This window comes from Sturnus vulgaris, chromosome 4 (genome assembly GCF_052056855.1).
Source record: "Sturnus vulgaris isolate bStuVul1 chromosome 4, bStuVul1.hap1, whole genome shotgun sequence".
Lineage (NCBI taxonomy): Eukaryota > Metazoa > Chordata > Aves > Passeriformes > Sturnidae > Sturnus > Sturnus vulgaris.
In genome coordinates, this window is record NC_142246.1 from 72,146,828 (window position 1) to 72,359,529 (window position 212,702).

General features: G+C 42.3%; 2 protein-coding genes across 4 annotated transcripts; one reads left to right on the plus strand and one right to left on the minus strand.

Moving 5' to 3' along the window:
- Positions 1 to 24,180: 24,180 nt before the first annotated feature.
- Positions 24,181 to 59,657, minus strand: UGT8 (UDP glycosyltransferase 8). The gene is made up of 6 exons (XM_014887930.2): positions 59,315 to 59,657; positions 43,452 to 44,275; positions 30,359 to 30,501; positions 28,817 to 28,893; positions 27,481 to 27,700; positions 24,181 to 26,508 (listed from the first exon to the last, which is right to left on the minus strand). Exons 2-6 carry the CDS (start codon positions 44,271 to 44,273, stop codon positions 26,145 to 26,147), a joined length of 1,626 nt encoding a protein of 541 aa, XP_014743416.2. The 5' UTR covers positions 44,274 to 44,275; positions 59,315 to 59,657; the 3' UTR covers positions 24,181 to 26,144.
- ARSJ (arylsulfatase family member J) lies at positions 58,735 to 208,592 on the plus strand. 3 transcript variants are annotated; one of them, XM_088164242.1, is made up of 4 exons: positions 58,735 to 58,792; positions 69,771 to 69,821; positions 71,918 to 72,041; positions 206,044 to 208,592. In XM_088164242.1, exons 2-4 carry the CDS (start codon positions 69,797 to 69,799, stop codon positions 207,440 to 207,442), a joined length of 1,548 nt encoding a protein of 515 aa, XP_088020368.1. In that variant the 5' UTR covers positions 58,735 to 58,792; positions 69,771 to 69,796; the 3' UTR covers positions 207,443 to 208,592. The 3 variants fall into 3 exon arrangements, with proteins under 3 accessions (XP_088020368.1, XP_014743414.1, XP_088020369.1); XM_014887928.2 differs by lacking the exons at positions 58,735 to 58,792; positions 69,771 to 69,821; positions 71,918 to 72,041 and adding an exon at positions 174,546 to 175,065; XM_088164243.1 differs by lacking the exons at positions 58,735 to 58,792; positions 69,771 to 69,821; positions 71,918 to 72,041 and adding an exon at positions 183,343 to 185,443.
- Positions 208,593 to 212,702: the final 4,110 nt, after the last annotated feature.

The window sequence follows — 212,702 nt, forward strand, 5'->3', positions numbered from 1 at the left end:
TGGGCTGCTACTTAGAGACATCCTGGGGTTTTCTCAGAGGTTATTTACAGCCAGGGTGGAGTGGGATTTCTCAATCTAAGTTGCAATTCCATAAAATGCTGTGGGGGTTGAAAAGTGTGGTTTATAATTTGGGAGATAATTGCGTGCCATTCAATTGACTTTGTACTTGCTACTTCTCAGAGTCTGTGGATGTTCTGCTGTCTTGCAGAACTTATCTGTGACACACATCCCCTGTTGGGTAATTTAGCTTCCCTTCAGAGGAGGAGCTGAGCTGTAAGGAAGAGCTGGATGTTTGAGGGGGTGAGTTTTTACAGAACTTGCTCTGAGGCAGATATTTATTTACAGTTTTTCTTTAATTCTCTGCGTGTGTGTTTCACTGTGTTTGCCTTGGCTGGGGAATCATCTCCATATTAAATCTGCACACCCTCCAAAGGCACACAATTCCCATCAGCATCAGTGACAATTAAATATTCTGGTGAAGGAGAGAATAAACCCACCAACAGAAAATGTTATTTAATGACATTGTAGCTGCAGCACATCTTCCTGCAGAGCTTTGTGTAATCACACCAAGTAAGCAAAGAGAAATTGTTCTGCAACGTGAAGTGTTTAAAATTTCATAAGCAATCTGATCTAAAAAAAAAAAAAAAAAAAAGGCACAAAATCACCTTTTGGGTACCTTTTTATTTTAGGAGAAAGTTTCCTGTCTTAGATTTTGGGTTTTCTTTCTTCCTACAAGGAAGTGCTGTAGCCTGCTTCCCCTTTGTGCTTTCCCACTCACCCACATTCCTTGGGGCTACTTGTCATCATCAACATCTACTCCTTCACCTGCAAATTTCAATCCCAACTGAATTTCTTTCTTGGCTAACTTCTGCTCCCAGAGAGGAAAACTGCAGATCTCCCAAGGCAGCATCACCTTCATTCCCTAGACCCTACACAGACCATACACGCTTTAATTACTTTTAAGTTATCCCAGTTAATTAAGACGTGTTCTAGGAGTGAGCTGAGGATCTCTCTGATGTGGTTTTCCTGCCCAGTCATTGTCCCACAGTTTTCCCACTGTTCCAAGGCCCAGAAGCCACGCAGGGAAGCTCCTTGGCCATAAAGCACAGCAGAGCTGGATGGCACCGCGTGTAAATCTGCCATCATTAGGCTGGGAGCTGCAGTTAAATTATAAATTGTCATCCTAAGTAGGAAGAACATTTTTATGGATTCTGGCTCACCCTCTGCAGACTTCAGCTATTTCCAGTAACTGCCACACAGAACACACTAAAATTTGTCAGCTGCTTGGAAAAGGAGAGTTGAGCCTGGAGATTTAATTCCCTTCAATCTTCTTAAAAGATATGATCCGATACCTGGGGATGAAAGCTTAGCAAAGTGCAGGGAGGCAATCCAAAGCAGCCAGGACAATCAGAACGGACAAGCACCTCAGCACAACACTAAAACTCATTTCTCCAAAGGTCAGACACACACCCAGGAAGCCACCTCTTTTATTTCCCTCCCTGTTAGCAATGTGGCAGAAGAGGGAACATTTGGAGGCTTGCCTGGATTGCTGTGGGAAGGTGTCGTGTCAGGGCTTTAGCACAGACCACGCTGTCACATTCTTTCTAAAGCCCATCTCATGACAAGCAATTTTTTTTCCCTCCCGTGTGGGACAAGCCGAAACATAAAATTTGGACAGATATGTTTTATATTGGTGACATCCCGTGACAGTGTTTTGGCTCTGGTGTGCAAAACATCTGTACAACAGAGGATTTTTATTACCACAGGAGCCTGCTCAGCAGCTGAAGGTTTTAGTGTGGATCCTAAATCACCATTGCTGTAGTGCTGCAGATCCTTTTTTTCCAAAATAGCTCCATATTTTCATAAACCCCAAGTGCTTTTACTTAAGGCTTGGCACGCTCACAGAATTGAGCCAACCACCCATCAGGCAAGGAGGTGAATTGTGCAGGGTAAGTCCATGAGTGGGCTTAGAACAGAGGCAGGAATCAGGAAAATATTGTAATTTAGAATGCTTGTTTATAGGGAAATCCCAGAGGAAGAGAACTGTGTGTCCTCTTGGAAATCTCAGCTGTGTAGAGAAAATTTCCACAAAGACTTCACTGCTTTTACAGCTCTGACAGTCTGCAAACTCCAGCTCTCAGAAAACCACAGGCTGGGCAATCCTCACCCTTCCCTCCACAGCCAAGTGCTGACACACCTGCACATGGACCTGTCCAGGCTGTTTCCATCCTTTCCTTCTGTCCTTTGTAAATGAGAAACTCATTTTTGCTCCCCTTCACAGACACCACTCTGGGGAATTGAGCTCCCAGGGAAAGGGAAGTGAAGCCCTTAGCAGCAGCCCACTCTGTGTAGGTTTTTTTCATAAAGCATTATTTGACAAAATACTGAGTGCTACAGTAGAAATAGCCTTTGCAGACTTGACTTTGCCACGGACCTATTTAATACTGACACATTAAACACATTTTTATTTTACACATTAAAGAATAATAATTCTGGACACTTAACAGTGACACAATGAAGACATTATAAAATTTGGTAATGTGCAATCAAACTACTTTCCTAAGTGCTCAACCTTAAGTACATCCATTTTCTGGTTTCCTTCCAGTGTTAAGTTTTGCACTTTTGCACCTTCAATTAGAGAGCTTAGTGCCCATTTAAAATGACTCTATTTTGCCCACGGATAATTCCCTTGCATTTTGGCTGCCACTTCCATTTGCCACCTGTTGATTAATGGCCTCAATAATTTATTCCTTTGCAACTTTGTTCTTTTTCAAATGGAAGAGCTGAATTGTGGGGCAGGCACCCATCCCCCTGTGTAATAAAGGGGCAGAGAAAAACTCTGCAGTGTTGGGATTCCAGAGGGCTTTCCCATAAAGCAGAGGCAGGGAAGCGTCTGCTGGCACCTGAGGGGAAATCTGGAGATCCAGTTTGGCCCAGGCACCTTTTCTGCACTGCTGAGAACCATCACTGCACTCAGAGATGTGAGGGTGGAGAGGACACTAAAGCCAGGGAGAAATTATGAAAACAGGGAATAGGAAATGAGTAAGACATCCCTGAAGGAGGAAGCGCTTCTTTGGAGACAGAATTTTGCCTGTGGAAAAGAAAGTTGAGGTTCCTAGCGAAGCACCCCAGGAAAACCAAAGCCACGAGATGCTCTTTAGGGTCCCTTCCAAGCCAAACCCATCCCCGACCCTGAGTTGCCACATAAAACCCAGCTGAGTGACCTGATAGCTGCAGCATTTCCCAAATTAAAAGGCATATTCCAGTCTCTCCTCAGAGCACACAGGTTCCATGAACTCTGCCAGAGGGTTAAGCTTGTGTCTAATTTCAGAGGTGACTGCGATGTATCATTTTAGCAAGTGAGAGTAGGAGAAAATTGGCAGCGGTGCAAAGAATGAGTCCTCATCCAAGGGAATTCAGTGGCACAGGGATTGGATGTCCTACCTCAAGAGGTACTTCTGCAGGGCCCGGAGCACAGGAGCAATTACCAGCTTTAAATCCTCGTTGTTACTAAGTGTTGGAGAAGTGCTGGAGGCGCTTTCAGACACGAGCCAGCTGCTGGAAGCCAAAGCAGCCCGGCACGGCTTCACCGGGAATTCCCACTGCTGTGGGAGCTCCTGGGGTCCAGCACACCATTCCCCACAGGCAGGGACAGCCCTGGAGGCGCTGACCCACCTGCCAGCTCACAGAGGGGACTGAGGCTCCCTGGGAAAGCCAAAGCTCCCCCTTTCCGGGCGTGGGGCCCACGCTGTTCATGTCTCACCACAATTAGCGCCGTGAATCGCACCCTCGCTCCCCAGCCTCCCAAAATTATCAAAAGCCGTGGGAATCCAAATCTGATCTCAAAATGCTGCTCTGGAGCTGGAATCAGTCAGGGTTTAAAAGAGTAATCCTATTATGGTGACAGAGTTTAAACACTTTGCCTCCTCCCTTTGCCAGAGCAGAGATGACAGCCAGCACCACAACCAGAGCTGGGAATGCTCAGGAGGAGCCTCTGGAAAATCCAGCTGCATGGCTGCAGGTACAGCCAGGGCAGGGGAGGTTCATGTCCAGCTCTGCACTTCTAGCACCACAGGAAGGAGAAAATAGGGACTGAAGAAGAAAACAGGGATCAAAGGAAAAAGCCGCGTTAATCTCCAAAGTCCCAAATCGCCGCTTCAGGAATAAGAAGCATAATGCCCTAAAATCCTTTGGCTGATCCCAAGAAGCCAGGATGACTCAAGGGTCTTGAGTCATAGACCACGCAGGAAAACCTGCTCTGCTGAATGGAGCTGCACGGAGCAAAGCTGGAATAAGAAGATTAGGGCTGGAAATAAGAGCAGGTGCTTGGAAAATTCTAACAAATTTTCTCAACTGCTGGAGCTGAAAGTTCCCACAAAAGCTAGAGATGAATAACACAGACCTCAAAATCAGGCATTGTGCCTCAAAGCAGCTGCCAACTCAAAATTAATAATCATATATACAGTGCCAAAAGCACATTTGCTTTGCTTTGTCTCCTTGCAGCATTTTCTGCTGGTGGGTAAAAATCCCAAATTCATCACTACGATAAAATCACGGAATGGGAGAATCCTTAAGGTTGGAGGAGACCTTTAAGATCATCAAGTCCAAACACTACTATTAAAAGAAAAAGGGGAGGTGGGGAAAGCTCTGCCAAGACATTAGCTAAGGTTTAGCCAAATTTAGCTAGAAATTAGCACAGCATTCAACTTCTCCTTTCCTCGCACCTCTGAATATCTTGCAAATGTTTAACAGTGAATTCGCAAAGTAACCTTTTGGTTTTTTGGACTTGAGATGAGTATTTCTCTAGGCAAGGGAAGAATGAAAAGTGGGGTAAATTTATGTCTATGGGTGCAGAGTATGAGAGGTTAAAAATAAAATCCCTCCAGCCCAAAGTTCCACAGTGTGTCAGCCTTCACTGCCCTACCAGCCCAGCAGAGAAGGAGGCACTTTTAATGAAGTGCAGGATAAGTATGGAAAACTGCGTTGGAGAAACAAGAAGGAATAGGATTATTCTAATCCAATATGACATAATTAAATGCAGGAATCAAAGGCTCTTAGTGGCACAGAACTTGTTAGAGCCTTGAAGTGGGTATTTGCACTTAATTCTGACATGCTGCAGCCTCTTCAGAAAAACAAAGCTTTTTCAGGAAGGATGAAAAGGTGACAGAGACATTCGTAAATCACTTGGGGAAAAGGCAAAAGAAGCAAAAAACCCCCATAAAACAACATTACAGCAAAAGGCTGTTCCTCAAAAGCACCCAGCAAAACACAGGCAAAAAAAAAACCCTGGCAGCACAGATGCTGACATTATTTTGACATCTTTTTTCCCAATTGTGTCTTAATAATAATAATAATCTTCCAAGCTACCCGTATCAGCTACTGGAAGGAAATTTGCCCTCTGCAAAGATGATTCCAGGGGATGCCTGGGGAACAGACAATTTAAGGCATAAAGGAACTCATGAACTTGCAGGTGTATTTTGTGTCTGAGCTCCAGTGTTTGTTTGGTTAGTTTGGGTGGGTTTGGAGGAGAAGGGGTGGAGGATCTTACATCATCCCGTGGTGATTGATGTGGCCCAGGGATCTGCACTTCCCATGGGATGATGCCCTGGAGCTCACTCCCTTCTCCCAGGCAGTTATTCTTATTTCCAGCACCAACCCCATCCCAACACTGGCTACAAAAACTACCTTTAATTCCAGCTATCAAGCTGGAATATTCCACTTGTTTCACTCACGTCCTTCACATCTCACGGAGCTTCCCCAAAACACGAGAGGTGCCTCTGGAATTGGAGACAATTCCAGCTTCTGCAGTTACTCAGGGGATAAACAGAGGTGGTGTCCTTGAGGGGCGGCCTTCGTGCCTGCCTAATTCTGAAATATGCTGAGCACACCCAGCATTTTGAGTGGGAAAAGTTGTGCCAAGGCAAGGTCTGGAGTGTTTGCAGCAGTCAGGTTAAATCCCAGCACTAAGGAGCCCGTGGAACACAGCTCCCACTTTCCATACCAATGAAAAATAATCAAATTCATTTTTTCAATAATTCAATATGAAACCAAATTCTGATTAGATTAATAGAAGGATGTTAGGAGTTGTCTTTTCAGGGTTGGGGTTTGGGTTTCTTTCCTGTTCTGGCGTTCTTTCCATTTTAGCTGTCATCCTTGTTTTCTCTGTTCCCAAGACGGGAAAAGAGGACAAGAGGTCAAAAAAGAAATATATTAGATTTTCCCACTCTCTAGAAAATAAAATAAGACCCAACATCCCCAAGCTCTTACCATGTTGTTTGGTTGTTGTTATTTTCAGCTTCTCAGAAGAGAGAAATAGAGAGGAACACCAGGGCATTTCTTTCCTTTTAACAGGCTTGGAGACAGAGAGGGAACACACAAAAATTTATTGTCATCCCTTTCTGGGTAATCAATAGACCTGAAGAAGTGTTTGCTATCGATCCCCCAGCTCCTGTATCCTTGTGCTGGCGTCAAAACCACATCCAAGGATCCTGGGTGGTGTATAAACTGCAAATAAAAGGCAACGCGTCTGTTGTGATGCATTGATTACCTGGCTGTAAAACCATTGGGAAGAGTTATCCGTGGGTGCCTGTCTTTTATTGCTGCCAAAGGCACGGTGCTTTGGTTGGGAGCCCCTTTGATACTCACAGAGATCCGATATTTAGGGAAGACAGAGCTCTGGGAATAAATACTATGGCTCATTTTAGCTGCCTGAGTATCAAACAGATTTTTTTCTGGCAGGCTCTGTTTGGAGCGTGAGGAACCGTCTGTCTCCCGCTGTGGAAAGTCTCCTCTCCCCCCCGGGAACAGTGACAGGATCGCTGAGGCGCTCGGCTGCTCTGTGCCTATGGATGGGCACAGGGTGACAATGCAGCATGGCACTCCCTCCGCACTGCAGAGGAAGGAAGCCCCTCTCCCACCGCATCCCCACTAAAACCAACGTGGAGGTGACTCCGAGGCTGCCTGGACACGTGGACCTGGGACCACGCTTGAATTCGGGAATTTAAAACTGCCCTCCCTCCTGTGAGCTGGCCAGAGCCCGGCCCCAGCCGTGAGAAACCAGCAGCAGTGTACCCAGGACTATCAGAAAAGGACATTTCCTCCACTCCCCTTTCCCGGCAAAGCCAGTTCAGCTCTCTAGGAAGGCTGATGCAAAAGGGCCAGAACTCCTGTGTCCCACCTTTCAGAGCTTAAATACTCTCAGTAGCAAGGAATGCTGTCTTCTTCCCTAACCAAAGTTATCCAGGTTCAAACGCATTTCCTTTTTTTTTTTTTTTTTTTCCCAAACAAACTGAGTATTTTAACTCCATATCGTGTGAGATGAGAGAGAAGCAGCAAAGCTAAAGAGCCCCATGCTCCTTCTCCCCTCTCTGGCGAGCAGCCCCACAGTGCCACCTTGCTCATGGATTTGGCAGCAGCTCCAGGCAGGGCAGAGCTGGATCATTTCCCTCCTGACTCACACACACATCACTCCCCACAAGATATAAATGCATTAACAAACCCCAAAACAATAAAACAAACACACCCTGCTCCCTCTAAAAGGGCACGTTTCCACTGTCCAGCCCTGGTGCAGACAATAAATTTTGCCACCCCAGCCTAGGGAATTGGCTTCCTGGGCAGTGTTCCCAGGATTATAAAGCTCTCTGGTGCTGCCATCCACCAGCTTTTCCCCGTTGACTGTGAGAGGAGAGGGCTAAAAGTACCCAGGGGACTCCCAGAGAGCTCCTGGGAGCAGCATTTATACACTCCTAAAATGAACTCATGTTCCAGGGCAGCAGGGCAGAGCTGCCATAGGCAGTTCATGCCCTAAAATCTTACTAGGAACAGGCTCAGTGCATTCTCCAGGTGTGAAACGTGCTGGATTATGGACTCCCAGCTCCCTCCAGCCTCAGAAACCTCCTGCCACCCTGCCCAAAAAGCCAGCACACGCAGCTCCAGGTGGCCACGTGCCACCCTTGGGGACAAACTTGACACGAGTCACTGAACCTCTGCTCACACAGATGCTGGCAGCCAGTCCCAAACTGGGGTCACCTCAGCTAAACCAACCTGAAGGGCACAAAAGATGTTTCCTGCTGAAAGATTGCTCCTAGTGGGAAGGCCAGTTCTCCAAGGCAGTGCTAGAGAAGAGAGACAACTTTTTACTGCCCTTTAAAAAAAATTCCACCAGCAGGAAAGCCATAAAATCCTGAAACTTGCTTAACAAAAGGCTGCTCCTGGATGATACAGCATTAAATTGGTGAACTTTAAGATAGTTGAAGAATATTAATATACAACCTGAGGACCACAAATGTATCCATGCACTCCTTACCTGTCCACAAATAAAGCAGCAAAGCTTGGGAAAAATAAAATCTGGAAGAAATACAGAGAAATAGTGTGGCTATGAGCTGCAATCCAAAGAAGATTCTTGCATAATGAATTAACTAGAATTAAATTACTGAATTTAGGTTTTTAATTTTTTTTTTTTAATTCCTTAAGCTCAAAGCTGTCATAAAGCCTACGACACCGCAATGCCTGGAATACTTATAAGCTGCCAAGGAGAGAACCTGCCTTTATTTTTTATGGATTAATTACGTGGTGCTGGGTAGGAGGCTTTGCTCTTGCAGGGCCACCTGCTAATCTCATTATAAAATGTCTTGTACCGAGTCAGAAACTGTGATAAAGCACCCAGTGATGCTGCACAGGTACAGAGGGTGTTTGCAGAGCTGGTGTCAGACGTGGTGAACCTCGTTCTGCTCTTTCCTCACCTCCTGGCAGGCAGTGATGGGCACTTGAGCAGTGTGAGGAAAACAGGACCCCCCAGAGAGCCTGTTCACACCCCAAAATATCCACAAAACTGCATTTTGTACTGGGACACTGCAGAGCCTTTTGCCATCAGAAGCTGTGATCGCTTCTGCCCTGCCCTGGCAAGAGGTTTGCCCAAATCCTCAGAAATCCCAGGAGCTTGGAACAGCACTGCTGGAACAGACCAAGCCGCTGGGTCACCCTGGCTCCTCCGGGCTGAGCACACCCAAAACCTGCTATTAAATCTCCCCTTTTGTCCTCCAGCAGTTAGCCAAAACCAAACCCAGCATTCACCACACTCCTCCTCTCCCTGCACTGGCCCAGCAGAACTTCCTCAGGTTTGTTTGCTTTCTGATCCAGCAGAAATTGAAGAGGGGCTCAGAAAACAAAGCCACCTTTGTGGTACCTGTCAGCAGAATTTTATTATTGTTTCCATCCTGATGGCTGCCGAGATAAAAGGAGGAGTTCTTTCAGATCACACAATGGATGTAATTTAATAAGTGATCAACACAGTGGTGGTGAGCAAAGAACTGGTACTGTTCTTTCTCCTACCTTTCCTTTGTGGTCAAGTCATTTGTCTCTCATCCCTCACAATTCCCAGTGTTAATTCTTGTCTGGCCAGGGAGCAAACATGAGTTGCTGGGCAGAGCCACGTCCCCCTCATCCCTCACTGCAGCCACAGTGGATGGGTTGATGCCTACCTGAATCAGGAGCTCTTCTGGAAATAAAGATGATTTTCTGGAAAAAAGAATTGAGGTTTGCACATTTATTTTCCTCCTAATTAGTTATTATATCTCTGTCTTTATACACCTCTGCAATAAAAAACTGCAGTACCTGGCACCCTCCTGTGAGGAGGATGTCACCACCTGCTTTTTCAGCATCATCTGAGACCCTTCACCCTCAGAAACAAAACAATAAACCCCATTTTAGCCTCCTGACTGAAGGAAGCCAAGTGCTGACAGTTGAGCTGTGTGTGTGAATTGCAGGAGCAATCAGATGGAGACAAGCAGCAGATTTACAGCTGGAACAGCAGCATCCACACAGCTCCAGGGCTCCCGTTTCCCACTCCCATCCAAGCCCCAGCTGCCTTTGCCAGAGCCTGGGAGAGCAGGGTGTGACCACATGTGCTCCTCTGTGTCCTGCCACCTCGTAAAACATGCCCGGAAAAGAGCTCCCTGAATTTCTCACCAAGTTCCCTCATTTTGGGGCTTTCACAACCCAGATCTACCATACCCAGCAGTGCCTTTGTCCCCAAGGCCTCCATGAACAGATTCAGCAGCAGGAAAGCACTGCCAACATTCCACAGTAACACTGCAGCAGTGGCAAAGTTACAGAGATCCAAACACAACCAAATTATTGCCCGGGCAGTCAGGGACTGCACCAAAAAGCTGAATTCCTGAGGAGGGGCAGAGGTAACCCAGGACAGAGAGCAGCTGACCATCACCATTCCAAGGCAACAGGGAAGAGCCTCCCATCCCTGCAGGACAGCTGCTGGATGTGCCAGCGGTGTGAGAGATGGGGAAATTGTTCTCTGAATAAAACCCATTACCTTGGCTTCTGGTGAGCAGAGCCTGGGGAGGTTCCCTTGTATCCCACAGCCCCTGGCTGAGACCAGCTGGGCTTTCAGGTGGAAGCTGCTGCCAAACCATAGAATCCTGGAATGGTCTGGGTTGGAAGGGACCTTAAACATCACCCAGTCCCAATCCCCTGCCACAGGCAGGGATACCACCCACTATCCCAGGCAGGGATACCACCCACTATCCCAGGTTATTCCAAGCTTCATCCAGCCGGGCTTTGGACACTTCCAAGGATCCAGGGGCAACCACGGCTTCTCTGGATACCCTGTGCCAGGGCTTCCCCACTCTCCCAGGGAGGAATGGAACGATGCAGCTCAGGATGAGGTTGGATCTCTGCTTCTTTTCCTTCCTGCAGGGCCAGGCACGCCCCAGGCTCCCCACGCTGTCCCACGGCTCTGCCGGCTCCTCACGGATCCCCCCCGGCCACAGATGATTCCCATTCGTGGCAGTTTGTGGCAGGGCCAATTTTGGAATCATTTTGGGCACTGTAATACTTTGTTCTATAAATGTTTACCCGGCACACATCAGTCTGTTCACTCCCAGCACGCCGGGAGAGCAATCTGCATGGGAATGAAAGGGAAATGGAGACAGGCTCTGCTGTACAGATGCTCACAAAATTGCCAGAGCTTTGGATCCAGACACTCGGAAGACATTGCATCGTTCCCCTGATTTATTTCGTGTTGTTCCAGCCAGAGAAAATAAAACCTTAAATAATTCCATCATTTTTGATGTCCGGCCTCTTATGAATTCCAAGGGACATTTGTAGGAACGCTTCCCACTCAGCTTCTAATTTGATGGAGGTTATTTGAAACACATTGAATATTTTTTTCTCTCTCTTTACAGATAAAACAGCCCCTCCAGGAGGACACGGAAATAAATAGCAAGCGAGGGAGATGAACGGGAAACCTTCACTCACAAGGCAAAGACAGGAGTTTTGCACGCTATCATTTTGTTTCCCTATGGAATGACGAGTTCTGCAGCAGGTCTAAGTGCGTGAGGAATATTCCTTGTTTGAATCCCTCTGTTAATTTAAGTCTCAGAGTCAAGGGCTGGCAGATTTAACCTGCTTTACTCCCTCACTCTGACTGCAGAGACGATCCCTGCAGGGACAAACACGGGTGGCCTTGCCAGGTCTGAGCTATCCCGAGGATGGGATGAGCCGGAACAAAGCGGGAGAGTCCCCGGAGGAGGCAAAGGCGTGAGCACAGAGGCGATTCCAATCCCATTAGCTCCAGCAGACAGGACTTCTCCTGAGGCCACGGGAAGGAAGTTCTGCTCTAAAGGAGACAGACACACTTGGGACCATGGGAACACGAGTCCAGACTCTGGAGGGACACAGCTCTTGTAAAACGAGGGAAACAAGGCAAGGACACCTTCCACGAGATCCAGTTGCTCCAACTTGGCCTTAGACACACAGAGATGCTACAGCAAGAGCTGTGCCTGTAAAGGACCACAGTCCTTTAGGCAATGCTTGTGCTGCCTTTCTTTTCACTTCTCCCTGTTTGGGCACCTCATCCGTGCAGATGATCATTCCCCAAAAACCTGGGGAAAGCACGTCAAAGCATCTTCCTCAGAACAATGGAATAAAGAAATTGGCCAAAGGGTTTCAATCCCTAATTCCCCAAAATCACTCGATGACAAGGGATTCTGTTTCCCTAGGCAGGTCCATTGCCTATCGGTGGTGAGGGCTTTGCAGCCACCCAGGAGGGTCCTGGCCACCACCTCAGCTCCCATGGCTCCTTCCTGGCTCCATCATCTCCCACAGAGTGCTCCAAAGATGGACAAAGCACACATGGAACCTCACAGAGAGACTCTAAATACTGCATCTATCCATGGGATTTGTCATTAAGGTGGTTCAGACAAGGCATAAGCAAGGTTTCTCATTCTTTTCCACCAAAATTCAACCATTTGGTCAAAACCTGTGGTTTCAGGCACATCTTCTGTAGCACAATCCTCAGCTTACTCAGCATGACACTTCCTTGGGATTTAATTCAAATGTAAAGATTGATTCTGGTTTAATCTTCAGGGCACACAGGAAAAGGGAAAAACCAGTAACCTATGTTAAGCTCTCATTATCGTTAGATTTGAATAAATTCTTAATATATTTAGAGAGCAACGGAGGAACATTTAAACAGAATTTTTTCCATCTGCTCTACTGGGAAGCAACAGCAATTAATTTTGAAAATATTTATAAATTTTGCTTTGCAATTACTCGGTGTTTTGGAATTATTTGTAAGCTACTCATTTCTGTAAATATTTATTCTTAGAGATGGTGATTTGGCTATTGCATTAAGAAAAAATAATTACTTTTCCTCATTTGTGCAGAGAGTCTTAAAAAAAAAATCTCTTCAGAGAGGGAATCCCAGGATGGTTTGTGTTGGAAGGGACCTTCAAGAGCATCCAGTTCCCAGCCCCAGTGATGGGCAGGGACACCTTCCACTATCCCAGGTTGCTCCAAGCTCCATCCAACCTGGCCTTGGAGACTTCAAGGGATGGGGCATAGAGGGAATAACAGAGGCAGCTGCTTCCCTGTTTTTGCCCCAGGTCTCACCCATGGAGCTGGTCAGGCCCTGTCCCATCTGCTCAGCTCAGAACCTCCAATTCCCAGGTTCACCTCATTGCTTCCAGTGCCCTCAGAGACAGGGATGAAGGGAAAAGCCTAACTTGGAACCATTTGTCCTGTTCTGGTACCTCCAGTGAAGACATCCAGAATTTAGACAGTGATCTGAAGGAGAGTACCCTTGTTGAGGTGGAAGACCCCTGATTAACCAGGATAACACACTGGGAAGCAGAGGAACTTCTGTTTAAGCCAACACCTAGGCTTCACCCCAGGAAATGCATCCCTATGGGTGCCGAGTGTTCCTCGAGCCACTCTGGGCGCTGCAGGAGGTATCCAGCAGGATTCTGATGTTTGCCATCAGAGCAGCCCCGCTCCCATCCCGTTTATTCCAGACGGGTGCTCTGACTGCCCCCCGTGGGGCCCCTGACAAGCAAACAGGGAGAGCAGCAGCAAGGATCCCACAGCGCCAGCCTCTCCCTCTCTGCAGCTCCCATTCCCAGCACACCGAGCCCCTGGCACTAAGGCCGACTGTCATCTCTCTGTCACTGCTCTGTCAGTGCCTCCAGGGAGCGGGATCAGAGGGAATCAAGCACAGCTCTCAGCATCCAGCATCGGCATCGCCCTCCTCCTGCCTGACAGCAAATCCCCAGCTCCTCCACGCCGCTTCATTATCCCTATCAGAGGCGTCTCTGTCGTGCAGGCAGTGATCCAGGGAGCAGAAGGGAAGTGGTGACACTCCAGAGGATGGTGGCAGGCTGGGGAATGAGCTGTGGGTCAGCACACGGGGCACGTTTGTCTTCATTTGTACACCAGCTTTGACTTGGGGTTTTGGTCACTTCATTTCTCTGCAAATAAAGGCACTCCCAGGTGTCAATCCTGACTGTCAAACAGCTACTCCACACTAACAATCCCAGCAGTGACCTAGGAGCTTCCAGGCCAGGCTGGATGGGGCTTGGAGCAACCTGGCCTAGTGGAAGGTGTCCCTGACTATGGCAGGGACTGGAACAAGATGAGCTTTAAACCCCCTTCTAATCCAGACCATTCCAGGATTTTAGGATCTCACAAGAAAAAGCTTTAGACCCTATTCCAAGAAGAAGAACTGCAAATACAAGGTCAGGCATGTAAATATTCCCCACAAAGGCAGGCACCTCCCAGCGTTTTGATCAATGCTCCCCAAAACCATCAGGCACTTGGCCCCAAACAGACTCTGAGGCCACCAGCCCCCTCTGGAGCACATGGAGAGGCTGTGGAATGTGCTAAAGCAACAGGAAAATAGCTGCAATATCAGAAATTCCGGCCATCTTGGGAGACCTGCCAAAGGCCTGCAGCTCAGAGCTCCCGCCCCATCCATGGTGCAGGCCTTGTCCACACGGCAGCACCTGCGCCAGATAAAAATCTCTGACGGCGTTTTACTTCCCAGAGCGCCATCCATCCTGAGCAAATGAACCTTGGGCCCACAATCCATCTGCTCCTGCTCCAGGATGTGGCAGAAGACTCTGTAAACAGGGACGTGACCAAAACCATCTCCCACGGCAAAGCTCCCCCGTTCCCTCGGCCACCCACACCCCGGGCTCCCCTTCCTCAAGCAGCACGAGCCCTGTTTGGATTTATTCCTGTGCCTTTCCTGGTACACCTTGTGTGGGAGGAAGGGAGACTGGAATGACTGCTGTAATTGAGGAGCACAGTCCATTCTACTTCTTTGTTGTAATCGGGAATTCTGACAAATCATTTTCCCCCAAGCTTCTGGCTGGTAAAGTGATTTAAGACATCAGGATTTCAGTCAAGCAGGGTAAGAAAGGCTTTTCCCCAGCCCGGAGCAATGGCCAGCACAGCCCCTCTGCATGGCTGTTTATCATACACCTCATTTCCTCTGATCTACACCTAATACTGAACCAAAGCTTAAAGTCTCTGAAAGTCACATTTCCCTACATGGGCAAGGCAAATTGGGCTCATCCTTCATCTCTATCCAGCATCATTCCACCTGGGCTATCCTTGCCTCCCTTCCCTTAAAACTTTGGGTCTTGTACTGTCTCAAAAGACTTGGAGCAGGATATTTGATGTGCTTATCCTTCCTGAAGATGAAAAAGTGGCATTATTCTCTGTGCCACTTGGATAACACCCGGATTTCTCTCCAAGGCTTTTCTCCAGCCACATCAGCTCCTGCACTCTTTAACCTCCTCCCTGTAACTTTTCCACGATTTTTTGCCACAGGGGATTTCTTACCTCTTGGTGCATCTTTATGAACAGGACGTGTCTGCAGCAGTGGAACTCCAGGAAGCACAAGGCAGAATGACAAGGCTGCAAACCCCTGTGCTCAATTTCACAGTCCAGCTCCCCGACATGGAAGACAGCCCTGTCTCCCTCGTGCCTCCTCCAGCCTTGCAGGCCTACGGTGCTCAGCAATTTATATTCATCAACCACCTGACACACATTTTTATGGATTAAACTTCCAGCCTGGAGCCTATTAAAACATCAACAGACAATGCAGAAGTTATTAAAAGCTCTCAACCCCCCCCCCCACCCGTCACTGCAGGAAACCAAAATCCTCCAACAGGGGTTTAATACACACATGCAGTACCTGTACCCGAAACATTTGGGATTCGCTTCAGAAGGCTGAGGATTTGGGGAATACCTCCCGTGCAAGCAGCTGCAGCAGAAGAATCTGGTCCTCTGTGTTTGCTCTACCTTTTCCATCCTCTCCCAGATGCCACCATGGACCTGCAGCCTCGCAGCTCCTGCCTTTGCAGGGCAGTTTTTCTAACAAGTTAAAGCTGCTGTGAGTGGCAGCCAGCCCCCGGTGCTTCAGGCTATTCCCAGGATATGTTTTCACCTCTTTTGCAATAATTTTTCCTATATATATATATATATATATATATATATATATATATATATATATATAAGCAGTCAAATAGCACAGCCTGGTACAGGTAAATATCCCACTGTACTAAGGAAGCCTGAAGCAAAAAGCACTGCTAGACAAAGTCACATATTTAAAAACAGAATCAGGAGGAAAAGGGTCCTGGGGGGAATCACCCAGGAATCATCCCACACTATAGTGCACTGATATGGCACCATGGATTGTACATGGCTTACATGGAAATGGGAAGTTCACTTCTCTGAAGGGCTGATTCATGTCTGCTGATGAAAAAATACCTGAGGTGCTCAAGCTATAAAACCTGGAGTGTCTTTCTCCCATTTGTGGATTGAAATGCATCTGAAATCTCAGAAGAATCATTCCCATGAGGAGCAAGGTCAAGCCAAGCACAATTCCTTTCCAACCTTTCAAGCACTAACTCTCTTTTTAATTTCTTTTTTAAGCTATTGCAGAATCCATGTGGGTTGAAGATGGATGTCAGAGCAAAGCCATTAAACAATGGCAAGGATGCTCTGAACAACCTCCAAAGTCACCTTGAGGAGGTCGGGGTGTTAATTCATCAGGAACAACGTTACTTGTGATATCTCTTGATTTCCACTCTGTGACTCAGTTGCACCTCTCCTGAGTTAAGGATATACTGAGGAAAGGAATACACTGAAATCTTAAACTAACAACTATTCTTCAGTACTTTGTAACTGATTATGTAATTTACTCCTCACAATCTACACTAATCTTGAAAGCAAAATGTGTGGAGAAAACGTACTCATTTCCCAGCCAGTCAGGTAAGAAATCCTCCGTTAAAAAACCAAGGGTTTAAAAACATTCCCAATTCTCAAATTCCTCTTTGAGAGAGAAGATGCAGCAGAATCAAGGGGTAAGACATGACCTTGCAGAATTATCCCTGCCTAAGGTCACCCTTGTTTGGCAAGGCTGAGATGAGAGAAACTGGTGCCTTTGGGTTATGTGTGCACGCATGGATGCTATTCCCACATCCAAAATAAATCTCTGCCTGCTCATTCTGGCTATAACTTTATATCACATTTCCCTGCCATCACTCACTCCTTTCACAGCTGCATTTACATCCACATTTTCTTGCCCTCAGATTTAAAGCTGTGGAACAGCAGCAGGAAAACAAAGTGCAGGGGCTGCAATTTCATCCCGGCATGGGGCTGCTCCACCTGAATCCTGCCTTTGTGCAGGAGGCACCAGTGGGAACCTCTCCCCAATCCTTGAATCACCCCCTTGTGTTCACTTACAGGCAGCACTCGGCGCTATCCAGCTCCTCGCAGATCTGCATCTCCAAAGGCACTGGGAAGGAGAGCCAGGGCAGGGCTGGAGCAGGATCCACCAGAGCTGCAGGCAGTGTGACACTTCCCCCAGCTTCCACTTTGGCAGTGGTGGCATCCTTCAAGCCTGCAATTAGTATTTGCCAGGGAGATTCCCTGTAAAATAGAGGAACTTTCTCCAGCCTTCAATCCCAAAGCCTGGCATATTCATGGCTGTGACTTGTGCTCCTGATGGGAGAGGTCTGGCTCTGCCCTCAGAGCCTTGCACAACCCAGGAGATGTAAATGTGGGCAATTAGTGGGAAAACACCTCTCCTAAACCACAGGGATCCTTTGGGACAAGGGTAACACATGGAAGACCCCACTTGATTTATTATAGAGATCAAGGAACAGGGATAAGGAAAAGGATACTGCAGAAGGGCTCAAATCCCAACTGCATTACTAATAGTAATTTATAATAAACAGATAACATCCAATGAAACCCCTTCCCAGGGGTTCTTCCCAGCTCTCTGGGAGATGCCAAAAATGTCGCACTGCTTCCTTTCTTTTGCAGCTTTCTTTTTTTGGGGGATCTTTGTTTGTTGATGAGGGTTTTCTGAAGGTCGCACACCCCAAGAGGCAGCAGGAAAAGACTTTTCCCAAGCAGCAGGATGCTCCTCCCCGGCTTGCCGGGATCGTGACGCCAGGTGGCAGCACAGCCCCAGCCACGGACGGCAGAGGGAAGAACGGGGAGATTGGAAAACCGGAGGGGAAAAAAAAAAATAAGATAAAAAGGGGAAAAAGCGGTGGATGTCTAAGAGGCTGCCTGCAGGGAAAGCAGCTCTGCTGCGGGAATACCTCCAAGCAATATGCTCCAGCTTCCAACCCTGGGAAAAAGCAGCCCAAGATGCCAAAGGGCTGGCACAGAGGACAGGGATACATGGACACAGATGTAGGGTGCTGACACACGTACAGGGATGTACCCATTTGTTATTCTTCCTCAACCGCTCAAAAAGCCAAAAATCATCTTATCTAAAACCAGAAACACACATGACTGTAAATTGCAAATAATGCCATAAACCGGGATTTGGGATGCCAAGTTAAAACATCAGCCAGGCTGAGCAGCAGATTTTGCTTTCATTTAGGCCTTTCAAAATGCCTTTTAAAAGCAAAACACCACACTTGATGAGGAAAGCCATCCTTTGAAACAAACAGTGAGAAGCAAAGGTGATGCTGGGAAACACAGAGATATTTCCCAGCCCAGAAATGCCCAGAAGTGAAGTGGAAAGGGTTTTCCAATCCACATGAGAGCCAGGAGGGGCTGGCTCCAAGTTTATCAAGCTCCAGGGTTAAACTAGAAAGCGTTTTCTTCCTGTGATACAATCAGAAAGCTACCAGCCTAAATCACAGAACGAATCACAGAATTACTCCAATTTGTTTGGGTGGCAAGAGACCATAAAGCCCACCTGATTCCAACCCCTGCCACGGGCAGGGACACCTTCCCCTAGGCCAAGGTGACCCAAGCCCCATCCAACCTTGCCTTGGACACCTCCATATTCTCCTGGCCAACTTCTCCTTGATCCTTACGGTTTTATCTCAGAGTAATTCTTTGTTAAAACCCCTTCCCAGCCCCTTTTCCCTGCTTGCTAATCACAGCTCCTCTCAGCATTTGTCTGCCCATGGGACTGAATGAGCTGGGAATTGGCTTTTCCTTCCCTGAAATCGGTACCTCCAGTGCCAACAAACTGAGAGCAAAGAGCAGCACTCGAATGACTGAGTGCTGGAGCAGCGTGCCCAGAGAGGGGCTGGGGACACTCCTTCCCTGGGGATATTCAAAACCATCTGGACATAATGCTCTGGGGAGAGCAACTCCTGTCAAGCAGAGATTTTTCTAGGAGGTGGTTGTGTCTTTGTATTTCTCACAGAGTGAGGCAAAGCATTAGGAGGAAAAAAAATGCAAATAAAGGCAGTGAGGAGAGCGAGGGGGCAGCAATGCTTCAGTAGTTATGGGAATATTGGTGTTCAGCTCAAGTGAACTTCCCCAAAAATGTCAGTGAGAACTGGCTCGCATGACTGGTCCCTTGCCATGGATAATAATCTCTCACACCACACCTGACATACCTTTCCCTGGGCCTGCACTGGGCAGGGACTGCTCAGAGCTCTCACACAGCTCCAGCCCTGAGAAACAATTGTTCTCTACCAGGAAGTTTCTGAACTGTGCAGATTTGGGAGACTGAAGGAACTCTCCCTTGGCACCCACACTGTCCATGGACATTGAAGGGGGGCTACAGCCTGGCCTCTATTTTACACAGATCATGGTGGTTCAGGTAATTCAGCCTCAAATAGAGTTCAAATCGAGTTTGTAGGCTAAAGGCTTGAGAAATGAGTCTTTAAGGAGTGACCAGAATTATAGATGGCTTAAATCCCTCCCTGAACACTGATAATTTAACTTGGCCTGAACAGCTGCCCTCTGACTGCCCCCCACACAGCTCCTTTATTCCTCACTCCCATAACTGGGATGTAGACTATGTTTCCAGTCGTGGTGTGAGAAAAGGGATCTCTCATCCCAGCATCCCCACACCTTGAGGGCTCCATGGCCCAGGGCACCTGCCTCCTCCTGCATCCCAGCTGGGATCACAAGGGAGGGATGTGAAAGGGCAGGAGATGAGGCACCTCTACGCAGAACACGCCCCAAGATCTACCAGCAAGTGGTGGCAATAGTCCTTCCTTCTTGTCCTGGAGCAGACTGGGACAACCCAGCACTGAAGACGACCATTAAATAGCCTGGCCAAAGGAAGGCCACAGGGTTCACCTTTTGGGCAGGACAATGACTTGCTCCTGAGGGATTGCACAAATTCCTCATGCTATAGGATAGAAAAATCAAGGAGAAGGTCATACACTTGTCCTTTCCCCCTCATCCCTCCAGAATTTCCTCTGTGTTTTCTCCCTGCCCTCACCACTGAAATCTCCCAGGTGGGCGTGTGGTGACTCCTATGACACAAGTAAGTGTCCAGCTTTCCCAACCTTTCCTCCCACACCCAGGAAAAGCAGGATTGCTCAGAAACTGTCCATAAGAAGATATCTGGTGAAATGGTTTAGGCCTGTGGGGTACTTCCTGAAGATGAAGAAATGAGCTAGGAAAATAACAGCAGAAAATTGGTCACAGATCTAGGAACGATAACCTGCCCTAAAGTTGCTCTTACATTATTTGATCAGCGATGACAATTTGTTACTTTTAAAAAGCTATTTTACCTATAATGTTACTTGAACCCTCTTAATTAAAGGGGTTTTTTTTTATACACACCACCCCCCCAATTACTTTCATACAGCAATCTCATCAGGCTCCCATGGATAGACTGGAATGTTTCCTATTGTTACCTTCAGATGCTCCTCTTTTTGCATCCACTAAAAGCCCACTTAAAACACACAAAAACAAAGAAAAAAATTAAAGAAGCTGACGAATCTTTCAGGAATCCCAAGTGTCATGCACAGGTGTAGATTAGTTTGCTTTTCTGGGAACAGCATGGAGCCACACAGTCCTGCCTGTCATTGCATGTCACTCCTCAGCCCTGGTTTCTTCACTGCTCTGTCTGCTGTTGTCAGGCTGCTCTAGAAGAGACAAACAGGGAATGACCTCGGGTTTATTCCCCGGGGTTATTCTTCACCTGGATCTTCTCACCGGGTTTGTTTGTGCTGCAGCTCCACAAAAAGGAGAGGTGTCTGCAAAAACGAGGAGCCATCTGCAGTCATGGCCAGAGGGGTGGCCAGTGGGAACGAGTCCTTAAAAAAAAATGGATGAAGCTCTTGTACCTGAGTACCCTGAGCAATGGGAGCCAGGGAAAAAAATCTATTCCACTTGCTGTACTCAATCATCAGTCACACTCCAAGCTCTTATCATTTCATCTAAAAAAACAAACTAGCATTTTTTTCCAGTAAAAGTAACACAGATTTTAATTCATGCGTCTCCTTGTCACACTTGTGTCAGCACCACCAAAAGACCCAGCACTGCACCTTGTCCCAGACCAGAGGCTGCAGAGCCAAAAACAACAAAAAAGGAAAAGCTAAATAAACTTTTCTTTCATCAAGAAGCTCATGGGTGAGGCTTGAAGCGCTGAAAGGTCTTATCTGCAGTGAAATCCAACGACCAAAGTTAAATCTAGGCTTGGAAAGGTTTCCTGGGGCGAGGCCACCTCCACCCAAGAGCCAACAGAGCCCAGGGCAGATATATGGGATACACAGGAGCTTTCCATAGCAGCACAACTGGGAAGGAGCTACTGGAACAGCTTCTGGCAGAGTCATAGGGTCCCCAGCTGAGTTATCCTGGAAAGCAGAACCAGAAGGGCAGGGAAATGCCAAGGGGACTTTGGGAAAGCAGCAAATCTACACCTGGCAAGCTCAGAAACTTACAGTAAAAATATTGCTGAGGAAGGCTGATGTACCCAAAAGGGAAGATACAGAAACATTCAAAAAGAGATGCATAAAAGCATAAAAAAGCAGGGCACAACAGAATAGAACCTCTTAGAAATACAGGCAAACACGTTAATTCCTTACTGAACTCTGTTTTCTCTACATATATATTTGCTGTCTCTACTAAGTTTTTCTCAGTGGGCATCTCCTGGAGCTGAAAATTCTTATCCCTGCTGTAAATCTCACAGGAGCAGAAAATGGGAATTTACTCAAAGCCTCTATCTGAGATTATCATGTATCTGCTGCTTCATTTCAAGAAGCAAAGAGTTGTTTGTGTTCAGAATGAGAACCATTTCATCCCATCAGCATGTCACAGGAGTTCAGTGCATCTTTTTGCAGTGAGCTTGGAAAACAACCAGGTGAGCTTTGGGAAGCACAAATAACAGAGACATCCCTAAAGGATGCCAAACATCTCTATGCCAACTGAGGCTCGTGTCCAACCAGCCCCTTACAGCCAAGCATCCTCCTGACCTTTGTCCCTTCTAGATTTGAGCACCTGCTCTAACTCAACATTTTCTTCTAACACCAGCACACACACCAACACATGAAATGCTGCTTTTATCTCTCCCAGGTGTATTACACTGCACAGCCCAGCTAGTGCAACACCCTGTCAGGAGGAATGGGACATGGAATTATTCCTGACATGGAAAGAAACAGCTCATTGTCACCTCGAGCCCTCCGTGATTTCACAAGCCCAGATTCACCCATTTCTTTTCCAAAATCCAAGATTACAGATAAAAGAGAACTCTGTCTATCTATATTTCTTTATATGTGTATTCAGCTACACTCCTTAAAATAACTTGCCCATTTTATGAGATCTGGCAGGACTTTTTTCCCCTAACAAATCAAACTTGTAGATACTAAATTAAAATTTTGACTGTTAGCTTGTTCTAAGTGATTTTTAAATATGTAGGAACATAGTAAAATATTTATAATAATGTAAAATTTGATCACTGCATAACAACATCATGAGAGAAATAAGATCAAGAGATGCACTATAAATTAACACTGTCCCCATTACTATCAGTACAGTAGATGACAAATAGAGATTATTTCAGCCTCTTAATCTGGAATCAAAGTATCTATGGCAGCTCTCTGCATTAAGAGTATTTGGCTGCCAAATACCTTGGTGCTCACCTGCACAAGTGAAAGTCTATGCTGTTTCTTGCCTTAGTAAGTATTGCCCACCAGTTCTTACTCCCAGAGATCCCATTATTTTATTAAAATACAATTATTCTGACATTTGCAATTAATGCTCCATGCAATGCAATTCTAAGTCAGTGCTTCTGTTTTCCACAGACCAGCACTCCTAAACCTACGGAAGGCAGGTGTTTGTCCCTCAAAATCCTGCCTGACACACTTGAATCCTCCAATTCCAGCCCACGCTGCTCTTTTAAGGAGCAATTCCTGAACTGCCTCTGTAACAACTCAAGGAAGGTTTGGCATTCCTGATCTGTTAACTTCCTTAACTACTGCTTAATACCTAAGTAATATAAGGCTCATGTACCTAAACAACTGGATGATTCTATCCCCTGCTCTAATAGCAAATTCCAGAGTAGGGATTTCCTAAAGATAGCCCTAAACACTGCTCAACCTTCCATCCCCTCAATACGAGGAACACAATCTTTGTTATCCACTTTTTGTTTCATTACGAAGTAACCAGGAATGCCCAGCATAGTGTGCTTCATCATTTTACAGAAAAATGAGAAACAGCATTTGCTGGCTTCTGTTTGAGAAAACACACACATATCCATGAATAAATCAGGTTTATAACTCTCAAAAGGTAGAATTTCCATCAGGATAAATAAGGCCCAGCTGCAGTATTTTCCAATCAGTGGCAGAGCACTGTCTTGGAAGATGAACTCAGTTTCTTTTAAGTGTCTTCTCTGTCCAATGAGTACTAACTAATATTGTTCAGAGGGGTGACTAATGCCTCAGTCCTGATACTGTGATGCAGTCTGGAGACACACATGTAATTTTAAACCCTTTTTTAAAATATCCCTTCAGCCATCTGGCTGATTTCAACACTGGCTGGGCACCAACAGCAATCACTGCTCGACTCTGTGTCCGAAACACAGCAACAACTCGCTTGCCATGGGATGGAAGGGATGGAAATAACCACAGTAACAGCTCGTGTGTCAACTTAGAAGAAAGTGGAAACACAACAGGTATTTCTAGAGATGAGGTGGATCACCCTCATGAGGAATTCTGCAATACAATTACCGCAGCAACTGTCCCTTCTTGCAAAAGAATTGCAGCATGTTTGCACATCCAGAGACTACTCCAGAAATCCATCATCTCATCTAAGATCACCGTGAAAAACCTTCCAGCCCTGCTTTTCAAGCGCTAAGTTTCCCAGGAAAACGGAAAAAGAGAAACCACTGTGCCAGTATGTCCGTCAACTTTAAAAAATGTGACTTGCTTTTAAGAAATATAATTAACCCTTTTGTCTTTCAATTCAGAGATCCTACAGGGAATCCATCTACACTTATAAAAACCAGCAATATTTTTGATTTCCAATACATGCACCAGAGCTAATACTGAGAAGAAAACTTGTGTGTATCCCAATAAGCATCCACATTTAAGTGCACACACACACGGTGGGTACTTTGAGACAACCAGCATGCAATTGAACGAAAATATACTCCCAACAACAGAATTTCTCTATTAAATCCATGTTTATTGCTTAAGTTTTATCACAGTGGAGATTAAATTATGCTTAATCATCCGGTCAGTGCTTTTGTACCTTCTTTAATGCCAAAAAACCCCCACATTTTAAACCAAGTCATTCATACACTCGAAGTCTTCTCACCATCCCACCATTCATCGCCTCTGTGTGCTCCTGTAGTTGCCATGGGCTGCAAGATTGTAAAAAGGTATAGCTAAGAGGCTTATATTTATAATACCATTTTTTTTTTCTTCAAGTATTCAGAGAGCAGCACGAGTAGCTGCCCTGCGTATTAGAAACACATCTGCACTGTTATTTATTGCTGTAGGACCGAGGCTCCTGATGGAATGGTGATGAAATATTGCATCACTGTGTATGAAGATGAGCTCAGCACCGTCATCATCCCAACTCCTCCCATGTTAGTGAGCGACACAAGGCAAAACGGGCCTCCCTCCCTCCCTCCTTTCTCTTGCAGCCACGGCACCTCCAACTACAAATAAATAAAGCGTACACTCACAACGTGTGTAGTGCAAATTCCAAGTAAACAGAATGACATGGAAATAAAACTTCATAGTTGCCAACTTTGGTTCAGCAGGGCAGCAATGATTCCACGGCCGGCCCTCGGAGCACACACCACCGCCAGCGTCCCGTGTCGGCGACAATGATTGAAGGAGATTGTTGGAGGCAGGGGGACACGGGGCCACCTCTGCACAGCCTCCAGGTGGCCAGGCCTCGCCCCACACACCCACCAGCCCCGGGCAGGACGGCTGGACACCGCCCGCGGCACGGAATTCCCATTGGCAACTACGCGGAACATGGATTGCGTGGCCCAGACTAATAGAAGGTAATATTTCTCGGTTTTTTTGTTTTTTTTTCCAGATACAACCATTGAAAGAGAACATCTACAACATTGCGATTCAGAAAGAACTTAATGAGAATTAACAGGAAAGACATTCAACTCCGGGGGCGCGGGGGGAGCGCTGTGTTGGGGCTGTTCCCTTGAAACAAACCCCATGGAGTGGTTCGAGTCTGCACAGCTCTGGGCCATTACAAAGCCTCCTGCACTAAGCAGAGGGCTAGGTTTTTATGAGTTGTTTGTTTTTGCTGCTGTTGTTTCATGTATTTTTCTTAATTATGCAAATCTACTTCCCACACAGCCGCATTTGGATCTGAAATAAGACTCCCTAATATTTTCGTGGCATAAATTCTGTATGCAGAGAAAGGCAACAAATAAAATTTTGTCTCAGTTAAAAGTTAGGACACACTGTAGACTTGCTCAGAACCCTTTTCTCCAAAGTACTGGTAGCGAGCAGAAGAGTCATGCAGCTTTATCAGTAAAACGAGTACATATTTTTTGCCATTTTTCTTCAGTGCTCATTAAGATTATTTCTTTTTTTATTTTTTAACGTCTGTGTTCTCAGTCCATAACTTGCTATTTCTCGCAAAAAAGACTGGGGGAAATAATTTGTGTTTTAAACAGCATTCAACAGGTTGAACCTTCCACAAAGGAAACACAGAACTAGCACTAGAGAGTTCTCTCAGCTAAAAGGATGGAGACATTAAAATAATACAAAAATAAAAGGAGAACACCTCTGCAAATAAAAGGAAACCTCTCCTCATTTGGGACACACACACTGAGCTTTTAAAAGCTGAAAATTCATAAATATGGACATTGTATAGAACTTTAGAGAATTAAGGCTTCTAAAAACTTCAGTGCCAAAATAACCTCTCTGCATCAGTATTAAGAATAAAATATTTTCCTTTTTAGGTTGTGCTTGCCTTTTTTTTTTTTAAAGACTTCTCTTAGTTCCACAGAATTTTGTCACATAATATTACATACTGAAGGGGAGTGTTAGAACTGCTTATTGAGGTTTTAAGTAGTTGTTAGACTAAGTTACAGCGATAAAATTCGATTACTGATCTGATTCATTACTACTTTACATGGGGCTGTTGGCTCATTTCACCTTTTTTTCATGCTTAATGTGGCCATTTCTTCTATACTTGCCATTGGGGATGCCGTTCTGGTAGTGTCCATTAACAGCGCTATGTTTGTCATTGGACCAGAGGTGTTTGCTCTGCTTGCAGATTAACTTGGCCATCCTGGCCAAAACATAGTAAAGTAAGGCAGCACCCACGAGGAGGACCAAGGCAATATCCAGTAGGAAATACTGAAAGAGGGAGATGCTGTAAACAGCGGCACGCAGATGCTGGGCTCCGTTGTGGCGCAGGATGTAATTGATCCAGTACACAGTCCGGTTCACCGGGTGTCCGGGCTGGTCCTTGTGGATCTCCGACAGCCTCTGCGCCCGCTGCCGGTAGCTGGGGGGGAGGAGAGCACACAAGGGAGAAAGGAAAAGCTGTCATCTCGTGCCATTGTGCAACTGCATCACCAGAGAAATGCAGAACAGCGAGAAACCCAAGGTTGGTTTTGCAATAAACCATTTCCACCCGGGCCCCGAGTTTCACCCAAAACTTTTGGTTTTTCACCCCGGCAGCTGATCCTGTCAAAATCTTCCTCTCCTGTCTGCAGGGCTGACAGGTTATTTACACAGGAGTTGCATTTACACCAAGGATAATTGCACAAGGGGAATGTGATGCAACTGATGTTATCAAGGTCAGTATCAACATTCCCCCTCTCTGCTGCTTGCTCCTGACTGCAATCTCCTTTCCCAGAAAGACACAGCTCCCATGAAATCAACAAGCATCAACAGCATCACACACCAAAACTAGGGTTAGCCCAACACAATAGACTGCCAGCTAACCTCTCACTACTATTAATCTGGATATGAGAGGTATTACGAGCCAGAACAGGAAAATAAGACATTAAACACGAGTTTTTAAATAATTAAAAAAAAAAAAAAAAAATCACACAACTTAGAATCACCCTTGCTGAATACCTCCCCATTTTAGCTACGACCCAAACCATGCACGTGTATCTTGCTCCAGGCCCTGCAGACAGCACCACAGCCAGACTGCTCATGTGGAGTCATCAAGACAGACACAGAGGGACCTTGGTCTGCAACACAGACTAAGTCAGGATAGGTTTGTTTCCATAACCTCTGTGCCCTCCACATGGCAACTGCTACAAAGAGCAAGTGAGACAATTGAATTTCGGTGCTGAGCAACGAGCCCAGCACCCACACACAAACCTCAGCTGTTGGGTAATCTTGGGAAACAGGACAAACACCCAGACTTGCCTCAACTGTGCACACAAATAACCAAACACAGGTTTAACACTGCACAAAAGGTTTCATATGCATATTCACAAACAAACCATTGCTCATTCCATACCTGGGGTCATTAATAACTTTTACTAGAGCTTCATACAGTTCCCCCTCAGTCATGGTCTTCCAGTTGAGCAGGATTCCCATCCCTTTGGCCTGCACACGGGTCATGGTATCATAATGGTCTCCAAAGAGGGGAATGCCCACCACTGGGACCCCGTGGTACATGGTTTCAAAAATGCTGTTCAAGCCTCCATGACTGAGGAAAGCTTTGATGTTAGAGTGACCTGGAACCACAAGAGGCACAAAGGTTACAAAATGCACTTCCATCTCCTTTATATTAAGGTATTGAAGCACCTGGGTACAACAAATTTATCACTACATTTCCATGGCTGCAACTTGGGCAGGTAAAAATTACTGCAGCTTGTCCTGAACTTCTACCTAAACCCATTCTGCCGAAATTCCTCATGCATTGAATCATTTCCTTATACACAGAGAGACAGCAGCCAAAGCAAAGAAAACTCTCCTGTGTATGAGATTAATGGATAAAGAATATGCATTGCCTACTCCTGAGTGGCTGCAGGTGGTGACTCCAGCAGGTTCAGCAGTACAGGTGAGCCAGGGGGAGCACAGTTTTGTATGGACTGTAACTTGTTTAATGGCAGGACAACTGTTGTCACACTCTTCCTAAAGCTTCACATGCCTTACTTGAGGTTAGCAAGACTTGACAATCACAGAACAGCCTCGTGTGATGGAAAAAGCAGCCTGCCTCAGAGCAACCCTGTAACCAAAACCAAACCACCTGCTTCAGGAGTCACTGCCTAACCACCCAGTTACAGGAAATTTTCCCGCTCACACCTTGATGCTCAATGCACTCATCAGCTCCCATTGGAGCTGTCTTGGGAACACAAGAACATCCAGATATCCCAGAAACAGTCAAATATTCTGTGGCCTCTCAGATTTGGCAAGAGGCTCAGGTACCCTTTGACAGAGAAGAAAAAGAAAAACAAAACCCCAAGTTTGCTTTCCCCCCTGAGGCACTTGGGTTAAACCGAAAGCTTATCAGCTTGCAACACGTGCCCGGGTTCTGGTAGAGCTTTGTTGTATTGATAAAACAGCATTTACAGATCCCTAAAACTGATTCTGATGCTCAGTTTCATGACTCCTCCTTGAACAGTATTTGGACTTAAGGAAAATATGAAATTGGTATTAGGGAAAGAAAATTTTAAACAGAGAGGTGCTCAATTCTCTCTTCAGATCCTAATTTAATATTCTTGCTCCATGACTGCCATGAGAGAAATTATCCTGGCTTGACAATAACTGCTAATTCAGTAGAGAATTTCTCAAAGAACAAACTGAACTCAAGTGAGAATAAGCAATAAATAATGGAAACAGATACTCACCAAGGAGGTCATTTTGTGGTAACCATTCGATCAGCTTGGTATTGTTGCCTAGATTCCTTGGTTTGTTTCCTGAAAACCTAAACCAGTAACAAATAGAAACAGTTATCAAACCCTCCAAATTAACTGCTACAGGATTGAGATGTTTTGTTCATTAGAGAGGACTGGAACTGCAACTTCAGAAAGAATCAGGTACACATGCCCAAGTAAGCATGACATACATTTTTGCAACTGGCCTGTACTTTATGTTGAAAAAAGCCTTTATTATTTATGCTAAGTTAAATAAAAGCAACTAATTATGTTACTGGTTTGTTCTTCCTAACCAGAAGGGCATAAACTACAAGAATCCTTTGATTTAGCATCATGATATTAAGACTGCCCAGCAGTACCCACCACTTTTCTGTCCAGCATACAGGTCCATGATCTGAGGAACAAAACCAAACCCCAAATGCCCAAAAAACACCAAGTTCCATTTGATTGATACATAAATACCCAAATTTTAGTAGAAGGCTTTTAATGAAATTGTTGGGTTGGCATTAATCAAGAAAAGTCCTCCCAATTTATTTACTACAAAACAAGGGGATGCTTCCTAAAGAAACATTCCAGGGAAAACACAGTAAAAGGATAGAAGAAAAGCAGTAAGATAAATTTGCATTATTAATTAGAAACCAAGCAGTGTTGTGGGATTCATAAGGAAACAGTGGCTCTACTCCAAACAGAAACTGATGTTACCTTTACTACCACAGATGCTGTGCCACAGCCTGAAAAATTCCCATTTTTCCTGTTCATTAGTGGGATTTGATCCTTGAACTACACACAGCAGCGAGGACTTCCCCTCAAATATTGTGGGGAACAGGCCACCAAAACTGTTAATACAACTCCAAGAGTGTGGCAGGGTTGTGAGACACCCACATGAGGTGTAAGACAGTGCTTATCTGCAAAAAAAATGATTCACATGAACTCCACCAAATTATATCAGCAAAGCTTGACGCAAGGCAGAGCTGACTCAACGGTTTTTGGATTTTTACAGGGATTTGTGAGCACCACTCAAGATGTTTTTAGAACTGAGAATGTTTCTTACTGATTCTGACTCCTGAAAATTTCTCTTCCTTCCATTTCTCACTGAAGATCAAGCAAATGGGAAAATGAATAAAGAAACCCTGTGTTTACACATAAGAGAGGAAGAGGGGCCTAATAAAGTGAGGGGTAAAAGGCAGAAAAAGAAGGCTTTTCATCATCAAGATGCATTTTTGAGCCCTGGGGTAGTTCCTTCATCAAAAGCAGTGGCAGAGTATCCCAAATGTTATAATCTCAGCTTGTTTTCACTGCCCGCAATCCTTCCAAGGATATAAACCCACACCTTGCCCTGCCACAACAATCCCTTCTTCTCCTTGTCACCAGGATATTGCAATGATTTCATGCCAAGTGTTCTTCAGGAGCATCACATCCTCTGTGCCATTCCATGTCTCAATTCCAGCTTCCACAACTCCAGTGGGACACAAGCATGCCCCAAACCACCCCGAGTCCCTCCGGCACCGCCCTCACCTCCAGATAACCCTCTGGGGCAGCCTTGCCAGGGCGTGTGCCAGCTTATTGGCGATGTCTTCCGACAGGTACTTGACTCCAGCGCCGAAGGAGACGAGGACAAAGCCGTGCTCGTGAGCGCCGCTCACCCACGCCTGCAGATCCTGCGGAGCACAAAGGTCACGCTCAACACTGCACAGGCAAAGCACAGCAACAGAAAGCAAACACGGCTCACAAAGAGCAGTCGTTGGTGCCTTTGTGGCTTCAGAAGCCAAGTTTCACAAATCCTGAACACTCTGGGAGTCGCTGAGAACAATGGCTCACGATTCTGAATCCAGGGCAGAGGCCACCAACAGCAAAACCCTTCCGTGTTTGTTTTAGCTTCAGTATTAACCACCAGCACCTTAAGACAACTTGTCCCTCCTTACCTGATCAGTTCACACACATTCCAAGTTAGCAGGCTGCATTTTAACTCAGCAAAACAAAGAGATCCATCTCCTAGTATCACCTTGGAAGCCCTGGACAGGAGACGTGTGAATGAAGCTGAGAACTCAGCTGTGTCATTTCCAGCCTCTAGCAAAGTGAGAGTGCCTCAAAAGCCTTGCTTTGCTTTCATTTATATAGTAAGAATAAGCACAACTTGAAAGAAGTCGTAGCTTCTAAAGAGACTGTCAGTTTCTACTTTCTTTACCTCTTAAAGCATAGATGGAAATCCTGTGTTTTAGCTAACACAAATGTTAGCAGTGGAAATAAACCAAAAAAATCCTACCACTGACATATCAGTCAGAAAAATATCTTCTGTTTCACAGGATATGGTTTATTTCTGCTCCTGTCAAGTTTAAGCACAAGCCTGCTCAAAACCAGTGCAGCAATAGGAAATGAGCAAAGAAAAATGAAGAGCCGTGCTCACAATGTGCCTCTTGTCCTGGTAATAAATAGGAGGGCAGACAGTAACGGAGTAACCCTGTGCTATCCTATCCGAGCACAAAACCCAACACATGGCACTGGGGGTTGTGCACTGCTTTCTGCTATAAAGCCAAAAAAATGCCATTTTCCTTAAAATCCTCAGTTCGTTCTTTTCCAGTGTGCTCTTTCCCTTTTTTTATTCATGTGAAGGGAGAGGGAGAAGGCAAAGGAGGGGAAGTGGCTCTGACCTGCCTCAAAGCTGAATCATTTATTAGGGGCTGAACTTGTGACACCAAAGTTTCCAAGCGGTTTTGTGATTTATTAAAAGCTCGTCCTTGAATTTTCCTTCAGGACCTAGGGCATACTGCAAATGTCATTACATTATAGTCACTGTAGTGCTTCAACTAGTTACATCTTGAAGTCTTTCCCATCAGCTGTTTAAAGCTAAAGAGAAAGAAACTTGTTGTGGGCTCTAGGACAAACTATTCTGCAAAGCCCAGTATTCACAGGCCCTGGTCTTGACAGGGCACTCACCCAGCTGAGGGAGCAGATTCCTGGAGGTTTCCAGACTGCCCTCTTGATGACACCTCCCTGACACAGGTGCTCAGGAAGCCACCAACAAGGTATTGGTGCTGGCTCTCAAACATACCAACATGGCAGAGCTGGGGATGCAAAGGTCAGGGCAGCCTTGCCTGCAGTGACCATGACATGGAGACCAGGATACTGAGCCAACGTGGCAGATGATAGCAGCATCACCTGGGCTTCAAGAAAACCAATTCCAGACTCTTCAGAGTCCTGCCTGGAACAATCTCCTGAGACCCAGAAAGACAGGCTTGGGAAAGCATGTTCCAGCACCACTTTCTCCAAACCCAAGCATGACACATGCTGATGAGCAGGAAGCCAGAAAAGGTGGCAGGAAAATAAAGATATAAACAAAAAAAAGGGTAGCACATTTGAGTCAGAAACAGGGACGGGTGGAATACCCAGGCACTGCTTGAGCTTGCAGGGATGGGGTTTGGAAACCCAAAACAGAACAAGGGACTTGGCATCAGAAAGTTCAAGGTGCTTCCTGCTTTATTCATTGTAGCCATAATTGGTTTGGCTTTTGACAATGCCAGGCCCCTCAGACCAGAGGGAAAGTCTAAATAAAGAGGACATAGAGTACTTATACAGAGCTCAATAGCATGCACCCAGAAATACCAGGTGTCTGGAAACTCGTGTGGAATAAGTGGGGAAACAGGATAAATAGCACATATCACTTGCATTTTCATAGAGGAATATCCATGGAAGGGTCTATGCAGCCTCAGTTTGATCCCTGGAAAGCAAGGGAGAACAATCCTGGATCATCCTGGCATCAGAAGGTCCTACCTGTGCCTACCTCTCCTTGGCCAGACACATGACTTGTGCTGCTGGAGATGAGCCTGTTCTAGCTGAAAACTGGCTCCCAATGCCCCTGCTCCTCTGTGTTTAATGAGAAATTCTGGAGGCTTCACAGATCAGATGTATTCACACAGTAACAACTCTACTTCATTATAGAAGCATTGAGGAGGTATAAATATTTATCTGTAATGGAATTTCTAAAAGAGTATACAAAAAAATCTGCATGTATAATAAAAAATAGCTGCTAAGTACTTAGAATTTTACATAGAGGAATAATAATTTTTTAAGAAAGAACTTTACTACATCACCTACACATTTCAGCATTTTGTTATGGTGGTTTCATAGCCAAGCCTGTGTAAAATCCTTCCCTTTGAAGGTAATCCCATTGCTGCAGTGGAACATAACATGGACAAAGGTGCATTTAAAATCTTGACAGGCAAGACAAGATCCTACCATCAGGCTAAAAGCATGGGATTTGTTCGTCATATTAAATGGGATTACATTTTTAAAAAACCCTGGAAAATAAATGAAATAGTTTGTATCAACAGAACCTTAATATCAAGGCCAGAGCTGGATGATATCTGGCCAACGCAGAAGCAGAGGAACCAGATGATGTCCTTTGAGCTTCTTTTAAAATGCTAAATTAGGAAGAATGTAATTAATTCTTCAGGGTCAAAACTGCCCAGCGCCAACCTCAGGAAGACTCAGTTCATCTCAGCTTGCTGTATTGTGACATGAACTGAAAGGTTCTTGCTTACCCCAGATTTTATTAATTTATTATATATTTTTTTTATTTATTTACATAGTGCTGTTAGCAAGAATAATCCCTTACCTGCCCTCTGGCCTGCAGCCCCTTTCCAATCTGCTTCCCCAGAGGGGTGCTGGACACCACTACTGTGCATGGGCTGCAGAGAATCAGCTACAGACTTGTCAGGACAAGGGTTCTTCCACCAAACATCTGTGCCACTGCTGGCATAACACAGCCTGGATTCAATGGGATCACTACAAACGCAGGGAGCCGGGTAAAAATTAGGCAATGGAAAACAGAGAACTTACACTGCATCCTCTTAGAGTTGCCCGAGTTTGTGATCTGGATGAGTACACTACTCTCAGGTTCCTTAAATTTATTATAATAATTTCTGTAACAGCTTTTTAGCACAAAATTTCTAAATAGAAGATGAAGTGAAACTGAATCCAAGTGAGTGGCATTCCCAGGTCTTTGGTTTTGAGACACATCTCAATACTCTGGTACAATCAGCCAGGCCATGGCACAAAGCCACGTTATTTTCTTGTATTTTGCCTGTTCCTTGTGTAGTATACAAGGTGTAGCTGTGACACCCACAGAAGATGAAGAGCAGGCTGTGCTCTTGGCACATCTCTGAAAGGGACTGAATACTTTAGCAGCACCACGACTATGGCTGTGTATGTCATTGAATTCGTCCATGTACACTCCTAGTGTTCACAAAAGAGAAGCTGGGAGCAATGCTCACAGAAGCTGAACACTGGAAAAGCACACACTAATGCCACAGAACAACACTGTCTGCCTACAATTTCAGCAGCCTTCAGTCACCTTCCTACCTTTCCACTCTCTAGGGCCATATTAGCCCTAACATCCCCTACAGCAGCCTCAATGAACATAAAAAAAACCCAAGTTCATCCCCCATGAACTTACACCCTTTTTTCCCCTTAAATCCACTTACACTTTTGACCTCCAGCACATTCTGCCCCGGCGATCTAATTACGCCCTGTATGAAAAGGCACTGAGTCAGGATGAGTCATTAGAGCTGCCCTCATTAAAATCAGCATTCCCTGATCCGGCAGCACTTCACAGCTCCTGGCTTGCAGCACTGCGACCTCCTTTTGCCCACTGTAAAGGATTTTCAGGTTTCCTGTAAAGTCAGGATGATTTGCTTTCAACACAAAAAGTAATGACCATTTTGGAGGTCTAACCTACGGGGAAAAAAAAAAAAAAAATCGGGGGAGGGAGTTGTTACATGATGAGCTGCTTTGAGCCTTCCTCAAACTCTGTTTCAAACTACACCTGAGCACAGAACTGAGAAGTTAATTCAAACTTAAAGTACACATCATCAGGACATGCACTTCTTTAAATGGCTCTTACAGTGACTGGAAGAAAACATCTAACCCTCTCTCTCTCTAGATTTATCTGAGTAATTTTCAGGTTTTCTTTAAACAGAGGCAAGGGCTTTTCTTTCTAAGTCCAAGAGACAACATAGCCTTGTTGATGCTACATTGCCGACTTGACAAACTTAGCAGTGACTTAGAAACAGGGATCTGGCTTTTCCCTTCCAAATGAGCAAAGAAACCGTAAAAAATTATAACCCCCAAACCCCAATGAACTTTACAGCAAAACTTCCAATAGCAACTCAGGAATCAGAACACAGTTTGTGTACATCATGCCCATCCTAAGTGTAGGCCTGCCAAGTCCCATACAGCACATACACATTCTGAACTTAACTGTGAACTCCATTTTCCACCTAAATTTTACGTTTCATCCAGTTACAGTTTTGTACATATTCATAATAAGCGATCACCTAATACACACACATTATAACCAAATTTTCACTTCAAGGGTTTTAAAAAAGTAAATAATGCAAATATCACCTAATGCCTACAGAAATTAAAATTTTCATAGAAGTCATTTTTAAAATAATTAAAAATGCATACTAAAGCATAAAAAAACTTTTGGACCTCTACTTAGAGCACTGTGCCCAATCCTGCCAAGTCTCTGCTTGTTTCCATAGAAGTTCTGTGCAAATGCATGTCCTTTGGGAGAAATAGTACAGGACTCTGTGCTTGCATAGGGAGAAGAAGCACTTATTGATCTGTGCTGTACTATAGGAGCGAGGGGGGAGGAATAAAGAAATAAAAATCCATCTTTTGACCAATGTGAGACAGGAATGCTATTGTGCCAGCCCCACTGTGTGGGCTTTGTTCTGCCTGGTTTTCTAATTAGCCATTCTCTGCAGGCCCGGTGCTGAACACACAGCTGTGAGCAGGGAGTGAGGGCCCAGCTGGCAGTAACCAGTGGTGCCTAATACTGAGCTTTGTTTCAGATAAACAAAGTGCACAAATACAAACATAACCGGGTGCAATATCCGAAGCTTCCCCTGTTCAGCTGCTCCATTCAAATGTGCAATAGCACAAACGCCTGTTCTTCGGATATGGTTGCAAACCACCCTTTCCCCAAGGCTCAGCACAGGCATCCCATGCAACTTTTCCTACAAAATGCTGCTTAGAGCAGACAAAACCAGATCTATTTCAAAATAAGAAGCCCCATTAAGCCATCTTCAGAAAGGAGATGCTGACTGATGAATCTACAGAAAGGTATAAAGACCATTTTTCTGAGTGTTCCAACTTTTCCGCCATCCTCATTTGATCAGCACTTCTCAGATGTGTTCTAATTAAAGTTCTGTATTAATACATTTTTATTTCAGCTTTTTCTAACACAACATATCCAAACAGGTGGCCTAAGGTCATACAGGTGCCCTTGATTATCACAAAACAAACAGGATCATATCACACAACCTCAAAGTTATAAAAACCCCACAATTCCACAGCAAACTCAAACTATCACTCCGGGCAAAGTAAGCTGTTTCTATTTACTCGCCATGAATTTTTAAGTCAGTCTAGACCCAAAAATAGGAGTTTTTATTTGCTTGGAGCAGCAAAGGACACAGCACACAGCAGTGAACACCGAGGGCACGAGGCAGAGGATGGAGCCAGCCTCCCCGACTCCACAGCCACAGCTGCTCCTGCTGGCTCCGCATCGCCCGGTGCCTTGCTCACCCTGCCAAGGTTATTTCCCACTGCCTGAACTCCTGCCTTCGCAAAACCATGGCCACCAGCTTAAAGCCATTCTCCCATTTGAGCAGGACTTGCTCCTTTCCACGTCATCTTAATTAAGTTCTGTGTTCAATTAAGAGCAGACACGCAGCTCCCAATGAGGACAGGAGCCTCCCGAGCCCCCATCGCCCTCTGCATTAGTAACAAGTTATTTCTTCTCTTCTCTGGCCTTTATGAAGTCTACCGTACAAAAAACACATGCAGTTAATACTGGCACCATTTTTTCATATTTTTTAATTCACATCGGCACAGAGTAAGCTAACACCAACAACAATACCTCGTGCCTATTAGAGGATACTCAGGGATTCAAATCCCTGCTTTCTTGCTGGCTAAGAAGAAAAACTCACTACCAGTTGGGCAACAAACTCTTAAGAGCTGAACTGTTTCCCAACAGAACCCCAAGAAGTACTAAATACAGTCACCACATGAATCTAACAGTGTTGTTAAGTTTATCAATATGAGACAAATCCAGCCCTATTGAAATACAGACAACCCTTTCCTTTCACATTTCTAATTATTTGCTGTTTATATACATATACGCTGTATTTGCTTTCTCCAAAATACACAAGGTATAAATTGGTCTTTAAAATCTTACTAAGCTTTTCAGTGCATAAAACGTTCTATTTTCTTATCGTTGTCCTTTACTGCCTTTTCCCATTTAGCATCTGCCAGGGACAGAGTTTAAGTCTATTTAACTTGAAAAAGTAACAAAATTCCCACTCCAAAGCAGAACGAGGATATGCAGCCCCCCAAGTATCTGCTCCTGTACCTGAGCCCCCTCTGGAGCTGCAGGAGTCTCCAGTGCAGCTCCAGGAACATGCTCTACTCACAGCTAGAGGTCAACCAGCAAAGTGCCTCGCAAGGACTTCCCTGATGCAAAAATCCATTACTCACCAGACCTCTGGCAAGCACCCTGGGAAAGCAACCTTGCCTTCCAAATGAATGGGAGGAGTGGAAAATGAGGTGCTTGCCCTTCAGGAGAGGTTATGAAAATCACTGCAGACAGGAGCGGGTGCAGCAGAGGATCCTCAGACCCGGGGCTCCAATTAAAAACCTTGCTGGCATTATCCCACAGGCAACATTCTGTTAAAAAATACCCAAAAACCCACCTTCCTAAGCATGAACTTGCAAGCGCGCACAGAAAAGTTGATGATTATCAAATGGCAATGCAAACCAAGGTTTCACCACCCCTCTCCATATGGAGCAAAAATCTCTACAGGAGTGAAGAGATAACAGTATTAAGAACAGAGACTATTTTTACTTACTCTGTTTACAGAGCATAAAGTCACATTAAATTGCTGATAACACAGTTCAGAATAAAATTGACAAGAAGTGAAATTTTAAGTACAGACCTCTGTCTTGTGGAGAGTGACCTACAGCCCACCTGTAAATCCACACGATAATCTCATTTAGGTAGGAAATGTCTGTCATTGTTCTAGTATGACACTGGTGCTCTGTGGATGGTAAGAGATAGAATCTTAACCTGCAGCTTTAAATCCTTTAATAACTGGAACTTCTTCCTTTTCCTCTTAAGATACAAGAGCTTGTCTTCCTGAGGTTTACCTCCTGCCTTGTCTTTTTTCTTTCCAGATTTAACAACACAAGTAAAGTGTACATATACATAGATAATACCCATATATATATATTTTTATATTTCTATAAGGAAGCCATCAGTCACCACCATTTCTTTGAAAAACCCAAGATGAACTGGCTTGTGAGCCTGTGTAAGACCCACATCCTTCACCCAGACTCCCCTTGGTCAGGGTGAGCAGCAGAACACGCTGCCTGCAGAATTCCCCCTGTGAACAGCCTGGGAATGCTCAACAAGATTTCTCCTCACAAAGCCCCTGCTAGAGACACCTTATCCCCCAAAGCAAAGTATTAGCCATAAACAAATTATCCACCTTACCTTGAAACAACTAAGAAATCTGAAAAGCTGTCTTGATTAAAGATCCCAACTACCCAAATTATAGGAATATGGTACCAAAACTCAAGGGTGTCCCATACACCCAGGAAAAAAAGAATGCCCTTAGGAATTTATTTTAATCTCCTCTTTTATGTTATAAATGGGAGAAATATGGGAAAAGCACTGATTCTTTATTTGTCCTCTATAGAGGTCATTCCTCAAAATTTGGAGGAAACAGTTAAATCACTGCATGTTACCAAAATGACTAAATCTTGTTAGTTTGTGTAGTCCCATATGAACATGATAAATCAGAATATTCAAAACCACAAAGCCTGTTTACAGTAGTAGCTTATTAAAGTGTTGGGGTTTTGATTTTTTTTTCTGTATGAATAAAAATAGCCAAGTAACTGCTCCTGCTTTTAGCTTCCTGATTTCACCATCTGACCTATGCAACATCTAAGGTCTGGAATTTCTGTTTTCCACTCCCAATACAAAAAGCTGCATGAACTCAACAAACAACCACCCCAGACTGTAATCCACGAGCCAAGTAAATGTAAAATGCTTTTTGATGGAGAGCACAGGCTTGCTGAAGGTTTGGTGCTCCTTTGTCAGCTCATGGGATGCCAGGTTTCTGTCTGGCATGTGTACCTGGAGGACCTGCCTTCCTCACAAGTTCAACTGGAGACACTTCAAGCTCCAAAATCAGCCCTGCAGCCTTTTTTCCTGTGTCTTGTGCTAAACAGACAGATGCTGAGTCACATTTCTTCCCAAATTTAAAATGCAGCAGAACAGACATGGTTCACCAACTCAGTCCTACTGGAGCAGCCAAGTTTTAGGACTGCAGGTACCTGGAGAGCTCACACAACACTTTTCTGTGGATCAGAACATCAAATTCTGGGGGGAAGAAGCTTTACCTAAAATATATTTCAGAGCCAAAAGAAACGATCATACAGTTCAGTACAGAATTTACACAGTGCTGCATCATCTCCATCCTCACAAGACTTGCTGCCTCCCCAGCTGACAATCCCATGCATTTTAGAACAGCTCTAGATGTGCTTCACATCCCCAGAAATTTACTGTCCAAGCAGATCTCTAAGAACCATTCCCCATTCTTGAAAAAACAATACTAAAATCATGGTTCTATGCCATGCACAAAAATCTACTGCTACAGTCTGCAAGGGCTTATAGCTGTCCTTGAATCTGATAGAAGGAAAAAAGCCAAGTTTAAGGAATAAAACATCTCCTGATTCTTCCACCTCTTATTTCAAGATAAATACCTCTATCAGCTAACACACCTAGTAAACATACTACTGTCTGCAAGGCTCAAAGAGGAAGAAGAAACACAACAAAAATAACCCCAACCAAAATACTTTTCAGTGAAGATATTTCAAAGCCACAGATTTGCTGCACTGACTTTCATCTGTATAACAACAAGCTCAGATAAGAGATGTCCATGGAGGAATGAAGAAGTTCCTATAATTATCTGTTGACAGCTGAGGCTGTAAGGACAACTTATTACTTCAAAATGAGAGCACCCTTCTCAGCAACATGAAATTTAATTTACTCATGGACTGAGTATTTCCCAAGGCAGCTGCTTGCAGCACCTCTCTGCTTCCTGCCCTGATTCAGGGACATTTTTTCACACTGATTAATGCCTAGCACACATCAACCTGGTCACAAGGTATAAATGCCAGAGCAGAGGTTTCCCCATTGCTGCTTAAAAGGGTGTCTAAAAAGCCAGCTTCATTCAGATCCCTCTGGAGAAGTGTGGTGAGGAAGAAGCAGAGGAGCCTGGGATTTTCCTAATGGCTAATGACAGTGATCTGGAAAATAGTGCCAGCTAATACCATCCCCGCAATAGTTTAAGTCACTGATGACCTTAAGGACTTGATATCCAGTCCATCTCTAGCTTTTCATCTTTTAAAGCCAATTATGTTCACACTATCCTCTATATAATTCAGCATACAGTTTTATGAGTTAAGCACACAAACCTCGGACTCTGCACCCACCACCCAGAAACTAAATAAAAATTCCACGTGCACATGGGTTAAGTCACCTTAACCATCTCCTTGTCTTTCACACATCAGCACAGCACGCTTTGTCCAAGAAGCGCCGTCTAAACCCAACTGAACCAGGGAAAATGTCACACTGGCTCCGACAGAATCGACTACGCAGAGCTTTGTAAAGCCACCACGGCAGAGCAGAGTGACAGCGTGTGCTCGGATTCATGCACCCACAGCAGGGATCCAAAGGGGGAACTTCAGCCCGCACAGGTAAGGATGACCCTGCCATGCCAAGGAGGGAGCTGCAAGGCACCGCAGGGAGCCGGGATGAGCGGTGACCTCCAAAGGACCCGCTGCTCTCCCCGCTGGCTCCCCCTCCTTGGCACGCCGGTCACTGCGACTTCCCGAGGGATACTGCGCCAAGCGCACACCGACAGCGGGCACTGCCTGGGAGGGACAGCAGGGACGAGGATCGGAGCCTGCCCGAGGCATCGGGGCAAGCCCAAAGACTCGCTCGCAGCTCGTGTGCCACAGCCGGGGGCTGCAGCGTAATGGCTGCAGAGCTCAGCAGCAGCTCACAACCATGCCTGACACAAGCTAAGTGCACCATCAGCAGGGAGCATGGGCCCCAGGATCGAAATATTAAAGCAGACGGGACAGCAAAGCTGGGTCAGGTTATGTATTTTTATATACATAAAATATATAATATTAACAGAGACGACCAGCAAAGCTGGGTCAGCTTGGTTTCCCCCCCCCAGACCTACATGACATCAATATTCAGCATCCATTGCTACATGCTACCTTCAAAGCTGTGCTTTTCTACACTTCTCTTTCAAGAAGTTCAAGGAACACGTGCAGAATCTGAGCAGCTGTCCCCTATCCTGGGAATGAAAGAACAGCCACCCTATAAGACCTTTACATCCTCATTGACTGTTTCATGCCACTCTCTGCCTTGGATTTTTAAGATGATGCTTACAAACGAAGCTAGAACTTTTACCTTATGTGTAGGCATTCTATTGTGGTTAAACAAACTACTTGGTTATTTTTGGTGGGGGGGGGGGGGGGAAAGAGGTTGACAACACAGGGTTGCCACTACTGAGGCGCCCAGGTAGTCTCAGCAGTTATTTTGGACTTGAAAGAACATCCCTGATTTTTTTCCCAATACTTCTCCAGCAGACAAAGTAGACTATGCTACTTATAAGCAGTTTTGGTGAATTCAAGAGACCCAAGAGACTTGCAATAACAGCTTTAGTGGGCAAATTTTAGCTACTGTGTCCAGCTACACACAGCCCTTTTCTAATCATTGTCCATGGACAAGAAAATTACTTGAGAGAGCTGCTGAAGCATCACCAATTCCAGCCCAGAAACATGAACTATCTCTGCCTCTGGCTCACCTTAATGCACCAAACTAGAAGCTGCAGGAAATAAATTAGCCAAGGCTGCTGCCTTGGAGATGCAGCAAGAGCACAGAACAGCCGCAGCACTCGCTACCTGCGCTCACAGTTTCCATCTGCCAGGACAGAGGGACAGTCATGGATTTCATCCAATTGCTCAGCAAACACAAACTGATTGCCCAATGATTTACCTACAATACACACCATGGGAATATGCATTAGGCATGGACAAATTACAGGGTACGAGAAGAATGTGCTCACTTGGTCCCTCTCATGTTCAATGAAAACTCATGCTTTGAACATCATGAATTAATTGCCTGATAAAACTGAAAAGAAGGTAAATAATGTCTCAGCTCACAAATCATTATAGTTTCTTTCCCAGCTGTAATATTAGCCCCATTTTCTTGACCTATAGGTCTGTTTCAAGGTCACTGTCACTCCTGTTACACTGAACATCAAAAGACACAAAACAGACAGTGTTAACCTATTGCCCAAATTGATTACACAAATACATTTTTTTCTCTTACAGAAAACAGAAGAATCAGTCCGGAAAATGAGGAAAAAAACTCAATCCAGCCAGCAAAGTTTTTCTGGAGGGAAAATAGGGATGGACTTGTAGACAGCACAAGGGTACCTTCAGTCAGCTTTCTCAGGATACCTGACCCTGCCTAAACACAAACACATTGATGCACACAGATAGAACCGGTTAGAAGCAGCACTGCCATGGTCAACTCTGATGACACCTTGGAGAAGAGACAACAGCACTTTTCATACCAAAAGCAATGGCTGAAAGAGACATTTTAAAAAGCAAATTGTTGATCACTGCAGGCCTACCTAACCCTTTTTATCATCCAGCCAAAAGTGTCCATTAAAATGGCCTCCAAGTCAAGATCTATTTATGTACGCATAAATACAAGTGTAAATAACATGGTTTTCTGTGAGATTGTTCTGCCTGCCACTCAGCCCTGTATTGCTCAGCAGAGGCATTCTTAGGTATAACATATCAAAGATCACTGAAGTAATCAAACTTAATAATTAATCTGTGCAGCCAGGATTTCTGGCTTCAGTCCAGTTACTACTGCTATTTCAGTCTCAAGTTCAGAACATGATTTCCTGCACGTGCACAGTAAAAATCCCTATATGAGAGCAGCCACGGGGTCATTTATGTCAACTCTTATCTCCATTTCTCACCCAGTACAGTCTTTTCATGCTTATGTACGTGTATTCTTATAGTTACTATCAAACCTAAGGGAGGCATAAAAACAAGTACCATAAAAACACCAATACCATGAAGTTACCTAGTATAATCTACCAGCAGACTTCTTTAAGCAGAAACAGTATTCAGTATTGATCCTCATGTTCATTTTAAACCATGTTTGGTTAAAAGCTGATTTCCAAGACAGAGTGCACTGTCTTTAACCTCTAGTGCAGCATTAAGCACCTCACTCAAAAGCAAAATATTTCCTGCATCCAAAAAAAATTCATTTAGTTAAATTTGTGACCAACAGTTCCCCTCACCACCACATGAGGTGACTTCCAGGGAATCTTGCATCAAGCAACAACAAAACAGGTCCCACCTAAAAATCACTGCTTAAAAACTGCCCCTCACATGATGTGAAGTAGAAACCACAGAAATTACTGTAAAACTCAGCAAACCTTACTTCTGGCAGAGGGCTGGCCGGCTTCGTTAGGATTCCTCCCACATAAACAACGTTGGGTAGCGTAGGTCTCGGAAACTCCAGTGCAACATCAGTACAAAGCATCCACAGGCTGGATCCATGGACCAAGTCGTACATGGACCGTTCTGGAAGAACCTTGTGTTTCTGCATTATCCTTTCGTATTTTGGCAGAACCAAAAAACTGACTCCAAACCTTGAAATAAGATAAACAACAGTATTTTTAATCCTCTCAAATAGGTTCATGTGATCTGTGAGCAGCGAGTTAAACTCTGGAACATAGGACAGGGGAGCTGGAGCGCCCACTTCTGCTGGATACCAGAGGCCGGTGGAAAACACGGCGTATTTAACCCCTAAAAGATGGGCTATAACAAATCCACACATCTCATTGGGATCTACCAGGAGCAGGTCAAACTTCTCCTGTTTGAGGGCACGCAGGAGGTTCCGGTTGCCAACGATCATGTCGCAGTTCTTGGAATAGTGGTCCAGGATATCGAAGAGTTCGAGGGCGGTCAGCCTCCCCGAGAAGATACTCCTCATCTTGGACTGCAGGAAATCATCCGAGGTGCTGCTGTTAAAGATCCCTGGGTAGCGCTGCAGTCTGTAGTGATTAGATGGAGGGATCTCTCTGCCCTCAGAGAGGAGAAACACTGTCTGGTGACCTTGGTCATGCAAGGCTGAGGCCAGAGTCTTGAAAATATAAAGATGGCTTTCAAACATAATTGGCGGCACAACAACGATTTTGGCAGCCCTCGCTATCCCGACAGCGCTCCACAGGAGAATGAAGGCTGGAGCGTACGGCTTCATAGCTGGAAGGACAAATAAGAGCATTACATCACCGACAACAGGACTACATGCTGCAGTTTCAGCCCACTGCCCTTTCCTTTGCATGGTCATGAGCACTTCCACTGCAAGTGGAAGAGGGTCTGAGAGTTACCCAGAGGCTTCACATTGTCCTCCTTCAAGTTGCAACTCTCCACTCTGCATAAGAGAGTTTCAGCGTAACACTTTCTTTCTAACAAGATAGAGAAGCTAGAGGGCTTTTATCCTAAAACGACATGTAAATTCATGCCGTGTTTTGCTTTAGTATCAACGCTCATCAGACATATAGGGGTGGAAAGCAAAACATCAGGTAGGAAGATGCTACCATTGACTAAGAACAAACTTTGAGCTTCCAAAAAAGACGTTCTGTTTGCAAGAAGTGTAATAACAGGAGCTAGTACTGCACACATGAACACTGCAACTTCCACTGAAGCACAGTTACTTGATTCTGAACCTACTTAAATCAGCACTTAAACCCCCACTTGAATACCAGCTCTACCTACGCTGAAAACACCACTGCCATCCTAAATGCACACTGCTGGGGAAAGGGAAAATATTTTTTACACGTGGTTGGGTGATTCAAAATGCTGTATGCAGCAGAGGAGAGCAAAGTGCCTTAGGAGCACAATGAGGACATGTCAGAAACTCCTCAGTCACCATCACCCTCCTAGGACAGAGAAACAACTACAAGCCAAACCAAACAATCTGCTCTTCCCTCGTGCCAAACCAATGCACGTGGAAGCCTGAGTCTATTGCAGTGTCCTTTATAAATAATAAAAACAGATAACACTGCTATTCAGTCCTTGTTATGTCCCTATAAGTCATAAAATGCTCATACAACAGACTGCTCAGGACTTTATTAGTTAATGTTACATGGGTTACCAGCTAACAAATAGAGCATCTCATTTTATACAACTACTTATAAATCACCATATTCCTATATACTTATTATGTAAAAAGTCTAAGGGATTTTTTGAGTTCTACTACTCTGTAGTACATTTTCTGAAATATGTCCCTTTCAGGTAATCATAGACAGCAGTTGGGTCTCCCTCACCTCCTTTTCCAGTTTAAACACCCCCAGCCCCCTCAGTTACTTCTCATAGGACTTGTTCTCCAGATCCTTCACCAACTTCACTGCCCTTTCCAGCACTGCTCCAGCACTTCCATCTTGTTCATGAGCTGAAGGGCCCAGAACTGGACAGGGCACTCGAGGTGTGGTCTCAAAGTGCCAAGTGCAGAGGGAGAACCACTGCCCTGGCCCATGCTCAGTTATCCTGAACAGCATCTTGCTGGAGGATAACACTCCTTAGCTAAGAGAGGTGTAAGAAAAAGCAAGCCAATATGGTTTTCCAATGAAACATGCAAGAAAAATGATTCATCAAACCCGGAAAAATCCCATTATTGATTCCATCTCTCCATGCAAGAAGCATTCCCCCAGTACTGAGTCACTGCTCCTGTCAACTAGAGCAATATTACAAAACTATGAATGGAGGTGCAGGACTGGGAAACTCAGTTATGTTTTTATCAGCAGCAGAAATCCAAGGTTACAGGAACCTAAGGGCTCATCATGATCCAACACATTGCCACAGGCCAGCTCTACTTCCATCTCATACGAGGCCAGAGCACAGCACAGACGAGAATCCTTAGACCTAAGGCATATATTTTCCATGGCTGGGGTGACACACATGCCACCAAAACCCATGGGAACTACAGCTATCCTTCCCTAGGATGTTGACAGCATTTCCCCACTGCTTCCTCTCCCCACACTTACCTGGCAGCCAAATTTTAAACAGTAATCACATTGGACATTTAGCTCCTCATGAAGGAAATATAAATACTAATATGAAAAATGGTTTTAGTTACATTGCCAGGTTACCAAACATTTTTTATCCTCTTGCAGTGTATCAGTGTCAAGAGATGACACAACACACTTCCCTGGCAGTCTGTACCTCATGGTACCTTCAGAACTGGTAAAGCAATAATCACTTCTCAAAAACCAATTATGCAACTCCTCTTTTCAACATAAGCACCTTCCACGGGAGCGGGAAAATATATGTACAAGACCTGCCAAGCCATAGAGACATTAAATACATGATGCTATTAAAGAAATGTCGATTAAGTGACATTTTTACTGGGAAATGTGGCATTGACCTTCTATTGAACTTCTGGCAGGAACCTGCAGCCTCATCATTTCATGCCCTGGCCCAACAGAAGCAGGGAGCTCAGGTTTGAATTCAGCAGGAACAAGGGCAATAGGTAACAGCATTCTGTAAGCCAATTAATCCCGACCCTAATTCCCATTTGGCAGACTGGGGAATAGGTGGGTGCCTGGTGCCATCAACACACAACCATCCACGCTCAGCTCCAGCCTCTGTCCCAGACACTCACCACTCCAAATGCCCCCAGCACAGCAGGTATTCCCACCGGGACAGACTTGCCTATTGCAGGGGGAATTTCTCATTCAGCTCCTCTCCCAAAGCAGCAAGCAGTAAAGCTCAGGCACAGAAGGCTTTACAGGGGTCAGGACAATGCCAAGGTGGTGCTCAGCTGGAAGTCAGCTAGTCACAACTAGAGCTCAGGCCATCTCCCTACTAACTCCCAGCCACACTCCAGTGGTGAACTCCCAGAACAAATCACTTGCCAAAATAAATAACAAGGATCAACGTCCAATGCAACTGCCTCCCGATTCCACACAGCAGGAGCATGAAAAAGAACTGCCAGGTGCACTGACAGAACAGGAAAGAAGGGCCCAGAGACACAGAATGATGCATTTCTCCAGGATCCTTAGCAACATAAAACCATTTTGCACCTCTGTCTTAAGTTCTTCTTCAGATTTGCCTCCATTAAGCAAGACTATTTCTGAGTATGAGCTGGCATGCAACATCCTTTTATCACAGAGTGAAAAGGAAAACCCAAATTTGCCCACATTTAAAAACCACCCCCAAAACATAACATAATCCCCAACCAAACAATACCCACAAAATGATCATTGAATTGAAGCCATTCCTTTCAGCCAAAAAGCCCTAAAAACAAAGCTATGGAGAAGAATCAGATGTGGAGTGGCTTTGTAATAGTGAAAGCAACTGCTGATTGCAAGGGTTCTCCTATTGGAGCACAGCAAGCAAAAGTTAAAGACATGCCAAGAAGTTAATGTTTAACTTAATGAGTAGCTGTTGGAGTAGGTTTAATGACCTGTATGTGGGGGTTTTCAAATGAAAGAGAAAGTGTGAGTTGTAAAGGGTTACAGAAAATCAAGTACACTCCTGACAGTCAGACTGTTGGAGAGGTTTTCAGCTGACCAAAGCACTTCTAAATCATGATTTATTTGTTTTAAGGAAGTATTTTTCCATTCACCCAGAAGGACCAAGCAGGACCTACAAGAAGTGTGACTACACAGAAAACAATGACTTTGCAAAGAAAAAAAAAAAATAGGAGGGAGGATCTCTCCCCCACTTCTTCACAAAGCTCTGATACTCGAAGGCTGGAAAATGTGGAAATGAACTGCATGACATTGAAACAAGTGTAGTGCCAGTTGACTTGCAGAATAATAATTTCAACATTAAGACTTAATGTGATTTATAAAAACATCCATCTTAAATTACTTTCGATAAATTCCAATTAATAATTGGTGTAACAGCCAATTAAAGTCGTGGAACGCACATCCAAGATGACATTTAGATTTGCTGCCAATCCTTAATAATCTGCTAATCACCGTTAATAGAACTTTTTGGCACGTTTGAAGGTTTTTTTTCTGCTTTACACCCCTGGCTGCCTACCTGCCACTTCTGAAACTCAGAACTAGCTATTTTCAAAGCCAGCAATGCCATTGTCCATGTTTCACTCCATCATAGAGAGATCTAGAAGCAGAAGAGGCTCTCACTCACCTTCATCCAGCATAGCCTGAATGCTGCTCCCACATTGACCACTATTCAAAAGTTTGCACAGTTCTCAGGCACTAACACACCAGGATATAAAGAGTCTTTTTTTTCCACTAACCAAGAACACTCCTGACACCAAAAGCAGCAAAAGAAGTCGTACAGAGCTTGAGTTCAGCCATCCAACTTGCTTTATTAAGTTCTTCCCTTCCGTTCAGCCTTGCTCTAGATTTGCTAAGGATTGTTGAGTTTACCTGGGCAGTTTGAGCAGGACCTCTGCTGGGAAAGGTGCCCTTCATCCCAAACAGCAGCGGAGCAATCTGTGAGCTGCTGATCACTGTCACCTTACCCAAAGGGCTCAAATTACCCATTACCATTTCACAGAGACAGCACAGGTTAAAGGAACAGGCTGCCACCTCTGCAAGCCCAAATCTGAGATCTAATTAGCAATGAAATGACTCTGCCCAAACGGCAAGCTGATGTGTGCATCCCAGGAATATTTTTAAGCAAGGAGAAACTGGAGACTTGGACACACTTCAGCAAACCCTGCATACTCCAAATTGCCACAGTTGTGGCAACATGCAGGTTTATTCCTTCCTCTTGCTCTCATTATTGCCCCCCCTCCCTTAACTACACCTCATTACACAACATACAGTATTTTAGAAGGAAGAAGACAAACTCTGCTCTTGGACCTGTAAACTCTGCAAAACTCGACAAAAGTGAACCAATTGGAACAACAAGGCAGAAACATAATTTTTCTCTTTTTTTTAAAAAGAAAGACGTATTTAACCAGCACTTAAACCTGCATTAAAAGCTGCAGGCCTGATCCAGTTTCCACATAGGTAGAGAGACCTTGACCAGTTTTCAGTTTCATACAGCAACCAGCCATGCCAGGCTCCAGAGCCAGTTGCTTTTCTCCCACACTAAGGTGTATTTGACCTCAGTTATCCCACCCGAGGCCAAAAACTGGAATCATGAGCAGGGCAGTGTCACCTCAGGAGCCTGTCTCACTCTACCCTGCCCAACTGCAGGCTTCATCACAGATAAACACAAACTGTGTTTATTTCTCTTAAGATCAGATGTACTGTAGCTGTAGGAAGAGACACATGGTTGAAAGCATAGCAAGAGAACTGCTGAGGGAAGCTTAAGAACAACTGGTCATGGAGAGCACTACAAACTGCCTCTGGGAAAAAAACAAGAAAAACAACATAAGCAGCTGCTATGGTTGACTCTTAAGACCAAGAGAAAAGCATGAAAACAGAAATGACCACTGATCTCAGACTGTTACCTGCCATTACCCAATTCAATGCCACTCCAGCCCTGCCCTGCCTACTCCAAACCCCATTGACAAGAACTTACTACATGTGCAGTTCTGTTTGCTTTAGCTGCTATTAAAAACAGTTTTACAGGTAAAACATGATACCCATCCTCCAGAGGCCTGTCAACACCTCAGTTATACAAACAGAGCCAAGCCCTGCAACCCAGGTTGCACGACCATAGGCCCTGTAAACAAAGCCTTTTATCAAGCCCAAGATAGCCAGGAATGACTAACAGAAGGCACTTGCAGTTAAGAATAAGGCTGAAAGACAAAGAAAATATTTCAAGGCAAAGAGAAGGTTATACTGAGTACAGGATCATGCCATGCTAAAAATACAAGTACTCAACCCAAATCTTAGCCATGTCAGCTGATCACATGCAGTTGATAGCCAAGACAAAACAGACACACATGCAAACACGCATGAAGTGCATTGATTCCACACTGTGAAAAAGTGACCAGAGCAAAAAACTCTTCCTTTTTACACATCCTTCAAGATCTCCAATTGTTCACATTTTCCCCAAGTACTTAAAGATTTAAGAGCAGTCCACATCAGCATTTTTCTGAGCACCCAGAAATGCTAACTATGTGAGGAAATGCACTGATGAAATTATGTCCGACATCAAATCTCAGAAAATAATTTTATCATTGAGACAGGAAGGTTTTAATTAGTGGCATAACAGATGACAGTAAGGAAGACCATGATCCTCAAGCTAAATCTTGCCTCCTAACCATTCCTTTTAGCTGGGAATTGTACAACATGTTATTAATCTGCAATACTGTTTGCTACGCTGTACATATGCTACAGGCAATCCAGAATACTAGTCCCTAACCTTTAAGAGCATTACAGTAAACCAGCCCCACAAGCTCCCTTCAGGCAGTAAACTGCAGTTTAAGATTAGGAAGCATGGTACTACTAAGTGACCCACACACTGAAAAGCAGCAAAAAAACCCACCAGAAATGCAGAAACGTGACAGCCTTGGAGCAACAAACCAGGAAACTATCTGGGAAGAGACTCTGGTACCAGGTATTGTACAACCTTTGGATTTGTGTCCTTGAATTTTCCATAGCACGCATCCTGTTACTAATTGCTGAGGCACAGTGTGTGCTGTGATTGCTATTCTGTGTTGCAATGTTTTAGATGAGTGCTGAGATCTGGCTCTCAACCACAGGCTCCTTTTTCAACTAAATGAATAAATTAAGAAATTAGTAAGACACGTGTATCAACAAGAGCAGGCTTTTACATTTACTTTTTACACTCTCCCAAACATCTTCTATCCAATGACTGAAGCACTTCAAGGAGTACAAGAACATCTCATCCAGAGACAGAAGAGGAAGATTTATAGGCATTGCAACGTCACTGCAATCCTCTGTCAGACTTACTGTGTCAGCTATGCAAATAGCAAAGGAGCTATTACAAGGGAGCCAAAAGCATATGCAATTTATGAAATCACTTTTAGTAATCACTTACCATACGTGCAACATATTCTATCAAACATTGACAGGTTTTACCTAAGCTTTTGTACTCAACCATGGTAGAAAAAGGGTTTTAGAAATCCCCACTTCACAGGTAGCATGGCAGAAAAGGCACTTCTTCAGAATACAGGTTCTACAGTTTATTTTCAGTAAGCAGGCTAGCAGATGGATCTTTCAGAAGTTACATGGGAATCCAACTCTTATGCAAGGCATTCTGTCTTATCAAGATGACTTCATAGCAAGTGGCTGAAGTATCACACTCCTGGTAACACCTGACCACTCCATGGCTTCCACTGAAGCTCTCCATGGTTCTTTGTGGTTATGGAAAACTGCCCCCAACCTCTGAAAAGACTGATGATATCTAAAAAGATTAAGTATTTACAAATATTATCTTTATGAAGTGGTTATACTCTAAAGCTACTCAGGATATCTAAATGTATTAATAGCAAATAATTTGATGTTTTAATCAAATCCCTTACAAACCCGAGCAAGGCCTGCATGCTTTGGGGCCATAACGCTGCAGTAGTGACTGCATCAGCCAAAAACTGATTTCCCTGAGAGTAAAGGATTCAAGTCTGATTAAATATTTTCATAATGTAAACTAAGTTCCAACAGGGCAAAGGCACCTTCCATTCCACATGACCCACATTCCTTAATGCTCCATGCACTAAAACTGAGCAAACAATACACAGCAAAAAAATATAAACTTTATTGAAGGTCAGTATTTTATGAGTATCCATTTGCCAAGTTCAGCCCAACTAACTGCATGGAATCGAGTTTCATCAAGATTTTAAAACCTGTCAAATATTAACCTCTGTAGATCTACCAAGTAGGTTAGTCAAAACAATCAAGAGACATCCTTGAGTCATTTTAATAATCCAAATAAAAGCCAACAGAGTAAGAACAGACAGTCCTTTCTGTCCTATTGTGCACTGGGCATCTCAAGATCAGTTTGTAACACCTTACATAGTGAGGATCAGCAAAGCCAAGCACTCACACATTGCTCCAAAACCTGCGTGCCTTCCACCGAGGGCAGCCTGACTCCGTGTCCCAGCGGCTCGGATTTCTCCGCATTGGCGCTCTCCATTATGCAGCTCTGCTCCTTATTGCCCGTGGTTATCCCACCCTGGCACCTTGCAAAGACAACTGCTGACTGCACACAGAGAGGAGCCATCTGTTTGCAAGCGAGACACGTGTATTCCTGCTGGACAGATTTGTCTGCTGCATCCAGCACGACGTGAGAACCTTTCCTGACAAATTGTGCACCTTCCTTCACAGCTACCGGGAGCTCACACAAAACACGCTGCTTTGGCAACAACACTCAAGTCCCTTGACAAGGTCTCCTCAGCTCCTCCAGACCTTTGCTACAAACACCCAGACCTGAAACCAGAAGTTTCTCAACCTGCTCAGCCATTTTGCACCAGAAAGGACCGGGAGTATTGCTGTGACATCAGGGCTGAGGACATGAACAGAGAGAAGCCAACAGGTTATCCTGCATTTCCAGAGGACACCAGTGCTGGTGAAGATGTTTTTTACCAGCCCTGCTCCTGCTGTGTGACCAGTGTGCCCTGAAGAGCCCAGGAACAGAATAAGTCACCACAGGACTAAGTGCTGAAAATAAAAGGAAACTTTCTACCTGTAGAGAGGACAAGGCTTAAGTGCCACAGCAGCTGATAGAGACAAAGGTGCAGGGTCAAAGTGAAGGGTCAAAGCTGCCCATGAAGTCTCTGCTCTCACACTGGCATCAAAAGACAGGCTGAAATAGTGGATGAATCAAGTGCTAAAAAGACGGGAAAAAAAGAAAAAACGTGACTCTGATTGTCAACACTTAAATTAGTGACTGAATCTCCTTTGATATCATCATGACCCTCTGACAAAGGGGCTGGAAGAAACTGCAGTGCCCTTTGTTGAGAGCCTAATTTGTTACTGCTGTAGTTATAGACTACCACTACCCAAGCATGAATTTTGCCTCATGAACAAGCCTCAGGACCCGAAACAACATTAGTTTTTGACTTAAACCCATTTTACTGGGATTTGCATTTAACTTGAATAATTATTGGGGGGATGCTTTGCTTTTTCACTCCAGCTGGCTTCAGCTTGGTACAAGCTCTCCCTGGTCACGCCATCACATGACACCCAGAAGCACTCAATGAATTTCTTTGTTCCGTTTCTGACTTCATCCTATAGCAAATAAGCACATTTTAACAAGCCACACAAACACAACCACAAAGGAAACTATCACAGGTTTCTTTCGGCAGTGGGAAATACAACTTGGAATAAAGTAAAAACATTTCGTTTCACCATGTTTTGCTCTTATTCAGCTCAATTAAAATAATTGCAGCAATACCACACATGCCAAAAACACTTAGCTTATTGAGTCTCTCCCTTAATAGGTTCTGTTTTGAAATTTACAGGTCGGTTTTCCTCCAATTCAGTTGTTGCCTGTTGCTTTCAGATTTGTATTTCAAGTGCCTGCTTTGAACTCTCTCCTAGCAGAACCTGGGCTTAGAGTAAGGATAAAAATGTAGTCTAACAGCTTTCCCATATAGTTTAATCCTGAGATTCTTATTTTAAGAGCAAGATCACATCACTTATCAGAGCTACAGGAGACAAATCAACCTGGGAAGCTTCTACAAGATGCAAAATACACTCCAGTAAGGGTTAGGGCTTTTTGTTTTTTTGGCAGCTGTATAAAAATTTTTAAATACCCATAGGCTTCCTGCAAATTTCTAGCAGCAGTAGTTGAGTAAGACTAGAGTATAATTTAAGAAAGAAATAGTCTGAAGACAGGGTTTGTAGATTTTCAAAGGCAATCTGTTAATTCACAAATATTAGAGAAAAGAGAAAATACAGCCAAAGGTTACACAGAGTTAAGACAAAGATGGTTCCCATCTCCAACAATTTCCAGAAGGATTTGTGTATAAAACCAAAACCGATGGACAATAACCTATCCAGGTAGTTATTGGCATAATAACACTCCAAGTGATTCTGTACATGCACATGTCTGTTCCTACTCACCAAAATAGCACTTCCCAGGTATTCCTCCACTTCTGGAAAGCAGAACTTGTTCAACATGAACACTATACACTAATAAATACCTGATGGGGGTTTAAAACAGAACTAACTTCACAGCCTATATCTGTAGTTATTTCATTAGTAAGCAGTATTAGACAATCAGAGTTGCCTTAAACAAGTACAGTCTGAGATAAAATGACTTGGAATACTCCAATATTGAAGTGTACTTCCATGAAAATAAAGCTAGTTGATAAACAAGCAAAGCAATTACCAAGGTGTCACAAAGCACAGTAATTAATGATTTACTATTAGGCGTGGTTGAAGTACAACAGCTTTACTCCTATATTTTACACACTCAGATCTGTTTTTCAAGATACTCAACTCCAAAAAAAAAAAAAAAAAAAAAAGAAAATCAGATAATCATCAACTGTCCTTGGGCAAGTTTCCACACAAGTCCTCACAAGACTGACACCAACAGCTCCCATTTCCATTTAGCCCCACGAGTCATGGATGCCCCAAGCACCAGAATGGCCTATCCAGACATGTCACTGAAATACACATGGAATTTTCCACTTGGCACTGCAGGGAAGCAAAGTGTGTGCAGACAAAAAACTCACACAAGGATTTTAAAGCTTGATTATTTATGATAAAGTTTTGTGCCCAGGAACCAAACACCATATACATCATCATACACCTCTCAAAGCACAGTTTCAGGAAATTATCTTCTAAGGACCAGCAAGGCTCCACCAGGGGTGTAATTCCCCAACAAAGCTTTGCTGGCATTTACAGCACATTGATGTACAGGATTTAACTGAACTATGTTGACTTTGGACCATGCCAAACCCAGCTCTCCAAGTGGCAGCAACCTTCTAGCCAACAACACCCCTGAGGACACTGCTACAAGGTTTACCTCAGCACACCACACTAGTAAAAAGAAGTACTTTTGAGCAGATGTTTGCATCATAAGCTGGCAGAAGTGGCTTCCCAAGCAAACCTACCAAAATAAAGTAGCTCCTTGCCAACAGCACCTATGCTCTCTAACGAGTAACTCATTTTTAAAATCCCTAGCACTTCTAAATCTGAAGCAGCTACTGTGTGAAGTACAAGCCCAGCTGCTGGGGCTGGCCATGGGAGTGGGCTCTGTTGCCACACTTCCCACCTCACCAGGCTGCTGTGCATCTTGTGTTGAAAGCAGGATCCTGGACACAACTCCTGTTCCTCACCCAGATTTCATTCAGACAGAGATGCTCCTTGCTTCTCGTTTGCAGTGTCAACCACACCTCACTCTGCCTCAAATTTGAGCATTTCTCAGTTGAAACATCAAATTGGGAAGACAACAATGGTGTCCTGGAAATGAAGCTAAGAGCAATTAAAAACACATCGAGTACTGGCCACGAGTTTTCTTTTTGTTCCTCTTTTTGTCTGGTTCGCACTAGGTTATCTGTACTTTTTTTAAAAGTACTTAGTACTCATTTTTGTTGAAAGTTTTTGCAATGCTTTTCCAAACGTGTATTGCATGAATTGGTGCTCTTGGCAATAAAGCACCTTATTCATTTGACTGAAGTCAAATAACTTGCACATTGGATGGGGGCTACACCAAAAAAACCCCGGAACAAATCAAATACCAAGTGTGCAACTGCATTTTAATCTGAAATCCAGGATGCCTAAAATGAATGTTTGAAGTTGTGGTTACACTTTTGTATTCCATTATCAGTTATAACAAATAAATTAAATAACTTGTTCCAGACTGGTGGTGAAAATAATTTCTCTTAAGGAAAGAAACTTGGAAGGTCCTCCAACTAGTACATTCACCCTGTTACCTTCCTCTAAATACACTGAGACACAGCCTTAATAGTTGATTTTTTTTTTTTAAAGCATTCTGTTTCTGCAGGGCATCAAGGCTCACTTCCAGCTCAGCATCAGAAGCTGACTCAAGACTTCCCATTAACTCTCCCTTGAGTTACTGAGTAAGAAGGGAAATAGTCTTAAGTTGCTTATTTTTTGTGAAGCTGAACCATCCATTCATAGGAGCAAAGAACAGCACAGAGCAAAGAAGAAAGCCATGCTTGTTTTCCTATACAAATCAAATTATGGCATGACAACTGGGCTACTTAAGAGAAATGGTCACAACAAACCATTTTGGAGCCACAGTTTGGGCTACAAACCATTTAAATGCTTATTTCTGACAAGGAATATCAGGACCTCACACCCTGAGCATTTTGACATACATACATCCAGGTGCCATAAAAGAAGAAAAATAATTCATCAAAGGGTTCAAGAAACCTTATGTCACAAGTCTTGAAAATGATCTCCCAGCAAAGCTGTCCTGGGGGAAGGACAGAATTGCATTAATGCTTCCAGTGTATTTTACTTGCTGGAAAACAGAGAAGAGCCCTCTACAATACCTATTCACAAAGACTTGGAGCTGTATGAGAATGTCAGTTTGCAGTCCAAAGATGCTTTCTAAAACAACAATAAGAGGTCAATCCATGCTGAAATTTTCCTGAGGACTAGAAATACCAACAACGGAGGTGTATGATGTCAAATGCTTCTCATGTATCAGCATTTCTCAAACACAGTTCTGTTCTCTTCACAAATATGACTCTGTAATAATCAAACAGAAACCAAAATATTTGTTCAAAGTCTAGAGCTGGAGAAAAACCAGTTATTTAATTTGCTAAGCATCTCATGAATTTCATCTCACCACAAACCACCCAATAGACCTGAATACTGCAGTAGGATTTCTCTTGTAAGTAGAAGACAAGGGATTTGACCAATAAGGAATAAACCAAGGTAAACTGCTGTACTATTCTAAAGGGAGCAAACTGGCTAAAACAGCAATGTGGACAAAAAAAAAGGCACTTTAAAGAGCCCAAAGTAGCAAAACAGCAGGAAAAGAAGGCATGGGCAATAAACACTAGGCAGTTTAAGTCAGAACTAAAGTATCTCATGCTCAAGATCGTCAATTAGAAAATAACCAAGTCAGGACAGACTTGGTTACACTTTTAATTATTGCAGCACACTTTCCAAGTAGTAGGAAGAGCATTCCAGCAAATCATATCCTCTGTGCATGTCTCAACAGGGACAGACAAGGCAATACACAAAGCCAGGCCAGCACCAAGCTGAAATTGCCACCAAATCAATCCATCAAAACCAACCCACTGCTTCATTGGCAATCACTCAGCAAGTCACTTCCCTCTAATCCACTCACACGGGCAAGGAGAGGACTCAGAGCTCAGCTGACATCACCCTGCACAGCAAGAGGATGCAGGATCACTTCAGATGTCCTCTCCTCCAGCCCTGGTTAATCCCATGGGTTTCTCCACACAAATCCTGCTTTAGAACAACCCAACTGTTGAGAAGCACACTAAAAAAAACAAAAGCCACTGTGTACAAAACACTGACATGATTCTCACCTCTGAGTCTCAATATTTTACAGACACATCACAAAACAAATATTTTCTTTTCTCGTGTTCTATAAAGAGCTTCTGTTAATAGGAAACATGCAAAAACAGGAAAAATAAATCATAAGCATTTGGTGTTAAATACTCATGCCCCTGTATTTCAATTGCAATATTTTCCCAGCATCATGAAAGCTGTCTCAGAGCACAAGACTCCAGTACAAACTGGTTGGTCCTTTGGAAAAGAAAAGCCACTGCAATATCCAGTGTTCGGCCTGGATCAATGACTGAAACAAAGGAACAAAACCAAGGAAACGTGAAGCAAAGGTTAATTGCACACTATGTAGTGTCGGTGCTTTAAAACCAGCTCAGCTAAAAATTTAAGTGACCTTGTGTGATAATTGCTTGGAAAGGCAGTCAACTTCAGACTGGAAACGTGAACTGAAAAAACGTTGGCAATAGAAGTCTGGAAATAGTAATATCAAGTGAATTATTCCCAATACGACATCACTTGATCGTAACATGAAAAAAAACAAAAACAACCTCATTTCAAGGAGTTTACTTTGAGGGAGGAGACCTTCAAGAATGCCTACTACTAGAGTTGCTCCTTGCTGTCCATCCCCAGGGAACTCTGATGAGCATGCAGAACGGGCTGCGCAATTCCCAATGATTCCCTGTCGTTCCACGGCCAGGACTCAAAAGAGCAGGTTCGGTAGGACAATAAGAGACAAGATGTCACTCGATACCCGCTGAAACACCGCAACTTGAGCGATGCGTCGCCTCAAAAGTTCACGCTTGTCCCTTTTCCTCCTTTTTGAGCCCAACCGGGAGGCGCAGCAGCAATTACGCAACGCTGCTCCTTCCGAGGCGGCTGGGATGGAAACTCGGGGAATATCCAAGAGGGAACTGCATCCCAGGCGCTACGGGAGCCATCCCAGGTCTACAGTGTCCCCACGTCCCCAAGCCGGCAGCCGGATGGCAACCCCAACAAGGGGGGGCTCCGAGCCCACACACGGCGCTGCTACCCACGCCGACACCACCGCCGGCGACAGCCCCTCACGGCGACACCCCGCAGTTAACGGGGACCCGCCGAAACCGGCCAAAATTCCGTGTCCGAAACCGGCCAGAATTGCTTGTCCCAAGAGCGGCCATTTCCCGCGCGCCCCCCCCGCTCCCGCCCTCAGCGCCCCGCGCGCGCCAGGCACCGCGCGCGCGCCTCCCCCCTCAGGGCTGCGGAGCCGCCGCGGGACCCCGCGGGTGCGCGCCCCCTCAGCGCTGCTCCTTCTTCCCTCACGGCGCTCAAACTTGCTCGGAGGAGGCAGCGCCAGCACCTGCCGGGCTTTCCCGCACTCATCCTGAGGCGCCGGACGACGACCACGCCAAAGCCCACCTGAGGAGAGCCCGCCCGCCGCGCCACACAGGTACCGTGAGCGCCGCCCCCGGGCCCCTCTCGTCTCCCCGCCCGAGCGCCCCTCACGAAAAGGGCGGGAAGGGACGCGTCCTTGTGGCGCCCCTCAGGACATGGCGCTCCCCCACAGCCCTCAGCTCCCTCCTCAGGTCACACCGTCCCCTCGCTCGGAGACACCGCATCGACGCGGCTCCCCTGCGGCTCCTTCTCTCGGCTCTCATCCCACGACACGGCTATTCCCCTCAGCTCCCCGGTATCACCCCCACTCCCACGGCTCTTCCCCTCAAGCCCTCCAGCTTTCGTTCCCCCTCCACACAGCTCTTCCCCTCAGCCCCTCGACTCTCACCTTCCCCCCTCCCGCTACACCAGACCCTCCACCGAGGGCGCCCGGGGGCTTCCCCTTGGGCTACGGGAGGGAAAAGGAAAAAGGTGGACGGAGACAAGCAGCGAAGTGGAACGACAGCTCCTCTCCACCTTCCCACCCCGACCCAGCCGGGACCTCCTGGCCCCCCTCGGTACCGCCGAGGCCCCTCACCGCTCTCCCTTCAGGGCCGCTCCTCCGCGTCGCTGCCTCTGGTAAGGAGCCGCCGACCGCAGCTCCGCTCGGGGCTCTTGTCCTTCAGCCGGGTCCGCCCGGCCCGGGCTGCGGCGCTGCTGCGGCGCCGAGAGCGCCGGGCCCGCCGGTGCCTCCGCCCGGGCTCTGCTGCACCTGCTGCGGGGCTGGGCTGCCCTGCGAGCAGAGGAGGCTCCCTCGCTCCGTCCTCCCTCAACTTCGCATCACTCCGGGCTGCCCCCGCTCCGCCCCACCGCATGCACCGGCGCTGCCGCTCGCCCCCGCGTCCGGGGAAAGGCTCGGCTGCCCTCCCGCCCCATGCACTGCCCCGCTGCCGGGACGGCGGGCAGCTCCCGGCTCAGGGCAGGTCCCCTGTGCCCGCCTCTGGCGGGAGGGACCGGGGCCGCCTCCGCCAATCCAAGTCAGCCCCAGCGCGGCTGCTTTTCGGTTCCAGCCCCGTACCATAAGCAGGGATACCTTCTCCTGGACCAGGTTGCTCCAAGCCGCGTCTAGCTACTCACCTAACTACGCACGAACAGAACAATGTCGTTATCCCGCCCTCTCTCACCTGACGGGCTTTAAATACGAACGCTAATTAGCCAGTTGGTTTTGTGTGTGTGTGTGGTTTGAGTGGGTGTGGATTTGGGTTCTTTTCTCATGTTCTTCGCTTATTATCTAATAACGATATATCAAAATGTGATAAAACTGTAGTCTCACAGCCGACAGACAGTAAAGTTATTTGAAACAACAAGATTTGCCCCTCACCTTTCACACACTCTAAAATTCAAAGTTTCCCTGTTTCTTTTAACTTACACATTCACTGGAGTTTTTGCAATGAGCTTTAAAGGACAAAAAGTGTCAGATTGTCTTCCTGATTTGAGAGATCAAGTTACTCCTTTAATAAAAGTGAAGGCTTAAGTTTCATCAGGCAAAACAAAAAAGTTAATGAAATTGGAATGATAGGTTAATGAAATGGCATGATAAGAAAAATGAACATAAGCTTTAAATTGATTTCCATTCTAGTCAAGATGGCTTGCAAAAGAAAATGAAACTTTCATTCAAATTAATCCAGTTTATTTGGGGCATACAATTTTTCTTTATATTCTTTATAGAGCTTTTTAAGAGCTCTTCTATTTCTCACATATAAAACAAATCATTAAAGTTTCTCAAGCCTTATGCCCCTTTTGATGTCCGGTTAACATTCGATCGTGTTAAGCTTTGATGGGTGGTACTGAAATCCTACAAGCTGATGGTGGCCCTTGGCTAAATACTGAGGTCTAATAACGAAGTTCTGAAGTTAAATGTCCCAAAATCAACTATATTCACACTATTGTGTTGAAAGGTTTAGCTACTTATAGGCAAAATAAATTTCAATTTATATTAGATAAGAATTGAATAAATTCAGTTCCTCTGCATATCTAAATGATGTTCTTATTCCAGTGGCAACCGATTTAGTAAATCCAAAACCAGCAGAACCATTCCTGAGGCATAACCGTGGCCATAAGTCTAGATGTGAAGCAAGTGTAGATTTTGTTCAGCCCTCGCAGAGCCGTGCTGGGATCACCTGCACAGCTGTCAGTATTGCTTTGGTTTCCTGGCTGGCAGCTTCACTGAAGCTGTTCCCGCTGTGACAGTGGCAATCAGGGCAGGTACCTGAAGAACTCTATCACAATGATTTACCAGACCTTGGTAAAAAATTAAAGGTTTCCTCATGCAATGTTGTACTGAAAATGTCTCACAGTGGTGGTGGGACTTTGAATTTAATTACTGTGTGCTATTTAATACTAGCTCAGGAATGAATGTTGCTTCTAAAAGCTTTTCTATTATTTCCCACCCACTTGCTTGATTTTTTCAGCTTCCTATCTTGAACAGATGAGAATTAGGTCAGATGCAACGTTTTATTGAAAATTAATGTGTTCAAGGGTTAATGGTTTTCTCATAACATCCTACATTTATTGTAATGGCAACTTTCCTTGAGTTTCCATCAACTCTAGGTATATGTACATCTTATTGTCCCATCTTTGCCTGTTATGGTTCCATGCTGTTGCCAAATTGGTTTTATTTCAAACTCCAGATACGTGTATAATTTTGTATTTAACGATTGTATTTCTTTCAAAGTAAATATGAGGCATTTAGTATTAGCTAAGTTATGATTATAACTCTAAGGTGTATAAGGTATAGAGCAAAATACTGAAACAGGTATTTTTTGTTCTCCAGTATATTCCAGACCCTAACAAAGAAATTTTGTATTGCCAAAGTTTTGGAGTCTTGGAATTTGAAATTGTGATAGGGAAATCAGATTCAAATAAAATAATAAAAATTCACAAAATCCAGTAAATATGAAGCATTCTTAATTTTTACTAAAGTTCTACAGAGCTAATAAACACTTCAATGCATTTTTGAAGAACCTTCTGTTGTTGTCCAAAGTGACACCTTAATATTATTTTTCAAGAGAGGAGTTTAATTAATTGGCTTTTCATTTGGACGGTGATGTCATCAAAGTTCTTTTTACTGGCTGAGGAACAAGAAATGCCTTTTGACGTGGCACATTTCTCTGAGGTTGTAGAGTGCCTTCATCCAACAGAATTAAGTTACAACTTGATAATGTTGCAGGAAGACAATGGTTCCCTGTTGTGTTTCCATCCTGGTGGAGTTTTTATCATGCTCATAGGAGTCAAGAAATGCTACACTGCTAATTCCAGGTTTGTGATTCTGCAAATCCAGTTAATGGAACTGGACAGTATGTTTAGGTTATATTGAAGATTACATCCCTGGTGCTTTTCTACTCATTTGCACAGGTCTGGCCAAAGAGGAAGCAATTTCTCCAGTAGATTTCTGGATTATGATGATTCACATCGAGTCCTTTAAGTGTTTTCTCCTCAGCCTTCATTGTTTTGGCTACACATGCACATACCTTGAGAATTTTTACAGAGCAAAGTACAAGTATCACCTTCCTTGTAACTAAGATTCCAAGACAGTGTTAGCTGCTTTTGCTTCCTAATTGATATGCAGTCATAACCAGCCAAACTAATTTATTTAAATAAGGTTTGTAGTTCTTTAGCCTTTCCAATATGCCAGAAGGAATTAATCATGTGAAATGTATAGTACCCAATTTAACTGCAGTGTTACCAGACAACCAGCACTTCTAGATCTGCTTACCACGTGTTTGGAACTTGCTCACAGATCCCCATAAAAGCAAGAAAAATGTACAAATGAGTCTTCCTTTGCTGTCGGCAGCTGTTGACCTTCTTATCTCACACAAGTGACACTAACACACGAGTTAATTCTGCCTGAATGCGTGAGCCCCATAACTGTGTGTTACAGCTGTAAATGGTGGTTCCAACAGAGAACTGCAGGGATCCCCCCATGTTTTGTGGCTGGTGTAGGTGTGAAATGGTAATTTCTAGTTAAGTGATGTATATTTGGGTAGCAGCAGGCAGTTTTTCTCCTCGGCGAGAAATCTGTGATGCGCCTGCAGTTTTTCTTTTGGTGCAGCCTGTGTAATTACAAAACACAACGTTCTGTTTCCTGGGGCAAAAATTTTAACAAAGGAAGAAGGGATCCTTTCTGGACAAATTTAGGTGAGACCTCATGTCTTATTTATTCCTTGTCTGGCAGTACTGTAGGTTTCTGAGGAGGTTTGTTGACCGTGGGGTCAGGACACTTGAATGTAGAAAAACGTTAAAACCATAAATCCCCCTTTGCTGTGCATGTTGTAAGGGGCGTTCTGTGGTTAGAGAAGGCACAGCGAGGAGCACTAAAAGCGTGTGAGCAGATGAAGCAGCTCTCTTATGAGGAAACACTGAAGAAGGTGGAACTCTTCTGTGTGGAAAGGGAACAGCTGAGAGAGGATTTGGTCAAGATCAGCAAAACCATGAAGGGGGTACAGATGACAGCTACAGAGCTGCTCTTCAAGAACAGGTGACAGTAACTGCAGCGAGCACCAAAGCGGGGTAAAGAGATGAGAGGAAGCTTTTAATGAAAAGCTGCTGACCTTGATTTCCTTTATTACCCCCAACTGTTAAAAAGGCAGGCTGCTCGGGCAAGGTCACTATTAGTAATGTAGCTTTGTAGGTAAGGGTGCTATAGTTCAGCTCTGAAGGCAGGCTTTGATGCTGTCACTGTGCAAGTACAATAACTGAGCACTGTGAGTGAGTAATAAGGGAGGTGGTTGTCAGAAGGGGTTATGTTGTCTCTCAAGGTATTTTCTTTTCCCACTGTTAGAAACTGCATAGTGGCCCAGGAGAACTTTGTTATTTCTTGTGTTGAGGGCACTCACCTAGAGAGCAGAGACACCCATAAAGTTCTTTTTTCTGAGTTTTTACTGCTTTAAGCAGAGTTCTATATGTGAAAATGTAGTCAGAAAGTTGAAAGACTCTTTGAGTGGTTTTCCTATTAGTAAGTGGAGGAATATGTTTTTACCAAAGCTGTTTCTGGAAACTTAGGTTGTGTTTATCTCTGAGCATTTTCAGGTTCTAGGGTAATGCTGACACACAAGTAGGCAGGGAGTGCTAGGTGTGGTGTAGGTGCTTCTTAGTTCAATAGAGTTGTTTGGCATCTGTTTTCGTGACTCTTTGTTCACTTGGGGTTTTTCTACACTTAATGGTGATTTAGTGACATAAGTTCAAAACCTGTGCTACTCCCTGTTTCCTTCTTGTGTTTGAGTATTGATTCTCTCCAACTGCTTAGTCACTTCTTGGATTGTGTGGTAGCGTATTCCTCAGTGTGCTTTTAAAATGGAATATAGGAATAGAAGGATGAAAGTTTCTGTTCATACTTTTGTGAAAGTTGTTTAAATTCGCCTTGATAAGATCAATCATGAAGTTTGTAAAAACCCTGCATGTGCAAACACTGTCCTCTCAGTTGCACTTAGAAATGTTTGCACATGTCATTTGTTATTTTACAGGTTTTTATTATCCTAGCAAATAACACCATGTATAGCTCTTCTCATCTCTCTTCAAAGAGAAGCGCTAGGAGTTCAGCTATTTAAATCAGAGGAAAACAGCATGAAACAAGTATTAGTGGTAGTTTTTTTCAGCTTAAAATACCAAAAGGTATTCTAAGTTTCTTACCTGGTGGGGGTTGCTTGTTCTAATTAGCTCATTAGAGCAGAAGAAGTAATTACAAAAGGCTACTACAATAGTTCTATTTTACAAGGCAAAATTTTTTCTAAAATATCCTAGCTTGGAGCTAATATTAATTTTATACGTAGGTTTTGCAAGAGGCTTTTCCAGACCCCACTGTCACTATGTGCTTATTTTAACAAGCACTGAGTTCAAAACCTGGCTGCAGAGACAGCAAACCAATCCAAGCAGATGCTTGGTTGAGTTCTGTTCTTACATTTCCTTGTGAGTGGCTTCAGGAAGCGCTGCTTAGCTTTGCACTTATGATTCTAACTTAAATTATCCATGATAATAAGCTATGGTTTGTGTATCTTTCCCATGTGAGCAGGAAAGGTTAATTTGTATGTAATAAATAAAATAATTAATAGTGCCTGGATACTCTACTAAAAGGTGTTGCTGTTTAACTGAAAGGAAAAAAAGAGCAGTAACACAAACAAACGTGTTGCTCCAGCAGCATTGTATTGTATTTGGTTCTTGCACCATTTCTCACTGATAGAAGAGCTCTTGCCACACCTATTAAGAAAATACCAAATGCCAAAGCTCTGTGCATCTTGTTTGTTCTCCTTAGCCCATCTGAGCAAGCAACAGTGAGGGTGCAGCACCTCAAAAGGGCTTCAAGGAAATAGTTAAATGAATTGAGATCTCCTCGGTAATTCCGTACTGACATGGGTGATAGGGGTGTGGTACAGTGTGTGCATGTTTGGTTCTCTCTTTTATAAACTATTGTAAGAGAGTCTTCATAGCCTTGGCTGTAGAGTGGTAAAAGCTTGACAAGAGATTACTTATGAATCTCTTTGAATGAAGTTCTGCATTTACTTTGTGTCTCATAGAGTTGGTTCCTTTTCTCTTTTTCCTTCTTTTTTCTTTTTTTTCATGCTCCTGTTGTCAAGCCCTACTGGGTTTGGCATTTTGAACTCTCTTTAGTCAAATATGGCACTAAGCATCAGTCTGAGAATGTTTGTTGAACAGCATTAAGAGTCTGCCAAAAAGACATTGTGTCCTTCCTTCATTTGATATGTTCTGTCTGCTCAGGTTCTAGGTGAACTAATTATGGCTGTAACCTCCTGTTGTACTGTTCCCCTGGTCAGAAAGCTGCTCTGATTTTAAGATGAACTTGATGGGTCTGTAAAAGCCATTGTAGGACTGGGTTCTCTGTGAGTTAATAGTCCCAGCCCAGGAGGTCCCTTTCAATCCTGAATAGCTGATCAGACATTTATGAGAAGTGACAGATTAAGAACTGGAACAGGGCTCTCCAGCCTTCTTTTTGGGATGTTTGCAAGGGGTACAGGGCAGAGATCCTGGTTTGAGCTCCAGTACCTGGTGACTTATAGAAATGCACTCACATACCAAGCTGGGAGGGGTCGGGGACAGTGACTTCTGGCAATGAGCGAGAAGCAGAATAACCCAACTCTGGTGAATCCAGTCTGCTATGGGAATCAGTTACAGCCACTGATGTGGGTCCAGAGAGGGGAGAGAATAGGGCATTCCTGTTGCCACCAGCATATCTCAGCTCTGCAGTGTTTTGGGAAGTCAGGAACTTCTGCTACTGAACTTATTGTACAGCTGTGGGCCCTCACAGGCAGTGCCGGTTCATCTTGTTGTAACTCTGCTCTTGGGGGTGATGGGGAAGCGTGCCAAAGTCACTCTATGTACCTACCACATGCCGAGAAGTTGTTTCACAGTGTGTGGGCAGCCACCATCACATCCTCATGCCACGTCTTCCAAGCAAGCTCCTCACTTGTGTGTCTGTGTTTCATTCTGCAAGCATTATGATAGAATGTCACTGCTTCCAATATCAGAAAACTTCTTTATGTTTCAGATGGAGAAGCAGGCTCCCCAGGAACTAGTTCTCTTTTTCTATTCAATCTTTACAGTAATAGACTTTTATCTTTATGCATTCCTGTCTTTATTTTCCCTCTTCTGTGCTCCTAAGTAGCCCTAGTAATAAAGGCATTCTTCCAAGCTGTTTTCTAAACTCCGCAGAAGCCTCTTTTACTGAGGTGTCACTTCTGCTCACATCTAAGAAATGTGTCCATACTGTGCAATTCCACCATCAAAGCCTTTTGCAGCTGAACTTGTGTCTTGTTTTTATAGCTGCACCTTTTAGGATACCTACTGGGTCATTTTACATTGTCCCTTTGGTGGCTTTACCACTTCTTACCGGTTTATCTGTTTTTAAAGAGTGTCCAGTACCATTTCCTACGATGTCAAGCTTTTCCTTGTTGTTGGTTTCAATTATTTCATGCTGTCCTTGTGCTTAAGGCAAGCAGAAAGCTTGGAGACCTGAAGTGTAGAATGAATCATTTAGGGCAGGCAATCAGCTTTGGAAGAGAGAACAAATTGAAAGTCATTTTCTCCCCAAACTGCTCTCGTTAATTTAGTTTTCAGTGCAGCCTTTCTTCTCCCCTTTTATTTAGAAGATGAACTAAATACCAAGAGAAGGATAGGAAAGATGCTTCTAAGAATGTCAGGAACCCATTTCCATTCCTCCCAAAACTAGGGAAAAGAATAGCCTTAACAAATTAGAGCTCCAACAAGCTAAAAAGAAGTTTTAAATTATATGTGTAGATATTAGAAATCTATTGGTGTGTCATGTCATAACCCTGATGACATACTTGTTTCTTATAAGTCAGAGGTCACAAATGAGCCATTTTATGTGTATCTGTCCAAGTTCTTCATGAGTTTATGTACTAACTTTGGAACTTTTGTGCATTTAACAATTTTGATGTCATTCTGAATAATGGAATGTTAAAGGCTGCATTCAAATAACAGTATTAAATAGAACACTGGAAGTATCTTTAATAAAGTAGTGAGTTTGTACAGAATATCAGCAACATGATTTATACAAACTCTAGGAAGTCAGTTTTAAACAATTGCAGAAAAAAACTATTAATATTTTATATTATTGAAAAATCTGTTCTCCCCCTTTCCAACAAGCGTTTTGTATGTTTTTATTTTCTAGGAATCTTTTCTTCTTCTCTTGGAGGGGGAATTTGCCTTGTGTTTATTTCCTTTGGGTTGTTTTTTGCTAATATATTCTCAAACAGTTGTGTGGAAATAGAGCTAACTGGCTTGTATCTTGTATCTGTGGATATCCATGTCACTCCATCGGTGCTTGTGATGCACCACGTACACCAAAATTGGATGGGAACGACATAATTGCAGACAGAGGTGTTGCTGTGACGTGGGGGAGTGCAGGAGCTGTTTCTCAGTCCAGAGCTCCTCCATCTCTCTGCAGCCCGGGGCTGATGCCATCCCATAATGATGTGTTTCCTGTGTTTGTCTCCTCCTATCAATGATCTTCCTCTGCAGGACCTCGTCCTTTACTCAGCCCTCGGTGATTTAATTCAGGCTATTGTCTCTTGCTGAGTACATTCATATTAAAGCCCTCCTGGGAACACTGAATAATGCACTGAGTGTTTTGCTAAAGGATCTTATTTCATATCAAGAGTGTGTTAAACATAGGCAAGAGCATGAAAACGTTTGGAGCAGTGAAGTGTTACACTTGCATTTCTCTCGTTATCCTCTTACTCTAGCTGTAATGATGGAACTGCAGCTGGTCTAAGTGCATATTTAGGGAAGAAAATATCTGCCATTTCATGATGAACCTCTCCTTCTACACTCTAGTTTTACTGACCATTTTGGAAGGTTGATTCTTTTATTGATAAGGTGTGGTAAAGCTTGATCGGTTTGCAGTTCATGTAATTTTTTTCCTTTTTTTGTGGTGTAAGTTGTTGTGGTTGGGGGGGTGATATTTTCCTATATATGGTTATTAACTGAGACTTAGTAAATGCTTATTGGGATTTTTGGTTTTGTGTGCTGTGAATGGAAAAGTGTCTTAAAATCCACTACAGAACTGCCATATGTATGTTTGAATATTTGGGAGCCTTAATCCATCTTCTTTCTGTAGAAGATGGATCTGCTGCTTCATTTTGCCCTTGTAGAACTTTTGGAAGACAGTTTTGGAGATTGTTACTGGATACAGTTACTCCAGATCCAGAGCATAAGAGTCCTAAAATAATCCAGGTTGGAAGCTGTGTCTGGAGGTTTAATCCCACCCCTGACCAGAATTGATCGTTTTAGTTTTGGGTGCTTAGGGCCTGGCCACTTCAGTCTGGAACATGTGACTGTATCAGAGTTTCACAGCCTATCTGGGCAACCTCCTCCAGTATTGGACAAGGTTTTTCTCAAGTATCTAGGCAGCTCTTCTGGTCTTGGCCTTTGTGTCCCTTGCCTTTCTTACTATCACTGAGCACTTCCCAAAAAGCCGCGCTGCTTCTTTACCAATGCCACTGGACAGCTGGAGGCAGTAATAAGTTCTCCCCTCACTTCTCTCTTGAGATACAAGACACTAGAGAATCTGTTCACCTGCATTCCTTCCATCTTGCCTGTGTGGATTTTGGGTAAGAGCATGGAAATAACCCTCCACACCTACTGAAAGCTTGTTTTGTACCTCTGGTGCTGTGGGGTTTGTGTGGATCAGAGAGTGATTCCCAGAAGAAAAGTGTTCCTGACGCAGATTAGATGTTGAAATCAATCTGCTAGGGCTGGAGGGAAGACAGAATTGGTTCCTCCCTTTCATGTGTGGTGGGCAAGAGATTACAGAAATTACTGTACACATCTTAATTGGCTCAGGCTCTCTCTTTTTACCTCCACAGCAATATGTTTGTAGACAAGTTAAGAATGAAAAAATTAATACAAATATTGCAAGAGGATACCAGGGAGTTAGGTTTTTCTAGAGTGGAGAGAGGAAGATTATTGGTTGAAGGGGGAGGAGTTGTTCTGCTTTTTCAGCCACTGCTTTGAATAATGAAATATTTATTCCCTTGGAGAAGAACAGCTGAAACAATAAAGCTGTGTTTATAGAAAAATGGTCATTTGTCCAGACTCTGATTTCTGGTTCATCAATACCTCTTTGTGAGAGGTACTTCCCTCAAATATGCCTTTGTTTCCAATGGAATGCAACCAGAGGCGTATAGTGCAAGGAGTCTCAGTTGGGCTGGCTTAAACAAACAATAAAACAGTGCAAAGACTGAAATTAAAATGTATATATTTGTTCTGTGCCATGTTCTATTCATTACCTGATTGGAGCATGAGGCAAAACAACACATCTTGAAGCTTCCAGCTGGCTGAGCTGTTCATCTGTACAGCAATGTTACACATGTTTTAAAACAGGATGAACAAGGCAGTTGCCAAGCTTTTCTTATGGTTTGTTTAACGAGCTTCTGAATGGTGGAAATAACCAGAAAAGTCCTCAGTTCATGGCTTTTCATAAGGACAAACACCAACTTTTTTTTTTTTTTTTTTTTTCCCAGACTACTGAGCCCAGTGATCCAGTGTTATGCTTGGAGGGACTATGACAGGTGGTAAGTGAGATGGCTTCAGGCCACTTTGAGTGTAATTCATCTCTTTTCTGAAAATGACATCTGCTTGCCCAGAGGGTGCTCGAGTCTATTTTCTTCTCTCCATGCCCTGATATCCTTTGCTGGAAGCAACTGAGAGCTCAGAACATTTATTACCACGTCATTGTTCGTCATGTCCCTGTTGTGATGACAGTGTTAAGGCTCCCTTTCTCTGCCAGGGCACCACAATGTAGCCTACAACGCAAGTTTAATAACATAAAGGTACATTTTTAGTTTGGTTTATTCTGCCTTTTTTCTCTCCATTCTGGTCTGTTGACCTTTCCTGGTGCTTTGACTTGAATTGTTTGGTTCTCTTGAAAGCACCATCTAGTGGTACAAGCTCATTGAGAAATCGAGGAATAGGTTCTGTTGCTTCTTTCTGGGGTAAATCTAGCTCTTGTTTTGTCTTTGCTACAAATAAGGTTCAAGAGCATTTCACCAAGTTCCTTTCCAGCCTAGTTCACATTTGGAAAAATTTGACTGCATCCCACCTCTGTGGTGCCTTTTAAAAATTTTTTTTTGTAGGAGCTTAAGTCAAATGGATTGATCTCCAAGAAGTGAACAATGGTAAGTATAAAAGAAGATTGGTGTATTAGAGAAACAGGTGGTGCTGCCCCATAGTCTGCTCCAGAGGCAGGGATGAGTCTGCAGGGGGGGCAGGTGGAGGAGTGCTGCTGTTCTGTCAACAGTCAGGACTTTTTCCCAAGTGGTTTATGCATGTTTTGGATACACCCTAGGAGTAAGATGTAAGGATATTGCCCTCTCTGCAGCAAGAAGGAACAATGAGTGCAGAGTTGAGCAGGATGTAACAAGGACAAGGATGGCAGCTGCAGAGAGGGAATACAGAGACAGCTTCTGCCACCTATGGCAGAAGCAAGCAAGAACCATGGGATACAGGGATGGAAGTGACCAGGAACTGCAGGAATGATGAATCATGGAGAATATGAATGTGAAGTCAGTGAATTAAAAGCAGCTGAATACAACAGTGCTCATGTGTGAAGAGTCCATTGAGAAGTCAGGACAAGTCATCAAAGAATTTGTGAAATGACTGGCACATGTTGGAGACAGGGCTGGCAGTAGTTGCTTTATTGTATCCATATGACAGCCTGGGTTTAACATTGTGCCAATAATTTATTTGTTCTGGTCACTGAACAGAACACAGATAGGTGCAGCACTGTAAAATGAGCAGTATTTCACTCTGACTACTTCTTGGTGGTCTAGTAGCAAAACAGAAGGAATGTTCATGAACAGCTAAATTTCATTACCATTGACAGCCACAGTGATGGGCAGATGGTGTCACACCTTGCTGTCTTGCCTGGATCAAACACTTTGTTTGACTGATAATGGGAAAATCTCTCATGGAAAATTTCTCTCTCCCTCCCAGATTAACACTACCTGCCCTTTTTATTGTCACCATATTATAGAGATCCGAGGCATCTTTCAATTTGCTTTAAAATATCAAAGGAAAAGTGTTTACTGATGCCCGGTAAATATGGAAATATATAAGGACAGCATCTTGACAGATTCATCATAAAAGACTTGTCCTGTAATGTCATACAACCCACTTGTTTGAGAGTTTGAGGGGGCAAAATCTGAGTTTGAGCATCTTTAAATAAAAAGGTGTTTGAAATCCTATGATTTTTGGCCCATGAAAATGACACATAGTTAGCAAGATGAAAATAATGCCTTTAATATTTTAGATTCTTGAAATATTTTCAGCCTAACCTCGTTCAATTTTCAACCAACTGATACCAGGTTTGTGGTAAAGTCAGCAATCAGAAATGAAAGAAAAAAAGCTGCTTGTCAATGTTATGCTTTCCTATGGAGCTCTTGGTTACAACAGAGCAGAGAAGGTTTTAAAACAGACAGCTTAGGTTCAAAGATACACTTAATAAGCAGGAGGGACCAACAGTTTTGACTATAGAGGGAATGACTATAGACTGATAATGAAGGTGAAAGTGATGTATTTTTTTGTGTGTCTGCAATGCATAGAGTGCCACCACTTAATGCATAGCATTAGTAATATAAATTACATCCTGTTTTATTCCCTATTGTGACAGTAAGAAGGAGACAGACACAGAAGGAGAAGAAGGAAGAAAACTCAAAAGGAGAAAATCTACAGACTGAAACAGGGAGGACAGTGGGCAAATTGTGGAAATGCTTCACACCTAGAACATTGCTGAGGTAAGTGAAATTTAAGTATGTGAACCTTGCCAAAATAAAAGTTACCAGCTCTTATTCCAAAATTGCAGGGTCTTAGTAGGTGAAACATTTTGTAAATAATGACACAACTGGAAAGAAATGAATGCTAAAAATTGGGAGATATGATGGGATTCCATTTGCATTAAGGTAAGGGTCATGTAGTGATGCAATATCAAATTATGTGTGAGAAAAGGAATTGTTTTAGATACCAACTGTATGAGATGGGTAGCTACAGCTCATGCTTGGAACTTCCTGTTGTAGACAGGTAAATATAACCTGGTCAAGTTGGAGAACACTTTTGGAGCCTGGAGCAGTGCAGGTTAGCCCTGAAAACCAAGGACCTCTACTGCTATTGTACTGGTATTCTGCTCTTGGTGTACCACACACACACAAAAACTCCAAACAAAAAAACACTCCACCAAACCCAAACATTAATAACAGAAACAAAAAAACCAAAGAACTCACAAGCCAATAAACCCAAACATCATGGAAGAAAGCCCCAGTCAACCAAACAGAAAAACCCACATCAGAAAAACCTTCTACCAATCAAACAAACAAAAAACAAACCCAAACAAACACCCCAAAAAACCCAAAACAAACAAAAACAGAAAAAAACCCCCACCAAAACAAAACCAGAAACCCAAACAAACAAAAAAAAATCACACCAAAAATACCGGAAAAAAACCTTGCTTTGTAAGGTGGAATTATTTGTTCTAGCTAACACTTAATATACTTGTTGATTCTGGCCTGGTTAAATACTGAATAAAAGCAAGTAATTTATTTAAGGCCTTTTATGCCAGCAAGGTGAAGTAATCACTGCTGCATTCTTTGGTTGTGTCTCTAGGCAAGTCAATCAATCAATTTTTAAAAAAATTTTTATTTAGTCTCAGTTGAATTTCATCTGTTTGGTGGAATTTGCAGTTCCTCTCTGGCACCTGTGCCTTGGTGTTGTAGTTGAAGAATAAAGTTATTTCCCAATCACGGTTGTATTAGTGTTTTGGGTTTTTTTCTTGATCTTTCTTGAACTGTTCTGTGTCATGGCTGTCAAATTATTTCCTTAAGTTTCCATAATGCTTTTAATCTTCTTTTGGAAGGGAAGATGTGACACATTCCCCTGAGTCCTATTCCACGACAGTGCAGCTGGGCTAACAGAAGTGTTGACTGTCCACTGATCTGACTACATGAGCTGATACCTTTCAAAAGAGTGGGTTTATTGGCAATGGGCTCCTCAAATGTGATTTCAATGATGGTTGTGTTCAGACTGACATAAAAAGTGCATGTATTGATATTTCAAAGCAGAGTCATGCTATATATATGTACATTTCTATTAAAAAAGAATAGAAACCTTGGTGGGTTTAAAACCTGGGTGAACCTCCAGAAATACCTTGGAGCTGTCTGCCATGTAATGCCCTGACAACACTTGTGTGCAGAGCAAGAAAGCAGCATTTGTGCCATGAGCAGTTAACTGGTAAGTAAGGTAACATTTTCTGTGTTGTAGGCTCCTGAAGCAGTTTCAGCTTCTGTACCCAAAAGCCTCATTAAATGATATCTTGCATGTGTGTCATTGTATGCAAATGCTTTCATTTCCAGCTTCTACAATATCTACATATGGGAGTCTGAAGTTTTATTGTAATGCTGATGGGACATGAATCCTCCTTTTTACACACAGGGCAGAACTCACATGTGGCCCCATTATTGAGTTGAACATTGGGCAAGAAATCTTTGCATGCTCAGTCATCTTATTCTGATGTTTTTCAGCCTATGTGTGTTCACAAAGGTGACCTTTTACTGAGTCTTCTGTGACTGCCTGCCCAAGGGTTTACCTAACAAGACTACCTGCTCCTGTGAGCCTGACCTCTCTTAAATCACCACAGCAATAGAATTACTATCTCAGTTTTTTGTGAAAATCTTTGATTGGCACAGCTTTTGGAACATGTATCTGCATATCTCACTCCAAAGAGCCTATTAGCTGTCTGAGGCACTGCCTTTCAAGTGCATGGCAATTAAGGAGAACACAGAAGTTAACCTGGAAATTAGATTAGGTTCACAAAAGATTTGGAGCAGGATAAGCTGGTGTGGTTTTTGGGGAATGCACTTTGCTCTTTACTGTAATTTCAGGAACAGAAGTCTAAAATGGATTTGTTAGTGCAAGAGTTTCCAGCATTTAATTCTCCAGGTAAGTTGTAGGTTCATGGTCATTGTCTTTAGTAGGAGATGCTCTCACGTGGTTTTACATATACAAAAACTTTGCAAGTTTTGTTATTCCCTCTTCTTTCCCAGAACTTCTTCAGTCAGAGTCATTGATATTGTCTTGATGTAAATGAGAGAAATATCTGCATCTGTTCTTGTTCTTCTTAAGGGGAATGCTGCCAAATGTGTGAAGCATTATCCCTGGGCTTTCTCCATTCCTATGCAATTCCTCTTTTTATTATCCTCTGATAATAAAGATATCCCTTTATTATAAGCTAAGGTATCTCTGTGCACTTGCTTTTTACTTGGTCTGTTTATTCTGTATTCTTCTTCCAGCTTAACCCGTCTTGATATTGATTCTGTTTCAACTTCTTTGATTTCTGTCAGTTGTAAATTATAAATGCATTATATGTGTAAGAATCAGTATATGTGTATATTTTAAAAGATAATCTGGACCCAAGCGTTTAATCTTTCTCTCCCCTTTGTTCTGAAACATTGTGGTGAATGAAATTAGGATGAGAATTTAAACACAGAATTCTAAAATTGATAGTGATTTTTTGTGAGGTACTGCAAGGACTTCAGTGAGCTTAATGTGGGCTTAACTCTGGTTTGGCACAGAGGCAAACTTCCTGCTATAATCCATTGTTTTAAACATCTCTCAGACTCTGCAGGAGAAGGAAAGAATTGATATGTGATACTGTGTAAGGAATACTACAGTAACAAGCTCCTGTGAGCCATGCTGAGCATTCAGATTGCCTGTACAATAAATGTTCAAGGACATCAGGCACTGGGTACACAGACATTTCTCTGGATTTTCAATGACTGTCACCTAGTCTGCCAGGGAAACTCACTGTGAATCACAAGGAAGTTATGGACAAATATTTCAGTTTCCTTTATTTATGGTAGGGGACCAAAAGCATGCTAAACACAGTTCTCTTCATCTTCATGCTTGACGTGCTTCCTCTTAGGCAAAACTACTGGATTGTGTCATAGCCTGGCATTTGGCTTGGCTATGAATGCCACCCTGACCACAGTGGCTGGGCAGGATCTTGCCCCAGACAGGTGTGGGGATGTCAGTGCACTGATAGGCATCTCTGCTAGATTCACATCCCAGCTCAAGTATCATCAGGTTAAGGGTCATTAGTGTTAGCCTGTGTCTGGACCACTGGATTCACAGGGACACTCTGGAAGCCATTTGTCTGTGTGCCAAAGCCTTGTAAGGACTTGGAACAGAAGCCTGACATGCACTACTTATTCTTTGCATGATTACTTGGAGGGAAAAAAGCATAATCCATACCTATCCTCTCTCCCCAAGTGTTACTGCACTACAAGCATAGCTTAGGAAAGCATTCATATATTTCTGATAGAAGCTACATTATCATGCAGAATTCAAATTGCTGACTCCACGTACTTTTGTATATGTTGCCTTTGGGATACAAATGGGAAAATCAACAAGCTTGTAGCTAAAGTTCAAAAGGCTCCAGGTCAGAACTCAGGAAATCAAGTTCTAGTTTCTTGCTTTGCCAGATTTTTGTGACTCATTCCGATTACTTGATCTTTTACTGTCTCAATTGACTGCCTTGGAAATTAGCATAAACCCACTTATTTCTTCCCTAAACTTTTCCAGCCATTGTTGAGGCATAAAAGATAATGACTAATTTCAGATGTTCTCCTTAGGAGGATTGGGAAAGAGTGCTATTAACTTTGTGGTGTCATTCAGAAAAGTTAATGAGGAGACAAATGCCGAAAGTAGAGATTGTATCATCATCTGTGTATTGCATAGTGATTCTTCTTGGTGTCTAAGTGCAAGAGATCCCCAGACAATTAAAGGGGATCTATGCAAACTTTATGGAATAAACCTTTTGGAGGTCTGCTTTCAACCTTAGGAGATTATTTTAGAAATGTAATAACGTCATGTTTTCAGTGCTAAGTGGCATTTATTTGTTTAAAATGTAAGGTGGCCAAAACTAAGAGTCCTGAGTGGTTTTGAAGTTATTTTATTGGGAAACAACTTGATGCTTAAATGTTGTCTTGGACTTTCTCTGTTGAACTATAATATTAAGGACAATTTTTTTTTATATAAAATCTGGGTCAGGAATGTGGTCAAAGATGTTAAAGCTAAGTCAGACAATGGTAATCTTTGGTATTAGGAAACCTTCTGTGTGCTGGCATGCTGTAAGCATCGTTGACTTAGCTTTTCACACTTCCTGTACAGAGCCATTCCTGACCTTGTAGCAGCTTTTTCCAAGGGTTCAGCGCTCATACCCTTACACACAGTATCCATATCCCCTATTGGATACTCTGGGCTCCTCAGCACAGGCGAGACGTGGACATAGTGGAGAGTGTGCAGCCAAGGACAAAGAAGGTGTTCAAGGACAAGCACCATCCTGTCTGCAGGGAATGGCTGGGAGCACTGTGGTTCTTGAGCTCAGAAGAGAAGGCTCAGAGGCATCTCCTCAATGGACAAATAGTTGTAGGGAGGGTACAGAGGAGACAGGACTTGGCTGCCTTTGCTGCCTGGTGCCAGAACTGGAGCCACTGGGCACAAAATGAAACAGGGAAGTTTTCTTCTGAACATCAAGAAACATTTTTTTGCAGTGAGGGTGACTGAGCACCACCAGAGGCTGGTCAGAGAGGTGTGGATTCCACTAAGTCACAGCCAAATCTGAGAGCAAGCCTGAGACAGCACCAAGTACCCTCCAAGGGCACCAGAGCATAACTTCAGGGGTTCCCTTCCAACCTCAGCCTGTGATGACGTTAATGATTCACAAACTGGGACATCACAGGACCAAATCAGTTATGCTTTGGAGGTTTAAGCTCTGACTCCCTGCCACAAATCTACTAAATAGACACATTAATGTAGTAAAGTGTGACCTAGCCACTACCCATAGCTAAAGTAGTACTAGGGCTAGGAATGTCTGGTTAAGTTTCCTCACTGCAATCAATGTCAGTTACTTCGTATATTTATTAAGAAACTTGTAGTGATGCTTATCAGACAAAAAATAAAATTATTTTGGGTGAAGAGAACTGATGTCAGGGGAATCCAAGTAATTTCTGTCTGGAGGTCTGCAAGATTTTTCATTAACTTGTGAGAATTCTAACTTGTTCTTGCTGATATAAATTCTATGCAGTCCTTAGCCTATGAAGAATAATTGTAAGAATTTAATAATCCAATATGGAATCAAAATCTAAAATCCCACCCATTTTAGATTTTTCTACTCACTGGGATTTTTTAGATTGGTTTGAAAGGCTTTTGTTGTATCTGTCTTGTCTCTGACTTCACTATGTTGTTAAACACTGCACTCCGTATCAGATACCAGGAAATAGCACTGCTCAAGGTTTTCCAAATAACAGATGTGTTTTAATGTCACTCATTAACCAGTTGTATGAGCCATTAAAAGCCATTTTCACAGCGCTGCTCCTCCTAAGCAGGACTCTGAGAACCCTTGAGTTTACCTTAGCTATGGCTCTACAGAGCAATCTGTGGTGTTTGTGCCTGGTAAGGGACAGGTTATTACATAAAGACTACAGCCTTGAGTATGTTTGTGAATATAGGAAATAATATGTATTAATAATGCAAAATAATAGGAAATAATACATATTTTTGTTCATAGATAATGAAGACTATTGTTTAGTTTCTCTTACAGCAGCTATTGTCTGAGGAGTATTGTGGTAGTGCTACCTCAGGTGCCTGGCTTCATGATTTCATCCTCATATTGCTTCTTATGTAGTAGATTTCTCTTACATGTTACAAATTTGGGAAGTCCAAGACCTGAATTTGCATGCTGTTGACAGGAAGTGCTTCATACTTGCACAGATCCCAAACTGATGGTGATTTAATCCCTATATAGCACTATGTCATCCTGATATCATGGGAAAAAAGGGGGTTTCTTTGCCGGTTTCTTGACCTTAGGAAATGATTAATGAGAAGTCATTCAGCTGATCTAATAAAATTTTTCCATGGAACAGTTATGAAGTGGCAGCCCTGAAGATTTCCAAATGAATGTAAATACAGTTGAGCTATTTAGCAGCTTCCTCAAAATTTGGTCCATTGGAAAGGCACACTTATTGGGAGGACGAGCAATTAAAACAGAGACTTAGAATATACTCTGCTGTCTGTAGGGAGCAGCAAGTGTTACCAGGGCTCCAGGGTGCAGAATCTGCAGCCTGGGGACTTCCTGCATCTGCCTGAGCTGCTGGCACCAACTGAGCTGCTAGCCCCGGGCAAGCTGTGTGCAAGGGCCTGTGTCTGAGCTGCCCTGGGAGTTCCATATACAGGGAGAAATGGCCATGAGACTCTAGAGATGTTTGGGGGCACTGCTAATGCACCCCTGCTATTGGCAGATCAAACACACCCCTTCCTAAAAGGGAATTTTCTTCCTGTAGTTTCCTTCCACAAGGGAAGCCATATATTTAGCTTAATTGTAGCCAAATGTTATGACCTGGCGGAAAAAAAATCAAGATTGTAACCATAGGGCACAAAGTGATGGGTTCTAGTGATACAGTGCTTCAGGCAGGTGAGCTGCACAGTATAGAAAGGCATTTTATGTGATGAACTGCATAGATTTAATTGGAAACTTCTCCCTTGGGGTTTGGGGAATTGGAGGGGTGTTTTTGGGAGTTGGTGTGTAAGGGTAAGAAAAGGGGGAAGATAAACCCTGAGGGTTATCCTAAAGGTTTGACTCATTGTGACAAAACTAAACTGTTTCTACTTTGTTAGCTTTCTGTCGTTTTTTTTTTTTCCTGCTACTTGCTGAGTTTGGGATGTTTGTATCCCCAGTTATATTAGCACTTAGAAATTGAGTAGAGATGTTTTTACACTTGAGATGTAAGATCTGATTTTAATGAGTGACTTATTGTATACTTTGCAGCTGTTAGAAGAAATTAATCTGTCAGTTAAAAGCCAAAGTACAGCTCCTGGTTTTCTATATGACAGCTCTGAGTCTCTAATCTGATACTAGACTTGTAATTTTATTGATCAGCTTAGTTATTTCTCTGTATTCATCCAATAAGTTTGCCATTCAGGTTTCTGAATGGCAAAATAATTGTACAGAAGTGTTATAGTCTTGATTTCTACAGTCACAGCTGTCTAGCAGAATTCAGTTTTGGGGAACCTCAGTCTCCAACCAGAATTCAGTTCGTAGTGACAGAGGTAACAGTTCATTTACAAATCTTGCTTGTGTTGGTAAAGGGGAGGCAAGTGTTAGCTCTGGGAAGAGTAACCTGGTGAACATGACAGAGCTACGACTGAATCACAGAATGTACTGTGTGGTGTACTGTATTTTATTACTTGTTAGTTTGGGGAAATAAAGAGAGCTTTATGTAGAATATATTGAATATCATATGTGACAAATTGCTGTCTGATCTCAGATAGAAATACTGAAAGATGCCTAATTTTCCCTCTGTTGTGAGTTGGTCAATTTCTGAGCTGTGATCCTTAATTTATGGTCCAGAAATTTTTCTTACTATTGCAGAGTTATTATAAAAGCAGTGTAGATCAAGTTACTAGGAAATTATAGATACAGCTGCACTCTGATTCCAAGTAGTAATGTGTAGGATAGTGAAAAAAATTATGCATTTTGGATTCCGATGTATTTTGGTTGTTTCCAAAGGGTCCACACTGAAACAACAAATACATTCCTTCTGAAAACTCAGTCAGGCATGCACCAGGAACTGCTGTGACAGCAAGAAGAGCCTAATTTGAACAGCCTGAGTACACAATTGCTCACAGCATTGCAGCAGCCTCGAGGTCACTCCTCAAGGTCTCAGCACCGTTTGGCGTCGTTGGGCTTTTTCTTCCAAGGAATTATGATGTGTATGCAGACTCGTCTGTATTAATAGTATCTGGAAAACTTACTCGTTTTCAGAAAAACTATTTGCACAGAAAATGGAATTCTTTCTCCTTCGTTGGGGAGTGTATATCAGTGGTTCTAGTGCAGAGGGAGGCTGGCTATGGGAACGGGGAGGAGGAACAATGGTGTTAAACTGATAAGAGGGTAGTTTTAGACGGGATATGAGGAAGAATTTTTTATTATGAAGGTGATGAGATAAGTTGCCTAGATAAGCTGTCGATGCCCCATCCCTGAAAGTGTTCAAGGCCACGTTGGATGGGGCTTGGGGCAGCCTGATCTAGTGAAAGATGGCCCTGCACACAATAGGGGCTTGGAATGAGATGATCCTTAAAAGTCCCTTCCAACCCAAACCGTTCTGCGATTCCAAGGACGTCAAGTTATTCTATCCAGCCTTTGGGCAGCCTTTCTGCAATTGGATTTTCTCTGTTTTGATGACAAACTTTGCCATGGTGTCCAGTGTGAGGTAGGATTGCGATAGGTCAAGATTGTGATTAATGCATAATTTATATCTATCAGCAACAATCACCAACATAATTGCATTTAATTATTTCTGCAATTATGTGGTATTAAGGAGTTACGATGTTGCAAGGTAACAATTAAATGGAAGTTGTTTTCCCTGTAATTAAATAGCCAGTATTACACTAATAAGTAGAATTTGAACCCTAAAATAGAAGCATTTCTACTCTACTGTGCTTTTGCATCTTAGCAAAGCAGTGTCTGGGTTCTGCCTGAAATGCAGATGAGAGCAATAACTCATTAGTTTTACTAAATAATGAATTAGTTTTAGAGAAGCAAAGGTATGATGTCTGCCTTCATTTCAGTTTTCAGCAAAAGATGTTATTTGAGGAATAAGCATACTTAGTTCACATTTAGGGGACTTGAAAGCTTGAGGCAGTATGATCAAGTTGCTAGTATACAAAGTACTCGATTCATGTAAACGTTGAAAATAATAATTTACATTGTTTTTACCACCAGTTTGATTTATTTTTTATGCAGCATGTTTCATAGGCTTGCACCTTATTAATGTTATCATTGCAGTAATAGCAGATATAGTTCTTATTTCCTAAAAATGTGTTCATTGCAGAGCTAATACTGCTGTGCACATCCATGCAACCTTATGGGGTTGTCCAACTGAAAGTTTATGGCTGTGAAACTGAGAAAAAGCAGCATCTTCTCAGGTTTTCTTGCTGTTAAACACACGCAGATCAAAAGTGATGTTCTGTATTGTGTACATTCCATTCTGCCAGTGGAAAAAGCAAGTAAAGGAGGCCCAAAGAACTTGCTGCACTGTTAGCGCTCCACAGCAAACGTGCATTAGCTACATTTTTGAAATCCAGTCTGTTCCAGCCTAGCTCAGATGGAATGGAGGCTGCTGAGGAATAGGAGTTAGTATTGTAGTTAAAAATAACAACTTGTCATTTTTGCTGCTTTTCCCTCTTGGATAGGAAAATGACTGTCATTCCAAAGGGACTATGTTGGTAATGTTCTATACACAAGTACTTCTCTGTGTACATGTAATATTATAGATAACAATACATAGTATAGAACATGGGATGTAGGCTCTAAAAAGGAAACCAAAAAGGGAATGAAGATGGAAAGCTTCTATTTCTGTAAGGAAAAGCATAATCCACTGGGCATCACACATTTAGAAACACAACCATAGACAAAATTATGCAATATATATTTCTTGAATTGTTAAGTTACTTGAGCTGTAATGGAAGCCCACTTGTGTTCTTTTGGCTCATATTCAATCCAAGCTAATTCATGGTCTCTTGCTAATTGTGTAGAGGCCATAGCAACGGTTAAAATTGTGCCAGTGTCTTCTGGCAGCAATGCCATTATACCATTAGCATATCCTGAAGGCAGCTGTGGTGTGCTCAGCATCAGCCCAGAATTCCTAGCCAAAGTCTCGGCCTGTTGCTGCTGTAGGTGCCCCTGTGTAATGGGGAGTTCAAAGTTCTCAGCTGTAACCAGAGTTTGTGATAATTTTTCAATGCTGTTTTTAACTGTGCACTTAAAAATGGTCAGTGGCCAGAACCCAAGAATTGTTCTTCAGGGTTCATGCTCAGTAAAAAGGAAATTGGGATTCCAAAAAGAAAGTGTCTAGTGAATGGCCTTGGAAAAGAAAACCTGGGAAAGGGAAGCTGCATGTTTTTCCCCATAGAGGTTGGTATTATTTAAGGGTAATTGAGGTAGGCTTTCTGGTGTGCAGCTTTTCTGGCACACATGCTGTCTGTCATTCTAATCTGATTTAACAAGCAGATTTCTAATCAATCCTTTTTCCCCACATTATTTATATTGTAACTTTAACCGTCATGGTCCAAAAATAGCTTATTAGCTGAAGAACTGTTATGTATAGAATGTTGTACTTAGTCCCTGGAACTTGCAGAATCTATTTTTTACAGCACTGCTTATGAATACATTTCAAATTACTGATACAAAATCAGTTGGTCTTTTTTCCCCGTTGTATTTATCACAACCATGTGATTATGAAAGAAGAGTTTCATGAAGCTTGGCATGTCAGCAGTGCTACTTTATTAGGAGTAAAAATGTGTCAAGCTCTGAATAATATGAATTAAATAGGAGATGAATTTGGCAAGAGGCTGGTCCATCCTGATATTCCCTGATGCAGTTCTCTTACTGTCTAATCATTTGAGTGATGCTTGTGATTCAAGCACTAAGTATAGGCTGGGATTTTGGTTTCTGCTCCTTAGATGATGATGGGAACATCTGAGCAACAGGAGCTGCTGGTAGAACAGGATAATATTTCTTCATTCCTCCCCCCTGCCACCCCCCAACTACTCCTCCCCAAAAAGGACTTCTCAAATCCATGTCAAGCACGGAGGTAGAGAGTGAGGCTATGGAAATTACTATTGACTAATCCTGAAGTATGTTTCTACATACCCTGCTAGGTGTCCTTGGGGTGAGCATTCTTGTTTCCTTTGGGAGTAAATACTCACTGGAAGTCAGTGTTGCTCCGTGGATCACAGCTAGTTTGTAGCCATGGCACCTCATATAGGAAGAGCTGAGCACTCCTTGTTTCATTACTTCACAAAAAGCTTCTGATAAGCAGTTTTTTTGTTTCAGAGAAGGTGATGCCTTTCTCTACCACAGTTCTATTTCGAAACAGAGAAATAAGTCACAGAAAAAATTTTGTTTGCAAGTGTGTGAGAACTTTGTTTCAGTATTTTTTTTCTGAAGACTCTGGGGGAGAAAAAGGAATTAATAAGCAACTTACTTTACGTTAGGAAATATCACAAAACCTATTAATAACAGAAACGGCCTAAACGCTCTTGTATTTTCACTTTTACTGTGTTTTGCATTGTTCTTATCCAGGGTCCTAAACCATGAATATAATTGATTTTAGTTTTAACACCTTCCCACTTTAATTCAAGTGGGGAAAAAAAAGGCAAAAAGCTCAGATCTTTCTTGAAAAAGTCCAAAGCTAAGAGGACTAAGATAAATAAGTATATTCCTCTTTTGGTTAAATCCACCCCATGTCAGGAGTTCTAGCAAGACAAATTTGCTCCATGTAGTTGATTTCAGTGTAATTTTTGAGACTTGTGTGTGATGAGTGTTGAGGCTCCTTTGTGTGGCAGGGTTAATTCCTCTCTCCAGAAGTTCAATATTTAAAACCCATACTAAGTGCAAGTAGCCTAGAACAAAGTGCTTTGATTCTGTGCTGGATTTCTTTTTTTTTTGTCTGACAACAAAGAAACATATTCATTTTATGGTATGCATTTCTCTCACAGTTCTGGAAAAGCTCACTGTTTATTCATGAAGGAAGGTCAGTAAGGCCTGGTTAATCTAAGCATTTCTTATTTCTCATTTATTTCCTAAAAGGGATGACTCTTGCCTTATCAAATAAGAAGATTCACAGGGAAAATGTATGTGACTTGCAGAAGGGAAGACAAATGGGAAATGTGAAGTGGGTTTGTGTTTAGAGGAATTTTAACTATTAGAGCAGGCTGTATTTTTCAATTGTATTTTCTTATTCTTTTTGATCACTGGTATCAATACTATTTACATTTTCATTTTCCTAAATGATGGTGGGTCAAGAGATGAAAATTTTACATCGGGGCAATTTGTGTCCTTTACCACTGTCCATTGGGAGAGCTGGTTCTAAACTTCTTCTTTAGAAATGTGATCCTGGGGTTCCACAAAGCTGCCTCCTTTTAATAAGTGAGGTACACTGATTCCCGTGTGGAGGAGATGCCATGGCCTCCAGGCTGCTTAGCACACTGCAGTCTGCTGTTTCCTCAGCTGTGACTCTGATGGATGCACACAATGCCTTTGGATTTGTCCCTGATGTAATTTATGTGGCAACTGACTTGGCCTTTTTTTAACTAGTGGCTTCTTAACTTGTGCTTTGCCCTTAAAAAATTAAAAAGCCTATTAGATAGTTTAAATAATTCAATTAGAAGAAACTAAAGGGCCAGAATTCTTTATCATACTAAAATAAAACACCAAACTAAAGCAAATTGTGGATCCCCAGCATTTCATCCTGACAAGATTCTAGTACACAGTGATAAAATTTTCCATTCTCAATTATTAAAATGCAGTTAAGCAGCAATTCACAAGCATTGCAGAACACCATCTACTGCTAATAACTTGTTTATAAGAGGATGTATTAAGGCTTCAAGGTTAATGGAAGTGTAGCCAATAAATGCTGATATATTTGATTGTGTTTTTTTAAGGCAGCACTGAAGCAGTTTTCTTATTGACATTGTTAGTGCAGCTGCCTCTGTTTTGATTTGGAGTTATTGTTCAGTGTAGCTTAGAGAGTGAACTGAGACACTGACAGTGTGGGAGCGTGCTCAGAGACAGAGATATCAAGTGAGCTATTTGAGCTGCTTATCAATTGTTAATTGTCTACTGATCCTTAAACCAGATACCTAAACTGAAAAGACCACTTTCAGCAACAGATGCAAATTATATGGATCCTGTAGGTGTGCAGGCCCTACAACATAAGTGGAGTGCTAAATTTTTTATTACATACTGTAGCTTTCATATCTGGGCAGTTCTAACATCGACCTCCAAACCTAAAGTTGTTCTGAATTCATCTGGAATGAGAAGGTAACACCTGAACTGAAGCTGGATTAACAGCTGCATGTTGACCAGTTGTCCATAAATATATTTATTTGGATTTCCCATGTCAAATGCACTTGCTTTAGAATAGGCCAGGAGTTGGAGATCTTACATGTGTTTTTTATAAAGTGGGAATTTTGGGTGCATTTTCAACCATGTTGCTACTAATGCTTCAAAGAAAGACAATGCAAGTGTTCATGGTTACCAGTAATGTGCTTGAGGTTTTTTGTGAAGGAGTTATATGAATGAAACATGATACAGATGATGTATTTCATGTTCAAACTCCCTGGAACATCACCTGTTTGCTTTCAGTGCTATGGGAGAATGTGCTTGTGCTGGGAGTCTGCTGTGCCAAGTTGGAGCAGTCCTTGATTTATGCCTTTGCATGCTTTGCACACTTATTGTGTGTGCCAGAGGAGAGAAACGCTGCTGGGAACAAGTCACGTGATTTTTTAATTTTTTGCTTTTTTTGACAGGATAAATAGTTTCCCCAAAACGATCCTGTGTGACTTTTTATATGAAATAAAAAATGTACATATTTGGCAACTTCTCCATCAGCTGTTTTTTTACAGAACTGTGACAATTTGGGAGAAGAATGGGAATGAAGAGAACAGCAGCTTGAAGGCTATGATCTTTGAAGCCATTTGAGCAGTCAGAATCAGTCTCAGACATCAATGACCAGGCCCTTTTCTATCCTTGCACATAACTCTCTTGCTGCAAAGGCTGCTGGCCATTCCTAAGGTGAAGACATCAAAATAAACATCCTCTCTCTTTTTCCATTTACATTCTCACAAATGATTGCTTAATCAAAGTCAAAAATCCTGGCCCTGGAAGCTCACCTGTCCCACAATAGTTAGTGTTTTGTTGAGCCCCTGGGTTGGTGCTGGTGCTGCTCTTTGCATTACACAGGAAATCTGGGAGCACTATGTTAGATTTGTCATCCTTCTGGATGCAGGAGTGCTTTTTGTCAAGTCTCACCACAAAGCTGCTCTGCCCTGGCGACCTGACTGCAAAGCTGCCTTTCATCAGGGTACATTAAAAATCTAGACAAATAAATAAGGAAGGACTATGCCCTGATTAAAACTTCATGGACAATATAGGAGTGACTGAAATTGGACTGAACTTTTTTGTTCGTTTGGGGCTTTTTTGGAGTGAGTGTTTTTTTGAGTAGCTAGTTGGTTTTTTGGAATGTGTGATTTGGAATTTTTTGACAGCTTGTTTGGGATTCTTTTTGAGAAGTCCTGGATGAAATACTTGCAGCCCTTGTGAGCTGCTCTTTTTGAGCTTTAGTTATAGGTGAGTTCGTTCCTTTGAAAGTTAAGAGCTGACATCTATTAACTCCAGATTTGTGTTGATAACATTTTTCACGAGTCAGTACTATTCTCTATCCCCCATTGTATCATAAATTCTATTATCTGCTTTTCTGTTACATAGTTCTGTGTTTAACTGAAATCCAAAAGTCTTCTCTGTGTGATGTTTTTCAGTGCCTAAGAGGTCAAATGCCAGCTTCATCTTTGTCTTGAACATTGCCTTTTCCATTCTTGCATAATTAATTCTTCTATTTTCTTGCTATTTTTTGATCCAGTATATCTACAAGTTCCTTCTTAGAGACAAAACTCAAAAGGGTAATTAGGAACTTCATTTCTGTCCATATATTTGAAGACAGAACATTTAGCTAGTAAGGGGTAGTTGCATTTCTGCTTCAGTTTGCATATTGTCTTACAGAATCAGCTGTATTTTAGCTTGGCTGAATGCATTTTGGAATCCTTTGAGTATAGACCAAAACTCAGCCAAGATTTGCTCCTGGCTGTGGTGTCATTCATCTGATGGTGCTGAGGAGAGAGTGCAGGAGCAGCACAAGCTGCAGCTGTCCTGTTCCTGGTTAGCTGGGATTTCATGCACCCAGAAAACTTCCCTGTGGGCTACCCAGTAATGTCTTGGTTTGCTTTAGCACCTGGTACACCTTGGCCACAACTTGGTGCTTGACATCCCAAACAAGACTTTATCAGCTCTTTCTGATTGTGCATCTTTTCCTGGTTTATCACTTGTAATACTTGTGTTTAGTCAGCACATGCCTGTGCAGCTCTTCTCTTTTCCATTGATGACTGGAGAGATTTTGCTGCTTTATAGAATTTATATAAAATCGGGTAAGCCCTCCTTGTCTGGCTCATTGCCATTTGCATCTTCAGTCGTAAGTGAGACCTTCAGTACCAAACTTATTTTTTCTGTACTGCAAACAAGATGGACTGGGTATAAGATTCACTCTATTTGGTTTTCTCGGCTTTCAGTGAAAAGTAGCAGTCACTGCCTAATATATTCTTTAGTGTCAGCTTTCCAAACTTACTCTGTGCAGACTACACTGTCCCTTCTTTGATGTTTTTGCATTATCTCTGTTCATTAGAATATTGAGGTTCTTGCCTCAGTGGTAACAGGCAAATATTTCCCACAAATTAAGATTTTAAAGTAAGCAGAAATTTTTCACAAGCCTCAAACTGATGTCCCTGTGATTTGCAGTGGTTTCCTAAGAGCCCCTTAAAATATGGCTCTTGCTTGTTCTTATCAACAAAAGCTGGGAAACTGGCACTTATCCCTCTTCAAAAGAAACAGTCTGCTAATTGCCTTCCCTTCTCCTTTGATCTTCGTGACCAGTTTTTCTTAATATTATAACTTCTCTGAATTCTGAAATGGAAGGAGGTGTCTCATAATCAGTCTTAATGCTCTGCATAATTCTTGTTCCCCAAAGAAACCAGGTCACCGCTCAGCTGAGCAAATGTCTTTAAAAACACAGTCTGGGTCATCTAAACAAAAGAGGAGCTGGAAGTCATCCTCTAGTTTTCCTTCAAGAGCAAAATTTAGCAAGTGAGTTTGGGTATGAGAGCTTTTTAGCTCGTTTAATAGTGTGTCCTGTTCTGGTTGTATCCTCAGTAGTGAGGATATGGGCTGTCCATGGGTTCCACTCAGATGCTGTCGACCTCCCTGCTTTGGCAGTACAGATGAAGTCACTGAGTTGCTGACAGATGGATTTCCTCTCACTCATTCGAGCTGAAGAGACACTGAATCAACAGAATCAACATCTCAGGGCTACCTCACTGCAAAAAAAGCTGCCTCTTCCAGAACGACACTTTGTCCTTCGGTGTTTATTCAGGTGCTTTTGGAAAACAGTAGCTAAGCATTAAAACAGCACCAAGATCCAAGCCTTCCACAGAAGGGCAAAAACAGATTGAACATAAAATGATACAAAATTGTTTTCTTCTTTTATTCTTTTCTTTTTCCTTTCAATCTTACCTTTAGTTTTTATTGACGTGGCTGCGTTGTTGTTTGCGTTGTGTGCCGTGTTTGGTGTGCTGTATATAAAATTTAAAGCTATGTATGAGCAGGTCCCTTCCCTATAGCAACTGCAGTAATATGCAATCCACTTCAGATGTCATTCATCACTGCAAATAAAAGCATGACAGCTTACATCTCGGAAGCTGATCCTCTTAAATCCCTTTCTGGTCTGAGCCCATGCATTGAATTTCACCTACAGCTGTTTTCCAGCTGAGTTTGATTGAAAGCCTTTTCATTTGTTACCTGCTGCAAATCCTGCACTACAAATGCCAACTTAAATATAAGAAGAAAGAAACAGAAGCTAACAAAGTATTTCATGGAAGAACTTTGTTAGGGGTGGAAGGCAGTTGTGGGATTCAAGTTTTGCAATACAATGAGACATACCCTGCTATGTAGTGCCTGTATGGAAACACAGAGGGCTAGTTTGACAGGTAAACATCTATTTTGGACAATTCCTGAGTGACAGGCAATGTGCATAGCACAGTGAAGTAGAAGTGGGTGCAACTTCCATTGTGAATGATGATCACTTGTCTTTCAGTAAGTTGTGAGTAAGCACAGTAGCAGTTTCTACTGAGTGGGTACTGCTGGGGGAGAAGTAGCAATGACATTCTTGTGTGCTTGTGTCATCTGTGTGCTTCATGTATGAAATCAATGCTGTAAGAAACACTTCCATTTGTCTCAAGTGGGGTTTGCCAATGTCCTGTTTGTTATAAATGGGACAAGGGGCACTGCTGAGATGGGAAGCAGGAATGCAACGCTGTAGATCAGTGAGGTGTGTACCTAACCCTGCAGATGGATGAACTTCTTATGCTGTTCCCTCACCAAGCATTTTCTTGGTGTTATAAACAGTGCAACTCATGTCCAAATAGAGTTCTTTTCTTATAGCTCCTTTCTTTGCAATCCTTTAATGCACTAAAAATTGTGGAACACATAGGATACTGTAATTAAAATAAACTTATGTATTGATAGCATTTACCTAAACAATTAGAAGCAGTTGGACATGTCCCATTCTAGTGGAATTATGGCATCTCCTCTGGTGTGAGCTCTAGCACAGCTTTGTGACACTGGGTAGCTTTTTTTCCCTATGACAGTCTGCACTGGTTTGCTACTCTTTTCCTAATGGGATTCAGCCTGTAAATCAGGCTTGAAGCAGTGGTGTCGATGCAAGGACAGAAGTGTTATCTGTTATTTGCTTTAGGCATCAGTCACACAAGATATGAGTTACTGAAGTGCATATTGCTATAGTACATCCTTCTTTCTCATGTGCATCCATGAGAGGCAGAGAAAATCGTGAACAAAGATTAAAGCATTGCTTTACACTTATACTGTATTATGTTGCTAATGGGCACCAAGTTGTGCATGTGATGTGTATGACTGAAGCCCAGTTTCTATCATGAAATGAACCAATTGCACAGATGAGATGCTGGTATTTATTGCTGCTGTCCTGCTCTCTTAGGATTACACATCTTTTAGATTTCCCAGCCAATAACAACATTTACTTTAATGGGCAAAGGTCAAGTTTAGGCTGCATCTGAGTTCAAGGACTAGGTAATGCAAATTTTTTTTTTATTTCTTGAGGAGCTATAAGATTATCTTGAGGATTCCCCCCCTTATTTAATTATGCTGCCTCAAGATATTTCTTTTGCTACATATCCACGTATTCCTGTGCATCCTCTAAGTAATTTTACAGAATTCTGACACTGTCACAGGGACTAGTGTGGCTTATGTGCCGCTGTGGTTGGGTATTTTAATTTTTTTTCTGCAGTGAGGCACGATAAGAGATTGGCTCTAGTAATTAGGCTACCAAACTTCCATGGTTATGTCTTTCATTTTGTCTAGCTTGCTTACAAAAGATATTTGGCACAGGTGAAGGTACACAGCTGATGTTTTTTCCAGCTGTGAGTGCAGACACAAAGCAGGTTTGAACTCGTAGCCAGCAGGCTTGCTGCTGCCATGTTATGGAGTTTTTGATACTTAGTAATAGGAAAAAAGAAGAATGAGGATGATGATAACTTGCTAGTTCTGTTTGCAGAGTCATTTTCAAGAAAGGCTGTGCTTTTTGTGATTTCTGTAGCCTAAGTCAGTGGCGTAGAAATGGGGTAACTCCAACTGATGATATAATTTTGGGGTGAATTAGTTCACCTTTCCTGGCTGGTTCTTTTTTTCTTACTAGGGTTAATTTTTCATTAAGATTATCAATATTTAGTTCGAGGTCAAATTGTATACAAGAGTAGATTTCCTAGTGCTCTTTTGTGCTGGGAAATGCAGTAGACACATGTATCATGTGACCTTTGGTTTCTGCTGTTTTCATAATGCAAATACTGGGGAAAAGAGGCCAGTAGGAGAAGGATAAATAGAATTCAGCTTGGAGAATGAAAGCGGCTGTAGAGCTTAAAGATCACTGATGGATTTGATTTGATTTGACAGAGCAGGAAAAAAAATTTGAAGCTGTGAGCCTCTAGAACCTATTCTGAGTGTTGCAATGAAGAGGGAAGGATGAGATGTAACCACAGTGATGGTGAGGATGCTCTCAACTTGGTGACTGAGCTCTGCTATGGCTGACAGAGCAGTTCTCACTCACCTGCCTTTGGAAGCATCTTAGGGATGCCTCCCTTTGTTCTGTTGAGCCCTACCTTGGAAACACCTGCATATGTTCAGTCCTCTATGCCTGGGACAGAACTGGTAGGGCCTCAGTGAGAGCAGCCAACTCAGGCAGTAGTTTTCATTACAAAATGGGAAGAACATGAGAAGAGAAATAGTTTTGGTAGGTAGGCAAAATGCCTGTTGCTTCCCATCTCGGGGCAGATGATATCTAGTCAGGATGATCCCAAAGCAGCAGGGGAGCATAAATACAAAAAGGCTGTTAGGTTTGCTTATAAAGAAATAGTGAGTTGATTGAAAGAAGAGTTAGAGGCACTTTGACAGACACTTGGCTTTACAATTCATGGGGATCTGAGACTTCAGTAATGAGCATTACTTACTTCATGGAATGATGTCTCATCATTGGATTCCAAGGGCACTTGTGCTGTGGATGTGGGCTGATTTCAGACTTGCCAACTAGTTCATGAACTACAGCTTTCCTCTGGAGAGCAAAGGTGCACTGGAACAGCTATGGTTCTGTAGGAGTAGAGGTGCTTTTAAAAGTCATTCAGAAAGAAGTTATGAAAGCACTTGTATTCTGATGAAATTTTTTTTCAAATTCACACTAACACAATCATGCTATTAGAGAAAAAGAACCCAATGACAAGATACATCGGGTATTGTTAGAAATGCACAAGGAAGAGGAATGCAAGAAATTGTCTGTGAATTTACATCAGGGAAAATGGGCAAGAATCAGAGTGGTGGCTTTCTAGGGAATGAGGAGTGTGCTCATTTTTGTCCTTAAGGAGCCATGAAAAAAAGTGGGTATTTAAGGATATTTTAGAATTCTTGAAGAATTTTGTGAATTTGGTCTGAAATCAAGCATGACATGCCTGGTTATTGGCACCTGTGGCACCCACTGCAAACCTGTGACAAATACGGGGTCTCCCCCATAACCTACCATTCTGTCCTGTCACTGGGCAGTGTTCTCTGGTGCTTGGCAGTTTATTTCCCAAAATAACTTCTGCAACTTGCAATTCTTCCCTCGTACTTGAACGTGTCAGTTAGATTTAGATTTTTAGGGATGTTCAACAAAACGATGCCAGCTCCTATCTCTAACATCAGCACTGAGGAATGCACTTCTGGGTGCTGCTTTCAGTAGAACAGGAAATGTGAGTCTTTAATGAGGAGAGGCAAAGCCTTCCAGCTCCATGTCAGGTGGTTCTTCCTTCGGTTTGAGCTTGTGCCAGGAAGGCTGCTCGATCACTTAGGTGAATGCTGTAACTTAAGCTCCTTTTCAGTTCAGTATCAGTCAAACATTAAATGTTTGGACTGTCTTTTTTGCCTTCCCCGTGCTTTGCTGTTGAAAATTGGTCTGTTGTATTTTCTCTCTGCTGCTGGTTTATATTGTTCAGCACAAGTTAGTTTTCAAAAGAATTAATTGTTTCATAAACTTGTTTTCTTAAGCTATGTTTAAGCCAATTTTGTAATCCTTTATCAAAGATGGTGCAGGTGCTTTGTGTAGCAAGAAGAATGCTTTAAGTGTATGAAAAATCTAAATATTTTTGTCCTGAATAATGTTATCACAAATATATGTAGATCTTAAGTATTAATTACAGAAGAAAGTGATAGTGCCATCTGTTGTTAGAACTGCTTTCTATCCTAAAATCCTGTCTTAGAGTATGTTGTAGTATTTTCTCTCTTGAACTTGAATTATTTCTATGCTTTTCTGGAACTGTAATGATACCATTTTGTCTATGATATGTAGGCCACTTGAAAAGGGAGATCAGGCAAAATACCCTGCTTTGCCAAGTGCAAGTATAAAATGTTGAGAATCAATAACACTTTACTACTGCTGATTTGGAAAACATGAATTTGTCATTTGATAGTGGAATAATTTAATGAAAAAAATATGCATATATATGTCAAACTTGACAGATTTTTGCCCTGTAGATGTAGAAGTGCCCTAGTATAGACCTGGAGACTTGGAAAGTTAAATTCTGCCGAGGCTGGGTGCTGTATTCACCACACCTAGGACTGCAGTCATTAAGAAACCCTTTCCTGCAATTGGATCCCCTGATAGGCAGAGGTGATTGTGGCACTGATTGTTTCTGGAACAGAGATCCCCTGGAATCAGTTTCTGCCTGTAAATGAAGACTCTGCTGTGCCTTACGCATGCGAGGGGGCAAAACGAACTTCACTGCTCTATTATTCATCTTTGTCTCTGTAAAACATTCCTTTAACAAGTTTGTGGCAGTAATACATGTTTGCTCTCAGGTATGTACCTGTTCTGCTCTCTCATTAGTCTACTGAAGAAAGTGATTCCAAGAAAATGAGGGAGTTGATGGGGAAAAAAAGATAGAAGAACTTGAAGGGGCTGTGATATTTCCCTGTTATTATCACTGTTGCTCCTTTTCTTACTGATAAATTGCCACAATTATCATCAGGAAACTAGTGCCAAAAGCACTAGAAACAAGAAGGCAGTTATGGAGTGAGCCTGTCACAGGGATTTGTCATTGCTCCTGAGAGAGGGTTTTATTGCACAAGGTTTAACTAAGGAAAATTTTCTCTGTAGGGTGTGTCACAGCATATAATGGGTGACACTTGATGATTGTTCTTGTTGCTGCTGTCCTGCCTGCAGCTCTGGTGCTGTTCCCTACAGGCCTGTGTGCTGTGATGTGCCAAATCCCAACTAATCCAATAACAAGTCAAGTTCCTGAATATGCAGGGTTTAAGATTTGTCTGTATTAACTACCTGGGGCTTGCTGTTCCAAAGCTGGTACACTGAACAGAAAGTCATCTGCCTTAAAATTATGAGCATCCTCCAAACAATTCCCATCTAAGCACAGTAAAGGTATCCCACAATGGTTTCACCTAGTAGGAATAATCAACTCAGAATGTTAGAAATTCCAAGTATGAATGAAGTGCTGTATTTTTAACTGTGGCTGAAGTTTACCACTGAAATAGTACATGGAGGGATTTTTTTCTTCTTCTGAGATTTGTGTTTGTGTTAAGGTATAAGATAAGATATGCTTGAACTACAAAGTATTTGATGCTCTTGTAAGAGCTTTTATAGCATTTGGAAGGTTACACTGCACCTTTTCTCCTGACACATGAATGACAAGTGAGGACAGGAAGAATTGACAATTAGAGCAAGAATTATGTCCAGTAGACTCAGATGCTAAGAAGTAAGGAGCATTAGGGAGTTAGCCACATCCACAACTTAAATGTGCACTTAGCACGGGAAACTCAGTTTCCAGCTATGCTTATCTGCTGAGAAATTACAGTATAGGAAATACGACCTCTTGAGTTACTTTGATTGCCTTTGAATTAAAGACAGTTTTATTAAAGACATACCAAAAAATGGTGTGATGACTTGGGCAAATGTAAGCAATGCTGCAGGACGTTCCCAAGGACAAGAGAATGAAATCTGATAGTCAGATTAGTGGAGTAGTGAATGAAGGTAGTGCAGGGCACATCTTTACACTGTCACTGACAGTGTTAGCTTTATGCAGTCATCACCTGGAAACATATATACACAAAATTATTCTTTTTCTTTTAGCTACCAAAAGAATTGGAATTGTTCATCTGAGCAGTATGTGGCTCTTTTGTGTCCCTGTATTACCACCCTCCATGGTATTCTGTTACACTATTGTATCCCGTTGAACTTGCTGGAATGCATTATGCAAATCTGTGACCGCTCCTTGTGTATCAGCAAGAGAGATCTCGGAAACGCAGGAGCTGCTGCCGATGGAAGTCAGGGCAGTCGAGCAGTGCCACAGTCCAGCCCTTGAGAGCAGAGTGAGGAAAACACGCGGCTTGGGCAGCTGACCTACCCTTAGCAATGCTGAACAACCCAGGTGTGCTACTTCTAATGGTCTGAACAGCAGCTGACAGTGACCAAGAGAGGGAGTGCTCTCCAAGGCTGAAATGTTTAAGAGAATATTGCAATACACACTGGAGGGGACGTGTGTGAACGGGGAAAATGAACCAGTGCTTGGTGTTTACAGATCACAGGTCACAATTCTGTTATTTGTAATGCTGCACCTAAGCTGACGTACCTGATTTTGGGTGCATGAGTGTGACAGCTACGGATGTTTTTGTAAGCCACAAATTCATTTGATATTAGGTGGCTCCTGATTGAGCCATGAGCTCAGGGAGCTAGGACATGTCTCTTATCACAGGGTATCACACTTATCATGCTTCAGTTGCTGCCAGGTGTGTCAGATGTTCCAGTAATGTCTGAATACTCTGGCTAGGAGAAGTCAAACCTGGTGGTTGTTGTCGCTGCAGCACATGAGTGTCTAGACTTGATTGAAATCAAAGCCTGTTGTAGGGTTGCAGTTGCTGCCCTCATTGATGTCACGGTGAGAGAATTTGCAAAGGAGCGGGTTCTGCGTCACACACCTCCACACGGACCTGTGCCTATCATGTGGGCATTAAATCACATCCCAACACCGAGGTCTGCGTGGATTCCCGACCTGGAATGGGGATAACGCTTGAAGATAGCCCTTCCTGCTCCTGTGCAGTGATCTAGGTTCTCAGTACTCTGTGGTACACTCATGCCAGCTGGGAGATGGGAGCTAATGGCATTTGTCACTGGTAACTCATCAGCTTTGCAACAAGGATTTGGGGTGGTTTCTTAGCTGCTGTGTGCACTAAAAAGATGATGAAAAGCCCCTACAATGTAGGAGTATGTTGTATATAAATGAGTTGTACACATGGTCCTTAAACCTTGTGTGTCATTTGCGTAATTTTTGAATATTGTAGTACACTAGTTAAGCCCTAAGAAGCGCTGATTTAAAAAGAACCCCAAATTTGTTAGCTATTTGAATTTAAGAGAAATAGCAGCCGTGGGTTATGTGAATATGCCCTGCTCCAGCCATAAGCCATTCACAGGGAGAGTCTAGCTCATGATGAGCTTGTTCATTGCTCAGCTTGAAATCCTTCTTGCTTCTTGCAGCACGTCTCGCTTCAGACATTTTTGCGAAATGTAAAGTGCAGTGCCAGAATTGATGATTATGAAACTCCAGAAGTTTGTATGTTGTAAGTTTGTGCATCAAAACCAGCATGGAGGTGAAAAAACACTGGAAAGGGATGCACACTTAAAGATGGGGGGGCAAGGCTGCAGTTAAATTGTATTCATGCGCTCAGGCCAAGAAAAAATGTAGGGCAACTTTTGACAGCCTGTAATTGTATTGCCAGTCTGAGCCTTCCGAACTGTCTCTGATCACGAACAAGGTGCTGCGTTCAGCACAGAGATTTGTTGCAAGTTCTTTTCTTCCCAGCTCATTAACTGTGATCAGCAATTGCGACAAGTTGGTGATTCACACCCCCCGTGATGCTCAGCCAAAACCGATGTGAGCAGGGGAGGCGAATGCAAAGGCGGTGATACACTTGATGCCCTCTGTGGATCAGATAGTGTCATTGGCAGCAGTAGTCGGGGCTGCTGTGCCAAGAGGGTGCCTGGGCTTGTGACAAAAGCCTGCTGGACTCACTCTTGCTTCAGGGGTGTTCCTCTGCGCGGGTCACTGAGCAGCCTTAGTGCCAAGGAGACCCTGCCCGCTCAGAATGGGGGTGGCATGCTTTGTTTTGTTACCGAGTGCTCATGGGGTAGCCTAAGCACTCTGGAGTACGCAAATCCCGCTGGGATGTAAATGAAGTGCTTGGGAGCAATCATTGATTTTCTATTGGTGTGTTATCTATTTCCAGCCGTTCTGGAGAAGGTTTATTGTGTAGAGGACGAAACTCTGGCGTTTGCACTGCACTCCTGTCCTCTTTCTACAGCAAGCATTTCCTTGAGCGCAGAGCAGCGCTTGTGCTTAATGAGAAATGACAGGAGTCGCCCGTGCTGGGTTCAGGGTATAAACAGCCCCGAGTCCCACAGCACGTTCGGTTCTGCAGAGCTTGCAGGGTTGCCACAAAATCTAAACAGTTACGTGTGGTTGTAGTTCTGGAAGTTGGTTAGTGCTTTCGATAACATAATTATAAAATGAAAGGCCTTTGGGGAAAGATGTTGAAAATATTGTTGCTGTGAAGTGGGTTTATATTTCTGCAGAAAATCCCGGTCTTTGAATTTAGGCTCCCATGACCTATTTGAGATTGTAACCAGCCCACTGTGAATGTACAGAAATTATTTTCTTTGCCCTTTCTGCTTCCATGCCATGTATGATTCTATCCCTAGGACAAAGAAATGGGTCCTGAATACTTTGAGAGCTTTGACTGGGTTCTCCAGTAACATCAGGCTGTCCACACTGGCATTTCCAGACTCAGGCGTGTGGATGCACACACACGGAGGCTTCTTCTGAGATGTTTGTCATTCTTCTGCAGTTTATTGCAGTAGGCTGCAGATGATGCTGACTCTCAGATGCCTGAAGAATGTCCCAGCAACACACATTCCCTCCCAGCCAGTGGGAGTGGGCTTTTAGAGGAATGTACATGGACCTCCCCTGCTGCCTTACCCTGCAAAGAATACACAATGTCTGTGTTGGAGACGACTTGCATAATCAGGCAGTTTTGCTTTTATGAAGGGAGTGATTTTTCTCTTCAACACTTGATAGTTTCCTTTAAGACCATGAACATTTATGCTCTTTGGTATCTTGACAGACTTACTGATCCATGAGTCACAAATGTTGGACAGTGCTCTCTGGGGAAGTTCAAAATGCCTTTTAGTAGCTTTAGTTGCCAGAAACAGCTGCCTATTGCAGCAAATATGCTGAAGGCATTTGTTTTAACTTGGAGAAAAAAAAAAAAGGGGGAAGAAAGAGAGAGAGGAAGAAAGTATTGTAGTTCTAGAAGGGAAGCTCAGTGCTAGTCAGTAGTAACCATTTGTGAAAGATTTCTTCTGCTTATGAAAACAAACGTTAAACATGGTGAAGGTTGAGCTAATTGTTTAGTTCCACTCTACAAAAAAAAAAAAAAAAAAAGAGTGGGTGTCCTGGAAAACAACTCTCTGCCAGTGTCCAGAGTGGAGCAAATGAACTCAAAAAAATGTGTGTAGGCCATATGGTCATCTGAGGATTTGTTTTGATTTTCTTAGTCCTTCTATGTTGCTTTGTTGTCTGCATAATGTGATAAGTTGTTGTTCTGTCAGCAGGATGGAATATTCTGAACCACTGATTTAATGAAGATTTTTTATTAGATTCCATTTGTTTCTCAAAGATTAGAGAATTAGGAAATCAAGTAATAAGCACAGCAAGGGATCTGAAATGAGTGAATGAGAGGGGGAGAGGCAAAGGGGAAGAGATAAATATTCCTGTCTATTTCCCTGGAAAAATCTTCATCTCGGCAGTCTGTGTGTTTCCAGTCCTGCAACAAGTGGATGGACACCTGCTTCTGCATCCCTCACTATGATGAGGTAGAGCTGTTTGTTTCTGCAGCTGCACAGTTCCTGCATTAATGGAAATAACCTTTGCTGTCATCCTGGCTGGGTGACATGGAGCTGGTGGTGTCTGTCCTCTGCTTTCTTTTATGAGCCTGCTTACCAAGTTTATTACTTGTGTCCCTTGACTGAGGTTGCCTGTGCTTTAAAAAAACCACATGAAATAGGGGCAGAAAGAAGTAGAAATACTTGATGTTTGTCATCTCTTGAGGGACCCTGAGTAGTGGCACCAAGGACCCAGTAGTGTCATACTAAATTGTGGTTTCTGTTTTATTATTCATATTCTGATACTCTCCTGCATTTTCAAGCAAGGGCCAAGGCTTAACTATCAGTGATTTGGTCTGGGTTCTGAGACAGCTGCTCTTAAACTAATCACAATGGGAACAAATACAATATGAAAGTCAAGTATTTGTTCTGATCATTAGCATCTTGAGTCACTTAGCTCACCAGTCAGTAAGATCATCAGCTGCTGCTGCTGCTTCATGAAAAAACCCCATGCAACTTGCATAATAAATCTCCTATTAAAATGCATACTAAGAAAATAAGTACAGGTGTGCTGACACAAGAGCAAACAGTGGGTTGCAGTAAAAAAGCAGTTTGTAATTTGGCAATGCTGTCTCTCCCAGTTGGGAAGTCAGTTTTACTGCAAACACTTCTGGAAATACCAAACAATACCTTTAGCTTTAAGTAGGGAGTGGCTGAATCAAGCCCAGCTATAATCCATGATCAACATCCACATAAGAATTGAAATCATATAATAGTACCAGTGCTCTCAATCTTTTAATTTCTTTTTTTATGGGCTGCAACCTGCAGGTTATGAGTGGCTCTTGAAAGAGGTTAGGGTGTATTAGCCTTAGTCCACAGGGGTGTTCTGTGGCAAACCCCTATATTCCAGTTCCCAGCTCATCCAGATCACACACTTGCCTCCAAGTGTTGTGTCTTGCATTATCTTGCATGTCTGGAGAGCTGTTCATTCATTTGTTTTGGCCAGTACAGAATAAATTATGAGGTCAGATTAAAACACCAGTCAGGATGCTCTCAGGGTGTGCATCCAGCATCTGGGATCTGCAAGCCCTCCCAAATTCCCTTATCTAAGTGGTGTCATAGAGAAGGAATGACAAGCCTCAAAAATGTTGTTAACTCACCAATACAAATTACTATGTGTTTAATGTTATGTATGCTATTGTCTAGGAGACCTTCCAACACATATTTAACCTGGATGTTTTTTCCTTTTGGAAGAAAGCTGCTGGAAGTGCCAGAAATGTGTACGTGCACCATGGGTGTGCTCAGGTGATGCAGACCAACAAGTCAGGGGTGAGGTATCAGAAGATCTTGGGTGTTTGCAGATGGCAGAGCAGAAGATCATGTGTCATGAGGCAGCCTGAGGGAATGGGAACAGCTGTGTCCACCCATGAATAAAAGTTGATTTATGTACATGTGGGAGAAAGGTAGAAGGACCCAGTGCAGCAACATGATCCACATGAGTGGATCCACAAAACTGGTAATAAACCAGCCCAAAAGCATTATTATGTAGGAGAGAAGGTTCTGGCCTGCAGCTCTCTGTCAGGGAATAGCCATTCCTTAGCCCACCTCTGGAGAAGACAAATTAGATCCTAAACTGCTAATGAAAAATCATGAAAGCATGCAGAAACTTTTTATCTAGTGTTTTCCTTTTCATATATTTAAGTGCTTATTTTGAATACCTTTTCCTCTATTTCCAGAAAGAAGAATGTATGACTATCATATTAATCTCTAGTAACATTGTTGAATATATGCCAGTTTATACAGTATTGAACAATAGGCTTGAACCGAAACCTCAGGCATGTGTGGATTTGGTTGAAGTACAACTCTGCCTTACATACAAGAGCATGTGAGCATTGTCTCAAATGCACATTCCTCACACATGACTTTTGAAATTATATCAAAAATGGTGTTGATTTAGCAGGTTTACCGCTTTCTCTCTTTACTGATTTCACAGTGAAGAAATAAATACAGAAATCTTTGTGTTCCTTTAGTACATAAATGTACAACTTCCCAGATTAATTATAATCTGGTATAATTATACCGTTCTAGACATGGCATAAGTTCTGGATTAAATGCAATATTTATATTCTTGCAAATGCTAGACTTTTCCTTACTATAACTTTTGTGCAGGCTCTTGAATAAGGCAAGTTTTGATTGGCCAGTTTATCAGAACTGTTTAAATGCTTACCAATGTAAGCCAATGTTTCAGAGCACTTTGTTTCCTCAGTGGCATTAAAATCCACATGTAAAATTCAAGTCCTGATCTGTAATTAATGGAAAAACACTTCTAGTTGTCCTATGTCGCTATGATTTTTTTACAGCACTCTTGTACAACCCCATTACTCAGGTTACTCATGAAGATCTGGGTTCAGCTGCCCTGCCCTGATTTCAGTTTTCAGTTCTGACATGGGATGGCTCCCTGGGAACAGTCAGGTATATATGAGTTCTTGCTGAGTAGGCTTGTGTGGTACAAAGTATACATTCTGGTATTTACCAAGGCACAAATGTCAACATCACAAATATTCTACGCCCCCGTGCTACAGAAAAAAATGGTTCTTTGTGAGGAGAACTGGTTCTGTCTTACCATCTGTTTCTTGGAATGTTTTAGGTATTCTGTAATTCCGAAATAATTGAACAAGTCAAAATAGTCGAGGAAAACAAATGACTTATAGTAAACTGAAGTTTTGTTCTTAGAAGTAGTAAGGATAATTAACTTCAAAGGAATATAGAATGAGGTTCTGGCTCCTTTGTACGCTGATTAGGTAAGAGAGGTATGTCCTTGAGGTTAACTCTGAGTGCAAGTGAAGCTCTCAGGAGAGCACGTGTGAAAAATGCATCAGAATTCTTTGTCAGAGTTGTTTTTAGGTAGCAACTAAATATGTTGGACAGTTAGAGGTTTCCCAGTATTCATTCAGGGTAAGGAACTCCCAATTATCTGTTGTTATAGAGTACTGCAACACAGAGCAGCGTGGGCCAGCCCACAGTTTGACAAACTTGTTGGAGGGATAATGTAAAATACAGCCTTCACACACTGCAGCATTTATGGGGTCTAGTCTTTCAACCTATAAATGCTATCATCTGAATAATTGTGCTTTTGCAGGCCTCAGTCAACACTTGGTGTATTTGTTTTATAAACACTTGTATATTTACAATCTCATTTGTATATACATTGGTGCACTTGTCAATACAACAGCTTCAGAAAAACACAGCTCAGCTGGTAAAGAAAAGGTAAAGAAGTCTTAATTGAATGATGTGAAAACAATCCTGGATTTTATTTCTGGAATTCTTTTTGTACTGCAGTGGTGTTCTTTAGGGGGATCCACAAATAGGGAGGGAGGAACTGTTAACACAGGTAAACTGGATTAAGGCTCTTGGAAAAGTGTCATACTGAGGATGCAATGCAGAATTGAGTCCATGTGGGCATTAAGGCATTTGGCATTTCAGACTATACTGAACTGTCTTGAAACAATTATTCTTATGACTGGAATCTCCTGGTGTAACACTGGAGGATATATTAGTAACTGAATAGAAAAGGAAGCAAGGTTTGGAAATAGTTTCTATAACTCAAATAGCATTTTATCACTTCCAGTCCTCCATTCAATAGTTAATGTATCCCTTGAAAGTAAAAAGCTGTGAGAATCTGATAGTTATCAGCTTAAAAAAATAAAATCAATCTCTTTATACTAACATGCTTTGACATCCAGTAAGCAACATTTCATTAGCATCTCTTAAGCAGGGGCTGTGTCTTGTGGAGTAATCAGAAGCCAAGGCTATCATTTGTTGTGACGCCCACAGATGGCCCCTGGACCCTGGTGTGCAGGCTCTTGTACCTGAGAGATCTGGTCCCTGCCTTCAGGTACCTCCCAGCTAATTGCCAATGATGCACTGGAGGTGGGGAAGGTGAGATGCAGGATAAGGACAATTGACAGCGTCATCAAGCTGGGTTACCCTGGTGCCAAGCCTGCAATTATCAGCAGTGTTGGCAAACACAGGCCCAGCGAGGTCTGTCCCACCCCCCACCAAGCAGGGCCCGATGCAAAGGCCACCAGCTGACCAAGGGAGAGGTCACTGCTCCTCCAAGACTCCTGTTTCTCAAGCAGCTGCCAGGGAAGGCATCCCACATCATTACTCCTGCATAGACAGTGTTGTTCTGCTGAACAGGAGCTCTGATGGCAGCTCAGAAGTGGCACTCAGGTCTGCAGTGAAACTCCTGCCATGCAGCTGGGGGAGAGACAAGCCTTTCATTGAGGAAGGAAGAGCACTTTGAGGTTAGAACCTCAATTAGAACTCCAGAGAATTCGAGTGGAAAATTATATTTTAAATTAGTACTGTTCAGGAATGTCCATATACATAAGGCCTTGCTTTCCCACATTTCATTTTTTTCTCCTCATTTTCTTGGATACGCGACCTTTTTAAATCAGCAGGCATAAGTTAATGGAGCTGCATGTATAATGATTATTCAGTTATACTTATTTCTACTTAATTAGTTAGGGGAAGAGGTCTACCACAAAGCCAAGGAAGTTGAAAAGAAGGCTGCTGCACTGTGCCCATGGTACTGTTCTAGTTCTTGTGCTTTAGTGGCAGAAAAGGGATTTGTCATCTGCTGTTTGACAAATAAGTGCAGTTACCTGATGATATCTTTGAGGCATTTCCCATATTCTGCTTTACAGCCTTCATTGGGAGAATAAATTTCCCTTCTGTACACATTACCTCTTGTCTTTGCTGCATGTACTGTTGAGTAGTCCTGCTGAAATTAATTCAGAAAAACTTCCATTTTAACGTGTTTTTTTTCCTCCCTCAGTTGATCTAAGCTACATCACAATCTGTATTCAGTGGTTTCCACGGGCACCCTGGATCTGAGTTGTGCTTTCAGGCTGGTACAAGCAGCGGCTGCTTTGTGCTGTCATTGCCGAAAATGAAGATGCATGGCAGGGCCAGAAAGCACCTGTCACTGATGAAGCTTAATTAACTCTTCTGTATTAGTGACAACTGCTAGTTTGTGACACGCCTGTGACAGTCACTGCCACCATATTCTTAGAGCTGGGCACAGATTTAAATGCAGTGTGAGCAGCTGTTTGGGTGAATGCAGAGAGAGGTGTCTCAGGTATTTAGAGAATCCAGGCTGCAGGTCCCGATGCCGCTCAGCAGCAGGGAACCTGCAGGACCTGAAGGCGAGCCATTTACAGCTCGTGGAGGACCTCTAGAGACCAAAAGTAGTAAATGGTCATTCCTTACTGTCCTGAGCTCCTGTGGCACACACAGCACTGGGCCTGCCTGCACGGTAGTGTCCTGTAAGAAATCCATCGGTGCTCAAAGGCTGTGCATTTACCCAAGAGTTGAGTCTTCCTGTGTAAACCTGAGTTTTACAGTTCATGCGTTCACACGAACTTTCAATTTATTTTCTAAATATGGAAGTGTCTGAGCATGCTGATACTGATTTTCCTTGATACAGTGATTATCCAAGAGTTTGGATGCTAGGTGACCTGCATTGGTGTTTGAAATCCATCTTCATGTATGAGTAAAAGGCACTGTCTTGTCAGTAAATGGCTGATTTTGGTGAAGCTGCAACTCATATTAGCCATGCTCATCTAAATGCAGGTGTCATTTAATAACATGCCAGTCTTTCTTGCAGCCTTGGGGTTTAGTAAGAATTCATTTGTGCAGAATGCCCAGGAATAGGAACTTCTGCATTGCACAGAAGATCAGGAATATTTATATTGAAGCTCCTTCTAGGTCTTTAACACGCCTATTTCAACTCCTTCATTTTACAGCAGAGGCATTGGTTACATGTTTATGCTTTTTATTGCCTTTTTAAAAAATTATGCTGCCATTTTATTCCTTTTCTCTCATTCATGATGAGCAAAAATGTACTTTCAGCTGAACTGATTCCAGATGGGGAGAATATTTACCAGAGTTCCTCACTAACAGTATTCTGTTTAACCAGGCAGCTGCAATATCTGTGTCCTTATGTTCCTGTATTTGGGTTGAGGTGCTTTTATTCCAGGAAATGAGCTCTGGCTTGATGATTATTTTAATAAAAATTGTTTGTGCTAATACTTGGACTTTTTGATAAGCAGATTAAATGGTAAAATGCTTAAAATTATAAGGACTTTATAAAAGGCTTCAACATGGTAAGTTACTTTCTCAAATAGGTTAACATTGCTTGAATCACCTGTTTCTGAGACATCTGAGAACCATCACTTACTATCCTATGAAATTATGGCCTTCAAATCCAGAATAAAATTCACCAAAAGCCCTTATTAGGAAAAATCTATTTTCTTTAACAACACCTGCTTGAAATGTCAGTTGAGTATCTGTGTGCTGAGAAGTAGATAAACTGTTCCTTGGATATAGTACAGTTTTCAACAGGACCACATAATTTCAGTACTTTTTGTCATGATTGTAAATTCAGAATTAGCCAGTTTACTTGCCTTGAGTCAAATTAATCCGAATATCGAGAGTGCATGTGATGAAAAAGGGCTGCTAGAAACAGAGAAACTAAAACAAAGCCGTGTTTTGCTCCCTTGTACCAAGACTATAAATTGATTAGAAATTATTGGCCTTCCCATAATAAGTAAATCCTTGGGAAAATGTCTCAATAAAGAACTGTAGATTTTATTGACACTTAGTAGGGTATTTTGTGAGGAACCCTCATATCTTTTGACACCTTTCAAGCATTACTGAAATTACACATTGGAAAGGCTGCAGGTATTTTTCATGTCTATGCTAACATTTGGAACTGTCTCTGGAGCCATGTGTAATTCTCTCAAAGACAAAAGAGCCAGATTGGTAAATCTTGGAAGGAAAACCTGTTTCAAGAATTATTTCCTATTTGGATGGTTTATATTCAGCCTGTCCTATTGTTTATGCACTACAATAGCTCTTACACCTGAAGATGTCAGTGTTCTACAGTTATTGAGCCAAACTTTACTGAAATAGATTATTAAAGCCTGCAAATTATTGTGTCAGAAGACGTACTCTTGTAGCAGAATGTTGCCATGAAAGAAATCTGCTTTTTTAAAGTGAGTCTTCTTTGATTCACCTTCTTACATGATTCTTGTGATTATCTAATTTGCTGTAGAAGATTTTACTTCAGCTCTAGAAAGCAGAACTGAGCATATCTTGCATTCGATAAATATCTTTGATAATCTGAAATAATATAAAAACTAAAGAAGAGGAGGCTAAGAAGCAAATATGGGCAGCTGCTATCACTTTGTGGTAGCACTCAGGTTCTAGCAGACAATCAGCTGCCAAGTGCCTTGTCCCTTTGCTAGGACATATCAGGTTGAGCAGGTGCATTGGTGGAGAAATGGGAGAGCAAAGACAATCCACGTTTCCCTCATTTAGTATTTATTTCAAAGAAATTTTATTGACATCTAGAGATTTAAATATTTTTATTTGCGGTGCAAGGTCTCTCACAAATTATGTAATTTCTGTTCTTGGGCAGTCAGTCTTGTAAAAGATGGAGAAGACTGTGTAATTTTAGTGTAGACATCACAGCTGTTCACAGAAAAGGCAAATTTTGGGCAAATCCTCAGTCAGTCTTCCTAAACTCAAGGGAGAACTTTTCTCTTCAGCAAACCAAAGAGCCTGCACACAGAATCAGAGAATTAAAGATTTTATGTCAATGTGTGCAGCAGCTCGTCTGACCAAGTACAAAATCTAGTTTTCATGTCATAAGGAGGTCAAACAGGTGAGCAGGATCTTTCAGGTCTTTGGGGTGAAAGCTGAACATTACAGGTGCGGTCACGTTGATATAAGATCTCAGAGAGACTCTCACCTTCCCCGTCAAAATTCACCGTGCCATTTTATTCTCATGCAGATGAGAAAGGGGCAGAGTTGGGTGTTTTCCCTTCCTGCCGCGGCTTTTCAGCCTAAAGCCCGAGAGCTGATGCGGGTGCATTTGCAGGGAGTGTCCACAAGGTGGCACTCGGGCCACGCGGATGGAGGCGAAGCTCTTTAAATGGAAAGGCAATGGTAATTGAGAAACGTCGTTTTAACATCTTCTTTATTCACCCAAATATTTTCTGTTTGACACATAAAGTCATGCAATGATCAACTTTATAAAATACTCTTACCACTATTCCCTTCAGTAGCTGAGGGATTAAGAAAAATGCTAAACTCTGTGGAAGACCCTCACAATACTTTTATTAGAAGATGATTATATTTTTACGTATACCTGAACTGGCTGCTTTGTCCTCTGACCTCTGGTGAAACTTTGTGAAAGTTTAATACAAAATTTCATGTCTTGAATAATTTCAGATGTCCTAATTTCCCTCCTAAACTGATCAAGGATTAGTTTGTAATTATTTCTTCTCGTGTCTGCATGGTTTTACACACTCTGCATGTAGTGAAGTAATGAGAAAGGGGTCTTGTCTCTTCTCAGCTTGACTCTGACAACCAATACCAATTGTAGCCCATTTCAAGTTCCCCTTCTTTTAGCTTCCCATGACAGGAAAAAGGCATGGCCAGTTCCTGGTTTGCTGCTGGAAGAGTTGGCAGAACCATAGTCAATATGTCACTGACCTCAGAACAGCTCTGTCAGGTACAAGAAATGAATTAAAGGTGGCAGCTGTAACAGGAATCAAAATTGCAGGGCTGAAAGTGAGAGAAAATAGACATCTGCTCATCAAATACAAGCTGCTTCTGAAATCTGTTGGAGGAAAAGATAGCATCCCATTCCTCAAGTGCTTCAAGTATCTGGCACTTTAGAGCCTTATGGTTTAGCTGGAATTTCCCAAGGTAACACCAGATATGTTGTGCTTCCTTCCCAAAATGTAGTTGCTTTAAATCTAGTACAGGGCACAGGCACAAGATCATCCCTGTCAGGAGCAGGAGTATTTGGCTTTTTCTCCCTGGTTTTGTACTACCAAATCTCATAAATGGGTGTGATAGGATGGTGAGACTGAGCAAACCTAGCTGCTGGTTTAAGATAGTGCTTTGGCTTAGCACATCTTTACTGCTCTGGTCTCTGAGACCAGGCTCTACAGGCACTTCAAACATTTGTGCAATATCTCTGGATTTACACTTATAAAATACTGAACAAGGGTGTCCAGAATGTGTGTGTGGAGTTGATTGAATAAAAACACAATATGCAAGTTTACCAATATCAGTGTACCTTGATAGAAACTCTGATTCAAGCACATGAAAGAAAATGGGATTTCATTTCCCCCCCTCCCTTGAGTTCAAAGGCTGTTGGAATAACTTTTTAATTCAACATCTTTTATTCCTCTTCAATTTATATTAAGTAACTGAAATGAGAGAAAGTGAATACAATTCATCCTTCAAGTGAAGAAAACTCAGGAACAATGCCAATGAAGTTGAGTCATGTCAAGTTCATGAGTTGGCTAAATATTTTATTACTTTATTCTCTTCTCTTAAGCCAGTGTTCATATCCTTAATAATACACAAAGCACTCAAAAGTTGGTAATGTTTCCAAGCAATGCTTTGGGAGAAGAAAACCTATTTAGGAAAGGGGGGGAAAGGGGGACCTGTCAGCTGCTTCCTTGTTTTAGATAATGAGCTTGATTGCTTGGCCTGTTTGTGATAATTAGATCCACATGAGGTTGTACCTGGTGTTGAACTCTTACAGTTTGAAAGAGGACAAAATCCCAGTTCAAGATGAAAAGCCACAAAGTATAGACTATTTGTAGCAACTGCATCCCTGGTGGTGTTTTGTTTGACTGCATGGAATCCTTGGGAATCTCAGCAGTTTATCAGGGTGTATGGATTCAGTCCTGTAGGGCTGAGCAGTGTTGAGGTGGGAATTATTTCTGAAACTTGAGAAAGATAGTTCACTTCTGACTTCTCTTCAAGGAGGAAGGTTCCATCCATTGCTACAAGAAAGATAGCCATTATGGGTTGTCTCTGGCTTCTCAGCCTGAAGAAGCTGAAGGTTTTAACGTCTAGGTAAAAATCAGAGAGACTTCCCACGTAAATAAACCTGCTTTTATCTCAACTGTGGAAAGCTCAGGATTGTCATGAGGGAGGACTGTGGGTGCCACTTCAAGCTGTAACTTGCCCAGCACCCAAAAATGTGACTGGTCTTTCCCCCAGTAAGAGGTCTGTGGCCATGCAGATGAAATAGGATTATTGAAATAAGTGCCAAAGTCCTGCAGCAGCATAACAGTAGCTCTGAAAAAGAATGATTAATATTAATTCCTAATTACTGGGATTCAATTTTTGGAATGGAGCGAGATCTTCTGCCACAGGAAAACTTCATAAGTATCATTGCATTATGACAATTTATTCCACTGCTTAGAGTAGCCTTAATTTACCAGCCCCTTTGATCCTAGCACACAGGATCTGCTTCTGAAAATGATTATTTCTTACACAATGAATTTGTTTTCTCTCTGCTCCCCAGCTGGGCTGGATGCAGTTCTATCCCCTTTGTTTTTCTGGACTGGGAGTTGGTTTCTAAATGCCAGTGGCACATCCTAGAGCCTTTAATCTTCCCCTGCTACCTCAGTGCCTACTAAAGAGTCCATCAGTCTGCAGCCAGCATCACTTGCATAGTCAGATGTGTCTGGCACAAGGCAGAGTGCGCCAGGAAAGCTCATCAAGAATTTCTGTCTTGTCAAAGCTGAGGGATGAGGTTAGTCTCTGTTAGTCAGCAAAGATTCTGGGGAAATCCATCTTCCCAGAGCATCCCCAAGCCTTAATTAGAGAATAGATTCATTCTCAAACAAGTCAGGGTGCTGTCAAGTTCAGGAAAAGTCAAATCCATCTCTTATTTTTGTTTTTCATCTCCTACTTTCCGTCTCTTAGCACTCGAGGTCACAAGTTCTGTAATGCCTTATGTGAAACTTGACTTTCTTAATTAAAAGCTAGAAATGCTGATTTTACTTAGAGAAGAAATCTGTGTAAAATAGATTGTGCTTAATCATTATCTGGGCTGGAAAAGGCAAGTGGTTCACCTGGGAAACTTTCTTTGCACCAAAGCCTCAGGACAGGACAGGAGGCAAAATTAGCCCAAGTTCTCGGTGGAGAAAAAAAGACGATGACTTGCTAAAACAAAAATGCAACCAATTATCAGCAGGCAGTCCTGGGAAACCTGCTTTTGTGGCTTTCTCAGCACTCTGTGTATAAAAAATAATTAGGAAACAGGGGGTTTATGGTAGAAGTTGTCCAAAATTGGCCTGGAGTACTGTTTTTTAATTTTTGATGTTTGGAGTAACCTTCTTGGCAAAGCGTTCCTCACGCAATAGAGATCTGTATGGAGTAGGTCATATGTAAAAGCATATAGGGATGTACGAGTCATCCCCGAGCCACGTTTGGTTTATGAACAGGAGTAAATTGAAAACACTGATTGGAACATCTGCAGAGTGCTTTTAGATGACTCTTTGCAGGAAGGCACAAGCGAGAATTGCTTATGTTGCAATTTCAGGCTTGTTTGCAGGCAGGAAGGAGTTTGCCAAGAGTTGAAGCCTCACGAACAATCCTGACTCTGCAGCGCTGAGGTAAGAGAGCAGCCTGCAGAACTGCACCCCGCATTGTCAGTCCCAGCTCAGCTTGTCTATTCACCGGCCCATTGAAGTGCTCACAGAGTTTGCTGGCAAACTTCTCTTTTAATAAGAATGTTCTTGGTCTACAGCAGAGCCGCTTGAAGTTGTTCCTGATGGTGTTACTGTGATGTGTGAAATCAAGGAGGGCTTTTCAAGTTCTCAGCGTGAGGAGAGCTGGCACAATAGTCACAGGCTCAAACACAAAGAGTGTTTGCACAAAGGGTGTGTGCAGGCTGGGCTCCAACACCAGGACTCTGCTGTCCCTGAAGCATATCTGGCTCCTGGAGAAGTCAGCCTGTGGAATTGAAGCACTGTTGCTTGCCTGGTCATTTGCTATATATGGCTGAAATGGGAAAAGTTCTTCACAGTCATGATAATGTAATTTCTTTAATTAGAGGGGCAGATTGAAAAGAGCATGAAGTGTGCACAGCATGAAATAACAGCTGAGGCAAATCCAATCTTTTTATATACTCTTTTAAGAAGGAGTTTGAAGTATGGAAATTTGGAATGGTTCTTTTCTGTAATGGTTTCAGACTTGATACAATGACCATGTGCTGCTCCAGGGTGAACATGGTCCAAAGCAATTCATATACACTAATCCCATGAAGACAGGGCTTTCTTAAGAAAGGATTTATAATCTTTTATTATTGTGTCTGCCTGCAAGATCTGCTCCAACAGATGTGTAGTGAGAACTGAAAGGCACGATAGTGGAGGTGAGAGGAAATGTCATGACTGCATTGGCAACAATTGGCACTTGCATTGGAATCGTGATTAGTACTCTTAATTGGAATGGGAAAGACCTGTGCTTAAAGCTCTGTTTAGGCACAGCAGAGTTTTGCATTCAAATGTAACCGAAGTATTTTAAGAGAGCCTCTTATCAAACACTAATATTTTCTACAGATAGGTAGGTATTGGGGAAGAAAATTAAGGAAAAATGTGACTTTGCAGTCACATATAAAAGTGTTTGAAGTTCTCAGTGTATGTTCTATTTTATGTTACATTATAGAGTTTTTTCAGCATTCTCCAGTATGGCTTGATGGGGACTGAAATGAACCATCTCAAGTAGTTCATCCTGATCCCCTACTGCCTTTTAACTCTTCTGTGTAGTCCTGCCCTTAAGCTGGACACATTAGGCAGCTGTGGAAGAAATATTACCTTGCCTATATTAGATCCCCCCACCAGGAAACACAGCATCTTTATAAGGTGATATTTTTAAGTGCCTGAGAAGATGATTGTCTGTGAACACTGTGTGCAGGAGTGGCAATGGTTGTAGTTTCAGTGCAGGGAAAGTGAGGATTTTGGGTTTTGTGCGCTCTTGGTGTTTGAGGCTGCCCATGTATAATACTGATGCCAGTGCCTTTGGCATCTGACTGTTCACTGTCTGCATTTGGTCCTGAGGGAGGTCTGGATTACATGGACCTCTGCTAGTCTTTTAAGCACTCCAGTGAAGCCAGTTAATCATTTTCTGAACAGAAACCAAATCCGAAATGTCAAGCTGTAGAGTTAATTGGAACAACTAAAAAGTCAGGGTCTTGTAATTACTGTTTAGAATATAGCTCTTTTCTGAGCTGAGGTGGTTTCCTTCCTCTGAGGCTCTTTACTAGTTCACTTTTCCACAGCATCATATTCCATGAGTATTTTGTTCACCCTGTCAAAACTGCACCCTTGACTCAGCTTTAAAAAATTGCCATTTCTGCACAAATGCCTTTGAAAGGGCTGAAGGTCACTGTGTTCTTTGTGTCACTGCCTCTCAGACCTTCCTGAATAGTGGATATTTATTGGGAATTATGCAAAGGGTGAGGAGGAACTGCTCGTTTCTCTTGGGTTTAAAAGCAAAGAACTATAACAACAACCCTTCAAATGACATGACCTATGTGGCAACTCTAGAGAAACACAGGCTATAGAGAATAATTAGCCTTATTTTTCATTTTTATTCCATCACATATTACTCTGGTCATATCTGGATCTAGTACTTACTCTCATCTTCTGATTCCAAGAGATTTTGATCCTGAGATGGATCTCTCTAGAAAGAAGGATTGGTTTCCAATGAAATTGTGAAAGAAACACTGCAGGTTTATTGCTCACAGAGATGCTTGGATTCTATCTTTCAAGAACATTTGTGTCAGACTTAACTTTTCAAACATAGCATATTTATTTGCTGTAGTATTAATAAATCTGAGAAGATATGCCTCAAAGGTATCTTAAGGACAGAGGAAGAGGAGTGAGAAACTCTGAGAGAAAATATTTCAGGGTGAAGTCTTCTGGCAGGTAATTCTAGGTGGGTGCATGCAAGATTTTCTGCTGTTTGCCAGCAGGAAAACAATTCTCTTTATGAACTTTTTACCCGGCAGCTCCAGTAAAACACATGGTGATCATTTCTGTGACTTATTTCCTGGTAGACTTAAGCTCCTCTGCTCCAATGTGCTCAGTATCCCTGTCACACACACCACACCAGAATGTAGACTGTACACAGGGTGCCTAATCTGATGTGGTTTTGAAAGAATTAATTAAACCTTTCATTTGTTATTATGCAAACAGTAATTAATTTCAAATTAGCGTGCCAGAAAACTGAAATGTGTGGGGAGAACTGGGTGGTTTGTTTCCATTTATCTCTACTTCCATCTAGATAAGTCAGCATCACTCCACTTGAGCATGTATGTAGAGAGCAGATAGAAATTGGGCAATCCTTTATTTTGAGTTGAATGGCCCCCTACAATAGCAGTGAATCATCTCCATTTTCTGCTGTAATGGCTTCTGAGGGTTAGAGCAAAACAAACTTGAAAACCACAAGAGTTAGAAGGTTGTTAGGTGAAGCTCAGTGATGATATGCCATCTATAAGGGTCAGTATTGCTGGTATCCCTTGCTCAAATGTGCTTTGTACAGTAAGATACTTTCAACATAGATTGGAAAGTTATTTTCCAAGTTCTTGCTTGTGTCTTTTGAAAATTTTGTTTGTTTTTGTGTTCTTCAGCTGTTTATCTTTGCCTCATTCTGGGAGCACTACAAGCTTCAATTTGCATTCAGCACTGCAGAGCAAGAAGGGCCAAAGGTTATAGCAATCATAAAAATGAGGAAAAACATCCAAAAAAGACAAGCATACTTGCTGTCTTTTGAACCTTTTTTTATATATCAGGGGTTGGATTAAAAAAAAACAAACCACTGAAGCTACCAGGACTGACTCTACTAATCTTACTGGGTTTTGAACTAGACTTTAGTCTCTGCTCTTGAGTTAGCCAGCAGGGAAAAAAATCAGTGGTTTTTGAATATGCTGCCAGCAGATGTCTCACACATTTCCTTACAAAAGCAGTTTCATGATTTAGCTCGCTTTGATCATGCAGCTCCGAGAAACTGAAAGTTCATGAAATGGTTTTCATTATGTTATAGACAAATCTTCAGTAGCTGCAGCATCAATTATTTTTAGACCTTTCCTGAGACAGGGTTTACACAGTAATCAAGCCAGAACAAAATTTCAGGGGTTCTTTTGGTGTTTTCATGCTCAATATGAAACTTAATGTACCTAAAAATGTCCAACTCCTCACATTAAAGTTAATTTATATTTCAGGCTGTCTCATTTTTTATTTATTCTTCTGCCCTTCACACTGCTCATGCACAGGGACTCTAAAATGGCCTGGAAATCATGATTTATCACAAATGTGAAGAGTTTGGCAGAGTGCTGCTGATGCAAATGAGGTTGGCTGTGTTCTTTCATAATAACTGCTTGCATTAATTATTCCTTCTGGTAGCAAAGGAACACTCTGAATTACACTGTATTTTACACAGCTTGGCATTACACAGAGATTGCTGCTAAAAGCCTCAGAGGGCCAGTTGTGCTGTGCCACTTCCCATTTCAGAGCCATTGTCAGAGGTTCCGTGCTTTGCTGTGTGTCTGAGGTCTGTGCAGGCTGAGAGCTGCTGAGTTCTCTTAGCTGTGCAGCCAGAGAAGGATTGATAATAACATTTGTGCTCCCTGAAAAGTTCTTAGCAGCCTGATTAGTCTGATTGCAGATCTGGAAGCAGCAGGAACAGTAGAGCAGGAAAGCAGAAGTGTTGTGTCTGTTCACTTGAGATATGAGCGTGATTGTACGAAATTGAGAGCCAGCTCCATTTTCTATAGAAACAAGAGAGATCTGTCCCCACAAAGAGAAGAGGTGCCCTGGTCCCTTTGTACTCTTGTAGTTGCAGGAGAGTGGGTGCTGATGTTCTACATTTAGACTCAATGAGCTCCTGAATACCTGGAAACACAACCTATGTACTGTAGCCCACCTGTCCTTATTCACAGGAATGCTGGTGCCACCATAGCAGCGATGGCTCTGAATATATTACATATATTACGTATATTACATTTGTTTGACATTCTGTGTAAAGGGAGGAAATCCATCCCCAGCAGTCTGAAGGGCAGCTTTTAAGATAGGCAGGAGGATGCTTTTGAAGGCATTTCACAAATGGCTAATCTTTTAGTTGTCTGATTTTGTACATCAAAAATTAAGTCCAGTGTTTCTCGAAATTCAAGGCCTGAATCAGGGACAGGAATAAAATAAATGAGAAGGGAAATAAAAGCAGATGAAACAAATATAAGTATGCAACTCCACTGTTTTGCTTGTGTTTTATATGCCCTTCTGTCCATCTTCTGCTGTGTTTATTTGCACTGTAAGTTCACTATGTTGAGCTTGGTAAATAATAGCAATTTAACCCAAATCAGGCGTTTAGGAGGTAAAGGACTATAGGCTGTCATTTCCTGCTTAGCACACTTGCCCATTTAAAGGAGGAACAGTCTAAGAAGATCACAAAAGCGAAAAGGAGTAACAATAAAATCAGTAATAATTGAGACAGTGTGTCCCATATTCCTCAAGGGCAACAGAGAGCAGTATAAGATAAATATGTTCAATCTTTACCTCTCTGACCTCCACAAAATTCCTGGGGCTTGTCTCATCCTTCTCTTATAAGGTGAATTTCACATGTGCACTATCAACAGTTTGGAAATGAATTGTCTTTGGTTTTATGGGGTAGCTGGATTGAAATGTTGTACAGAGATAGAGGAATAATATGCAACTCAGAGCCTTTGCTTTATTCTCAGCAATATTATATGCAAATGGGAACAGTGGCTTCAAAATGTATCCAAGTGTATTTTCCAAACACTATGGAGTTTTCTTTCCCTACTTCTGTAATTTTACATGATTGTTTAATGAGCAGGTTACATGAAGCTGGGTCTGCTGTGTGAATACAAGCAGAGCACTCCAATTGTTTCCCCCGTGGCTGATGCTGTCACAGGCTGAGCTATGGACTCACTGCTGCAGCTTTAAACCAAACCAAAGGAAGTATGGAGTGGACTGGTGATCCATTATTGCCCTTGGAATCATATTTTGCCTTCATAAGGATTATGCACCTGAATTTTGTGGTTTGACCTCTGGGCCATTCCTAAGGTCCCTGGGAGCTGCTCACCCCGTGGCCACGCTGTCCTTCATGCAAGGAGAGCAATGCCTGTGGAGCACACACAGAATACCTTGTGTCTGGTGGGATTCCCAGTCAGTTCCCTCCAGGAGAGGGACTTGGTCATAAACATAGACTGAGGTTGACATGTAGAAGTCAAATATTTGCCTCACATTCCTACCACGACTTACCACTGTGTTTGCAGTTGCAGGTTTTATTTGGGCTTTGGCGAAACATAAACATTTGGCCTCAAGTAACTTGATCCATTGAAATTTGTTGGAATGCTTATTAACTTTGGGAAAACGTGCCGAAATTTCCCAAGCTGAGAGAGGTTCTTGTGGCAGCATGCAGGATACAGTGGCAGAATGACCCACAGGCACGAACGTTTCAGTCATGTCTCCAGGAGCTCCGCTTCTCCGAGGAAGTGTTTGACACTTTGTGGCTGACTGGAATATTTTAGAAGTGATCAGAAAGCCAGATATATGGGACAGTATTTGGCCATGTCAATGAGTACATGACATGAGTATGACTTGGCACACTGCTTTTTCCTCAAACATGTGGCTGTGTTGCTCAGAGACTTGCTGTTCTCAGAAAACCCAGATTTCCCTGACAAGGGGACATCACACCACTGTGCTGCTCCCTGGAGTCAGATTGCTCCTCCATTGAACTGAGGCTCTGATTTAAACTGTTGTTGGAGTCAGCCTTTTAGGCAGAGCACTGAGAAACTAGGTGATTGCCATCCAGTTATAAAACCAGATAACTGGGTGTTGGATCTGGCCTTGTGAAATGCCATCTCAAAGTAATGCCCCTGTCAACCAAGCAGGGTTTGTTGTTGAAACAGCTGGAGCGAGTTGAGGGGAGGCTCTGAGGGCTGGAGATGCTCTTCTATGAGGAAAGGCTGAGAGAGCTTAAGGAGGTTAAGCCTGGAGAAGAGAATGCTCTGGGGAGTCCTGAGAGCTCCTTCCTGTGCCTGAAGTGTCACAACTGGAAGTGCTGTCCCTGCTTGCCCAACCTCTCTGGCTTTGCTCGGTGCCAGCAGCAGTGCACGGCTCCTCCTGGCTCCCAAGGCAAGCAGACAAAACCAGGCAGGCTCACAATAGATGCAGCAGACAGTCTATGCTATAAATCAAAAGAAATTCAACAGTTCTGTCAGACAGGATCCCACTCCAGCTAATGACACTTCATTATGTTCTGGAAAAGAGATGGGGCTCTGATAGGTCTAATTAGAAGAAAAGGAAATGTAATTTCTATGTCTCTCTTTCACTGTATTTCTGCACAGATGTTTTCAGGGTGGTTTCCAGGTAACTCCTGAAATCATAATAGAATTGTTGGAGACGGATTACGTGCACTCACTCATTATCCGTTGTTTATGTAGCACCGGGGATTATTCTGCCCTATACTACACAAACATGATGAGAAGATATATGATGGGAAGAGATGAAGTCATATCCCTCACAAAACATAAATAAACTGAAAGCTTGTCCTTTATGTGAGTATAGATCTTGTCTTTAACTTTCACATCTTTCCAGAGGCAGAGTTCTGTTGTAAAAATGTAGTTCTTATTGAACTAGAGTCTAAGGCCAATTCAGCAAAATAAACTTCCTCAGTATTATGGATTCTTGCACTTCCAGCTCCAATTCAACATCCCCTGCCTGCCTTGATTTGAAAATCTGTAATGGAAATTATTTTACCAAGTGAAATGGAAAGGAAAGAATCTGAATAATATAGCACTCATAATAAAAATGCACTGAAGTGTTTTGACAAGATCTTTAAAGGCACAAATACTGTTAGGCTGGGAAGGCCATTAATGCAGCACAGAGTCATAAGCATCTTTTAGGCTTCTATTTCATCTGTAGGCTTTCCATTAGCATATTTTCAGTTCTAAATTTTAATTTGAAAAGCACCCAGAATTTCAGTTTTGCTATTACAAATGCTTTCCTTTCTCAGTTTTCTCTGAATGCTTTGTTACTTCAATGGCAAGTTCTATAGAGCTTCTCACTTATAAAGTCCTATCAAAATATATTGTAAGAAATTTACTTGAGGGACTGGGGACTTTTTCCTTCCCATGGAACTGCATGAGCTTTATGGTCACTTCCAGTTCAAATGATTTTGTGTCTTACAGACTTTGCCTTTCAGCTCTCGGCACAGTCAGGAACCTGCACTTGTGCTTGTCTTGTCTTTAATTGGGAATTCTGATTAAATCCTGCACTGAGCCCTTCATTTCAGTCCTGGTAGGAGATGTAGCTACTCGTGTATTTTCTGTCTGTTGCAATTCTCCTGTATTTCCCTTGTGTGTTACAATTAAAACAAACAATCTTTGGAGTGCAGTAATGTGTCTGTGGGTCACTTTAGAACTGCCTGCTTGTGTTTTAAAATACCTCTATTGGGATGAAAATTGGCATGATTGTGTTCTGCTTTATGCCTATAATTAAACTCCAGATATTAGGTAGCATTTATTGACTAAATCGAATTTTACCTCTCTGCTTTCTTGTGGCCTGCAACAGCAGCCTTAGAATTTGTGTTGAGTATTAAGCAAAGAATGCATTTTTTGTTTGTTCTCATATAACAAACTATGTCGAGCTGTAGCTCTTCTTCTGTGCAATTATTAGCAATGTTTTTTTAATATTTGGAATGATGGTGAGTGGTAGGTTTAATAAAATTGAAGTCTAGAAACTTCTGTTCATTCTAAATTGGCTAAGGCAATAAAAATACAAGTCTGCTTTTAAAGCCGTTTAGAAATGTTAAAAGAAACTCAATCATTAGAGACCTAGTTATTTTTCCTAAAAGTAGGTGAAGTTATGGCTAGTAGATTAAAAACACCTAAAATGTTTAAAAATTTAGATGCTGCAAATTAAACCTTAAATATGGCATAAATATTTTTTTTAGTAACTTTTACAATTTATGACAATGATGAAGGTGTTCAAGACCACAGAAGACATAACAAGAACCCTATCCCATTAAAACCTGTTTTAAATGTCTTTTGTAATTAGTAATAGGCATAACATTAGTTTGTAGGATATGACATTTCAAAAGTCTACATCCAGACTAAGAAAGCTGAAAAACTAATTTCTGCTGCACGTGATCATAATTATTTTTTCAGAATGTAACAGAGAGAAATTACTTCACTGACTCTTATCAATAAACGCTAACATAGATGTTCTTTAAAAATTCCAGAGGCCATTAATCTAAGAATTCACTGAAGCCTGAAAAACAAGACTAAAAATGAATCTTCAAGAATTTTCGGAGGGAAAATGAAGTTCTGGCTGCTTGAAGATCCAGGTTCAGGTATGTGAATGCACACATTAGGGATGGCCCTGTCAGATGTCCTGCCAGTGAAGAGAATTAGCAGCGAGGGGGTATGTGCCATTTATCCCACCCTTCCACACCAGAGCCAGCCTTGCATATTTTATTATCTTTTATTACTTTTATTCTCACATTTCAAACTATGCTAAGTTAAAAATCTGCAACAAATACATTCAAAGCATTTTATGTAACAACCGAGGATCCACTAAGTGGAATTAACATGGGGAGCATTGTCACTTAAGCAGGAAAGAAAGGGAGGACAGCATAGGAGGGAAATCAGAAACAAATGTGCCTCCTGATCCTCCCTGTACACATTGTGTTCTCAGAAGAATCCAGGATTTGAATATTCGCAGAGTTTTCTAGAATCTTTCAAAAGATTTAATTCAGGTAAAATATTCTTTTCCCTTTCAAAAACAATCTGAAATTGTTGACTTCTTTTTATTTTGGTGAGAGTATGCTGCCAGCACACTTGCTCTCTTCTCCCCATTGAGCGATTTTGCCTGCATGTGCCTTCTTGCATTGTTTATTTGTAAGCAAAATACTTGTCAGCTTTGCTTTTGGGCTCCTCAGGTTTTTGTCAGCCATGTGATATCATGGAATAAATTCAACTGTGCTGGATCCTTCAGCAAATACACAACTTTCAGTTAACTGTTGAATCTTCAGTTGTTTGGGTCAGCTCTTTTGCCTAATCTCTGTTTGAGGCTTTTATGCTACCATTCCCTGGAGAATGACAGCAATTCCTAAGGGATTTATTGGCATCAGCCAGCTGCTGCTGTCTGCTACTAATGCTGTGAAGTGTCAGGTACAGTAATTTATTGAATTGTCATATTTTCTGGGTTTTGAGGGGTTTTCCATAAACATAAAAATCAAATCTTATGATTTCTTAACTTTGGTTATTGGACCTTTTAGGAAGGGCATGTGATGTCTTTGTGAGACAGGCAGAGCTCTCTAACAGCAGAGAGGCTGTGGAGGTCTTAGTTCACACTAAGCATAGCCAGATGTACTGGTACATCCAGGAGTTTACACAAATATCTTGCTATAAATGTAAGCTATAATCTTGGATGCATTTCTCCCTATCAAACAATATGAAACACCTGTCAGATAAATCATAGGCTGTTACTGATAGAGCTGTGCAAACGGAATGTTCAATCTTCAGTGGTTTCTGAAGAGCTGCAGGACTTTTTGTGCTCAAGATACAATATTCCACACTAAGAAGTACAATATGCTGCATCTAAAAAATAAAAGTTTTCACAAAATGTGTATGTGTGTATATATTATATGTATCTACAGTGTTAACGGTTTTTAACAAGGATGTGAGAAACTACCAAAGATAACCAAAGCCACATAAACTAAAAATGAATGTTGAGATGTCTACTTCAATTTGTAATGTTGCCTTTTTACATTCTTTGGGCTGCTACAAAAGCTGGGGATACTCTGTATATTTCTACATGGCACAGCAGTGCAGTTTGCCCAGTTAAGGAGCTTGTGATGAGAATTCTGTGGTGTCTGACGTGGCACAACTCTGGGACATCAAAAGCTTTTGTTGCACGATCTGGGGACAGAGCTAGAAAAAGATCAAGATAAAAGAATGATGAAAGGGTAGGTGCTCAAAGCTTGCCAAAGCAAAGAGAAATCCCGTTGGTTGTTTCTTGTGTAAAGAAGGACCATTAAGTAAAATGGCACATTAGGAACTCCTCAGCTTATTCCTCAGCAGAAATTTCATTAAGCCAAACAAACTGCTCTTAAGAGCTCTGTGCACAGGATCAGAGGTCTCAAGATACAACAGTTTAAATTAAAGATACTAGAAATACAAAAGATTTTCTTTTATGGATTGTTGCAGTGTTCAAAAGCCACCAATTAAAAATTAATAATATTGAAAAGAAAAAGATATTGGAATCCAAGTCTTCCCTGCTGGATGATGTTTTTTAATAGCCCGAGTTAATGGTAAACTCCTAAGTGGCACTAAGCAGAAGTTCTACGTGCTGTAAGTACTGCTCTTATCTGCCCAAAATCAAATGAGATGTGAACTTTTCAACTCTATAAAATAAGGCTGTTCTGAGGCTCATGCTATGAGTTGGGGCTCTGGGAGACCTGGATCAGTTATTTGCTGTGACTCCCTGCAAACCTAGGCTGTGTTTTTGAAGCCTGAGGAGACCCAAGTTGGTTCACTTGGTGCTTGGGTTTTTGGCCATGCTGTGATAACTGTGAGTAACCTCCAGGTACTCTATGCTGTCCAATTCTGGGGAACTGTGTCATTCCCAGTCTGCAAGTGGTTTATGTCTGGCAGGTTTGTAGCTCAGCAAAGACTGAGCTCTGTTCTATCTGCAGCAGAGTCTACACAGACACCTGGCTTCTCTGTGTACCTTGCTCTCCACATACAGCTATTAAAGAAAATTATCCTTTCTCACTGCTGAATTTCACAGATAAGCACATTAGTTGGGAAATACAAGGGAAAGGAAATCATAAACTTTCATTTATTAATTTGCTAAAAGACATCCAAGGAGATTATGCAAAACAGATATGCATTTCTGAATGCTTCAGGGCTTTTTAATTAATTCACCTAATCTGTTAGCAAAAGAGAACTAATTTATTATTTTGTATTTTTGTGGAACATCTCTGTTTAGTGATGTTACAGGTGCAAAGGATAGAGAATGCTTTGTCCATTCAAGGACACCCATTTCGAGAGGTTTTTAAAACACTTCTCTGTTCTTTTCAGCTCAGTAATATTTAAGGTAAGGACCCACAGTGCACAGAGAAGCAGGTACTTATACCACAGGGAAACGTTTAACTTCTAGGTCTGATCTTGCTGATGTCCATGGTAGTGCTGCTGACTTCAGTGGGACCAGGTATTTGTTCTAAAAGCATCTGTAGCATGCCAGCTTTATACAAGCAAAGTATCCTAGTGAACTCAAAACCAGTTTTAATTTATCTGTAAAAAATACTTGGATTTGGCTTACAGGAGGTGGCCTACAGCAGCCATGCTCCCGAGGCCATGACTTCCCTGTGTTCTGCAGCAGCAAGCATTCTGCCTGGAGCTGAAGTTACTGCTAAAAAGTGGAAACACTTCAAAATGGATCCAGGACACAAATAGCATTTGTCAATCCTGTTTTTCAAATAAGTGAAGTCATACCTTAAAATAATATTCTACTAGGCTATGCAGTGATTTTTCTTTGATGGAAATGCTGCCAGTTCTCACTTTGCTGTCAGTCACCCAGAAGTTAGTAGCAGTTTTGAATGTCAATCTGAGAAGTTTAATGCTCTTTCTGTACTACTCTTTCTCTTCTCTGGTCTGTCTTCCAGCAGGAAGTCCCAGCTCTGAACCCAAAAAGTCAAAGTATTTGTTAGAGATTGTGTTTTTTCCCTGTGTTTGAGTTGTAGGTAACATCTCATGTAAATCTGTAGTTCTGGACAGGGAACTAGACAGTATAGAAGAAAACACTTTTCTTATATTCTGGTTTGCTGATGCATGTTTTGATGTCTTAGTCTTGGCTTTCAGCTTTATCTTTGCTCTCACCCATGTCAGTCCCATTAATCTTTCCTCAACGAGTGCACTGACAGGAGACTTTTTCAGCATGGCCTCCTATTTCTACCAGTGTGATTAGGTCAGTGAGGACTCACCTACAATTTACACAGGCAGCTGGCTCGTGCTGGAAGTGCTCTTTGAGAGCACTCTGAGAGCTGGAAGTGCTCTTGGATGAGAAATACACTCCAAAGTATGTAAGCTTGTCATTTCCACTGCTGTAGATCTCATCTTACTGTCAAGTGTTGCACAAAGTGCCAGACATTCACCCAGAAAAATCAAGCCTGAGTAAACCCTGTGTTCCTACTGTAAGCTGGTAGTAACTGTGTGCTGCAATTGATTCCAACTGGGAATTGACTGGGAGGTCAGTCTGTTCAGTATTTGCTGCAGAGACATAATCCTGTTCAGGTAATGCACAAGAGTTGTGCCACTAAATACTAGTCCCACTCCTGGGGTATCATCAGTGGCACTGTCAGATGGGTAAGGCCTGACTATGAATCCTTGAAAACATTTTCAAGACATGTCTAGAAAAGGTCAAAATATTTTCCCACTGCTCTATGGATTCATGTTTGTTTAGGTGGATTTAGGGTTATTTTGATGTATGTGTGTGATGTCACAGTTGAGATAAAATTTGTGGGATGATGTTGTGGTATGTGTAGCATAGGTTTTTTAATTAAAAAGAAGACTTGCAATTCTTACTCACCTGAGCATTCCCTTTCATTGATTCTTGTGTGTAGACAGAGAAACTCCACATGTGGGGAACAAAAAGGAGTTACCCTATAAAATCAAGGTTCAAAACTTCGCTGCCCAGTCTTTTAGGTATGAAAGCAAAAACTTTCCTAAAGTAGTTTAATCACAATGAATAAAAGCTGCTTTTGAAAGCACCACCCTGGATAATTCTCCAGCTTAGCTGTCTATGGAATACTTACTATTAAAAAAAATATTGATCAACTATATTACACAGTAGTATTTCCAGCCCACTCTTGGGAAAAAGAAGCCAAGTTTGCAGGTGAAAATACCAGCAAGCCTTAGTTTTAGCAAGCAATGTGAAATCATCATGCTTGCAGTATCCTTTTTCACTCAAGCTGAATCATAGATAATTGACTGTCTGCAGTGTATAGAAAGTGGTTTCATGTCTGTGTAACATTTTACTGAATGTATTCTGAAGACCTTTTAAAACAGAAAACATTAGAAAACGTGAGAAATAATCAGAAATGTAAAAGCAGAGCTGAAAAGAACAAAGTTGGTGAGATATTTTAGAAGTTCATTTTAGGAAGTTAATACCTGTAAAATGCCATTTGTGTAAGTGCAGCAATGTTCCATTGCAGTCTGTAACAAAGGGTCAGTGTGGCACTGGAGGAATGAATCCAATGAACCTTCAATACCCCTTCAGACATGACCACTGATTCTGTTTGTTTTCGTGGGCCAAAGGCAGGTCTTGGAAAAACACTCATTTCAGCTGTAATGCAAGGTATTTCAGCTGGGACACCTATTTTTCAGCAGTCTGTCTCTAGCCCAGACTTCTGGCTCAAAGAAATGCTACTGCATGGTTTTCTGTCCAAGAGATCCAGACACATTGCAAGGTTTCAAAATGATACAATAACCAAAGTAAATATTCCAATACTTAATTTCAGCAGTTTTGAAACCTATGAGGGCCTCATGCCAATGGCATAAATCATTTGCTGCTATAAATTGATAAAACTCCATTAAAACTGAATGATTCATGGACATACAAAAAATTAATTCAATCCAATGTAAATTCTCCTTGTGATAAAAAATCTAAATTTAAACTTCGAAGTTCTAATGACCTCTGAGAGAATTGCAGCTGGCATTTATTCTATTTCTGATAAATTACTCTTCTCAAACATATACAAGTACTGATATGTTTTGCTTAGGCTAATATTTCATCAGCTGTCAAAGTGACCAGAGTTCCTGTAGGAAATTTTAGTAGTAAGTGAACCAAGCTGTGGCTTCTGATATTGTCCCAGTCTTTATTACACTTAACTCCTGAATGCTTGCCATGGGTTTGCAGATGTAAAATCATGACTTGGTTGTTAACTTCATGTCTGCATGTGGCAGTGGTTATATCCAAAATCCACTGAAATAATATGAAGGATCTGTTAAACTGGCAGAGCAAGGAAATAGAGATTGCATCAAAATCTGAATGCAAGAGGAGAACCAGCATTGCAGAATCTCAGTGCCATGAGGGCACAACAGGTGGGATGCTGTTGAAATGTGTTGGAACAAAAACTAAGGCAAAGGGATTGGAATAAGACAAAAAGTTTTTGCAATCAGAAGATTCTGAATTTATCAGAAAAAGTTTTTGCAGTGTTCAGTACGAAAGATAATGTGGGATGTTTATTTTGTTATCTACGTCCTAGTTTTGAAATGTTAGGTAATGCTAACAAAAAAAGTGATATGTTTGCAGTTGGTTTTATTCAAACTGAAAATTTACTCCAAAAGTGCATGGGAGTTTGGCTTGTAACAGTTTGAGATTTCCAACTTTCTGCACACACAAAATGTGGAAAAAAACAATATTTCTTAAACGTTCAGAGAGAACAAAATTATTTCTCTTCCTACTCTAATGCAGTATATAAAAGCCAGGATTCATCTGTGTGGAACCTCCATCACATCTTGTTTATTACAAGAGGAGAAGCAATGGAGTTGAGCTCTCAACCTTTCCAGAAATAAAATAAGGGATGTTTTTAAATCTGTTGGCTGTGCAGGGTTGAATCTGTTCCTATTGGATAGAAACAACTGAAGTGCTCATTTCCAACTGAAGTGGAAATGAGAGGAGGCAAATATGGAAGGAGTGAGACATGGAAGCATCGGATCTCTGGCAACAAAACCTGTAGAATATTAGAAGTAACTGAAATTTTGCTAGACAAACAAATAACAAGTGAGAAACAGCATTAAGTTGATTCAGAATATAGGAAAATTAGGCTGGAGGCTTGTATTTAATTTGTGGCTGAACTGTTGAATTATATGAGAGTTGGATGATTTATTGGCATTTCTATTTCAGTTCAGTTTCTTCTCTCACCATTAATGGTGTATATTTACATTATTACTGTGGGCAATTGTTTCTTAATATGTGTTTTCCTGCAGAGTGACAAGTACAAGGAGTCTTGAACTCATTGTAGGATTTCTGGGGACCCTGGAGGTCCATGGAAAGCAAGTAAAACAACTATAAGATTTTCATTTCTATCGAGTTTATTTTCTTCTGCAGTTTCACCTTTGATTCCTAAATATTTCAGCCTGTGTCTTCCTGAAACCTATGGTAATCTTAGTTTGCTTGGAATCTCCTGAGTGAAGGGCATTCAGCTACTCCTGTATCTGATGAAACTGAGAGGTTAAAAAATATCTATACCAAAAGGAAAATATAAATGTAATATTTACATGCATTTATATTTATAGAGAAAGTGACTCTTTTTAAACACTTTTACGGCCAAAACCGATGGGAGCTGAAACTTGAAATACAGCTTGGAAATTGCTCTCACCAAGAAGAAAGGCTTTTGAGTTCTCTGGAGAAAATTGGTTCTCATTGGATTGAGTTATGAGCATTCCAGAGTGAGTATTGAGAACACTCTGGGTTTTGCAGGAGCTTTTCAAATGGGCTCATAAATTGAGCAGATAAGGATGGTTGGTGCAAAGAGCTCCTTAAAGGAACTCTTGACTCAGGAAAAGCTTCATTGCTCCAGCAGTTCTGGCACTGAGGTACAAGTCAGTGAATGGAGAACATTTAATTTAGTCGTGGTCAAGCTTTAAGCAGACAGCAATCAGCTAGCTCACTCTTAAAAGTGAATTTCCCCCTCTGGTGGAGTATATTGAGTAGAAGATGTTAACTAATGGCTTTTCAGCTCAATTTGCTTCTTTAATCCAGCTTGATCCTTAAAACAGCCATGAGATGTAGTAGATACATGGGCACTGCCCTGGAATCTCTGGTTTCCATCTCTGTGGAGAACTCGAGGTTTTTCTGCCTCTGGTCTCTGTTGCTGCCGTTCAGGAGTGTGTTGTAGGAGCCCAAAGGGAAGCTTCAGTCTGTGCTGTAGGGATGGCTGCCTCTGGGGACAGGAGCCTGGCTTCTGACCCTGCCATCCCTAGGGAACAGGCAAAAACTCCCCTCAGCTCTTACAGGCTACAAACTGCAACTCTCAAGGCTCTAAGGAAAACCCAGCCTCCTCAGCTTCCTCTCCACAGATAATATCAGTCAGAGCTTTTCCTAGACTCAACCCTTGTTTTCCTTTGCTTTCCACACAGAAACCAATCTTTAATTATTTTATAAATGACAAGATAAATTCATACTGACAGCTGTCAGTTCTTTCCTGAACTACAGACATGGCAAATTTCTTTTTTTCTCTATGTCAGCTACTTTGTCACTGCTTCAGTTTTAAATCTGATGCAAACACACCCCGGGATACAGTGAGCACAACCAGGCTAGAATCAATTTATCTCTGTACTTATTGCTTCTACTTCTTTGAAGTCTGATATAAAAGCATTAAGTAAATCCTGATCTTAATATAGTCACAGGTTAAAATTCTTTAATGACATGAAGCAAATTGGTTATCTGCCATATTAGCTATGTAAGTCAAGATTATTCATGAGCCAGTAATGAAACAACATAAATTACCCTCTCATTAAATCGTAGTAATAAGTTACTATTTGGTGTAAATAATTGAACAGTGTTGATTATTAGCCACTGTGATTTCTTGTCTTGAAAAGGAAAAGCAATTTTGTGGTACAAGTAGGAAAGAAAAAATTCTAAGCAAAAGGGTGGTGTTTTGTTCTTTTTTCCCTGGGTTTTAAGGGATCCAAATAGAAAGGGGGTTTTTTTGACAAGTAGGTATTCTGTTATTCTAGAAGGTTCACAGGAACAACAAACTTTAACAAGTACAACCTTGAATTTGACAAATCTTTCATGAATGTCGTTATTACCTGCCAATTTCTTCAGTAGTCAAATACACCCACCTTCAGCACCTTCTGTTCTACATACACTTATTCTGTCTGATGAAAGCAGAATGCCTTCAATCAAAAGAGATCTTCAGAGTGTTTCAAAGGCAGAATGCAGCCCAAAGAAAAGAGGAACTAATATATTCTGATTTTAAGCTCCTGAATAGTTTTCTGCTTATATTAATAAATGGAGAAGTATAGGATAAACAATACAAAGCATTTGTTTAAGCATTGAGAGAAAAGAGCCAGTAAAGTGTCTGCTAAAAAATAGAGAGGCTATCTGCTAAATAAAAGTGACTGGAGTACCAGAGTGCTTTGAATTACAAAAACCATTAATAAATATCAAAATTAATTTCCTATGTCAGCTCAAGAGTGGATGTGAACCTATGGGGTGGAGACTACACCTAAATCCCGTGTTTTAGGCCAAGATGCTTCACTTTCCTATTTTACTAAACAAAAGTGCTTTGTTTATTTAGTGTGATTTGGTTATTTGGTAGTAACTTGTGTAAATGCAGTTGCTGGTGCAACTCACTTTGAGGGCAGCAAGACAAAAGCAAAAATTATTGCTCAGCTTGCAGTCAGGTTTGCTGTTGTAATTTCAATATTAACTGTCTTACTCTAGTATTCTTTCAAATGCTCCAAAAATAGACTTTAAAGACCGCTGGAATTTGCAGATGCTTTTTAGCCTTTTTCATTTTCAATTCCTTGCATCCTCACAAATCGTTCAGTGTCAGTCTCTTTGAAGAGCTGGGTTGTTTCTCTTTGCAAATTTCCAATCTCAGGGATATTGTTCTTTAGAATCAAGGAATATTCTTTACTGCAATGTGTTTATCACAAATATGAATCTGCTGCCTTCAGCTCAGATACATTTGGTGAGTGAAGTGCAAATAGAGAAATATATAGTATTAGAAAAATATCACTGCCTGTGTGAGGTGTGAAATTACAGGGAAGCGTCCTGTTTTGCCTGCTGAGTTCTCTTTGGAGTGAAATAGCAAAAAAAACCACAGGGAAAAATCAGGGTTGCATTTTTCCACAGGTACCAGCTTAACAAGATGATGTTGCTGATGCTATTAAAAACCAAGAGTGCAGGGGGTCCTTTTCAATAAATGCAAGTTCCTGGCCAGCCGTGCTCCCTGACAAAGCAAACTATTTCATGGCTCTTAGTTCCACTGACCTTGGAGAACTACAAGATTCTCAGTCTCCCTTGTTATACTGTAGCTGCATTTTCCTCTTGCTCTTCAGCCAGTTGCTGCAGTTTCCTGTGAGACTGATTGATTTCTCCTGGCCAGTTCATAACTCCCTGTGCCCAAGGATTGGTGGGTGAACAAATCAGCTTTCTGAATAAGGTTGCCTCCTCAGGAGCTTCCTGGTTTCCCCCTTCATCATCTGAAGAGTGTGCCCAGCATTTCAGTGCATGCCTTCAAATGAAAATACCAAAATGCACAAGATTCTATCCCACAACAACTTTTGCTCACTGTGCAGAGAGAACCAAACTTCAGCCTTTACTGTTTGGCTTCTGGTCCTGACGTGAATATATGAGTGGGTTCCACGGTTTTAGGGGTCATTCTGTGATCTGTGGAGCTCAGCTGGCTGTGGAGCAGACATTCATCCAACCTTCAGGCTTAACCATCTCATCATCTCATGATGGCATAAAAATCCTCCTCTCCTACCTAGATATTCTCATTTCATTATAACCATACAAGTTGGCTCACATGGTATCCATTATTCTCATAAACTTCAAACCTCCTTCTTTCTACATTAGCTCAGTTGTTTTAATTCATACCCCTGTCCTTCCACTTGTTTAAGTTTTCCTTCATCTGAGCACCATGTTCTGCTCCCCAGCAAACACCAGAGCCATCCTGCAAGCAGTCCAGGCCTGACAGTGAGCTTTCAAAAGGTGTCATTAATATTTCTTAGTTATATATTCACTACTCAGAAAGGTGCCACCAAGTATATGAGGAAACTGCAAAACGATCACAATTACATTCTTCCTTTTAACCACAGGGTCTCACCTCAATGTGCCAACTTAGCCTGCATTAGTAAAGGTGTTGAGTGCAAGCAGAAAATGGAAGGTTTAGATGGAGTTAGAGAGTTTTGATGGCAGAAACCTCTTGGATATTCTAAACTGATATCTTGCTTAGTATAGATTTTGTCCAGCAGTTCCTGGCCTAAATACTGCTTTCTACTGGGTGAGGAAGCTAGCAGTCATCCACTGCTGGAATTTAAATGCTTATGGTATCACTTTAAATCTAGCACCTAAAGTCCATTTTCTCTTATTTCTATTTTTTGTATATATAAGAAATAAGTCCATTTCTTCAGGTGCAGATAAATGCTGGAAGCAGCTGTTCTAAAAGTGGAAAACTGGTGGATTTGGCTTGCCACATCTAATTGTAACTGCATAACAGCAGGGAGTTATGCTGCAAGGTGATAGGGATCTATGCAAACCAAGGGTGCTTTGCAGAAAAACTATATGAATTTTTGTCTTCTTGAATTAAATGAAATTGAGTTTCAGTTTCTCTATCTTGCAAAGTGGTGTTGCACTGGGTTTGGGTTTTTTTTCCTTGTTGCTAACGGGGTAAAATGAAATATGATTTATTAATCATATCATTTTTATCCAGGACATTGCATATTAATATATTTGAGTAACTAAATTCAGGAGGAAGTTGTGAAGTTGTAGTGAATTTTCCTGCACCTACATGTGAATGGGTGGACTGACAGCTAGATAGGAATCTTTGCTGTGTCCCAACTTGGGGAGTTCCTTGATGTCTTTCCCACAGAACACGACACACATTGAAACAATCCCTGGTACCTCCAGTTCTGTCGAGGTTTTTGGTGCTAACAGTAATCTACACTACCTTGAGGCAAATATGCAAAGCAGGACTTTGAAATGTAGATAATAGGAACAGTTTAGTTAGGTAAAAAATAGCTCATGGGAAAAAAATTGAGTAGATTGGGAAATTCATCCATTAATAGCAAAAAAAACTTCGAAGGAAAAAAAAATGAGAACCCCCATGACTTTTTCCTAACCTGTGACAAATCTAATAATTGCTTCAGCAGAAAGTTACTTTCAATGTGCCTCCAAATGAACAGAAAGAGTTCTATATAAAACATTAAAGTGGAAGAGTAGGCACACAGTTATGGTAAGTGTGCATTGCTCAGGATGAGTTAATTGACCAGAGCAGTTCCAGGAGAGGCTGTTCCTGAGCATTTGCAGCTGGGGCAGGACCTTCAGGGACTCATTCCCAGGTCCCTGGCTTCTGATGCAAAATACTCAAGACACTTGATCTGACACACATTTAAATCAAGGAAGAGCTTTCCATATGAAGCATATCAAATCTCCACCTGGTTTATATTAAATGCTTATTTGGCACGTTTTCTCATTTTACCCAAAAGCCATTTCTGGGTCGTGGCCAGACAGGAAAGCAGATTCTGTAGAACACTGATTAAAGATGAGGGCATCATGCAGAGGCTCCACATCAGGCAAATGCATTGGGGCAGAATTCTGAATAAATCAGTATGGGCGGCAATGGGGAAAGGCAAGTTTCTTGTACAGAGCTCCTGTATCAGCTGCTTGACATCCTTAATCTGCACAGACCCTTATTCATGGTTAGGGCAAAATAACTCTGAGGTTTCACATTGCTGCTAACACATGACATTAAAACATGTATGGTGTGATGGAGTGGAAGCCTGTGCTGCTTGTCTCTCTGCATCCTCAGTACTGCAGGGTTTGTATATAAAAGAAGAGAGGGGTTGCACTGATACTGAATTGTGTTGTAGCAATGTTATTAGGGATGAAGGCCATCAGAGGCTGCCAGACTGGGACAAGAAATAAGGTGTGAGGCTTTCTTTGAGGCTTTGTCCCTCGTCCATTATAGTTGCAGGACACAGACCATAAGATGCTTTAGGAGCTGGCAATCGAAATTTTGGAGCTGTGCAAAACCAGAGTTTCTTTCAGGGGAAGTTTAAGAAATTTTGAAGTCTGGTCACACTGGGGAGTGGAACAAAATTGTTTCAGCATTCTTTATGAAGAAAAAATGTTTGGTATTTTAAACACAAAATCACTTCATTTCTGCAGTGACATGTTTTAACTCTTGTTCTGCTTTCTTTGAAACAAAAGAAGATAAAACCCATGCATTCTCACAGTTTTGACTCGAATAGATTGGCATATTCAGATAAAACATGCTTCCAGTGCAGTTTTTCCAAGAAGCTGTATGAATTGACATTTCCTTCTCAGATGGTTTCACCCTCCCCGATGACGTTACGCATGTCTAAGCATGAATGAGCTTTTGTACATCCCAACACTTCCCTGTCATGGGCTCGGGGCCCAGGTTTCCCATGGGGAGATCAGAGTCAGTTTTCCCTGGTGAAGGCCTGGCAAATTTGCCAAGCTGGGTTTTCCAGAGGGGTCACAACCTCATCCCCAGAGGGAGGTTGGTCATGCCACAGGACATCAGACCCAAGAGCCACGGAAAGACTGCAGTGGCCTTGGACCACATGTGTGGAAGTGTGACATCTGTGTCTGCATTTCTTGATGAGATTCCAGGCCAGTTCTGGCCAGTCTTGGTGTGAATTCCAGCCCAAGGCACCCAGCAGCAGAGGGGCTGATTTGGCTCCCAGCCTTTCCTTTCTCTGATTCTTGCACAGAGCGATGTGTATCTTTGGCTCTGGTCTCCATTCCCCTTAGAGCAGGCAGCAGCCAGCTGGAAGCACAAGGAGAAACTATAATAGAACTCAACTAGCAGCATTTTATGTTGTTATTAAACAGCTGTCCAAATACCATGTCAGAGCTGCTTAGAAGAATTCTTTCTCTTAGGTTATAAAGTACATTTCTCAAGCAGGATGATAATCTCACATCTTTATTTAAAGCCAGATTTATTTTGGAATAGTGTATTTCTTTATACTTGAGAGGGATTTGCATGGCTGTAAATGGCAAGTGAATTTGGGTCATTGTGTGGCTTGTGATGCTTTGTTTGGTAAATATTGGCACAAAAGTTCTAAGTCCTGTAAAAAGTTTACTTCATACCACTGCAAAATGTTAATTGTCCTTTACAATGGTTTTTTTTGAGAATTTTTTTCTCAAGCATTTGTTTATTCCAGTTTTGTATTGGTGTGCTATAAAAGAGAAAAGTTCCTGGGTTTGCATTTGATCAAATTATTGATTAAAAATTCCCTGTTTTTCCTCTTGGAAGACACAGAAAAAGAACAATAGGTCAGACTGTAGTCACAGCTTGTGTGTATTAAGCATAACATGTCTACTTTACCTTTTCAACTTCTTTCTAAAAAAGTACTGACGAAAAGTAGGGAGTTATACCAAAAATAGACAAGCAGAAAATTCATACCCGGACAGGTGGATTAATGGTAAATGGTGAGCTGGGCTGAAAAAGCCCTAGATAAATGAATTGTACTTAGAGTTTCACATAGGTAGCTGTCTTTAAACAAAGAGGTTAAAAGCAGGAATTCCAAATTGTGAAGAAATTCCAAATGGTGAAGAATAATGCCAAAACTTTACCCACCACCAGTAACACACAGAGCTCTGCATCAATGACTCGTCCTCAGTCTGACCTTCCCCCTTCTCTGATTAAATGTCATTGCCACTGTCAGAGAAAATAAAAGAGAGAATTGCAGTCTTGCAGGGAGGCATTTTGATTTTTTGCTTTTAGTGCAATCTAGATTAAGTCTCTTTTCTGACTATGATAATTTATTATCATTCGAAGAAGGGAGGGGTCACAAAACAGAGAAAAGGCCAAAACCACCACAGATGGACACAGGAGCCCAAGGGTAGCTGAGGTTACAAATACATACATAGTTCTCAGAGATATTCTTAACATGAGCTGGCTAAGCTGGTTATCCTCCAGCAGTTATACCCAGGATGGTATCCATGGGCATCAGAGCTGGTTTTCTCTTCTCAGTATGCTGAATATTGCCAGATAGGTTTCACCTCAGTGACTGCTTGGAAAGCAAACAGATAAATACCCCCTATTAGGAATGGGCAGGCTGGCACAATTGTTTAGTGTTGTGACATGTGGAAGCCACTAAAATTAGCTGCACAGCTTGGGGAAAGTAGATTTCTGGAGCAAATCTTTTTTAAACTAAAAGGAAAATCTAATGTGTATTTTTAGCAGGAAGAGAAGCACTTTTTGCAAGGTCTGCTCTTCCCCTCTATGCTATTCTGTGTGTATTTCTGTCGAGTTTTCATACTTTGGTATTTGCCAGCAGTAGAAACATTATCTAGAGTATCTGCTGGTATAAATAATTGAGTTCTGTGAACTGCTGCCTTTTACACCCACAGAGAATCTGGTCCACTTTTCAAAGGTACATATGGGCACATTAAAGTGACTAATCTTTAAAGAATGTTCTGTACAACCATTGCCCACTCTTCCACTGCTGGGCTGCCCATTTGCACTTCTAAGCCTGGTTTTCAGTTTATTTTGGAATAATAAATAAACTGAATGTGCAAATCCACTCTATCTTCCTGCCCTCTTCCAGCTGCAAAGATTTTGCTAACTTCTTTTTGAGGTATGATTTAATTATTGGGATATTTTTTAAAATTCATATCCCTTTTGCTAGCTGGTTCCCAGCTGCAAATTCCCAACGTTATATTCAGCATTTTCACCATGTGTTTAAAATAAAGAGCTGTCCTTTCCCACCCCTTTGGAGAACAGTTCACTCCCAGCTCCACCAGTACGACTGGGGAAAGACTTGCTAAATATCACCAGGCACAGAGGGGAAAAGGCAACGCTCGTGAAGATTCTTCTGTTTCTTCTCTCCAGCAGTGCTTCCTCATTGCAGCTGAGCATGGCAGGGAGTTATTTCCACAGGGCTGTGCTTTCAACAGAGTCAAAATTTACATTCTGTTAGCCCTTTTCCTTCCCACATGTGCACACAGAACAGAGATTATTTTATCTCTTGAATCTTGCAATATAGACATTAGCAACTTGTCTGAACAAGTACAAAGAGGACATTTCTTGGCATGTAATGTTTTTCCATGTTGAAAAAATGAAAAATCACTGCATTTACTTGCAGCTTTCCTCTTCCTTCAGCATATGGACACTACTCAAAGAGCTGGAGTCAAAAATCCCATTTGGAAGGAACGGAGAAAAGCTGAGGAATGGCTGATGTCAGTGGGAGAGGTGGTTAATGGCTGCCTGGTAAATGAAAACTCCCACAGCTAGGATGGCTAAAATGCTCCCACCCTCCGATGTCAGAGCCCTGTGGTTTGTACTCCTGAGAGCCATCAGATGGCAGAACTTCAGGAGTCATGGATGACAGCAGCCCCAGGCACCAAAACCTTCCTCCTGCAGAATCCTTGTCCAGGATGCTCAGCCAGATCACAACCTATGCATGGGCCATGGAGCTCCAGCAGCCCCTTCAGATTACTTACTGCTATTCCCAGGAATGTGGATTATCTGGTCAGCTCCATGCCTTGCATGGGAACTCCTCCCTTAGGAGAAGAGCCCCAAGCTGGCTGCTGGTGTATGCAGCAAATCTCTGATGTTCTTCAGAGGCCTGGTTTTGCATACCAAAATCACAGCATCTTTCCAGCCCACATGCATTGCAGCAGACACCTCAGGCTTTTAGGCACTGTGTGTTTAATGCTTTTGCAGCCCTTGATTAAATGAAATAAATTTCATCATTCACCTTTGAAAAGACCTAGCCCACTTTTCTTTGAGAATATGTCCACTGGCTGCTGACAAATTCCAGACGTAGCAGCTCTGATTCTGAATCAGAGACACCCCTGCTCAATTGCTGTCAAGAGCCACCTGCAGCACTTGCTGTCTTAACATTTCTTGCACTCTTGGCAAACTTTCTTTCTTTCCCAGCTGCACCTGGGGCGATGAAAAAGAATTCCTTGTGTCTATGCCGAAGTCCATAACTCTGGAGCAGGACCAGCCATTCCCCAGGGTTCCAGACTAGTGACACATTGCAGTGTCACTAGTTGTGATCCCCAGAGCGATTTCATTCGCAATTTGATTGTTGGGAAAGGTTCTTTTGGAAAGGGCCAAACACCTTTGTAAGTCCCTTTCCAGTGTTGGGCAACAGCTGGCCAGGTTTATCAACTATCAAAATCTTTATTCCTCAGGTACAGGCTGTGAAGAGCAGAGGTGAGCTGAGTTTCTGGGAACACTTTGAAAAGTCCAGAGGCTTCAGCTACACTTGAGGCAATACTGTAGGTGACTCACTAGCAGTGTCTGTGTGAGATATATTTTCAGAAGCTTGTCAGAGATATCTATAAGGGGGAACAGGCTTTATTTGCAGCTATAAAGAAATAATGGACTTATCAGCAGGACACCAGTATATTTACTTCACAGTAAGTAATATCTGGAAAAAGCTAATCTTCACATGCCATAAAGCAGTATAGAGCAATAGCTTATTTATAACACACTCACATTCTTCTGCAGAGCTAAAAGATCTATTATTGAAATAGCATTTCGCAGGTTTTGTGAAATGAGGGCTTAAAATTTATTTCAGCAAGTAAAAATGCTTAAGTCTTCCTATAGCAGGAACAATTCTTCTAAGTCTTTGTGGCTATATCAATATGTCATCTGGACCAAGAATTAGTATCTCATAAAACAGTAATTAACAAGAAAAGGAGGGCAGATGTGGATTGTTTTGAGCAAGAGTAGCTGTTATACCTCTCCAGCCTCTCTGCCATCTCAAATTACGACAGAGCAAATTCGGCCATGGTGTAAAATCAGTGATTTTCATGAGGCTGAATTAGATTTGAAGTGAGGATAGTAGAAGTGATCCGTTACTCTTTCTTGGCTAAAATACCAAGAAGTGATTTTATATCAAAAATATGGCAATAGTTTTCTGGGTTTCAAATGTATTTACTTAACAACTGTAATTCCTAAAGCTCTTCATCCAGTGTGATGTTCATCTAGGGAACAGTATGCTATTCCTCATCTGCTGCTAAACAGGATACACCAATTTGGGTCTACAGCTTAGTAAAGCAGGGAAAATTTACTATGAGTTGAGAATCTGGCCCAAAGTGTGCTGAAGACATCTAAGGGTGTCCCAGGCAGCTGGAGTACTGCAGCTGGAATGTATAGTTAGGTGGAAAGGTGTAACTGCATCTTTACAACCATGTATAAAGTTGTCTGAGTCAGTCAGTTCCTCTGGAAGAGTTAACCAGCCACATGTGGTTCTTGTGAGAGCACAGATGTTGCCTCTATAATCTGTAATCTATATGTGGGGTGTTTTTCTGAAAGTAATGCAGCAGCAAAATGTGGAAAAAATAACATCACATTGCTGTCTGCTTTTCCATAAGTTCTCCAAAAAATATAGGTCATCACCTGTGGAAGGTTGTCTGAAGTATGATGCCTTGCCTTGGAGTTTCATGTCTTTGTAAAGAAATGCAATACTTGAATATTTGGTCACTGTCATGCCAAAACCCTGGGCAGCAATTCTGTTCCTCATTATTGGGCATGCCCTTGACAATGAAGACATTACATAAAGACTGGCTGGCAGGAATGAGTTTTGCTGTCCCTTGAAGCTCTAGAAAAGGGGAAATGAGTGACAGTTCCCCCTTCACTTCATCGTGCCTCAGACTATCCTGTGCCTTGATAAGATCTGCTGAAGCTGGATTCTTTTCATCTCTGTGCTTTGGGTGTGTTGTCCCAGCGAGTTCTGTCTTGCAAAGAGTAGGGCCCTGCTTTCTAAGCAACCTGGTGAAATATCCGAGGGTGTTGCAGAGGAGAGCACAATTCAACGTGTAAAAGAACATTAAGGGAGACCATTAATGCTCCTCAAGTAGTGACCATGTGTTATTCATGATCCCTGAGCACCACAGAGATTGGTACACTGCAAAGTGTTCAGTCTTCTTTATGGATCTGTTCCTATAAACAGTGGAATAAAGGTATTTGCATTGCAGTGGAAGAAAATTAAATTTATATCACAAAAAAGAGAGTGCATTCTGAGTAGGTACTTTAGTGGCTACAAGGGTACATGTGAACCTCATTAAATTCTAAGTTTGTGAACTTAAAATTCTACCAAAGTACTCAAGTTTTCTGCCAGTGTCATTTACTTATATTTTTATTGAAACAATCAGAGAATAAACCACTTCCCTAATTTCCCAAAAGCCCAGCTAAAGCAATACTTTCCAGTATGGTTAGAAAAAAGATTTTGGTTATCTGAAAGCAGGACAAGACAGTTTGAAAGCCAAGGAGCAGTCCCAAGAAAATAGAAGCCTTTTGACTCCTGTCAGGGACTCCATCCATCAGCAGTGTCAAAACGGGTAAAAATAGCACATCTTTCCATTAAAGTTCTGCACGAGGGAGCTAAAGCAGGAGCCGTGTCAGGAGCTGAGGCAGCTCTGGCCACCGGAGGGCTCCGGGATTTTCCTGGCTGCCTGGAGGCCGGGCAGGTCTCTGTGCCGGTGCTGCTGGCTCAGGAGGCTCTCTCAGAGCTGGAGGGGTTGCTGATGCTGTGTCCTCTCCTGGAGAACAAGCAGCCAGGAAAACAGACTTCAGCTCAGTCGTGTTAACACTTCCTCTACCTGTACTCCAAAATGAGCTTTGCAGTCCTGAAGATTCCTGTTCTGCTTTCTTCAACTTGATTTCCTTTTACTGAACTGGGAACTTGAACATCCTCAGTCGCTCTGCTCCCCCCTTGCTGTGAGGATTGCTCAGCCAGCATGGGGAAAGGCATCTGGTTTGGGAAACCTTTGTTGTCATGTAAACAGTCAGCCCTGAGTGCATTTTTTCATTCTTTACCAACAAAGGTTGGAATTGCTTCCTTGGCTCCACAACGAATAACTATGTATGAAGGGATTAGCAAAGTGACATTTAAATTGTGTTTTGGAAATGGGATATGAAGTGAAATGCTGGGAACAGAGGCTTTTCAAGAACTTTTGGCTGGCCCTCCTTTCCCAGTTAGGGCACTTGACATAAAGAGTCCTTGTGTGTGTGATACTGCCAGGAGCAGATCTGTGCAGACTCAGCAAAAGAGCAGAGCTGTGTGGCAGGAATTCTTGGGGCTGCTTTTCAGTGCCCCTCATACAATGTCTGGGAAACTCCGGTGGTACTGATGTTTCTTTAAAATTCCTTTCCTGGCACATCTTTTAAGGAAAAGAGTCAGGAACTGAATTGCAGTCTCTGAGCAGAGACATGGCAGGTATGTGTCTAATGAGATCCTAGCTGTATACATATAATTAGAAAGAAAAGCACACAGAGGGTATAAAGGCAGCCTCAGAAGAGCTTTAGTGATGGAAACTATTGAATATTGAAATAACATGCATTTCTTAAATCTGATTGAGGCAGCCTTCTCTGGTTACAAATTTGCATTACTTGCCCCCAGCAAAAAGTCAGCTGTGTCACCCAGAGCAGAGAATGACAATAGAAATACATTTACACAGAATTTCACTGTCCAGTTAGGAGTCAATTAAATGTGAAGTCGAGTATGAAGAACCAGTAAGGCAACACTGACTGCTCAGAGAAACAATATGACACGGATGCATTAGAAGAAACTCAATTTCCACAGGCTGTCTAAATAAACCTGCACAGGTTTTCACTTGCTGCTTTTACTTAGTCCTTACAGAATCTGCTAATTGAGGTCTCAGCATTGACTGGATGCTGGTGTATAATTGAGATTTTCATTTGAACTCTGCATCTTCTCTTCGGTCTCTTGCTTACATTTTGCACAGGGCTTGTCATGTGGGATTTGTCAGCACTTTCCCAAAAGGCTGAGGGAAGAATGCAATGTGTTCTGCAATTTATGTCCTTTCTAGACTGTAATCAGGAAGATTATTCTAACAGCATCTTTCTCTGCTGAAGCTGTTCTGTTAGAGGATGACTGTACATGTTTTCTGTAGCCTCATCCCTCAGGATGTTATTATTCTTAATGTTATAAATATCAGGAAAATGACTCAATGGTCTATTAGGCTTTCTTAATGTTCTAAAGCACAGTGTGGTCAGAAGCTGCTTTGAACTTACCACTTCACTGATTTTTAAAAATATACCAAAGTAGACATTAAGTCTTAAATGCCTCATAGAAGCACCAGAGATGCAGCTGATGAAAATCACCAGATCTGAGTTTACATGGAGACCTCACTCTTTTTCCCTGTGGAAAGCAAAATGACAGGCTCAGAGAGAATTTTCTGAGAGAGGAAACAGGCCAACATCTTCATTCCTTTTCTGCCCAAGTTCATTTTCCAGAATAAATACTGATTTCTCATTGTTCATAAGTTCATTTCATCTGGTTTTGAGATTATCCAAATTCTAAGCAGAATTTTTTGTGTAGAAACACAAAAGGACTTGATTCTGCAAGGAGAGGATCTTAGGGAAAATGTATAGGAGAACCTGTGCACCTGAGATCTGTCCAGTTGTGGACACCAAGTTCTAAAACACTCTAAAATACTTCTGCTTTTCTGCTGCAGTGCTCTAAGAAAATCTGAGTCTTGAACTGGTATTTTGTACATAAATATTCACCTTGAAAATAGGTCTGAAAAAGGCTCCCTCTTTACAACAAACTATTTGTGCTTCCTTTCTGTGTGAGTCCTTAGCCCATTTGCAATTAAGGGTTTGGTATGATATTCAAGTGATCTTTCTGGTATCTGAAGGAATCCAAATTGGATTTGGAATGAAAGAACATGTTCAAGAAGACCATGGAAAACAGGTACTTGCAGCTCCTTTTAGAGAGACACTCTGCAGTGGTGACTGGTAAAGGTTTCTCTTTGAAAACATAGTCCAACAATGAAGGAAGAGGCTGAGAAAAAGTGACTCAGACATTTAAGCATATGTGATATTTCAGTGAAGGAAAACAACCCCTGCATAAAAAATGGCAAGTGTAAAAGGATTTGCATCCTAAAGACAGTTTGATAATCCTGGAGATGTGTATTTAGTGAGGGCTGCAGCAGGAATAGCAGAGGTTGGGCAAAGACTGGTTAAAACTAAGTGTTCCCACAAGCTGATTCTGTAACTGAGAAATCACCTCCTCTTGGATTTTTTCTCTTGTCAGTGATCTATGCTTGGGGAAAAAGAAAAAACACTGTAAGCCTTCATTGATAAATGTAAGTCAAGCACTTTCCCCTCCCTGAGCTGTTGATGGTGTAATTATAAAAGGAGAATATTAGAGGACTTTCCCTTTTTCAGTGCTAACCAACAGGGTTTGTGTTGGAGATTTCCGTGGTGGAAAGCAGGACTGGAAATCAGAAGCTCAGCAGTTCAGAACTGAGGTGCAGAGCTAAATGCCGAGAGCATTTGGAAGAGATTCATGCTGTGTTGTTAATGCTGTCCAGGTTACAAAGTGATGGCAATGCCTGGGGGTGACTCAGCAGTGCCTGGTGCCTTGCATTTCCAGGAGTGGTGTCACCTGTTCAGCTTGCAGCCACTCCATCTCCCCAAAAATTTTTTTGGTTTCCATCAACACCCCCAAATGTTGAAACTGTGCGTTTTAGTGCTGATGGATATAGTGATATTTCATGTGAACTCTGTGACTTTACCTGTTTGGCAGAGGAGGTTTAACTATTGAGGAGGTGTCAGTAGAAAACTGTGAGGCATTTATTTGAGCCTCTACCATAAGAGTGTTGCCTGAGCCACACTTCAGGGTTTGCACTGCTGAGAGGGAAATGGAGTTTGCCTGCTGGAAATAAATTAATGGAACGTCTATGAAACAGGAGAATTCCTCCTGTTATACTTTTCCCATTCCACTTCTCTTGCTGTGGGTCATTTATTATTGCTGCCATGCTTTATTGAAGAGGGTATTTCACAGAGGGAAATGTTTAATGAAATAAAAAAACTCACTTAGGGGAGTGCAGTGTTGCAATATTTATACTGAATAAGAAGTGAATGGTCTATAATAAGTGTAAATAATAAAAGAAAATTATATAATTCCTGAGAGAAATGCTCTAAACAGTACAATGTTAAACATGTAGCTCTGTAGTATAAAGGAATGTACCATGAAATCAGAGAATCACAAGGCTGGAAGCAACTTCAAGTGATAATTTAGTCCATTCCCTTTCCCCACCAACAGTGTACCAAATGTATTTGTCATTCCTGACACAGCTGTCAGGCTTTTTCTTAATTTTCCAGTGGTGATGTTCCAAAACCTCCTGAACCAATCTTGCTGTTGCAGGGCTTTTTATAATATGAAGATTTTAATAAATCTTCCTTGATCCAATTCAATCCTTTTTTTCCTTCTCTTATCCAACATATACATGAAGAAAGAGAATCACTCTCTTCCATTTCACAGCACTTATTTCTATTAGGTGGCCAGGAATGCATTAACATTTGCATAATCCTAATCCAGTATTTATTATTTCCCTTGGGACATGTCTTCCAGACTTGTTACAATTTCTGCTGATTTCCTTTGAATTTTATCCAATTGTTCCAAGTTTTTAGTGAAACACATTATCCAAGCAGGTCATAATGCTCTACTGCAGGTTTAATCAGTGTTAACTTGAAAGACTTTTTAATGTATCTCATGAACACTGGAATACTATGATAAATTCAAGGATAAGTTGTGTTCTCTTTGTGATCCCAGGTCTCAGTACTCTGCAAGTAAATTGAATTGAATTGGCATAATTTCTCCCTCACAAATTCATGCTGACATTTTATTCCTCTCTGTCCCTTGGACACAGTCCCTCCTTATCCATTCTGAGATCTGGGGTTCTTTTCCCTAACAAAGTATGCCATTCATTTTTGTTTGGAAGTTCTGTTTTTTCCACTTTTTATTTAGTCCTGTATTAAATAGCGCTGCTGTTTATTTGCATCAGTGTAGGAGAAAAAGAAAATGCAGACCTCTGTATGTACCCTGACAAAAATTCTGGGTGGCCTTCCAGAGCTTTTAAATGTAAAACAGAGAATGATAGAATTAAGTCTGATATGATGTAGAGGCTTTTTAAAGGAGAGCTTATTTCTTCTGTGCAGTGGGAATTAAAAATGAGTGGAATCCCACACAGACATGAGAGCCTCATGGCCCATAGAACTGGCACATCAATCCTCAAGAGCAGTTCCCCTCCCCTTGCCCATTTCTGAAGGGCAACCTCCACATTCAAATCAGACATGGTAGACAATCAGACATCAGATCTAGCAGCATTATTTGACTGTTATTAGGGATTTTTCTCCTTAGATTACATTGACTTAAATTATTTTTACTGCTTTTGTTCTGTGGTGCTTGTGTTTTGTTTCCTTGTGTTTGGCAGAACTCTCACAACATCCTGATTCCCTGGAACATGACTTTGGTATTGCACACGTACTGCTGTTGGCTGATCTGACTTCAGGCTTTAGAGCAATGTGGGGTTTTCCTTCATGGAAATGATAGCATGAAATGTGTGTCATCAGATCTCCAAACTCTGTGTGGTTTGCTGTGTTATGATCACGAAAAGATTTGAAGAAGGAACTTTTCAAATACACCGTTTATTTGTGAGGGTAACAGGCATAAATGCATGGCTCCCTGAATTCCTGGAGAGGTGAAACACCCAGTCAAATGGCTTTTCAGAGAGGGGCTGTGTCATGCAGCAATGGGAGCTTAGTTTGGGAAGTATAAAACCTTATTGTACCACCTCTGTAATCACCCAGAAACTGTCACTTGTTTATGTGCTGGCTTCTCTTCCCAGGTAGGCAGTTCCTGCTCAGTTCTGAGTGACAGAACATCCTGTTCTCTCTGTTCCAGCAGCACAGTACCCACATGCTCATCTGCATTCCTAGATAGTCATTATCATTTACAAAACAAGAAAGTTTTCTCTTCTGCACTGATAGTTTTTGTCAATACAAACAAAAAAGAGCTAGAGCTGTCAAAATTCATCCTTTTGGCAGCTTCCCACACTTATGCCAAAGGAAAAAGTAAGGATTGAAAAGGCTTAAAGGGGATAATAATAATGAGCAATCAGGACTTTCTGAAATATTTATCATTCTTATGAGGAACCAAAAACAAGATTAAGTAAGCTGATATATTCTGAATATCTTGGTGACTTCAAGCAAAAAAAGGAGAATGTAAGGAGTTGTCACAAAAATCTAATGATGACAAGTACAATGAATCTGTACTAGCAAATAATTTGAGAAAATTTGGGGGTATTTTTTCTACATATGCTCAGTGTTCAGAAACCATTATCAGCTTTTCCTTACCCTTGATCCAAGCTGCTGCCTCAGGTCAGTTAATTGAGCTCTCCATATCTAGCTGGCCTGGCTAGAGGTGGTAACACAGGAGCAAAATGTTGGCTTTTCTGTGGCCTTCTCAATGTGACCACGGATGGAGTCAGCCTGGGAAGGCAGACACTGATCCTAATGGAAATTGCAGCCACTGCCACAGCTCACTCTGTTCCTCCTCTCACCTGCTTGCAATGACCTGTACTTTTACAGCCAGACACTTTCCCACTGGGGTTTGCTTATCCAAAAAAGCACATAGCTGCTCCCCAGGGTATGGATTTACTGCAATTACCATTATTAAAATCCTTTGTGTGTATTTTTGTTGTGCTGTGCTGGCACAGTGAATGCAGCCATAACTGCTCCATGCCCTGCTAGTTTCCTGGGGAGATCAGGAGTCAGGCTTCCCCAGGAGACACTTTGAGCTGAGACCCTTTGAGCTCACAAAAGCTGATCAGCAATTTCCAGGGAGGAGAGGAGAGGTGACTACAGAACTCCAATTATTTTACTGAGTAAGTTTAAACAGGAGTTCAAATGAGCAAAGGCAACAGGTAAACATTCAGAAACAGCTTTTTTCACAGAAGTGGTCATTCCATGGCAGATTTTTGACTTACAAGCAGTGGCAGCATTTCCTTGCATGTGGAGAAGAGTGGAAGATGTGTCCCTCTATTCTTTAGCTCCTTGGCAGCACTGAGCCCTTGCTTAGGCTATCCTGTTGTAAGCTGGACACTCAAGATGGACATACATTAGATATGGTGCCAGCTAGAATTTGTACCTGTGTCTGCATGCTGCCTTCCTGGGGACCTGCAGAGGTTGTACTGGACTAGAACAGAGCCTGGACGACACTTTGTACAGAAGAGCAGAGTACCTAACCAGTGTTGTTCCCCCCTAAGTGAACCTTTCCTTCCTTCCAAATAACCTGCAGCATCTGACAGGCTGTCTCTATTCAGCCCACAGCTTGCTGTGCTCCAAGGATGAGTCAGGTAATCTCTATATAATCTGTAAATTATTTGGTCATGTTCTGCCAAACCCCATCTGGTAGAAGGTTGGACTTTTCTATCTTCATGTTTTATAAACCTCTGCCTAAGCTGCCAAGGATACTTTGCTGCAACATAAATATTTACAATACTATCAAGAATATTCCCTGTTTTCCCCCTCATTTGTCTCAACCCTGCAAACACACTGTGTTTGCACAGTGTGACTGGCCACAGCTACATACCTTCTTCACTCACTCAAGCTTTACTTTAATTCTGGCTTCTAATGAGAAAGGTTCTCCTAGGAGGTGCCTTGTCTGTTGGAACTACTAATCACAAATACTGCAAAAACCCCCTAGGCTTGAAGGAGAACTTTTTCTTTTGTTACACTTATTTGGTCTGTTGTTCTACCTAGCATGCATACTAATATTTTTCACAGTTGGATGACATAAGAAGTGGAAGCAATTTGACCTGACAGTTCTCAAATGAAATGCTCTTCTAACACACTCAGTGGCCCCGAGCTCTTCCTCTCCTTGTAAACAGTCCTGTTATCTCCCAGATAATGAGGCCTCACCCAATGGTGCCAGAATTGCACTGTAAGTGGCTTTATAGAGCAGAGTTCTATTTTAAAAAAATCCATCTGGGTAGAAGAACTTGGTACCTTTATAGGCACTCAATCATTTTCTCCCTTAGGGATTGTTTTCTTGATTGGATTTTATAGGTTTTGGCAGCTTTTAAATCTGTTGATGCAGTCTTCTGTCTTGCAGAGATGCTAATGAAACCTGGTTCCAATAAACAAACACAATGACAAGAAAGAGCTTCCAGCTCGACTACTCAGGCAGGGTAATTGTGGAAGTGCAGGATGCAAAGTGGGCAGGGACAGCCACCAGGCCAAGCATGGTTTGGGAGCAAGCACTGAGCCATGGCTGATAAAATGGGCCAATGACATGGAGTCTGGAATGGGAAATAATGGCAGGACACAGAGGCTGTATGGTGCCATCTGGACCTTTGGGAAGCTGGAGCTATGTATATTAAATATGATTTAATGCAACCACATAAAATGCTGCTCATCCAACAATGAGAAACATCACTCATTGTAATTGCTACAAAATATCCTAAATTTTTTTGAAAAGTAGTAAGTAGAACTTTGGAACTGGTTTTACCTCACAGTTATCACCATATTTTTATTTACATTTAATTTCAATTGGTTCTACATATACTCTGGGAGAAGGCAATATGTGTCCTGCTCCATGTCTGGCAATTCCTAAAACACCTCAGACACAGTAGAAGTTAGAATGGTTGTGTCCAATTCTTTTTGCTGGAAGACCTGTCTGTAAGCTTGAGTCCTTACAGTGGACTGGTGCAGAAATAAAATCTACTTTTTATGAGTTTCGTACCTAGGAACACAAGATGCAAATTATTTATGCAGAAACACAGCACATAAATTGCAAGTTGGTGAAGAGCTATTGTAGAATGATTGACAGGACTTCAGTTAAAGATTTTTAATGATTTACTGTTGTACATCAGGCTGTAATCAGTGGGTGGTGTAGGACCAAGGCCTAATTAATTAGCAGATAACCATAAGCCATGAATATATGCTTGGAATTAACTGACTAAAAAACAAATGTTCTTTGGTATTTGGTGGTTTAGAGTTTAGTAATGATATTATAAATTTGAAATCAATTTTCTGCAATTTATTATCTGAACAAGATGAAGTCACTAAAGAACATGAGTGCTTCCAGTAGTTTACAGAAAGGAGCTAGATAGCCCATAATAGAAAATGTCTGATTCTCTGTGCCATTCCTGCTGTCAAAAAGACTGAGTACAACAGCTTCATACAGCACATCACACATTTTAGTGGTGCTGATGTTAAAAAAAAAGAGGAGCATGAGGACTGAGATTCTCTGACAGCTCTCTGTGTCACCCAGGCCAGGCTTCACGTGCTGCATCCCTAAAATGGGAGCAGTGCTGTCAACGTTGTTAAGATTCCCCATAAAGGACAAGTGGGTGAATTCACCTCACTCTGCCACTGGGACCAGGAGCACAGGGATGCACCAGCTCTCCCCAGCAGTCACAGACCTGGCACAGAGCACCAAAGGCCTGGAAAGGCTGGGGAAGGGAACCCAAAACTCCACAGCAGTGCAGCCACATGTGGGCAGCCACAACCATTCACTTCCTGCCGGTGGTTTGCCAGTTTCCTTCATTCTGGTGTGTGCAGACCAACTTCCCCAGTGGCCTTAGCTGAGGTTTCCTTCTGTCTGCCACAGGTTCCTTGCAGCCTCGACAGCCATCTCTTCCCTGGGAGGGCAGGGAGGCCCTGGCACAGACTGCCCAGGGAAGCTGTGGCTGCCCCAGCCCTGGAACAGTTCCAGGCCAGGCTGGACAGGGCTTGGAGCAACCTGGGAGACTGGAAAGTGTCCCTGCCCATGGCAGGGGGTGGGACTGGATGGGCTTCTTGGTCCCTTCCAACACCATAACATTCTATGATGAGCTATTCTAATGTGCATTTTCATTATTAATAAAAAGGGACAAATACTAGCTGGTTTTAGCAGACATACAGATATGTTAGATTTCTCCACAGTGTTTTTAGCTGCATTTCTGGTGCAGAAACTCCCAGAACTGACTCATTCCCAGGGTGTTTTTCTCTGTACAATTTACCCCACAGGACCACCTATCCAAGGCTATACTGCACTCAGATGGGAGAGCATTTGAGACCATTTTCTGGCACTGGAAATTTCTCCTGATATGACATAGTCTGTCATCTGAAGTTAAAGAAAGTCTTACATTAAAATCTTTCTCTTTTAATGTCACTACCCTTACAAGGCCTCACAAAACTTTATAATCTCCCTTAGAATTTTTTTTTCCTGCACTGTTTGTCTTGTACTGCTTGGTTTTTCTCTCCCTGCCACCATTCAACACACATATGGGAGTTTTATTTCCTGTTGCCTCACAGTGCATTCTGAGGTATCTAAGATGCTGCTGCTAGCCAGTGTTAAGAAAAAAAACTGGCTAATATCAGTAGTGTAGAGATGCTTTTAATTAAATGCTGGCTCAGAAAAGAAAGTAAAAACTTCCTAGTGAAATGTCCCTTCTACAGAAATGACCAAACTGAATTATGTTTTAAATGTCTGCCTTTGAATAATAATAATTCAGCTTGAGTCATGAACTGGGAAATGCTAGGGCTGTTAGGAGCATGATTTCATCCAAGTTCTGTGATATGAACAACATCTTAGCAAAAAAACATCTTATTTTAAAATATAGGGTATACTGAGCAAGGGTATATATAGCAAGGGTATACTGAGAAGAGCAGAGAAAATCCTTTGAGATAGGTTTCATAAATATTTTTTATAATAAAGCCAGAAATTTGTTCATTGTTCATTGCTTCTAGCAGTGCCTTTCTCACAATTACAAACTCCAAAAATTTTAGTTAAAATAAATGTCTGACTGCCAGACATTCGTGGGCCATAGGTAGGCGTAATCAGCTTATTTTTGTTTGATGGTATATTTAAGAACAAGTACATAGCAGGGATGATTGAAAGCAGAAAGATACTCTTAAAATATTGTATTCATATTTTTGGGTTTCAAAATCTTTCAAAAAGTTACAGAACTTTTAGTCTGAGGAACAGAACCAGAAACAAAATCATTTGGAATAGATAATCCAAGCAAAAGCTGCCTTTTGATAATCTTGTGACATAGTTGTGCCTTGGACTATACTATGCTCATGAATAAATAGCTGGTAAAACAAATTGGGATATATGGATCTGACTTTTTTAAGCTTGAACTTACTCTCTGGTCAGAGCAGGGCAAACATGGAGCTTGTCAAATTTTCTTATTCAAATTCTGAGATTGTGGCAAACTGCTTCTACCTCATGAATTTGGTATTTCAGCCAAAATCCCTTTCCTGTGCTTTTGATTCACACATAGTATTTAATCTCTTGGTAAATCCCCCAGTGATGTGGCCCAATTGCTCCAAATCCAAGCAAATTCAATTTGATACAACAAAGTAAAAAAACTTAAAGACTTGTGAAAAGTGTGGTTTGCCTTTTTCTTATCCAACTTGCCACTGAGCACATTCCAGAAACATTCCTGTCACTAAGGTCTGGCTCTGTCTCTCAAAACACTCCCCATTTCTGCCACTGCAAGGACCTGACTGCCTGTGGATTTACTGTGTGGTGAGCAGGCACTCTGTTAATTAAATACTAAGTGTTTCTTTTCAAAGATAAAAATAATTACACTTTTTGCATCTGACATACCAGCAAGCCCTTCTGCTAAAATGGAAATTAGCCACCAGCTTCCATTTTACCCATGAGTCTTGCCCCTTATTTTGCCTTTCAGACCTGACAATATGTCTTGTGCTCAAATTACTCTATAAAAAACTGGGACAGTTTCTTTTTGGTGCACCAGAATCAGGAAATGAGTACAGAGTGATCACATTGCTGTAGAAATCTGTCTGGGTGCTCTATTTTGGCTGGGACTGCTGTGTGATGGGGAACAATCCTTGAGCTCCCAGGGCAGGAGAGGAGCCTGACTCTTGAGGGAAGGAGAATTCCAAATCAATTGTTCAAACATGAGCCAAAACAACGTGTGATATCTCTGCTGAAGAAATAGCCTTTGCTTTTTGGTACCCTGAATTGATGTGCCCTGGCCAAGTGTGGATATCTAACACTGTTCCCTCTCCAGAATACCTGCATATCTTGCCACTGAAATAAAGGAAAATATCTTTGCATAAGTACAACTGTTCTGAACTTCTCACGGTAGGGAGGAGTAGGTACAGTAAAGAAGTGTCAGAGTAAGTAGTTGTCTCTCTCTCATAAATCAGTGGGAGCCAGAGCTGTTTTATTAAACTGGTCTGTAAGTCTGTTCACTTCTTTATGTGTAGTTTCCATGCTCGTGTGTGGGTCAGTGTTCTCTGTTTCTAAGGCAGATTTGCTTCTGATTTCAGCTGAGCTTGACACTTTCTCAAATGGCTCTTCAGGAAAGAGGAGAGGTCCTGAGGCTCGGTCTGGATTGTCTGAGGCACAGAGGGGTTTGCATTTCTCTGGGAGATGTCAGCCGAGGCAGGAATTCTGTAGGTGGCTGCTGAGCTCATCTCACTGTTCATTGCTGCTGACAGGGAAGCTCTCCTTCCTCACCACCGTGCACTCATGCTCTGGATCTGGCACTGTCACATTCATCCCATCTGATGTAGGAGAAGGTGGCAGTGTGAAAGCCACCATCTGTGGTGGCAGAAGTTCTGACTATCCCTGCCATTTCAGAGACCTTCCCTGAAGATCTTCAAGTAGACCATCTGAACACTTCAATTTGGCTTCACAGCAGTAGCATAAACTCCTCTTTTCTTCCTTCTTTTCTCCTTTTTAAAGCAGAGGAACAGCTTGGCTGAGCTTTCTGTTTGCTTCCCAACTGTCCACACTTTGCCCTCAGCTTTTTACCACCCAGACAAATACAAATCCCTAAGAAGTTACACCCAGTTTGTTTTCTTCCCCTCCTTTTGTCTTTTCACAAAAACTCTGCTGGCTGCACAGTGGCAGAGCTCAGGTCTGAATAGAAGAGCCTCCACCCAGATGATGCCACAGGGGAAGGGTGGGTTTGGACTCACTTGCAGGTTCACTGTAATTTTCAAAAGACCACACTGGGCTGACAGTCTGCTTCAACTCACAGCAGTTACTTTTATTAGTTTATGAACCCCCTCATTTGATTACCAGGGTGCTTCTGGAATCTTCCAGGGCAGTTAAAAGCTTCCCTAATCATTTTCTAGATCCCATTTTTTGACTTGTGTTTTAAGGGATGTGGTTCTGCCATATCCCTGAGCACATTTAGGCTCAGGGAAGTTGCTGGGGCCTGAGACTTAGGGACCTGAAATTCTTAGTTCACAAATGTAAGTGTAGTTCTTAGCATGGATTTTTTACCAGAAGGTAGAAATAAAATCAGTTGTGATCAGGGTGCAAAGAACCCTAAGGCTCTTGAGCTCAGGTTGCATTCTTGGTCAGATTTGGAGACTGGAAGATTGAGCACAGAGGAGTCAGACATGGACCCTCCAAGATTTCTGACACTTGAAGAGTGTGAGCCTCTTTCAGGACTGCTTTGAAAGGTCACTCAGCTCTGCAGTTTAACTTTCCATTGCCTTTTACACAGTCCTGGTGCATACAAGCTCTTTCTTGCTCTACCCACGGTAGTGAAATGATTGTCCTGTGATACAGTTCCATGTAAGTTATCCCAAGCAATCTGTGTTCTTTTAGGCAGCTGCCATCCGCAGAAACTAAAAAGCTATCTTTATTCATGGAGCAAAATCAATGTAATAACCATCATAGCCCTTCCTATTTACTGGCTTTACTACACTCCTGATTCACAGGGAGTACCTAATATTGTTCCCAATTGCATTCCTCATATAACCTCTGTGCTCTGAAAGATGACAAGTGGAACACTTACACTTCGTCATGCACCCCTCAGGAATTTCATTTACATGTCTCAGATGATTTTACATAGACTGGAAGTGGTGTTTGAAAGAGTGTTACATTATAGGCAACAGCCAGCCAAAAAGGTCAGTAAAGGCATTTCAGGTTCATTTCATAACAAAGTAGACAATACATAATCCTGTTGTGCTTCACCCCTTCCCTTAATAACATATTTAACATCTTTGATTTGAGTTAAGCAAAGCATGGAACCTGAATCCAGAAATTATATCTAAAATCTGGCTTCTTAGGAATGAAAACAAGGAGAACAATGTTGAGTCATTTATTTTTCAGTAGATGATCATCTTAACAAATTGATTGCTTTTGTGAGTATTTCAAAAGATTATTAAAACACTTTGAAGTAGCAGAGACATACTGAAATTTGAAAAAACATATATACATTTTTGTTCAGGAAGACAATCACCTGCTATAACTTCATAGGACATTTCTGAAGGATTTCTCTGCCATTGGAGATAAATGTTTTTAAAAACCAAAACAAGTAAACCATGGCCTGGAGAATCCCCTTTAAAAGAATGTTTTATAACTGATTTAAATTCGAGTGGGATCCATGGCTTGTGGGTTTCCCATAAAACGATGCATTCTGCAAGTTGCTTTATTTTTTTTTCACTCAGTGTGGTATTTTTTCAGGAGTATTTCTGTATGCAGGTGCTAACCCAGCCTATAGCAGCACCACAGCACAGAAAACTGAGTGTATTTTCCTGTTCTTAGGGAAATAGCACATACATTCAAAAGGAGTGAAAAATAAGCTTTGCTATGAATAATGATCCTCAGTTCTTGGAGAAGATGTATGAGATTTATTTTTTTCTGGCACCTCCAAAAAAAAGCAAGATCAGATAATTTTATTATTAACATAGGTTCTTATATTTGCCTGCACCCTCCTGCTGTGGTAAACTGTGGCTCCCTTTGGGATTCTTAAATCACAGAAAGGGAACTAAGGAAATAGAAATTAGAAGAAATAAATCCATGCTAAAATCCTTTTGGATTCCGTTTAACTCAAAGGTGACCCTGACTTATATAAAAAGAAGGAAATTGCTTTAGGCTCATATTCTAACTTGCACTGGAGGAATCTCTGAAGGTTTGGAGTTTTCACTGTAACTGGGTAAACATGCAGAGATCTCTCTTTTGCACCTGCCAAAATGTACTGGAAATCCTGTGACAACAGGTTTTTTGGCAAAAGTCACTATTTTGCTTTCAGACATGACCAGACCTAAGAAACGCAGAGGTGCAGAAAAATCAAAAGGAGAGGGGGAAAAAAAGCAAGGCAGGTTTTGAATCTGAGAGAAATTGGCTTGCTGCCTTTTGAGATAGTTCAGATTGGTTTATGTTGCACCTTGTCCCACTCTGAGTGGGTTTTCTATTTGTAATAAAGTCTGGCAGTCTCCCACGGCTCACTCATATTGTCATTCCCAAGTGGTTTATTCCTCCACACTTGCCTCCAAACAAGCAGAAAAGGGATGATATGAAATACATCTCTAGCCTGGTACTGAAAATGTAAAGAGAGACTTTCACAATCATAATTTAAATGTATTTCCTTGAAAAAATGCCGAGTGGAAATATCCAGAATGTCAAACAGCTGCTGGCCATTCAGGTTATGGAGAGAAATGAGGGAGTTTCCTTACCAGGAGGGCTGGAAAAGCATCTATTATGATAGAAGAAGAGGTGTTCTGATCTTTGAAGCAAAGCTGTGCCCAGGGAGTTTTTTAGAGAATTTTGGTTTATCTGTGTGACTGACACACTTGGAGAACGGGCTCTGCTCTGACTGTGTCATATAATCTCACCAAGGTAGCACAGCCACAGTTGGTACTGCTCCCACTTGACAGAATTAACTCTGAGATAACTCACTCCATGCCTGTGGTTACTTTCTGTTGTTGTTATTGTTGAGAACATTTGTGAACACTCTTGTATGTACAGTTCCAGAGCCTGAATCACTACAGCGTTTGTCTGGGTTTATTTTGGCACCAGTTTAAATGTTCTGGTCTACAGCATTTGTTTATTTGCTTAACTCTTGTCCTAAACTTCCAAAAGAAACCACCAATTTCCATTCAGTCATTCAGTTACTTTTCTGAAAACCAACACCACTGAGGATTCAGGGAATACAGGCACAGTGAAAATCTCCATGCTTGCATGGATTTCTTTAAATTCCTGTTGTCATCCACTGTGACAAGCAAATTCACAGACTGAGACCGAGTGTCCAAAGTCAGCCAGGATGCTGCAGTGGAACAACCTAGACTCTGCTGCAGTGAATTCCCTAAAAGGAGACAAAGATGGTTTTACAGTCCAAACCCCAAAAGCTTTATTAGGAATAAAAACAGAAATGATTTTAAATAGATCTTGAGAGAAACAAGACCTTTATACACAAACCTCTCCCTTGCACAGAGCAAAAAGTGGAAGCTCAGGGCTACACCCAGCTTTCCTACAATCCTGCAGATATGCAGCTGCTGAAGTGTTGCAGTGCTCCTGTTTCTGCAAGCAGCTGCAAGGAAGCCAAGAGATGTTTGCTGAAATCCTGAGAGGAACAATTATGTCAGCAACTGCCAGGGAATTGCTTTCTGCTTGATATCATACTGTTGTGCCCAAGAGCTGTTTGAATGAGGGCATTTCCTCTTTGTCTGGCATTGCCAGCACCTGTTACTACTTCTCTTCAGGGCAGCTTTACTGCTTTTGAGTTCAATTTCCTTCCCAGAGCATGTCCGAGGAAGATCTGCCTCAGGGAAAAGCAAAATTCTTCCCTGCCATTTCTCATGATGCTGGCAAACATCTGCTTTATGTGCTTTAGAATCTGATCTTATTTGCCACTCAAAAGTGCTTTCTTCAAGGTGCATCTAAAGAGCTACTGATCTTTTTTGTCTTTTTTTTTTTTACCTCAATTTTGCTCGAAGCCATTTGTAAATTCCCCAGCAAGAGAGGAAAATCTGATGCTGTGGTTCTCATCCCTGAAGTCAGGCTTGTGTCAGCCTTTCCATTATATAAACCCTTATTTTGAAGAGTTTCAAATTCAGCTATAAAAATTCAGTCTAGGCTGGAAACTGGCAAATTAAGTCTTTGCATGGAATGTTTCTTTTAATTAAAATATAAAAGAACTGCATTCAGTTGCCTTTATGTTTCTCAAGTCCCTGAAAGACCTGTCAGACAACACTTAGAATGCTCTTTCTACGCTTGCAAGATCAATTTTCAGAGATGCTGAGTGCTTTTATCTCCCATTTGATGCAATTGCTCAACCTTAGATTTTCTGTATTTTTCTAAAGCGTTTTATTTGTCAAGTTTTTGTTTTCAGTGTGTCAATCCACCTACAACAGTTTAAAAGTTTGAACAGTTTTCTTTCCTCTTAGTATATTTACACTAGGAATGTACATCACTTTCTTATTCACTTCTACTCCTTTGCTATTTTCTAATAAAAAATTTAAAGATTCTTTCTGTTGTGCTGTTCTAGCTATGACCATTGATTCCTACAGGGAAGTGAGACAGGGATAATTTAACTGACTCATTATTTTCATGGTGAAGAGTTCTTATTGCAACCTTGTTTACTGCCAGGTTTTACCTAGTAATTCCTTCCACAGTGAAATGTGAAGGACAGGATGGATAATGCTCATCTTCTTGTTCTGGGAGATCAAAAATCACTGTAGGTCAGATGTTGAGGGAGGTTTTACTCTGTTCTCCGAAAAATCACTGGAGATTAATGTGGAAGAAATGGAAGAAAGGGGAATTTTGCAGTGAAATGTGATCATTGATTACTAAATACATATTCTTCTATATTGGACTTCTGTCTTGCTTAGGTGATACCAAGTTTGAAAAAAGTCCCTTATTTTACTGTTTTTTTCTATATCTGAAGTTGGTATCTCCATTCTAAGTGGAGATGTGTTTTGCACAGAAGAACACGGAGTCACTTGTAGACAAAGGAAAAAGCCATTAAATTACCCCTGCAAATGGGCCAGGTGCCAAAGGAGTGTAGTTGTAATTCAGTGAGCATTTAAGCATATGCTGAAGTTTATCCCTTTCCACTTATATGGGCTTAACTTTAAGTATGTGCTCATATCCCTTTGAAATCACACGATTCAGTGCCTTGGTGAATGGAAATGACTCAAAGCCACAGTGGGACAACTGATAGGGATTGAATTTTGCAAGATCAGTAAATCATATTAATGCAGATTACAGGAATGTAAACTTTATTAATACAGGTGTGTACTTGCAGTCCCCAGAGAGATCCTCTTTGCTATATATATTCACCTTTATACTGTAATTGTTATAATGCCAATGGTATTATAACTATCAGAGATAAAACTTCACTTCTTAATTGAAAACCATTGCTTTTTCCTCAGTACAATTCTATTTTTGGCCCTTAGGTTTTATATTTCTTTTCATTTGCTATTCCATATCTCCCTGGCAATATCCTTGTGTTCTACTGTACTTCAAACAATTTGGCAACTAAATGAGTGTTTGAAGCTGATTTAATTACATTAGCCTGAGATGCCAATTAGATATTTGTAGAAGGATCTTTCTGAATGCAATTTCTTGACTAGCTGAGCAAGGCACACTGGCCCTCAGTTATTCAGTTCCTGCCAGACTGACAATAATGTAAACTGAATCCCTTTCTGCAGGCAGCGTCTCTGCACAAAGGATAAACAGTGGATGCGCTTTAACTCCAATGGCCTCTTGCTGTAATCATTAAACAAGATAAACTTCCAAGAAATGTCCTCATTTAGTTGTGCTTTGCCTTTGTTTTTATATGAAGCCTTGGCAGATTGACCAATTTTTGAGATGAAAATTGGATAACTTAGTGTGAAGGATGGGAAGCCAGTTTGCTTAAATTCTCTTCCAACTATTCACTCAGAAACAATGTATCAAAAACTCTTGTTTATTCAAGTTAGACACAAGGAGCAAGGACAGCTCTCATGAAGGCCAAGCTGATTGATTTCCTAGTTTATTTCTAGGTTTTGTGCAAAGAGTTTCAAGAATGGGATTGAGGTCAGGTGTAACATCCATTCAGGCTGTCAAATGATAATGTTCTGATCCCAGTAACAGCTTTTCTCCTAGTAATTCCCACTAAATCCCACTCTAAAACCCTAAGGGCTAATGACTCTTCAGCATTTCTACAAAATTCAACTTTCAGGAGGCTGGCTATGAATTTCGAAGCCTATCTGTGGGTGTATATTTAAGAAATCTTTTACGTCAAGCTGTAAGTCTGGGAAGCCTCTCTGTAGCTTCAATATATTGCTGTAGTTCAAGTTTAAATATTGATATGACTCTAAAGGTGCTTGAAGTCATAGCAAAGGTAACAAATTAGCATTTTGGCAGCTAGTATGAAACCTCTGCAAGGAGAAGACCTTTATGTACTACATTAGGTACTGCTGCTCCTGTTATTCTCTGGTCCTGCGAAGTTTGGAACTGTCAGAACCAGGAGCTTTGCACAAAGGCAGAGAGCAGAGCCAGAGGTGGTTGTATAAATAGCAGTGGCTTCTGTGGGTCCTCTGCTCTGTTGCAGCTCTGGCGGTTGAAGCAAGAGTTTCTCATCTCTGATCTTTTGGCAATATCCTGCAAAGAGCCACCCCATTGTATTGCACGGGCTGTTGCCATGGGAACAATAATATTTTTAGTAGTGCCTTTGAGCTGAAAATCTCCGGTTTCTAATGAACGCTGCCGGAGCCTGGCAGCACCTGTGGGGCAGGTCAGGCTCCACGAGCAGCAGTGATGAGACAGCGAGGGCCGGAGCGCTTCTCTAAACCCACGGCAGCGCTCCCTGCCGAGCACGGGCCCCGTCCCTGGGCTCCGGCCCTTGCTGCAGCTGCCCTCCTTTTCCCTCTGAGTGGGAGCTCTGGGCAATTCATAGCTAAAGAGATAAGCTGGGTCTAAGCAATAATGCCTCTTACTGCTCGTTACTTGATTTTTTTAAATTAAGAGTAACAATAATAAAGTTAAATGGGGCGTTTTTGTCTGTCTGTTTAAAGAAATGTGAAAAAAGAGGAAGTATTCTAATGAGAGAAAAAAATCCTTTAGGATGTTATTTGTGGATTGGTACTCTCCTCACACTCCTTTCTTCCTCAGAACAACTTTTTGTTGATGTATCTCCTCTTGCTGTCCAGCTCTAGTCCTAATCCAATGTATGTGATTAGTGCTTGCACAAAGCCCTGTTCCCCACTGTTCTTCAATCCCTGTATGCAATGCCTGCTATTTTTGGTACAGACAGGATGCACCACAAAACGTGTGCCAGTACAATCATTGCTGATGTGCAACTCCATCACCAGTTGCTGTAGATCATACAGACCAACCAATCCTACAGACCTGTGTTGATGCTATTTTTGGTTATCTTCACAGAGCACGTTTGACTTTTAAACCAAATTCCTGCTACCACCCTAACTTCTCTTTCCAAAAAGAGCAGCTTGAATTTTCTCTGAACTAGGAATATCACGCTTACAGGTCACTTAATGCTCTCAATAAAAATGATTCCTGAAAACACCCCCAAAACTCCCAACTAAGTTGGCAGCCCAGGAACTGAAATGACTCCAAAACACAGCAAGAACCAGTTACAAAGCAGAATTTTGGCTGGAACCCAAGGAATCTGTCAGCTATTGTGCAGGGAATGTGGCTGTCCTCCCAGCGCTGACTTAAAACAGAAAATTGAGGAGATACTAAGGACTGGGAAAGTGATAATTTTATCTGGAATGTCATGGCCAAATTCTGAGGACAGCATGTAAGTGTCTGTAGAGGGAGGAAAAAAGACCTTACTTCAGAATGACCTCATCCAGAAGAAATCCCAGTGCCATATGTTCCTTTGGACTGCATTTGATACCACAGAGACTCTAAGATACATGCAAGGGAGAGAGGGGGTGGCTTCTCTCCTTTAGAGGAAGAAACCTGTAACAAAGTGGCTGGAAATCTGCCTCATGGCTTGTTCAGGCTACTTCTAATCAGCTCCAGAGGTTTCCTGAGATGTAAAATGCAACAATTTTAGCTGGGAAAAGGGACATATCCTATAGCAGCAGCTTGCTGTTTTCCAGAGCTTTTCTCCAACCACAGAACCATCTTACACATAGCAAGCAAAGACCAAGGCAGATTTGTCTTTTGATAAGCCTGGAAAACAGTGGCAAAACAGATAAATGATCCCACAATACTGAGAGATGTGGTTAAAGTTTTTCCACTGATTTTGCAATCACCCTGAATGAGTTATAGGAATATAATTTGTGATGTAGGGTTTTTTTTTTTTCCCTTTGAGTTTAAATCAAACTACTATGAAAACAATGATAAGTGGAATTCAACTTTGGTTCCAAAATATTTCTGTAATATGGGAAAGGCCTCTGTTCCCATTCCCTTTCTAAAATGAAATGGCTTATTCAGAAGCAGTGCTGCTGAGGGGCTTCCACCCAGAACACATCAACACTTAATTAAATGATGGTGCTATCTGAGGAAAGAGGTGCAGCAATTTCAGCGGCTGACAGCTGGATTTGCACACACGGATTTCTCCGAGGTGAGCCCCCAGTTTCACAATGCCTGGAGTCTGGCAGCACTTGGATTTCATGGCACGGTGCCCTGGGCGCTGCAGCTCAGCGCTCCCAGCTTGTGCCAACACGATCTCATTTGTCTGCAGGCTCTTCTGCTGTTATCCAGCTGGGCTGATGCTACCTAAAAATCCCTGATCTCTCTCCTCGAAGGCTTCCTAGAGACACGTCCCAGCGCAGCCTTTCCAAGCGTCCGGGAACAGGTGCCCTGGAGCCCGTAGTCCCGCACACGCTCCAGGGGGAAAGCTGGGAGCCGGGAGGTGCTGCCAGCCCCTTGGCAGCGCCAAACCGCGCCCGGGGCACACGCCTGCCGTACCGCGGGCTGGGAGCGCCCCGCCGGTGAGCGGGGGCCATCCCCGCCTGGGCTGTGGCCATGGCGCTCCAGGGGACGGCCTGAGGACCCCGCGGGGACGGGATGGGCTCTGCCGGGCGCGATGGAGCCGGATGGAGCCGGATGGAGCCGGATGGAGCCGTCGGGCCCGGCCCGCGGCCTAGGCCTCGGGGCTGCGCCTCATGGCACCCGCGGGGGCGCGGGAGGGCGGCCCCGTAGAGCCCTCACGGCCTGAGGGCTAACAGCCCGCCGGGCCTGGTAATGCCTGAGGCGGGGAATGCCGGCCTCTTCCCTGGAGCCCTTTTCCCGTGCCATGTGCTCCTGGAAGACGGCAGGATCGCATGTGCCCGCAGCAAGGGTAAGTCTCTCTGGTTTTTAGGGTTTGGGATTCTTTTAACTCTATGGAGGGCTTTAAGGAGGTTGCTTTGGCAGATAAATGGAAAACAACACAATGGCGGCGTTGTGGAAGGATTAAGGATTCCCTGCACAGTTGGAATGCGAACACACTGTAAAAGGATTAAGGATTGCCTTCATAGCCCCAAGGCTGCCAGAGCTCAAGGAGCATTTGGACAAGGCTTTCAGGAACAGGGTGTGACTCTGGAGGGTGCCCTGTGCAGGGCCAGGAGTGGGACTCGATGATCCTGATGGGTCCCTTCCAACTCGGCATATTCTGTGATTCTGAACATGTGGTAAATGGGGTTGTGCCGGTTCACCAGGGTAGGTTTTTTCCCATGTTCTGTCACGGAACTTAGCTGTCACTGTTCCTTTCCAAAGAAACAGCCCACAAGACAAACGCTGTTCTCTGTTTTATCTTAGGATGTGCCAAGACTTGCCCTAGTGTAGTAAGTGAATATTTTCCTTGAATTTACTACCTCATTTCCATTGTTCCTTGGTGGTAGGTACTAGAATGATGATAAAGGTTGTTTTTCACAAAGATTTGAGGCTGGCGTGGGGTGGTTATAAGTGGAGATGAAGTAATTCAAGGTTTAACTTCATGTGATCAAAGGTAACTCAAACAGAATCCGCGGGTGTGCCCAGCTTAGGCTTTTGGGCAGGTGATGTTGGCCGTGGGCTACCTGGATTGCATTCCCTCCTCTGCGCGGGCAGCGGAGCTGCTCTGTAATTGAAAGGCAGGGAACAAAAGGAAAGCGAGCACAGGAGGAGGGACGGGTCACTTGCCCTCACCTTGAAACCGCTCATTCTCTCCAGATCCTTTCTGTAAAGGAATCACAGGCATTGCAGTGACCTCAGCTTAAATAAGGTCTTCAATAAGTATTTGGGGTTAAAGATTCTTTATCTTCCCCTGCTTCCCCCCATCTTAAAGTATACATATTCTTATTCTGGGTGGTTGTTGAGCTTCATTCTTAAAATGGTTTTGGTATTTCATTGAAAAAATGAATTTATGTGGAGTTTTCTCTATCTTGTTTTGAAATTGTTTTGTCATAGGAAAGAAATGAAAACCTAATTCAGACATTTTAAAAACAACAGCATCTCAATTATTTTTAATAAGGTTTCTGAATTCACTCCTTTTCTCCTGAGAGACATCAACCTATCCAGAATTCTTGTCATTTGCTGCATAAAAGATTCCTCTGAAGCATTGTGACAATTTGGATAAGCAACCAGAGCTGCCCTTGGGTTCTCTTCTTCCTGTCAATTCTCTTCTCAATTCCTAATAAAAAAAATACCAGCGTGTTTCCTTAGCAATTTCCGAGCATGTTGAAGCACTGTAGTCACACGGTACCTTGATGTGTGTTCTCACCCCTGCACTTCTCACACCCAGATTTCAGGAGGATTGGAATGAAAGAAATCCAGGGAGGAACTCCTCAAAGGCTGCTTTGCAAAGAGCCTTCACATATTCAGCCTAATAAGGTTTTCCATAACAGAACTCATGGGGTGTTTATGGATGTACTTTGTATCATGTATTTAGCAGTTTCCCTTACTCCCAAATTTTCGTCTTGAATCAACAGGTGGAGGCCCAAACTTCCTCATGGGGAAAATAATTGCAGATATGAAATGATTGCTATAGTGTCTGTTCCAGACTCCCTTTCCAGCATTCTCTTTCCTTGAGTGTGCTTTGAAGCTTTCATTTGAGCCCAGATGTAGTTTCATACAGAACGGGACTGGCTGAACCACCCATTCTCTTTTTTTTATTCCTCAAAAAAGCAATATGATCTCTAGAAAATCTGTTAAAAGGAAAGGGCATTTGGGTCCTAAGTGGCCAGGACCACTTTTCCCAAATGGAAGTGAGGGTTCAGAAAACACTGCTTGGGAAGTACCTTGTAGATTTATTCCATGACACTATGGTTGTGTCAGAGTACTAGGGCAACTCCAATCAGAGATGATCCCTCTGGTAAAAATCTCCTCTAGGTCAGGGATGCCTGTGCTGCAGCACATCCATGACAAACTGCAGGGTTTGAGGATCACTAAACCCACGGGTCTCACACAGCGTACTAAACAGACATTAAAAATATGACACAGGAGGCAATGCTCAACAGTGATGAATTCGGTCTATTCCACTTTCTTTGGCTTGCCCTTAAACATGGTAAGCAATTCCTTGTGTTTCCAGCAGAATCCCCAGACAGTTTTTAACAAATGGCAGTACCAGCCACAACCAAAAGTTCTTTCTCTAGAGGCTCAGCAAACTCTGCAATTCTATATTAATTTACTAATTCATTTGGCAAACTAAAAGGCTCTTACTGTTTCCAGAAATTGAACGGTATAAACTCAAAACTTCCTTACCTTTATAATTGATCCTTGTGTAGCCATTAAATCTTGCACATGTTTGGGGGGGGGTTTTAGCAGTATCTGTGTGAACAACACTATTCACAAGGTGGCACTTAGTACCTTGTGCTGTTGCAGTACCTAATAGCTCTCCATCATAAGAGACACCTGTACAGAGCTCAGAACTGCTCCCCTAAGCCCCAGTCCAGCTTTCTTCAATCACATCCTTCAGTAGCATGAGCTGGAGAAACTGTAAAGGGATAGAGGAAGAGGGCAGAAACATGCCTGCTTCATAAAGTAAACTACTCCCTTTGCACTTTTTTTTACATTCCTTGCTTTCTCATCTTTGCCAAATATGGTCTCCCAGCCCGTGACTGTGTTTAGGAAGGCTGAAGGAGATTGTGCTCTGAAAGGGTTTGGGTCTGCCAGAAAAGAGAATTATAAGGGTGAAACTGGTGATACCCAGTATTTACTTCTGATTGTTCTGTACAGCTTTGTACCCATAAAGAAGCAGAGGAAAGAGTGACCTGGCCTGTTTTAATTCGGCACCACTGTTGGATCTTTTTCCCTATTACTTGCTTTGCTTTCTGTCAAACCATTTTCTGGGAGACCTTTATTGCTTAGCGAGTGCATTGTGGCTGGCATTAATTTTGGGGATTGAAACTCAGATTCTGCAATTTGTTTTTACCTCATGTTTTTCAGTATAGTGAAATGACACTCATGGACCCATTCCTAACCCATCATTCCATGGTGCCCCTAAAGAGGCACAATTTCCACTTCTGCCAAAAACCCTGCCTGTGTTGTACTTGCCTCACATGGGCAGCAGGGCTGTTTATGACAGGAATTCTGAGTGTGAATGGCAGCGTGTGCAGGATCAGGGCCACAGTCAGTGTGGGGTAAAGCAGATGGTGCAGAACACAGGTCTGGTTTCATTCTGCTCCCAGGTACTGTGAGGAGCCAGCAGGGAGAAGGTGTTTCCAAATGCCTGGAGGCAGCACTCGCATGCCGTGAAAATCCTGATTATGCTGACAGACTTACCCCGGGCTTACATCTGTACTGAATTACACGAACTCCCCATGTTTCCACAAATCACAGCCGTGTTTTCTGATTGCTGCAGTGTTTCTGCTTCCCCCTCTGTAGATGGGACAGCACAGAGATTGCTTGGGGGGTTATATTCCAGGTAGGCTGTCAGGGGTTTCTTCCATGCCTCTAAGAATTCCTACAGAATTGCATGTTAAGCATTTACAGCTTGTGTTAATGATGGCTATAAAGTTGTTTGTCTTCATGGAATTAGATACATCCATAAGGCATTTTCCAGCTCAGCTATGCTGAGGCAATAAAGCAAATTCTGCTGGCATTACTCACCGCAGTAATTCCCAAATAATTAGTCATCCTAGGTAATAGATGTGTGATGTGTCCCAGTCATAAACTGCATAATGCAGGCTATGGACATAAAACACGGCGGCTGCTCAGAAAAAGCAAAACCAGAAATCCAACTGCTCAAGTTCAGTGCGGAGCCAGCTTCACGCTTGCCTGTTCTCAAATCCTCCTGTGGAGCTTTTCTTCCACTTCTAGAGTTAGGAAACTCCAGTTCTGTTCTTAGACCTTGCTTAAGTGGATTTCCTAGTTGTTCACTTCAAATTGCTTATTTGTTACTGAGAAGCACCAATGTACATGCATGCTTGTTGTGTTTTCCCTCTCAATACAAAGAGGAATATCAATTGACATTGATATTGACGTTGATATTGATATTGGCTGGCTGGAATATAGGTGGGGTTTTTCCCCCCCAGTTTTACCTTTTCGCTGACGTTCTTCTGTCCTGGCATAAAAAGCTTCCCAGGGTGTAATTCATCCTGGTAAAGTGTTGTACATTGTGCTCACAGTGTTTAGTGAATGTTTTACACAGGGGAAATTTACTGTTGGAAAATAAATCATCCTGGACTGATTCCAACAATGTTCAGCGAGTATGTGTGTGTGTCTGTTTGTGCCTGTGTGAATTTGGATTTTGTATCCATAAACTGGTGCTCAATTTCCATAGAAACAGCAATATTCATAATATTCTAAAATCGGTTCAGTACATGGTATTACAGCAATTTGCATCAATGCTCCATTACATTTTCTTCCTCAAGAATTTCTAAAACATATAAGTATATCCTTAAGGAGATCTCTGTGATCAGTGCAACAACAGAGGAAGGAGACATATTGCTCAAAGCACAATGTGTCATGCAGTAATTTCCAGTGGGCTAATCATATTAACAGAGAAAATACTGGTGCCAGTTTTACTTTAACTAGTAAAGTTTTATTGAGTGCTACTGTCCCTAGCTGCTGCCCTTAACTTCATCTGATTACAAAACCATCTACAGTTTGGAACTGGTTTTATAGCTCACCCTTCTTATAGGGGAACAGCTGGCAAAAAGAAAAACCATTAAATACCAACACTTAAAATACAAAAAGTGGAAAAAAGATCATAAATATAAAACCAAAATATTGGTTTTCTTAAATCTGTGGTAATGACCTCACTGGGCTTTCCAAAATGCAAAGTAATCTGCATCTCTGAGGCTCCCCTGAGTGTTATGAAAGTCAGTGGAATAACCATGGTCTCAGTGAAATCCCATTGGGAAAGCCTTTTTTTCTAGTTGGTCCTGTTCTAGAACCAATCAGTGATGAATTGGATTAAAGAGAGATCCCCTACAATAAGGCATCAGGACAGAGCTATTCCTAAGGTGTAAGTGGCAGAAAACGTTTTGGCATCTCAGTTTTATGCTACTGTCAGACCAAACCTTTAAAGGTCCCTCCAAGGCAAGGGCAAGCACTCCCTGTCCCTAGCACCCTGCTTTGTGCACCAGGGTGTTTTGGGATTGACACTTTGTCATGTTGGGCAAATTGCAGAGTTCCCAGAGCTTCACTGGTGACTCATGTCTCTATCCAAGGTATAGACGTGATTCCAAGAGAATTTGTGGCAGCCAGTATTTGGGGTTCTGGCACTTGGGGTTAAACAGTGACCTCACAGGAAGTTAGGTCCATTTCAACGTCCCTGCAGCTACCTCAGAATGCATTTTCTTGTGCATCCCTACAGCTCTCCGTGTGTGATGTATTGGAATTTTGTGGTTCAATGGTCTGTGGCAAGCAACAGGTGAAGAGAAAATCCTGTAGTTTGGGAACCATTGGAGTTCCATATGCAAAGCTTGAGCAATGTATGTTGAGTGATATAAGAGTCTCCACCGACCATATATTACTTATTTCTGTGAGTTGGTTCCAACCTCGCACACTTAAATCTTTTTAACCCCAAAATTTTACCCAAAGGACCCTTTCTCTGGCTATTAGGCTGTGCATTGGAAACAGTAGACTGGGATCAAGGCTCTGGATCAAAGTCTGATCAGCAGAATACCTTCCATTTGAGAGTTAATACACCCACAGTATTAGTCATAAAACATGGAAAGGAACCAAGTTTCCTGTTCCATGTCTCCAGGCATATCCAAGTTACTGTATCCTTGGAATGAGGACTATGGGATATTTGTTTGGTGAATTTGAAATGAGCCATCTAGGAACAGAACTGTGGGGTTGATCTGTATTGCTAGGAATTGTGAGAGCTCTGCTGTAACTAGAGATTGGCATGATTTGCTGTAAACCAAGAAACAGAAATTAATGTCTTCATCAGGACGGTGGAAATCAGACCAGAGAAGGTGGAGTTAGTTGCAAGCAAGGTCGTTCTGGAAGAGACCTCCAAGGTTTTTGGCTCCAGGTTTCTGCCATAGCAGGGAGCTGCCTTCTCAAGCCCTATTTATACAGTTGCCAAGCCCATCTTTAATCAGTGACAGTCTCAGCATTAAGCAAACATTCGCCTCTTTGATTTTCAGAGAGCAACTTGTGTGGTTTGCCTCTACACAGATTCTGATTTTTACAGATGAGCTCAAGCATCCAAATAATAACTTTAAGGATGAATTTTAATCTATGCATTCTGCTAGTAAAATCCAAATCTGTAAATCATGTTCAATTAATCCATGTTTATGGCAGCTCAGTCACAGATCACGTAGTGAGCTATGCAGCCTTTCTACTTCTTCCATGATTATTCTAAGCCTGATATTTTCTTCCATGTAAAATAGGTGTGTCCATTTTTATCATTCATGTTGGCTAACATTTGGATGTTGCCTCTGATAAGGGTGAAATACAGCTGAATACATATAATACAGCAGCTGGGCTGCTGGCTTTAACCATTTTATCAGCATCTGAAAATCTACTTATGGGTTCGAACCTGAGTGTGAGGCAAATGAAACATGACTTGAGATTATTTGTGGTAAAAATGTGGGAGTGTTCTTGCTTTATTTTCCCTTAAAAAATGAAAAGAAAATGCATTAAAACTGCAAAATTCAGATGTAGGATCCAAAATGTATTAAACAAAAAAGTTTTTTTAAATCTCATGAAAATTAAGTGCCTGATCCATGATCTGAAGACATAGATCTTTGGCAATATTATAAATGCCCATGAATACATTTGTAGCTGTTTACTTTAGACACAATATTAGAAGGTATTTCCTATAACAGTAGAAAAAAGAGCTTGTATTTTAAATCTCTTTACCCAAACCAAAAGGTGGATGCATCTTACTTAAAATTAGTCATTGCTACATGTCAGAAAAAAGGGCAACACATTCCTTCTTGATTCTTGTATTTCACACAGCTCTATTGCACAAAATACAGTTTGGGTTTTTATTTTATGACGATTGAAGTAGTGAAAGTTTAGACCATTCATGTTGTTACTGTGTCCAGAATTCTGAGCGTTTATGGTAGCAGGAGTCCTTGGGTGAAAGAACTTGTGCAATAAAGGGCATCGAAAATTAACAGAAACAACTATTGTTTTATCCATCATATATGTATATAAAAAAATATTGACCTACCAGCAGCTGCAAATTATTTCAGCTTTAAGAGTAGATTTTGCCAAATACACGCACTTAAAGTCCATTTTCAGGGAAGAAATGTAACCTGAGGATCGAATAACTCAAGGCTTTCTCAGGCTGATACAGAAACTGCTGACACCCAGTTGGGGAAATTAGTTTCTCAGGGCTTTTTCCTCTGTTTTTTTTTTTTTCACTGCTGAATGTGGTGATAGTTTCTATTTCACAGCATTTATAAGGCCTAGCACTGGGGAATGGGGGAAACTAAAGTAGTAAAACTTCTCTAAGCCAAGGCAATTATTTTAGCAACTGCAGAATCATGATGCTGCAGCAGCTGGTGTCATTCCAAGAGCATTCCATAGCTCATTAGAGCTCCACAGCTGCATGTCCATGATGCTCCACGGACATCAATTGCTCCTGCTTCAACCACTCCTTACTTAAAACATGTTGTTCCTACCTCTAGGCACTGTGCAATGGTGTGCCTTTAGTTGCACACTCCACAGGAAGTTCTTTTTTCCAGGACAAGGTTTGGAAAGGTACCTGGAGCTGTCAGTACCCCCACACCTGCTCACACAGGGTGTTCACACAACATTTCATGCCTGCAGCCTGTGGCACAACTAGAGATTTATTGTGAACTCTTAGCAAACAGCAAAGAGAGAGGAGCAGCCTGGTCTGTCTTAAGCACTTCCAGAAGAAAAGGCAATGTTTTCTCTCTAGAAACACAGAGGGACCTCTAACAACGCTTTCTTTGAACGCTCTGCCCGTGCCTTTTGCTGCACTGGGAGAGGATTTGGTTCCCCACACAACGTGCAACGCCGCAAAACTCCTAAGGCAGCATAAAAGTATTACTGTTCCGTGTCTGAAGAGATCTGTCCCTGCTGCAGCTGGGCTTAACGATAGTGTCAGTAGTGCAGAGCTGGCAGCACAGGACCTGCACGGGTAATTCATCCCGGACGGGAAGGCGAGGAGACAGGAGGTTTTCATTTCAGCGTGGGGAAGGAAACACAAACCCACCTGGGAGAGCAGCTTGGTTTTATTGCACGGCTCTGTCTGTCTAAAGTCCTCTCGCAGGAGCCGAGCCTTGTGCTTGGAAAAGGGATGGTGGAATGCAGAATTCTGAGAACAGAGAAGAGCTGATGGGTGCTGAGGCAGGATAGCAGAGCCTGTGGATGAATCCCAACTTTGTTGTTACGGGAGAGCAAAAATCTTCTAAAAGAGGATTCGAGTTTCCTCATTGCCCACAGTGTTCGGTTACCGGTGGAGATGTTTCACAAGGTTTGTGTGTAATTGAAAAGACAGCCTGATCCGAGCCATTGAACATGCCTGACAGGAATTCGGAAGACGGAATCGGTGGGGCTTCATCCACAAGCCCAGGACGGTGCTGGGGCTGTTAATCCAAGCAGCCATTTGTGTGATGTTACCAGAGCAGAACGCTGGAAAGGGTTCTCAGAAAATTCTTAATTCATTACGTGTTCATTTTGGGCAAGCAGGGGATGGTATGTTTTCAGAAATCCTGGCACTCATCCAGGCCCAGCTAAAATCCCATCCAACCTATGGTATGGAGCTGCTGACTTTCAGAATGCTCACACATTCCCAGAGGAAGTGAGAGAAACGCTCTACCTGCAGAATTTCGGCTCCTTGTTATTACACTGCAACAGTGCCCTGAGGCTCCAATTTGCATAACACACTTCTATACAATGTTTCGGCTGAGATTTATCACCCTCTGTGGAATCAGAGAGGTTTTATGGCTTTTAATTACTTATTGACCTTAATCAGCAGTTTTTGGTTGCTCTGGTGTTCAGAATATTCTGCTGCCTACATTTTACATTTCTGTGATTCAGTGTACCACTGAATTCCATTCTGGCCAGCTTTTGCAGTAGAATTTGATAAATGCATTCTTCTTCCTCCTTACCTCTTGGTTCCTAAGCAACACTTATTTTCTGCCAGGCTACTTATCCCTTTACCTGGTGCTTTGTGACACAAAGTAGACTGTCGTTTTCCTGAACATGTGATTTTAGTGTAGCAAGGGGTTTTTTAAAGACTGTAAAATTGATTAATTGTCATTTACATGTAGCTGCTCTATTAGTTTTGGAAGAATTGATGATTTCATCCTAGATCCTAGAAAACAGTGCCTGCAGCAGAAAAAGGCACATGCAGATTATCCACAACAAGAATAATCTTGGCAGCAAAATGCAAGAGAAGAGGTTTATTAGACAGTAACTCCTGTCCATTGAGGAGTGTCTTTCCAGCAGGCTGTAAATTGGGCTCACAAGGCTGTATCTGCACAGCAGCTTTAATGAAGTTTATCTCATCTGTAGATGGAGTGAGGAAATTCACCTCCCAGACAACACACATTCTCATATTCATATTAAATAGCATTTCTTTTGAAATACTTTGTGTTCACACATACTTAGATAATTTACCAAACTTTCATGAAGTATTGATTGATTTAAATATCAAAAAAGAGATTTACGGCACATTTCTCCCTAAAAGCCTTGTGGTTCTCTTTTTGGGTTTTTTTCGTTGGTTTTTTTTTAATCTCTTTTATCATATTATATCTATCAATGTATTTGGGTTATGTGTGCAAGCAGAGAGTTTAGGATTGGGTGAGGAATGCAAGTCGTTGCCTCATGGACTGGACAGTATCAAATTCAGACTAGAAATAAAATACAGAAGTTTCAGTGATTGTGGTTAACAGTTGGAATAGTGAATCAGGGTCTATAATCATAAGTTTTTCATGAAGTCTGGGTTAGTTTCTAAAACATTTGCCCACATGTTTATAAGAGCATTATTTCAGGGAAGTTCTGTAGTCTCTATGACAGATGATGTGGTGGGCTCTTCCAGCTTTAAAATCTATATCTAAATCTAATTCTTACTGTCTTCACTAAGAGCTGCTGTGACTGCTTTGAAAATCTCACTGTTCAACTCAGTAAAGAAAGCAAATAGAAGTTCTTGCTGTATGCAGTTGCAAAAATCAAGTGTACTAGTGGGTTTAAAGCAAACCAAAGGCAGTATTTCTCACAGCTCATGAGCCAAACTGGCAACGAGATCAGAAATAGGAACAGGTTCAATAGAAAACCATATCATTTCCTTCCCAATTATTGATTGGGACACAATAAACTCAGGAAATCCCCAACCTGCAGGGTGCTGAAGGGAGGCGTTTCCCAGACAAGAGGCATTTGTTCCAGCTCCAGGCAGATAAGGAATATGCTGGATCAAGCTTTAATGCAGGAGGAATGCAAGCTGGTGCTTCTCTGATATAACTGGTTACTTCTGCTTTTGAGTTCAGGCCTCCTGTTTGGTTTGTGAGTAGCTCGGATTACTGAGCCACATAGATGACATTTATGATCCATTACCTAACACTTCTCTGCAGCAATGACATTCTAGCAGTTAATAATTCTGAGCTAGGAACGAGCTGAACGAAATGGCCCAGGCAAAGGTGAAGGAGTGAGGTGTTGGGGTGGGTTTGGGTGGGGGGTTATTTTTGTGGAGGTAAAGACTGGGTGTTTGGGGGTTGTGATTGTTGGGTTTTCTGGGGTTTTTTTTGTGGTTTGTTTTTTGGGTTTTTTTACCTGAATAAGGTAAAATTAGAATTTATTACTAGAGTAACTCTGATATTGCAATCTGCAAAGTTCTGTATGGATGAAGCTTTTATTTAGTGTGTAGCAGTGAATCATCTAAATGCCATTTCTAGTATTTAAAAATTATTTAAAACATCCTGGGCCTTACAAACACTTCATTAGCATTCTTCCTTCTAAGGACAAGCACCATTCCTGGTTTAAATCATCCCTCTCCCTTAAAGCTTGCATTGGAAAGGCACAGCGTTTTCTCAGCTGTGCACCCGTAACCTTGAAATCAAATCCTTCACAAGACCAAATGAAATACGTAGAATTTTATTTTGCTATAGTTGTACCCTTTTGGCCGGTCTGTATTTTCAGCTTTATTGTTGCATGGGATAAAAATGTCCTGTTGTGTGAATGCCAGGCAGTTGGTAGAACACTTGTGGCAGTCTGTGGTGTATCCCTCCTAAACTAGGAAAGTTTTGTTCTGGACAGAGAGAAAGGGTTTTTTTCCATTGTAAAACTTCAGTAATTTTGAAAAAATAATAAATCTTCCATCCTGTTTAAACTTCCTAGATTTAGGTTGCAGTTGCATTATAAGCTTATGCCTTGCCCCACTTCTCTTGCTCTGGCCTTTTTAAGTGCACTAGAGTGCAGTTTTAAACATGATTGCAAGTTTTAAACAGGACAGGTGACCTCTGTGTTAAACCCCACCCTTGAGGAGCAGATGAGACTGTTCCCTCTGTGCTGTTAGTGGCAAGGAAGCCGTGCTGGAGATTGTAGCTGAGAAAGAGATTTAGCCAACATGCCAAAGCTTCAAAGCACTAACATGCTGATGGCTGTTGCAGTCTTTAAATGTGTGCTGCAATCTCTTCAGATTATTTGGCTCTTCAGAGACTCAGTAAAGCCAGAGAAGTGTCCACACCCCTTGCTGTCTGACAGCCAGAGAACTGTGGCCTGTGCTCGGTGACCTGGTCTAGTGGCAGCTGTCCCTGCCCATGGCAGAGGGCTGGAACTAGATGGTCTCTAAGGTCCCTTTCAAACCAAGCTATTCTGTGACTTCTCCTGGCATCTGCTACTGAAATGTCCTCTTTTCCTACAGAAGCACACCAGTTGCTCTTTCCAGAAGCTGCCATTTCAGTAGGACTACAGGAATTTAAAGACTTGGTTCTGTTTCACTTGGGACCATAAACCTTATGTGACTGGGAAATGGGAGACTCCTCCAGGAAGGCCACCAGCAGCTCCAAAGTTGTGTTGTTTCAGTGATTACAGGGGCTGACACGAGAGGGATATCTAAGGTCACATCCCAAATTTCCAGAGTGACTTTATTGGCATCAGTTTAGTGACTGCACATTTACATCAGTGCAGGCAGCTGAGATCAGAATCTGGACCTTTGCCTATGAAATACGGCAGGGAGTTGAGGAAAGTCTGTGTTAAATATAGAATAAGCTAAAAGCAAAGCTCTGTTTATGTCATCATAAAGCAGGGAATAAGCCACGGGTGGAATCTGAGCATTCCCAAGCAGCACATCTGTAAATTAATTACCAGGGTCCACCAAAGGAGGCAAAGGGAATGATGTAAAGCTTGTGACTCACCAGATTTCTATTCATGTTGTAGTTTGCTGTTTTCAGTGATGAGTGCCTGGCAAAAGCACAGCATCCACCTGGAAAGCAGAATGCAGGGATGTCCTGCCTTTTCCTTCCCCCGTGAAGAAGGTATGCTGAGGACAGGGGCATGCAGAAATGGACCGAGGTGAAAAGAAATGCATAGTTACTGTTCTTGGAAATAGGTAGAATATTGACTCTGTGTGTAGGCCAAAGCCTGCTTCATTCTTCCTCTAGTTGCAGCAATTCAGCTAAAAATAGAAGTTTGCAAAGCTGTTCTTCAGGCAGACAAAGTTTCCTGGCCTCAGGCATGATTAAGAAGAGCACTGAATTGCACATCCCAAATTGCATCCTTCCTCCTTACTGACAGCTGTGAGTCACAGGTAAGAGAAACATGCAGCTAGGAAGAATGACCTTTCTCTAGGTAGGAAAAGAGAGGCTCTTACCTTTTCAAGACTGACCTAAAGGGTTAGAAAAACAGTTACAATATTAGCATAGGAGTGTTGGCACTTGAATTTATTTTTTTTCTCTGAATTGTCTTCCCAAGACCTCACCATTATTATTCCTGTTTCTCAGTAACTTGGAGTGAAACTCTCTCTCAGAAGGAGTGCTGGCACAAGGAATCAGAGTTTGCATGTTCAGCCTTCATGCTGGAGCTCTGTCCAGTCTCCTGCACCACTGTCAGCTTTCCGAGGCATCTGGCACCAAGGGCCAGTCAGGGCAGAGAAAGGAAATGAAATACGTGTTCTTTCTGGGATAGATATCTGTGTGTCAAACATGTCTGGCTCGGGAGGAGCAAGGTGAGTGGCAGCCTGACCTGCAATAACCAGCCAAGGGCACCTGGAAGAGCCCCCACCCAGGCTGCAGATGAGCCTCCAACTGCAGCCCTCCTCTGCACACATTTAATTTTATGGGCTCAATACACACAGAAGCTGCATAGCAAGGACTAAAAATATATCCCTTCCTAATGGTGTGCTAAATTCAGTTTTAAATAGTGTGTGTTTGAATTAATGTATTCACTGCACTCAAATACCTATGGATGTTCAGGACTCTTTTTCCCTCAGGGAAAAAATACTTCCTCCAGCTTTCACAACTCTTGTATTCTCTTCACTGAGCATCCAGAATGGGCTGTATAAACCTTGGCTGCAATTCCTAAGCATCTCCAAATATTTTCTTAAGTAGAATATTAATAGCACATTATCTTCTAAGGCCTCTCTACTTGAAGGTCAGCTGAGTATTTTGCTGACATAAGCCTACTTTTGTTTTTGCAAAAATGGAAGAAAAAAAGGGAAGCTTTGTCAGGCCCATAAAGAGAGAAGGTCAAGTTTATAGATGTCTGGCAGAGATTGCCCTCGGATATTTTCATTTGCAGCTGGGTGGGGACTGACAGGGTTTGGTATGGTTAACGGGGCCCTGGAAAGTCACAGGCTCTGTTCTCCTGTCCTCTAAGAGCTGTGCTCTATGGCATCTTCTTAATAATACACTTTTTCCCCTACTTTACTGCTAGAGAATATGTATATATACATTTGATCAGATAGTTATCATGGTACTCTGATGTTTGCCTGGGTCTATAGTGCTACTACAGCTTATATTAAAAGCAGATCATATTTTGTTTGTGTTAAAGGCAAAATGGTATCACTAATCCAAGTTGCACTTGACCATTTATGGATTTAGGTGTCTACATACATTCTTTTGGTCTTGTAAACATGGGAAAAAGGCAGGAGTAAAAACTGGAATAGAAAACTCTTTTAAAGGGAATGTAATTTCAGAGAATCGTAGAATGGTTTAGGTTGGAAGGAACCTCTAACTCCAAGCCTCCTGCCATGGGCAGGGACAGTATATGAAAATGTCACGGTTTCTTAAGTTTAAAGTTTTGGATTTTTTTTAAGAGCTTGTGCTAACTTGCTGTGATTTCAGAAGATGTTCTACCTCAGAAGTTAAACTCTGCAGGTTTTACAGTGCAGTTGTAATTTTATTGTATCACTTCTCAGTGTGGACAAGCCCTTACATAATGGCACACTGAAATTCCTCAATCCACTTTTATTTCCATGTTTTCCTGCTGTAGCATTGAAAACTTCAGCACGACGCTTAGTGATTTCTGAATAGGTCTTTTTCAATGGAAATTTAGAGTGGGGACTTTTTTATGCAACCTGATGTGAACCGAATCGGTCAGATTCAACCCAACTTAAAGTTCTCTCAAGACAGCACTACTTTATTTTAATCTGGAGGGATCCCAGAGGGATATAGAAAGTCCCTTGACTGGGACCAGCTGGAGCTCAGCACAGAGGTGCAGGAGCTAGAGGGCCTGGTCTAAGTGCCTGTTTAAGAGTTAATGCTTTATAAATCCTGGTTCGACTAAAAGTTGTTCATGCTGACTCACGTTAGACAGGTCAGACCTGCAGATTTACTTCAGCCTAATCGTGTGTGAATATCAGTTTCTGCTCCACTCGATGTCTTCCAGGACAGAGTGAAGTTGTATTTTGCAACTGCAGCACATTCGTACTTTAACCCAAATTCTTAAAAATGATTCTATTCTGCAAAGGCGCATTCCTGGCTTTTGCCACAGCCTCGCCAGAATTGGAGGGTTTGGGATTTGGGGCTGTTTTGTGGCTGGAAACAAATCCGGTACGTTCATACCTTCCAGATGTTTGTGGCCAAGTCAGAAACACTTAAAACAATCAATATTTCGAGGGGGCGGAACGGGGGGGACATGTAAGACCACCTCGCTGTGGGGGGGAGGCTGGGGCTGGAGGCCGAACGGGATGGGGGGTTCTCCTCTGGGATGCGGCGGGCGGGCGAGGGAGGGGAGGAGGTGCGGGGAGAGGGGAGGAGAGGGAAAGGAAGAAAAGAGTTGCGGGCGGGGGCACGAGCCGGGGTTGCGGAGGCACCGGGCAGGGAGGAGCGGGGCTGCGGGCGCTGCCGGGGCCGGGGTGCCCCTGTCCTCCGGCGGGTCCGAGCACCGGGAGCCACCGGGGGCGGTGGAGAGGGTGGGCGGAGGGAGCGGGGAGGGAGCGGCGCGGCCCGGCAGCGCCGGCGGGGGCGGGCGGGGGGCGGCCCGTCCCGGCCCCGTCCCGTCCCGGGGCGCCCCGGCTCGCCCCGCCATGGGCAGCGGCCCCGGGACGGGCTGGCAGCGGCGCCCCGGCGCGGGGCCGGGGGCGGGCCGAGGGTGCCGTGACCCCCGGCGGGGCCCTGCCCACCCGCCCGGCTCCGGCACCGGCTCGGGCGGCTGAAGTTGCCGAAATTGGGGTGACTGCGATGTCTCTCGTTGGGAGGAAGCCCTGACGGGCGCTGCCCGTCCCGAGGCCGCCTGGCTTTGTTGGGTTTTTGTTGGTTTATTTCCTTTCCGTTACTGTTTTTCTGCCCTCCCGCCGCGGTGGATGGCCCGCGGTGGGCGCCGCTGGCCGTGCCGCCCCAGCCCGGGGAGGATGGTGGCGGCGGTGCTGGCCGGGCTGTCCCTGCTCAGCCTCCTCACCTGCGGCTACCTGGCCTGGGGCAGCCGCCGGGGAGGTGCCGGGGAGGCACCGGGGAACCTGCTGGGAGAGGATCCAGCGGCCGGCGCCCCCCGCTCGCAGCCGCACATCATCTTCATCCTGGCCGACGATCAGGGGTTCAGGGACGTGGGGTACCACGGGTCTGAGATCCGGACGCCCACGCTGGACAAGCTGGCTGCCGAAGGGGTCAAGCTGGAGAACTACTATGTCCAGCCCATGTGTACACCATCCAGAAGCCAATTGATCACTGGAAAGTAAGTTTGCTACTACTTCATCATTCACCTCTCCAGCCTAAACGCTATCCCTGTTGGAAAGAGCACGGGTGAGCGTGACAGGCTCACATCTCGGTTATCTTATGGGCGGAACGTGCCTCTCTTAAGGGTTCCCGTAAAACTCTTGAATGGAACGGACTTGTGATAGGTTTGAAATGGCGAAATACAAAGGTGTCACGCAGTGAGGCAGGAGGGCTCAGCACTGCGAGCTGCCCCGCGGAGTGCTGGATCACATTGGTGCTTACAGCATCACTACCAGACGTGCTGGCTGTCAAGTAACGTTGCTATTGCTGGGGAGCGAGCAGCTCCGCTTTGCTCTGTGATTTCCAAGGGACTCAGAGGAGGAGTCGTCTCAGGGAAATGCCAGCCTTACTTTTTCTCCTCTGTTCATTGCAGTTGGGTCACGGGTCTGTCTGACGTTGTCTTGATGTGAGTTCGATCCAGGGGTTATCCTGAATTTAGGAGGTGGTTTCTCAGTGTGTCACCTGTGGATGGGCACAGGGAATTCAGGCTCTCTCAGCATCCTTATAGCTGCAGCATTTCTCTTGTCACTTTGCAGACAATTACAATCTTTACTCTAAAGCCACTAAAATAGGTGCCTCACCTGACTGGTGAAAGCACTGGATGGGTGTCATGTGCTTCGCCTTAAAGTTGTGTTATACTGTGGTCTGCTAACAAAATAATTACCCAACCTCAGGGCCTTCTTACATCAGAAGGTTAATGAGGATTAAGGGGGGGTGTTTAAGCATTTGAACTGTAGAAACGATTTCCAAATAACTCCAAGTGTGGACACATTTACTCTGGAACAAAACTGCCTTGTTTCTGTTTAGCTTAACTCCCTTTGACAGGAACAGGGAACTCTTAAAGGAGCAAAACAAAATGAGAGGAAAAAAGTTTATTTTCTCCTTTCCCAAAGTATAAACAGGAACAAGGCCATGTTAATACTGCTGGTAAAAGAAACACATGTTAAATAAAACAAGCAACTGGCCTGGTGTCTTGCATCTCCATATGGTAGAGCTGGAGATAATTCCCAGTCTCGGTCTATTTCCCAGACATGCTGGACCAGGGAGATTTGCATAGAGAGCTGACACATTGTCTAGAGCAAGAATTCCACACAGGTTTTTGTTTTGGTTTTATTTTTACTTCTTTGTGCAGACTATGTCTCAGAAGTTATTTCGAGACACCTCCTCACTCATTCATAAGAACAGAGTTGCCCTGCGGCAACCAAAGCAGCAGCTTCCAAGGGAAATGTGTGCCAGGATAGTGTTCAGTGCATCTTGCTTGTCTTTAAAGGCACGCAGCAGTTGGAGGGCAGGAGCTCGGCCAGCAGCACGTAGGCAGCCAGCTCTCTGAGGATGATGGTTTGGGAAGCAGTGCTTCACACAGGCAGTGTCGTGCTGCACAGCAATGACTCATGCAGCAGCTGCAGCAATGGGATGACCGGGTTCCAGTGGAACCAGGGGGCTGCTCTGGCTCTTGGAGGCTGCAGAGATTGTCTAAACATGAAAAAATTACAAGTTAAGAGTAACTGTAACTCGGTTTAACTATTTTGATCCTTCTTTAAATACAATAAAATGTAGGCATGTTCTGAAGAACCCTGCTCTTTTTGTTGGCTTGTCAGGCAGAAATGGTTCTGCAAGTCTGCCTGCTTTGGTTTTGGAAACTTTTATGGGAAAAAGAAATTTCTTATACTTCGTCTTTATTTTCTTAGTCTGCTGGTCTAAAGCCCTTAGAGCTTTTTTTTTTTTTAATGTTGTTCTACTTTAGCGAAAAAGGAGCTGTAGAGAGAGACCTATTTCTCATGAGTGAGAAATCAGGGAGGGATTGGTGAGGGGTTAATAGGCTGGGTAGTGTACTCACAAGGCAGGTTCAGAGAATGCTATTTCTATTCTTGCTGGAGATAAATGCCTTGATGACTGCTTTTAATGCCTTCTTAGAGAGGTGTTTTAATTAAAGTGCCAGGATTTGGACACTTCTAATCCAGGATAAGTACTCCTACTTCTTGAGTTCTTAAACAGGCTAAAGAATTGCTCATCTTCTGCAGGATCACCTGGATGCTCCATGCCTCCCAATGCACATCCAATGCTTAACATAGTACTGAAGAGTAGTTAAGGTTGGAAGGGACCTTTAAAGGGATCACCTAATCCAGCCCCCTGCCATGGGCATGGACACCTTGAACTAGAAGGTGTTCCAGACGTTACCTGTAGGATCAGTGAGACCCCGAGGGACTTGTGTAAATCAATGAGAGAGCACTGACTCAGGTTGCCAAGTGGAAGTTAAATTTCAGAGAAGACTTTGAATAGCCCAAGTTCTTCACAGGTCTCCAGGCAGCGTCTCCATGGGCTGTGTTAGTAGAGAGACTTTCTTTCTGTGGTTGTCCTGTGTGTGAACTAGCCCAGGGAAGGAGGCTGGAGTTGACATGTTAGAAGGAAGAGGCAGAATTGGTTTTTTCCCCCTGTGCTGTACCACAGTGTGGCAGCTGATGAGCTTGTCATCCTGATCACTTCTGAGTCCCTGTCTGTTTTCTCACACCCTGTGTGTGAGCCTTTGGCTACTTTCATTCCTTGCTTTCCCACAGTATTGTCACTTTCCCCATACACTCCATCCAAAATATGGCTTTTAGGCCACTAGTAGGGCTGGCTTCCACAGCTTTTTATTTTAGGCTTTATTTCTGGGTGTGTGTGGGGGAGTTGCAGCTGAGCTGAGCCTCGGGAATGGAGAAGAAAGGCATGAGCCAGTGGGCTGAGGGCCAGTGTGATGTGCTGGGGCCGTGCAGGGAGGTGAGGGAGCAGCTCTGCGAAGCAGCTGCACAGCTGGGGTGGCAGCAGGGACCTGGGTGACAGGGTGTGCTCTGCCTTGGGCAGCCCTGGGACACTGCCCGGCCTCTCCTATGTCCTACAGCTGGACATGGTCATCCTTGGGCTTGGGCTTGAGTGTGTGAGTGACATAAATGGTCTCCAGATGAATTGTTTTGTGTGATGCAGTACTTTTTGTGGTTGTTTTCTTCTTGAAAGTAGCAGGCATGCCTCGAAAACTAAATAATTTGAGCAGAATGGGATACCTGACTGAAAGCCTATAAGCTTAGATGAAAATGTGTTGGGGTAGCTGCCATTATGCAATGTAGTGGTATTTGCTGGAGCAATGCTTAATTTAGCAAAGGATTCTGACAATTAATACTGACTGATAAGAAGGGATCTAGACATAATATGCTGTAAATGCTTTTAGCATTATTTAGATACCTGCTTCTTCCTCTAGGCTCCTGGTTTTCTGCTGACCATGAGACTTGTAGCCTGGGGAGCATGACGTGCATTGGAGTTCATCTGGGCTACAAGAAGGTTCCTCATCTGTTCAGGAGCAGGGATCTCTCTCTGTAGAATCTCATGCACAGCTGGGGTTACAGATCAGTGAGAATCTGAGCTCCTTTTCTGAGTCATGGAAGTCCTGCACTAATCTCAGGAATGAGCTTTGCACTGTAGATGGAATGCAGAGATGGAAGATGTTGGGAAATGCTGAAAGTCTGGGGAAATAAATCCTTCTTCTCCCCTGGGATAAAATGGAATATTGAGAATTTGCTCATCCAAAGCAGACAGAAATAGATGGTATAATCGGTAAGCATAATCTGAGTGTTATTGTAATATAAGTAATTATAACTCTTTTCTAATTCAGAAATGTCACCCGTTTATAAACATATATATATAGCTATATGTGTTAGGCATATGGCTCTAGGCATCCCTGTGTAGTGATACCTAGTTCAGCATTAAAAATGACAATGTTTGAGCAAACTAGGACTTATTTTGGCAAACAGGAGTGGGCTAAGTACTTTGAATTGAAAGCAGTGTAGCTGACTTCAGGCAAACAGAAATACTTTACTGTGAGGGTGCAAATTCTTGGTAAGGCTCCTCTCTCCCTGCCTCCTGGGTGCATCCTGGCCCAGGCTGCAGTTCCAGCAGTGTTGCTCTGGGAAGGAGCCAGTACAGTGGTGCGTGACTGGGAAGTTACCTGCTGTGCTCTGAGCTGCAGAGAAGGGTTTGGAGCCTTGACGGGATGCTGGGAAGCATATATCACACTCCATTAGATGTATTCCCTGCTCTGTAGTTAACAAAATATGAGGGCTGCAGAATATCAGCCTTAAGTACCAAGAGGTGACCTGATACTTTATCTGCTCTGGAAGTAAAGGGACTTGGCAGTCAGTGGTCCCGAGTTTAATTCTGATCAGTGTTTCCATTAAGAACTGAGATGATGAAATAAAATGTTCTGATTAAATGTGCTGGTAAGGGAGGAGGGCCTGCCAGCATTAAGGGACTGTAGTGATACTGAAAATCATCTTGACAAATTAGAGACATAGTCTGAAAAAAAAGCAGAATTAAAGCCTGCAGTGATAAATAGAAGATACTCTGCTGAATTCCTGAAGCAGGAACAAATTTAATGGGCTGAGGATGGCGATCAACTCCTTAGACTGTATTCCTTTAGAAAAGTAGCTGGAATTACAGTGCATCATGCACTTGCTATGAGGTCAACAGTGTCATGCTGTTACAAAAAAGGTGAACATCAGATGAGTTTGTGAGAATGTGGGGCTTGGTAGGTCTGGGAAGAGCCCTTCTTCTCCACGGCTCGAGCACTTTTGCCCAAACTTGGGCATTATTCTCCAAGAGCAATATGTGTATCATTGGAGAGTGTCCAGAGAAGGGTGATCCCATATCTGAGTGATAACTCGGGGGGGAAGATCAGAAGAAACGGAGTTGTTTAGTCTAAAGAAGAGAAAAATGGGAAGGGATGGGGTAGGTCCCTGGTATTTTGATAGCTGTGCAGAGGAAGGGCATCGTGTGTGTTCAGTGTCATGATGAGTGGTAGAAGAAATGAAGGGCTTTCTGGAGCAGGGAAAACTTCAGGTCACATCAGAGGGAGAACCTGCAGGCATAGAAACTGTGAAACACTGGAATAGCTGGCTCTGAGAAATTGCTGGGTTTCTCCACCGGCAGTCATTAAGAGCGATATGTCAGGAATGACTTAATGGAGTTGAGTCTGTCTTGGGGAAAAGGGTTGAGCTGGATGGTGTCTCTTCCAGCTCAGATTCATCTGTGCCTCATTTGAAGTACAGATTAATACAGAAGGCCTTCTGAGGGATGGTGTGAATAAAACACTACTAAATGCCAGAAACTATTTCAGCGTTCACTCTGACAGAAAATGCTGTGTGAAAGTTTGATTTCAGTTTTCTCCTAGAAATTCCTGTTATTTGCAACCTCGTTTTCTCTGGAAATTTTCAAGATTTTTCCCCCTAGGCCTCATAACTCTTGGAGTATGTCATTGTTTATTTCTGCTGACTTCTTTCAGGACCATTTGTGGGACGGCTGCCAAAGATGTTGAGGTATCTTTTTCCATGTTCTTATGGTTTTCACTTAGGATGACATTGTCCATACATACATATACATGAAGCACGCACAGAGAAGAAGTAAATAATTAAAAGCAAGGACTTAGTTTTCTTTATTTTCTTCTGCCTCTGTTTGCTCTCCTCTGTTCTACAGAAAATTAGATCCAGGTACTGAGCTGCTCTGGCACATTAAGCTACAAGAGGTCTGTCCATATCACTGGAATTATTAATTGACTGCACGAAGGAGCATGTGGAGAACAGGGCTAGAAAGGAAACTACATGCAAACAATCAAAATAAAAAGTAGCACACGCAGGAAATAGCAAAGTGTAGGACAGGTTGTGGTAACTTTCCTTGCATCACTTTCTGGCAGCCTCTAAGAACAGTGTTTGATAGTTAAAGTCTGTAGCATGGAACAAACAGCATTGCCTGACATCTATAACTATATAGTGGAAACTGATTTTTGTTTTTCATTTTCCAATTTATACAAAGTATAGTAAGCTAAAGAAATATAGTTGGAAATAAATATAGAAAATCTGTGATTGTAAATTGTCACTACTCCAAAGAGTTTGTTATAGGCTTTTATCCTGCTGTTTGGTTTTGTTGTGTGTTTCAGCTGTAAAAGAGAAATTATATTCCACGGAAAAGTTAACCTTAAAGTAATTAAGGAATTTAGCTCTTATAGCTTTGTTCCTGCTACATGCTGTGTAATTGATGACACATAGTGCTGCCTGTGACAAGAAGTTGAATCAGTGGTGGCAGTGGATTCCTGTTCAGTTCTTCCTTTTCACTGTTACTCTTTTTATGGGGCCTTTAAGTGAATCAAGATGGGAACCTGAGAAGGGTGTCTGAAAATAAAACAGGAAATGAAAAGATGGGGTCTGCTTTCCTGTCAGATGATTTAGGCATAATTAAATGGGACAAATTAAATTAATGTTTTCGTTAAAACACTTTACATTTCATAGAAAGATTTTCCAGATTAGTGAGCTGAAGGTCAGAAGAAGGGAAAAATCTGTCCACATTCTTTCTGTCTCTGTGACACTTGCGTGGGTGATAATGCCACACACCCGGGGCTTTGTCTTCATAATTGTGTGTATCTTAGTTCAGGGTTGACTTTTTATTGCACTTCGGGTTTTAAGTCAATCTTTGAGATTTCCTATTCCCCTCGTATTTTTTGCTTGGCTTTGTATTGATTCAAAGTCAGGTTTTCTGTGCTGAGTTGAGTTTGCTCCGTTCTAGAATGTCTGTTCCAGAATGAAGGAGATAATTTCACCAGCCGTTTTTCAATTAATATAAATAGCACAAGGCAAAGAAGATTGTGCTGTGTGAGTGATCTTGTGTAGGATGTGTTAGCTTTCTCTGTATCAGTAAGTTTTTTTATCAAAGCTGCCCAATTTATTAGTTTTCTCACTTAAAAGCCAGTAGACCTGGCTGCTGACCTCAGCTTCTCTCTGTACGTGTAAATTGGGAGGCTGGAATGCAATAGGAAGAGTTCAGAAAAAACCCAAGGCAGCCCTAATGGGTAACAAATGTAAAGGATTAATACAAAAGGTGTTTTAACCATCTAGGTTTGACTAAAATAGCTCTGTGGTCTGTGATGAAATTGCAGAATTTTAAATGGGAAACTTTACTGTACGTGCTGGCTTATAATAAGAAAGCAGTTAAATATGTTTCATCATTCTAGTTCAACTGCAGCTGTAATACGTTAATTAATGGTGTCAGCTATCACCTACATATTAATTCAGGCTGTTATCAACATATTATCAAGCTCAAGGTTGGAGGGACAGGATGTTGTTGGAGTTGGAAAACAAATCTGGGATAATTAAGTACATTTTATTCTGCTTCAAACACAAAATTATCTTCTCGAATGGATCTCTGCAGATATTAGATAATAAGCATTGAAGTAGACATTGTTAATATCATAAGTATGTTGTGGCCCCAGAGCCTTTATTTTCAACCCTGGGGCAGAAAATTCACATACAGAAAGCAGACCTATTCCTTATTTTTCTTACACTTTAACGAGTGGTTAATGAGGATATTTGTGCCACGGCAGCTTTCTCGCTGTCATGGCACTCTGATTGTAAATGCAGGATTCAAACTAAATTACTTTGGCTTTTAATTATTATTTTTCCTTTTTAGTTGAAATATTAATTCAGCTTTTTGGAGTAAATTTTAATTCCAGTGCATCCTCTTATCAGAATATTAACTGTTTTCTAGCCAAATCTCTTGTGCCCATTTTCTGATTCAGTCTACTTTTACCTCCATTTATGCATTTTAAACCATTCCTTCCCTGAAAGAGAATCTTCTTCCATTATGAGATAACATTATGTAATTTTTCTTTGCATTTATAGAACACAAGTGGGTACCAAGGTACTGCTTTAGAGGCGATTTCTGTGATAATAAGCTCTCATGAGAAATGAGTTCCCTTCTGTTTTGAAGAGGCAGAAAATTATAAATTTGAAGAAACACTATAATTTGAGGAAAATGGGAAGCTGAAGGGAGAGGAGAAAATTAGTCTCAGGATAGGGAGAAGCAGTGTGGTATCTTTAGACTAAATATACTCTAATAGGTCCACTGTTGCCTCACAAATTGTACCTCTCTGAATGTAATAAACTTTGTCAAAACAATATTTACCATCACATTTTATAAACTCAGTTTTAGTTGTCATGGATCAGACTTGATAAAGTCATAGAAAACTGGGTTTGAGGGGACCTCTGGAGGTTGCTGAATTAGGTCTCCTGCCTGCTTAGATCACACAGCAGGGACGTGCTGACTTTATAAACTCTTCTTTATTGTTTCTTTCCTCCTGGAAATAAAAAAATATTGCCAAGTATTCAAGAAATTGGATTCTTGACTTTTAGGGAGTTCCCTAACTTAACCATGTTGTCAATTTTAGTAAAGAAAACTGTTTTATGAACTTCTTTATATTTAATTTTTTTTTCTTTTAAAGGGCCAATCGATGTAATTAGGGACTTTGTTAATGACTACAGCACAATGGCAGCTCCTTCCTTAATTGTTCCATGGTCCCATTTTCCAGAGCCTTCAGAGGAAGCTATTTCAGTCTGTTTGCTGATTTTTCTTAAGAGCAGATTTTTTCTTTACTCTTGTACACACTTGACTACCATTATTCCACATTAATTCTGATTTGCCGTCTGTTTAATTCTTAATTCTTAAATTATTTTGTGTTTCTGACTTGTCAAAATAAAATTCTTGGTAGAGGGGAGGAAGGAACAACTTCCTTCTGTGTTGTTTCTCCCCCTGTCGAAGTACTCTAGGCAAAAAATGAAGTATTTGGTGCTTGGTTTATGGCCCTCTCCATTCTTACGAACTTCTGTTTTCATGTTTCCTACGAAATGTGACCTGGAAGTGCACTGGGGTTTAATAGCCTGAATTTCAGCTGTTACCTCCCACAATGCCTTGTCTTTAGCAGTAAACCGATTTAATGGGGTTTTTATATATGTATATATAGATGCAGCGTTTCCTGGCAAACCCTTCAAGTGCTTTTGAATCTGAAAAACTGTAATGTCAAGATGATTCTTCCTGTTCAACGTGCAGCCTCCATGCATCTGAGTCATACCTGCTGACTTTGGTAACAAAAACATTTCTTTTGTTACCATTAACCATGGTGAATCACAGTAATGCAAAATGAGATTTGTGGGCTACTCTGCTTTGCTTTTCTTTATAAACAAGATGCAGCCTGAGATATTTTAAAAGAAAAAAAAAACAGAAACGAAGTGGAGCATTTCTGTATTAAACGATTTCATGTCACAGTTGGGTTTTGGGGGTACTTGGGGGGACATTTCTGCTCCTTAATAAATTACTGATTTGCATAATGAATGTACTTGGGGTCAGAAGCAGGAGGAACAACTCAAGCAGTGAGTCAGACAAGCAGGATTTTACTTCCTGCCCTTGTGGTTGTTCAGCCAGGTTCATGTGTTTGGGAACCCTTGCTGTGGGGTGAGGGTGCCCATCACCCAGGGGGAAGGTGGTGAGCAATCCCTTTCCTGCCCAGTTAACCTGGAGAAAGCTGTTGCCTGCTGTGTGTTTCTCTGGTAATGTAGGTGTGTGTGTTTTAGAAAATGAGACTATTTATTCACTTGACCCGGTTGCTGGTTCCTTCTGCAACCTCCCATCCTTCTAGGGGAAAACCACAGGAAATGATTCTGTCCGTAGTAATACTGGTGCTCTGTGTGACCCTCCCCTCCTGTCCTTCAGGATGCCTCCCTGACCTTTTTCACACTATCCCCAGAAAACACTCAAGCCTTTCAGGTCATTCCAGAATTAGTTTTAAACATTTGCAGCCTCCCAAACCACTTCCAGGCTTTCCTGGATACCAGCCCACCAGGATGTCCTTTTGGAGTCTCCTCTCTGCTTCCAAGGCCAATCAATTTAAATCATAAATCCAGACTTAAATCCATTCTCCTCATTTTCCCCATTATCCCATCTCCGGCACCAAGCAGAGGAACAGCCAAACCAAGTCTTCTCCACAAGAAGGAATTGTCTCACCCTGTCCTTTAGTTCTCTAATTCTTCAGGTTTTTTTTGGCTGAAGAGCAGATTGATGTGTCTTTCAGGTATAATCAGAATTTATGTTCCTGTTAATCAGTTACTGGCATAAAGCTTTGTATGCACAAAGAAATACTATTTATACTTTCCTTATCAGTATTTTAAAGCTGGATTCATTATAGCTGATCACAGTTCTAAATACACTTCGAGGGGTATAAAAGATAATACTGCTTGCACAGTTCTGAAATTATTTTGAAACGGTTAAAAAGCCTGTTGTCAAAGGAGATTTTCTAATAAATGTTTGATTTTCTACCATGTAGCTTTCCACCAGCATTGTATTTTAAAACTCGAAGAGAAAAGGTGATACTATCAGAGAGGAGAAGGAACTTTACAAATGTTGTGCCACTCCCAGGAGTGTTTGGAAAAGAAAACAAACCTAAGGCACTTGGAAGGAGTTCAGGGGTTTCTAATTAGATACGACATGATATGGTAAGTGATGTGATATGATATATAGGAAGATTATTCACCTTTTGAGTTCACCCTTCTGTATTCAAACCAAACCACGCTTTCCAGATTTACTCTAAGCCCTGGAATTTAGTTCTCTGCTATGCCAGCCTGCCCTAGCAGTGCAGGGAAATGTGTTGCACTGGGATTTGCAGGCTGCCCTGAGAACAAGGTGTTTCCAGGAAAGCAGATGTTCCTTGTCCGCCTACAGCGTCCTTGGCTGCGCGGTGACCCGGCTGCTCCTGCGGGAGGAACCGTGTGCTTGGGGCACAAACTCACCGTGTGTGCTGGAGAGCTGGTGTTCCTCACCTCAGCTCTGGGGCTGCTTCCCTTCATGGCCCCTGAGCTCACTGCCCTGCTGCTGGACAGTTCAGAAGGGAGGGAACAAACTGGTTTCTTTAAGTCCACAGAAGAAAATTCAAGAAAATAACGTTTTAAGAAATCATAATAAATTACCATGGCTGTCCTTCTTCAGGAAACCATTAAAAATTACTATTTAAATATGTGGGAATAACTTGTTCCTAAAAACTTTCAACAGAGATTTCCACTCTTCCCCCAGGCAGTCTTAGCTGTAATTCGGGTTATATAACTTTTAAAATGTCTAACTTCCATCTTTCCTCCTGCAGTTTAAGCCTCTGGTCTCTTGGCAATTTTCAGGTGAAGAACTTACGTTGCTACAAAAGGTGATAAATCTCCCGTACATCTGAGTCTATTATCACATCTCTGCTCTTCCTTTCTCCAGGCTGAGTAAATTCAGTTCTTTCCATCTTTCCACACAGAAAAGGGTTTATATACCTTTGATGGCTCTTAATGTTTAAAAGGGTTTATATACCTTGGTTTATATAGCTTTGATGGCTCTTAATGTACTCCTCCGGACTTTTTATATCTGGGCCTATTTTTTATTGAAAAGTGTCATCTGGAACAGGACACAATGTTCCAGTAAAAGTTTGACCAGTCCTGCCTTGATGTCTTGTTCTCAATCCCAAAGTTACTAAAATATTTTCACAGTTGAGTAATTGGAAGGCAGCACAGCAACTCCTTTACTGGCATGAATTTACCTCAGCAGAAAATATGGGCAAAGCGTCTGTTTATCAGAGAATGTTTGAGGCTTTTCCGCTGCTGATGGGTAGGAAATGTCACCAGAACAACAGATCTTGTTCTATTTTTACCAGTTCAGCTGTGATCTGCCAATTAAACCAAGCTGATCATCCTTATGGGCTCGTTCCTGTGAGAACTCCCACGTTCTGTGCAGCACAGGGCGAGGTGTGCTCAAGCCACACCATCCCATGATGAGATAATGGCCAGGTTGGAGCTCTGTCCCCTTTCTCAATGTTTGGATATGAAGCAAATTCATTTTCTTTCCTCTAACCTAGCTGGGAAACCTGTGTTTTGTTGCCTTACTTAAAGCAGGATGGCATGTTTTTCCTGAGCCCTCATGTAGGTCCCGATAAGACAAAGCTTTTTTCCCCAGCACCAAGTCATTGCTGTCTCACCCTCAGGCTGGGCTACCAGCAAGCCCCAGATCTTCTCTTCTGCAAGAAACTTAACTTAGTGCTGTTGATTATTCCACCCCAAAAGCAGTGCTTTGTAGTTATTGTAAGTGAATTGCCTCCTGTTCGGTTCAGGTTATTCCTCTAATTCAATTTCCTTTTGAATTTCAACTCTCCAACAGGCAGTGCAGCAGTTTGATGAGTGCAAATTTACAGTCTGAACAGGTTGTGAAATTTAATCTGTATAAATTTCACCTTAAACATATATTCATAACTCCTATGAAAATAATCACTCAAAATGTAATTAACTCAATTGCTTTTTTCTAATTCCTCACAGATGTACTGTAAGAATGAAAAAGCCTGCAGCTTAGATGTATTTATTACAAATCTTTCATTTTACAACTTCAATTTGTCAAATCAGTTTTCAGGGTTAGTTAAAGAAATCATATGGGCTTGTCATAAAACGGTTTGGGTTGAAAGGGACCTTAAAGATCATCTTGGTCCACCCCCTGCCACAGGCAGGGACACCTTCCACTATCCCAGGTTGCTCCAAGCCCTGTCCAGCCTGGCCATGGATACTTCCAGGGATGGGGCAGCCACAGCTTCTCTGGGAAGCCTGTGCCAGGCTCATCCCCTCACCCTTTCACAGTAAAATGTCTTTTTCATGATGTCTTTTTCATCCTTGGGCTTTTGGAGTCTTGGTTGTTTATGTGTTTAGAGTTTGTTTTGTTTTTGAGGTGTTTGTGCTCTCCCTTCTCTGTGTTTCTGCTTCATCAAACAAAATAATGATCTCGAGTTTCAGCATGCCAATGTCAAATGACCCATGTCATTGTCCATGCATCCTGCTCTGCTGGAGTGTCACTGCATGTCACCTGCAGGTAGTAAATAAAGATAAGAATAGGCCAAGTGCTCCATCTTCATTTGCTTTGGTATTTCTCTGAAGAAATGAGGCAGGCAGTTTCCCAAATGAGCAGGCAGAGCCTTCTCTGTGGCTGTGGTGTTGTGCTGAGGCTGGCAGGACAAGGCTGGAATAAGCTGGGAATCCAGGCTGTCCCAGTCTGAATCTTGATTGTGGACCTGTGACAGTGAGCAAGGAAGGATTTCTCTTTCACAAGTTGTAAAAGATAAAGTTGCTGGATTGTATTTCATCATAAAAAATGGTCAGTATTACACATCAAGGTGCTGGTAAGTCATATGCAGGGTCAGAAAACTAATAGGCAGCTACAGCTCTGGTATTCAAAAATACAAGTACATTTGTGCTCTTTAAAATTCTTACTTCTCTGCTGAGCAAAGACCTATTTCATGATTTAATGGACGCTGATACATAAAGAAATTTTCTTAAAAGACCATTTGAAGCTTTCAGGTCTTTTGGGGTAGATATATGGTGTTTAACAGCCAGGACATTGCCTACAAAATTACTGCTGGGCCTTCATTAAGTTTTAAAGATTAGAGATGACCAATTAGGCACGCTCCAGGTGTTTCCTCTGCTATAGGTAATACTGGTTTTTATTGGAATTATGACCTTTATTTGCTTTTGAATCATGTCCAGCAAAATGGAATTGTCACTTGTTATCAGTGAATTGGATTTTGATTTTGGGAATAAACCATGCGTGCTCTTATTTGTGCATAAGTTTCTTCCTTGCCAAAAAAACATGGATTATGATGAAGAAGGGAGGAAAAATAATTCCTCAACAGAGTAAAGCATAAAAGATATATCTGTATCTATCTGTAGCTATAGATATGTATAAATTGCCAGTTTCTTTTTATAAACTGGCATTATTGGAGAGGGCAAGGTCTGTTGCTCAGCCATTCTTTTATGGAAAGTAAATGTGCTGTCTCACCTGAACTCAGTCTGGCAACCAATGTGCATGGCCAGAGTAGCTGGCTTTAAAAAAACAAAGCAAAAATGTACAAAGAAAACCCCCACCCTCGTCGAGCCTAATTCCCTTGGCTTGCACAAGGGAAATTTTGAATTTAGCAAATGGAACAAGTGTGCTCCAAGCCTGATCTGTTTGGGAGCAGTTGATAAATTGTGTCAAAACAGTCCTGCGTACTTGGAATTAAATCCTGCACATTTCTGAAGAAACACTTGCAAATATTACCACTCTGCAGAAGTGTCTGAAACAGTTGGTGCTGGTGCAACACTGGCCAGGCAGGAATGGAATTAAAATATTTCCTCTCTGCCGTCTGCTCGAGGCTTATCAGCTGCTGATGCCATAGAGAAACCTGGTCTCTCTATAGTACCCTGATCCAAACTGAAAATATTTTCCTGCATAAACAGTTTTTAAAGAAAGGTTTCAGCAACTTGGGCTTTCACAGCAATGCTTTAATTGCAGCTCACAAACTTCAGCATAAAACTCGGCATAAATAAAGACTTAGTTCAGTGTTCATGCATTCAGAAAATGTAATTTTAATTGTTAGGGTTTTTTTAAGTTAATTATTTTTGCCAAATTGAACCAGTGAGTGTACTTCATCTCCCACCCTGTGCTGGGTGAATGTATGTAACCTGTGTGGGGAGGTATGCTCCATGTTTTCCTCTGCCTTTCTATCCTGTCAAGCCAGTGATGCTCCATTAGCATCAGGGACTAGGAATGTAACACACTCAGTGTCCCTGACTGTGGTGGCTCTGCCATACCAGGGGCATTGGAACCAGCTGATCTTTAGGGTTCCTTCCAACCCAAACCATTCTGTGATTCTAATTCTGTGGTTTTCCATTAGTGTATTTTTACACTGATACATCTTCAGTTTGTTATCTAGATGCACCTAAATTTAGGAGCCAGTGAAGCCTATATTCACAAAGTTTTATTTAATACACACGGTTTTGCCATGGTTAAACCAGAAATAATTCATTAAACACAAAATGTTGTTCCCTTGAAGCTATAATTTGATATACCTCTTAGAAATAAAAGTGTGGATTTTCTTATATAGCTTGCTTAGTTAAATCAATCTAAATAAACCCAGACAGTCCACTTGGGCAAGGAGTAGGTGCTTGAAGACAGGAAGTACATGCAAAACAGAGAAATGTACCCACAGCAACACACGAAATTCTAAATGCAGCTGAATTGTGTGTTCCTTCCCATTTTCTAACCCCTGTTGGGATTATGTCTGTGTGGTACAACTGGAGATGGGCATGCCAGGAACATGACAGGGAGAGAACAGATTGCTTCCCTTCACTGACGTGGAGGATTTAACCTATTTATGGCACTCGGGTGTTAGTACAGAAGAAGCCACGCCTGCCCAGGCTGTGTGGTTTGCTGATACCACTTGTTCTGAATTCACACCTCATCAGTCCATTACTTAAGGAAATGAGGGAAGAAAGGAACCACGTCTTAGTTGAGGTAGGTGGATGATAATGCCAGGCAAGCAAGAGGCCAATCTGTACCTGAGCCAACAGCAAAACATTTTCTGGGAAGGAAAATGTGATTCTATAACCTGTGCTTGTCACCAGGAACATGGAGAATGTCCCTGAGCCATGGACACCAAGGCTTCTTGGGCCTTTTTGCTTTAGGATGGAAAACTGCAAAGTGCAGGCATAGTCTTTAATTTTTGTCACTTCTCGGCAAAAAAATAAACTACCTGCAGGTAGAGAAAGGCTTTTTAAAAAGCAGCTGAAGCCATGGTCATAATTGGGAAGAATTTTGAAGTAGGAGTTAGGTTGGGAGAAGTGGATTTTTTAAAGCACATTCCTGAGGGAGTGAGTGGGAGAAATCATTCTGTCTGCTAAGAGCATGAAATAATGTTTGTGCATTTTGGGGGTTTATTAGAAGGCAAAGTGTGCCTCGTGTGATTTCATTGGTTTAGCTACTTAATTCAAATCTATCTCTTCCATCTATAGGCTAATCAAGAGCTCCATAGTAGTCAGGCACTTGAAAATTTTAACCTTTGTCAAATTGTTGTTTTGTTGCATTTTCTTGTCTCAGTAACACAACTTGGAAATGGCAGATTCAAGGAGAGAATGAGAATTTTCTTCTCTTTTTTTCATCCCTGGGGAAGGCAGGAATAAAGAAAAATTGTTCTTTTCACTTAGAAAAGCAAAAGTAAAACAAATGGATGGGCAACATATACATCTTTTTATTTTGTTGGCTCCAGTATTGTATTTCTTACCAGCAGAATATCTGCAGCTCTAGTAACTACATTATTACCTGCAATATAGGTGACAATAGGGCTTGGATGGTCTTGGAGCAACCTGCTCTAGTGGAAGGCTCCCTGCCCATGGCAGAGGGCTTGGAACTGGATAAACTTTAACACCCCTCCAAGCCAAATCATTCTGTGATTCTGTGGCCCCAGTAAGGAATCCCAGTGACCCAGAGAGGCTTTTATTCCAGCACATAAAATCCTTAAATGTGGCTGACGCAGAGGATATTTATGGGCTCCGAAGGAATACTGATGAGAGATTTTTCCGGAGCAAATGAAATAAAAATGAGGTTTGTTCACAAGCAAGTGCTCTAAATCATGGTGAGGCTAGCATCTTAATTTTGAGTCCAACTGAGAAAGAGTTGGAACAGCAATTTCAGACCCTGTACAATGAATACAGGTAATCTCAGAAGAAATGGAGGTATTTCCTTGTCAAACCAAGCTTTCCAGCTTAGATCCTAGAATTGCAATTGGCTGTGTTTTCAAGCTTGGAGTTTCATCCTTCATCCCATAGGAATGAGAATGAAGACAGATGGAAAGAAGGGAGGAGGAAGAAAAAAAAAACGAAGGCACTTTTCCTGAACTGGAACAGTTTGAAGGATTCTAGAAAATGTAGTCAATGCAGAGCTATTTACCAGTGTTGGACTGGGATAGTTCCATAGGCTGTGTTAAAGGCCTTACATTAGATATTTATTTCTCCACAATACGAGGAAGTCATGTGCACTTTGTGAAGCACCAGATGTTAGCCTGGGATTGCCTTGGAACAATCTGAGTGTCACAGACACCTGCAGATATTTCCAGATATGCAGTAAGATCCATAGACATACCTAGCCATTATGTCGCTGGTGAAAATCAGGGTTTACATTACTCCACACTGAAAGAGGAGCAGTTCTTCCCTTTTTCCTTTTCTTGTTTTTCTTTTGAGGGGGGAGTGGCTAACTTAAAGCATACAAAGAATGAATTAAAAGCAGTTTGCACTTTATGCCTATAATATATCAGAATGCCAATGTCTCCAGCAACCTCACTATTAAGTGGAAATTTATTGTCCTTGGAGTTGACTTGTAGCATTGGCAACAAACAGAATTACTGTTGTGGGGTTTGTGTTGGGTTTTATGTGACAGCCCAGGATGATGCATTTCTCAAAGCACTTGAGATGCAATTTCAGAGAGGCAAATGAGAATCAGTCAATGGGTCAGAGCAACACAGTTCAAAGGCCCATAGTTCATAAAATATTTATGTGCTGTTATAAAAGTAAAGAGGAAAGGGAGCTTATGTAACATAGCAAAAAAATGAAGAGCCAGCAGAAAACTTCCTCTCCCATCCCACAACTGAACTGAACTTACATATTTCCAGAGAAAGTATGTCCAGCCATGGCTTTTCCACAGCTATCCCAGGATGTCTGCCATTTCAAATCCAATAATTCAGTTCTTCACTATTCTATTGTTCCTAGACGGATGCATCATGTCCAAGCTATGCTCACTGTGACCAGCTGCAGAAAACTACTTTGCCACAAGATGTTTTGGTTGGTTTTTTTGGTATAATAATATAATTGCAGGGGAAAAGGGGAAGGAGGAGAGTGACATCAGAAAATATACTAGATGGTTTAAATTCAAATGACACTTCAAAGGAAATCATCCCAACACACCACAACCCCCCTAAGCAGAAAAAAAAAATCTACTTCCAGGCAATAAAAGCCTGAGAGGAAATTTTGTTGCTTGTTAATTGGCTCATGGTGTCCTTTACACTATTGTTGCCTATTGTCATTCAGATTTTTTAATTTACCTGGATTTTTAGATAAGTGTCTATTTGGTTTTAAAATACTGGTCTTATATTGGCTCTATGTCTAAAATATTATGCACTGAAAATTCTAAAGCAAAATATAAAAAAAATAGTAAAAGGCTTAATTTAAACTTTTGGGTAATGTTACTAACTGGAGGAAGCCCTGTTGGAATCGCTGAGTTCCACTCTGATTCTGATGCAGTTTTTATGGATTTTTCATCTCTTCCTTCTCTCGTTTACCTCATTTCTCCATAGTGTGGTGTAGCAGTCCCCATCCTTACCAGGAGATGTGGCTGCAGTTTCCCCAGGTGACCATCAGCAGTGCTTCCCTCTTGAGGAAGCAGATTATAAGGGAAACACGGGAGAAACTTCCCAGTCAGAGCCAGAATGCAGATTTAGCCCAGACTCTTGGCTCCCAAGGAATGCAGGCAGAGGCTTTACAGACCTTTTGCTGCTCTTCCATTCTGCTGCTGCTGACTCTTTAATCACCTCCCCTGTATTTTGATTTTGAACACACAGCCTTAAGCCTGGGTTTGAGAAGCAGATGCTTGACTTTAACACAAATAATAGTAAAGTAGTTGGTCCTGCAGTTTGTCGAGCACTGCTTGTGAAAAGCTGGGCATGAAATGGACTGTTGAGGAATTTTACAGTCATGCAGCCAGATTACCAGAATTCAAAATACATTAAGTGCTGGATATTGAATAAGCCAACTGGGAGAGTTCATGAAGAACCATGGCAGTGTTGTTAAGTTGCAGGGGTACATTAGTGGGACAAGTTGAAAATGTGTTTTATAGTGTGCACCCACTCCTGTGAGAAACCTGTGATCCTGGACAAGCCCAGTGCTCTGACCATATACATATATATATAAATATATATGTATGCAATATATATGAATTTGGAAGTGGCTTACTGCACTGACTTTGTACAGCTGTGCACAGGGCTGTTGATTTATCTATTGGGGGGACAAGTTATACACTGCTGTCACTAATGGGACAACAGAGATAAGAATGTCACCGAGTGAGCTGACAGGCCACCTGCAGGGCTCACAGCTTCCTCTGGCTCCTTGTCTGCTATGTGACCCGTTGGTGCTACACCCCACAGATTTGTTTAGGGAATGGCAAAGTCTCCTGCAGACAAAGCTGAGCAGCTGCAATGTGGTTCCAGCAGTGTTCCTGACATGTTTCCATCCCCTGAGCACAGACACTGCTCTGTGGTGGTGTCACCACTCGTCACCTCTGTGTGGTGTGGTACAGTCTCAGCACAGACACTGCTGCACAATGTCATGAATTGCTGTGGGGCTGATTTGCTCCTCCTTTAACCTTCCTGATTCCTGAAGAGGAAAGAAATATTTTGCTTTTTCACTCAAGACAGATGGAAAGCATGCCCAATTCTTATGTCTTCTCCTTCCCTCTTTTCCCTTGACAATCCCCACCATTTCCCAATTTCTATTCCCACCCAGAGAAGAATGTTGAAAGTAACAAGAACGTATTCTAAATGATGATGCTTTGTTCAGCATTACACCATTTTGTTCATTTTGATGTTATTGCTGGAATTATTAACCACTGAAATGCATAATTTCACAACCTGGACAGGGCATAAGTGATTTGGAAGCTGCAAAATATTTGCCACTGATTGAGTAACTTTCCACAGAGTTAATTCTGCTTCAGAAGAATGGCTTATGATCTTGCTGTCATATTTTTCCAACTAATGCTTGACTCCCACCAGAAACCCTGGGGCTGGAGACCGAATGTGTAGGAGCTGCTTTTCTGTGATGGTGATAATTTCAGTGTGGCACCTTTGAGAAAACAGAGCATGTCCTTTTCATCTTGAAGGATCAGGGTTTTTTTTAAAGGAAGCTTAATAATGCAGATTGAGAATCAGTGGTCTTTTCTTAGTTCCTGTAACTTCTATTGATTTCATGGAGATTTAGGGGCCTTTTTGAGAATCCCTGCTTGTGTCTTTAGGTCTAAAACATACAGACTAGTTTGTAAAATTCCTTTGGAAGTGCACTTAAACGTCAGTTCAAGAGCAGCCAGTTGTTGAGATCCATCCCGTTAAAGAAAGCTCTTCTGTCACCAAGGAATTTCAGCAGGTGTAGAAGCTCTATCCATACAAAGGTATCTTCTCAAGTCAGAGCCCCATAGCTATTTAGTCATCACACACTGATGAATGCTAAATGTGATTTCCTTCCTCCTGAACAACTAGTGTTTCTCAAAGAATAACTGCTTATATATTTTTTTTATTTTTTATTTTTAATGAGTGATCTTCATTTTCCAGGGGCTGTTTGCCCTTAAATCCCTTCTCAGAGGGTATGTGATGACAATATCACTCTACTTAAATAAATGTTTTCAGACAGGGGGAGAAAGCCCTACAGAAGGCAGCTGAAGGTATCTCTACATAGAACCTTACTATATCAGGAGTTGCTGGATATGTTGAATGCACACTGCCAAAACTTTGTGTGTGTCCCATTTACACCTCACTTACTCTTATCCAGCTCACTCCATTACGAGTCATTTTTGTGGTATTTTGTCTGGGATCAAGAACACCTACTAACATCTTAAATAAGGCACAGCTTCATTAATACATTAACATTTTATAGCAAATATTTTATGTATGCTTTGTCTGCCTTTATACATAATTGCTAGACACATAAGAGAATCAGTTTCCACATTTTTGTTGGACCAACAGTGATAGAGCACCTCTTTCCATTCTGCCCTCTATTTTACGCTCCATTTTATTTCCAGGGATGTTGCACTCCAGCCCCGATTCCTGTTAGGCCTCAATGCAAGCAGCAAAGCAAGATGTGAGTGAGGAGCAGTGTGAATGAGAGTTAGGAGGGATTAGGGAGTGCAGCAGTGACATCCAAGAGAGCACTGCTTGTTTTGCTAAGCCGGATTTAGGAGGGAAATAAAGAAGCATTTTTCCAAATCTCTTCATTATTCGTCGTACAGTGGCCTAGAAACAGATGTGCTGTTAACCTCTGTCTCATATTAACTCCAGTTTGTTCCCTTCTCTGGTGTGGGGGCCAAGGGAGAGGGAGAAATGCAGCAGGGTGGTGCAAGGGGGCCTTGCCGTGGCATCTTGCAGCCATCAAATGTGGCACGGAGAGTTCTCAAATTCCATCACATTCCTGTTCCACAAAGCAGCCTTAAATTTCTCCTAGCCCTTGTCTAATTTGGGCAGGGAGCAAAGGTAGCAACTCAAATCTCTTGGTACTGGAGCAGAGAAATTCCTGTGAAGTACCACAGAGCTTCATCAAGCACCATTAGTGACAGGACAAGAAGGAGGGGCCTCAAGCTGTGCCAGGGGAAGGCTTGGATTGGGTAGTAGGAAAAATTTCTTCACCTGAAACATTGTCAAGCTCTGGAACCACCTGAAGCTCAATCATCACTCCCGAGAGATTTAAAAGACACATAGGTGGGCACTTAGGGACATGGTTTAGCAGTGGAATTGGCATTGTCAGGTCACTGGTTGGACTCGATGCTGAAGGTCTTTTGCAGCCATGGGTCACAGTGAGCCGGTCACGTACCTGCTGGAGTTGCTTTGTTCCTTTTGAGTTCCAGCATGTGGTGCTTTGAATACAGACATTTTACTTCCCTTTTAATGCTGTGCTATACAGTGTGTGCTATCTTTGATGTAGTTAAAAATCATCACAGAACTGACTGACAGCCATGCAACACTGCTCCCCACTCTTCTCCCTGTGCTACAACAGCACACCTACATCCACTCAGACACTGGCAGTGAAAGCAGTTCCTTTCCATGTGGAGTCTCCCCTGCGAGTAAACAAAGATGTTCCATTTCCCCAGGGTGTCAGTCAGGAACCTGTCATGGGGGACTCAGGTTAATGCAATACCTCATCATCTTAATCCATTATTTGTTTGGGAACCACACAAAGTGCCTTTGTCTTGATCAAAACTGAAGTTGAATGCTGTGGTCACTTCCGAAAAAGGGATTTTAATACAATATTTCTCAGGTGAATAAGGAAATAGAAAGAAAATCCAGCAACCAGCAATATGTGATAACTCATACATAACTGCTGGCAATCATTGTAAATAAGCAGGTACCTGCAAGCCCTGTATTTTAACAAGTCCAGTTACAAACTGGTTTAGCATCAGAGTGAGGCTCGTTTGCATCCTGACACATGTTTTATCAAGACTAAAAAGTCCATTTTGAGCTTTAGCTGTGTTGTGCAACAGGCATAGTTCTATCCCTGCTCAAAGGGCTGAGCAGTACGATAGGCTCAGAAACTGATCTCAAAGTGTCAGAAGGAGCAAAGAACTGGAGGTCAGTGGGGATGCTCAGGCTGAACACTGTGCAGAATCCAGAAGACAGAATCTCTTGGCTCCCAGCCCTCCCTCCCTCCCTTTCAAGGCAAGGTTATTCCTCTCACTAATGAGTCAGTGCCACTGCTGTTGCCAGTAAATGTCAGCCCAGAAAACCAGCATTATTGTTGAAAAGTCAAATTGGGGTGGTTTTTTTCCAGATAAAGCTGTTCTTCACGTTATCAGGGCTCTAGCTTTTCTGGGAAAATTACTCTGGAGTGGCGTGAAGCAATTGTGGGTGGTGTGTGTCCCAGAATGCCTGTAGGCACAGCAGCAGAGGGCATCGCTCTCTCGCTGCCAACAATGAGACATTAAATGAGGGGTCTGGGCAGGCACTGCAGCCTCCTAAAAAAACTGAACATAGGCTGTTGGAGTGAATGACACACTCAGTTCTGAATCATTATCATTTCATACGCAGCAGCATCAAATGGCACTGGCTGAAATGCACAATTAAACTGCACAGACCTAGAGCAGGTATCCTGCTGTGTCAGACTGCTGTGCCATACACCGGGGATGGAGGAGAAGATAATCATTTCCTTTTGATGCCCACGTACACGTTTTACAATGATGTTATGTGATGGAATGCATTAAGTAGAACAAATAGAATAACAAAGTTGAGATGAAACAGAAATAATCATCCAGGAATATTTCTTAATTAATCAGCATTCCTAATGAACCTCCACATGAAGAAAAGGAGTTTGATGCATTAATTCATGGACTCATTTTGATACTTTGATGGCTCTGAGGGAAAATTTACCTAGAAGCCTATTCAATTGAAATTGATGGAATTATATTTTCATTTAAATAGGTACATATTGATTAAGGGAAGAATCTGTTCTCTGTCCTGTAATAGAATCTTGGAGACAGTTGAGCTTGAGACATCTCACAGAGCAGGATAATAGCAAGATTATAAATACTAAAGAGAGATGTGGCTGTTACCACTTGATCATCATGCTCACAATAATAATTTATCTCTAACTTTAAATTACTGTCTGTAAGACTTATCCAAGGATTCAAATGAAACTTAATGGCCTATGATGCACTTATGCTCACTAAAGCAGGGGAACTATGATGTTCTCCAATGAACACTCAGAAATGGTGTGTTTATATAGTTGTTCGGTGGTTAATAAAAAATTACAGCTGTCCCAAAGCTTGGATGTTGTGAAGGTACCTAAAGCACTTGAGATGTCTCTGAAGCACCACATAGTCCTAATTTTTTTTCAGTGTCATCATGTCCTTTAATTATAAAGCAATTACCTCTCTCAAATGATGCCCTATAAGCCCGTGATGTGGTTGGTAGTTGTTAACCTGTATTTTACATCTTGTCATTTTGCCTTCAGTCATCCTTGCTGTCAATTCAAGGTCATTTTATAGCATTTAGGTTGATATAGGGTCTAAGTGCTGGATGCATGAATAATAGATAAGGACAGTGTTAATTCAGAAATGGTACTAAATGCTCAAAATGAGTGCTTTAATTAGAGAGTAATATAAGACAATAACTGTTTGGCTGCTACCTTAAGGCCTGCCATCAACTATGTCATTTTTATGAGAGATGTCTTCTTGCAAAAGGCAACCATATAATGAATATCTTTCACGTCCCTTAGGCGCAGTCATTGAATAAATTCTTCCTATATAAAGATGAACCAACTTTCCTAAACTGTCACAGAATTAGGTGGAAAGCACTTCACACATGTGCATGGCAGGTTTTTATTTTTGGTCATATAAAAACTCCTGTGTTGTTAGCAATTGAAGTATTCTTTAAGACAGAATGAGACACCTTGAAGTTAGCCCTGTGTGTTGGAGTGATTGCTCTGGGCTATTAGGACACTCCGGGTGCTGTTCTCCCCAGTAGAGCAGAGAACAGAAGCTGAAATGAAGGCACCTCTTCTTTACAAACTGGTACGTGCTGTGTCCCTGTCCCAGCATGCTGGTCCTGCTCCAGCCTCACTTTGGGAGTATCCGAGGTGGGGGTTCTTTTTAGACTCCATTTATCTCCTTTTCCTCTGTTTTTCCTCCTGCAAAAATGACCAAAGCAGGACTGCAAATTCATCTCTAACTAATCTCAGAGTCATTTTAGGTTCCTTTCCCTTGTAACATGGTGATTAGGTGTCATATCCGCTGGGATCTGTTGTTGCTGAGAGCCCAGAATTTGGTGGCGAGGTCTGGATTTGTGGTTGGCATGCAAAGCATTTAGTCAAATTGTTTTCTTTCCATGTCACTCCCATGTAGACATGAAACCGCGAGTGCCGATTATGCAATCACACATTTTCCCCCTTTTTCCTAAATGAGTTACAGTGACAAAGCTGGAAACACTGTGCTGTTTCCACAGCTGCAGCAAACTGGGAGCAAAGAAAACAATAGCTGCATAGACACATGTGCATTTCAGCTGCTGCCAGCTCCCACATTCTCCCTTATCCTTGCTGTCCTCCCACTGGAGCAGATAAATTGCCTCAGTGACAGGAAAGGTTGGTAGAGGGTAAACTGCCAGTTTAATAATATTTGGTAGAAAATTCGGAATCAGTGTATGAAAATACTAATTGCAACTTAATTTGGAAGGTGATTTAAAGTTCAAGCTTCTGGAACCAGGGAGAGTAGCCCTGAGGAAAAGCAGAGAAAGGTTTCTGTTCCTTTCCCTCCCAGCTTGGTCCCACAGCCAGATATTTTTCCTTTAAACCTCCCAGCTCTGGAGACAACAATTGCTTTCCTGCTGTTCACTGAGCTCTGCCTTGCTCCTGGGGTGCCAGTTGCATCTGCAGAAGTTGGGAAGATAAAAGAAAGAGGATCTGGTGCATATCCTGGAGATATCAAAGTGTTGGAATAGAGAGCTGTGGAGGACAGCTTTTTGTGGCATGGTTCCCCAGTTTTCAAGCACTTTTAGGTGCCAGGTGATAAATATCCCTTTCACAGTATAAACAATATTGGGGTGTAAGGACATTATTTAAATTACCAGATCCCAGGGGTGGTGTGAGATCAAAATTTCAAAATTATTCTGAGGTTGAGTTCATGCATCAAAATCCAAATGGCATTTGGTGAAATAAGGTTACCTCAACTCCTGTAAGTCCTTGGAGAAAGGTCATGGGAACAAGAGTCATAACATTATTAGTCTGCAAGGAAATTGCTACTTTATTTTTCTTTTCCTGAATTTGATGGAAGAGCCTTAACTGATTTAAAAACAACAATGAAAAACTTGAAAGTAGGGCAAGATACAGACTCTTCCAAATGACATATATAAAATAGCATTGCCAGAGTGATAAAACAGTAAATAACGTGAGTTAGACGTTTTATATAAACACTTAGTTTAGAAGTAGATGCTTTTTCCAGTCTGATTTATAAGCACATAAAAATTCAAGGAATACAGCTGAGGATGAAATGAATGTGTGTGTATGTCTGAGTGAACACTTCGGGTTTGAGTTGTGTGGGCTGACACAGTGAAAGTCTGTGAAGGTTTGGAGTTTGCATTTAGCCTTTAAATGTTGCATTTTCTTCTCTGATCCATTTACACCCATAATCCACCTTCCCCCAAAACCCCAAAGTCATAAGCCAGAAGAAAAAAGGATTAAATGATAGATAATGAATGATAGATTCAATATAGAAAATGGTGGTTTTCTGCCACTTTTTTAACGCTGAAATGTACACTTGTATAGTGTAGACTCAGGGCTCCTTGGGATAGGCTCTGAGCAGACTATGAAATCTTTTATGCTGAAATTTAGAAGTGTTTCTCATGGGATTTTACACAGTTGCCATAGAGTGTAAACACTGAAGAAATGAAATAGATGGGACTTAGCTTAATCTAGTCTGGTCCAGAGCTGATACCAAACATGCTTCCCTAAGGAGTGCCAAGGTGCCACCACCTGCTTTGGCTCTCATGGGAGCTTGGCAGTTGGAAGTCAGCAAAGTCAAGACTTGTCATCAGTCTCTAAGTTAGGAAAAGAATGGAAATAAGAAGGACATGAACATTTAGAAAACATTTTACTTATCTGCAAATTGGCTTAATAGCACTGAGAGAGAAGCTCTGTGGCTATGCACTCTGGCTTTGTTGTCATCAGTCTGAAGGGACCAGGACTTGCTGATGGCTTGGCTGCAATTCATGTCAGACTGTGATGGCTTTATTTGCATCTCACTTAAATCAGCTCAGCTCTACCCTCTGCCCCAGTGTCTCCTGGTTCAACCCACCCCTTTTCCAGCTTTACTCTGAGTTTAGTTTTAGAAACCTCAGCGTATGCAGCATGAAACATTCAGTTTTTATGCCAGCCATTTCTGCTGCAGAGTCATTTTTGGTGATTCTTTCACGCTGGTTCATATCCAACATGTCCATAGCCAGGATCCCCCTGCCCTGCTCTTCAGGAGCCTGGGTGGAAAATTGACAGCAGAAGAGCTCCTGAACTGCTCCTGTTTCCCTGGCAAGCACCTTACAGAGCTGAAAACAACTTCGAGATGACTCAGAGTGAACATCCCTGACAAAAGCAACACCTTTTTCAGACATGTAGGGCTTGTGGGCTCCATGCAAAAGCCTCGGACCACTATGAAAATGTCTTCGTTGTGTCTGGTTTCTCTCACTGCTGAATGGTCTTGCTTCTGATGATTGGCTGGGGACAAGTGCAATGTTGGGGTTTTTTCCCCCCAGTAACTTGGACCTCTGAGGACTGAGAGCCCCCAAAATCACATATTTCTGTATTTTTTACTCACCTGGAATTCCTCTATTTTAACTGCTGTGTTTTACAAATAGATTCAGGTAAGATGTTGAACACTATTCTTTAGTAACCAGGCTAGAGTTTATTATTTTTAAAATAGATTTTTTCAACATATCCTGAGCTATGCAAGCATAACAAAAATACATTTTCCACATGTACTAACTAGAGCTATGCTAGCAAAAGTTCCTGAAATTGGAAACTTCCAACTGAGCTTCTTTGTTAATCTTCAGTGAGCCTTAAAAGAATCTCAGTTTGAGGACAATTAATTCAGTATTTGAAAATTGTGAGAGCTTGAAATCAATAGAGTTGTACATGCACATTAGAAAATTAGAAACATCCCAGCTTCTTCCTCAGTGCAGAACCCACCCTGAAGTTAAGGGGGAAAACACTCAATAGAGAGCTCCTCAGGGAAAGATTTTTTCAGGAAAGCTGGTTTGGCCTACATATGTGTGAGTCTGCATAGGGGATGTGAGGCATGCCAGGAGAATCTCCTTCCCTCCACAGACCCTCAGTCCTGCTCTCTGCTGTGGGGGAATAGCAGTGAAAGTGTGCAAAGATTCTGTCACTGATCTCCTGCTCTGCAGATGAGAGCTGGAAACTAATTCAGCACTACTGAGGGCATCAGAAGGGGAGAATGAAGCCTCCCAATGTTAACACATCCCTCAAGCTCAGGTCTCACTGACTTCAGTGTGCCTGTGGTGATTTACATCCATAACACTCTGGCACTTCAATGTGGAGTTGACCTTCAGCAACTTAATGGTCACTATACCTTGAGGCTGGAGGTAGGAGTGCTGTGAAAGCCACTGCCTGAGCTTTGTGTCTGAATTAAAGCAGGAAGGGAACTCGTGTTGGAAAGGGGTGTCATGAGCTCACACTCAGGAGGGAGGATTTATTTGCTTATTTATTTAAAGAACACTCTGAAACATTTCTCTGAGCATCTGAGAAGCAAAGGGCTGTGAAGTCATCAGGATGCTCCCAGAGGGAGGTCATTGCTTTAAAGTTTCCCCTACAAACAAGAAAACAGCTCAGTGTGTTAGTGAGCCAGCACCGAGCATCTGCCTTGGCTGCAACACTTATCACAGTGGGTTTACTGTGAACATCTGAACAACACACCAGGGAAACAAAAACAAGAGTGGAAAATGCACAAAGAGCCATCCCTGTATAGTGAGGAGTAATTAATTTTCAATATGTGTCATATTAGCTGAACATTTCACACAAATTTTACTTAGTTCCTTGTTCTGCAAATTGCAGATTTCAAGTATTCTAAAGGAGACACCTATGATCTAGAATCTTGGAGTAGGGAGAAGGAGAGCATAGCACATGCATATAAAGTATTGCCATGTCTTGAACCCCTACTCTTTATAGCTCTCAGCAGTTAATGGCCTACATGTAAATAATGCCCATGGAGGCCAAAGTCCAAAAAATGATGAAATTAGGTTCTGTGGTCTGTCAGCATTTGCTTAGATTTGACTGGTTACTAGTGCTGAAATTCTAATAATGAATTCCAGACTATTCACAATCCTAACTTGCTTTCTGCATTTGGGATTAAATTAAACCAATTTATTCTAAAAAACAGAAGCCATGAAATCTATAAGATGCATCTCACAGACATTTCATGGCAGTTGGTAAGCTCATGACTTTATTTGCTACAGAACACCCCCAAAATCAGCATCTGCCTCTTAATGCCTTTATGTTTTGCCTGGTTCAGGTTTTTTTTTCCCCTTGCACAGTCTAGAAACAGTTTCAGAACAGTTGTTTTGAGATACTTTTCCTATTGCTATGAATGCTATTTGCTTTTCTATGTGTGCCCTGCAAGTCCCTTCAAAATGAAATACATTAACTGACAAAGTAATGTTGGCACATAATGGATCAATTAGAAAGGCATGTGGTGCAGGAAAGTGAACAAATCCTGACCATTTTTGTCATAGTGAAGAGTCTTCTGATAATCAGAGGTTGATATTTCTTTGAAGCATTTCTACACTTGAAATATTTTGACTTAAAATGTATTGGTTTGCAGATTTCTTTTTTAAACATATGAGTATAAAAATGTGTCTCTTTGTCTGTGTGCCTATAGGTATATTCTGAAGCACAGCCATGCCAAAAATAGCACACAGACACACACACATCTGGGAAACACACCAGAGTCTCCTGCAAAGAGGCAGCAGCAGGGAATATTTGTGCATAGAGATGGATGTATGTTATATGTACATTGTTACCAGCATATTGAATAACTTCCTGAGGGCACTGCTGGAACAAGATGCAGTGCTGAATGCCTGTATGACTGAGGCTAATTCTTGCTGGTTTTTGGTTCAATATTTGTCAGTTCATCAGTGTAGGAATTTCATGCTTGGATCTCTAGTTGAAAAGCCCTCACTGGGGAATCTGCCTGGTGTTTTAGGAATTCTTGATGGGAATTGACATTGTGTGACTCTCAGGCTTTCTGTGTATGCAATGCCTGCAATAGGCAAATTGGGTTGCAGTGTTTTGGAGATCCTGTGGCCTGTTCTCCTCAGGCCCAGTTCCTCAGTTTTCAGAGGAGAAGAGTGGTGGAAGGATCCTGGTCACAGCAGGGTCCCTTTTGAGAAAATCCTGACTTCCAGCAAAATTAGCTTACTACAGAGAAACTGCCCAGCTGGGGCTGAGGGCTGACCTTGTGATCAAAGAGGCTGTCGGAGTTAAGAAAGCAGAAACTATTGGCCAAAATAGCCAAGTGGGGACAAGGACTTTTCCAGTTGGATCAAATAATGGGAATTTACTGAAAGGGTTTAACAAGACGGAGGAAAGAGAAGGGGAAGGAAATTAAATGCCTTGTGGACATAGTTCCCTCAGGAGTCCCAAACATGGAATGAGCTTAACTATGGGGCACTGCATGGCTTTCCTGGTTGTAGTTTACCTGTTTTAAGAGGAGAATATTGCAGCTGAACCATGGGAAGGATGTGGGACTTGTGTGTGCATGACATTTCTTCTAAAAAAGCCAAGTGTAGATCCCAGAAACCCTTAATTTTCAGGATGTGTTTTAAGTCTCTCCTGCAGCATGTCCTGCACTGTCAGCACCAGCCTGTGAGTCTGGGGACAATTGGGTGGCAGGGCTCCAGGTCCCCAGCCTGGTCCCAGAGACAATGCTGTGCAGAGGGGCCCAGGGGGGCAGAGCACAGCAGCAGCTCTGCAGCACGCTGGGCCCAGAGCAGCACAACACCCGGAGCTTCTGCAGGCAGTTAGTGAGACCGGAGCTTCTGGTTCCATGGAAATTAGCTCCAGAATTAAATGGGAGTTACACAATCCATACTCATTGCCAGCCATTAAAGACAGCTATGGCGCCTTCGAAGATCTTGGCCAGGAAGCTCTCATGTGAAAGCAGGCTTTAAGTTATTTATGGACAGGCAGAGCCTAATGGTTTTAATTTTCTAGATAGCTCTGGAGGCCAATCAGATTGGCAACACCAGCAGAATGTGTCAAGAAGCCTCAACTCCTGCTACCACAAATTAATAAGAACAGGCTTGAGGGGAGATGCACAGTATTGGTGGACCTGGCTGTTCTATGCATGGCTGAGAATTGAGCCTATTCTCACAGTCAGGGACAACTTGTCTTTGGTCTTCTATCTGCTGTTACATTCTCTTTTTTAATGTCAAACTGATATAAATATATTTGCCCTTGATTTTTGATTCTTACTGCTGCCTGTGCTGGATTAATTTTCTCATCATATGGAGGCCATATGTATTCTTTACACATAGCCTGTAGTGCACTGTAGAATTTATTATCCCATCCTTTAAACATACTGCTCTTACACGCTCAAAGCCCAGCATTTTTATATGCTGTAGATACGTTCACTGCTAGCGAATTACGAGGCACTGTAAAAATTGTATTTATCCACATAATTTTCTATAGTCATTGTTAAATGGAGACATGTGGAGGAGAGAAGGGCACCTCAACATACCTGTGCTGCTGTCTATGTTGGTATTTTGAGTGGCTCAGATCACAGAGGGAAAGGTTTCATCCCACAGTGTGGCAAGGACAGGTTTGGTAGTGTGACCGAGCTGACACACAGGCACTCTGAAGTATTTCCAGAGAAGGCTGTGACATGCATAGGGGTATTTTCTGTTAGGGTTAAGGTGTCCATACACCTGAGCATTTCCTCCACCAGCCTGATATCTGTCTCCTCCCACCTCCAGGTACCAGATCCACACGGGACTGCAACACTCCATCATCCGGCCAACGCAGCCCAACTGCTTACCTCTGGATAACGTCACGCTACCTCAGAAGCTGAAGGAGGTCGGGTACTCCACACACATGGTGGGCAAGTGGCACCTGGGGTTCTACCGCAGGGAGTGCATGCCCACACAGAGGGGCTTTGACTCCTTCTTCGGCTCGCTCCTGGGCAGCGGTGACTACTACACCCACTTCAAGTGTGACAGCCCTGGCATATGCGGCTACGACCTGTACGAGAACGACAACGCTGCCTGGGACCACGACAACGGCATCTACTCCACACAGATGTACACGCAGAAAGTGCAGCAGATCCTGGCTTCTCACAACCCCAGGAAACCCATATTCCTGTATATTGCCTACCAAGCTGTCCATTCACCTCTTCAGGCGCCGGGCAGGTATTTTGAACATTACCGCTCGATAAACAACATCAACAGGCGGCGGTACGCAGCCATGCTGGCCTGCTTGGATGAGGCCATAAACAATGTGACCCTTGCTCTAAAGAAGTATGGCTACTATGAGAACAGCATTATCATTTATTCTTCTGATAACGGTGGGCAGCCCATGGCCGGAGGCAGTAACTGGCCTCTGCGAGGGAGCAAAGGCACCTATTGGGAAGGAGGTATCCGCGCTGTCGGGTTTGTGCACAGCCCCCTCCTGAAAAACAAAGGGTCTGTGTGCAAGGAGCTGGTGCACATCACAGACTGGTTCCCTACGCTGATCACGCTGGCAGAGGGGCAGATCGATGAAGACATCCAGCTGGACGGCTACGACGTGTGGGAGACCATCAGCGAGGGCAGGCGTTCCCCCCGCGTGGACATCCTGCACAACATCGACCCCATCTACACCAAAGCCAAGAACGGCTCCTGGGCCGCTGGCTATGGGATCTGGAACACTGCCATCCAGTCTGCCATCAGAGTGAATCACTGGAAACTGCTGACGGGAAACCCGGGCTACAGCGACTGGGTGCCTCCGCAGGCCTTCAGCAACGCGGGGCCCAACCGCTGGCACAATGAGCGCGTCTCCTGGTCGGCCGGGAAAACCGTGTGGCTCTTCAACATCACGGCCGACCCCTACGAGCGCGTGGACCTGTCTGCCAGGCACCCAGACGTGGTGAAGCAGCTGCTGCGGAGGCTCTCGCAGTTCAACAAGACCGCCGTGCCCGTCCGCTACCCGCCCAAGGACCCTCGCAGTAACCCCAAGCTCAACGGAGGGGTCTGGGGGCCGTGGTTTAAGGAGGACGAAAAGAAAAAGAAATCAGATAAAAGCAAAGGTGCCAATAAGCAGAAGAAGAAGAACAAGAAGAAAGCAAATCGGAAAAAGGGGCAGTCATATCACTGCCGGTCACGTCTTGCTGGTGGGTAAACTGTAAGCAGGCTCCTTGGCCAGGTCCCAGTTAGCCTGACCCCACTTCTTGAACTTCTGATGGAATAGACTAGAAATGCCAGTTCTGCACTATGGATCATCTTTTAATTTTGTCTCTGATTTCACCAGCACAAGATACCTTAGCACTCTGAGTGACCGTGTGACAGACTTTCTCCTCTACAGGATGAGTGGTCCCCACCCATCACCAGACACATTCCAGATAACAGCAGCGATAGCATCTTGTTTCAGGAAACTTAGCTTTGATGGACAAATGATGGTGCCTTGCCTTAGTTAGCTGGAATCTTTGGAGAGCATGGAGATGTTAATGGCAGATGTTCTCAAACTGACAGATGGTTCAGAGGGAGAAAGGAGAAACAAAACCTGAGAACCCCCGTAGGTCAGTAAGTGTTAGTCACCAACCTATGACATATTTTGATACACCACAACCCTGATGAAGCCATCAGGGGAACTTTGTAGAGGTGCTGGGGAGGGGGACATGATAGGAGGAAAGCTGCTTTAAATTAGATTTTGTCCATCTTAAGTAAATCTGAAATATTTTTAACGTTTCCTAGATGTGCTGAGCTCCCCCCATTTGCAGTAAAACACATTACCAGCGAGCACATGCCAAGTGTAATTTATTATAAGCATAGACAAAAACACAAATCGCCAAAGTGAATGTAGTATTTAAACACTTTAAGGTAACAATACAACAGTATGTAAAAGATATAATTTATTTTACAGCACAATCCTTATTTCTCTTCCATTAAAACTTCCTCACTGGTGCAAGGTACCCCTGTGGGTGCCAGGGTTGTTTGGGTTCTTTTAACATTGACTTCTAAAATTTTATTTCCACCCTGTCATTCAGAGTTTATTTAACAGATTCATATCCTCAGAGTACTGTAAATCAAGGAAATACTGTATACACTGCTAGGATGAGGAAGGAGAACAATTCAGGTGCGTCACTGCATAATATATTTGCCTTCAGTGGTTTTGAATGTAACAAAGGGTTTATTTAATTTAGGAGTCCCATGAATATTGTTCAGTTTCTGTACAGAAGCTAGGCCATCTTGATGTTTGGGGGGAAAATTCTACTTTAAACCTTTTATTTATGTACCTATTAAAATAGTTTATTTTTATGGCATTCATAAAAGTGGTCTGCCTCTTTTTTGCATCCAAGATAGCAATTCTGGCCTAGTTTGTTTTAAACAAACTCAAGGAAACTGTTTTATTACTATTCTTTGTGGTGCAGGGATGTTTTATGACATTTTGCTTCTGAAACAGAATTTCTTTTCCCAATATGTATATCATTTGAGACATGCTTCAAAGTTTGCCCTTTTCCAAGGTGTCTGCATGGATGATGGATGCAGGGATTGGCTGCACATTCGTGGTGATCTGTGGTAATTGATAAAATGCACACACATATATAAGCTTCAAGATGAATTATGTTAAGTAAAATTGATGATTCATTTGTTGAATGGCTATAATGAATTTTGGTAAAATTTCAGATAAGCCTGCTTTTCAGCAGTGTGTCACTTAACTCAGAAATTATATTTATATAAATGGATTATGGTTTAAAAATTGAGCATTCCTAAAATCAGTGCACACAGAAATCCCAATGAAATACAACTGTCCAGCACTCCAGCAACCCCTGACTTTTTCAAAAGGCAACTAACTTCAGGTACATACTGCCAAACGCCAGCAAATTGCATACTTAAAGCTGTCAAGCAGAATACAGCTGCCATTAACAAAACACAGAAACAAGTCAGGCAGCTCTTAGAGTTTCTGTAATGAATATACTGGGAAGACACAGAAATGGACGTGGAGAAGTGCATGTAATAATAATTATAAAAGGATGGTGTGTATCTGCATAAGTGTTTAATATTGTCACCGTTATTTTTCATGCTGTGGGGTCCTTAAGATGACTTAATTAATTCCTTAGAATCTTCCTAGCTTTTCTTCACATCTATCCAGTGAGTTATCAGGAACTCAGATGTTCTCTAAATTCTCACTTTTTAAAAATAAGTGGCATTGATGTCCTTAAAAGAAATGAGAATATCATATTCAGGTATTATACTCCACAATGTGACCTATAGAATTTGTATCTGTGAGAAGATGCATTTAATTTTCCAAGGTAATTTTTAAAAGGCAGAAATTAGGTGTATAAATTGAACTGTATACAGAGAGACTAAGATATTTTCATTTATTTTGTCATAATAGCAGCAAGGCAGTGTGATAGAGTGTTATCCTCGTAGAATTAATTATTGCCCTTTTCCCTGAAAGTTTTATGGTGGCTTTGGCTTTCATTGGACCAAAGCCGCTAGAGAACATTATTCTCTGACAACATTTTATTCTATAATTATTTATATCTGTTCTCTCTCAGGCAGAATGGGAGTCCTTGAAAGTGCAAGGTGAACAGGTGAAACCAGTGCAAGGCAGAACAGTGGATCAGTTCTCAGTGTGTTAAATAAATGTGCCACAAGAGTAAGTGCTCATAGGGTACACAGTGGGAGTACATTTCCAATGAATTTGATATTTTGATCTAGAGGAGGGCAGAAGTTGGCTTTAGAGTGGGGCAGAAAATAGCCACAATTTAGCTTCATTCCTGAATTTTTTGCTGGAATGGTCCTGATGTGAAAACACCGTGTCTGCTCTCACACAACATTTGTTTTGTCACTGCAGCAGCTCAGCAGTCTCTGGTTCATGGGGATGCTGTGCAGCTCTCAAACCCCGCTCTGTTTGCTGTGCTCTCAGCAGCTCATGCCCTGTCCCAGCAAGATTTCACAGCTTATTTACATCTCCAGATATGTTACATGCCCAATCTCGGGGAAGGTTTGATAGGTAAACACAGAAAAACGGACCTGGAGAAAATCTGGGTAGGGGGCAGACAGTGGGGAGCATTTCCTTATGATTTTTAAATTTGTCTCAAGCTTTCTCCACACTCAGTGCAGGCACAAGGAAAAGGCAGGTTGGATACTAACCCTGATCTGCTCTTAGTGACAACCACACTTTCACAGGGCCAGCCTATTCTTCAGAAGAGTGCTGCCTTATCCAGGTTTTCTCAATTTTATTTTAAAGCTCTCCACAAATAATTTTCTAATGGTAAGATAATTTTAACACCATCAGTGACTTCTAAAGTTTTATTACCAATAATGTTGTTATTGTTATTATTATTGTTGTGTTGTTGTTATTTAGTTAGACATAAATTTGGAGACAAAACATTCTTCCACAGCTACAGGTAAAGAGGAGTGGAAGGCAGTGCCAGGAATGGTGAGTAAAGCAGAGCTGTCAGTGTTTCCTTGTGGGTCCTGCTGGGAGATGGGAGGGGATCCCTGTGGGTCATCCTGGGAGATGGAGGGGATGGCTGTGCAGTTGTGAAGCTCAGCCAGACTTGGAAACTTCAGAAGGCACAAAGAACTACTTGGCAAATTTTAAACACCACCCAAAGTAAAGCACTTCACAAACTTGAACTTGGTAAACTTTAACTTAGCCAAACTTTAACTTATCCAGGCACAGCAGCACTTGCTAAGGCATTGCCTGGATCTTTTTAGTTCAGTGTACAATGTATTTCGAGAAGGTAGGAGAAAAGAAAGGATAAAGAAGAAGAAGGATATGTAGGTAACACTGGGGGGTGCAGCGTGCTCTGAGCAGCCTGTAAAGCCATGGCAGGGGAGCCCTCAGAGCTCTGCTCCGCTCCCCTGGGGCTCCCCGGGCACGGCGGCGCTCTCAGGGTCCCTGTGGGGCCCACACGGACGGACGGCGCCATTTTGGGTGAGGGGGACGGTCTGACATGTTGGGTGAGGGCAGGGGGAAATGGGGGCGTCGGTGCTGTATTGGGTGAGGGCACGAGAGGGGAGCAGTCAGAAATAGTCTGCCATGTTGTGTCAGGCCATTGGGGCACTCTGCCATTTTGGGTAAGGGCATGGTTCACTCAGCCATTTTGTGGCAGCCTATGGGATCACTCTGCCGTTTTGTCTCAGGCTGTGGGGTCACTCCACCATTTTGTGTTGGGCTGTGGGGTCAGTCCGCCATTTTATGCTGGGCCATGGGGTCAGCCCGCCATTTTCTGTTGGACTGTGGGGTCACTCTGCCATTTTATGTCAGGCCGTGGAGTCAGTCCGCCATTTTGTGTCAGCCATGGGGTCAATCCGCCATTTTGTATAGCGCTGTGGGGTCAGTCCGCCATTTTGTGTCAGGCAGTGTGTCTACTCCGCCATTTTGTCTGGGCTGTGGGGTCAGTCCGCCGTGTTGTATCAGAGATTAAATTGCTCCCAGTAGTATTCTTTTGTGCAAGTAGGGGTGTTGGATGCCTTTTGTCATCTGCCTTTAAACCCAGTGAATATTCATCAGCGACGTTGAGGCAAAGTGAGTAAAATCTGGTTTACTTCATACTACAGCCACTATTAATTATATAGCCAATGTTAAGTCTATTTGTTCAAAAGATAATGTTAGCTCAGAAAAAGACACTGGGATATACAATGTGCCTGTTTGCTATTGATTTAATGAACTGTAATCTCAGGACAGCAGGAAAATTTCTGTTGCCATTGTCCATCTTTTATTTTCTCCTTTCCAAGAAGAGGCAGAGAATGTGTATTCCCATGGGGGAAAAAAGAGCATAAGATTTAATTTAGCAGTTAAATAACACAAGCTCCTCTTCAGCATTCCATTCTGTTCAGAGGAGTACTCAATAATGTACATGATTTCCTTTCTGTGGATCATAAGTCAAGGTCTTGATGAAGTGGAGGATTTGTGTCAGAGACAGGCCAATGTGAAAATACAAAAATGCTCTTTTTTCAGGCATTGTGCTTCCTGTTTTCATCTCTGCCAAGCAAACTAATAACAACAAATACAAATACAGATAAGCACTTGAAAGAAGATACAATTAAGTATCTGAATTTGAATTAATGGTGCAACAAAAGTATAATCCATGATATGGTTTAAAGTTATTTCATAAATTCCATTCGTTTCAGGTATAATCAGGGCAAGTTTACTGAAATTTAGCTCATGACTGAAGTAACAGAACTGGTTAACAACTGTTATTGTGAATTTCCATAATGAGGGGAGAACAGGGTCCTGAAATGTCATACCAATGTAGCTTGAAAAATACTTTTTTATAATTCCTTATAAACATCAGCATCTGAGTAAAAGTCAAGTATTTAATCACCTGAAATCCGTGCAGGCCGTGATGTTTGTTGTCATTCCCTAGATTTGCTTCAAAAGATCACTTTTGAGCATTACTTGGCAAGAGAGTATTTATTCCTCA

Coding starts and splice junctions, on each gene's coding strand:
- UGT8 (XM_014887930.2), bottom strand. CDS start 44,273: ATGAAGCCGTACGCTCCAGCCTTCATTCTCCTGTGGAGCGCTGTCGGG. Junction 30,502..43,451: donor CGGCCAGCCCTCTGCCAGAA/GTAAGGTTTGCT, acceptor TGTGCTCCGCAG/GATCTGCAGGCGTGGGTGAG. Junction 27,701..28,816: donor ACCACAAAATGACCTCCTTG/GTGAGTATCTGT, acceptor TTGTGGTTCCAG/GTCACTCTAACATCAAAGCT.
- ARSJ (XM_014887928.2), top strand. CDS start 174,698: ATGGCCCGCGGTGGGCGCCGCTGGCCGTGCCGCCCCAGCCCGGGGAGG. Junction 175,066..206,043: donor AGCCAATTGATCACTGGAAA/GTAAGTTTGCTA, acceptor TCCCACCTCCAG/GTACCAGATCCACACGGGAC.